Raw genomic sequence first — 218,848 nt, 5'->3', positions numbered from 1 at the left:
TGGCGGGGTAACCTAGGGCTAATCTGCCAACAGCTTCCGACTAAACTTCTGCCTTTAGTCACAAAACCCCCTTACCAAAACCAAGGCAATGCACCACTGCTCATCTCCTAAAACCTCTCAGTGCTTCACACCCCTTGACTCTCTATGCTTTATTAATGCGGCGGCTCTTAGCCATTTCACCCTAGTAGTATTTTCGAGCATGCCTATGTGGGGATGTCCTTTAATGTGTCCCATGTAATGTTGCTTCCTGCTTAACTGTTGCCGAGCGATGTATGGGGGGTCCTCGGTACTCGCAAGCAGTGTGCAACTGCTTTTTCGCTGATGTGCCCCCCCCTTTCTCTGGTTGTAAAATAAAAGATTATGATTGTGAGATATACATCTGTCCTTCATGTACCCCTACCACGGGATCTTGGTATTCTGGCAGCCTAATGTTTTCAACATCTGGTCACTGGAATCATTAAACATAAACCGTACCTAATGGGTAAGAATAAAGCCTAGAAAGTCTCCTTCTCCACAAGTATTTACCTGAGCCTGTAGATCTGACTTATACTCCAATTCCTGTAACCATTTTACATATTACTCACATAAACCATTAACAGTAGTGATGACAATGAATAACTTTGCTTTAGTCCTTCGTGTGCCTCGACAGTTGTCACATTTTTGGTCTCTTCATGTGTAATCTAAAATTTATTACTTTCGGTATGTGCTTTTTAAGTAATTATGTTATCTCATAATCAATACCTCCATCATTGAGTGTTCATGTCTTCTGCTGGGTGAGTTATTGCGTACCGGGATCCCAGGTGGGGTACCTGGAAGGATTTATGAGGGATATTATAGGCATTTGCATTTTAGTGCAGAGGTACTGAGGTACCGCGGTGCGGACAAAAGTAAGCACAGCACGCTTTTTCCTTCTACCATTTTTCACGCCTTGCATAATGGAAACTGGCAGTAGTGGTATGTGCAAACTGGCCGCCGACGCCAGTGTCCTTTAACGTGGACAAATTTACATTGTTTTCTTATGCAGTGCAAAAGGCGTGGTTTTCATTTCAACGGAAAAACATGCTCCGTATACTCATGACCGCGCCTGTACATTGTGGTGCAAAGACAATGAAGGAACTCCACTCGATAATCGTCTCGAGGATTTACAGAAGGCTCCCCCCTGCTGGGCTCCTCCTTTTTTTTTTAAAGGTCATATTTTACCAGTCTTTCGAAGCATCCGGAGTTGCTTTAGGTGGAAGTGTCCAGTGTCGCTCACGTGGCCACTTTTGCATACATTTTTTTTTCTTCAAAAAATGGACAAAGCGCTAACAACACATTCACATGAAAGAAGACACGGACAAGCGTTCCGTGCCCAACAAAAAGTCCTTCTTTGCATACACACCCTCAAACACACAAGCGCCTGCTTGAGGAGACACCCCCGTCATGTTCTTAGCTGACGGATGTTGCTATTTGCCTGTTGGTTCCTCTCAGGGTTGTCACCTTGAGCAGCTGTGCACTGCTGCTTTCATTACTGCTGCCTTGTCCAAAACATAACCACATGCTGGTAATAAGGCATATAAAACGAGCACGTAGGGCCATATATGGAAAAATTACTTCTAAAATAATGAAATTACCTTAATAACTACTGTTCTGAATATCACAGGAATGCAATTAAATTAAACTACTAATTATGGTATTCATATTACATTACAATTATTTGCAAAGATTAATGCAATTGCTCTTAAATTATTTTTCGGTTTTTCATATATACAAAAACTATATGAAGCAAGTAGAGTAAAGTGAGACAACGACCTCTCTCCACACGCGACGCGCACATACTTTCGTCTGTTCGCCGATATTCCGTCCCAGCGAACAAGTAGAAGTAAGAAACTGAATTCAAGATACAAATTAGGCATCCAGCTGACCCTCCCTGTTATTTCTTACTGGACGCGCTATTACAAAACAACGCAGCAAGATACCAAAAAAAGAAACAGTCTGGAACACTCGTCGCTTTTATTGCGCTCAGCACAAACGAGCAGCAAACCCAGCGCCTTGCTGCCCGGAGCTGTCTCCACTATTTTAATCCTCCGAGGTAGGTTATTTATAACTTCGGTGGTCCCAGATATTACCTGGACGGTTTGCGCGGTAATTTATTTCCGCCAATCCTCCATTCCTTGCTTTGTCCCTGGCGCCGAGTGCAACCAGGGGCCACTGTACCGCCGCAACTTCGTGCCGTTGCGAATAAGTTTTGAACTCCGTCCTGCCCCATCTGCCCCGTATGTGGCATCTTGGCGCCTCGCATGTTGTTGCTTTGGAAATGCCGCGACTCGTGCTCTTCTGCCTACCCAACGGATACCTGCAGCAGCGATTAGCTCGACAGCAGGTGATTCTCAGGTGCACAGTTATAATCAACTCTGGCACTTCTTGCCGATCTATTATACGAAGCGCTTGGCTTGTCGCGCGTCACCTCTGTTTGCAAGGTATCCTACCAGGCTTACGTAGTTTTGCCTACAAACAGTGGTGGTGCGTCTTAGTAAATGTAATATAAAAAGGAATGAAGCAATTCTGCCGCGAAATTATTGTCTTAAGATAGTTAATTATATTACCACATTACCGGACTGGTAGAGAAATTCAATAATTACATTAGAAATTACTCCGACAAGTAAATAAAAAACGGTAATTTCAATACCGTGATCCAATTACTGCTATGGTGTAGTTTTTCAAGGCAAGTGGTCGTTTATCCTAAGATCACTGTTACAGGAATCCCCCTGCTCTGAGCAGTCATAGCAGTATACGCTCCGCAGGAGCACCCTATTTACGATGTCGTACTTACGTCCGGGAAAGCTAAATATGGACGCCTGCTTTCCACCCTAGCAACTTTGTACAATGGGTAAGCACTAATGCACCTACCGCCTCTGTGCCCGTTCTGAAATTCTACTAGTGTTTTAATACTTTCTATCGATGCATTTTTAATTGCACTGCTATTGCAGCCTGTATGCCACCTAAGTTATCGTAATCGAGCTGAAGTGTTGTTCCTATTTTGTTTTCTTTTATAGACTAATTTCATTCTATCACATTCTATTATGCCATCATGTGTAAAAAATTTCCTTTTTTAACGACTATTTTCAACGCCTTTAACCCCGCTTCGCTGCCCCCTGGGCGCAGTTCACCAATTCGCTTCGATTCGAGTTGCACCTGTTCTTTTTGCAGTGTATTTAGGAATATTTGTCTTCGTTCCTGTTTCCGGCTGAGGCTGTTCAATCCTAAACTTCTTCGCGTCATGCTTTCCTGTGCTGTTTCACTGTTAAGGAAGATTACCTTATAATCCTTCCTAAATGAGGCAGATATAACCGATGAAATGTATTTCATAGCGTCTTCGTCCTCCTTCAGCATATTGAATAATTACCTATTTTACCTAATTCTTCTCAGCTAGACAGCTCATATGGTTCAAGGATATTTTTGGAGCAATTTTTTTGTCTGTTGTGAACTTCAGCTAATCAGCGCTCAGTGGATTGCTAAGCAAGGTCTTGCACTTTATTATATTTTGTAGAAAAGATTCCCATTTTTTCCTATTCCTATCTAAAAAAAATGCGTATCAGCAACTCCAAGGGCTAAGCCTTAAGCTTCTGCAAGGTCGTTGGACACATTTATTATTGCTGCTATTATTACTACGCGCCGTTAAAATTACCCTGCACCATTATCTAACAGTTTGCGTTTTGTTTCCTTCAGCACCGAATGCATTGTCCTTCCGGGAACAACCCCCCCTGCTACCCGCTTGTCTCCCTTTAGCTGCTCCGTTAGAGTTCCGGAGAACCTTCTTATATGTTGGTCACCAGCGATAAGCACCTGCATACTCGTTTGTTCTCTTCTAGAAGATTTTTTTTTCTGTTACTACTCTGCCGCTTTTGCCCTGTCCTACTGCTGCTCCCGGCCGTGCTCTGTGAGCTTTACAGTGCTTCCCTCCTCATCATCACTTCCACACTTCTTAGATCCCGTCTGTGAGTAGCTGTTCCTTTTAAACCATCCCGACGTACTTTTTTGTCTCTCCGCTGGCCATGCCTGTCCGTGTTCCAACCGGGGGCTACGATGGCATGTTCACTCTTGTCGTTTCCAACGGTAATGCCGACCATTCCTTTATTTGTTTGAGTAAGCCATTCCCTAAGTTTTTCACTATCTGTCATTTGAAGCACTATAGCCTCAGGGCATCCTCACGCGACTCTAATGTGGCTTTTCTCCCTCTACCTCCTCCAATCGAGCGCTCAACACTCAGTACCCGCACATAAAATCCGTCGTTTCAGCCTGCTTCAACGAGCCAAACTTCGTTAAATTTCTCCATCATTTTATAGTAATTACATCAAACTTGTTTATTCTTAACCATTTTAGCATCACTCTATTCTACTGACCAGAAAAAAAAAGGAAAATATAGATTTCCGAACATTCAGTTGAGTTCAGTCGTTCAGTCGTGTCCGACTCTTCGTGACCCTATGGACCATTTCATGCCACGCTTTCCGGTCTCTCACTATCTTCCTAACATCACATAACTTCATCTGCAGTGCCTCGAAGATGCCATCTAACCATTGCGTTCGCTGCCTACCCCTTCTCCGGCGACCGTCAACCTTTCCCAATATCAAATCTTTCTCCAGCGACTCCTCTCTTCTCATCAGATGACCAAAGTAGCTGACTTTTAACTTTAGAATTTGACCCTCCAATGAGCAGTCAGGGTTCGTGGTCGACAATATCGACAGATTTGATCTTCTGGCAGTCCAAGGAACTCTCAAGAGTCTTCGTCAGCACCCCAATTCAAACGCGTCGATTCTTCGGCGGTCAGCCTTTTTCACAGTCCAACTCTCGCATCCATACATCACAACTGGAAAGAACATAGCACGAGTTATATGGATCTTGGTTGGCAGACTAATGTCTCTGCTCTTTACTAGGCGGTCAAGGCTAACCATTGCTCTCTTTCCCAGCAGCAGGCGTCTCCTAATTTCATGGCTGCAGTCTCCTTCCGAGGTAATCTTGGAGCCCAAGAAGAGAAAATCTGTCACAGCTTCCACTTCTTGTCCATTGATGCTCCAGGACTTGATAGGGCAAGACGCCATGATCTTTGTCTTTTTGATGTTCAGTTTAAGCCCAAACTTCTCACTCTCTTCTTGTACGCGCATCAGAAGTCTCTTGAGTTCCACTTCACTTTCTGCCATTAAAGTGGTATCATCCGCATATATAAGGTTGTTGATACGTTTTCCAGCAATCTTCACTCCATATGAAGACTCGTCCAGACCGGCCTTCCTCATGATGCACTCTGCATATAGGTTAAATAGGCAGGGCGACAGTATGCAGCCTTGCCTCACTCCTTTCTCAATCGGAAACCAATCGGTAAGACTATGCCCAGTTCTGACTGTGGCCTCTTGTCCTTCATACAGGTTCCTGAGGAGACAGATGAGGTGAACTGGAACTCCCATCTCTTGGAGAGCTTGCCACAATCTGCTGTGATCTACGCAGTCAAACGCTTTCGCATAATCAATAAAGCAGAAGTAGATGGGTTTCTGGAACTCTCTTGCTTTTTCCATGATCCAGCGGAGGTTGGCAATTTGGTCTCTAGTTCCTCTGCCCTTGCGAAACCCAGCTTGCACGTCCGGAAGCTCCCGATCCACTGCTGCAGCCTACCTTGGAGGATTTTCAACATCACCTTTGCTAGCATGCGAAATAAGTGCGATCGTGCGGTAGTTGGAACAATCTTTGGCACTGCCTTTCTTTGGAATGGGGATGTAAACTGACCTCCTCCAATCCTGTGGCCACTCAGGGTTGTCCAAATCTTCTGACATAATGTATGCAGAATGCTAACAGCGTCATGGTTGAGGTTTTGAAGCAACTCAGCTGGAATGCCATCACTTCCACTGGCTTTCTTCTTAGCAAGACTGGCTAAGGCCCATTCAACTTCACTCTTCAGGATGCCTGGCTCGAGATCAGTAATCACAACCGTCTTATGTTGGGTTTGCACATTCGGGTCCTTCTTGTACAGTTCTTCTGTGTATTCCTGCCACCTCTTCTTTACCTCTGAGGCTTCAGTGACGTCCTTGCCTCGTTTGTCCTCTATCACGCCCAGCTTAACACAGAAGCTTCCTTTGATATCTTTGATTGTCTTATACAGAGCTCTTGTGCTCCTTAATTGGCTGTTGTCCTCAACTGCTTGGCACTGTATGTTCAGGAAGGCATTCTCATCTCTCCTTGCTATTTTCTGAAAATCCGCATTGAGAACTTTGTATCTTTCTCTGTCCCCCATAACTTTCGCCATCCTCCTTTCCTCAGCTATTTGCAAAGCCTCTTCAGATAACCAGGTTGCTTTCTTGCATTTCTTTTGCTTTGGAACTACCTTAGTTGCAACTTCTTGTTTTATATCACGAACATCAGTCCACATCTCTTCGGGCTCTCTGTCTTCTAGATCTAATTCTTGAAATCGATTGCTCACTTCCACAGCATATTCTAATGGAATTTGATCCAGATCATACCTGAAAGGCCTTGTAGTTTTCTGAGTTTTCCTCAATCGAAGCTTAATTTTGGCAACAAGAAGCTGATGATCGGTGCCACAATCGGCCCCAGGCCTTGTTTTTACTGCTTGTATAGCGCTTCTCCATCTCTGCCGGCAAAGAAGATAATAGATCTGATTCCTGTACAGACCGTCCGGTGAAGTCCATGTGTACAGGCGCCTCTTGTGCTGTTGAAAATGAGTATTCGCTATGGTCAGGTTGTTTTCTTGACAAAACTCTACTAGCCTCTGTCCAGCTTCATTTGACTCGCCAAGACCGAACTTGCCTACAATTCCGGATATTTCTTCACTCCCGACCTTAGCATTCCAGTCTCCTACAAGAAAAACGACGTCTGATGATGGGGTGCGGTCTAAAAGGCATTGTAGGTCCGCATAAAATCTCTCAACGTCAGCTTCTTCAGCAGTAGTGGTCGGTGCATAGACTTGGATAACTGTTATGTTGAGAGGGTGGCCTTGGATCCGAAGTGAAATCATTCGGCCGTTTTTGGGGTTGTTCCCTAGCATTGCTTTACCCATTCTTCTGTTTACTATGAGAGCGACCCCATTCCTTCTCTTGGATTCGTGCCCACAATAAAAGACATAATGGTCGCCGGAGTTAAATTCTCCCATTCCGGTCCACTTGAGCTCACTGATACCCAAGATGCAATGTTCAATCTGTTCATTTCTCGCTTGACGACATCCAGTTTACCTTGTGTCATAGATCTTACATTCCATGTTGCTATGTGATATATCTCCTTGCAACATCGGACTTTCCGGTCGCTTCCCAACACATCCACAACTGACCGTCCTTTTGGCTTTAGCCCAGCCGCTTCATTCGTCCTGGAGCTACTAGGAATCGCCCTTTGTTCATCCCCAGTAACATGTGGGACGTCGTCCAACCTGGGGGGCTCATCTTCCGGCGCCATATCATTAATGGTATTATGACTGGCCATAAGGTTTTCTTGGCAGGAAATACTGGAGTGGGTTGCCATTACCTTCTCCAGTGAATCACATTTTGTCAGAACTCTCTGCCGTGACCTGTCTATCTTGGGTGGCCCTGCACAGCAGAGCTCACGACTTCATCGAGTTTCGCAAGCCCCTCCGCCATGACAAGGCAGTGATCCATGAAGGACATTACATACATACAAAATACATGTTCAAATCAGTGCTGAATGTTCAAGAACCAATTTTCAACTAGGAAAGGAATTACTAACCATTGGACATATTTTTTTTATTGTTTGCAGCAGATAAATTTGACTTTTAAGGAGTCCAGGTTAGACACACGAACAAGCTTGGGAAATGCCAGCTGCCAATTCAAATAGGCTGAATTCTAAATAACGAAATCTGAGCTCTTCATCATCGTCATCAGCCTGACTTTACCCACTGCAGGGCGAAGGCCTCTCCCATATTTCTCCACTTTACCCGGTTCTGTGCTAGCTGCATCCACTTGACCCCTGCGAACTTCTTAATCTCATCCGCCCACCTAACTTTCTGCCGCCCCCTGCTACGCTTTCCTTCCCTTGGAATCCAGTTTGTTACCCTAAGCGACCATCGGTTATCCTCTCTTTGCACTACATGTCCTGCCCATGTCCATTTCTTCTTAATTTCCACTAGAATGTCGGTAACTTGAGTTATTTCTCTGACCCACTCTGCACGCTTCCTATCTCTTAATGTTACCCCTACCATTTTTCGTTCCATAGCCCTCTGGGTTGTCCTCAACTTAAGTAGAACTCTCTTGGTTAGCCTCCCCGTTTCAGCGCCATAGGTGAGTACAGGTAAGATGCAACTGTTATATACTTTCCTCTTTAGCGATACCGGTAAGCTGCTAGACATAATCTGCGAGTGCTTGCCAAATGCACTCCATCCCTATCCTATTCTTCTTGTTATTTCCTTTTCATGGTCCGGATCTGCGGTTACTACCTGTCCTAAGTAGACATATTCGCCTACTACTTTCAGTACTTCGCTACCTAATGTAAACTACTGTTCCTTCCCGAGGCTGTTGAAGATTACCTTAGTCTTCTGCATATTGATTTTCAAGCCTACCTTTCTACTTTTCCTGCCTAGGCCATCAATCATTATTTGTAGTTCATCTCCCGAGTTGCTTAGCAAGGCAATGTCATCAGCAAATCGCAGATTACTGAGGTATTCTCCTTCTACGCTTATCCCTAACTGCTCCCATTCCAAGTCTCTGAATACTTCCTCTAAGCAAGCTGTGAATAGCACTGGGGAGATTGTGTCTCCTTGCGTAACACATTTCTTTATGGGAATTTTATTACTTTCTTTATGCAGAACTATGGTTGCTGTGCAGCCACTGTATATATTGTTACGGGAAATATTCACAGAAAGGCAGTTGTCCACACCACTGAGGATGATCACAGCACTCACAGAGCACAGCACTCGTCTGCGTCTTCTTCTGGGAGTCTGTCGCACTTCTTTTTCGTCAGCACGGCCAGCGAATACCGCTCAGTAACACTACCCCCCCTCGGGAAAAGCACCGTCCCGGTGCGTTCTACGTTTGTGAAACAGGACGTGCATAATAGGGCTTAAAGCGGGACACATGCACTATTTCAGAGGATGGCGCTCTGGACGAGGATTTCGGAGGCACAGATTCAACTTCGTATGTGACGTCTGTCACGGGGCGCAAAACTCGGTAAGGGCTTGTGTAACGGTGCAAAAGTTTTTCACACAAGCCCACACGACGGCAAGGGAGCCACAGCAAGACGAGTGACCCAGGAGTGTAGTGGACATCACGGTAGCGACTGCCGTACCGGAACTTTTGAGAGTCTTGGGATGCAGAGAGCCTGGCATGAGCTATCCGGCGGGCATCATGAGCGCGGGCTACGGCATCACTGGCGTAAGTACTGGTGGCGTCTGCCGCAGGTTGTGAGGTGTCGAAGGGCAGTAACGGGTGTCGGCCAAATAACAGATAAAATGGGGAGTATCCAGCGGTAGAATGGACTGATGAATTGTAGGCGAATGTCACAAAGGGTAAATGAACGTCCCAATCCCGGTGGTCGTCAGACACATACATGGACAGCATGTCTGTGAGGGTACGGTTTAGGCGTTCCGTGAGGCCGTTGGTCTGGGGGTGATAGGCTGTGGTGAATTTGTGACGGACGGAGCATGAACGGAGAATTTCGTCAACCACTCGCGACAGAAAGCAGCGGCCACGGTCAGTTAGTAGTTCACGAGGGGCACCATGATATAGAATCACGTTTTCTAGGAGGAAGACAGCGACGTCTTTGGCGCAGCTGGTCGGGATGGCTCTGGTAATAGCATACCGCGTAGCATAATCGGTGGCGACGGCGATCCATTTGTTCCCCGAAGCGGAAACTGGAAAGGGCCCAAGAAGGTCAACACCTACACGGGAAAACAGGTCAGTGGGTATGGGGATCGGCTGCAAATGGCCTGAAGGCAAAATTGTGGGTTTCTTTCGACGCTGACACAATTCACATGCGGCAATGTATTGCTGGACGGAGCGATAGAGCCCCGGCCAGTAGAAGCGTCGGCGCAGGCTATCGTATGTGCGAGAAACACCCAGGTGGCCAGCTGTTGGAGCATCATGAAACTGGTCAAGGATGGTGGAACGCAGATGTTGAGGAACGACGAGCAAAAGGTCTGCGCCGTCTGGTCGCATATTGCGTCGGTATAGGGTGTTCTCGTGGAGTACATATAAGACAAGAGATGGATCAGGCCGGTCGCAGGTCTGACGGAGGATAATGGAATGGAGCAAAGGATCTAAGTGTTGTTCGTCGGAAATGTTAGAAAAAGCCGACACAGACAAGACACATGCGTCATCGTCAGAGTCTGTAGGACTAGGGGAGTCGACGGGATGACGGGACAAGCAGTCTGCATCTTAGTGAAGCCGGCCAGACTTGTACACGACGGAAAATGCATACTCTTGTAATCGAAGCGCCCAGCGCCCCAAACGGCCTGTAGGATCTTTGAGGGAGGAAAGCCAACACAAGACATGGTCTGTTATAACAGTAAAATGCCGGCCAAACAAATAAGGGCAGAATTTTGTAATAGCCCAAATAAGTGCCAGGCACTCTCGCTGTGTGATAGAGTAATTTTGTTCAGACATAGATAAGAGGCGGCTGGCATACGCAATCACCCTTGTGTGGCCGTGTTGTCGCTGGGCAAGTATACCTCCAATGCCGTGGCCACTTGCGTCGGTGCGGAGTTCAGTATTGGCAATATCTTCCAGCACTTTCACGTACGGCTCGTCTACCCCCTGATTTCGCAATGCCTGCATCACTCTTAACTGTACCTAACAATAAAAATATTAAAGGAAAAAATTCATCTGTTTGACGCGTTTACATAGCTTCTGCTGCAGTAGTGGCAATAAAACATTAATTTAATGTTGTCACAACCGTTCATGCTGGGCGGAGTAGTCAGCCCTTGTTGTCCCGGTTGCCGCCTGCAATCTTAATAGCTGCGAATGTTTGCAGATGGCGGCGTCATCTGAAAGGGATCAGTAAAAGCTATCGCCTCTTGCTGCAGTGTTTTTGAGAGCATTGATTTTTTTTCGCAACATTTATTCCATGTTTTATCTCTTGGACCGTTAGGTCTGCGCATTTTCGTAAGCGCATGTGGTTCTTTGATTTTTTTGTCATTTTGTTGCTTGCTTATCAACAATTTCGAAGTTTGTAATCAGATCACAGCTTGCGTAATTAACAATATATTGACCCTATAGGGACTCTCGTAGCTGCTGGGTTCTTGTAGTCTTGGGCGTTTGGGCTCATGGCTTAAAATGTTGCGAAGTTTTTGATAGTCATTTAGAGTAGCGGTAGTCTGAAAGCGTGGCTTTTGTTAAAGATTTTGATTCGACTGACAAAATGGCAGTCTTTTCTTTCTGTTCGTCTTGCAGTTCTTTCTGTTCGTCTTAATATGACTAAATGTTTTACGTGTTCAGGACGAACGCGCCTTTTACCTTGATCAGAACATCAATGTATGTCTCCAACGTAGTATCGCATGAAACTTCAGTAATGCTAAAAGGACACATAAAAAACACATAATGAAGTCGAAAAGGCGGTTTGGCCAGCTACGGCTTCTTCCTAAGGAGACTTCTTAGTAAGCAAAGAAGACACGCAGAGAACAACTCTCGAGTCCATTCCTTGCCAGCAAAGTGCAATTTTTACAACAATAAAAAAAAAGGACGTGCAAATGAACGTGGACATTCCAGAGGTTGAGCCAGTTTATGCAGGCCTTGTAGATGTTATATTTATTGCCTGCTTACTAGCCCAGAGCAGTGGGAATAAAATGTCTTGAGACGAACGTGGTACATTCCGCTTTTATTTACAAGGTGAAAGAGGACCAACAGAACTCGGACGTTGGACCACTGCATCTCACATACGGAAAGCGTGCACTTCGTTTCGCAAATTTTCATGCTTCATGGTGTTTATTCCAATTCGCATGAATAGCTGACAGCCTTCCCGCGAACACGTCCGCGAGTGCGCACACACTCACACATAGACGTACGCGCACAAAGACACAAAACACGGTGGAGGGCTAGTCGCACATCACAATTCGCTTCTCAATGAATGTTGACCCTTAGACTGGGCTTGAAACAAAAATATTTCTTCGAAGGTACCTCCGACTAGTGAGTAACTGTCCAGTTTCGGTTATAGCTATACCAATTGCGTGGGGCACAGAATGCGCTAGGGTCACTTACAAGAGAATTGCGGACAAAGCGAAGATCTGTTACAAGTCCTGAAGGCTTGTCGGGACGGCGTTTGCTCACGGCATTAGCATTGGCTACTTTGACCACTTAATTCACCGAGACATGTCCTACAACGTCAGGGGAGAGGCAATGGTATTACGATAGTTCTACCGAATTAACGGGGATGAAAGTATAACTGAGCTTCTTATAGTCACATCGTTGGAGATAACGCATTCCGATTTTTCTCGCTTTTGTTTCCTCAGTCGACGTCTGTTCAGCGAAAATCAAAGCTTTGATTTCTCAGGGTCTGCTTGAAAGGCCTGGTTGTCGACACCAGCTTCTTTCAGCGCCATTTTTATGTCATCGTTTTCGATGGTCAGTTTGACCTCAGATTCTCCATTAAGCGTCGGTTTCTTGTCCACGTAATCGCTGGGCGGTACCTTCTTGGTCTCAACTTCGACGATAGCCATTTTAGCCGACGGAGGAGATGCGGGCTTCTTGACGGTGTTCATGATGGCGTCCTTTCGTTTTCCCTCAAAAACCAGCTTCTCGAAACGCTGCACGGGCGCTTCTGTGGAGAGGTAGAGCAGGTAAGCCAGAAAGAGGCTCATACCGAACAGGCCGATGGCAGTGTTGAGCTGGAACAGCGAAATTTCCGTTTATTAACACGTGGTTGTTGAAACTCTGGGTTTGGATCATGATAGACAGCCCCCCCCCCCCCTTTCTTCCCCCCTCCACCATCAGCTGCATAGGTGCCATAAACACGTCAACCTCAGCTCCATGCAAATCTGACAGCGGCTAGACGGTCTTTAAAATTTTGCTGTCAGCAGAAAACCGGCCAACTTCGGCAGGCGTTAACATCCATGAAGACGGCATCTGATGGCTAATTTTATATAGTCGCCACAATAATGCATTTTGATATTGGCAATGCGTATCTTCGTCAGCAGTAACGGGGGTTGTCTGGCGAATTATGAGTGCGGACGGAGACCTGAACGGAACTATACTCCACTTCGCATTAACTGTGTATTTTTTTATGTACTGGGTAGGTATTCTGTGCAAATCACGGGGCAAGGCAGTTCTAATGTCAGTAAATGGGAAACAAACATATTTAATCATATCGCACACACGAAGCTTAGCAGACATTTTGGTTGAGAGCACTCGCACAGCAGTAAGGTAATCATCATATACCAGAATTCTCGCCCTCTGGAAGAGCACGCGTCGTCTTAAAGCACATCAGGAGGGCCTTGTACTGCTTGCTATAGCAATAAAAGCCTTGTCCTGAAAACGCATGCATTTTGGTGAAGGCATCTTTTACATCATCTAGCCGTTAATAAAAAAGATGCCAACGCGTTTAGTGCCACAACTCAGTATTTCGCATTTCTCCAGCGCAGGTTCTGCAGTGCTCTCAAAACTACTTTTTTTTTTTGCTTAAGACAAATAATTTAGTGCTGCCGAGCATACGGTACTGTTTTATATAATTCTTGCCTCGGCAATGATGCCGTTACTTTGCGATAAATCGATGTACTGTTATCGTTGTTTGAAGTTTTCCAGCTATATTAGAAATTTTTGGCACACGTTTGGATTCTGATCATCAGCCAATGTACCATTTAAAAAAACCGCAAAGAAGCAAGTGGCGCTCTCGAATGCCAAGGCTCAACGCTCACCTGAAAGAATTCGCTCAGGTTGATGTGCGTCTTGATGATGCCCATGCGGAGGTAGAGAAGAGGAACATGTACGAGGTAGACGCAGTAGACGAGCCTAGACAATGGGATGAATGCCTTCCACGAGAAGAAGGCGTTCAGCAGGCCTGCATGAGAAAGCAACGGGCGCATGTTAAGTGCGAGATGGTACTTTATCACGTCTGAAGACAGCAATTCTTGAGCTTTACAGCGGCTTTTACTCCTTAGTTGTTTTTTTTTCCTTTTTCACATATACATCTCTCTGTTTTATAAAAATATTAGACTCAGCGATGTTCACGATTCGAACCCCCCACTGCGTTCAATAAGTGGTTAGCCTGTTCTGAGGTGGGAAACCTTGGTTCGATATTGGCCTCAGCGACTATATTTCTATGCGGGACGTTCCTAGCAAGGCATCCGTGTACTGCGTGACCTAAGTCCCTGTTAAAAACACTAGGTGGTGAAAATTATCTGAAACCCTCCACTAACGCGTCCCTCATAGCCTGAGTCGCTTTAGGACGTTAAACCCAATAAAACATAAACAAGTATTCAAACCAGACGTGTTATCATGAACGTTCAGTGCTCGCTGCAGTCAGAACCAAAGAGCCGCTTCAGCAATGTTACTAGGGTCTTTGGGAGACGTTCTGGGACCCCGGTGCATTGATTAAGACTGCAGTTTGTTAACCTGAGACGGGGCTGTTTATCGCAAAAATTTGGAACAACTCTCAGCTCACCCCAAAACACGAAGATGCAAGTTAACAAAGTGAAAGAGAGTTGAAAGGCCGTTTTCTAAGGTGTTCTCATTGTGCTCAGCTGCCTAACAAAAGGTGCAGCGCAAAATAAGTTGTTATTCTTACTCAAGTTGTGATAAGAAAGGCTGAGAAAGCCACGACAGATTTATGTTCAATTTAAGACCATGGACTTTCTCCCTTCAGGCAATGAATTTTTTAACAGCGACTTATATCTCTCTAAAGAGAGCAAATTGTTTCCCGTTACTATATTTGTGCTTAGGTACTCGCGTAAATGTAATTGAATGTGTAATACTATGTGACTGCACATGGACATGCGGATTCCATTGCAAATAGTAAGTAACTTTTGTATGTCTGCACTTGGCCGGCTTTCGCTACATGATCCATATAGAAAGCAGCAGGACACTTTAAAACTCAGGCTTCTCCACAACATCCATGGCTGAAGGTGGCCTGTGCATAGGTCGTGTCGCGAGAATCAGTCCGTTTGCGGGCAATATGCTCACCTCCGCGTCCTGTGGCGCAGGCGTACGTAGGCCAGGCAAGACCAAGAGACCAGACCAGGCGGTGGAAGCCGGCGTAAACCGCCGTGGTAATGTCATCCGGTGGATTTCCTCGATTCCACGGGAGGGTGATGAACAGCACGAAACCACAAAGTGTCAGCGATATGATCCACTGGGCGAGTTGCATAAGCTACGGGGAAAAAAAGAGGGGAAGACTAGGCTGCTTTATTGGTTCAGAGCAATATATCGGGCTGCTATCTGGAATTACCTTTGTTCCGTAAATTTAATACTCAAAACTCTGCGTGCATGCGCTAAACATTGTGTCGTTTGAGAACATGTTCTCAAACAGCAGCTTAGACAACAGATGCGATAAATAAATTTCCGAGACTGTCATACCCGTTATTATAGGGACTCTTGACAAGGAATGGCTAATTTTGAACAGGTTGATGTGTGAAGTCATTATTTCGTATTGTTTTAGAGGGAGACGGAGGGCGAGACTAAAGGGAAGAGCTTGGAACATTGCTCTTGCTTGTCATTTTCAGCGTCCCGCTTTTTGTCTTATTTGGTGCAAACGAAGATGTCCTTTCTTCTTGGTGGCACGTGAGCAAATACTGGGAACGTCTAAGAGAGATGCCGCGTTCAACTCATGCTCTCAGGCTTCTCTACCTGGAGGAACAGACAGCACAGCTAAAAGTAGAGCGCAGCTAGAAACGTTGATGTTATAGATTCAAGTCCTAATTGGGTACATGATCATCGACATGATTCTGACTTTCGAGCAAGCAACCTGATAACAATGCGTTAAGAATATTTACTATTTTGTTCTTGCGCGTTTGTCCACAAAGATGCACAGGATACGACATCCAGACAATTTTTTTTTTCGAAAGTTGCTGCAACTCACCGAAGGAAAAAAAAAAGGAAACAACTGGGCAAATCGCAAATTGTGGAACGAATCAGACCAAAATATAACCATCTATAGGGAGGTCAGTTTACATCCCCATTCCAAAGAAAGGCAGTGCCAAAGATTGTTCCAACTACCGCACGATCGCACTTATTTCGCATGCTAGCAAGGGGATGTTGAAAATCCTCCAAGGTAGGCTGCAGCAGTATGTGGATCGGGAGCTTCCGGACGTGCAAGCTGGATTTCGCAAGGGCAGAGGAACTAGAGACCAAATTGCCAACCTCCGCTGGATCATGGAAAAAGCAAGAGAGTTCCAGAAACCCATCTACTTCTGCTTTATTGATTATGCGAAAGCGTTTGACTGCGTAGATCACAGCAGATTGTGGCAAGCTCTCCAAGAGATGGGAGTTGCAATTCACCTCATCTGTCTCCTCAGGAACCTGTATGAAGGACAAGAGGCCACAGTCAGAACTGGGCATGGTCTTACCGATTGGTTTCCGATTGAGAAAGGAGTGAGGCAAGGCTGCATACCGTCGCCCTGCCTATTTAACCTATATGCAGAGTGCATCATGAGGAAGGCCGGTCTGGACGAGTCTTCATATGGAGTGAAGATTGCTGGAAAACGTATCAACAACCTTAGATATGCGGATGATACCACTTGAATGGCAGAAAGTGAAGTGGAACTCAAGAGACTTCTGATGCGCGTACAAGAAGAGAGTGAGAAGTTTGGGCTTAAACTGAACATCAAAAAGACAAAGATCATGGCGTCTTGCCCTATCAAGTCCTGGAGCATCAATGGACAAGAAGTGGAAGCTGTGACAGATTTTCTCTTCTTGGGCTCCAAGATTACCTCGAAAGGAGACTGCAGCCATGAAATTAGGAGACGCCTGCTTCTGGGAAAGAGAGCAATGGTTAGCCTTGACCGCCTAGTAAAGAGCAGAGACATTAGTCTGCCCACCAAGATCCGTATAACTCGTGCTATGGTCTTTCCAGTTGTGATGTATGGATGCGAGAGTTGGACTGTGAAAAAGGCTGACCGCCGAAGAATTGACGCGTTTGAATTGTGGTGCTGTCGAAGACTCTTGAGAGTTCCTTGGACTGCCAGAAGATCAAATCAGTCGATATTGTCGACCATAAACCCTGACTGCTCATTGGAGGGTCAAATTCTAAAGTTAAAACTCAGCTACTTTGGTCATCTGATGAGAAGAGAGGAGTCGCTGGAGAAAGATTTGATGTTGGGAAAGGTTGACGGTCGCCAGAGAAGGGGTAGGCAGCGAACGCGATGGTTAGATGGCATCCTCGAGGCACTGCAGATGAAGTTATGTGATGTTAGGAAGATAGTGAGAGACCGGAAAGCGTGGCGTGAAATGGTCCATAGGGTCACGAAGAGTCGGACACGACTGAACGACTGAACTGAACGGAACTGAGGGACAAATAATCTGCCGAAAATCTGCATTTTTGTATTTCACATTTTTTAGACGAAGCTTCAAGCCAAATCGAGCATCTGCATCTATTTGTTAATATCCCAAGGTGCAAAATATAAGTGATAAAAGTTACTTACAACGCCGATCTTTGCCTTGCCATACTCGATGGCAACGTAGCCCATGACGACACCCAGGACGTAGGTTGCAACGTGTGTGAATGGTCGAAAGTAAACCAATTCGATGGTTTCTACAAGCCGCCTAGAAGAGGATATGAAAGAATGAAATTTTTGTATTATTGATGTCTCAGGTACAGTCTGGCAGAAGTGTTTTGAGGTCTCACATTTTGTTCGCGTTTTCTTCTTGCAGGTTATGACAGTTACGCAGAAATCGAAGAGCTAATTCAGCACAAAATGGGCCCCATCAAATCAAGCATGTGATCACACATCAATATTCGAAGTAGTGGAAGCGCCAACGGCTATGACGTCCAGTTGCGGTGGATTTCGTGGAGAAAAAAAAAACGATGGTAAAACGTGGGTCAAAATAAGGTTTGCTTTCAAAATATGGATAAGTTATAAATATCGAATCCCGGGCAATCTACTTCTTAGGCTCTTGTCAAAAAGTAGGGCATGAAGCGCGCTCAAACATGTCCTCATTCTTACGAATGGGTTTGTTGTCTTTTCCTTTTCTTTCCTTTTTTTTTCAACAGAATTGAATTTTGGCCGGGACTGATTCGAGGAATTCTTTAAATGACAGTCAAGACAGCGCGCTGAAGCCACCGAGAACCTTTAGAGATAATATTACGGGGCAAGAATACTTACACGACATCATTGGAGGCTGTTGTTCCTGAGTAAAGCAGGTGCCAGAAGTGAGTTTGCAGTGATACCAATATGCAGAAGCTTAGAGAAACGACGCCGGATATCAACAGTGCTAAGATGCGATGCCTGCATAAAATAAAGCACACTGATTGAAGCTGAAGTGAGACATTAAACAATGCCCAAAATGTTCCACAACGGAGTCAATAAGCACACATCTTTATTATCACGCATCTTGTCCGGCGAGAATTCAAGCATATTTCATTTTTCAGCTGCTATTGCCGTGAACCACTGAAAGCTTTATTTATTGTCGTTTTCAACAGCCGCCAGCATGCGGCCTTATCACAGCGATATTAATGCACGGAACGATCTTGGTCATGCTCGCTGCCACCGAGACACGGCTTTATCATTCTCTTTGTCGCACAAGGTGCACCGAGATGCATCTAGAACGATTACAGCCGTTCGCGTTCGTTTACTCAATGTTCCAGGTTGCCATCCTTCGCATGTTTATCTAGACGCTCCTTTGGTGACTTTAAATTGAGCCCTGCCGAATGCAACGGAAATTCATAGTTCGACGCCCGCCGAGCACTATCGATGTTATCGGCGCTGCCGAATTGCTTAGTTCTTTAGTGAGTGCAAGTCAGCAATATAAAGAGTAATCCACTGAAATCTAAGCCCTAATCTTCGCTGACGACATCGCTACATTAGTTATTTATAAAGGCCAATAGAGAAGAGTAAATCCGATGAGTCTGACATAGTAAAAGAAGCCAAACGCCTATCTATTTGCGCACATGGGCTGAAATACGAGAATGTAAATGAAAAAAAAAAGAATATAACTATTTCACAGGTTGTGCGCGTAAAAGCGCCTACTGTTGCAATGGCGAATTCACCGTAAGCTGGCATATATAGTTTCGTCCTCTTTGGACTTCGTTTCAATTTGAGTGAGCAAGGAAATATTGTATGATGCCTTGCTATGACGTGAGTACAAACTTGTTTATTCGATTTTATGTTCTGGAAGAATATTTATTATCACACATCTTGTCCAGCGGGAATTCAAGCATATTTAATTTTTCAGCTGCTGACACTTTCTGTCAACGCACGCTTCAACAGAAATATTTGCTTTGGTAATGCATGAATGAAATACGGCTTTGGTGTTTGTTGTGCGTGTAATTTTGGCCCCCTTGTAGAGCAACAACAGGGATCAGCTGGTGGCTCGTGGGGTGTCTTCGTTTCTACTGCGATTACTGAGCGCTGAATCAAATGCTGGCGAAAAAAAAAAATCAGTTTTATAATTAAGATCAGATATAGCAATAATACTCTTCTTGTCTGGGTAAGAATCGTGAATCACCTAAGGAGGTCTTCATTTTCTCAAATCCTATTCAGTTCTCAGAACGTTATCTACGAAGCGGGAACATCCTGTAAATACACGAGTCGCTTTCTGATGTCAGAAACATATCTGCAACTGCGTAGTAAGGATCCGCGCTCTCTACCCGAGGTAGAGTGGTAGAGGACTGATAAAACTCCATACGACAACCGCATTTAGGCATATTGTGATTTGTAGCTAAAACATAGATGCTAGCTTATCTGAAATCGTGGTTCATAAAAAGAAATGCAGTCTGGGGCGATGAATACACAGCGCTGGAAATAAATATGGTTGTTTGGCTAAATAGATAACAAACACAACCTTGTATATTGAAGATGACAATAGCACAAAATACAGGCAGACGGCGAAATAAAGTAGCATGAGGCCATAGACGAGGCTCTTGGGCTGAACTCTTATGGAAAGCCTATTGCTGGAGGAATTTATTAAATATACGAAAAACATTAATAAGCACAAGAAATAAAGCTCAGTAGTACTTGCGAGTGGGCTAGTTGGCTATACGACTCCTCCCCCTCTCTCTCTCTCTTGCGTGTGTGTTGTGTCTGTGTATGACCATGCAGCGCCAGAGGTCATCGATGCACAAGAAGAACTGGCAGAGATATAACCGTACATTGGCAACAGCAATCAAGCAGAAACATTACAGAAACAAGCAGATCAAGAAACACATCTGCTTATCCAGAAAGGCTATAAAAGTGTACATGATGCTCTGGTCGCCTAACCTGGTACTTGTTGCTGCTATAGTATAGTCTAAAAGCGATCTTGTCTGCACTTGCCACGACAGTGGAAGCCCAGATGTCCTGTCTCATTGCAGTTAAGCTGCTCTAATCTTACATTTTTATATCTGGTTTGGTTTGTGGGGTTTAACGACCCAAAGCGACTCAGGCTATGAGAGACGCCGTTGGGGAGAACTCCGGGAATTTAGACCACCTGGGGTTCTTTAATGTGCATTGAAATCGCACAGCACACGGGCGCCTGGCTTTTCGCCTCCACCGAAAAGCGGCCGCTGAGACCGGGATTCGACCCCGCATCCTTGGAAATAGTATAGTCGAGCGTCCTAACCACTGTGCCACCTCGGCGTAGGTGCATTTAGATATCTGCCGATTTGGTTTGGTTGTCCACAATTACAACGAGACCTAGATGATTACGATGGGAGAAGTCGAAACTGTATTGCATGACTTTTTGCTCAGAATTTGTTATTGTTAATATTGAATTTAGACGCTAAATGTGATTTGCAGTTCGAGAGCACCCTCAGAAACCATCATTTCATTTATTTGCGGTAAAGAAAGTCGCACGTGTATCGTTTTCACGAGCTGCATAAAAACCCGCGAATTGCGAAAAAAGAAAAAATCACGTGATTATCGCATTCGTGCGTCACTATTGCGCTGCTGTCATTCGTGTCTTGAGTGAACGAAATCAGCTGCGGCCGTCGCTGCAAGGCCTCGTGGTGGCAGGCCGATAAATCTGCGGTGGTTTCTTCGCCTGCATCAGCCAGTCGGCGTATGTGACGATGAAAGTTGGAGCGAGCGCGACGAGCTGGCTGAGCGGGCTGCAGCAGTCACCAACTTTTCAGCCTAACGCTGAAACTAGGCCGTCACGGCCGCAGGTGATTTTTCGGTTCGCTCTATCCACGGCTGAGAATAGCACTACCGTGGCGAGCGATCGCGCTTGTCACTTAAGTGTTTTTTGCATTTCGCGGGTTCTTTGTAGCTAGGGCGTGCGACACGTGCGACTTTTGTTTATCGCAAATAAATGGAATGACGGTTCCTGAAGGGACTCACCAATTTTACAAATCACATTTATTCTCTTGAAGTCAATATTAGGTGAATCAAAAAAAGTTACCCTAATTAAACAGTTAATTATTCCTGAAACAAAAATTGCCTGTGGTGCGCAAGACGGCTGCGCTAACAATGGCCTTTCTCGTCGTCTTTGCGATAAGTTTCTCTGCCTACTTACCTAAATTATTTGCAAATATAAAATGATAAGCAGCACCAACGAGAATTGAAGATTATTGGGCTCAGATGTCATGTTTAAGAGAAATGTATGTATACACATGTCCAGAAAATAACTCCTCAAACATTGGTTTGATGAAAATTCTCAGACCCGAAATTGGAACTTCAAGCGCACCGATATCAGTAGACAGGTGCTATTTAATAGAAAGGTCTGGTTATCATTATAACGTCTTATACAATAATCTGTTAATATTTTAATCAAAGAGGCGCAATAATATAATTTGTCTCGTAAATATCATATACTGCAATAACGCAACTGTGTAATTGTGTACTGCTATTTTAACGCTGAAAACACATTTTATAACTGAGCAACAAAAGAAGTAGCCAAGGAGAAGTGTAAGTAGAGCCCGTTCTTACCTCACAAAAAGGATGCTGAGCGGGAAAGCTATGACAAGAAAAATTTGTACATCCGTGCTCACATACCACAGGTGAATCATGCACTGTAAAAGGCCGAAAAAAAAAAAAAACGTGTTGAATAAATCTTACAATTGTAGTTGCATACCGGCTGAACACAATGCGGTGCAATAGAGTGAACGGAAACATTTTACATTTTTCTGCATGCGTGTAAATAGCACTCGACTTTTACAGTCTATGTAGTTTGCATTGTCCCTGGTCTAAACGAAGGCAATGGAACATATTCATGCCAGCCATGAAAGCATTAAGCGTCGATATTTGGTTTCGACAGGATGAAGCCATGGGAAGAACAGCTGTAAATAACTAGAAACATAAGCCACTACAACGCGTCACGATTTCTACGTGCAACAATATATTATTTGACAAGGAATGCTAAGTGAAAGATCCTGCTGTGGGCCTCAGACGTTCTAGACCATTTGGTAAGAACTCTGCTTCAAGCTAAAAACTCAGTTGTACTGGTATTCAGACTCCATAAAAAAAATTATTTTTTCTTGTTAATTTCACGTTTCAGTGCGTTTGTTCACGCATTATTTCGCGGTGACAATTGATATTGGGCTTAGACTGTGAGCTGAGCATTTCTTTCTTTAAATTTTTAAAACGAGTAAACATTCAATACCTCAAGTTTTACTTTTTCTCAGGGAGTGGTTGGCGCTTTCTTTTTAAGAACGAGGGAGAAAATACTTGATTTAGAGCGCACGGTTTGGAAAATAGGAAATATTAGCATAGCACTTTATTACTTTCAGATGTTTCTTTTTTCGACAAAAGATAATATTTTGTCACTGAAAATAAGCTGGCCTGCTTGAAAACACTGTTCAGGTTTCTCGCCAGAGATCAAAATCAGCCCAAGGCAGTATTCGCCCCGAAAACCTGTTTATTCTAGATTGTGCATGCTGCCAAAAAGCTTTTGCTTGGACAACGACAGAAATCCTTCGAGCATTGCATCAGTGCCAGAAGCGTAACATAGTGCACTTTAAACAATATTATTAGTACAGAAGCGTATGAAGAACCTTGGTAGTTGCGTGTAACAGAAAACATCGAATTCAGCGCGTAAACGTCTGAGAACTAGTATCAACGTATAATTAGGGTAAATGTATTGACAGAGACCCTACAGTAGAGCCCACTCTCATTTTCCAACAAAATTAAGTTACCTTTTCATTGCACAAAGTGCAGAATAGGTTACTATCGTGTTTCGCCTCTTCGCCAGATTTTACACATTTACCGAAAATGGGTCAGCGCGTTAGGAGTAGGACATTGTGAAAATTCATACATGAAAAAATATAGCCAACTATCAGTGACGCAAAGGAAAGCATAGGGGAATGTTCTTTTTTTATGTATAGGAAGTAAGTCACACACGGTATCGGTTCTTAGTTGGTTCTTAATCTAAATTGTTTTAAAGCTTATGGGGGCGCAGCCTATCCGGGACCGTTTGCGTGCGTAAAAAGTGAGGTCGGCCCGGACCACGCTATTTGTGTCAACGTATTGATCGCATATAGCTGTACGTGCTGTAAAGCTAGGCAGAGTGTATATGCTCACCATCTTGTCGACGGGGTAGAAGTTATTGAAGCTTAACAGCACAGCCCACCAGTGGTTTATGCAACCATTCACTTGTTGCTGTAAAAGTTCGTGGTTGGCGGGGCCGTCTGCGAAGTATGGCAGCAGGAAGCACGCCATCACCATAGATATGACGGGCAGTATCAACCTGCGTGTAAAACGACGATATGAATGGCTGAGCAAAATCATGTATACACACCGTTTCAAAAGTTGTTTGCAGCTCCTGGAGCCAGCTCTTTCGCCTAATCCCGGCTGCAGAAGCACGACAAATAGTCTCTCAAATACCTCAGCGGTGCTCCATCACTTCACACGCAGTTCTTGCAGCAGTTGGAAAGACAGTTCTGCCTTTTTCTTCGTAGGATACAATGAGTGATTATTTCACTGCTTACTTTAGGAAAGGAAATACGCACGAAACCAAAACTGCGGAAACCTGCTGTGAAGTATTACACCGCCGTTCGCAAACATGTCGTTCGCCCTATCGGTTAGTGTATCTTACGCGCAGCTACTGCACACTACTTATTTTTCCTTCCGAGTTATTGAGGCCACCAATGGCGGGATGACGTTCTATGAGGAAAATATTTATGTGGCGCATATCATTCTAGTTGGCTCAGATAGCCACAGGTCCCGCAGGGCTGCAAACCACATTTGAAAGGCTGAAATATAATTGTAAGAAACAGACACAAGCTTTGAGGAGAAACCTGAGTGTGCTCTGTTATTACCGCACGACAGCTGGATGTGGCATCTTACAGAAGTAACTTTGAGGTTGTAGCCTTTCAGTGACCTGCCAGGAAATAGCTCTGGAGTAATCCTTGAACGTTGATGAACGTATAATTTAGTCTAGTTCGAGGCGCTTGTATGCGGCAGATGGCAAACATTCACGCAACAGACGCCTTGTGCTCCTTAAAACCATGTCATTATTCTTATGGTAAAGGCTGTGGGCTAAATATGGGATACCTCTTGCCGCGGGAGGCTTTTCTATCTTACGGATGCGGGCGAATGAGAAAGGGAGGTTTTCGAGGCGTATCATACAGTCTACTAAGAAGCGTCGCTCTATAACATGTTAGCCTGCGTAGTTATTGAGAAAATGTACTGAGCTTTCTTCTACGGGGTGCACCCTCATAGTGGCAACTGAACACACCTGTCTGAGCGCAGTAATCAACATATACCTAAAAAAATCAATAAATCATGACTTTTTTTTTCTTTATCCACCTCGGGGAGTCTGCCGCTGGAGCCATAGGGAATCCAAAGTATTACACTGGAATGTCTATGTACCGGCTCGAGCCATATCCGCGTCCGCAACTTCAAGTCCAGGCCTTGTGAAACAGTGCATTTAAGGGTGGCCCGGTGTGGAGCGCTACATGCATGGGACTGGGACTGCCCGAAAGCCTGGCCCGCCCCTGCACTGCCCGAAGGCCGGGTCGATCCAGGCGGAGCTTTTACGTAACCCCGTGGCTGTGCAACGCTTTCGTTATCATCTCTCTCAAACTGCAATTTAATGTATGAAAAGTTGTATCTATAAATTTTAGAGTGACGCGACATGCGACGTTGTTGTCAAAAAAGCAACAGGAATCTGCTAACCTCCTTTGGATAACAATAAAATGACGCAATCATCGGAAACACCTTTGGAAAGAACGCTATGTGCCGTTTCTTGAAGTAATTTGCAGCGAAGAAAAATCTATCACTTATAACCGCTACGTTCTAATGGCAATTGTCTGCGCCCGGTCACAATTTCTTCAACGAAATCAGCATTTCTCTAAAAAGCTGAGAGAAGCTTATTGTTTAATGAGCTTGCACTCAATTCTCGGATATAGTTTAAGCGTTGGGGAAAGCTCTTCTCTTTAACAGGCTGTGATACAGGATGAAAAAAATTTGCAATGGATCTATCGTCTCTATCATTTGCACTTAAAAGCCGTGCGCCTGCTAATGATAAGTGCTCGGAATCTAACGCCTGGCATTGCCATTATGGACAGTTTTATCTTACATATTTTCTCCTTAAACTACATTTCATAAATTGTATTTCCATGGAAAAGAAAGAACCCAATGAGGAATCGAGTTTGGCCTTACCGGAAGTATCGCCGAACGGCTGCAATTAAGTAAATGGCTATTGGGTTTTGATTTCGAAGTACGGCACGTGACTGCAGCATCAGGTAAGACATAACAAATCCGCTGGAACAGAAGAAGCAAGAAGGCAGTTATCAGAACTTGGCAATAAATAAATCAAATTATTCTCTAACAGCATTATTCCTCTATTAAATGCCTACCTCAAAAATAGGAATGTTGATACGCTGAGAAGGCCGTTGAGCATAAGCTGGAAAAGGACCTTTGATGAGAGGTCGACGAACACGAACGGGCTTCCTGGAAATGGAATGGATGAATGGTGTGCAAAGGAGTGCTTGTGAAAAAGCCGAATAAAGCGGACATTGATGCGTGCTCTTAATTATAGGGTTGTTTCAAAGAGGCATACTCCTCTAAATAAGACTTTTTTTTTTTTAATATCACCTAGAGGAGGTTGTTTCCAGGCGTCTTTTGACATCAGCGCACTCGTTTCTGGTGTAACTCTAGGGAAAAACAAATGCAGCGTCCTTTATTGATTACGTACATCAGGCATTCTGTATAGCCCCCCTTTGCGCTATGTTTGGTACAAAAGGCAACATACGGAGAGATAACGAATCGGTAGCACGCTGGCAGTGGGTAAATTGCGGGTTGGACTGCAAGCTGAATTTTTTAGGTATTATAGAAGGTAACACAGAGGCTCAACCAGCTTGTAGTGAAAATATCGCTGATTTTGACTCATAAGATTAGTATCCTTTTTGAGGCGTTCCTCATGGTTGTTTATTTCTACTGTGCCTGGTCCTCAAGCGTAGCAAGAAGTCGGACATGGGGAGGAAGTAGTCCTGTAGGAGCTCGCGGAACCCACAAAATCAGCCCGCCGAACTCAGTTTGAGAAACCCTGCAGAAGTATATGGGGCAGCCCCATATTGCGCATGCGATGAAGCTTTGTGTTTCCAATGCAAGCAACCTACGCTGGCTGCATCCCATACTAAGCAGACTCAGTGGGACATTCCCAGATGCAGAAGAGAAGAACACTAGTGCATGTAATGGCAGGGAGGGAAGAGTAATTATCAGAAAATCAATGTACCTCTTCATTGTAGGAAGACCTTGGCCATTTTTTATTTATTTTTTTTTTTGTGCAGTGTAGGTGTTGTGTCGGTGGCAAATTACGACATTTAATATTGTACTTATCGCTTATAGGTAAATAAAACAGCATGTGCTTTGTACGCGGTTGCCCACTTCCATATAAATTGCCGACCAGAAGATTTCTTCCCTCTGAAAACCTTCCATGAGGCTACCTTTAGTTTAGTGACCTAGCACTTTTGTAAAGGCGCCGATTCATAGGGCTATTCTTAGTTAGTGTACGTGGCTGAGTAAAACAAATGTGCTTACGAGCAAACTCTGGCTGTATCAAGACGTAGCAGTGCGCGTAGATGACCCAGAAGATGAGGAAAATCTTGAAACCGCTCAGGAAAACTATATTACGGTTCTCTGCTCGGGCCGTGGTCTTGAGGAGCCGCTTCGTATTGCTGATCGCCGAGAAGAACATGAGCAATCTCAGCGGCGCCCAAACTCGTACTGCTGGCAGGCAGGAAAAAGGGGTGGGGCGTAGAAAGAGATGATGGTGCGTGTTAAATTGATGAAAACGCCGGACACTTTCTCTAGCGCTTTAATCTTTAACTCAACTCACATTTCCTATGTAACCCCGGACAAACAAGGTGGAAGGCGCAGATATGAACATTTCGTCAATCACGAAAGTTCAAGAAAGCCGTCGTAGGTGTCCACCTTCTTCAAGATGGAATAGATGGGTCTCGTATCTTTATGTTACATAATTAGCTACATGCTGACGTTATAATTGCAGAAATAAGGAGCTGGTTTGGTTAAGCTACAAAGAAATCAGAAACAGTGTTAGTCTTTTCAGTTACACAATTTGGGTACATATCTGGTGATTTTTGGATCATGCCATCACTATCGTGGCTATAGAATGTACCGTCTTTGCCAAAAGTGACCGACCGGTCGCGTTGCCTGCCGGCGTCAGCTTGAGACCGAGCAGCTGTGCTATGCTTTCCAGTGGTGATCCTGACTTCCGGCTACTAGTGTAAGCTGGCTGACGTGAGCCTGCGCCTTCGCCCCGCTTCAACGAGGGATATCGCACACCGCATTGGCTACCATTCAGAAGGAGAGCGAGAACGGATGTTTACTTCATCAAGTAGGCAACAAGCCAGTGTCTGCGCAGAAGGGCGTAGAGCTTTGCTAAGCTTTAAGCTTGCTCTGGCAGCCGACGCGGCTTCTCTTACTTTTGGCAAAGGCGGTGCTAAACCATTGATATTTTATAACAAGTATCATACAGTTTATTAACTTCGAGTTTCGAATGCGCTCTATGAATGCGGCCAGGGCCATCTAGCATACGCATGTTTTTGTTTATTCACAACGCTGTTAAGTAAACTCATCAGAGCGCAACAAATTCTCTATAATGAGCACTTCTTTTATACTTTGCCTTTTGTTCGCTGATTGAGTAAGAGCAGAAAAAAAAGGTCCTGCAGTTGAAGATGCGCACTAGCAATACTTTCATACTCTTCTAAAAGCCCTTCAGGTCTGGTCTGTGGGGTTTAGCATCCCAAAGCGACTCCGGCTATGAGAGACGGCGTAGTGGAGGACTCCGGGAACTTTGACCACCTGGGGTTTTCGAACGTGCACTGACAACGCACCGCACATGGGAGCCTTGTTTTCGCCTCCATCGAAAAGCGGCCTCCGTGGCTGGAATTCGATCCCGCATTCCTGCAGGGGAACAGTAATCGAGCGCCGTAACCACTGCGTCACCCCGGCGGGGCCTCAAATCCCTTCAGTCCTAATGCCACGGCGAAATAACCATGTAACAGAGTTGCTGTCCCCTAAATATATATGACAGGGCTTAATATGCATAATTTAAAATACAAACACAAATTGGCTTCTTTGTCAGGTGCCGGTAGCTTGAGCACGATCCATTGAATAAGTGTTCCGATGAGAACGAGCAGACCGAGGACGCTCAAATAAATTCTGGAACAAGAAGAATGAAATAAGTATGAGGAGCAGCAAGAAATACGAAACATGCCGTTAAATATCAAAGAATAATCCACTGGTAACAATACACTGCAAACAGAACAGTTAGCCATCAAAACTGCGAAAACGGGCGCACACGCAGGGCAGTGTTGTGCATGCGGCGCTTCTAAATTGGTGAGCCCGTACTGAAGCTCGGTATATGTGTATGCATATTTCAAGTTAACATGCTACAAATGCCTCGCAGGCCTTTTGCATGGGCTTTGACGAAACGGGAAGGCCTGCACAGGTCACTGATATTCCTCGGCATATTTTTCGAGAATGGGTGAGAGTTCATGACCGATAGCTTTAGTGTGCGCATTGTGTTTTGCCTCTACGCTGCTTATTGACCTCCCTCAAGTAGTACTCACATTGAAGCTTTCTGAAGTTTTGTAAATTGTTCTGGGTCATCATTTCGGCAGCCAGTAACGGTCGTGTTGGCCCCATATTGCTGGAAAACTGCAAGGAGGAGGAGGAAACGAGGCGATTAATATGAACATGATTTATTGTTTTATTTCAGATACCTCAAGGGCCCTTGGGTGAGGGCTTTACACTGCTGTCCATGATTGAGGCATCGGGAAGGTCAGCAGCAAGGAGCACAACTACTCATTGTTGTTGCCCTCGTCCTTCTTGCCACTCCTATTATGAATTAAATGTACCTCGCCCAGTTTTCCACTTTACTGTAATATATATATATATATATATATATATATATATATATATATATATATATATATATGCGTTTTCATTTGTATTGGTTAGTTCCCTAGTAATCTTATCATTTTCTTACTAATGCACATCATTCGCTTAGATGCAATCCGCCTTTTTCACAAGGCCGCTCTGCGCATGTGCGCAGGGGTCAAGAGGATATATATATATATATATATATATATATATATATATATATATATATATATATATATATATATATATATATATATATATATATATATATATACCGGTCTTCTCCAGAAAAAAAGGCGCTAATGGTTAGCGGCGTCATATATATAGACTGGCGATATCAACATGGCATGAGAATAAAAGAAAATATGCAGTCCCAAAAATGCTCGTGGTGAATCAGTGGCTCAAAATCCAATGGCTTAAATAACGTGCTTTTACCAGCATAGTGATTCTATGTCAGCGGCGTTCACAAAACTATAAAAAACAATTAAAACGCAAACGTAGCACAATGCGATGCTGAGCAGGCGATTGTTACAAAAAACAATATTGCAACTTCGAGAATGATTCAGAGTAGTGAGGAGAATTGTAACTCGTTAGAACTGATGCTTCGGCGAGTTGGTATGCCAATAGAGAATCGTAAGATTGCTAGATAAATTAACCAATACGAATGAAAACGCGCGTAGGAGAAACATGTTGGAAGGTTGCGTGGCTTAAAAATCACAATATCTTAATACAAAGCGACGGTTAAAAATATCTTGCGAGAACCACAAGGAGCAGTCTACTAACGTGGTAAATATTTACGTAACCACTAATTTCTTCCAAAATAACCACGCCCGTATTTAATGGCTGTTCGCCTGTGAAACAAAGATAAAAAAAAAGAAAGCCATGAAAAGTTTGTTCTCGCATGATCTAAGGGCACAAAAATGTCATCACCAGTAGCTGTCAGCACCGCTTCTAATTATATGTTATTATAAAAGGAAAATTCATATGTGACTCCAATAAAGCAGTCTGTCTGTTTGAATGTTATAACTGCCGCCTTCAGTATATTGGACAAATTACGGCATCATTTCGGTTGCGTTCTAATAACCACAAAGCTCAGAGCACCAGCCTTCTTAATTTGCCATTATCGAAGTATGTAAGCATTCAAGGTCGCTCATTCAATAAACTGTAGGGTGCACTTTGGAATGAGGATTTCGATCAGGCCACAACCGAGAAGTTAGGGAATCGTTCTCCATTCATAAATTCAAAGCTGCCTCGTCAAGCATAACGAGAGCGATGAAAAATTATCTTGCCTGTCGTTTCATCCTGTTCTAAGAGCTAGGAAATATTAGTGGGCTCGCGGCTTGGTGTCTTTCAAGCCACATAAACCAGAAGGTAAGCGTAACAGGAGGCGGCAGAAATTAGGTGTGTGGATGAAGTTAAGAAGTTCGCAGGGGTCAAGAGGGTGCAGCTAGCGCAGGACTGGGTAAATTGGAAGAAAATGGGAGAGGCCTTCCCCCTGCAGTGGGTATATTCAGGCTGATGATGATGATAATGATGGTGGTGGTGATGATGATAATCATGGGGCGCCTGTCCAGCGCTTAGGCAGAACACGCACCGCTAATCTTCTCCGCCAAGAATGAGAGGGTGTCTGTGTTTTTTAAGAGTTTCGCTTTATTTATTCATCTCATTTTTAATTTTTATATTGTTTTTATTTATCCTTTCAAAACGTATCGTGATGTTCCGGCTCCTGGGCCTCGAGGGGTGACATTTTTGTGAATGCGAACCGCATATAGTTACGACGTGGAGATCCCTGACGTAAACCTTCCAACATGTGCTTCTACAACGCGCGTTTTCATTCGTATTGGTTAGCTTCTAAGTAATCTTATAATTTCTACCACTAATGCACATCATTCGCGTAGATGCAATTCTCTTGTGGTTTTATGTAACCACTGCGTGCTCCACGTAGAATTGTCCTACGTTTGTATTTACCCAAATGCAATCGCTTTTTTACGGTGTTTAAATGCCTCTGTCCTATAATCACTAAACCTGTAATCGAATCTTCTTTGTGTCATTGCAATCTGCGTTCAGCCACATGCCTTCCTGGGGCTATATATTTCTGCTTTTGCTATTTTCATGCTATGTTGAAAATACCAACACACACACACACACACACACACACACACACACACACACACACACACACACACACACACACACACACACACACACACACACACACACACACACACACACACACACACACACACACACACACACACACACACACACACACACACACACACACACACACACACACACACACACACACACACACACACACACACACACACACACACACACACACACACACACACACACACACGCACGCACGCACGCACGCACACACACACACACACACACACGCACGCACGACGCACGCACACACACACACACACACACACACACACACACGCGCACGCACGCACGCACGAACACACACACACACACACACACGCACGCACGCACGCACGCACGCACACGCACACGCACACGCACACGCACACGCGCACACGCACACGCACACACACGCGTATGGACAACGGCGACGACAACGAGAAACGCAGGTATGGGCGCCAATGCGCTGCGGTCTAAAAAAAAAAAAATCCCCTCGCAGACTGTTGGCTTCTTTCATTCGGTATCATAACGAGCCCCTCATTTTTCCTTAATTGTATTGCTAAAAGGCACCAAAATCGTGCTGTGTTTTTTAGAACATAAGGTTGGCGAGTGAGAAAAGTGCCAAGGAATTCATAGATTGCAAGAACTGGAGCTCAAACTTGCGGACGCTGGACTTGCGATATTATACGCAACGAGAATTCGCGCGTCGAGAAAACAGAATATGAAACGCTTTTTGGCGCCCACTAGCGGTTGTTCTGATGCGTTACGTCAGCAACCCCAAGCTATAAATGCTTGAGGTGACAAACCAAAAAAAAAAAAAAATAATGAAGCAGCCGTGACTGACTCGTGCAATCGCCCTTTCCATTTGCTAAACTCTTAATGCAGCATTCCCGATAAAGGAGGAAGCGGCTTATCTAACTTTTTATGCACATTTTTTTTAATCAGCAGCTTGCTCTACACAAATGCAAGACTTAAGCCGATGCCTTCACAGAACGGTTTGGAACACGTGCCGGAAAGTTAAATAGCACCCTCTTCATCCGAATAAAGAAAAAGATACCAAAGCTGGCCTAATTTCTAACGCGTAGGAAAATGTCATGCTCATAAATATTCACCGTAATCTTACCTCCAGCAGCGAGGAAGTTGACCTCATCCTCGTTGCAGGCGTCTAGGGTGCACAATCCGATTCGCAACGCTTTTCTTCCTATTTTTGAATTTGTGGTGATCTCGAGGGGATTCAGTCTGCCCTAGAAAGTAGAGCGGGAGAGAAGAATAAACGCATTTAAAAATCAGCCAGAGACAATTAAAGTGTCTTCTTACGCACGAGAGTAAAATGCTTAGTCTACGGGTTTTGAATATCGCGGGGGGGGGGGGGGTAAAATCTATGTTCTGAAGTTTACCTCGCTTACATGAGGCTTTATTATGTCCGAAGGAATTCAACAATTCAGTCCGATGGAGCTGCAAATGTAGTGAAGGTTTCACATGGCTGAAGTAACGTTCCGTAGTGTAACCAAATATTCCTTGGTTTAAGTCTAAAGATCCTTGTTTCTAGTCGTTTTTTCTTTAAAACACTGCGAAAAATGCTGCAAGATCCAGCAATATAGGAAAAGGAAAATTATTTCAGTCGTTATTATTTCCTGAAACTTTGAAAATATTCCCATTATCCAAATTCCGTATCCAGAAGTTCCTTTAAGAATGGGAAATTTGATTTCGAATCTACTCCTGTCGTATCTTGCACTGTTGGGTTGTCTGGAACCGAAACTGCATCAGACAAAAACTTCAGCCCTGGTTTATTATACCCAGCGTAGGTGAGTTCCATGTACTTATACATGCTAAGATTTTACGTGTCGTTCCAAACAGAAACATCCAATAAAATGTTTGGTTTTTCTACCTCGTTAACAATAGTGCTCCATCCAGACAGTTTGTTCACTAAAAGTGTCAGATGCCGTGGAGAGAGTTTGCGCCGCCAGCTCATGGTGGGCAATAGATTAAATAAAAGTTTGGTGTTTACCGGCGGATGCGAGCTGTTGGCATGCACACGGTAAACACTGATACAGGCAATCAGTCGAAAGCCGTTGTCATGTATCATCAACTGTTCTGATTTCAGCAGAGGCGACAAAACCTATGCAAGGACGTAGATCTGTACGCAAGGTGTTAAAACGTTTTTTGAAATATTACTCCTATGACATGTATCCCGATTACCTGCGTCTCAAAAAGTAAGGCCCACACTCGCAGAAGCTGGGAGCGTTGAGCGAGCTCCAAATGCCATAACACGGGCACATGGAAGACCTTTTGTTTACAGACATCAAAAAAAAAAAAAAAGCCCCTAAAGCCCCTAAAGCCCTCGCTACGAAGTTATTAGAGTGGCAAGAAATGACACAGGGGATGGCAAAAATTCAATACAAAACTGCAGGATGAAACATCTAACCTTAGAAACTGAGCAATAAACAAAGCTAGAAAACCACAATAAATGAATAGGCAAGAAGTATCGAAACGTGGTGAAACAACAACCCCAAAAATAAACGTAATGAAAAAAAAAGCGACATAATAGACAGAACGGAAAATAAAACTCAAACACATTACTTTGAGCGAAAGAGAACTAAAAGAGAAACTACACTTAGCTTTCATTTTTCAAAGATTTTCGAAATGGATGTAAATACTTCAGTTACCATTTTAGATGGCGGCCGATTTCAACCATAATAGTTGTGGGCATGAAATATTTGGCAGAAGCTGAATGCGACATGTGATCCGTTTGATCGTGAAATGATGTTCATATCATGGGAACACTGTTGAGGGAAAGAGCCGCCACAAAGCAACGGATGACGGTAAATTTTATGAAAAAGGGTTAAGAGAGCGTTTTTCCAACTATGGGCAAGGTTATCAAATCCAGCACGCGCTATTCACATCGTGACGCTAGTGAAGCATGAGTAATCAGAAAACATGAAACAATGAAGTAGCACCGCTTTGCAGGCATCCAATGCTATCTATTGTGCAGGCTTGATACTGGTCCCATTTGGCGGGGTGTACTAATGGGGTGTGGAAATAGTGTAGCATAAAATTGCTCACCTACGCACGAGACTATTATTATTATTATTAGCTGCTAGAGTCAAGTTATTATGATAGTTGTAGATTAAGCCAGATGGAAGGTGAACATCTAAATACTTGTAAAGGGAAGCTGTCTCAAATGGTGCTACTGCATATTGTTTCTCGTAACATAGCTGACACGAACAATTTGAAAACCATTTCGTCAGTTGGCGCTCGTAAGACAATCTTTAGAGGTCCAAAAAATTCCTGACTTTGTTAAAACTGTAGGAAAGCTTGCTTATAACATGTTAGTATCTATTTGTTGACTGAACACATAATTTTTTTATCTCGCCTTCCTTCTCATTCTTATTTCGCGGTTCTCCTATTATGGTTCTAAAAATAATTTCTCAAAGTGCATTACAAGGATCTGGCCTCGGTAATGAGCACTTTCTTCGCGCACATTAAGCTACATAGCTGTCGTAAGACGCTCGTTCGTGCAACAGACGATTTTCGTTCCTTGCTACATGAATCACTGAAGTATGAACGGACTCAAGGTCGACTAAATGACAGCTGTGAAGCAATACCTGGATCCGCAACAAGTACACATTCCCCTAGAAACCCACAATTAAGCATTAAAGTGTTGGGAGCTCCGACATTTCTTACAGGGAGGAGTTGCAAAGTGACATTAATTATGATGTTCCGAGAAGCCGTCCGATACACGCAAGAAACCAAGACAACCTCGGCCTACAGCTCTCTAAATCGCGATGCCGGTCTTGCGCTACGACAGTCTTTCGTTGAGGGGACTCGTACCGCTACACTGTTGTCAGGCTGAAGTCAATGACCTTTGAGATAATGAACCATCTACGCTTACATCTCAAAGTCGTATTTTATTTGCCTTCCTTGCCTTCTGTCGAACCTTTCTTTTCAAAGCTCATCTGTCTTTTCGATTACTTTTGCCCTAAAAGGAAAGAAGCTTCCATCCCAAGACGCCCGTTCGTGCAGCAGTCATGGACTTGTATACCTGCTCACACAATATCTTTTATTAACCCGTAATAATTTTTAAGCCACCGACTGCTACTCACAAGGCATATGCAGAAACTCACTAATGTGAAACCTTGACCAGATTGTGCTCCGTTTAGAAATGATAACTTGCTGCACCTATTTTGTGCTTTAAATTTTGTGTAAGTTGAATTCGAAAATACCGACCAATGACATATTAGGACGGCAGTACCAGCTACTTGAACATTGTGCAGTCAACTTCAAGCGCAGTGACGTCAAGTGATCGGGATACAGGAACCCGGATTCGCATTATGTTATCAGAGAAAGAGACTCTTGCACCCAGAAGTGCTCCTGGCCTTATGAGGCAAGAAGCATCCTTTTGTCTTGTGGATGGTGCTACTTGTGAAAAAATAAATAAAAAATGAGTCGAATAATAAGGAAGAGGTTATGGGAACACGCTGACTTTGCGAAATGTCTTCTAGAACCTCCCCTCGCTGGCAACGTGCAGATAGAAAATTCTGGTGTGTATTTGGCTGCGTTCTTTGCCTTCTTGTCGGCAGCAGGTATAAGCGTTAAAAATAATTGAAGCGTCATCGCTACACCAATTCAACGAGTGCCACCTCGTGGTTTTAGTGAACTGCGCAAAAATGTGTTCTTGGTGCATCCATTTGGTGAACAGCAGATGGCAGTAATTTTGCTCTGTGTGTGTACGTAAGTATAATCATAAACAAGCTCATATTTATTTCGGAGTGTTTAAGATTATGTCTTTTTGTCATCATACTACGCTGCACTTGTTTGCTCTGGTTTCAAATTACTGAGCCGCATGCCAACCGCTCCAAGTAAACAATGTTTTGAGAAAAATACGAAATTGATCAAATCTCTCATACCGAGTTAACAAAAATGGGCAGCTATGCGGTTTAGGCTTCAATCTCTTCAACCTAAATCGTGAAAGTTACACATCCTACAGTATCTATACGTCCTGACACACAAATCACACAAGAGTTGTCCGAAAGAGCACTGAAAAATGGTAAAGGGGGGAGGGGGGGGGGGGGGGGTGGCTTCAATTCGGAGGTCGTGCAAACGTTTCGACAGGTGGATATTTGTCGAAACGTTGGCTCGACCTCTAGACTGAGGCTTCTCCCATCTACCCTTGTTCAGTGCTTGTTCATACCGTGTTCATACTGTTCTTACCGCCATCTTCTTCCTCTCGTTCTACCTTAATCCTCAGCAAGAGTTGTACATGTTTTATAAAGAAAACGAAGGTAAAATACTTGTCTCACCCTCGAGAGTCTTGATCGAAGCCGTTAAAGACAGGGTGAAGGCGAAAATAAAAGGAGACCGAGAGAAAGAGGCACCATACTGTAGGACTCCAAGTTAATTTAGTCCACATGCGTTTTTCTTTTTTTATTAAAAGTGCGGTGATATGGCGGAGCACATCATCATTTTGATGTGAGGGCCTGTGGAGAATCTCTAGACATTATGCTCTTGCTAAGGAAATGATAAATATTGCCAGGTGGAACTCTTCCTTTGTAATCGTTTCCGTTTCTTTGTTATTTCTCCGAATTCTCTTCTTGCCATTTAAAATGGAGAAATATGCTTTTTGTCTTTTTAAAAATATTCGCTGTACTAGCTTATCTGAATAACTGTGGCCTTTCAAAAGCTATTTTCCCAAACGTTATATAGCACCTTTCAGCGCAATGATCCCTGCGTTTGAGAAGGCAATTTCAAGTTTTGCAACATATTGGCCAACATCATGTAGGCGCGCTGAACTTTAACCGTACCACGTACCAGTCTTGTCTTGTGTTAGTGGATTGTCTCGAGTTAAAGTTCAGCGCGCCTACATGATGATGGAAAACCAACTAGCCGCCATTACAGCATTGCTTGCGATAATATTGGCCAAGCACGAGAAAAGTGCAACTATCAAAGAAGTGCTCAATAATAATGGAGTGTTCGCAGTGTACCCTTTTTGATGGTCCTGCCGCAGTGGCTTAGTGGTTAAGGCGCTACACTTTTGAACCCAAGGAGGCAGGATCGAATCCCAGCCGCGGCGGCATCGATGGAAGAAACAGCCAGGCGCTCGTGTGCTTTGCGATGTCTGTGCGCGTTAAAGAAGCCCAGGTGGTTGAAATTTATGGAGCCCTTCACTACAGCGTCTCTCACAGCTGGAGTCGCTGCGGGACGTTAGACCCCGTAAGCCGACCAACTAACCTTTTATGGTGAGTGCCACTGTGATAACGAGACCAACATTGATTCTGTAACAAACCTCAGTTTCAATAACTCACCGCTGTTTCAGCTTGCACCAAAAAGAAAAAAAAATTACAGCGCTCAGAAAGCAACGCCCCCCCCCCCCCTAAAAAAACAACAACACTAAAATAATTTATGCCAGTCTCATCAGTTTAATTATTTTGCTTGATAACACCTGCAGCCTTAACTGTTTTAATCTTCTCCATCTCGCGTCCCTTCTTCGCTTTGTCAGCGTAGCGTATGTGTGTCCTTCACTTCTCTCTTAGCGCATCGTTTGCATTGATTTTTGTTTATTATATTACAGTAAATAATTTAAGACATACGAATAGTGCACGGATAGCACTTATTTCAACGCGCGAAAATTGTGCAAGGTGAACAGGGGTAAAACAAAATGTTTCATTCGCAAAGGCACTGCAATGCATGTAAACACAGTTACCATAGCCACTGCACTCTGCAGCGTGAAACGCTTCTGAGTGCGCGCACAGACAGATACAAATTAGCCTGGGTTTAACTTCGTTTAAACCGAATAAGATGTGCGAAAACAGTTTGGTATGGTTTAGTTCTGTTCAGTGGTTTATTACTGCGAGACTAGCCCAGAGTTTGGCATAAGATTAAATGTCTTTGTTTGTTTTAATTTTTGTGGACCTGAAAAGCATAATGTCTAACTTCTTGGGGGACACAACAATAAAATTAACGGTATACAATTGGAGATGCATATGTCGTCGGTTAGAATCGCTGCCGAAAACTATCCTTCAACTTAACTATACCATTAGGATGCTAAATGGGAAGCGAAATGGTATGACACCACCCTGGACGATACGCAAAGAACGGTTGCATCACGATTCCAATAGTAAATCACGTTATTTTTAGGGTATCTCCTCCTACTCGCGCCATTCCTAAGCAAAATGAGGCTTTTGCTTTAAACTTTCAACGGACGAAGGTTGCAGAGCTTTCCTCCAGCAGTAAGGCAACAATGAGAGGAAGGCCAAAAAATAAAACCGACATGCACATTGGACAATTAAAATTCCGTTACCCGTCGTATACGCGCGTGTGTATTTTTCAGAGTGGACAGGCAGGTAGTTTTGCCAAAGTTTTTATTGCACTCGGGAGGCTGGTAAACTCGTTTACCACGGCCTTGTCTTGGTGGCGCAGTTGTTAAGACCCTTGACTTCTGTTCTCAAGAATATGGGATGGGATTCCGGCTGCGGCGGACGCTTTTCGATGGAGGCGAAAAGCTAGACGCTTGTGTGCTTTCTGATGTCAGTGCGCGAAACAACTCCAGGTGGTAGAAATTTGTGGAGACTTCCACTACGGCATCTCTCATAGCCTGAGCCGCTTTGGGATGTTAAACATTATAAACCAAACCAAACCATTTACCACGCTTAAAAAAAATGCTGACTTTAAATGGAGATGTTTGGTAAAAAGTTCATGTTATTTTATGACTGCGATCACGTACGTGGGGAGTTTCGGGTAAAAGACATTATCAACCGCACTTCTTTTTAAAATGTTTGTCTTTTTTTTTAAATGTCATCCTGAAGGCGATGCGACGGAAATGAAAGGTATCCCGGCCAAGCTCCTTTCTTTAAAGCACCGACACTAGGAGATGGTCATTGCAATTAAAAAAAAAATCAAATCAATTAAAATGACCTTAATAATTATTGGGTATGCCTTCAGGCTTCGTGGTAAGGATTTGAATCGCCGCTTCCCGCACTCCCCGAAGTATATTCTAAGAGTAGCAACTGATGCCAGATGTAAAGACCCCATCTGCTGTCTTTGGTTGCATTTGCGAAATCCGTGTCAATGGAGTCAGGCACCCCGACCTATTTTGAGTGCTATATCGGAACCAGTGGGGCGAGACGCTACACGGGATGAGATCTAACGTTTCGTTGCTTAGTGCCACCAAACTAATCGAATATTTCGTTTGTATGGCCCGCCACGTGTCCACTGAAAATCGTGTTAAAGCAGTCCGAATTCATCTTATCCAATCAGATAAAATAATTACTAAGTTAGGCATGGTGAAGGATAAGGCTGTGGAAAAGAGCGAAAGTCTGCATGCTATCTTTTTTGGCACTTATCAGCTCAACTGACGTAGTTGCAGTTGATTACAAAAAATATTTATTTGTTCCAAGCGGTTATTCCTCTTGCCGCCGAGTTTGTCTATCTGTGTCTCGTGAATCACTCTGCCAGCAGGATACAAGCAGGGCAAATCCCAGCACCGTGGTGGTCTGCAGGACAAACCATTTGAAAGTAAGGATATTCGCCGAATTGCTTGCGAAATGCTGTCCTTGGTTTATTGATCTTTAGGAAGGTATACCAATGGTTGTCGACTGGCGCGAAGACACGAATATAATTGTGAGGGAAAGCATCAAGCAGTGCAGGTGCCCGCGACGATTTCATGACACCCGCCACAGAACATCTAAGATAATGATGTAATTCTGATGGGCAGTAGCTGCACCGAGATTTTTCTGGAACCTAAGAGGCGCAGTTTTTTTCCGGCGAGCGAGAACGGTCGCATGTGCTGGAGCCCACAGACCTAACTGGAAGGGCGGAAAGCGTAACTTGGACTGCTGCCAGAGCCACGAAGCGATAGTCATCGGGTGAGAGATAATGCTCTCGGTTTCGTTTACAGCAGCTGACGATAGCTGCTGCGCAACTCGCTTTCACTACTTTTTCGGCTGTTCCCGATCGCCGCGTAGACAGCGCGCTCGTTACGTAGGCGTTTCTGAGCGTTCGCTCGGTTCGCTCGCGGATGCGGCCTTCCAGGAACCAGAAATTGCACACTAAGTTTCCGGGGCTGGCGCGCCTCGTTTCCTCCGAATGTTGGAGATCTAACAAAATAAATATTACGGCCAGGTGCCGTGCGCTTCCAATTCCGTAGGCAGTCGTAGGCATTGTGTCGTAATCCCGGAAGGAAAAAAAAAAGCAGCAAAGTAAAAGCCAGCTAATTGTTCCGTACTTGCCGCGATGTGCGCAAGTTGCGGCAGTGTAGCGCAATGTTGGGTTCCCGCGGTAAGAAAACTTCAACGCTTTGCCAGGGCGACGCGAGCATAGCACGGAGCAACGCTTACGCAACGTGCGCGCTGCCTGCACGGCGATCGGACGCAGTTGAAAAGCAATCAAATCAAATCCTTTCTCTATAGTCAAAGCGAGCTGCTCATCAGCTACCGTCAGCCGCCGTAAGCTTGCCGACAGCATTGTCTCGCACTCGATGAATATTGCGTCGCGTCGCTGGTGGTATTCAGAGACACGGAGACACGCTTTCCGTCATTCGCGTTAAGTATGGGGGCGCTTTCAAAACGCATCCAGGCAATGGATCAAGCTCTGTGCTGTCAGACATACAATCACGTGCACATACACGTGTTTATTGCGAATCGACCGAAATCACATGTATCTTCGGCCCAGACGAAGGGAACGCGCAGTAACTATGACTTTAAAAGTTGGGAGACAATTTAATTCTAGAACGTGATAGTGCTATCGGGCCCCGTTTGCATAACTTGAACTAAATACCGTTGCCGCCTTAAGCTTTTTTTTATTTAGAGCGCCTATACAGTCTCCACAAAAAAGATGACGAAAGTTCGTATTGCGACATTATTTCATGTAGCGATGTATTGGGAGCTTTTTCTGGCGCCTTTCTAGAAATCAGTGCACTAAGCGGGTGCATCAGGTGTCCACTCCCCGCGAGACTTCCATCTGAGCCACACAGGGGTCGAAGCGGCCTTCGGTGCGCGAGTGGCGCTTATTTTGGGCTGTAGCGGTCCTGTGACGGATCACACTGGGGTTATAGTAGATAAGCGCCTTATACCAGAATCCGGCTGCAATCGATTGCGCAAGGTTGTTATTGTATAGGTGGTGTATACCTCTCAAATAGTCTCTAGGTCATTGCATATACAAGCACTTTTGAAGAAGGAGCCGAGCAGAAACATTGGTGAGCTGTGATGACAGCGGCGTAACTTTACAAATGCGGCTAAATTTCTATCGATCAAGAAATGACCCCGGAAACTGAATGAAAACGGAGCAGAACGCTCAAATGCAGCTACTGAAAACCTACTCGTACCGTCAAGCCTGTCTACGCAAAGCCAACATCTGTACAGACTCTGTGTTCCATCAACCGTGGCTTCGAAAAGGCATCGCACAACCTTCGCAAAAAGGCAATCCATGTAGGCTCAACGCTTCACATCAAGTGCCAGGAGAAGTTGGCAAGAATCCCCTGATCTGCTGCAAAAACGAAAATAATACCTTCTTGTCGCAGAATCTAAACAGCTCTTCATTTTGCCGCGGGGAGACATTTTGAAGTATTTGTTTTGCTGGCGAAGCGCATGGACCTTGAAGAATACTTGAACTTCTCTATTTGTGCTCTCAGAGCTCGGGGGACGGAGGTTAAAGAAATTCTTCTGGTGGCCCTAATTACGGATAGTATAGAGTATATGGGTATACACTCGTGCTTGACGACCCGCTTGCACGGCGCGTTCGATGGCCATGACGTGCGCGCCACTAACATATGTTCGATAGCTCGAGTCGCAGTGCACGGCGGCCATAAGCGCAATGCACTGAAATAGTCTCACTACGGTATAGCCGACTGCTGGACCCTTTCCTTTATGTCATATTACGGGAAGGCACCGTAATTGGGCACCATTGTAGCTGTATTTGTAGTTGTAGTTGTTCTTCCAGCGCTGTGCTTGGCAAACAAGTGGATCGGCGCGAAGACAAGAGCGATAGAGGGACCAATATAATTAATAGAACAGAATAAAAGGAAGAAAAGGGCAGGTCGTCGCATTGGAAAGAGAAATGTGCATGAGGATCCTCACCGAAATTTTAAACTGATTCGTAGCCTGGTTTAGCTAATTTTTTTTGTACTGACGTTCAATAGAACCGAATAAATAAATTTGGACTAGTCGGTAATGACGCAGGCGGTGAAAGCACTCCAGGAAGCTGTACTGCAGCACGCCAGTGAACCCTGGGCTATGCGAAGGAACCCGATGTCGTTGCAAATCTTCAGGCTCGTTTTTCGATCGCTGAGCTTCGACGCAATATCTGTGTTCGCAGTCATTCATTACTTTACGTACGTGCAGGAATGAAATCCCCAAACCTCGTCAGAATCTGCAGTAGTTATTGGGAGAGCAGGCCATTTTGCCCGCGAAGGAGGGCAGTTATGGTAGAGAGGCCCTATTTTCAACTACCGATGCAAATTTATTGCGCCAGTAAAGATCAATTATGCACGTGGCTTATATCGGAAACACGTATGGCGCCAATGTACATTTTTAATGAATTGCAAGTATGATATCGGCTTAGGGCATTGAGATGTACGAAGAATATTTTTCATTCCAAGAATTCATTTATATATAGAATCCGTAAACTATTTTTGTAACAACATAAAGGGGGCTTACGACAACGTCCTCCATGATGCTATTCTTGGTGGACTTGACGACGTGGGAGTTGGTGGCCGGCTGTACTTGTGGATTGTGAGCTATCTCAGTGGCTGCTCTGTTTACATGACTACGCCTGAGAGAGATACTACCCGCTATCAGGTCGGTCGTGGGGTTCCACAGGGAGGACGTACGGTATTACGACTCCGTGAAGAGTAATCGGGTAGCGGCTGACACAGTTTCCCGTAAATGCGATCGCTGCACAATTTTCTGCCGCTAAAAGTAAACCTTGACGCCGTAAGTACATCGATGCCGATGACACAGCTCGTTGCAATCTCGCACGTAGTTGTGGGCGCGGCGAACCAGAAGCCCAGAAGCCCAGATGTAGATGTCGTCAGCATATGCACTGATGTGAATGTCAGTTGGCAGTTCACTCACCAGGCCAATTAGCGCAACGTTAAATATAGTTGGGCTGATGACTATACAGGCACAGATTCTTGGGAGTAATTATTGACCACCGACTATCTTGGTCGAAACATATTACTATGGTGAAGAAAAGGCTAATTAATTTTTGTCATACACTTCGTTTCGTAGCTGGCATCAAATGAGGTCCAACTGAGCGCTACTTAATACGATTTTACGAGAATCTGTTGGCTACATCCGGTACAGTCTCCTAGTACTTTCTAGATGATTTCCTGCTGGCGGACTTTAGAGAGCGTGTAAGCACAGTCACTGAAACTATGCCTTGGACTATCCAGATGCACATCTAACAAAGGCACAATTGAAGAGGCACATGCTCGCCCCATGTCCATATCACACGAACCACTTCGTGTATATTTACGAGCACTTACAAGACACCATTTTCACCCACTCAGCAAGATTCTGGACAAGTGGCGCGGACTGCAGTTTTACAAGTGTACTCCGCTGCTATCAGTCGCACGAACCGACAGAATATGCCCTCCCATATCGTCCTGACCAACTACCATGGCCAGTCCATGGGGTTGAAGCCATTCCGCTCCAATATTTTTTTTTCGTGGATGCCGGTCGCGCACGCCAGGAAAACATTGTTGCTACGGCAACTAGAGTGGACCAAAACATCGTTGACGATAATGTTGTAGTTCGTGGTGGGCCGGCTGGAAGAGTGCTTGTGCACTGAAACCGCACTAAAATATTGGGAAGCTATTTTACGAGGAGACTCCTTTTTTGTTGGTTCATTTGTTGATTTGCAAGCTATGGAGATGCTACTGAGCTGCTGCTCCAAAAGCGAAGATGTAGTTGCGGTTTTCAGCGTGTAAGATAAAATAAAACTCAGCAAGTACAGTCGTGAACAGAAGTGGTATACAATACTCAGCCGGAGGCGGAGCTCGGGAAAATTCCATCGCGACTTCATCAACCAACAGCTATATAACATCGAGACAACAGTGGCGGTGCCCCCTTTTATCCACATTCACGTGTCACTGTCGTTGTCCATGTCGCTGTCACTAGATGGCATTTTTATGCAGTTTTCCCGAGCTCCGTCAGTGGCTGAGTGTTGTATACCATTTTTACTCACGACTGTACACAGAGACAAACAAGAGTAACGAATACCGTCATAAAATGTTTCCAATGCATTTGCTTAAATGGCACACGTAGACGTATGTCATTCATGCGTCATCTGTCATATGAGGGAGCGTCGTTACATAAAATACTAATGTATAACTCCACCAAGCTATCTACCTATATACCGGCGCGAGTTCAGAGCACGAGCGCTCTAAGGGGAGTGCCAAAGGGAGGCATGAAACAAAATAATATGCGTATTATGGTGCTTGGTTGCGGCGTAATGATGAAAAGGGCCGCTATAGCCCCAGGATTTATTAAGCACTTTCACTCATTCCGCGAAAAAACGTGAAGCCTTAATTTGGTTTCCGCTAATTTACTGTGTGAACTCATTAGGCAGCCTCAGGTTTCAATTGTGTTCCTACCACGCACATCACTGAATGTCAGTTAAGCGGCTTACCGAAAATTCTCCGACAGCCTGGAACTTCTTAACGAAAGTCTCGAGGAGAGACCAGGGCGGATAGACGAAGAGGCTGCAATACTGGCCCTTGTGCACCAGCTCTCCCTCAGTGTTGTACACCCTGGTCTTGAGGCACTGCTCGTAGCCGCCCAGGTTGATGAGACTCCCCTCTAAGATGTTGTTTGGGATCAATCCGTTGGCGAGGATCACTGTAACAAGGGACACATACAGCACAACGTGTGGAGGAAAAAGTCGGCTCGTTGGATTTAATTGCGCGCACGTTTCGAGCGTGCACAGCACGATTTGCGTCCGTCTTTACTGCATACAATTAAAAAAAAAATAAACGCTCATGGCTTACTACACAGAATAAATCGCGCATCGTGTAGAGACCATTATCTTTTTTTTTTTTTTTTTTTTTTCACCCGCCTTCACTGTGTACTTCTACATGCGTAATATATTTGAAGGAAAGGCTTTCAGTCAGTGATAATCCAAACATGCGTTTGTAATCTGCTTCCTTAGCTACCTTTGCCTGTATCGTCATGCCGCTAATCAATTACGCCCTCTCCATCGCTTCTGCCTAGCAGATAATTTGCTTAGTTGGCTCTGCACGTTTTGGCTCCTTTTTTGTTTTCTTACAGGCAACATTCTCTAGAAGATCTTGTTATAATTACTGTTGGAACCACTGCACTCAACGTACGTTCACCTGTAAAAGTATTTTAGCGGAACGTCATAGCTCTCTCATATGAGTCCCTTTAAGGTCTTCCTTAATGCATGCTGAAAAAAAAATATCAGTATGTAGGTGTTTTACAGGGCCAAGAAAAGAAAATGCACCTGCATTCTTTCGTAGTGCAAGCAGGAAAAAGATAGCGAATGCCGAAACAATTTCTTAGCTATAATAAAATAGCGAATGACATTTCAGTAAGCATTACTGTGAATCATACAGGCACACCTCCACCCCATGGTTTCTTGGGACAAGAAAAAAAACGTTCCATAGATTTAATTCATTTTTGTTTTGAACGCATGGGGTGGCAGGGCTGCCCAAGTACCTAAAGCATGTTTGCATTGATTGGGATGGTTAGTGGGCCTTAATAACAGGCGACTTTTCGCTGCTGATGGCTAAGTGGCGAAAGAGGATCCAGATGGTCGTGTGGAAGGAAGCATTGAGCACCGTCTTTACAAAAAAAATTAAAGAAATGCAAATGACACTAGGCTGTAAATAAAACTAAACTCCCTGAATTTATGCAACAAAAAAGTAAACCACAAAGCGTATTAGTGAAACACGCGCAGCGTTTTACGAATACGCTTCATATTCGTGAAACAGAAAAAAATAAAAAACAAGGTTCAAAGTGTGCGAAGCAACACGTTGTCATGCGCACTGCGCGAGCGTGCATATCCAGAAAATTCTACCAAAATTCTAAAACTGATGAAGCCGATCTATGGTACGACTAATGCGCAGAAAAAAGGTTTTGTCAACAGTTCTAATGTGTTTTTCCAGGAAACGAAGCGAAACTGTTTCATACTTAGAATGTCAGAGCAAGTGTAGTCCCAGATATACAAAGCAAAAGAAAGAACACTCACTCCTTAATACCCATGGCTCTCTCGTCTTTGTAGCCTTGAGCACCTTGAACAGGCTTCCGGCACATTCGGTGCTGAGCTCGGGGCTTGTGGCCAGCTCCGAGGCGATAGGTATCAGTTTCTTCATGAGCATGCCACTTATATCCGTCAGCTCCGTTTCGAGGCTCTTGGTTGCCGTCTCTTCCCCGTGAACGAAATGAATATTGTTCCACGTCTGGTCTACAAGGAGCACGGTTACGACTAGTAACACTGTAGGATTCATTCTTCCAGTTCGACTCACTGCTACTTACGCGGATTACAATATTGAAAAGTTAACAACAAAAAAATCAAATTCTCTACAGAGTTCAAATTATTGACCGATACCCCTCAGAAGAGCTTGAAGCTCTCAGCCATAATGCCATCAGGCGAAGTTAATGCCAGCAAGAGCACGAAGTACAGGTACGCAACTGAGTCCGAGAGCTCAATACGCACGCCGCTGATACCCCCACCGCTGACGAAGTGACTTTATAAAAGAGGTAGCCGTACGCTGCCCTACGCTGGAGGCTCTTGAGAGCTACAGTTGTGGCCCGTGTCGTCGACGCCGCCACCATACAGCTAATGCGTTGCGGTGCTCTCCACGTTTGCCTCTGGTCGCACGCAAGAGAACTTCGCTCTTGGGGCCCTCACACTGAGAAAGTGCTTGGCGGATGTGTTCCGAAAATGTGGAAGAAACATCGCAAGGGTGCCTCGAAGTACAGCATTCTCTTCGGCAAAGGGTCTTATGAATCCTATAACGACAGAAAACATTGGTCGTCGATTGGACAGACGCTATTTCCTCAATCTGTAATACTGGACATCGAGACGGGCTCGCTAACGTCCGCAATGGAGAGAGTGAAGCAAAAGAAGAGAAAAAAGTGTATCGGACAGCACCACGCCAATAGAGAGTGGTCTTTTGATCATCACAAAGGCGCCCTTGAAGGGCAAGATTATGGCCGATTTGGCACACCGCCTAAATGAATGAGAGGGTGTAGACGGGCAGGGAGGATGACGCGGTGTCCGCCGGCACTTTGTGGCGTGGCGGCACGCATCGCCGGCTGACCGCCTCGATCCGTAATGCGTTTTCGCAACTAATGCCGTGTCGTGTGGTCTACCTTGAGCGCCCTTGGGCAGAATTTTTATTTTTCCTTGTTTTTTTCTTTCGTTTGGCGGAAAACCTCATTTATCGGAAAGAAAAATGAGAGATTTCTTTTAATGATGCTCACGTTCACGGCTAGTCTTCCGGTGTCATTGAGGAGACTGTAAACATAAAATTAAATAAAACGATGTCATGGATAATAACTGTGATCGCGCTAATGCTTGGACGAACGATTTGACCTTATACAGCTTAGTTCGTCTGTTTGTTTAATTTTACGCCAGCTTTGTAGGGAAGCGGCATTGTTCGGTTAGTGTTTAAAATGGCCACTAAGCAAAACACTTTTCCTCCCTAACACACCACATACTCACAAAAATAACTTCACAAGTAAGTGTGGATCGATGCTATCATTCATATGCAACCCTATTTTGCAGCGCTTGAAGAATAGTTCCCTAATCAAGCGATGCATTTTGCCACATGGCAGGAACGGTGGAAAAATCTTCGGGAAAGCGGTTTTGTTCCATTCGGCTGCCCTTGCTCGCCTAGCCATCCCTTGGTTTTTAGAATGATTCATGTTTAACCTTTGAAAGGGAACCTTACAGGGTATAAGTATAAATGCGTACGAAACGAATAAACGGCGCTTTTTTTGTATGTGTGTGGGGAAAGATTTATGTACGTCCATAAGGCTAAATTTGGATCGAGGTTCTGCTGTGGGCGGATTCCCTGTCCCCTTACCGTCCACCCATTTTTTTTTTATGCGAAAACATTATTTTTCTCAATACGAGAAAAGCAGATGGCGTTCATTAATTCGTGCTCACAAGAAGGTCATACAATCGCAGCGATGGGAAGAAATTTACTGTGATATCATCAAACGACCGTATGGCGCACAGCAGCCATTAGAACATCCGTGATGCATCACTGAAGGCCACCACCTCTTCAGACAATCCAATACCTGTAGTTAATACATATAATATTAACGACAGGTATTGGATTGTCTGAAGGGGTGGTGGATTAAGTTAACCAGTGGCTAAGTTGGATGGGCCACCAGGTATATTATATATATATATATATATATAACGGGGGGCCCATCCAACTTAAGCCACTGGTTAAAACTTCAAATATTTGAGGTAGGCTATGAAAAATAGTTGCATTAAGCTGCCAGCCGTCTTGCACACAAAAGGCATTTTTTTCTTTTGCAGTTAATTAAGTGGTAAAAAAATTAATTTTTCTACATTATCTGACCACTCGCCTTCTTGAATAAAGAGTCATCATTTCTCACCATGTAGATGCGAGAGAACATGGGGCATGAATGACGTTTTATTCAAGAAGGCGAATGGTTACATGGATAAAACAGGATATAACACAAAGGTGGTGGTTCCCGCCGGCTAAGCGAGTGTGCATAATTGTCCACTACGTCACATCTCCCATATTTATTTCTAGTAAAACATGTAATATTTTAGAGCGCTGGCGCCGGGGATATTCAAGGTAGCTGACGCTTGTGTTGGCTTTGCGGAGTTAAGTAGATTTGGAAGGCTCGGAGGTGTCGACTCGCACAGGAGACAGTGGTGCGGGCGCATCGTGGTCTTGGGAGAAATTAAAGGGAGCCGACCTGATGCGTTCTCTTGTATGGTGATAGTGTTCACATTCTTCCGTTTAGATCGACGATGTACGCACGGGACAGCGCACAAAGCTCTTGAAGGTGCACGCTGTACATTGTCGCGTTTCCAGCAAGTGCGGACGTCTTGAAGAGGCTGTGTACCTGTGTTATAGATTTGGCGTTGTTTACACCTGATGTTTCGTAGCCGTCATTGCACCGTTTTGATTGGAACCGTTCGCTGCTGTAGATGGCTGGTTGGCACCGGTAGCAGCGTTCTTGTCTGTCGGCCCATGAGCCTCTGCACAGGGTCTTCAGGGAAGAGTCACGAAGTGAGTTCTGCCGCGCAAGCAATGTGACACAAGATTCAGTTGTGCCGAAAGGAACCGTCTTAAGAGCTTCTTGCCCTGCTTGTTGCGTCATTCTATTCGAGCGACTTGTTTTCCGATTCCACAGTGACTTTTGACTGCCAATAAGACAGTCTTGGAACCTCTCACAGCCGTGGACAATGGAGCATCTCTTTCTTTCTCTGAGCGTATATCTTCTGCGTCTTCTTCACCGAGCGGGATGAGTAAACTAACGGATGCCAAACTCCATTATCACAGCGCCAATTCAATTATCCAATTAATTATGCATTGAAATCGCCAACTAAGGTATGGTTTAATCAGGCTGAGGGCATGCCCGCGTATGCCTCGGTGCTCTGAGTTTGTGAAAAGATATTGCATGGGATTTCAACAATGCAAGACTGTGCTGGAACAACAAAAAACGAGGTAGTTAGAAGGTGTGTCTGGAATTTTTTTTTATTCTGTATTCTTTTTAGCAAGCTGTGCGTGATCCGGAGACCTAGTTTTGCATAAAGCCATATTAACAGTGAGTTATCAAGGAATATTCAAGAAGGAAGCTGCGAAGATGGATCCGAATTAACCCTAGCTAGCTGCATGTCAGCAGGAAATTGAGGTCTCAGTATGGTGGGCATCAAGAGTGCAGACAACATTTAATTTTCTGCATACTGTAGAAGCTTAAGTTCCATTCATTGATCTAAAGAAGAGGGACGTTATTAAATTATCGCTTATAAAACTATGGATGTCAGCAATAAATTGGCTATGACCTATTTCGAGGAAAAATTTATCAAATGAGTTCGTGAGATACGAACCTGACGTTTCTTTACCATCGATTGTAAGACTTGTTATAAGGAAGTTCAAGAGCCACCATTTTTCTTTGGCTTTTCTAGGAAACTGCTTATTGAATAAGCTGTTATAGTAAGCGGAACTAGCTACCGAAATGTCTTTATATAAACGCTTGCGAACGATTTATACCTCGCCAGTACGTGTGCATCTCTATCCTAAATTCACTTTGGAAACATATCTTGTGTTTCTTTTTCACAAGTCATATAAAGCGACGGTTCATCCAGGGTTTACGAGCGTTTTTACGCGATGTCAAGTTAAACATGACGAAGAAGTCATTGTATAACAAAAGAAAAAGTTCAGGAAATTTGTGACAAGCGCCTTCAGCCGTGTATTTTCTGCATACATGATCTTATTACACTAAAAGAATGCGGTTCCTATTTGTTTCAGCCTCTCTTGAGAAAAAGGTTGCCTTCGAGGCTTTATATTTGCCTTTGTACGGATGCATTTGCCTAGACGCAAGAAAACGGGTAAATTATCGCTAATGTCTACTGCGATACGGCTCGAGAAGAGTGCATTTTCACTATTTATAACTATGAGGTCTTAACGCCGAAGTGCAGGTACCAGCTGAGTGTAGGTTAGTTGATAGCGTTATGAAGATCAATGGCCTTGAGGAGGGTCGAAATCTGTTGTTATCTTGGACTTACTTACATCGATTTTGAAATCTCCTGGTTAACAATAAAAAATTTCCCAGTTGAAAAAGAATATCTCGCGCTCAAGGAGGTAAAAAAAAAATAACATGGCTAAGTTTCCTTGGAGTTGGGGGCGGGGGTGGTAAAGAACATAACAAGTTTGGCAGGGCGAATTCACGGTGAGCATTTCGATATTACCATTCCAAAAGCAGCGATCAGATACAGTTCACAGGCATATTTGTTTTTGCCCAGTAGGGCAACGCCTTCCCCCCATTTTTGTAGTACGGTCGACTAAAATAGACTCAGGACATCGCAGAAGATCGGTATTGTCGTGATCCGATGCTTCGCTTAAACAGATGACATCAAACGAGTTCGTCGAGCCTGACAAGAAATGAGTCCATTTATCTGTCTTATTCACGGCTGATTACATGTTAATATATATTAACAGGAATTTCTAATTTTCATTTAGGTCAGCATATTAATTAAACTGTGAAGTTGTGAAAGAGGTGTAGTACTCGATCTATTTTCTAGAGGCGAGAAAAGAAGAAAGCTCTGCGTGACGAGTAATGACTTTGCATTACTTCATTCTTAGCAAATTGGCTTGCCAGCTAATCCGGATGGTGTCGGAAGACTCTATTTTGCATGCGATTATGCGGCTGGTTTTTGGGCACACATACTTCCACGATGCTTCCCTTGTTCTTGCAACTGCGGCACAAAGGCGTTTGTTGTCAGCTGTCAAACGCTCATGAGGCAAATCCTTTGATCAGGCCCTTTGAAACCAATGCCAGTAGTCGACAGGGTTGCCTTCCCTGCTCCCCCAAAAGGTTTTGTTTCGTTCGGGTCGTGAATCTGACTAGATTAATATCATTACTATTATTGGTTTTGACGCTATGAGCGCTGTCAATGGCAGCTAAATCGAGAGGATAGCGAGAGGTTTGTGTAATTAGCGAGGCCATCTCAGGAGCTATGTCTTTAGCAGTGAGTGGCAAACCATTTCTTTTTCTACATAGTTGAACCGGCTGTATTGTTCTAGCTCAGTAATTTTTCTTTAAGCTTCAATTACCCGTTCAGTTAGGTTCTTGTTTCCCTTTTTTAAGGTAGCCCACTTCTCATCTGCCCTTTTAACCTCGGCAATCAGAGTTTGCAGTTTTGCAAGAGCTTTTTTGATGTCATCAGCTGCGTCAGAGCCCAAATGGTATGATCCGGTTCATTGTGCGTATTTCGACGCGCATTTCATAATTCAAATCTTCTATGACATTAGCAGTAGTATTGAATATGGGAAGCAAATGACCTATAACTGGCACCCAGTCGGCAGGGGAAAAAATGAAAAATTTTGTCGTGCAGCGGTAAACACCGAGATAATGCAGGTGCACTTACCTATTAAGCACAAACAAATAGCATAGGGCGCAGTTAGTTGCCTGTACAATATACTACCGTAGACTGGATGGCGGATCCAATAAGGGGATGGTTACCTAGCCTGGGTAGCACGTGACGTCACAAGGGCGCTTTCGGCTGTCTGCTATTGGAGGTACAATGCGCTTTCGCACGTGTCTTCGGTAGCAGTTTCCTGGTGTGGTGTTAGCTGCCCTATGAATCACAAAGGAATAAGATGAAATGGCGGGTCCGATGAGGAGATGCTTATACAGTCTGGATATAGTATGAATTCACAAAGGCGCTTAAGACTGACCGCTCTCGTAGGCGCTGGTGATCGAATGCGCTTCCGCGCGTGCCTTGGATCGCTACTTCCCGGTGTGGCGTTAGCAGCCTTATGAAGCACCAAGCAATAACATGTGGCGCAGTTAGGTGCCTACACAACCTAATATCGCCGACTGAACCGCAAATATTAAGAAAGCGATTCTCATAAACTTACCATTTTCTGGATCGGAATCAGAACTTTTACTACGCTGTGGTACTTAAGGGCGGATAAACCACCGGGATTGAGAGAAATGAGTTTATCCATAGACGTAAGCGCCAAAATAAATGTACGGGTGCCCGCGATACCTTAATCAAATTCGACGTCACGGGAAGACACCGCAACAAATCGCTTAACACTGCCAGGACACAAGGAAAACCCGCGGAATCTTAACCCGGCCCCGCAGTGACTCAACACGCAACAAACACACGTCCTTCGCAAAGTTCAAACTAATACTTTCCAAGTCGCTAATGCTCTGCAACTTCAGGTGGAGTGCCCACTGGCCCAACTCTACTGTAGGGCAGATGCACAATGTATTTTCTTTTATAACTCTGTCAATTATCATTATATTTAGCCTATCGGCGCTGGCGGCAGTGCATAAACCGCGGGTTGTTTGAAAGCGAACATCTAGCATTTAATGCTAGATAGCCAAAACGTGTGGACCCACAGCGACGAGAGTATTTGCGTTTAGAAGCTTTAAATAATTATGGGGAACACTTAAGCTCCGCCTTTGAGGGTGTGACGCGATAGCATATGTGACCATTCGACATATAATGCTCCGCATTATTCAAACCATAGCAACGTGCCGGCGTGGCTATGAGTAGGATGTTTGACCTGGCATCCAAGAGCACAGGACGGTTGATTCTTATTCCACCTTCCCACTATGCGAACTCACAGCTCTTCTCAAATTTCTGACATCGTGTGGTCTGGGTAAGCGGCACAAACAATCGAAAAATCGAAGACTAGAAGCATATTGGCTTGCGTTACTCAGAAGTGCTTGTTTATGGGCGGAGACGATGGTGTGTCCTCGCTTCCGGTGGAATTGCAACCCAAGTTGGGATATTGAAGCATGCCCTCTGTGCTCTACATGTGATGTGTGTGGAGATTTCGAACATTTGGTAGCCTCCTGCCTATGCTATATTGCACGTCACAGGACACTGCGTAATAATTTAGGTGTAATTATCGACATAGCCCTGCGCCTTGAACACGTCCTCGGTCCTTTGTGCTATGGGTTTTGGGCTGTGCGAGCTATAAAGGCCTTAATAACTTTTCTCAAGGACACAGGGTTGATCGAGACCCTTTGAAACTCACTGTGTGCGATTACGTGTGTGTGAAAGGGTGTGTCACCAATTTTGTTTTATTCATTATTCCCTTCCCATTTTTGTCACCATCATCAGTACTAGCATGCTACACTTAGCTGGTGACAAACATCTCCTGCTATTATAATATATCAGTGTTTAGCCATGTCATAGGTGGTGAGCTATACCACGTGCCAGCACCATATCCATGATTTTTCCCTGACAGTTACGGCGAGACTGGATTTTCGGCGCAATGTCCCCTTTAAAGCTATCGCTTTAAAATTTCTGCCGTTATTCAGAGGGGCCAGCTTCAAATCTATAATACGTAATTGCAAACTAGATACCTAACTGTAATATTTAAAAAACGTTCATTATTAGAAATCCGGGGACCAGCTTACTAGTTAACGTTATTACCGTTGTCTGGTGTCCGCCAACACTGGCACACTAGGGATGGATGGATGGAATATAGGAGCGTCCTCTTTGAAACGGGGTGGTAGCAGTTGATATCATGCTCATTTTCCCCCCTATATCTTAATTATTATTTTAGATTGGTTAACTATGCCATCATTCCATTTATTGAATTTTTCTTTTTACATTACTAACATTATGTCACTTTTCTGCTTCTAAGCCACCAATCTTCCAATCGTTTTTGCTAGCTTCCACTGCAGGTTCATTCACCCGGCCACTGGTATCTCTAAACCCCAGAGCTTCAGGAAGAGTGACTGCGCCTGCATCGACTTCCGGATGGATACCATCACATTCGAGTATAATATGGTCAATTGTTTCACTGGAGTTACCACATACAGCACATGCGTCACCTTCATTGCTAAATTTCTTTTTGTAGCTGCGTGTTCTAAGCCACACTGATCTAGCTTCAAAAAGTAGGGCACTGCCTCTTGAGTTATCAGAGAAAGCTTCCTTTCTGATCTGCCTTTGCCACTTTCGGTACAGTTCCACAGTCTGTTTCTTTACCGTAGAATTTATCCAATTTTTACCTACGGTGTTTTTCACCTGTTGCTTAACGCTCTTTATTTCTTTGTCCTTGTGACCAGCATACTTGCTGGTTAGTTTCCTAGTTCGTTTCCTGCATTGCGAGTAAACGATTTTCAGGTATAGGTATTTAAATACTTTAGCTGCCCATCTGTTACTGTCCAATTTCCTCAAGCGTTCCTCATATAATAAATTACTCTGAGGTTCCCGTACTTCAAAAGATGCCCAGCCCATATCTCCCTGTACCGCCCCATTTGTGGTTTTGCCGTGGTCCTCCTGTAGTAATCGTCCGACGGCTCTCTGATATATTTCTAATGTCGACTGTACCTCTTAATTTAGGCACAAAACCGCATTTCTGAAAGTCAGCCCGGGCACCATAATTCGTTTCCAAATACCCTTCAAAACCTCATACCTGCTGTATCCCCACAATACCCTATGCTTCATTATCCCGGCATTTCTTCGCCCGTTTGGCTTAAGTGATTGCTTATGCTTTTCATTGTATGCCAATCCTTCGTTTAGGGGATGGATGGATGGAATATAGGAGCGTCCCCTTTGAAACGGGGTGGTAGCAGTAGCTATCATGCTCATTTTTCTCCATATCTTAATTATTGATTTAGAATGGTTAACTAAACCATCATTCTATTTATTAAATTTTGCTCCTACATTACTAACATTATGTCACTTCTCTGCTTTTAAGCCACCAATCTTCCAGCCGTTTTTTGCTAGTTTCCACAGCCGGTTTATTCACCCGGCCACTGTTATCTCTAAACCCCAGAGGTTCAGGAACAGTGATTGCGCCTGCATCAACTTCCGGATGGATACCATTGCATTCGAGTATAATATGGTCAATTGTTTCACTGGAGTTTCCACATACAGCACATGCGTCATCTCCATCGTTAAACTTCTTTTTGTAGCTGCGTGTTCTAAGGCACCCTGATCTAGCTTCAAAAAGTAGGGCACTGCCTCTTGAGTTATCAAAGAAATCTTCCTTCCTGATCTGCATTTTCCACTTTCGGTATAATTCCACACTCTGTTTTTTTTCCATCGAATTTATCCAATTTTTACCTTTTGTGTTTTTCACCTGTTGCTTAATGCTCTTGATTTTTCCGTCCTTGTTACTAGCATACTTATAGTTAGTTTCCTAGTTCTTTTCCTCCATTGTGAGTCAACGCTTTTTAGGTACAGGTATTTATATACCTTAGCTGCCCATCTGTTACTGTCCAATTTCCTCAAGCGTTCCTCATATAATATTTTACTCTGAGCTTCCCGTACTTCGAAAGATGCCCAGCCCATATCTCCCTGTACCGCCTCATTTGTAGTTTTGCCGTGGGCACCTAGTGCTAATCGCCCAACGGATCTCTGATTTGTTTCTAATGTCGACTGTACCTCTGATTTTAGGCACAAAACCGCATTTCCGAAAGTAAGTCCGGGCACCATAATTCCTTTCCAAATACCCCTCAATACCTCATACCTATTGTATCCCCACAATGCCTTATGCTTCATTATCCCGGCATTCCTTCGCCCTTTGGCCTTAAGTGATTGCTCATGCTTTCCAATGTATGCCAATCCTTCGTTTACCCATACCCCCAAATATTTATATTCTGCTACTCTAGGTATTTCATGGCCTTGAATTTTAAGACCCTGATCAGTTGAGCCGTTGAAAATCATCAGAACCGACTTAACGGCGCTGAAACTGAAGCCTAGAGCGTCCCCTTCGTCTCCGCAGTGCTTAACTAGAGTTTGCAATTCTTCCAGACTCTCAGCTAGCAGCACAATATCGTCTGCATACATCAAACCGGGGAGGCGCTGCTCTACCGCCTTTCCACCTAATGTGTATGACAGGTTAAAACCTAGGTTACTGTCTTGTATCCTCCGTTCCAGGTTTATCATATAAAGCATGAACAGCACCGGTGACAGAGGACAGCCTTGTCTTAATTCTTTGCATACTTTGACATCCTCCGTACTTCTTATCCCTTCCCACGTAATTTCTACTTTGTTATCCCGGTATATTTCCTGTAGGAACTCTATTATCTCATAACCGCTACCTTCTTCTTTTAATATGTTCCACAGGAGTTCCCTGCTTACGTTGTCGTACGCCCCGTTTATGTCCAGGAAGGCCAAATACAAAGGTCTATTTTCCACTCTAGATATTTCGATGCATTGGGTAAGCACGAACAGGCAATCATCTAAGCGAATATACCATTTCTAAAGCCGTTCTGAAGTTCTCCGAGTATCTTGTTACTTTCAACCCATGCTTGCACCTTTAATTTCACCGCCTGCATGGCTAACCTGTACATTACAGATGTTATGGTAATCGGCCTGTAGGATTTTATGTGCATCCTTTCTCCTTTCCCTTTATAAATCAAATTCATTTTACTCTGCCGCCAGCTGTCCGGAATTTGCTTATTCGCTATGACTGTTTCCAAAGCTTTTAACAACGTTTCCTTACTTTTTGGACCGAGTTCATTAATCAGCTTGATCGGAATTCCATCTATTCCTGTAGATGTGTTTTTAGGAATATTTTTTTCTGCCTTTTTCCAGTTTAGATTGGTCAGTTCTAAGGTGCTTTGTATTCTGCTACCTTGTGTTGCTTCCTGATTTGCGGAGATTACCCTATCGTCGTTCTTAAATGACTCGGCTATAACTGATGTAATGTAGTTCACTGCGTTGTCTCCCTTTAAACAATTTCCCTCGTTATCTTGAATCCGATCTTGCTTTCTTTGATTCTTCTTCCCTAGCCAGCTTATATGGTTCCAGAATTTTCTTGCTCCGCCTCTAGAGGCATCGTGTATATCAGCCATCCAGCGATCGGTGGACTGTCTTATTTTACTTTGGACGAGGGCCTGCACTTGAAGTTTCTTTTGTCGATATGATTCCCATTTTTGGTCGATTTCCTCCTGAGAAGCCCGTGCTTTCTTTGCCATTCGGTGTTCCCTTGAAGCAGCCCGTCGTTGTTCAATAGCTTCCCTGATTTCCTTATTCCACCAGCTCCGTGGCTTCCTCTTTCCATTCCAGCGGTTTGCTACTTTAACCTCCTGAATTTTACTCCTTATGAGTAGTTCTACCTGTTCATAATCCCAGTCTTCCATGGGGCTTTTCTCTATTGCTTCCTCTATGTCTGCTGCTATCTGCGCTATTTGATCGTCGTTTAATTTTGCGTTTACGTTTTGTCTAAGTTCCATTTCTCTTTTCATCAAGGGCCCCATCTGCAGACTAATACGTTTATGATCACTTCCCAGACTACACTCCCATTCTTCGTCTATTTCCATTTTTGTGACCTTGCTTTAAATTTCCTGCGACATTAGACAATAGTCAATGGTCGTCTGCCTGTTGCGGAATTCCCACGTGATTTGGCCTTCACAGTTTGTTTCTCTATTTACTATAACTAGATCGTGTCGCTCGCAGAAATCTAGCATTAGCTTCCCGTTACAATCCGTGTATCCATCCAGATCGTCGATGTGGCCGTTCATGTCCCCCAGCAGAATAATATTGGCCCCGTTTCCAAACTGGCTTATATCGTCACTGAGACATTCAACAAGATCCCTGTTTTCTTGCCTGCATTGATGTCCTGGTCCTAAATAAACTACCCCTAGCCATGTCCTTATGCCGGCAATGGTTCCTGAAACCCAGATATGTTCTTTACAAGATGATTTAATTCTTTGCCAATTTGTTCCCTGGTGTATCAACATGAGGGGATGCTCAAAAAGGCCTGCCACCTAGGAGGAGAAACGCGAACTACTACACACTATTTTGTCAGGGGCTTTGAAAATTCATCTCGGTGGCGGTTCCATGCTGTTTAGTGAACTGGTCGCAGCTCTTCCTCCCGCTAACAATGCTGTGTGCTCTTGCGTACGTAGCGTGGATACAACGACGAGTAGGGGAACGAGGTAGAAGGGCGTTTTTACCAGCGATTTCACGCGACACGCTAAAAAAGAAATGCGATCGATAGGAAGAAAACCACAGACCGTCCGCACAACGCTGCTTGCCAGTTGTTCCACATAGTGTCAACCTCAATTTCTGCTGCTGCCGCCGTGCGTCATCGTGTCATATATATGCTTTTCCTTCGTATTTTGCGTCTACCCCTTTTATGTTTGACTCAAGCTGCCTTTCACGCGCGGCATTGCATGTGTGCGTGCATGCGTTTGCATGGCACGGCTGGTTGCACATAACAAGGACCATAAAGTAGCTTGTTTCAGCGTACTTCATGTAGTCGCTGCTGATGTAACAATACTATGGCGGACTAATCAACGAAAGACGACCCAGCGCCTGCGTCGCGCTTCGCCTTGTCTGCGCGCTGATCATATGTCATAGCAAGTAATCCTGTGAGTTAAACTTCCGATTCAAGGAGCAGTCAGTAGCATTTTATTTATAATTGAATTGCGTTCGTATATATTATCATCATCATCATCATCATTTATTATGCCCTTAAGGGCCCTGGGTTGGATATTACACAAGGTCGGGAGGGGGAGGGGGGGAAGGTAACGCATATATATAACAATTGTTGATGGCCTAAACACAGGTCCAAAAAGTCAAAAGGCTGAAACAAACAATTCAAATAAAGGAGGCGCTGCAATAAAAGGAAGTGGAAGCAATCGGTTATGATGCGAAATGCCATGTCAGGTGTACTGTGAGTCTAGTAGGGTCACGTTCAGTTAAAATATGATCGGTAAGCTGGTTCCATTCTTGAATTGCGGCTGGTAGAAAAGATATGATAGATCGTTAGTAGATCCATGTAAGCACTGGATGCTCATGGAATTAGACAGACAACATGATGTACGCAATGGTGAAACTAATAAAGAATCACGGAGATGGCGAAAGTTATGGTACAGTTTATGAAACAGGCATAGGCTAGAAACGTTGTGTCTTAGGTCTAGTGGCTGACACCAATAGATTTCTTAATACTGCTGACGCTGACGCGAAAGTCATAATTTGAAGATATAAAACGCGCAGCGGGATTCAGGACTAATTAAGTATACCTCTGTAGCAGAGCTGAGTCACTCTGACGTCACGCTGACAGCAACCTAGCATCGTGACCTATTATGTCACCCTCTTGACTCTTTATAAACCCGTTTCCTATCGGCAATAAACGTTGTATCTTCACCGACTGCCGGCCTGCCTACACGATGGCAGCAGTCCTTAGTCGGTATGTCGACGCCAGCGTCTCTTCTTCCGCCAGCGAAGCCCTTGGGCACATCAGGCAACGCTTGGCTAGGATGGAAAACATGGAAGAGTGGGTTTACGTTGTTTTCTACCGCTACTTAGCTGAGCAAACACAGCAAAGAGGTGCAGGCAGCCACTCTGCTAGATCGATTGACGAAGAAGCTAGAAAGGCGTACAGCACGTTCAAGTTTGAAGCAGGAGAAGACAAAAACGACGTCCATGTCCTGCTAACAAAGTTTGAGGATTTCTATAAGCCTGAAACCAACCTCACATTTCACGAATTCCGCTTCGGATTAAGAAACCAAAAGGAAGGCGGAAGCTTCAGTGAATGGCTTACAGAACTACGAATATTGGCAAAAAACTGCGAATACGGAGAGCTAAAAGACCGTATGCTGAGCAGCCGCATTATTTTGGGCATTCAGGTCAGGAACTTGCAGCAGAAGTTCATCGCAGAGAACCCTTCCTATCTGAAGACTCGAAATATGCCGCGCCCAAGAACAAGGGAAATAACAGTTTCGCGAGCAAAGCGAATTAAGCGGCGGGAATCACCCATGAAACCAGAGTTCATGTAGCAGCTGCTAAAAAGTGACGTCTGCAATAGATGCGGTTATCAGACGCACCGTAGCAGAAAATGCCCTGCCAACGGTAAAACTTCCAAGAAATGCGGGAGGCGGAACCACTTCGCACAAGTATGCAAGTCGTTACCGCATTTACGAGGCGCAATTCAGGAAAGGAAATATTTGCGGGAGCTGCAGGTAGAAGATGAGGATTATTTCTTGGAAACTTTGACAGTACACACACTAACGGCAGACAACTGGAATGCGACTGTGGACATTGAAGGCACACCAGTGGAATGCAAATTAGACACGGGGACAAACTTCTGCGTTATTTCCAGAAAGGACATTACAAAACTGCGAGATAAGCCAGAACAGACCTGCCTGGTCACGCTTGCGGCATTTTTTTTGACACAAAACCACTTCTTGTGGGAAAGTACGGCTGTTACTTTCTGCAAACGACAAAGCTCACGAAGAAACCTTTTTCATTGTGAAGCAGGACGTGCCGGTAACACTCAGTAGTACAGCCGCCCAAAGTTTCGGGTTAATCAGCCGCTTGCAGAGCATTCAGCATGACCAACTCTACCCCAGCACAGCCTTTTGCAGAAGTCTTCAAAGGGCTCGGCCAGCTAAAAGAGTTCGAGTACAACACGAAGCTGAAGCCTGGTGCCGCGGGTGTCGTCGTGCCAGCTAGAAGAGTTCCGGTTGCCCTTCAAGACAAGGTGAAGGCGGAAAGACAGCGCATGGAAGAGCACGGCGTCATAACAAAGGTAACCGAGCCTACTGCCTGGTCTAGTCCATGATCACAGCGGGGAAAAACGACAATGTAAGCATTTGTCTCAATCCAACAGAGCTAAACAAGTCGCTTTTGTGAGAAAACTATCCTATGCCAACAATTGAGGACGTAGTTCCGCGACCTTTCGGGGTTGCGCTCTTTTCTACTTTAGATGCCGCATCAGGAGTTTGGGAGATTAAACTGGACGAGGAAAGTTCAAAACTCTGCACAATGAGTACGCCGTACTATCGCTACCGATTTCTTCGCATGACGTTCGGAATCGTCTCTGCTCCAGAGATTTTCCAAGCAGCAACGCACTGTTTGTTAGGATTACCATGCGTGGCGGTAGTTATGCACGACATATTACTTTGGGCTACCATGGCTTTGGGAGCATGGCTACCACTTGACACTCCTGTTGACACGCTGTCAAGAGAACGATCTTAGGCTCAACCTCAAGAAATGCGCGTTTTTGCAGCCTCAAGTTTGTTACTTGGGCCACATCTTCACTGCAGAAGACCTGCGGGTAGACCCACAACGAGTTCAAGATGTACTACAAATGCCAGCACCTAAGAACTGTAAGGAGCTACAAGTATTTCTTGGCATGATTAACTTCGTGCAGCAGTTCATTCCCAGCATGTCTAATGGGACTTCCCCGCTCCGAACATTGCTGGGCAAAGACATTGCGTGAGTGTGGACTGAAGAGCAGGAAAGGAGTTTTGAGAAGCTGGCAGTCCTTGGTGGAAGCACCTGGTCTATCGTACTTCAACCCGAGTAAATCCCTCATCCTCTCAGTCGATGCCAGCTAATTGGGAGTTGGCCTGTACTTATTCAGGAAGGCCACCCTGTCGATTTTTCATCTCGGTCGCTCACAGGCGCACAACAGCGTTTTGCGCAAATTGAAAAAGAGACGCTCGCTATTGTGCACGGTTGCACGAAATTCTACGATTACATTTACGGCCAGCCAGAAGTAACCGTTGAGACCGATCACCGCCCTTTGGTGCCGAAATTCAAGAAGCAGTTCCATCAGTGTCCTCTTCGATTGCAACGCATGAGACTAACCCTGAAGCGATATCCTATCAATGTTATCTGCAAAACGGGCAAAGAACTATTCTCTCAGATTCTTTGTCTCGGTTTCGCAGCAAAGAGTGCATGGCTAAAGAGACGGAGTAGTTTCAAGTGAATGTGCTAGATTTTGTTTCTGCTTCAAATGAACGTCTCAGAGACCTTCTTGCAGCAACCGAGGGTGATCCTGCTTTGCTACAGCTACGTAGATATGCGGAAACAAGCTGGCCGGACGACAAGCGGGAGGTTCCCGAAGCCGAAGATTCACACACAGAACGGCCTGTTATTCCGGAGTAATAAGGTAATCATACCACATTCGAAGATAGCAGACATTTTGTCTCTTCACGCCACACATTCGGGAGCAGATAAAATAAAAGAGCGGGCGAGAAGTGTCATGTTTTGGCCAAGCATGTGTGCAGAGCTCAATAAGTACTCCAAAGCTTGCAAAATCTTCCAAACGCATCAACCACGCAACGCGAAGATGCCACTTTTGAGCCACGAAGTACCTAGCTTACCATGGGAAGACGTGGGAATAGACTTGTTCTTTTGCGGTGGCCGGCAGTTTGCCATAATGTTGACTTCTATTCATTCTCGTTTGAAATACGTGAACTCCAACATGTGACAGAACTGCTCATATTATGGTGTGCGGAAATTTTCGCTGTTCATTTTCGCCCTTAAAGCTGTGCAGTGATAACAGCCAGTGCAGAAATGAAAGCATTTTTAACTACAGGTATTGCACACGTCACCTCGAGCCCGCAGCATCCGCGCTCTAAAGGAATGGCTGAGAGGGCAGTCCAAGAGGCTAAGAAGCTACTAAAAAGGGCTCGTGTAGGATTCCAAACTTCCAAATGGCTTTACTCGAGTGGTGTAATACCCTCAGAGATCCTGTGCTGAAGTCTCCTGTGCAGAGGCTTATGGGAAGGCAGACGAGAACTCTGCTCCCAGCACCGGCAGAACATTTGGTTCCAGAGACGGTGCCCAGCAGAGCCGTGCACAACCGACTACAGGAAATTCGCCAGCGCCACAGAAGCTACTACAACCCTGGCTCCAGACACCTGGGAACCTTCTGTCGTCCTTAGGCCAGCGGAGACACCGCGTTCCGAGATCCTGAAAACGGAAGATTGCCGGAAGATCAGGAGGACACGGAAGCATATAAGCAACGTAACCCCTCGGCCAGACGATCCTCGAGCGTCTGAAGTCCCAGACGTCGCACACGACCCCCCATAGCTATGGCGAAGCATATGAAAACGTTGCCAGCCCTGCCGCTACCCGCTGCCGGAGAGACGTGAACCACCGTGCGTTAAACTAATTGTTTAGGAAAGGAAAGATGTAGCAGAGCTGAGTCACTCCGACGTCACGCTGACAGCATCGTGAACTATTACGCCCCCGTCCTGTCTCTTTATAAACCCGTTTCCTATCGGCAATAAATGTTGTTCTTCACCGACTGCCGGCCTGCCTACAACCTCATGAGGGGACCTAATTGCGGATATGTATTCGGGCTTCGGGCGAATGAAAGTTTCGTACGCAAGTTTTCGAATGGATGGCAGGGATAGTGAAAGTGACCTTCGAATGAAGCCCAGAGCTTTCGAAGTGTTAGCAGCTCGCTTTGTGATATGCTTCCATGTTAGATTCTATGTTAGTTTATTGCTGATCAGGGCTCCGAGATGCCTGTAAGTTTCAACCTGTGATATGATAGTTGCCTTTAGTGAATATTTACAGGAAACGTTGAAATGTTCACATGAGACCTGCATGAATTTACACTTGGTTACGTTCAGTCCATCATCCAGTCTGAGCAACATGTTTTATTTTACGTAAGTCGTTCTGGAAGGGTTATTTAGTCATTTTGAGTAGAAATTCGACGTATAACACGCAGTGGTCGGCGAACAGACGAATGGACGATTCTATGCCAGAGGGGCGATCATTTATAAAGGTCAGAAACAGCAATGGCCCAAGCACGGATCCTTGCGGCACGGCACGCCCGTGATTACCTCGTGAGTGGCGGAATGATACCCTCCGATTGTGTATTGAAAGCGGCTCCTGAGGAAACAGTTAATCCAGGATAAAGTCAGTGGATCAATACAAAGTTTTGAAAGTTTAAACATCATTTTTTTTTTTTTTTTTGGGGGGGGGGGGATGCGATCGAATGCCTTGTAGAAGTCCAGGAATATGACGTCTGTTTAAAAGATGAGTCAAGGTTAAAGTAAAGGTCAGTAGTGAATTCAAAGAGTTGGGTCTCGCATTTAAGACCGGGGCGGAAGCCATGTTTATTCTTAAAGAAAAATGAGGTGGCTTGCAACATGGGAGTAAATGATGTGCTCCATGATGTTGCAGGTCATGCAAGTTAATAAAATCGGGCGATAATTGGGTGGATCGGAGTGGTTCCCTATTTTGAACATTAGGGATACTCTACTTAGTTTTCAGTCATCCGGAATCGAACTGCTAACTAAGGACTGGGTGAATATGATCGTAAGGTAAAGCTGGAAATAACTTTGGTGGACTTTACACATTTGCAAGGATATTGCCAGGGGCTACTTCACAGCCTTAAGCTGTCGATCAATTTTGCGATTCTTTTACAATTGATATGAAGGGGGGCATCTGAGCACAGTTTAACGCAGGTAGGGTGGTTGTGTTAAGGGTAGGTTTACGAGTGACAATAGAAGAGAAGTATGAATTCATAACATCGGAACGCTGATCACTCGGCACTGGCGAGCTGTCGTGATTAAATAATGAAGGGGTTTTTACTACGCGTAGGAGCAAGTATATTCCAAAACTTTGAGGAGTTGGTACGGAAGATGCAGAGTAGGTCCTGGTAATGAAACTTCTTCGATCGCCTCAAAAGCTTTGTGTATTCGTTAAGGCAAGTAAAATATTTTTCCCATTTAAGTTCAGAACGTTACGTCTTCGCTGCACGAGAAGGGCGTTTTTTCTTTCGGGATAGCTTTTTCAAAGCGTTGGCATACCAGAGTTTTTCTGCATTATAACGAATAGAAACGAGAGGGACGTACTTATCAGTAAGTGACAAGGGTTTGTGCTTATATGATGACCAATTTTCGTTCATAGTTTTTAGAGAGTAAATTTCACGAAAGGAATGGTAAAATATATCCAACTCGTTGATACCAGATATATCTGCCCTCTTGTAGTCGCGTATGTGTTTTATGGATTTCTGTCAGACAAGAGCGGGGAAGAATAAGTCGAACAGTAGCATTTTGTGATCGCTCACACCACAGACACATTGCATTGACCGTATCAAATCGGAATCAGTGGAAAAGACTAGATCCAGAGTGTTCTTATTACGTGTTGGTATGCTTATAGTTTTAAAAAAGCTAAACATAAGAGCGAAGTCAATAAATCGTTGCAATGGCGGGAGAATACAGTTAAGCTCATCCAATCAATATCGTCAAAGTTAAAATAGCACAAAAAATATAATTGGCGTTAGGAAAGCCAAACTTCAAATCAAGAAGGACCGAATATAGATCGTTTGTAAAAGAGGTATCACAATCTGGTGGGCAATAACAGGTAACCAGTATATTTGTGCCTCCGGGAGGCGCAAAATTTACACGCAGAATTCCATGGTGACATCCAACGTCAACAGTGAAGGAAGATGTAACCGATTTTATCAGTACGAGAACAGCATCTCTCCTACGGCACGCCCTATTGAGCCTATATGAACGGTGAAAGATGACTTGTCTTCAAGCAGTTCATTACTGATGTCCGGAGTCAACCATGCTTCGATGAATACGGTAACATTCCTTTGACTGTCTTTTAAGAGAGCTTCCAGCGCTTCCTTTTTCGGTATGAAACTGCGAACGTTTTTGAGCACCATATACATGGCTCGATACACTGGCGCACTGGTGGCAGCTTCAACTGGCTGATATGGATGGCGGCAAGACCAGGTGCCGGTGTTTTCGCCGTGACTGCTATTTTGTTAGTTCTTGCACAGAGTCGGATTCATCGTCATAAATGTACACTTTGTTGCCAATGATGAGCTTGTCAAAGCGCATCTTGAAATTGGAAGAAGTCTGCTGCCCACATTCGAATAATTTTCCACGAGCAAATCGAACACGCGCCGAGTAAACTTCGCGTACATAAAATGGCAGATCTTTCAACTCGGGCCCAGAAAGGATGTTGCACTTTGTTTTGTAATTGGCTAGTTTCACTATAACAGGCCGATTCCTTGACTCTTAGGAGCGGCCCAGTCTATGGGCATGCTCAATTTTAGAGCTATCGATGTTGAAACCAAGTTTCTCAGAGCAAAATGTAATAACACTTCACTCCGTTTCTGCCCAAGTTTCGCCCTTTACATCCTTGATACCAATGAAAGGCAGGTTTGTGCAAGGAAGTCAACTTTCAGAGGCGTTACATTTCCTTGTAAGTGCCTCGATATCTAAAAATAACTTCTCGATGGTAAGGTTAGCGGCCGAGATATAACGGTTTTCCTCGAATCGGTGGGCATTTACGATCTTTTTGAGCGCATCAGCGCGATTTGAAAGACTACTAACCATGTTTTATATGTGGGAAATGATGCTGTGCTCCCACAAGAAAAAGTTCTGAGCGAGTTGTGCAGTCTTGCTGTTGCTGTTTTTCTGTGGGGTTTAACGTCCCAAAGTGACTAAGGTTATGAGACACGCCGCAATGAGGACTCCGGAAATTTCGACCACCTAGGGTTCTTTAACGTGCACTGACATCGCACATTACACGGGCGCCTTGCTTTTGGCCTCCATCGAAAAGCAGTTGCCAAGACTGGGATTCGACCCTGCGTCCTTGGGCACAGTAGCCGAGTGCCGTAACCACTGCGCCACCCCGGCGGGGTAGTTGTGCAGTCTAATTGACTACATATGTTATCTGTATGTCACCGAACCGGTGCTCATTCAGTTGCATTATAGCTTGCTTCGTCTGTACCGAGTTCGCGCGTGGATGTTCGGGGCATTCTTCTCACCGTTAGAGCAGCACACTATTACAATCGTGTCACTAATGTTCCCTTTCATCGCTGTTAAACTCTTTTGCACGCAGTGTTCAGGTCTCCTACCACGAGTTTCCGCGAGGTCCTGTCCTCCGCAAAAGATGGGTAATTGCCATCAAACGGGATGAAGCCTCTTCAGGTTTCATTTTATGTAGCTATACGCATATGCACGTACGCTCAAAAGACATAAAAACAAATGGCTTTGTGCCATGAGTGGCAAGAGGTAAAATTATGCTTCGCGGTGAAGTGGTAACCAGTGTTTGCATTTGCATTTTCGTGCGCAAAGCGCTAAAAGAAAATCGCCTGCAGTGCACATAGGTTTGCTTCCGTGAAAAGCGAAGCGACGAGAGGCATGAAATTCAGCACTACCTTAGATATCTACACCTGAATCAAATGACCAGGTGAAAGCATAAATGCAAAAAAAAAAAAAAAAAGCCCGTGTCAAAGACGAGTGGCTGTCTTCTCAAACAGAGCAGAGTTATCTTTCAAAAGTGCCCCCACTGATGTATCGAGAAACAAGTTTAAGAAATTGAGCGACTTAAGTTGCACTGCACTGCACCAAAGAACGAACTGTAGCAAGCAAAAGTTGCAGTTTACAAGTTATGAGGGGATAACTACGTTTTGAAGCCCCAGCTCGAAGCAGACTGTTTTAAGGGATCAAATGTGGATTTCATGTTTACACAGAGTTCCCCGATTAACAGCACTTTGTTGCACTAATGAGATACATCCACCCAGATCGGTTTGTCTGGCCTGCACGTTGACACAGAAGTAGCCTCGAAGCCAGCAGCAGGCATTCCACCGTTGCTTGTGCCAGACCTATAATACTGATAATACTCTCTTACTGATAACTGCGCGCGCAAACGCCACCAGAATTGCATAAGTCACCTTGAGAAACACACTTTCTTCCCTTCGCATATACCTGGTGCTTTTTTTTTTTTTTTTTTTACTGTGTACAGATCCCTATTTTAAAGCATGTGAGAGGTATGTCTGTGCGGTGTGTGCAGGTGGCTTGTACAGCAAGGTGGACATCTTGTACGCGATATAACATAGTGATTAAGCAATTAATTGACAAATGAAAAACAACATTTATTACTTTTCCTTTTAGGGGTTAGTTTATATTAAGAAAATGAAGGTCGTGCACATATAAGTTGAGTCACTTTTATAATTTTCTTCATCGGCAGCGCACTTCGAGATATTTAACATCAGAAATACGAATTTTTGGCTTGTAAAAGTGTCTTCGCGCTATGCACATTTTTAAATTGACAGACACGCATACATACACATACATACATACATACATACATACATACATACATACATACATACATACATACATACATACATACATACATACATACATACATACATACATACATACATACATACATACATACATACATACATACATACATACATACATACATACATACATACATACATACATACATACATACATACATACATACATACATTATGACGCCATTATTTTGTTACAATCAAGCTAACGTCTCCAAAGTTATCACACATAAAGGGAATGTGTATTTGATGCGTATGAAATGCGACAGCGGCCATTTTATGAATGTGCGATGCAAAAGCAACTTGGCAAGCGTTCATATCTGCTTTTTTTTTTGTTCTCGATATTTCCAACAACACTGCCACCTAGGAAAGTTTAAAAATGCGGTTTATCATTGATTTTGACGCCTTTAGCTCGCAATATAACATTGCCGCCTCAAATTAAAAGTAAAGAGTGATTAGTGTTTTAATTAAATCATCTGATATTCAAGCTCTGTAACGTGCATGACGTCTGCCTCCGTGCAAAACGTACCTGCGAAAACCAAACAGACGACACTTCCAATAGCGTGTTTCACGGCCTATAGAGGGCACCACTGGGCGTGCAATATGGCGGACAACGGGATAATCGCTCTCTCACAGCTTCCACGCATCAACTTTAGAAGGGTTTTCTGGCTCGGTGTGAAATGCCTGTGCGTTTCATTTACCATTTTGCGGCTGCAGCTGCGACGAGACCCGCCAGCTTGAGATTAGCAGTGGAATGCCACAGACACTCAGCCACCACGACGCCTCGTGACACCGATTTGAGAAAGACTTCACTCTGCAGGACACTTTTCTTTATTTTATTAGGTTCACATGATAATAAAGAGTTAAGCGATGGAGTTACTTTCAATAACTTACGCGCTTCGTGAGTCATGCATCGTGTTCGTGAATTTCCGTCACCTGAAAATAAAAATGTAAATGCTACTTTGACCGGAAGATGCGTAACAAATGCAGAAAAACGCGAAGCAGCGGTAGCGTCTTCCAAAGCTAAGTGGGGTAAAAAAGCTCCGGACGACCCGTTGTTTTCGTTCTGTGGGCTCAAAGCTTTGAACGCTGCTCCCCGTTCTCGACAGGTGACGGTTTAGCTTCAGTGGGCGTCTTGACAGGAGCGGAGTCTCGCTCGAAAAGAAACTTCTGCAGGTGCGCCACAGGTGATTCCACGCATAGGTGCAGCAGTAGTCCGAAGATGACGCTGAACCAGTAGATCCCAACAGCGGCGCTCAGCTACGACGTCCAAAGTGCGTGTTGAGAGAAAGGGGTGAGGGAGAAAAACGTGTCAGAAAGCGTCCCATTCCCAGGATGCCCACGATGGTAGAGTGAGTCCTACATTTTCGATTACAGAAAAGGCACTGACATGGCAGTCATAGCAGTACACTTCGTGAAGATGGCAACCTTTCGAGAATTCGCCGAATGGAATGCATCGCCTTTATATTGCCATAAGTGGAATAGGGTGGGAAGGTCCCAATTTCGTTCTTGAGACTAGTTATTTTTACTTCCAAGAGTAAAGGCGAGCCTAAACGGCTGTTGCTATGAACAGTTTAAAGAGAAATTTGAGTAACGTTTCTTCTAAGGACACAGTCAGGTATACCCACAAGAGAGCGAGGTGTGCTATTTTAACCTATAAAAGTGCAGTGGGGCAAAGGCTACAATAAATCTCGGCCGTATGTAAAGGTTAGACAACTAGGCGTTGGTATATCGCAACGAAATCTCATTTCTTGCCGTTTCTTCTTTCGAATGTCTTCTCTAGTACATGCAAGCAGTATTTTTACAGATATATACTTAGATATTTCATAAGCTTGTCCTAACCGGTATTACTATAACCCCTGGCCCTTGGTGTTTTTCCATCGAATTAGATTCTGCTATTTGTCATTTAACCTAAGAAGCGCGACGGCCTCACGGCTTGTGGCTCCTATTTCAAGGCAACTGCCGTGCTATCATTCTCCTTCACTTTACCCAGGACCTTAAATGTCTTTTATGAGTTTATGGTGCCTTACACTAACAGCGCCTGCAAAAATTAATGCAATGCCGTTTTAAACAAATACAAAATCAACAAAGAAAGTACAAAAGCGTTTGGAGACCGCGCACACATGCCTTTTCGCTCGACAGCTTCCACCTATGTACACTGTCTTCGTGCAAGCCTAGGTGTAGACTTTGCACTAAAAGTCTATGAATATTATATCGTACCTGAAAGAACTCGCTGAGCTCAAAGTTGGTCCTCATATTTCCCGATCGAATGTAGTAGAGAGGAACGTGTGTTAGGTAAATGCAGAATGTCAATCTTGATAGGGGCCGGAACGCGGTCCATGACATGAAACGGTTGAGCCAACCTGCAAGCAGGACAATGTCAATATATCAGCGTTGTCAGAACGTTCGGGATCAAAAATGAGATACACAGTGGTAGATACTCTCTTCCTACTCTCTGGAGAGGGTTCGTGGAAAGGCACTGGCAATGAGTTAATGCGAGCCGCAGGAGTGGTCAGCCCCTGCTGAATGTGAAAACTCGAGCTATATCTGCAGTGAGAGTACGAAATCGAATCTTTCAATCTGCCAATTATATGGCACATAGCGGGCTCAAAATCCGAGAGAGAATATAGGAAAGCGCGCAACATGAAGCTTTTTTATTTTTTTTTTTAGTTTCGCTTGATTCTTTCGGCAGTGCTTCATTCAAATGTGTTTTTTTTTCTTATTTAACGCATTCTATTTGAACTCTGACACCATTACGACTGGGGCTGGTTGAAACACGTTGTATTTTAGGACGGCGCTGACTTACTTCAGTCAATGTTGAGAGCTATCTCGGAGCATCCTAGGAAGACAAAATTGAAATCTTGCGCTTTGCTGCACTCTGTATAAATATTTATTTTCATAATGACACAGATTCTTATGTTTCAACAAAAATTCGGAACAGAAATTCTAATCACATATGCTAAGGGCGTCCTGAACAATTCCATGATTCAGCATTCATTATGATGTTTGTTACGCCACAGCATTTTTTTTTTCGCATTCAAAACGAGAGTCCCTGTAATAGACGTAAAATGAGCGATGCAAGCGGCGACTCGCTTTCTTGCACAGCGGCAGCGGTCCTCTCAAACACGCTGTCATGACGTCCACGATTTTTTTTCTTTAGCATAGTCAGGTACTGCAAGGTAAATTATGCTAATTTTGCTAACTTTACTAGATAAAGTGAACTTTACTAGAAAGACCTTTGGCCCTATCAGATACACATCTGTTCTTGTAGGCAGCAGAATAATAATTTTGGTTCCGGTATATTGAACTAGCTTGCCCCTTCCGCCAGCGACCACGGCTTTGCTACTGCAAGGGTGTCACGCACGCAACCCGCAGGCTACGCGTAAGGCCAGCCGACCCTTGCTGTTCCAGCCGCTGGTACTGGAGGTCCCAGCCGATACTATGTACGAGCTTTACCGTCTTTATTTTTTGCTCTCTCATAATCTACAGCTTTCAATTTCTCCCGAACATTCGATATTCTCTGCTTACGTGAATAGTAAGCATCTCAATATCTCCTCAACGTTTGAATATGTCTGCTTACGTCAATAGTTAGCATATCATGATAAGGGCCTAGCCTAAGTGTGCATGCACTTCCTTGACGCTCGCTTTTATTGGCAGGAATAAGAATCTTTTCTGGATAGGGGTGTCGATACTTTGAACACGATGTAATAAAGCGAACAACGAGGAAATTAGGCATTCGTTAACGCTTTTCTTTCGGCTTAACCGCTTTGGCTTTTTGGCTTTCAATAGGCCTTTGTCAATTTGTGCTTATTTTATTTGCTTCTTATTCTTTTTTTTTTTTACTTTGACTCCTTCCCTCTTCTTTTTTTTTTTTTTTTTTTTTTTTTTTGCGCCCTGCGGCTGCAAGCCAGCGGGAGCCAAAATTTTATCAACGCGGCCTTCATCGTTAGAAAAGTTTGAGGCCCCTGCTCTGATATCTGCAGAACGGCTCATCTTCATACCACACTTACTGCATATAATTAGCGGCTGAACGAAACATGACGAAAATACTTTGATGGGTGGAACCTTTTGCAATTTACTAGGCACACGGTTCTCCAGCTTTTCAGTTGTACTTGACGACCATTAGGTTGGCGAGAGAGGCAACAGTAGCAGCCATGTCGAATTCATTATATGTGCTGCCTTCTTTCCGTGTCACATGCGGCGCTGCGTTTAAATAAAATTGCAACCGCTTTTCTTTTTTCTTTTGTAGCGTCTTGCACGATCGTAATTTCTGTTGTCATGCAGCTGAAAGTGAGGCTAAGGAGAAGAGGAGGTCTTTCTGCAGACGCACCTCCATGTCCCGTCGCACAGGCATAGCAAGGCCAAAGCAAAGCCAGGCTCCAGAGCAGCCGATGGAACCCGCCGTACAAAGCGTTCACGGGTGCGCTGGGTAGGTTGCCCCGGTTCCAGGGCACCGTAACGAACATCACGAACGACGCCAGCGCCAAAGATAGCATCCACAGCGCCACCTGCAACCACTGGGCCACACAAAGCAAACAGGCTCTACAGCGAGGCGAAAGTGCGGGTACAATCGTTTATTGAGGTCTCCTTGGTTTAGTGCCACAAAAGCCTTTCCTGTTGGTCCCTACCTCTTTTTAAGCTTAAGAGACTACGACACGGACCTATGCACGTGATGTGTCATCTAGGGTGCTACTACACCCCCCCCCCCCCCCCCCCCCCCCCTTTATCTAGGGTGCTGCTATATATGTATATGTATATATAAACGGTCCGAGCCGTACTCAGCGCATGGTGACAGTCATGCAACGTGATAATAGGCTCTTTTTCATAAAGGAAACGGTAGGTTAATAATATTTATAAGTTTTTTTTTACACAGGCGAAGATTTTAGTACAGTGCTGGTTGTTTCGTTTCTGAATGGTTACCGCAAATAGATTAGACGGGTTAGAGACGCGGTAAGTATACTGATTACGCCTTGAAAGGTAAACGCAGCACCCTGCAGTGTGCAGAATCAGTCACGTGGCATGCTATATAGCAGTGGATGCACGCATTACAGTGAGGGCACAGACATTACACATGTGGAATATATTTACTCTTCTCCTTATCAGCGTACCTCTGAAGCTGCGCTGTTTCAGCCCTCTGCGCCGGAGGCTCTGTTGGCACATTACATAGAGCCTTTCAGTTAACTGAAAACAATACTAACCTTTGAAGAACATCAATCGCCTCTTTCCCTGCGCAATCCCTCGACGTTTGACCTTTTCATTGGCCGAACGTCGTGATGCGCTTCGCGCGTATTTTCCGCGCGTGTTTTGTTACTCGCTGCTCTCCCGCGGCGTCAAACAACGCGTGCGTTGCATGTAAGCTACAAAGCGATACGTAGCGCGATTCCTTTTGAGAGCTTCTGCTAGTTCGGCATCGCGTAAGGGGAGCAATGGCCGAGAGTGGAAAGAGCGATCAGCGGCATCGGATGAGATACGGTCACTGTTAGACTATTTAAAGCCAAGCTTTTTTTCATGCACATATTCGTAGGGTTGGCCTGCTAAAATAGCCGCTTACGCTTCTGCCCTGGCTTTCTACATTGGCAAGAATGTGATAAGGTTCGGACCAATCCCTCGGCCGCGCTCAGTGGCTGAGCTTCGCGTGGCCTAAATATCCTTGCGATCCTGGCCCCCCCTTCTGAGAGTAGAGCTGCTTCTCCAAGGTCATCAATACAGAAAACATCAAAATATTACACAGGTCCATCCGGGCGCACCCTGCGCCTGCGCTGCAATTTGTGTTTCCGCTATGAGAGTATGACGAGATTAAATCTGTCCGCCACTCACCTGCTCCGTTTAAGATTAGACACTAGCACAGCTGCCGGAAATGTGCTGCTGAAAATATTGCTGTGGTGATTCATTCGCTAAGCTCCTCAGTGACGCCGCTAAAGAAAACCAGAAGGCTTACGTGATTCAAGGGCACTGATGCGTGGCTGACCGACAGGTACCCAGCCAAAATTCCGACGACATAGGATACCACGTGGCAAAATGGCCTGACGTAGATGTACTCGAGATGGGACAGGCTGAGGCTGCACAAGAAAAGTAAGGTAGAGCATTCAGTATCAGGGAATAAAATCTCTTGCGGCTGTGTCCCTGCGAGAGAAGACTGCACGAGCGCTCTTCTACTCCTACTACATCTGCCAGCTATAGTAGATAATGATAATAAGTAAATTAGTAGGTATGATAATAAGTAAATTAACAAAGACTTGCTGATTGCCACGCCCAGAAACAGTGACGAGAGGAAAATGCTAAACAAAGCAATAAAATTCACACAGCGATCACATCTCCTGAGACAATTCGGCTAAAGGAGATGAATTTACTCTCATTTAAATTTTTCAAATTTTTACCCTAATGAGGCCTTCAAGCCCAGGTGCTCCGGAGATTGTTTTGATTTGGGAGGCAACACTGTGTTAAGGTTACTGTTGTGAACATAATGGTAAGAATGGCCTAGTCTTTCGATGCACGACAGAACCTAGCCTACAAGGTTTGTCTTGCGCTCGCACATAATAAAGGCTCTTTTCTTTGAAGAGAAATAGCACAGACCTAAAATTCCGCTGAGTGGATGTCCGCAGTTTTATTAAATGTCATGAAATCGTTACGATACGCAAAACAATTTAGTCCATGAACAAGTGGACGTTGAAAAATCACTTATCCAGAATTTCAGAGTATGTATTCCAGAGGGCAAAGGCTGGGAGGAATTGGAGGAGAGGGGGACGGCGGGGGCGAGGGTGGCTTCTGAAGGCAGTAAGGTGCTGGCTCCTGGCTTGGCGTTTGAAGCTTCTCTTTAACAGGCCTCATAATGCGTGCGGGGTTGGGCAAGTAGGAAGGGGGAGGGGGGGGGGGGGGGCTGCAGGTGGACAGTAGTGCTGCTTTTGCACACAGACTCCATAACAGGACAGCAGTACTTCGCCGTCATCGTTCTGGAAGCTAGCGAAGATGCTTCCATTGTTCAAATCCGGTAGCAATCAACGTTTACCGAATTACAGACCTATCTCATTAACACCGTATTCATGGAAAAGGCCGGAGCACATAATCCACAAACATATTATAGAATTTCTCGAATGTAATAACATGTCTCATTTTCAGCATGAATTCAGGTTTCAGCATCGTAACTTAACTATTTGCACTTCCGCACGACCTTTCCTTTACCCTGGATATTGGAGCCCAGATGGATGTTATGTTTTTTTTTTTTTTTTAAGTTTTTGATACTGTACTACATTCTAATCTCCTATCTAAACTAAACGATATTTTAAAACATCCTCACTTGCTTAGTTGTATTGCTAATTTTCTTTGGCACCGCTCACAGTTCTTTTCTTATACTTCAACTAATTCCTGTGCTGTAGATATCTATCACCTGGCGTCCCTCAAGGTTCGGTGCTGGGCCCTTCATTATTCCTAATATACATTAATAACTTACCTAACCATACCGCGCCACGGATACGCCTATATACGTACGACTGTGTTTTATATCACGTAATTAATAAGCGCAAAGGTCATTTGCATCTAAACTCCTCATTTGCTAGTTTTTGTACTTGGTGTAATACTCGTAAAATGAAAATAAATTTTTATAAAATTCCAATGATGTATTTTACTAACAGCACGCCCCCTTCACTCTTTAATGATGCTTTCAACGACTCACTATTCCCAGGACTTCCGAATGCAAGTATCTCGGTGTTATATTTACTAACATGTCCGGGTGAAACAATATTAATTTCATTTGTACTAAATCACTCAAATCGCTTGGGCATTTGAGAAGAATATTGCCTAATGCTCCAAATGGGACTAAGCTACTAATGTACTCATCCTTAATTCGTCCGGCCCTTGAATATGCATTTCCAGTCTGGAATTCTCATAAACATTGTGAAATTGACATAATCGAGAGCAACTAAAAAGCAATCAGGCTCATGTATCATCGGTACGATCGCCATTTCATACCTTCTTGTGCCGCGTCCACTTTGATTCAACCCCCCAGTCCGCGCGCCGTTACATGGATTCATTGAAGTTATTGCACTGCATCGTTAATTCAGTTTACCACGTAACACATAATGCGTTCCATACTCCCGACATACCCCGATCAACCGGGAGTCATTATAGTTTTTTTTTCTTAAAGCCATACTTCACTCGTACTAATATTTTCAAATACAGCTCTTTCCCTCGGGCAACTGAGCATCGGAACAAAATTCCTGCCACAACGCGATCTCTACCATTGTGCAGATTTTTATCAGCCATCGATACCGCATGATTCTGATTTTGTGTGTGGGTTGTACTTATTGTGTATAGGTTCTTTGTCTTTTTTCATTTTTTTCAGTGTCTCTACTATGTGTGTAAACATGTTGATTGTGTTTGTTTTGTAACTTGCCATTTTAGTATGCACTTTTCGTAACCTCACTCCTGCAATAGCCCAAGTAGAGGCTGCAGTATAAATAAATAAATAAAAAAAATTGTTAAGAAGGAAAAATGGCCAAACACGCCGCATGCATGGTGCAGTTCATGTAGGAAGAACTGATTGATTGATTGATTTATAGGAAGGGGAAAGGCGTGGTAACTGTCTCACTTGTTTTCTGTGGACACCTCAACCGCACCGTAAGGTAAGAGGGGAAGGTGGGAGTAAAAGTGGAAAGAGAGAAAGAGGAGCCGTAGTGAAGGGCTACGGTGTAATTTTGACCACCTGGGGATCTTTAACGTGCGCTGACATCGCACAGCACACGGACGCCTCCTCGTTTCGCCTCCATCGAAATGCAGCCGCCGAGGTAGGGTGCGAACCCGGGTACTCCGCCACAGTAGTCGGGCGTCTTACCACTGCACCACCCCGGCGGGGCTCATTATGATTCATCATAATAATAATGTACTAATGAATCAGATTGTACGGCCATTGCTATAAAATCTGTGACACATCCTGGCGAGTAAAAGAAAGACGTTCATGCCTACTTCGAAGTCATTGCGGACACTTAAACCTTAATGATCGCCATCCATCACGTGCCTTTTTCCGTATTGAAGTGAAACAGCTAGCATTTTTTTAAACATGTCAAATGAATTGCGATTTGAAGCAGAAAAACTTGGTGATGAGTAAATCCATGTTACTAAACATTTTAGTAATCGACCTGAATATTTTGGGCACTTATCGATATTATAATAGGCAATAGAGGATCAGATTATTAAGCGACATTTTGTGGTATGGCACAGTTGCGGGCATGTAGTAGGCGTGCAAATAACTGCTGCATTTGTATAATGTGGTAAATAATAACTTTGCATATAATTAAAGTTCACTTACCTATCAATAACCACTCCTGCGAGTTCCAGTTATTTAAAAAACTTTATCTCTACTTTCGGAAGCACGTGTTCGCAAAGTATTTAGTCGATCTAGAAAAATGTAGTAGAGCTAGTATAGTCGTGTTGGTCGCTACCAGCTCTTGTTTTTTCGCCTCCTTCCTCCTTTCTCGCCGAGGTTAGATGGGCAGCAGAAATGAAAGCTAGAACATCGTACTACGCAGCGTGGAACCTCTGTCTCTCAGCCGCCAATTCAAGTGATCTTTAGCTAGAGGCCTGCCAGAAAACACGCGGAAATGGGGATAGCGCGTCCACTACCCCCTTATGTTAACTATACGGCCGACCGTTCCGACAGCTTGCCAGGAAAGATAGAGAATAAACTGTGTCAACTCTACGTCGAGTCTACGGCTTTCGATTTTTCCCCAAAAACGAAAATCAAGTAAACAAAGAACTCGGAGAACGCGTCTACACCGTCGGCGTAGCGACAGAGCTGCTTTTCGGTACAAATTGTGCTTATGGAGGAAAATGTGTCTCCCAACAACACACAGAAAAGAAAAATCAATCACGGAAAGGTCGACCACGGGTGTCAAAGGATTACGTCCAACCTCGGCATCGCCATATGGTGGCTAGACCGCGACCTTCGTGATCACATTAGGAGGAAGCCAGATATCATTCCTGCCGATCTATAGTGTCGTGCACGTGGCGTACGCCTCTGATTAGCCAGTCTGCCGTCCGAGTGGCTATACTTAGAAGCTGCCCGTCGGGCAGGCCCGGCGATATTTCTTTGTTTCTTCTTTTAGGCATGCAAGAGGACACCAAACAAGTACCGTGCTTTGGTCGGTTGCAACGAGATGCCCTTGCCGGTTAAGAAAGGTTACACAATATTCACAGTTTATTAGTTAGCATGCCAAACATGGCAACATCTGGCTGCACTTCGTGGTGAAATTATGTGCGGTACTTTATTTTTTGATACAATATGAATTAAAAAAAAAATGCTGAGCTTATACATTTCCTATGATAATAGCTTATACATATCCTATGATAATATGTGATATGTGGCGCACGTGATAGGGTGGCCTATGGTTACGTAATGTGCTCGTATGTGTTCGCACCTCTCATCTGTCCACATCGTCGTTCATGCCCCATTTCCTCCTCGGTCCCCTTCCTCCAGTACAGCTTAGCAGACCAGGGAATCAAAACTCAAGCCGACCTCATTGTCTACGTAAAAACCTCTCTTATGAGTTTACCGCTACGGGTGCGCACCGTCTTAGTCGTCTAAATTATTCGTTTTGCGACTGAGAACTGAACTGTAGCGTCAGTCTCAAAGAGTGGAGGAAGCTGCACGCATTTACATGTAAGATATCAAATATCGATCTCTCTTAGAACCGAAACGAATAACGTATGCGTAAGGTGGCTCATGTCGGAATGAGTATAATAATGTATGATGCCATAAAACGATTTCATAAAACCTTCCAATGCTGAGTATTCAATTTTGCGCGATTGGCTTACTAGCGAAGCGATTTAATGTCCGACCCACGTGACACATGGTAGCCAGCGCACTCCTCAAGTGCCGTCTTTGCGACTCACAAGCGAGTTGCTTTCAAAACGATTCCTTTAATGAACTGCTGGATAACGAATTCGGCAGATTACTTTAGAGCAGATTTCAAAAGCTTCCCAAATCAGGCTTTATGTCAAGTTCAAAGTCGTGAGACCTGAAATGATTCATGACATGAATTTCTCTTTTGACTGGAGCGACGCAGACCTGGGCAGAGGCTGTACCACCGAGGCACAATTCACAACCACAATCTTTTATTTTCCAACCCGAGGTTGGCGGTGTGGTGGAGGGGGAAGGGGGGGGGGGGGGGGGGCAAGCATTCGCGCATTGTTTGCAAGTGCCGAGGACCAATGGTGGCGCCAGTTCAGCAGGAAGAAACTTTACACGGAACATATTGCAGACATATCCACAGGCATAAACATCACAGACATTACAGCGATGAACTGAAAATGCCTGCAAAAAAAAAAATATACAAAACAGAAATGTGTTTACCGAATGACTGCGCTATTTCACGGTATTATTGCAGAGATGACATAAAAAGAGTAAAAAAGGTGGCTTGAAAGTTTCACGAAATACTCGCGAAGTTGTCGCTGAGTAAAAGTAGCGAAATCAGAGCAGTTTTTTGTGTCTATTCAGAACAAAGGGAACCTGGTATGTAAGCGATTGCAATAAGTATCCCGTATGACGATGCGGTAAGAACCACCTGTTTGGAGCACTGTTTAGAGGATCACTTCTTTCATTAGTTAAGCAAGACAAAGCGGTTAAAAATTCTTTAAAATTTTCATTTGAAAAGAACTGTGAGAACGCTAAGCCGAATGCCGAATTCAAAAATATTCATCACATTGATAATGCCAAAATCTGTAAATAACTGGCCAGTTGCGTGTAGTCGTGGGAAATTACCAATGTAACGCAACGCTTTCTTTGTATAAGATGAGCAATGTACATGTTTTAAACAGTATGTTTTAAACCCACACAAGCATACAGTAACTAATTCGAGGTGCAAAAATAGCGTGGTAAATTTGGAGTTTGCCTTTTACTGGTAGGAGCTGCCGGCACCTGCTGCTACTGATAGTCGTTTTTATAATACTTCAATATGACTAGTCCTTCTCATATCAGCGGAAAAGATTACACCTGATATTTTAAGTTTATCAACTATTTCTATCACTTCAAGATCAAGTAAAAGAGTGTTGTGCTGTGTTGTGTTTTATGGCACATAGGCAGCTAAGGCCATCATGCGCCAAACTCGGGGTTTACATATCTGTTTGGTGAAAGGAAGCAAGCGATTATTTTAATACACTAGAGTATGTTTAAGAAATCAACGAGAGAAGACGTTTTAAACAGTGAATTTTCTCCTAAGAGTAAGCTAGGGTGTAGGGGAATGTAGTTGTCATAGAACTGTGGGAAACGATTTTTTCTAAGTTGATCGAGTTTTATACAAGATATTAAGCTGTGGTTTATATATGGTGACCACCTCTCCGCAGTGTTCGCATATGGGTTTGTCTTTCTTTGCTAGGATGAAGTTATGAGTCAGGAGGGTGTGTTCGATACGAAGGCGACATAAGATTACTTCAATAAAACGTTCTTGATGGCTGCATGTTTTCCATTCTTCTATAACTGGCTTTACTATGTGTAGCTTGTTATTAACTTCGTTATCCCATGCATCCTGCCACTTTTGTCTCAGTCTTCTTCGTTGTCCATTAAGATTAGACCAATCCCAAATTCTCAGCAATTCAGATAGAGTTTCCGCTAGAACTTCACTCATATGTTTGCCAGACACAAACATGCGCATATCATTACCATAAAGCCCTAATGATGCAGTATTTCTATTTTCGACAGCATTATTAACATAAACATTAAAAAAAAGCGGCCCAAGAACACTACCTTGGGGTACGTCGGAGGTGACGTAACCGTTTGGAAAGACGAGCCTACATTGTCAATACAAACCCACTGCTGGCAGTCACATAGGTAAGATTCAAGCAACGAATGACATACACCACGTAAGCCATATGCAAACAATTTGTGAAAATTATTTTATAATTTCAGCGGCTAAAAGACTTGCTTTAGTCAATAAATATGCCAAGTGTATGGTTGTTCTCACTGTTGTTAATTATGAGTTTTTTCATTGTCAATAAAGCCGTTTCAGCATAGACTTGCCTTTCCGGAAGCCATGCTGAAGTCGGTTAGTAAGCTATGCTTCAGAAAAAAGTTGACAAGCCCTGACTTAATTCCTCCTCAATTTTTCTGTTTTTTTTTCTATATAATTTTTCTATATATATTGAACAAATTTCTGCTTCATCGGTTGGCTGAAGCTAAGTGTTTCAGTGCAGCAAGATGGAAAGGTGAAATCTGCTTCCACACTACCTTGCGTGTTTATAATATAAATAATTGGTTCACAGGAAAAGGAAGGTGCAGTATCTGTCACCCTTTGGACACCTGACCGCGCCGTAAGGGAAGGGAGGAAGTTGGGAGTGAAAGCAGAGAGAGAAAGGGGTTCCGTAGTGGAGGGCTCTGGTGTAATTTCGACCACCTGGAGGTCTTTATCGTGCACTGGCATCGCACAGCACATGGACGCCCCTTCGTTTCGCCCCTATCGAAACGTAGCTGCCGGCGGTCGGGATCGAACCTGGGTGTTCCAGCAAAGTAGTCTGGCATCTTAACCATTGCACCCCCGCGGCGATGTACTTGCCATGTTGTCAAAATGAGTGTTAAACTTCCGCTAAGCCAACAACTGAGAGGTTTGTATTACGGAGTAATTCTGGCGCTGAAAACCTTAAATTTCGGCTCTTCAACACCAGGTTTATAACATTCCATGCTTTGTGAGGGCGTCTTTCTAAGGTAAAGAAGGTTATCGTAATACAATTTATTTGCTTTTCTTAGCTCCGAATTTGACTGATTGCTACATTTCTTGAATGCTAAGAAAGCAGACGGCTGTCTGGTATCTAGGAATTTTTTGAAAATTTTGTTTTTCTTCGTTATCATTTTCAAATGTTCAGGCCCAACCCAAGGTTTTGTTACATTCCTTTTCAATTTTACTCTTCTATATGGAAAGTGGGTGTCGTAGTAAGGGCGAAAAATAGACATGAATGCATTATAGGCATTGTTCGTATTCGTTTTCTCATATACAAGAGGCCAGTCACCATATGAAACACACTCGCGAAAAGAATTCATGTTTGTTCTCAGTATTCACCGATAGGTTACTGCGGGTTCAAGCACTTCTTTCTTGGGGAGATTGCTTGAATACGATCTAAACATGGGACTGTGATCACTCATGTGATGGCTTATAGTACCCGCAATTTCAACGGGTGTGTCTGTGTTTACACTGAACTGGTCAAGCAATGAATGCCCGGTCCGCGAGCTGGCGTCGAAATAAGATTTTTGAAGCCGCACGAAGTCATTATATGTTATTCAGCTGTAAAGAATGCGCGGTATCACTGCCCATGTTAACATTGAAATCGCCGCCCAGTAGCAAGCGATAATTTTTATCTGCAGCATATTTTATATTTCTTCAACTAACTCAAAGAAAATGCTAGGGCGACCAGTTGGCGGACGATATACCACAGAAAACAGTTGTTTTTCGGCTTGTACGCATAATCCCTGGTGATCCGCGTAAATGGCTTCAAAATGTCGCAGGGTACGTTTCGCTTGACGTGCATCGCAACGCCCCCACCACGCGTTTCACTTCTGTTTACAAAATAATGACTGTACCTATCAATAGACAACATGTCACTGTCCAAACGATACCACGTTTCTGTGAACTAATTAAAGACAGATGCAGAGCTCTTTAGTGCTAAAGACCTAACCTGGGGACTACTACACCGAGCAAAACTTTGTCTTGATTGTAGAGCCGCCGCAGAGCAACGCATTTCTGTGCATAGCAACAGATACATAGTACAGTGCTGCTATGCAAGGCGACTGCATAACCGCTGCGTAACGTTGCGAGGCAATGTCCCGCAGTATGGCGCTGCTGTCGTACAGCAGCACAGGGAATTTATAGCAAGCTCGCAAAAATGGAAATAGATGAAGAAAGGGAGTGTAGTCTGGGAAGTGATCATAAATGTATTAGTCTTCAGATGGGGCCCTTGATGAAAAGAGAAGAGAAATGGAACCTAGACAAAACGTAAACGCAAAATTAAAGGACGATCAAATAGCGCAGATAGCAGCAGACATAGAGGAAGCATAGAAAAAAGCCCCATGGAAGACAAGGATTATGAACAGGTAGAACTACTAATAAGGAGAAAATTTAAGAAGATTAAAGTAGCAAACCGCTGGAATGGAAAGAGGAAGCCACGGAGCTGTTGGAATAAGGAAATCAGGGAAGCCATTGAAAAAAAGACGGGCAGCTTCAAGGGAACACAGAGAGACAAAGAAAGCACAGGTATCTCAGGAGGAAATCGACCAAAAATGGGAATCATGTCGACAAAAGAAACTTGATGTACAGCCCTTCGTCTAAAGTAAAATAAAGCAGTCCATCGATCGCTGGATGGCTGACATGCACGATGCCTCTAGAGGCGGACCAAGAAAATTCTGGAACCATATAAGCTGCCTAGGTAAAAAGAATCAAGCAAAGCAGGACCGGATTCAAGATAACGAGGGAAATTGTTTAAAGGGAGACAACGCGCGTGACCTACATTACATCAGTTATAGCCGAGTCATTTAAGAGCGATGATAGGGTAATCTCCGCAAATCAGGAAGCAACACAAGGTAGCAGAATACAAAGCAACTTGGAACGGACCAACCTAAACAGGAAAAAGGCAGAAAAAAAATATTCCTAAAAGCACATATACAGGAATAGATGAAATTCCGATGAAGCTTATTAACGAACTTGGTCCAAGAAGTAAGGAAACGCTGTTAACATCTTTGGAAACAGTCATAACGAATAAGCAAATTTCGGGCAGTTGGCGGCAGAATAAATTATTTGATGTATAAAGGGAAAGGAGAAAGGATGCACATAAAATCCTACAGGCCGATTACCATAACATCTGTTATGTACAGGTTGGCCATGCAGACGGTGCAATTAAAGGTGCAAGCATGGGTAGGAAGTAACAAGATACTCGGAGAACTTCAGAACGGCTTTAGAAATGGTAGGCGCTTAGAGGATAGCCTGTTCGTGCTTACCCAATGCATCGAAATATCTAGAGTGGAAAATAGACCTTTGTATTTGGCCTTCCTGGACATAAACGCCCGTACGACAACGTAAGCAGGGAAGTCCTGTGGAACATATTAAAAGAAGAAGATATCGGTTATGAGATAAGAGTTCCTACAGGAAATATACCGGGATAACAAAGTAGAAATTACATGGGAAGGGATAAGAAGTACGGAAACTGTCAAGGTATACAAAGGATTAAGACAAGGTTGTCCTCTATCACCGCTGCTGTTCATGCTTTGTATGATAAACCTGAAACTGAGGATACAAGAAAGTAACCTAGGCTTTAACCTGTCATATAGAGTAGGCGGAAAGGCGGTAGAGCAGCGCCAGTTTGGTCTAATATATGCAGACGATATTGTGCTGTTAGCCAGGAAGACTTGCAAACTCTAGTTAAGTATTGCGGAGGCGAAGGGGACGCTCTAGGCTTCAGTTTTAGCGCAGGTAAGTCGGGTCTGATGATTTTCAACGGCTCAAATGATCAGGGTCTTAAAATATAAGGCCATGAAATACCCAGAGTGGCAGAATATAAATATCTCGGGGTATGGGTAAACGAAGGATTGGCATACATTGGAAAGCATGAGCAATCACTTAAGGCCAAAGGGCGAAGAAATGCCGGGATAATGAAGCTTAGGGCATTGTGGGGATACAACTGGTATGAGGTTTTGAGGGGTATTTGGAAAGGAATTATGGTGCCCGGACTTACTTTCGGAAATGCGTTTTTGTGCCTAAAATCAGAGGTACAGTCGACATTAGAAATAAATCAGAAAGTCATTGGACGACTAGCACTAGGTGGCCACGGCAAAACCACAAAGGAGGTGGTACAGGGAGATATGGGCTGAACAGTACGGGAAGCTCAGAGTAAAATATTATATGAGGAGCACCTGAGAAAATCCGACAGTAAAAGATGGGTAGCTAAAGTATTTAAATACATATATCTAAAAAGCTTTGACTAACTATGGAGGAAAAGAGCTAGTTACAAGGACGAAGAAATAATGAGCGCTAAGCAACAGGTGAAAAACGCACAAGGTAAAAATTGGATAAATTCTATGGAACAGAAACAGAGTTTGGCGCTATACCGAAAGTGGAAAAGGCAGATCAGGGAGGAAGCTTTCTTTAATAACGCAAGAGGCAGTGGCCTACTTTTTGAAGCTAGATCAGGGTGCCTTACAATACGCAGCTACAAAAAGAAATTTAACTGTGAAGATGACATATGCGCAGTATGTGGTAAATCCACAGAAACAATTAGCCGCCTTATACTCGAATGGGATGGTATCCACCCGGAAGTCGATGCAGGCGCAGTCACTCTTCCTGAGGCCACACATGGCAAAACTACTTAAAAAAAAATTAAATTACATTACTCGTTACTGCTCCCAAAAGTAATGAAATTAAATCATGTTACAATTACTTCTGCTGAGTAATTCAATTACTTTTAAATTACTTTCTAGCTTCCGTTCATGCAACAACTAAGTAAAGCTAGTAAACAAGACATAACTTCTTTTCCAGACGGGAGCACACATTCTTTCGTCTTCCCGCCAAATTCCGTACAACCACAAAAAAGAAAGAAAACAGAAAAATAAAAGCAGATGTATGGTTAAACGGTCGTGAAATGACCGGCGAACCCAGCGTCTGGCTGGCCCGGAGCTGTCTGTCTCCGCCAATTGGGGGGCCCGAAGAAGCTAGGTTATATATTGCTTCCGCAGTTCCAAGAATCAACGTCGGCATCTTGTACTCACTGCTCAGTAATACTAAAGCCACGGTGGCCACGCCATGGACCCTTCCGCCTATCTCCCCCCACTCCAATCCTCCCATGCCCCGTGACGAGTGTAACCAGGCACCACTGTGCCCTAGCCGACGCAACAGGGAGTGCCACTGCGCCGCGCTCCCAACTAGTTTTCAACTCCAGCCTTCTTGCACCCTCTGTCCCTTCGGCATTCCCTTGACGCCTTGTATCCTGCTTCTTGGAGAATGGTTGTCACGGGATAGCTGCATTAATGGCGATTTCCACTGGTCGATCGGAGCTGGACGCCCGAACCGACCTATAGCGCTACAGAGCGAATCAACCTTGGTCGACCAGCGGAACGTGTAAAGCGCGCGGCGGAAGTAATGTTGAGCAGTAAGATGTGTTGTCGGCCTAGTTTATGCAGTACTTCAGACATGTTATGGTTGCGCGAACAACGACACGCACAAGACAGGGCACAGGACGAGCCGGCTTCGAAAGTTTTAGTCGCATCGCAGCGCCAAAATTTTTGCGGTTGATAAATAGGCAGAAGTGCGGCTCTCAGCAACATGCTTTCGCACTATTTTAATGCTGCAAACGTTTTTCGATAGATGCACTTTGACATATTTGCGCAAAAAAAAAAAAGAAAGAAAACGCTGATGCCCCGTGTCCTCTGCCGATGTCGCTGAAAGAGCCAAAAACAACCAAAAGAATCCAGCAGCCCCCGGAAGTGACCACACCAACGATTAGGACTTCCGGCGAGGTCCGACTCCGGTTGGCGGATCGAGCTAGAGCGTCCGGAGTTGCTCCAAACGACCAGCGGAATACGCGCAACCTATCTTCATCGACCAGTGGAATTCGAAATCGTCATCCCCGAGCAAGAAACCGTGCTCCGGGGCGACCAGTGGAAATTGCCATAAGTGACCCTTGAACACACGAGGTCTCAGGAGCACTGTTCTGCTCAATTCTGTCTCCTTTTGCCGATCCGTTAGGCTGGCTTCGGCTTGCCGCACGTCGTGCCTGCTTTCGCGGCACTCTATTTTTTTGTCTATTGAAGGAGTAATGGAGCACTTTAGTAAAAGTAATTTTGAAGGGAATTAATTACTTTTGCCGCGAAATTACCACAAAAAGTAATTCATTACATTGCTAAATTACCAGCCCAAACAAGTAATTTATTACATTACAAATTACCTAAAAAGTAATAAACTACAGTAATTACATTACTGTAATTCAATTACTGCCATGGCTGCCTGAGGCCCTGGGGTTTAGAGATACCAGTGGCCGGGTGAATGAACCTTTGGAAAAGTAAGGATTGGAAGATTGGTGGCTTAAAAGCAGAAAAGTAACATAATGTTAGTAATGTAGAAACAAAAATTTAATAAATAAAATGATGGTATAGTTAACTGAACTAAAACAAAATTAAGATATAGGGAAAAAAAACGAGCATGATAGCAACTGCTACCACCCCGTTTCAAAGGAGACGCTCCTATATTCCATCCATCCATCCATCCATCCATCCATCCATCGATCCATCGATCCATCGATCCATCCGTCCATCCATCCATCCATCCATCCATCCATCCATCCATCCATCCGTCCGTCCGTCTGTCCGTCCGTCCGTCCTCCTTTCTTTCCTTCTTTCTTTCTTTCTTTCTTTCTTTCTTTCTTTCTTTCTTTCTTTCTTTCTTTCTTTCTTTCTTTCTTTCTTTCTTTCTTTCTTTCTTTCTTTCTCTCTTTCTTTCTTTCTTTCTCTCTTTCTTTCTTTCTTTCTCTCTTTCTTCCTTTCTTTCTTTCTTTCTTTCTTTCTTCCATTCATCCATCCATCCATCCAATCAACAAAAAGAAAGATTAAATTGGTGACAAAATAAGTCGCTAATTTCTGCCAACTGCAAACAATTAGCCGAAAAAAGAGCAAAACCAGTGCAAATCTGCTTTCGCGCGATATTAGAATTTCAGCAAAAATTTTGTAATTTTTCTTTCATTTCCACCATGGAGCTTTTCATCTATGGATCAGCCCAACGGGGGAAAGAGAGGGAAATTCTTTCTCAACACGCTTAGAAAGCCACTGAATATTATGCCTTCCCTTTTGGGTACAGATCACATGTACGATTGTTCAATGGCCGCTAGAATGCAATTATGGGTGGCGTTCAGGTAAGTTATCTATCGTTTTGGTGTGTGCGTTTCTGTATGTGTGCGCTTATGTAAAATGGTAAGCCTTGGATTTTTTCCCGCGTAGTTGCCGATTACGAAAGCGAACCGGTTATGCGATTGCAGCTAGTAGACCGCCGAAGCCAAGTGTGCCTGGAGGAGCTAGTGCCACTAAAGTCAAATGTGGCATAATATTACTGGACGTGGTTACGCAGATTTCGCTTTCAAGCTGAAGTATAATGTCTGGTTTAACGAATTCCAGAATGACCTTCGAAAATACGTAATTCGTCTGAATTAAAATGCGTCACACCAATTAAATGCGTCACACCTGCGTAGTGATAGATGCCTATGCGGAGGGTGCGTGACGTCGTGCGTGACGTCGTGCGTGACGTCGTGACGTCACGCACGACGTCACGGCGATGACGCTGCGTCAAATGCAAGACCGACAGAAATGCAAGTGGACCTGGAAAACAGAAATGATAAACCTAGCTGATGAATTTAGAAGCGTCAAAATGCAAACATATCGCGGAATGAAAAGCCGGAGTTAAAAGCTCTATAGCCTATGCTCTTAAGGCTATGCTTAAGTGTCCTTCTAACTAGTTACATAGGCTTCGTAATTTGAAATGCTCATTAGCACCGATTTTGTTTTTTAGCAGACGCTCATGTCGTGTCCTTGCCGAAATTTCGAATTGCTAATCATCTTTTGTGTTTTTTGTATGTTTTCCTTGGCGCGAAACTAATGACGGTTTTGTATGACACCCCTCATACTGTAAGCCCTAGCTGCAGGTGAGCGTTAGCAGCTACACGAGTAGATAAATAAATAAATGAATAAATAAATAAATACAACCTTGAATGATTGCTTCAAGTTAGAAAATGAACAGCGCTGCGAAAGAGAGAGGGCCCAACACGCCAGAACACAGACGTCTGAAGAAGGACTGTTGCCTGTCAGACAGGGCGGTCCACCATGAGAGAAGCAACACGCGGACAAGGCGATTCACCGTTTTCACGGAAAACGAAGATCGATCTTGGATTCAAATTTCTTCGCTTTTAACGGTGCATTTATTGAGAAAAGCGCTCCGAGGTATTCTCACCAAGGTATTATTACGATGGCCAAGCGAGGCAGTGCTTTATGATTAGATCGGGCTCATAATATTTTTTTCTGCGTTATAATTCGGGAGGAAGTCTGTCTACGCGTTCCGAGAAGCGTGGTTGCAGACCGCACTTTGGGAGCACTCACTTAATTTCTAATTATAGACACTGCCTTCATGAAGAAATGAGGGGGACTTTTTTACTCAGAGTAGGTGGCAGCTGCGTAAGCAAGTCGTTTAATTGTTGCATTGCATTTTGGTGGCTAAAAAGTCAGTTGCTGTCTCGGGGTATGTCGTTTTCGCCATGTTTTGTCTCAGATTGTGTTAAAGAGCATCCTATTATTTTTTTTTTTGCGTTTTGCTTCTGGTTTTTTGTTTCATGCTTTATTCATATAGTTATCTTTTCGCGTTACTCTCAAAATGCAACTTCGTCCCCCTTTTGAGATTCCCAATACTGATCGTGCTCCTTTCTGTTTAGGATGGCTCTGGGCCCGTGTTATTTCGAGGATCTCGCTTTGTTTGGCGCTGAAGGAGTTTTGAAGCGCAATGATCATTACGCTACCTCTGGCAGCCATCACGGACCTTGATGTTTTCACCTTCAAGCGACCTTGACAGATACTGCGCCTTTCTTTTCTTACAAAATAATTTACAATGAAAGCGAAACCTTCACTACGCTAGGTATAGCAGGTCTTTGTTTGACACTAAGTAATTAAGAGCGGGTGTCCATGAGTTCGTGCTGTTGACCCAAACCTTCCTTTCCCCAAAATCTAACTTAAACGGAGAGGCAGGTCTGGGTTGTGCGATGTCCGCGCACGTTAAAGCCCAAGAGGTGGCCAAATTACTCCGTAGCCTTCAACTACGGGACCTCCGTCTCTCCGCTTCCACTCCCATCTTGATTCTCTCAAGTATGACAGACACTGCGCCTTACATCTCTTATAAACCAGTGTACAATATGCAAAAAAAAAAAAAAGAAGTTTTGAAAACATGATCTTGACCGGGTTAGGTGTAGATGTCCACAATTTCGTGACGTCCACTCAAAAGTGTGAGGCTCCTTCCTTTCCCAAAAGCTAATTTAAATAAAAATTTTGAAAAAACCGCGGCTTGAAAAGCGGGTGTTAAAGCGGCTATCGCTGCAACACTTTCAGCTTCCGCTCTCACTAGGTCCAAGCCATGCTTAAACCCTAAACATTGTTTACGTTTCGCTGGCGCGTGTGATGCATGTGTTTATTGACCTCCTTTCCGTATCAATCGCTTTCCTTCATCTGTGACTAATACTTCAAAAATTGAGAAGTATGCTGGCTCCAATGATTGTATGCAGCGGGCGCTTATTTGTCTGGAATATCACGTGGAGATTAAAGCTGGATGCCAGAGCCGTATTTTTGTTGTTCTTTTCTCAGCCTCTGCGCCGTTTCATTTGCGGAGCCATTTCGTCTTGTTATCTGTCTCCCAGAGTACCAGAAATGCGCTAACTTTGAGAACATAGGCAGAAAGATTATGTTCCTCATGCTTGATCGGGTTGTACTATGCCAATTTCTCTGCACTCGATAAAACGCGTGGAAAACATTCGCGTATAAGGCGTTCTCTTAATTGCCTTAGAGATAGATATCAATATAAACAGTTTTCATTTTCCAGAAGCGCTCAAAGCAAGCTTGTATGTGCCCAGAAGTACGGCCCATAAGCAACTCTTCGAAATAAACAAGTATTTCTGCATATTTGCTTCTTGAGGTAAGAGATATTTACTCCACATTCGACTGCACACAAATTCTTTTCTGATCGACCATCTGCATTCACCCGGCATGCGTACGAAGACTCACCTCACGTCGATTGTCCCGAGATTCACCGAGTATGGGACCCCCCACGTGTAGATCTGGTACGATGTCAAGCCGCAACAGAACAGCGCCACGGCACACGACAGCAGGGACGACGTTTTCGGATACCTGCGAACACACGCGCTCAGCGTTCATGATCTCTTGAAATCAACATGGTGCAAAAGCCAAAGGAATGGGCTGCAGAAATAATTAAGAACAGTAGAACTAAGGTAGAACTAAGGACCGGTGGCCAAAACATTTAACACGTGAATCAAGGTAAGAAAGTCAAGGTAGAGAAGAAGACTCGGGTGCTGACGGATGCCATGGTGTAGGACCCAGAGTTAATTTAGATCACGTGGGGTTCTTTAACGTTCACTGACGTCGCACATCAAGCGGAGGTTTTTGTGTGTTGCTTCCACCTAAATACGTCGCCGTGGCCGGGATTGAACCTACGACACGGAGTTCAGCACCCCAATGCCAAAGCAGCTGAAAGCCTGAGGCGGAAAAATTCATGTGGGAAAGGAAATCTTGCTTAAAGCGTGAGTTAAAAATGACTACAATAAAATAAAACGTTTGGATTTTATTATAAGGCGTAATTTTAAAGACCTTGCTTTAGGAGACACCGTTATTAGTTTTATTAACAGAGGTATTGTTTACACACGATTTTTACGAAAGAAGCTCCGTGGTTGCGTTGGCAAGATTGCCATCCGTCGCTTTCGTGCTTTGCGCGCCTTGCTAGACCAAAATGAAACATGCTTTTGAGCGAGAGCTCGAAGTGTTGAAGATTACTCCTGTTTCTAGTTTTTTTATCTGTTTCCTCGTTGCATTTTCAAATGTCGGGAAATGCTGCATTACATGAGGCTTCAATCAACACATTTCACTTTGCCGGACGGCTCTGCATCGTGCACGATGATATAAGCTTGACGATCCTATATTTGAGTAACAACAGATATCTATACAATTCTGCCCGTGAATTACGGGTCTAGCTTATCTTTGTGGAAGTAGCATCACAGGCAGATGGAAGAATTACATCATCAGGTGCAGTATTTAGGGTGCGGTTTCATGCGTTTGCCGACCGCTTCTGTGACACGAGGCTTTGTCATCCATTCTAGCGCTCACTCATCGAAAGCCCATCGTGTCCAACTCAACCGAACAAAACCGTAAAGTTTGAATGCAGCCGAAAAAATCGTCATATTCCAATTACGACAAAAATCGAAATGAAAAGTAATTACGTATCTAGGTCTGGTTGCTTTACTACTGCTACTAAAGCTGCTTAGTAATTTTTGTGAGTTGCTTGCACGCTTGCTCCTAGAGCACGGGATTGGCGTGCCGTTGTATGGCGCGCGCTTTTAAGCGTACCCTTGGCCGCCTGAGTGAGGCCCCAGAATTTTTTGTGCTTCAGCGGAGAGGAGAAGGTTCACTGTTGAAGTTCTAAAATCTGATGCGGATAATTACCTACAGCGGCATATATTCACGCCTCTTAATAAATGAAATATCCAACAGCGATACCTGAAAAAATATTTAGGTAATATTTGTTAACAAGACTGCTACTTGACACATCTTGGCTGTATTTTGATGCACTGCCCCGCCGACAATCATATGGACAGGAAGGCAGGCTTCTAACAAAAAAAGTCAGGTGTAGAAATCCCTCGCAAGCTCAGGTGAAACGCTCTACATATTTTGTACTTGCGTCGATGCACCAAATGGGTCTGTACCTGTACTGAGGCAAGCGTTTCGAGCTTCAGATGCTCCCTCAATTTTTCTCCGTTGTCGTCGGCTCAGTCGGTGCAGCGCTCAGGGGCCGCTCGAGACCCGCAAGGTGCCTTCTTCGGACGGAGCACACTCTTATGGGTGCATCTCCTAGCACCCATCGGTTAAAATTTATGTAGGTTCTACGAGCCCGGCATGCTACCCAGATGGTCTAAATCCTAGACTGGCTGCGGTGGCCTAGTGACTAAGCCGTTATCTGTTTTTAGCTCTTTCTTCAGCTGTGGCCCGGGCTGATGGCGTAGGCATCCGCAAGTACTGTGTCGGGAACATACAGTTAAAACTGTGCCAATGTGCACCAACGGATAAAAAAAAAAGAAAAAAAAAAACTTCTCTCCGGCATCCGAGCCCAGGGCACCCCAACCCACCCACCAGCCGCTGAATACGAGGCGGCGAGCATTCTAACAATTACGCAACCTATGGGCAGTACGTGGCGTGGCGTGCCGTTTAGATATATCCAATGTAACATGTTGATTTTAATATGCTTCCGTTTCTTCGCGATCACGAGCCAGTTAAATCTAAATCATTCCCTTTACAAACTAGTAGCCGTCCAGCGACTTTATGCTCTCACCAGAGCGCCGGCTGCCATCGTTCGCCTGGCGAACTTGGCAGCATGCCAAGACACTGCAGGGCAGTTTCTCGAAAGGTCATTTCTATCCGCACCACAGCAACACTCAAAAAGATGCGCTTAGTGGCCCTAACTATCCACTTAGTCTTTCTGTGTTTTGGTGTAGTATGAAACTTTTTTTTTTTTTTTTGGAATTAGTAGTATTAGGTTTATCAACAATTTATGATTTTGTTCTCTAAAAAATGTTTTTTTTTTTCTTAACAGATATGCGTTTATAGAATTTTTACGCATTCTGGGTCGCATATCTTTTCTGCAGTGTAACATCGAAGTGCCATTATAGGCCACTGTCTCAAGCTCAATTTATGTAAATACTTTCAGCAGGAGTACATTACGTAGTTACAACCTGCCGTGCTAACGTAAGGTCCAATTAAGAGCATGGACGCTAAGCGCACTATACCTCCCTGCAGCTTTATTTTGCATTTTTCTGCATTTTTCTCGGTCTGCAGAAAGGCGGTAAGCCTTATTCGAAAACTGTTACCTCATCAAAGAGCACCAAACTTTCAAATTATATCTGTGCGTTTTGCGCGGGGCATATTTAGAACTCCAGCTTTTTATGTATACGCCGCGAGAACGTCAGCGCGTCATTACAAGTAAGCGGGGATAAACACGAGGCAGAACTGGGCCATTTTGCGCGACGTCATTCAATCACCAAATCACCACCCCTCTGCCGAATTCATGCTGACCTAGATGGTGATGTTTGTTCTTCTAAAAGTTTGCTGATTCTGAGCCAATAAATTGGGTGACAAAGACATTCTTGTTTGGGGTGCTTCTTAAGAAGAACAAGAGCTCTAAACTGCGTGCGTTCACAAAAATGAGGACGACATGTGTGGCCGGCAACACGCGCGTGTGCGTTCTTAAAGCGACTCAAGCGCGAGACATAGCGGTTGGTTTCGAGTATAGGCTTTCTTACGAACTTCAGTACACTAGATTACTAGGTTTCAAAGCGTTGTTGGTAGTATTGTGGTAAAAAGGAGACGTAAAAGGACTCTATATTGTATATGTCGGAAATCACAGCAAGAATGCGAGCAATATCTGCGTGAGAAAGTCTCAGATCGCGCACAGGCGCACATTGAAACTTACCTTAGTATCGTCAGCGCCATAGGAAGGCCGACGACAATAAATATTTGTAGGTCCGCACAGACGTACCACAGATGGTTCAAGCACTGCAAAGCAAGTGGGCATGTTTTAAATTTGAAGCTCGATCCTACAGCGAGAGCAGTGCAGCTAGACAAGAATTCAGGAAAAGACATAAATTTACGAAACTACTGAACTCACTATCACTGTATTATTGTCACGGTCTCCATTATGATCGTCACGATTTCGACATCGATCAGAACAATGAGTAATAAAAATATCCAAGCATGATGCAATGCATATCCCATTAAGTTTTGCAACAAATCGATTGAACAAACGCAAAAGATATGCTAAAAACCTTTGAGCTCTCTTCGTTGCAAATATATGAGAAGGAGCCGTTGAATGCGACGCAAGGTGCTGTACCGAACAGAAAGTCACTAAAAGCTTATGAAAGACAGTTTCATGTTAATTGTACATTTTATAGAAATTCTGAATAACTTTTATCTATATATTAACCTTTCACAGCCGTTCCTCAAACGTCAACGTTGAGCCTTCTGAAATTTTTGCTAGGGGTGCCTTTAATTCTTGTCTTTCATGGTTGAGCTTTACGCCTTTACACTAAATTATGTGCGTACTCTGTATTACTATACAAGGCTGTTCTCTGGTACGCCTACAAGCTAACATCCTGCACTGAATTATTTTTACAACAATTAGGTGTCAGAATGCTTTAACCAATACCATAATCGTGGTTGCGCTAACCTCCATTTAGAACAAATAAGCTGTGAGAAACTACTCAGAACAAAAGAATAATCTCACTAAAGTCTGCATTTCATCCAATTTTCTCATTACCTTCTACTTTATCCTTAGCTTTTGCGAGATTTCATGGTATAGAATGCTAGCATTGCCGATGAAAATAATTCATTTTGTCTTTGGACGAGTGTATCAAAGCGCAAATATTCTCTTCTGGAGCCCCAAACATGTTCTCCTTTTCTCTAATGTCTTTTCGCAGTCTTCACTCTCAAATATGTCACAAATCTGTACATGATCTGTCGAATATTTTTTGTTTTTTTAATATTGAGTGGGAGGAGCGTGAAAACTGAATTGACACCTTGCATTTTGTGATTTCTGCTATCCCTTGATGCGTGAAAGAAAGCTTAAGGACATCGCACTATCGTGTGCAGAGGTTATATGTCTTGAGCGTTGCGTAATTACACGGTTCGGCGCATTCTGGGAGAGGAAAATAACTTTATCTTTAATAAACCCGAGGCGAAGTCAGCCGTCGAAACTGCTGTCCGACGTAACGAAGTGACACAGGCCGCACCCTTCCTCTTGGAACGTTTCAGGAGCGTTGCTTCAGAGGCAGTCCGCATACAAACGTCAGGATCTTTTTGCTGACAATCAGCTTGTTTCATACTAGATATGTGTTCCATGCTTTAAGATTGTGTGGAATTTCCACAGTTAACCTTCTACAGTGAAGTTGAATATGGAATTTAAAAATCATGGGGCGAAAGGCCCAGTTTTTGTTAATACCATCGCCCCGCTTGCTTTCGCATACGTTGTCTCTTTTAAGCTCCAAGTGCTCTTTTGTTCGCAACCGCGCAGTTTAACTCTCAGAGTCATAGTTACATTGGTTTAAAACTTTCAGAATGTGGCAGTTTTCTTTGCTTCCAAATAGTTATCAATTTGGAAGCAGCTTGGATTGCAGCTTTCAAAAATAATCCACGCAGAAGCACGCAATATGAATTGTCTATTTTTTTCTTAGCTTTCACTTCTCGCGTTAATCTTAACCGGAAAGAACAAAGTGAGCATATATCGTCTGCAGAGCTCGCGATCATTGATCGTGCCTACCATGAGGTGAAGTGGTAGGAAGTTGTTGATGAGTGCGGGCACAACCCAAGGCTTCTGGATACAATTATTAATGTGCAGAGCCAGACTGTCTTGGTCAGCGGGACCATCCACCAAGAGCGGCACGAGGTAGAAGCACAATATCAGTGCCATTGAGGGCAGCGTGACCCTTAGGGGTGAGAGAAGAGAAATATAATTGCGAACGCCACGAATCAACTCTCCTACAGAAACGCCGCTGAAGTCACATGTTCCCCCTCCCCCTTCACCTATCTAATAAATAAATAAATACGTTGTTACGTGGTGTAGCATGTCCATCTTTTATTTTTCCTTTCGTTACTTGGTCTCTTGAATTCTTGTTTACATTTTAAAACGTGTGTATCAAAAATTACTGGAGCAAACAATTAAGCAAGCTGAACTTCTACGACGTAGATTTTTTTCTGGTACACTTACGTAAACAATTCAACCAATCGCGATGGAAAAGAAAGGTATGCTCTCACTGCTCTAAAGGGAATATGGCTGAGCAACTTGTATCGCTTGTGTTGTAATTGATGGATGGATGGAATACAAGAGCGTCCCCTTTGAAATGGTGTGGTGGCAGTTACCACCATGCTCGTTTCTTGTATGCTTTGAATTTTGTTTGTTATGAATGGGTGAAGTTTTTAGTCATTTTAGGGGCTGAATGTTTATTTCTACGCTTCTAACATTTGTTATCTATCTGCTTTTTAGCCAGCAATCTTCCAGTCGATTTTGGTTAACTTCCGCCGCAACACTGGTATCTCTAAACCTTAGGGTCTCAGACAGAGTAGACACCCAGATGGATACCATCATATTCGAGTATAAGATGTTCAAGCGTTTATACGGATTTACCACGTACTGCATACGTGTCCCTTTCTTGGTTAGCTTTCTTTTTGTAGCTGCGTGTTCTAACGCACCCTGATCTAGCTTTTCCTACTGCTACACGCTCCTGTTCTCTGTATTTACTAGCCCAGCACTAAAATAACCGAAATGACGAAACTAAACTAAATATCATTCCACGAGTTTCTCATAAATTAATAATTTCTCAGGCAAAATCGGTATCCAATTCAATTATTCTTCCCTCGGCATCCCATTTAAATCATTCTGATATCACTTCCATCCCACTGACGCTGAGGGAGTTTTCGCGCGCTCGTGGTGCCTACTGTAAATGCGCAAGACGACAGGCTAAAAACAATCTGCAGAACCGCGTGTCCTCAATTAATGTGAGCTTAATCTGGAGTTGTGTTCGTTGAGCATGGTGAGCACTTGAGAACTGATCGAAGTTCTGGTACCGAACTTTTTCGCCATTCGCTAGCACATGATTCCTCGCAGGTAATCTAAGAACGTGAATAATAGGCCCCAACGACGAAACATTACTACATAATAACCGCGAGCAACACATTATAACTAAGACTGTTATCAACCCTCAAAATGACTGCAGAATTGTAACTACCGCGGTAAGAAAACGAGCATTAAAAGCGCAAAGGTAAAAGAACGACAGCTAAGATGTGTAGGAAACGAGCGACGCGAACATGTATTTTTCTGCTGCTTTCCTTACACCTTTTCCTTACCAACACGCTCAAATTGCTACTTTTCCGATAAAAGTATGCAGAGAGAAAAAGGTAACACTAGCGTCCCGTGCGGTCGGTTCCTTTTTTTTTTCCCTTCCGTAGTCATTACCGCGCAGCTTTCATATCACGCCCGTTTTTCCATAAGCCCGAACTATCCCAATTTTCTTGCTTAATCAACTGTCAAAAGCATGAATGAGTGGTAAATTACCTTACCCTTAATAATTTATGGTAGGGTCAGTTCTTGAGCGCAATAATCATTTGGAAATAATCGCATTGCGATTGCACTGTGGCCTGCAACAGTGTCTATAGCAGGATATATGAATAACACCTGGTATTTCTACGCATCGGCGGCTTCTTTCAGCTTTTGCTGTCCAGAAAGGGACGAGGTCGGCATTAAACCAGTGTGGTAAGTGACCTTCCTCTTTGTTACATTCTTTGCTCTTCCGCAGCCAGCGAGAATGATTCATAATATACCACTGTCAGGCATCCGTTGCTGCCGTATACGCGAGGAAATCAGTTCACAGCTCATTTCCGTAACATCGATTACACTCCTTTGCGCTATGTTTTACGGGAGGAATTTTAGACACCAAGGTTGCTCTGCAAAGATAGAAACATACTATCAGTAGAACAAATGCTATATATGCAAAATATATACATGCTCCTCGAGCGTATCGAAGTTTACGTCGCATTATGCAGCGTTGCATGATGAGGCCCGACAGCAGCGCCGAACGCTGCGGATGCGTGTATCGGCAAGTTATCTTGGCGGACTTACCTCATGTATCGCTTTATTACACCCACCAGGTAAACCGTTCCTATTGCTCTCCTCCTGCTTGTGTTTTTTGGATTGGGCACCATAAATGGCAGGACAAAACCACTATGAAGAAAATAAAAAACACATAAACTTGAGAAGCTATCCTTTGTAAGAAGCTTTGGTATTATGTTTTTTTCTAGGACTTGCAAGTTGTTGATCTATTATCTACAACTGTACCAAAACAATTTGTTTAAGCTGTAGATGTTACCTTAAAAAAAAGAAGGTCGAGACGCTGAGCACGGCGTTTGGAAGCAGCTGCGCTGACGTTTTTGTGAATATGTCTAAGAGAGCAAATAGATCATCTGTAAAAGAAAAGCTTTGTTAGAATAAACGTTCCCTCCACATATATGCGAAATCCAAGCTGCACTTTTCTTGAACCCACAGAAACCATAATCGTGAGCTTTAAAACGAAAGCCTTGCTCGTCTCACGGTTGAGGTGAGCAGAAAGCAGGAGCAGAAAATGAGAAGCGTCAACAAAAATATAACAGAATTTCGTATCGAAATTTTAACGCAACCGCGCTTTGCGCAATGTTCAAAGTGACGTCATGCCATTTCGCTTCGCATTAAGCGTGCACCTGCTAGTCAAGCTGAAGGCTAGGTTGCGATAGAGATTACCCCCAATTGTAGGCCGTTTATTGCATGTGTAGATGCCCATAGAAAAGTACGACAGATACTGCGTTTTTTCTTTTCCCAACAAACCAAAGCAACTAAACACATTTAGCATTTTGCCAGGCTCGGTGGCAGTCTAAAACAATGCCAAACCATGTTTTTGCACGTTGAATAGGTTTGAGTGGGGTTAATCCCGGCAAACTTTGCGGTGGCACTTCGTCGTCAAGCACTCAGTCCTAGGCTCAAAAAGAAACCACTACCTCTGGAATTGTGGGAAGAAGATTCCCTTTAAATTTCTGCAGCAATAGCTGTAGTTAACTTTTATAAGGAGAGGTTGGCACGGTACCATCCGTTCTGCTGGTATCAGTCGCGTGAACCGAGAACCGAGAACGGAGAGCGCGGCGCAGGGGAACGGAGCGCGGGGCGCGGGAAATGACCATGTCGTTCGATCTTTTCAGGTTTGGTAGCCCTGTCTCTGTATACTAGACGAGAGAACACGCTGACGGAGATATGAATCAGTCATTTTAGACGCCTCGCACAAAGCTCTGCAGCATTCTATAAACATTATTCACTATCAGTTCTAGCGGGAGACGGGAGTGGCAGCCCCTTATTGAGGCAGCCACCATAACATTGCGCCTTTCGAAACTAAAACTATTGCCCACTATTTTTCAGAACTGCGGAGACAAAAATTCTATAAAAATGTCACTGCATAATTTGCTTGTTATTTACCCACCAGCTTTACCTACTAGCAAAACACTTGAGGTTAACGACGCTGTCATATGTACCCATGGCAGCGAACGTTAAAAAAATATAAGCATCGCTGGCGTTTAGGAGCACTGATGTATCATAATCAAGCTTGTTTCGGAAAGAGCTACGAAAGGCGAAACGATAAACGTTTGTCTAAAACTAAACATGTGCTGGTTTTTGCAGGCAGACCGATTCACGCGACGCACAAAGACGCCATCGACATGTCATAAATGAAAGGATTCGATGCCGCTAACTCGTGCTAACTCGTGCGATATTCAGATCATGAGCGAGCACAGTGGTTCAGACATTTGCGCCATTCAATCTACGTTCACACTGCGCATATCGAGAGACTGCAGATATAATGCAGCGCGCAGAGCATGCGACATGAAAAACTGCCTCATAAGATGATTTTCTAGCTATAGGTGCATCCGCGGGTACGTATTTCCGTAAGAGGTACGCTGGAAACTAGTGCACCTCTTAGCAACAGCTCAGGATGGTGCGTATGTCCTAGCATGTTATATGTTAAATGGGGGAGCACTATTTTAAAGCTCTTTTTTATATCTCCGTAGAGCTTAGGAAGAAGCAGTGAAAAAAAAAAAAAAAAACTTTAATAAATGCACGCGCAGGCTTTTCCCAAAAATCGCGGGAAAAGGGAATTACAGACATATAAAACAAACATTTGCATCTCAGTACTTACGCAGGTGGCATAATCAGTGCCAAATGCTAATGAGTTATAATGCCATGCGCATAAGGGCCAAGATTTCCGCGCATTTGCTGCATGATTAATACGCCAAAATCAAGGCCTAATCTTTTAAAGTGGGCAAGTTTTGCAAACTTGTTTTAGAATTTTGGCGGGTATGATCATTGCAGAAAAAAAAAAAAGAAACATTTGATGGAGTGAACCTATAGCGGGCATTTGCACGCTAAGCCTGTGTTGAAATGATGAACGGGATCTTAATTACGATGCATTTGCCTTTTCGGAGTTATACGAGCTTTAATTACTGTTTAGGTATGCGGAAACTAAGGGGTCGATCAGAACAGTAATCAACTAGATTTAATATCTCGTTGCCTCTCGGCTAAGGGTGACGCCACGGCGCATACAAGGATCACCCGTCTTACTTTCATCCGACTGATCGGAAATAAGACGTCATCGAATCACGCCGTGTGCAGTGGGTGAGCTCCTCTGCATCTTAAAAAAAAAAAGCCTCAACATGGCACCCGGCATTCTGTCTGCCAGCAACGAATCAGTGCGTATGTGTATCCGTCTGACTTGTCATGATTCCAGAAGCTGGTGTCATTCACTTTGAGACGGCCTAAGGGATAGAAACCAACGTGGCACCGCAGGCGTATAGCAATTGAACAAGCTGTCCCTTCTTTAGGCTTCCCCAACTAGGAGGAAATTGGCTGTGAAAGGGGGAGAGGGAGTTCCAAGGCAAGTAGATCAGACGCCACATATTTATGCCGCCAAATTTTTGCAACACTAAAAACACGGTATAAATTTAGGTGAGGCATTGTTCATCAAAAACGTATTCGTAAAGGAGGTTGGCACAAAAACTAAAGCGATATTATCTGCCTAAGTCTTGTGAGCAGTCCCTGTTTTAAGTTAGGTTTTGTTTTTAAACTCCCCAGTTTTGCTGTCGTTCATTTTTGCTTTTGTATTTCTTTTGATTTTTACTACGTGGCGCGGAGTATGTCGTGTGTCTGTGTAAGTAAGTGCCTACAATGAGTTCCGTTAATCTAAATGCCGACGAAATTCTAAACCCTAAATTTGAAGTAATATGCATGCATAAACGAGTGATGGCCATACCTGCGAATTCTATCTGCACAATGATGTAGGCATGGCCATAGACGACCCACAGCATCAGAAACACCTTGAATCCGGCAAGAAAATTGAGTGGGTTGTCATTGCCGGATGTCCTCAAAAGAAAACGCATGTTCTGGATGGCCGAGAACATCAGCAGTATCCGTAGAGGTACCTCTGCTGCGAAGAATGATTGTGAAGTCAGAGAGCATATTTGATACATTGCGCATTGTTTCACTGGCCAGACATCATTTAATGCGGGAGCGAAATTCCGAAGAAGAGAAGCTATAGAGTTCGTGTAGTACAAAAGCCGGGAATTGTCTAATTTGAAACAAAAGGCAGCCAAGTGGGAAAAGCCTCTTTTTTTTTTGTTATCATGGAAGCAAACTGTTAATCTCACCGGAGCTCGAGAGTGACCACTTGTAAATAATAATAATAATAATAATAATAATAATAATAATAATAATAATAATAATAATAATAATAATAATAATAATAATAATAATAATAATAATAATAATAATAATAATAATAATAATAATAATAATAATAATCAATCAATATTTATTTAATGTGCGCAGGAACAATCATGTGGTCTTCGTGCTGCAGAACAAAAAAAAAGGAAAATGCACAAACAAGTTTTTACACACACAGAGAGAACACAAAATAAGAAATAAATAATTACACATGAAATGAAACTGAGACGAAAAGTGTCGCGGAAAGAAAGCAATCAATGAGTACCATCTCTTATATACACAGTGAGAGAATTGTTGAGCACATAACAGAGAAAAAAAAACGGTAGATAGAGAGAAAAAAACAACAACAAATAACTGACATTGACTATAGTAATATAGAAATATACATAAAATAAACAACCCTTCCAGGCGCCACAAGTGCGTGGTACTTTAAACACAGGTTAGAAATACCGGAAAATACAATAAAGAAATAGAATTGAACGCGGGACAGTAAGATTCGAATATTAAGTTTAAAGTTAAAATATCAACAAGAAACGAATAAAAAGCAATTCAATATACAGACATCATTGAACAGGAGAAAAAGGAAAAAGTGAAGTAAATACAATATTTGAGCCTAGAAAGTGGGAGTTATACATGATAAAGCACTATTTAGAATACAGCGCTACGTACATCCGAAATAAATGAACAGAGCGAGTTTTGAATGATGTCAAGGTGAGGACAAAAAGAGTTAAATAACTACTGCATCCTGTCCAGAGGGGAGTGGGAATGAAGAGGAGAAACCTGAAATGGTCTGAATTCCCTCATGCTCTTTCGCGGAACGCGCAGTAGGATGTACTCTAAGAGCTGAGGGCACATAATGTGGCTATGAAGGAGTTTGTACAGAAATATGATATCAAGTCTGATACGACGGCAGTGAAGAGAAGAAAGATTCAGTTGGGCGCTCCTGGTGGAGCGAGAGGGGGAAGTTGCGCATGGAAAGCGATAATGAAATATCCGTAAAATTTTTTTTTGTACTCTGTCAACCTTGTCCAAGTTCGATTTGCAAGTGCCATTCCAAACAACCGACGCATACTCCGAGACCGGCAAGCATATGGACAGGTACAGTTTTAGGAACGGAAGTGGAGTATGGAACTCTCTCGAAAGTCTGCAAACGAATCCGAGTGTGCGCATAGCCCGCTGAGCAATGCGTTTAGTGTGAGAGGAGAAGCTGAGGGTGCGGTCAAAAAGTACACCAAGGTCATTAATTTCATCAACCCTGTCCAACAGCACAGAATTCACAGCATAATGGTAGAGAAAGCTATGTGTTTTACGAGTAAAGGACACAACCCTAGTTTTGGAAGAATTGAGGGTAAGTCGATTGTTCGCACACCAATCAGAAAAAGCAGATATGTCCGATTGCAACAACAAGCAATCTTTAAAAGAATGTAATAACTTGAATATTTTTATATCATCAGCATAAAGAAGAAAGGAGGAGTTCTTGATCGCCGAGGAAACATCATTAATAAAAACGAAGAAGAGAAGCGGGCCTAGTACTGAACCTTGAGGAACTCCACTCGTTGCAAGGTAAACGAAAGAAGTCTGTCCATTGACACTGACAAAGCAGAAGCGATCAAGGATATAGTTGCGTAGGAGGGCTACGAGTGAGACTTCAACGCCAGAGAGTAGAAGTTTTTCAAGAGTAGTGAGTGAGTAACAACGTCGAAAGCTTTGCTCATATCACAGTACACAGTATCAACCTGACCCCTCTGAAGGACTGCTGCAGAGGCATACGTCATAAACGTGACTAGGTTGGTAGAAGTAGAGCGACCCGACATGAAGCCATGTTGATTCGGTACTATGATATGTTTGAGATGGAAGGAAAGTACGCTGTGCAAAGTTAATTCAAAAAGCTTAGAGGTTGCACATAGAAGAGAAATCGGACGATAATTAGAAACATCAGATTTGTTTCCAGACTTGAAGACAGGAAACACGCGTGCCATTTTCCACACGCGAGGAAAGGCAGCATTTTTTAAACAGTTATTAAATATGGCAGTCAGTACTGGTACAAAGATATAACTGAAGGCTTTTATTATGGCAGCTGGAATGCCATCAGGTCCAGGAGACAAAGATGGTCTCAGACGCTTAAGACTCTCAGTTATCAACTCCTCGTCAAAGAGAATGGAATTAGATAGTGCACCGGATGGGAGGCAAACGGAATCACAATGTGGATGTTTGTAAACGGAGGAAAAATGTTGGGCAAAACTGTCGGCAACATCCCGAATTTCCGAACCCTGAGAGTCAACTAAGCTGATACTTAAATCTGATTTAATGGAACGCTTGCGAACGTAACGCCATAACTGACTAGGACGATTTGAGGCACTCCTCTCTAAAGACTCAAGATAGGAGTCGTAGTCCCGCTTGTATAAGCGTTTGCAAAGAGAACGCACACGGCGAAACTCATCTGCCCAATTGTGAAACCCAGAGCGTTTCGCTTTACGATGGGCCCGTTCCTTGAGTTTTAACGCCGTTATTAGTTCCCTTGAAAACCAGGAAGGGAACTTCCTACGCTTAGGAGTATGCAAAGGTATGTACCGACGCATACCATCAAGAACTATTTCTGTAAAGCGACTGACTTGTCCATCTGAATCATTAATGTCATTTAAAAGGGACCAGTCGACGGAAGAAAAGAAATTGAAAAGACCGACATAATCACCACGTGCATACGCGAAATAATAATAATAATAATAATAATAATAATAATAATAATAATAATAATAATAATAATAATAATAATAATAATAATAATAATAATAATAATAATAATAATAATAATAATAATAATAATAATAATAATATTAACAATGCACGCCCGTAACGGACGCAGGCCTAAACTGACAATTCCTAGTATGCCCCGCCCCCTCCCCCAACCTTCCTTCTGTAGTAAAGTAATTTCATAAATAGCGTAGCTTGGTGCCTCAATAAATTTCTGAAAAAGAAAAGCTGTGATTACCGTGGACAATATCGAAAGTAGGCAAATTTTATTCATCAATGCTCCTTCTCAAACTTTCCTTTTGTTCCCGCTTATGCCTGCGTTACGTGCAACATCGTTAAAAGCTAGCAAAGACAATTATTTTGCAGGTGCGTATTCGCTCATTTTTCACCAAATTTTTTTTACGGAGTGTGGCTATAAAAGACAATACTATTTAGAAACAAAAGTTAGGATTTTCTTGCTTATAAATTTCCACTCACGTTCTTGTTTCTTGTGAGCCATTGGTCTCCTCATTAGCAACCATTCCACTCCGGTCGCAATTACTACGAGCGATGCGAGGCTGCACAGGAATGCCCTGTGAAACGACATCATTTCAGACCAGGGGGCAAAATAAACACATTGTTAGCCGTAATAAGTAGTCGTAAATTTGAAGCACAGATGATGTGATGTTTTTGTGCGAGGGCTTTCTTTCTTTCATATATGCTTGCTCATAGAAAGAAAACAGCCATGAAATATATCAGAAGTCCACATTCATTGCTGGTAATTAATGGAAGGTGGATTCGTCCTGCACTGAACACCTCCGTTGATGTCAAGTGTCGCATCGCTAAATGCAGCGCGTAAAATGCTTGCCTCGGATTTACCGCTTGCATATTCGTGCAGTAATTTAACGCATGGCATGCCATAATTAATTATTCCTTTTTTTTTACAACATGCTATTTGCCTAATTCGGTCAGAAATAACTTATAATCCGCATCGTCCGCTGCGACAAGAAGCCAAACATGTAACATACACCGCAAAAATTTTTGCTTTGCGCCTGCCCTAAATAAGTTGAGCAAAAATAAATTAGCCGCCATTTTCACTTTAAAGAGGCCCTTTAACGAGAGGAAGCGAGATGAACTAAAACCACTGCTGCGTATGCGGCCTGATTTGGCTCTTTGTCGCTACAGAGCATGCAAATGTTTAATTACTCCTGACTGAGTCATTCAAGCAGTCGATGCCGAAATTTTATTATAGAAAAGGGTCCATTATTAGCCCGCAATGGGGTTCTTCGCTGCACGAAAAAGCAACCTGTGTAGCTGGGAGAAGCATTTTACATGCTGCATTTAGTGACCCAGCATGTGACATACCGTACAATTTCGAGCAAGTTTCCCGCCTATGCAAGCCCCCCCCCCCCCCTCCCCCGCTTGCTTGTCTGGTAATTTCGGCATGTGATAGGGGAAGGGGGGGGGGGGGGGGGCGCTTGCACAAAATTTTGTGGCAAATATTTTGAAAGACGCACCTAGCACCCAACCGGTAAATATGACAGTATAAAATGCGCAATAAAAGATTTGAATACCATTACATTTCTGTCCAGTCTGCAACTTCCGCTGCTCCTACTGAGCATTAAATAACTTACACCGTGCCAGCCTGGAGCTTGGTCATCTTTTTGGGGTCGTTGGTGCGACAGCCCTTCACGTCTGTTGTAATGCCGTACGAGGACACAACTGAAACAGAGAGGCGAAATATAAAACAATATGGCATACATTTCACTAAAAGGCTGAAAAATTTAAAATAAAACAAGAACTGCTAGAGGACATTTGATCTTTCTCTGTCAAAGCCACTATAGATAGCGTACGGCATGTACGCATGCACAAGCGTAAACGTGAAGGCGCGTCTCTTTACTGTCACGCAAACACACTGGTTGTTTTCGTTGGTGGAGAGGGGGGGGGGGGGTGCAAGGTAGAACACATGCGGAAATTCAGGACGAATATAGAAGTTGAATTTTCTGTTTGAAGATGCAAACGCCCTGTAACCTAATAGTCGGGAAATCTTGATACATTCCACTCACAAATGACAATGACGGGGAAGAGATTTACGCAGGCATACAGCCATAAATCTGAAATCGGCAACTGCAGTCTGCGGGCATATCGTAGACAAATGAAACTTTCTTGACTTTCTTTTGAAATATATTGATAAGGCTGACATTTTGTCTGCTGCTGTAGACCTGCGATAACTTGATTTAACGCGCCCAGTACTTGCAGTGAATTCCGTGTTGCTTTCGGGCGCAGGCTAGACGGCAGTGAAAGGATGTGATTACCTCGATTATGTGCAACTGTTGGTCATTCTCCGCCATCACTCGTCGTGTAACTTAAAGCCGTTGTAGTTTTCATTTGCGATCAGAGCACCGCACGTAATTGTTCCTCGTCTGCTTGGCTTTACTTGGCTCCACTTGCACCCAAGGAGGTTAGCGCAAAGACAAAGCGAGCCAATCCATGAGAAAGGGTAGAAGATTAAGATGGGTGGATAAAAATTAGAAGCCTGCCTTGCCCGCACAACCAAGCGGACCACCTGGATTAACAAGAAGTATAAAAGAGATGGGCCTAGGCCAAATAAAGCTGTTTAAGAAAAATTAAAGAATAAGAAGAGGAAATGGGGAAGCATCTACTCAAGCTATGGGAAAGGGAAGAAGATAAGAAAGACTGTAAGCAGAAGGAAGAAGAGAGAAAGAATATGAAGGGGAAAATGAGGGACACGGCTGTGGAGTGAGAACTGGAAAGAAAAAAAAATTGAAGCAGGAAAATACTGCCTAAAATAGGCTACGGCATCGCTAGTTTGGAGGCTTTCGACTAATGTTTCAATCAAGCCGCAGTCTAGCTTTTTTTTTTTTCGTTTTCATTTTTTTTTCATCAAATTTTCGCTTTGTTAAAGAATGATGCCAATGAATTTTCACCATTAGTTGCTGTATCATGCCGTCAACCTTTTAATAACCCCGACTTGACCTCTGGCATTGGCCTAGCAAAACGAGTGACATTCAATGGTTAGCCGTTCTTTTAGCTTATCTATGCGTAGCCTAAGTAATTATTTTATCCACGCAGAAATATTGGCCTTGGTGAAAACAAGGCACATAAATCCCCAAGTAATCAAACCGTTTAAGCAATTTCAGCATCATGCTTACCTTTCCATCCAAAAAATGTAGACAAAGGAAACAGTCAGAAGCGCTTACGTTTCGTCGTGATGAACTGGAGATCATTCTCCGAGCACGTAGACGGAGTACATATTCCTAGCCTCAGGTTCGGATTGCTAACCTTTTCATTCGTCGTCCCATTGACAAGGCCATACCTGCCCTGGAAAGCATTGCAATAACATTTTTGTAGAGCTTGGCAAAATATATATATATATATGTGTGTGAAGGGAAAATGAGGGTGCTCGTTATAATACATGAAGGAAAGAAGCCAACAGTCGGCGAGGCCAAGGAAAGCATTGGGGATTGTACTTTGTCTTTTTTTTTTTAATTTTTACTTGATAATCACATACATTAGTAATGGAATGTGTTTAGGGGAAAGATAAATAAACATAAAGTAGAAGGAAAAACAACGTGCCGATGGTGGGAACCGAACTCACGACCTCCGAATATCGTGTCCGGCGCTCTTCCAACGGAGCTACATCGGCCGCTGTCCCCCCTGCTACTTTCTTGGGTATTTATGTTGTATGTATACGAACCTTGAGAGTGTTCACCAGCGCCACCCTCAACAATAGCGGTGGACGTGGAACGTCCTTTGTTACCGCCAGCGTCACGTAGAACGTGATCAAGAGCGAGGGCGACAGCTGTGCTAGAACCCTCTTACGCTACCTATGGCTTCAAGACTGCCAGGTTCGTATACAGACAACATTAATACCCAAGAAAGTAGCAGGGGGGAGAGCGGCCGATGTAGCTCCGTTGGAAGAGCACCGGACGCGATATTCGGAGGTCGTAGGTTCGGTTCCCACCGTCGGCACGTTGGTTTTCCTTCTACTTTATGTTTATTTATATTTCCCCTAAACACATTCCATTACTAATGTATGTGATTATCAAGTAAAAATTAAAAAAAAAGACAAAGTATAATCCCCAATGCTTTCCTTGGCCTCGCCGACTGTTGGCTTCTTTCCTTCATGTATTATAACGAGCACCCTCATTTTCCCTTCACACACACACACACATATATATATATATATATATATATATATATATATATATATATATATATATATATATATATATATATATATATAAAGGGAAAATGGAATGTGAAGGAATATATATATATGGCTCCATATCTTTCGTTCATAATACCACGAGAGATTTGCTATTTAAATCTAATGGTACGGAAGCGGGTTCTACCCCGGCCGCGTCGGCCACTCTTCGATGGCAAAGAGCAAGGCTCCCGTGTGAAAGCGCTGTTGGTGCACGTTAAAGAATCTCGGACTATGGGCATTTCCGGAGCCATCCACTACTCTGTCCCCTATAGCGTGAGTCGCTGCGGGCCGTAAAACCCCACAAAGCAAAGCAAATCTAATGACCAAATTATAGATATTGGCTGTGTCACGCATAAAATGATTTCGATAGGTCGTAGTCTACTGAGGAATGCTGAAAGAAGCACTCTGTACTGATAAGAGATTTCCACTCATTATACGAGCGATCTAATGTCACTTTCTAAGAGCCAGACCGATCTTTACTCGCCTACGACTACATAAGCCATCAGCGCATGCTCTGCCATAAGGAGGCAGCCTGAAATGGCAGCGCAGCTAATTTCGCGTCTGATTACTGGAACATCTCTTTGGTTTCATATCTCAGAGGCATGCCATTCAAACGTAATGCAGGGGCCTCGGAATTTTAACGTGCTTAACACGAAAGCCCGAGCGTGGGGCTTGGACAGACAGCACAAAATATAATCCTAAACAGAGCCAGTGTCGGGTCTCCACAAATTTATATTTAACAGGAGCCGCACAGCCAAGCTTGAGCGGAAAACCGCGCTATAGGCATTTGACCGTGAAGCCGTCGAATCCTATCTCCTCTCGCTTGACAGGCGTGCAAGGCGTGAAGTCTTCGGCGGCCGGGTTGCGACGGCATGCTACATTTATCGTCGAACTTTCTGAGTGGTATTTACCAGTCGGAAACGTATCGGCCTTTGGCACCTATTTCTCTCGCTCAGAAGATCGGCCGCATGAACAAACACTACAATGGGCCGCATGTGTTTAAATGGTTTATACTATCCCGTTCTGTAAAAAAATTTGAACACCACAGCGACACAGCGACCAATATTTGAACACCACAGCGACATTATGAAAGCAGTCACTCTAGTCTGCAAAACAGACATGCGATTGAGCTACGGATCCTTTTGCTACAAAGCAAAGCAGACAACCTGGCAAGCGAAAAAATAGCGAACTGTATTCTATTAAAAAGAAACGGACATGAGAGACCGAAAAGTACGATAAGATATCGCGAGGCTATATTTCGCCACAGCAGTCGTTAGCTGTTATCTGATTTTCTATATATCACAAATTAACAAGTGATGTCTTTGCAGCCATTCTCTTTGCCTGAGAAAGCGTTCGATATGAAGACAACAGGCACAAAAATATTTATGCAGAAATTATTTGAACAGTACCCCCTGCTTTATTTATGAAAACGGTGCATTGGAGACCCCCCGATTATCCTATGTGACAGAGCTAAACTGTGCAGTCCGTTTTCAAGAAGTAAAATGAAACATCTTATTCGAAGTTGTGTAAATTTAAAAGCCCTCTAAACGCTTTATTAAGTTTTTTTTTTTTTTTTTTTTTTTTTTCAGAGCAGCCAGTCAAGTTTGACGAGGACTTTGACAGAGGTAAATTGGGAAGATTTAGCCAAACTCAATTATTTCGCAAAATAAAATTCGCGCGCTTAATAGCGCTCAGCGATGAAAACCAGGCGCAGCCTTGTGAACCAGTTTAGATTGTTTCATTTGTATAAGTAATCAGTGCTCGGCTGGTGCAATGTGCCACCGGCAGAACGAAGCATGCGTTGACACCGTGTCAACGCCGGATGGTCTAAATGCAGGATACCCTGTGCGGTCTTCACGCTCCAAAAATGCTTCATCAGAATATGCACACTTTGGTCACTATACAGTCTCTTGGACGCACGTTAGAAAGCCGGTTAGGTTTACCGAGAGTTCGGCGGCCATCTGGTACCTCTCGATCAGCTGCCTGAGTAGTAACCTGGCGGGCTTGACGAAGAGTGAGCAATACTGGCCCTTGAAGCTGACACGGCCCTGATCGTCCAGCACGCGCGCCTTGAGGCACTGCGAGTACGAGCCGACGCTGACGAGGCTCCCCTCCAGGATGTTGGCCGGCAGCAGACCGTTGGACAGCAACACTGCGCGCCGAGAACCACAACGTTAGAGGTGTTCGGTAGCTGTGCTTTGATCCCGCACTGCACATGTCTTCTAAAAACCCTTATTTGTGAAACGCCTGTCTGTGACCCGAGTATGGCGTCTCATTTCCGAAGGCATTCAAGCAATTAATTGCTTCAGTCGAGCATATATCTGCCTGCTTGGACGAGATTCTGCTTTTTTTTCTTTAACTTAAAAGCTACTTATTTAAAACGAAACATTATATAAGAAAAGAGGCACTAGGAGGTCCCTAAGTGTCGCTAAGTCAAAAGCGAAAACGGAGGTTCTACGGTCTGTATACTCGAGCAATAAATATAATCCCGTGCTCGATTTAATGAGCATTACCCCAAAAAAGGGCGCTTTGACAACAGTTAATTTTAAGCGGAGTCTAAAATCAACGACGTATGACGTAAAAAATCGGGAGGGGAGTGCAATTACAGATTCGTTGAAAACAATCTTCGTTCTAGCTTAAATATTTAATATAGGACTCAGTATTTCAGATTTCAGGACTCTCAATTTCAGATTACGCAATTCCGAAATATAGTGAGAAAAAAGAGGATGCTGGTGGTGTTAGTTTTATTTATTTACAACATAGTAGGTTGAAAGGCGTACAACGCTTCAGCTGCTTGAGAAATTGCTCAGAAGCCGCTGGCCTTTCAGGTCAGTTGCTCTAAACACCTTGTCACTGTGCGGCGCTGACAGAGTGACTTTCGGCCGTGCCCTTTTTAGGCTTGCATAGCTTGCATTATAACGCTAACACCTCAAAATCCCGAAAACCAAACGCTTGATCTTTCGTCTCTCCTGGAGCTCACAAAATGTAAGTGGTCGCACGCTGCCCGGTATTTTCCACCGCATGTATCAGCGTGTAGAAGTGAGCGATATGTAGAGAATAATTTAAATTCACAATGGGTTAGCAGCTCCAGCACATTCACTGTAGCCATTACATCAAAAAGAGCTCTTACTGGTCAACTGTGAGAAAAGAAGAAAGCCCATTTCATTAGGTCTTGACGTATGGTTGTTCAGCGACAAAAAAAAAAAAAAAATTAGTTTGCTTCTGTTCGATCTTTACAAGATGCCGCCATGCTCTTCGCTTTACTGTAGTGCGCTCGCTTTTCAAGCTAGGAGCAAGTCTCAGCGATAGCGTCTTGCTCGAGTTTGGAAGTCTAAGGAGCTCGTGCTTTGAATCTGATTTGTAAATCCTTCGAAGTAGATAATCTCCTACTTCACAAGCGCTTAAAGTTATTTCACTACAAAGCTGCTTTAGATGCGTTGTTCCAGTAAAGCAGCGATAATGATCGTTTATTACTGCTGTGGTTATTTCAGGAAAACGATGAGGTAGCATTGGAAGAATTGGCACCAGAGGTGAAGCTGTTGTGAGAGTACTGTTATTTGTAAGACGAGAAATATGACCAATGGTCTTGATATTTTTGTCGGAATGCATTGATTTGTTCTCGAGAGAGCCAATTCCACTTAAATGCAATGGAAGTTTATTTGGGCGAAAAGAAAGAAAAGCCATACTTGGTAGTCAGAACTAGGTGAGCACAGCGCGTCTGTTTTGCCTTGCAGTCTACGTGATGACCCGACGCACTTCGAAACAGCGCGACGGGAATGCACCGCCGACCGCAATAGTACTATTTAATGGACGTTCTCATAGTTGGTAAATTTTTATCACCGGCGCGAAATTTTCAGCTCAGCAAACCTTGCCGTTCGTACGGGGAACTACGAAATTACTCCAGCGGAAATTACTTTTCATTAGAGCACATGTATTCCATTCAAAATTATTCCGTACCTTTGAAGCTTGCGACTTGAACACCAGTGTCGCAGTATTCCAAACGGCACCCACGCGAAAGAAATTCGGGTGTGTTTCCTAAAATCTCCTCCTCTTACCTCACCCGCCAAGACATTGGCATGCTCCCTTCTATCCCGAAAAGGCTCTTGAATGCCCGAGGTCGAGCCCCTTGCATTCGTCTTTCCCGGTCAGAAAACTTGCATTCCCACGTGGACTGGTGAGTAAAAAAACAAGGTGAGGGCTCAAATTTACCTCCTCGCATCGGTAATGGTCCACATGTTCATGATTTTACTGTTCTAGCCCACATGAAGGAGTACGTTTAAAGAAATAGCTTAAAGGCTCCCGTGCCGCGGAAAATCCGGCGTTGGCCCTTCGACGCCCGGAGTGCGTTTTGCGAAAATTCTGAACGTTTGATAGGGTGATAACGTCACAGCCACATGACATAGCGGGGGAATTTCAAACGCCCCGTAAAGCTCACGTGAAACGCGACGTCATGCGTGGAACTGAGTGTTGAAAGCGTAATTTGTAATACGAATTACAATTCCCCGCATGTTTCAAACGATTCAAGTTTATGAAGAAATTTATTTTGCTCAATAGAAATGTTCAGGAATTTAAGTTTTATGCCAGAACTCCAACACAAGACCCTTTGATTGCGAGCCGCACACAGTACCGGCTAGTCTATGCAAGGCCCTTTTGTGTGACTTGGAAGCAAGTGGGGACTTACATGTATGTCGTGCTGTCTTTCACGTAAAGGAGAATCTAACGATCGCATTATGCTAAAGAGCATGCGTGCAATTAGAAAGGAGCACAGGCCGCTATTGCTTGATACAGGGTCGAGATATTTCGATTAAGGTGCTGTGGCATCGCATTACTCGCACTTCGAAAAAAAAAAATCATAGGGCCGTACTTTGGCTACCATCAAAATAAAAAAAAATACCTACAGTGCTTTTGGCATAACTATGTCATTCAGTCTGCTCCACGTATTTGAGATGTAAGCGACAAGGAAATTAAAGAACTCGTCATGCTGCCATGGCGTAAAACGCTCGTCGCACACCCAGTCAAACTATTTTCTTCTTTCTTGCTGGAATGGCTACCTTCGTGCTTTTTTTTTTCCTCTTTTTCTTGCTCTGATATTGTGTCGAGATGCAGGTTGAGCGCTCACGGTTAAAGGAAAGCAAAACAGAGGAAAGCATGCGGAAAATATGAGAAGAGAGGAGGAAAACGGAAGAAGAAACCATGTTTAACAGCTAATACGTTATGTCGCTGATACGATAAACTGGTGCATCTTATGCATTTCATTACAGTTCCTTCAAGAGCGATGTGCATATCTGTGGACGCGAAGCTGAACACCATAAAATGTCGTCTATACCGGCAGAAATTTCCTCAAACATCGACGGACTAGATTTAGTTGAATACGAAAGACCTTTCATGAAAAGTAATTGGTTATGCCTGCGAAATTAGGACAGCGATCAGTTCATTTTTTTTTTATGCATAACTTTTGTATTTTCTCAAAGGTCTGGCATGGCTCTGGTGAGCGTCAATTTCCGTTCCCTTTTTTTTTTTTTACGAGCCCGATTGCTTTAAACTACCTAAAAGTGGTTGTTTGTTTGTATATAGCGACCCATCTTGGCAGTAATGAGTGAGAAGTAAAGGCTAACTGGAACCATTATAAGAATTTAGATCCACTGTGTGGATATATGATAACCAGAGAGAAATATACTTACTCAGTGAGGAAGACTGAAACTTTTCCTTACCAATCCTGGCATGGCTACTGCTGAAATCTCAAGCTTAAAAAAAAAAACACTTCACACTCCCCGTCACTGAGTCATAAATGACGCCCAAAACATGCAATTATTTTAATGAATCCCAGGGCGAAATGTCGTTTTTTTTTTTTTTTTCAAGGAAAGAAGTCGTCGATATTTCCAGCAACGTGAGACAAGGGATTGATGAAGAGCTGCACCTCCGATTCGAAGCAGTCGTGACGATGGTAATTCATTTACTAATGCAGAAATCTGGTCGAGCTGCCGCACACCGGCTACAAAATAGGAGCGCGAAAAAGCCGTCAAAAAAAAAAATACAAAAAGACAGGTTCTGGTCAAAGCCTGTCCTTTCTGCACGTTTTCTTAAAACGTGTAACCCTTCACAATTTTTTTTAAATTAAAATAATGATATTATACATGACAAATCAGGCTGTACTGTCTGGCAGAAATTGAACATTTTGAGTTAAGGTTGCTTTACCTGAGTCCTATAATTGCACATGCGTATTAAAGTTTAGAGCAGACGATTGTTTCGCAACGGTTTATGTTAGCCATGTATGGCGAACAGCTACACCTGTTAGAAAAAAAAAATCAGGGCGCTGGACGTTGTTTTTGGAGCACAGCTGTAAATTGCATTTCTTGGATTGTCGTCGTCAGAGTTGTATGGACCCGAGTTAACTATCGAGCAGCACCGAGAAGGGTGAAAGAGAGCGAACGCGGGGTACAGCAAAATATGAAATACGGCGGTAGAGAATAGAGCTCCAGGAGGAAAGCAGAGGAGGGGTGGGCAGCAACAACGAGAGGGCAGGTTACACAGCGGCGATCAGCGACGGGAGAGCAGAGCTCGCCGTCACCTGCTCGGCAATGACGTCACCATAAAAGTACACCGTGAGCGTGTCGCCAGAAGAAAAAGTCGATGCCGCCCCTCTCTCAAAGATTGCGTCAGAGGACTTCAGCGCACCGTCAACCGCCTGCCGATGCCGCCATTGACAATACAGCGCAGCATGAGCGGAGATCTCTTTGGCGGTTGCTGTAAAACGCGAGCAGCCCTCAAATTTCGCATTAGGGAGCATCGTAATCGCCAGAGAATTTTTTTTTTTTTCATTTATCGCAATCTTCGCAAGGCCTTCCTTTAAACAAGTTGAAAGAACTTGTATTTGTGGACTAGGGATAGCGTTGTCTTGCTCCCCAGCGGTCCCGGATTCGATTCCCATCCCACCCCAATTTATCTTTCAGTGTAATTAATATACTCTTCAATGCGTGTTAAATAACCCCAGGAGATCATTGTTTCTGCTGTTTCTGATTTCTGTTGTTCTATCAATCCTGAATGTCTTGGCATGACGCCAAACTAATCCAGTTTCTCTGCTGAACAGGAGCATAACGCTGTTGTATAAAACTAAACACCCATGTGCGGCGTCAGGTTACTAGTGGTGGGATGGAGTTCCATATCGAGGTATACCTAACGCCGCACATGGGTGCATTCGAAGGGATAGACCAAATGTTTGTTAGTATAATACTTTTCTGTCATCTTTAAATTTAAGGTAAAATCATGGCGTGGAGGAACTGCGATACTGCTCCTGATCCCACACGCGAAAACAAATGAAAGTATTCGTTTCGACGCCGGGCGCTTGCATTCCCGCTGCCACCGTGCACGCGTAAAGTTTTTTACGGATAACAAAAGCGAACGTTTATAACTCTCTACTACCGCATAACTCAATAGATGCGATTTTACGGGCTCTCCTTCTGCAGTTTCTCAGTGACTATGCCGCGTTCTGCGCCTGATCACGAATTCGCGATCCTGTTTCCTCTTCGCTCCAGCCACATTCCGTAGGCAGCAGAATACAAAGACTGATGTATCCTGACCTTCCTGCCCGGGTTAAGTGTGACTATGTTGGTCAGTCGGTTTTGGATCCATCCGGTACTGCGTTGCCTTTTTTTTTTTCTTTTTTTGTGAGTGTGGCCAAGATTTAACTTCGGCACGCGAAACGTCTTTAATAAATACGCAGGTACTATGGGAATTTTCGCGAAAGCTGCGCTGACGGTCACCGAAATATCGGCCACTGAAATATCGGCCACGAACAGATGTTCAGCAACATGCATCTATGTTCAACGGATCGTCACGCGTCTCGATGGACTGACGCGAGAACAAAAACGCCTGCGCTATCGGCTGGTTGCGCAGAGCTCTTGGGGGATGTGCGCCCAGATGCGGGCCCCGCCGCACCACACGGAGGAGGAAAAGGGCATCGTAAGAGCTGCCGGGTAGAGTAAAACAAACATACAAGCAAGTCTGGCGAAGCCCTTGTAGGTCAAGGAAAGTGTAGGGGGTAAATATGTGCTGCTACGCGAAAGCCGCTAGGACCGCAAATAGGTTCCACAAAACAAATGGGGAGAGGATACCGCTGCGGCGCTTGCTCTCGGTTTTCCTCTTTGTTTGTAGCACCGGTGTGGGTCGCATTTTGCTGAAAGGTGGCGCATACAAAACGCCAATGTAGCGTCAGCAACGCCAAAACTTCGGGTCACATACGTACATTTACACTGTGCAAACCACAAAAGCGTTGGGCTGACCTGTTTCGAAGCAAAAAGGTATACATGCACCTGTTCCCAGTATATGCGGCTGAAGAAATGTGAAACTTAGTTATCCTTAACTTAGTTAACAAAATCAAAACGCGTAACTCTATTATACGTATTTTGATTTTTTTTTCACCTCAGTTAGGTACACGCCTCATACATGCGAGGTCCACCGTGCGTATCTCCTATGCAGGCACCTTAAGCAACCACTGCACGCAACATGACGGTCGCATAAGGTCACATCGAGGCTCACGAAAGATAATATACTGTTTTCCAGATATTCTGATAATGACCTTCCATCAAAGCGTAGGGGACTTTTGTCAGCGCCATTAGGCCTACCGATTAGAGAAGCAGGGTACACTGCCATCTCTACACCTACTGATTAGAGAAGCAGGGTACACTGCCATCTCTACACCTTTCTTTGTGCAAAGACTTTTAAGCTTCGAGAAGCCCCAAGTCAGAGCTTTCAATTTCGAACCTCTCTACAGTTTGACAGCTTATAGGGTATACGTTATGCACCTGAGCGAGGTATCCTATGCGGCACACATGCAGAGGTTCTAAGTGTTTTTAGTTAATAACACTTCCTGTCGTTTTTCCTTCAGCACATAAAAAAAAAACGCTGCGATATGAAAAAACTGACCTGATCTCCGCGACTAAATGTCTGTTATTTAGTTTGTTGACCCCGGCCGCAAATCGTTATTTGTCTTATTTTTAGTCTTAGTGCACAGGCGGTAAAATCAGTTTTAGTATTTTGCCATGCCCGATATTTCGGGACGCTCTGTCTTTGTCTCTCTCTCTCTGCCATATGCGGCCTCACAAAGAAAGACGATTGTCTTGAAGGCACATTTAGGAAAGGCTGGCAAAATATGTAAAGCACGGATATTGGAAGCACGAACAAAAGGATGTTTTCGCTATTTCTTTTGGTATGCCACATTGATTCATTTGGCTCTTAGATAGTCGCGGCCACGGGAAACTCTTTAAAGCGTTGCAATATGTGCAACCGTAATCAACGAGCGCAGCATATCGCAAGGCATTTTTTCAGAAAAGTGCTCGCACCTGCGAAAAAGGTTGTGCTTAAATCATGCAGTACGAAATCATAACAGCTAAAAAACTTGTATGTTTCGGCTTTTCCAAATAAGCATAGAATCATACCTCTAGAAATTGTTCTTTTTTTTCTATGTATCGTTAATTTCCTCAAGAACAAAGAACATATAATGCATATATTTAGCGATACTTACGTATGGGAAGAAACGTTGAGGCTAACGAGGAGAGATGATTTTTTTTTGTGTGTGTGCGACAGCGTGCCTTTTGGCATTACGCAATAATTAGAAAGGAAACAAAAGGGTTGAATTTAAATTGAGGGCTACGTAGATAGTTATGGAAGGGAAAATATAAAAGGAAGATACAGCAAGAGATGAGATTGGGCCAGCAAACATACGCGGGTTGTTGACATACTGACCGAAATAAAAAACGGGGTGAATAGGCCGTGCTGTGTGAAGGCAGCAAAACTGATGGCCCCTTAGGGTAACGGAGTGGTATTGCAAACGAAGGCAGTAGTAGCAGGGACTAACAGAAAGTCACATGCGGTGGGGAATATTGGGGAGTTTAAGGCGGTAAGTGGAGCGCAGCTGTAACACCGGCGGGTTGATTGCAGGTATACGGGTGTGAACCTCTGACCTGCAGCGTACGTAATATAAGGCTGATGATGATGACGACACTGTCTTCAGAATTCGTGATTCTGGCAGAAATAGTTATTCTCTAATTACTATATTTGTAAGCCGCGCGTGAACATTATTTTATCATTTTAAGCTGACGAGAATCGAACTATTACAATAAAAAGCTGGGGAAGATATTATTCCTACTCGTTCTGGGGTAGTCAGATTGCCAGTGTGCATCCACCGCATACTTGAATGCGGTTGACGCACGCACTCCGCGCACCACGCCGTAGCTAAAATAATCCATAGTAAGCGCCCTATACTTCAGTAAAATAGCTCTGCTTCTATTTCTTAGGCCGACTGCTAGACATAGACAACAAATGTAGTCTAAAGGTAAGCATAAAAGCAATTTTCTTTTCACACCCATCTCAGTTTCGATTTCAAGAACCGCGCTGTGGCTGTGACGTCAAAGGTTATTAAGGGTTACGGAAAAACAATTCGTTGGAGGCACTTAAATGTCTTTCAAGGGCCGTAAGGCGAAAGCCTTCCCTGCGACCTTTCGCGCTCGTTTACCGCTTTTTGCTCATTTGCTTTCTTTTTCTTTTTTTGCACATTTTTTTTTTATTTTTTGCACCAGTTCGATGGCCATAGCTATTTCCGCGCCGAATTGGCTTTATGGCCCAAATTAATTAACTAATTACTCATCATCAACAAATTTTCCGTATCGAGACATTTTTTTTTTTTTTCACTCTCTACCTCATACAACAATTATTTTACTCACACATCGCGTCGTTCTTTTACAGAGACGGTGTGACACCCTGTGCAGATGGACACTTTCTGCGCACACCAATGAGCCTATAAAAGCTTTCGCCTTAATATGAAGAAAACTGCAATAACTGTAAGTACTTGTTGCTTGCCCATTCGTTGTTACTCCAGCTCTTGAGGCAGGCTGGCTTTAACATTGTAGTGAGTTACAACGACACAGCAGTATTACATCCGCAGGCAAAATTTTTCATGCCTCAAGTGAGTTGTATTGATTCTTAACGCCATAGATATCGCTAGTCTGCTACCAAAACAGGAGCAAATAAGTGTAAAAATTAGATTATATATTATTTACCGGCCGTCAGCTAAATACCACATGGTGACGCATATAAACTATGTCTTACACATTACTACAAAGAAGAAAACGCACTACCCTAAACGTTCGGCGACTACATGAAACGGGCGACCGTACCTCCGGCACCGAGGAGACGCCTGCCTCTAATTCGCCTTGGCATTCACTTACTACACAATTCAAATTAGCTTCGCTTCAAAAAAAGTACTATTCGTACTCTCCTGCAAATTTGGTTTATGCTCTCAGCATGACGCGCTTAGCACCTTCCTCGGATGTAATTTTCTCGGCCTTGGCCCCTCATGCTCTCTTATTTGTCTCGTTTTTCATCTTTTCTTCTTCCTGCTATTGTATTCCTTTCTGAATTATTATTGAAAACATATAGCAAATGTTATGACTAGTATATGAATATACTATTAAACCCCGACCCACAGTCCACAGCGGCTGCTAAGCAATTGACCTGTTGGAGGTCAGGTGAAGCAGCGGAGGGCGCTATATAGGAATCCCTGGCACCGGAGAGGCCGTCCTCGAAAAGTGAGCCTGGAAAGTTTAACACAAGGAACTAATATAATGAAGCTAGTCTAGCAATGCTGTTTGAGGAGCTCGCGGGTATTAAATGGGATATTATAAGACTCAGTGAGGTTAGGAGGACAAATTAAGCATAACATGCCGTGCTAAGGGCTGACACGTGCCATGCAGTCGTGATTAAGAGGAGAAAAAAGAACTAGAGGTGCAGAAATCCTGGTAAATAAGCATTTAGCTGGTAACATAGACGAGTTAAACAGCATTATTGAAAGGGTTCCAGATATTACAATAAGCTTACAAAAATGTATAAACCGAATGTTATACACGCCTTGATGCCTATATTTAGTCATGATGACAAAACAGTTGAGTGAGACAGAATCAGCAGTGGGTAATTGCAGCATACTCTAATGCCTGCAAGAAGCAGGCTGGAGAGAAGGCATATGGTGTATGCTCAAAAGCAGGGAGAAGTTATGGGTAGAATTCTAAAAAGGGAATTATTTACGAACCATGAACACCATATTCAGTTAGTGAAATAACCAATACACGTGGAAAACCATAATACGGAGGCTAAAAATAAAACAGCTTTTAAAATGTGATTTAACCCTGATATTTTCCAAGGCGTGGAGGTCATCGGAAAGGGGCGATGAAGTCCGGATAGAATAGCAAGGTCTTGAACTAGTCCAGAGTTCAAGAAGGAAGGCAACAAACTAGTAAGAAAGAAGCCCATGAACGAGTTAGTGGTAAAAGTGAAAGTAGGGAAATTCGTGACCTCGCTGAAGAACTGATATTTGGCTTAGCTGAGAAGAACGACCTTTGTATAGAATCAATGGTCGATAATCTCAAAGATATTCTTGCTGAGTACACAGCAGAAGCATACGCGGTGGGAGAGCTAAAAAGGGTTCTTGTAAACTATTTTCTCAGACAAAGTATCTGATTAATAAGCGCCAAAGCATGAAATCCTGCAGCTCAACCGACAGGATATAAATTGCAGAGCTGCCAAAGCTAATGATTAAGTATAAAGTATGTGAAGGTTGGTAGCTTAAAAGCGCTTAAAATTAAACTAATCATAGGCTGAAATCAGACGTACGCGCTAAGAGACAAGGTAGAAATGTTATTGCCAGTGTGGATAAATACTCAACGCATCTGCGACACTCATCGTTGCTTTAACACACCGCGTAAGAGACACTGCCTTTCTGTCTTCTAAAGAGGGTCGTGCCGGCAAATGTGAGTTTATCATCAGATTTGTGTCCTCTCTACATTTGTCTGTTGTATGTGTTATACTGCTTCCTGAAAACGTAGTCTATCCCGGCTGCAAGCTCTCTTAAAAAGATTGTCACTATAGATTGTCACTATAGTCGAGGAATTCTACACTTATCTATACAGTGGCCAGAGTAATCACAACAGCAATAAGAGTGGCAGTAGCGCCGAGCAATCAGGCATTTCTCATGTGGTGATGAACGAAGAATGCTTTCCATACCGTGAAAAGGGATAAGGCAGCTAGGGAGGGTCAGGTAACTGCACATTTATTGAAGGACAGCAGGTGAGCGTGCTTGAAAATCTGGTCGCCCTCTATAGGTACCATCTCATGACATAAAGCCTATCGAAATCTTGGACGAACGTTTATGTTATCTTTGCATAAAAGGAATTGAATTTCAAGGACTTGAATAATTACAGACCGATCTGCTTAGAGTATCCGTTACATACGCGTGTTTAACAAGGTAATTGCTTATACAGTCAAAATAACCTTAGACTTCAATGAACCAAAGGACCAGGCAGGTATCCGTAAAGGCTATTCGACAACAGATCCTATCCAGACTATCAACCAGGTGGCAGATAAATGCTCAGAATATAGCCAACTCCACTAAATAGATTTCATGAACGACTAAAAGTATTTGACTCGGGTCGGAACATCAGCAGTCATGCAGGCACTGCGTAACCAGGATGCAGGTGAGCGATATAAGTGGCGGAATATATATATATATATATATATATATATATATATATATATATATATATATATATATATATATATATATATATATATATATATATACAGTGACTGCACAGCAACAATATTCCTTCATAATGCAAGCATTAAAATTTCCAAAAGGAAGGAAATTGAGTAAGGAGCCACGATATTACCCAGTTCTATTCAGCGCTTGCTTATAAGTATTTAGAAAACTGGACTGCGGCGAGTTAAGGACAACCATTTATGGAGAATACCTCAGTGATCTCCGATTCTCTGATGAGTCATGGCATTGCTTTGCTGAGTATTTCAGTGGAATAATTAGAAAGGATGAGTAATAATCTAGACAAGCAGAGCCGAGCCATAAGCTTAAAAATTAATATGCACAAGACTAAAGTAGTTTTCAACAGCCTCGGAAGGGGTCAGCAGTTCACGATAGGTGGCGAGGCGCTGGAAGTGGTAAAGGAATGTGCATACTTCTGGCGGGTAGTGACTTCAAATCCGGGCCACGAACGTGAAATAATTAGAAGAATAAGATTGGGCTGGACCGCTTTTGGCAAATACTTTCCGCTCATGAATGACAGCTTACTAGTATCTCTCAGGAGAAAAGTATGTAGCAGCTGAATTTTACCGGTACTGAGGTATGGCGCTGATACGTGGAGGCTAACGAGAACGGTTCAGGTTGAATTGGGCACAACACAGTGAGTGGTGGAGCAGAAAATGATAGGCCCAAGTGGCATTCCAATCGGAATCAAAAATAAAGGTTAGGCATGAGTAGGACATGCAAATCGAAGGCAAGGTAATCGATGGTCGCTAAAGGTAATAGATTTGGTAAGGTAAGGCAAGCGTAGCAGGGGCGGCAGCAAGTTAAGTGGGTGGATGAGGTTGGGAATTTTGCGAGGATTATGTGGATATGACTGGTACCGGACAAGTATAAGTGGAGAGATGTAGGAGAACCCTTTGCTCTGCAGTAGATGTCGTCAGGCTGGTGTTGATGGTAGTCATGATTGATCATGTTCCTTACTCGGTATAGCAGCTACTTCACAATAACGTATACGTGGATTCACGCCTGTCCAATAAACTTGCAGGCGGCCTTCATTTCGCTGAAGTAAAATAAATACCACACGTGGAAGGTTGGAAACTAACGGAACATTTATCGGGCAGCATCCGTGTAGCCGACACAATAAGGGTCATTTTGCTCGCGTGTGTGCGAGCGAGTGAAAGAAAAAAAGGACAAATTATTCCTACATTTCTGACTTTTTACCAACAGATTCGAAATACTGCGCCAACTCCCATATTTGTCGCCGTTACACGGCTACACCCTCTCAGCAGCACTTTTGCGACATTGTGGCTCCATCTATTGAAGAAGGAAAGAATGACAAGGAGACGAGCGGCTCAATGGTTTTGGCGCGCCTGTACACATTTCCATGCGTCTATTACCCGGCTTAAGCTACGGCAAAAAATGAAATGCACCTCCGTGTCGTTAATTCGGTCAGTTTACCGATTGGTGCACTTCTTAGAATCTACGTACGGAGAAGATAAGATCACGTGTAGTTAATAAGGCTTATTTGCTGAATTCAAGCCCACAGTCACCCAAACATTTATTAGGTGCTTTCAACGCCGGTGTAGGTATGATCACTAAGATTGTGCCGAATGTTGCTACATTAGATGTGTAAGAACAAATGATGCGTACATTGTACCGCTAATACAGAGAGAACGGTCACCTAAGGCGCGCCCTTCACATTGTTCTACACCATTTTTTTTTATAAATTCTTAGTTTACAGTTATCATATAACTAAAAGATGAGAGAGAAAAGGTACTGAGATGTGACTAGGCCCCCAGGCTTTTGGGGCTACCATGTATTCACGGCACTTCCTCCTTCCTTAGGGTGAGTAACAGCATAATATTGCAATAACTGGATGTGCGGGTTATGGATATAATTATATTGCGATAAGATGAAATAGTCAAACTTGAAAACTTTACATGCTGCCGGCTTCAAACCCCATTCAATCTCTGACAACTTCAAAGCAAAAGTAAAAAAAAAAAAAAAAAAAAAAAAAAAAAAAAAAACAGAACGGATGAGGTGATACCTTCATACATGACAAGCTCCGCTTCCCAATCGAGCCGCGTTCTAATTCCAGCCTGTAAATTCAATCAATGCTGCGTGTGCTGCAGCCGCAGAGGGCTGACTTCAGGAAGTTCTGCCAGTGATGTCACTTTGAAATACGATCACTCGAAAGGGCTTCAAATTATGAATCAATCTGAAGCTTGCAAACAGCTTTCTGCATTCCGCGCTTGATTTACTGACGCCGAGTAAAGCTTCCAGAATGCTGCGCGATTTGCTGAGACCGCATAAAACAATGAACACAGCTTTCCAAACAACAGGCCGTATCGGCAGTGGACGAGCCCCGTAATGGTATGATTTCGCAATGCGATTCATTTCCCTCTGTTGCGGTTGTTGCATTAGGCCCTGCGCATTTTCGAGCCAGTGAGAGTAAAGAAAATTTATTATTTATTCCAAGACCAACAAGCTGCGCTATCTCCACCCTACATGGCACTGTATGTGCTAAAAAGTAAATTAATTATTTTCGCGTTGATAATTTCTACCAACAAGCAATGGTCATTGATTTTACGCTAGCCCACAGGGATAATAAGGTTACCCCTCGAACTTATTCCAGTTGTTAACAAGGGCAAGAGGAGAGGTGGACATTTACTTGTTTAGAGATAGGTGTCGCTAGAATCAGGACTCGATCAATGGGCGGTTCAAACAAGCCAGGTGAACATATCTTGAAAATTTCGTAACATAATCGCACGGTTCCTCACGAGCTATATCCTTTGACTTCTGAACTCAAGGTAGCGGTAACGATCACGGCAGTGGATGTCAAGTTAAGATGGAAGCAATACGAAGAAATTCTCGAGTAATGAAATCTCAACCAAGCGGTTGCAATTAACAGGGGCTCTGCACTATCGCTACTCACAAAGCTTGGAGCGTAGCTTTGGCAAATCGAAATTCCAGTTATTACCTTCACGCCTCACTTAATACGACTGCACCAGCTAAGCGGAATCTTTTCGAGAAACGACGTAGTTGGTGCCATCGGATGGACAAAAAGGTTCACCTTCTGCGGTACGACGCACAAGTGAAACGCTGCCATTACTCAAGTCTCAAACCGAGACTCGCATGTGGCTGATCCAATAGTTTCAGCGTGGACCACTCACTTCTGAGAACCCAGGGCTCGTGCCTTCTCAGTGCCAGGAACGCCTTGAACAGGCTCGCGGTGCAGGCGGTGCTCACGTTGGTGCTGCCCACCAGTTCCGACACAGATGGCATCACCTTCGGTATCAATGAGTGGATGAGTCGCTCGACTTCGTCCATCACGTTCTTCGAGACTGTAGCGGTGTTAAGCGCCGGAACCGCATACGAGCTTGCTACGGATCCCACAAAGAGCACGCAAAGCAGGGCGCGGAAAGCGGCAGCCATCATGGCGGCGGTCTGCAGAAGAAAAGAACTGGCCAGAGCAGACAGCGCCGAAAATCTTTCGCCTCCGTCGCAATGAGTCCGCCTGCTACGAGGAGGCAGGAAAACAAACAACAAGAAGAAAAGGCTGAATGCCTGTATGAGCAGCACAGGATGTGTTGTTGGCGGCTTATAACAAGAGGAAGGTGTCTCCTATAGTGCTAAGTCTTTTTCCTGATTACGGAATGAGCGTTTGCGGCTACCAGACGAAACCGTATGCAGAGGTGCTCCTCGACGCGATAAAATTTCGCGCCTTCTGCCCGGCGCTGAAAGGACTCTGCAACTGGAAACGGCCAATAGCCGCAGAACACAGGCGCATGTCTGGAATTCAGCGGGAACACATTTGTTCCATTACACGTTCATATAGGTATATAGAGCGAGTGGCATGAATTCTGTTATGCTAAACATCTCCAGGTCCCATATTTTGAAATACTAAAATTGCATGTTCACTGAATATATACCTAAAATACGCGTTGCTTAATATGGCCGCGTTCTATTTCTCCAGAAAACAGCAAATGGCGTAACCGCCGTAGCATATCCCGTTTGTTTCGCTCCCAGTCTCTAAATTAACCACAGCCGCCTGCTTCTCCCTTCAGATGCTGCGACAGAAATCGTAAGTATTTATAGCACACGTGTACTTATATTAATTTTTGCACTACAGTTACTCATGCAATAAGATAGCAATTACTCATTGACGTCCAACCCATAGCATGCCATACGGATAGATAGGAAACGTATACAGCTTTCTCAAAAACTGCGTAGTTAAAGAAAACATCGTCCTGGCCCGGGGATCGAACCATTCGTCCGGCGCCCGGAACATGACGGACGACTTTTCAATAAACTACAAAGTTTCTGAGAAAGCTGTATAGCTTTCCTTTGTAGCCGTATGGCTGCGCTTGGATGGATGTCAATGAGTAATTACTCCCTTATTACAAATCTACTCCACCTTGGGAGATTCCCTAAAGAAATGGCTGGTGGCTTACCTCGGCTAGGCCAGGATATACATAGCGAAGACTACGGTTAGCTAGGTCTGGTTTTGCTTGTGTATGTTTGCAGTGATACGAACTAGAGAGAAGGAGAGTGCTATATCTATATATATTACAAAGGTGGCATTGTTGTCTATATTTAAAATATCATTTATATACATATATATTAAACAGTAGTGGACCTAATATGCTTTTCTGAGGGACGCCACTTAACATTGTTACGAAAGAGGAGTCTACATTATCTAAATAAACCGATTGTTATTAACTGATTGATATTCGTAATTAGCAATTGTAATGAAGGAATTATTGAAAGCACCTACATGTTCTTTACCTGATAGCTCGGCGTTGTCAATTTTGTTATTATTGATATTGTCTGGGGAGCACGCTTCAATACACCCATTAACTATAGGTCAGGGGACAACAAAATCCCCAGAAACTGATATAAACATGTTTGCAAAATAAGTACGTCTCGCCTTTTTAAGGTTTTTGTCTAGACAATTACGAAAATTTTGTATTCGTAAAAACGTTCCGCGCCCTTGCAAGATATTATTGCTTATATAATTTATTCTTTCTCGCTCTTTTCATCAGGCTCTCGTGGTCGACCCACGGTCTAGGTTTAATTTTTTTCTCCTTAATCATTTGAATTTGAAAATAAAATTCATATATTTCCTTTGTAATGAGCCTGAACATCTTGTAGGCACTATTTGCATGAATATGTCTATGTCCACCCTCTCGGAAGGTGAGGATAATATCAGTACAAAAACCGATCAGTTGTGCAATTTTCTGTGTCGTGACTGTCGTTTGTTGTGCCCTCTTATTAATATGTATATGCTACATATAGAGTGCCGCATATAAATACTGGGCACTGATCCCTAGAGCCTTACCATTTTCCTAGGTTGTATTTTCTAAAAAGAGCGTCAATTAATGGTGCTGGGTGTTCCTTAACTTCTGTAGGTAAAATCATTACGTTTTTTTTTTTTTTTTTTCAGCCACATAAGCCTACATTTTAAAATGCCCAGCTTATTCTGGCGGAATCATCCTTCAGCCAGCATTAAATTAGGTTTGCGTGTCGGATTTATGTCATTTCGATACTTTTTTTGGCAAAAAACCTAAAAGTGTGCTGTCCTTACGGAGCCTACATTAAAACAGTCAGAGAGAAAAGTTCCAGGAATACCAGTGTGAGGCGTGAAAATTCGACAGCCTCCTAAATTTTTCGACTTAATGACTGCAGGAATATTGTCCCCGACTCCGCTGTGTACCCCTTTTCATCTCATTTTACTGCTCTTAAGGCGGGTAAGGCGTTACAGAGATGAGTGGGAGAGGAGAAAAAAATGAATAAAAATACAATAGTAATTAAAGCTCATGAACACAAACAACTGCCTTGAATTAGTGAACATCCTGAATGTAAACGACGGAAGGGGACTGGTGGTTCCAGTCTAATACAGTTTTGGGCTCAGATTTATATCGTTGTTACTTCTGCACTGTGCTATATCAGCCTTTAGGGAGTAATCTCGATCGGATGGGAAGTATACACTGGAGGAAAAGTCAAGAATTGCTTGTGGCTAATGTTAGTGTAATATATTTTATGAAACGTGCTAGGACGAAAAATTCGACATCGGGTGGAAAGATATGGAAGGTTAGGGTAATTTTTTAGCCTTTACCATTTTCTTATTTCTTCTCATTTTAACCTTTTAGCTTTAAGTTAGAGTTATCATCACAAAACAAGCAATGATCAAATACAGTCGAGCCTGATTAATACGAACGCTTCGGTTCCTGATCAATACTGTCCTTAACTCTAGTCTTCCATTATAGCGAATTGCGAAGAAAAACGAAACAATTACATTCAGAAGCATGAAATAGTTCCCAAGACCTGCCTGTGGGCATGACCGCGTGCTGTGGACGGGCAACTTCACAATATAACCATTTAACTTCCAAAAACTTGACTGTGAAGTAACAGATGCATATATACAGTCTGCATTGCAGTGTTATCATCAGGCAAACGTGATGTCATCGGGCAAGAATATACGCAAATTCGTTTTGGGATACATTAACACAAGGGATGCTAACACAGGCACATCGTAATCGATCAATCTTTTCCGCTTCAACTATTTCGCGCGTGCGCGCCTTTGCCGATTAGGACTTGTCATAAAAACGTGTTGTCATTGGAATGTACTACAAACGACTCATCTTGTTCATTTTTGTTCTTTACATTGCGCTTGTGCTCTCGGAGGCGATCATTCACACATCAACCAGTTCGCCCTACATACTGTTTACCATACGATAGTGAAATCTGGTACACCACATCCTCTTTGCAATCAACAAAGGGAAACTTCTTGCACACCTTGAGTACCTGACGTTCTGGTTTGTGAAACCAATATAGATTGTCTAACTTATCAGGGGTTTAAAAGACAACGCGTGCATCTATCCGCTTCGCAATATGCTTCATATTGTGGGACACATTGTGTATATACGGAACAACCGCAAGTTTTCCCGTTCTTCTCCGACAGCACGAGTAGCAGCTTGCTTATTCATATTTATCTTTATAAACAGCGATTCTCCAACAGCTATCAGCAGATAACCAGAGTAGTCAGCGAGCGTCTACTACTGTTGCTGGAAACTACTCTAAATAAAATGAGGACAAGACTTCCCAATGGCATTTTGAAAGCATTGATTGGCAATAACCCTTTTGATCGGTTTCGAAGAAGCTGAATTGAAGGGTTTACAAAGGCTTGCTGTTACGCGGTTCTTATGTCCAGCCGGTATGACATGGTTGAAAGACCAAGCCAGTGTCCAGGAAACTTGGTCTGTACTGTTAAATGTATCTCATAGGTCAAAAGCGGGTTGAACTTCTGTCTTAGCATAGTTAGTATGTTAACCGCTCTAGGTTCACGTGATTCCTGGTCACTGTCAATATTGTTACGAAGCGGCAAGCCGATGAAAAAAGGAGAACCGAGGACAGAGATAAGATGTGCGATGGTCGTGAGATGACGTTTTTTTTTTTTAATATGTTAGCGGGCCTAGCGCGAGCGCTCCTGCCCTCGCCACTGCCCGCTTCTTCTTCCTTGCTCGTTCGTAACATGGCCCGGGGCCACTGAGCGATCGTCCCGATCATGGACGAGGAAGTTTACCGATGCTGATGATTATATGGCATGATGATGGGCGTGTCTGGATGCTTGAAGAGGAAGAAGGAAGAATAGAACGGCAAGCCGGCACGATGATTCGCGATGCACCTTGGCCCAGGACACTCGGGCCACACGTTGCCACGACTCGATGGCGGAGGCCAAGGCACGCACCGCATGGCATAGGCAGGGGAGGATGTATTGAAGTGTAGCCTGTTCACGTGATTCCTGAAGACACGGGTCTTCGGTCGTGGAGTTTTTGGTTGGCATCTGGTCAGTGGGGTCACATATGGTCATGGGGCCACTTGTGTCTTGTGGTCATGTGTGGCGTCTCGGGTCAGTCTCTCGTCGTTTCTTGTGGTCGGGGCGGGGGAACGGGGCGGAGGAACGGCAAGGTCTTGCTAGGTCCGGCAGGCTGGGGAACAGCCATGCGATGCATCCTAACCTTCAGCCGACGGCGCAAGAAGTCCCAGGGCACCGAAGCTCCTGACCAGGATGAGGGGGTGATGATGAAGTACCCCGCACCTCCAATATGTTACGAAGCGGCAAGCCGATGAAAACAGGAGAACAGAGGACAGAGATAAGGTGTGCGATGACCGTGAGATGACGTTTTTTGAATATGTTAGCGGAGAGGAGGACAAAACATCTTTATTTATTTAATCAACGGGAAGGACCCTCAGTCCAGGGTCCCGTTGGCCATGGCTGCAGTAACAGCGGGCCTACCACGAGCGCCCCTGCCCGCGCCACTGCCCGTTTCTTCCTTCTTTGCTCGTCCGTAACGATATCAAAAAGTCTTCCACGTATGAAAAAGCCTTTACTATCTGCATGTTGTTGAAGTGTTTCTTAACGGACTTGCGTAATTGATATAATATCGGAATTGATATTAGTATCGGTGCGATACAAGAGCTTATACATATGCCTTCCTTTTGCAGGTGAGGCTTGTCATTCCACAATATATAAGGAGACCTCAAGCAGAAAGTTAAAGGACCCAGAAAGCTGCTCGCTGTAAGACCTACCGAGTTTTTAAAAACGACATTTCCAAACAAGTCAATCCATTCTTCAACACATTGAAGTAACATGTGATGCGGTAGTTATTAATACAGACCTTTGATATATATTGAGAATGCGCGCAGGAAATTACAAGTGTCAGATTGCACGAAGTCCAGCGCCTCACTTGAGCCTCTTCACCATGAATGGGTCATCTACTTTAAGTAGATTAAGCTTGCATTGCAGAAATAACCACAACTGCCTTTGCCACGTGCCCTTTCATCAAGAACATGCGACATAATCGAAGTCTTTTTTTGCATCAGAAATGCTCTTTGAGAGGCCACCGAGGATAAGACTGTTGCACAATTTCTTCGCCTGGCTTTTAAATTTTGCATTTAACTCCTGCATGGCACGCGAATACAGACGACACAGCGTGATCTGTTTTAGGCCTTATACAGTTTAAACGACAAAACAGCAAATCCACATTTGTCCGCGGCCATCACAGCAAGGCCACACTCCTTGATGAAGGCCTGGACATGCTTGACGGGATGCCTAGATGTGGCTGGCTTGGAGCGATTAAGGACGTCCACTCCATCCGAGATACAGCGCTCGTGCTCACCTGCTGGTGCGTGTCGCGGCACTTGATGTACAAGCGAAAGAAGCTCAGCCGACGTTCGTTTAGACTATACGGCGAATTTGGGCCCTAGAAATAGAAATCGAGTCACAACGGGAGGTAGGTCGAACGGATGTAGTCTGTGAATAGGACATCTTGGCTTGGATTGCATCTTAACGCCCTGATGATTTAGCTGTGCTGTCCAGATGAATTGCGTTGTGCGAGAAACAATCCGCCGGTATTCTCGGAGGAGGCGAGCGGCTTCCGGTGCGTCGTGGGAATGAAATACCTGAGCAGCCAGATGTTGCCTGTGCAGTCTGACTTGAAGGCTGTACTCAGACTTCATGTCGGTGTGTAAATGATAGCCTCCGAGAACACAACGGCAGTGCAAAGGGTGTGCACCTTTTTATGACAAGACAGTTCTAATTGGCGAAAACAAGGATGATCGCACGCGCGAAATAATTGAAGCGAGAAAAATTGATCGAGTAGGATGTCCCTGAGTTAGCCCCTTTGTTTTAATATATACCAAAAAGAATTTGCGTACATGCCGGCTCGCTGATATCACGTTTTCCTGCTGATTTCAAGGCCACGCAACGTGTATATATATATATAGACATATGTTTCTTTCTTCACAATAAAGTTGCTGGAAGTTAGCGCGGTGTGTGGCTCCTCTCATTCGGTGTCATTGTATGTGTTGCCCTACAACGATGGTTGTAAGTCGGTATCAACGAGCCCAAGTATCCACCTAGCTTGACAATATTTCGGGAGATTCAAGCGCATTCGCTTGGCCCCCATCACCATGAAGTGTAATTCATTGACGTTTTTAGCAGTACAGGAGACAGGATGTGCTGGTATCTCTCCACCTACGACTGCTGACATCCCATGATTCACTACTTCATTTTTTCTTACAATCCAGTTATTCTTCTATTTGTTCACAATTACTTTCGGCAATCGTTTTCGCGTGAAACGCAGCTCAACATTTTATTGATTCACAGCATGTACGCTAGACAATAGTTATCAAGCAGGCTTTGTTTTTCTTGACTTCTCTAAAGCATTTGAAGAAGTCCTCATAAATAAACTATTTAGGACGCTTATTTATAATCTACTCCAAAAAAAAAAAAAAAAAACGTTATCTCTTACCCGGAAGGGAATCGTTCAGGCTGCCAGCTTCCCAGTTGCTTTTCCATGCATTGCAGTGGAGCGCACCTCCATCTCGGCAAGCTCAACCCGACTGTACGAACATAAGCTTAAAATAGATTCCGCATGCCTTCTGCATTGACTGTGACGCAGAATAAAAAACTTAATGATGAACGTCCTATTTTTATGATTGCCACATAACATATTTGATGCGGATTATGGTCCACGTATTACGCACGGCCGACTGTCGTGTGCCATCGACGGGCGCTTAACCCTGGGAATCGCAGACGGTATACAGTGAATGCTAACAGTAGCTTGTTAAAATTATTACTATATTGAAGTGACAGATTATGCGAAGATTGACAAAGCGTGAAGCGAAAACATTGGGCGAATATGTATCTCTGCTGACGTACCTCGGGTGACACGCTGCCATCGCCTGCACGCAATTTGGTGCGAGCTACAGCGTCATTCGCCGCGCGCAACCCCGCCTGAAGACTTGTCGTTCATAGGACTTCGCAGATGCAAGAATGAGTGAGCTTCTCTTTGCAGTAAGGATTAAAACCAGCGAAAAGACGCAGACAAAGAGAAAAGCACACAACACAATGCGCGACTGACAACTGAGTTTAGCGCTAAGAAACTGACATTCATATATGCCCTTCAGCGAAGAAGCAACACATGCGCACGTGGCAAGAGAAATAATAAAAATGATAATCACGGAGAAAATTTCCTTATCAGCACGCTGTCTATGTGCACTGTAGAGAGCTTAGGAACTCAAATTCTTTATCGTACAAGGTAAGAGAAGTTTCGCTAACACCAGTCTCATCATTTTTAATAATGTGAAAAGCCTTCAGGATTTCACATTATTCTTCAGGAAAAGCCTAACAGAAACTATCTTAAAAATTGAGTCGATTTGTCGCCGGAATTGCGTGGTGCAGGCATCTTCAGACAAATAAAAAGTTTCGTTCACCATTCGTTTGCAGAGAATGCGAAGCATAATGGAGCGGCGACGACGAATTGGTGGTGAGGCGAGCGGCCCCGGCTTCGCCGGACGCCGCCATATTGCCCTGAAGTCGATACAACCTGGTCCAGCAAGCCGGACAGACAGTGCAGGGAGGGCTGCATGCACAAGCAGGACAATTACTTCCAGTAGGCATCTGACGAGGCTATGGCTTGGTATCGTAGGAAGCAGGCAGCGTAACAGCTACAGAAACGTCTGATTATACTTTTTCTTTTTGTACCCTTTTGGCTAAGAAAACGAACTTGCTTACTTAATTTGGAGGTAGTACCGGCTTTCCTACATTTGCATGAGCGTCAAGTTTTTTTTTTTTGGATGAGGAAAATGATTTTTACTTACGCCTATACTTGTCTTGTTGATGACGTCACGCCATTGTCAATTCGTATGTGTACTTCGTGGTCGTTTCTGTTGGTTTTATTTTCTCGCTTTTCGCTTTTCGTTTTTCGTGTTTTGTTTTTGTTTTTTTTTTTGCACAAAAGTATCTGGCGTACAGCATGTTGGTGATGATGCTCGGTAAAACTGCACCAAAATGCTATCTAGTGACAGCGATATGGACACTGACAGCAACACATGCATGTGCATAAAATGGGGTACTGCCGCTATTGTCTCAGTCCCCAATAGCAGTTGCTAGATGAAGTTGCAACACAGTTTTCCAGAGCTCCACCCCATGCTGAGTGTTGTGTACCACTTTTGCTCACGACTGATATGTGTGTGTGGTGTTTCGAAAAAACTGTCAGTTGGAAGGCCACGCCGTAATGAACACTTTGTTTTTCCTACTTTTGTCGTGTTCCGCTGCTTTGTTTCGAGACAAAAAAAAAAAATTATTTCACTTCCCGTTATCGTAAATCACCTGACAAGGGCACAGTAATGGCTTTACATTCCCCGTTGTCATTGGGCCACTTCATGACGTTCAGTGTGCCGCGAAGAAATGTATGCCAGAGAAATGTTTTGTCGTCGACCACAGTCGCGGACGTTTGAGCAAACCAGTAGCGATGATGTTGTGCCGAATCTGGCGATAACATCAGCTTGGCTGCAATTTCTTTTTTTGTTGTTGTTGTCGTTGAGAGCCGCAAAACGTACCCGTGAGGGCAAAGTATACTGATTCCTTTTCTATATCAGCAGTAACAAGCGGCTTGTGATAGATTTACAGCGTTGAAACACTATAACAATACGCGGAAATATTGCGCGACAGACGCTGTCGTCCCAAACAGGAACAGAGTACTGTCAGAGCGCTGGAGGCAAATTCAATAACCGACTTTTGGAGGGTAGTTCACGATTATTTTAATTTGCGATTTAACTTGTTATGAGGCTTCATCAACGTTTCTCAGTACGTAAAACATGTCGATTTGCAAGTAGCAATTAATTCGCTCCTAGATCCCGTGAAACAAGGCCCTGTGACACTTCAGCAAGGCACGTTTCACTTGACTGCCACTTAATCTTGCAGTATCATTGCATTGCACATGGCTACCCTAATTTACAGCTACTGTCGATTACGGTCGGTATACCCAATTTTAGCCCACGAACATAAACATCTCTATGAACTTAAATTCAAAGGCAACGTTTATCATGCTAGACTGCTGTTTGTTGATACACTCAGCTAACTATTCCATCATTTCAACGCAGAAGAAAGTAGAAATAAAGGTAGAGCGAAAGGCGTAGCCTGACAAAGGCTCTTGCATAATCCGGCAGTCACAGGAAACAAAACGCATTTGTATAGACTTTGTAAAAGTTTAGAGCTCAAAGAGCGCTTCTATAGTGGCACTCCTTTAGCATTCATTAGAGCCCTTCCCATTCAAGAGGCAGCAGAAATAAATCTTCCTTGCTTCGAAGGGTCTGGAAACAGAATGCATTAGGAGCCATATGGTCGCCTCAGAAGCTAACCGTGGGTTCAAAACTTTTTGACTAGACTGTACGTTAAGGTAACAGCACAGCGCGGGTAAAAAATTATGTGTTACTACATACAACTTACATATTAAATACATTACAGAAAGGTAGAACTAGCAACAAAATTTGTAATTGGAGACCTAAAAGATACAAATACTACATGCCGATATCGATATAGTTGACATTTGAAATTAGTTTATTCGACCCCTTTCACAGCTAGCTATCATGTACACGCGAGTAAAAAATAAATACTACTGTGCACACTGCTTAAACGAAGAGGGGCAGAACAATTTGCATGCATGTTCCATGCCATGGGCATTGCCTTTTCTAGGTGTGTAAGATGCCTTGCGCTGGCAGTACTAATGGAACTCTTGCACACAGTATTCTGATGTAGTTTGTCGTTATTTAGGATTTTTCTTGGTCTAGAATAGTATGTCTGCTTAGGGCTAATAATATTATGTTTAGGAAAGAGGGGGATGCGTCCGTAAATCTTAAGGGTCGACTTTCGAAACTTTCGAAGATTTTCAAAAACGCTTTCTGTAACACATACATCTGGTAAAATATTTTCAGTCGTGGTTCCTCTACAGTGTATAAGCTACAGTATGCTAATCTTCAGTAAAATAATATATAATATGGTAAAGAATGGTAAAGAAGTATCAAATTACCGAGCTTAAAAAGGCACCGGTAGTTCTACTTTATTCTTTGAATGGTTTATTTTTATTCATTTATTTATACAATGTACTTGAGAGGGCCCGCAAGGGCATTGAGTACCTAAAAAAACTTGATAACTGGAAACTGTAAAGAGAGAGGAAACTGTAAAGCTCCACATGCACATAGTGTATGAACATAAGCTAAAATGTAACAGCAAGTCCCGGCTAGCATGAAAAACATGCAGCCAAAATGAGCTGGATGTGTAGTGCACCTCTAGCGAGCCCATCAAAAACTGGCGCGCTGCTTTTTATTATTAAAGCATACAATGCAGTTTCTAATACGCCCGCAGCATCTTTTTTTTTTGACATTTTTCATTTTAACTAGTTAAAGCGGTAAAGGACGGCATACGTCGCCGCAGTATTTATGATGTATGTCATGAGGCCAGGGTCCTTGAAATTCTTGAGTGACATCTTGTGAACGACACTGACGCCGAGTGACAGTCGTTCAAAGGCCACTTCATCCAATTTTGCTCTCTAAAATAGGTATTAGTCTCCGCGATCGAGGTAATATTGTTGTTGTTTTTTTGTTTCCGCATTGAGCCTTCGTAAAGCAACAATTTTCCCACTCACTGACAAACGCTCTGGTCAATGACACTTTGTTTTCCTGCGAGCAGCGGTTCTAGCTTGACTGCATGTCCAGTCCCGTTCACAAGCCAACCTTGGTTGCTTATGCGGGTTGGAAAATGACCTTGCAACAATACTTATGAACAAAGCAATATTAATATTATTTTTTTATTTGGTCCTTGCGATACTTTTATGCAGCAAAAGAAATCTGCGCCGCATATTCAGGAAACCTCACTGCGTTCACTGGGTTGAAATTGAAAGCTTACTTCAGACACAGCAGCATTTCCACGGCGCTTTTATAATAACCTAGCAAATATTCATACAATTGATCACGTTCAAAGCGTGAGCAGTTGCCTTGCATTTTGATGCTAAGCGTTGCTATCATTTGTAGCGGACAGAAGAGTGCTGTATGGCGCGCTCTTTCCGGTTTTATGACTGGTTGGCTGTTATTGAAAGATAACCATTTTAAGCTTAGTCGTCAATCTGGCTGATATAGCACAACGGCAAACAAGTCAGACACGTGCAGACCAGAAATCAGTTCGTGCTTCACAGCAGAGAATGCTCACCTGAATGTTTTCCGTTTTATTGTCTTTAAAAAAAATGCTATTGAATCCTTGTAATTGCTCCGCCATCTCGTCACCCATGACTGCGGCCACGCAAACGTGACAAGAATATTTCACATGGCGCCATCCGTGGGTCTTACGGTGCAGTGACTGACATGTGAGCTATAGTATGCTGAGCGCGATGCGGCCGTGACCACTTAGTGTTCTGGCCGAAAGCCAGCGGCCGTATTCCATAAATCTCCATTGCTCATTTTGGATCCATTTCATCCTCCGACAGTGGTCACTCCGACAGTGGTCAGCGGCCGAAAGCCAGAATATAGTAAGTTTGTTGGTTAGGGTGGTGCTGGTATGGGTGGTGTTGTTTCGCCCAAGATGTCCCCTGCATTTGGCTGATACTCGAACAGTTCAAAATGGCGAGGTGGAATCGGCAAGCTGGGGCTGCACTGGCGAATGGCAGCAGAGGAGACGTGCTAGCTGTAGAAAAGTCCGCTGCTCTCTCTCGAGAGACGTCTGATCCTAGCTCTGCCCCCACAGCGGGGCCAGCAGCCTTTTGGTAAAGTGAGGGAAGCCTGCGTTGCGGTCGCAGCTTTCCATGACCGCTACAAGTATTCGTTGTGTGTCTTGTGTGAACAAGGAATGTCTTTGGGTGCGGCGATAATGCAGAGCCTGTTGGTTGAAGACCCCGGATGAGAAAATCGTCGTGGGGACGTTTGGGAAACAACGGACGGAAAATGAAACGGGGGCCTTGCCGACATGAAGCGGATTACGGAGGTGTTATACCGCAATTGCAGATAGACAAATAAATTTTATGTTCGGGCTTTAGTGAGTGGTCAAGCTTTCCGGGAGGAGTGAGGAAAGATGCGAAGAGGGAGAATATCCATTTATTTAACTGGGGAGAACGTTAGGTTGGCCGGAGTTTGGCGGAAAGACAAAAGAATGGGCGCATGGAGTTTTGAGAGGGAATGTGATGTTTGACTTATTCCGTTTCCTTTGGGAGAGAGCTGCTGAGGCTATTTGAATTGCACAGTATGGTGCAAAATTCAGTGTACGAACTAATATTGAATTTTGGTTTGAGACGCTAGTTAGCCCGAGGTGAAAGCAGCGGGTTGCGCTCCCTCTAAAGGCTCTGCGAACAAGAAATCGCTACTGCACTTAGAAGCGACGCGTTCGATGAATTTTCAAAACCATCAGGGCGCTCTGCATTAGCACCCAGCCTGCAAATTCACCGCCATATGAAAGCGACGTCAGTGACTTGGCTTTTTTTATTGCTGCCCAAATATGAACAATCTTCCATGTGGAACACCGAGCTGCCCTAATCTGCATGTATGGGGGCATCTGCATGTAAAAAAAAAAAAAAGACGGCTATTCAGCATGGCCAAGGGCATGTTTCTTCAACGTGTGGCAAAATTTTTGATGGGCGCCTAAAGGTCAGTAGCTCCACGGTGCAGTAAATTATGACATCTATAAATGTTTTGCGCGACGACATGAAAGTAATTTAAACGCAAATGTGTACCTTACGTTCTGGATGTAATTGAAGTGTAATGCCATTAATTTCTGAGAGGAGTGATTAGTAATGTAATTCTTTTTCAAAAGTAATTTTAGCCCTGCCGGGGTGGCGCAGTTTTTACGGCGCTCGGCTATTGTTCCCAACGGTGCGGAATCGAATCCCGGCTTCGGCGGCCGCTTTTCGATGGAGGCGAAAAGCAAGGCGCCCGTGTGCTGTGCGATGTCAGTGCACGTTAAAGAACCACAGGTGGTCAAAATTTCCGGAGTCCTCCTCTACGGCGTCTCTCATAGCCTGATTTGCTTTGGGACGTTAAACGCCACAAACCAAACCAAACGTCATTTTGCCATGAGTGACAGCGGGCTTCCTATAGGTATAGTTGTAAGATATGAGGGGCCCAAGGGGCCACCGAAGAAACAGTTTGTGCAAGACGGAGTTCAAAACCAGTCACGAGCGCGCAGGGGCACTCCCTAGGTTGCATCACAAATAAGGGCAGTGCGATGTCTGGTTACACTCAGAAGCCCCATGCTGAAGGAAAGAGGACACAATTCCCAATTCGAGAGCATTACAAAGTGCAAGCATTTGGGTTTGATTTAAGACGTCCTGGGAGGGAGTCGGCACGAAGACGAAAAAATGCGTACGTCGCGTCTGGATGAGAGGTTCTTTTGTTTACCCTCTTTACTTAGTTTTTATGTGCATGAACTTCAAAAAATAGTTTAAAAATAATTCCATACCGGTTCCTAGCTACTTGAAATGTCATCACCTTTTTATAGCCGTTATTAGTAATGCTATTTAATTACTTTCGTGCAATGTTTAGAGAAGCACTTAGTAAATTCCTTTTTCCAAACGCGTGCCATGTGCGCTGCAGATGCCCACCTGCCTGCTCTAACGGCGTGTGAACACGTCGGTGTAGAATTTAGCCTCGAAGTTGAGCTTTTGTTGCTCTCTGGACGAGCTTGGATTACCGAAAAGCCTGCCGTGCATTTCCTTTGCTTCGCGTTTCGGTTACTGCATGGCATTAATGCTTCAGCATTAGCTGAATTTGCTCGAGCAGTTTCTGGTGTCTTAGTGTGTGAATGTTTGTTTTACACTTTGCATTCAACGATCAAGTTGCGCTATTCTTCTAACGTATAATTGTGACTGTTTTAAAAGAGCCTTCAGATGGAGTGATATTAAACTATATATGTTGTCCGTAATGCGTCGGTGCTCCATTTTCACTGGCGCTGCAATGAACGTTGCAAATAAGTACGCATATGCGCATACAAACGGAATGTTGCGAGTATAATTTGTAGGCATTTCGACATTAATTGTTCAACAAGCGCAAGTGCCCAGTGCCCCCTAAACCTTTTCGCGTTTTTTCTTACGCTGACTTCTGCCAGCATCAAATTAAACCAGAGCAAAAGAATGCAACCGCGCTCAGCATGACGCCCTCCGCAGATGACGTAACCTTGGTAGATGAACCGGACTAGTGCAGTAGATTTACATTTAGAGTGCGCATTAGAATCTCTTCCTAAGCGGCCACGAACCCCGTATGAATTTCCTATCGAAGAGGTAACATCTATGCGTATTAGCTACACTAGGCAGCGGCATAATTTTAGAATTACCCCTTTTAGCCCTCTCAATAATTGCTTCTAATATTCCTTTCTTCCTAGGACAGTCGTGGACTGGAATTAGCTTACCAACGACAAAATTTTACAGCAATACCTGGCATCATTTATAGTAAATCTAAATTTCCCCTAATATCTTCCTTTTCGTACTATGTTCTCGTTCTTCGTCTGGATTAAATATTTTTGTTGCTTACTGGCTGTAATGGCTGCCGCACGTATTATTTTCTTTGTTAAATGCTGATAAGCGGCTGTTTATTATTGCTATTTTTGATGCCTGCTCATTGGCGTGAATTTTTGACACCTGTACATGTTTCCCCTCATTCATGTACCCACCCTGCTAAAACCCCTTGTTGCAATACGGTATTCATAAATAAATATTATATTTATTTCGACTGCCCTGTTTTTCTTTTCGTTAACCTTGATAATACATTACTCGTTCGCAAGTGTCGTGGCCCTTTTGTCTCACGGCATTTTGTTTGCAAGCGCTAAGCTTAGGTGATTTTATTCTCAGTAGGTTCTACGGATGAAGATTCTCCGGTGGCTGAATGGAGGCTGGCCACCTTCCTAGAGTTAAAGATTTCATTTTTCGTTTTTAAGTAGCGGCGAATTTATGTGTATTGGTTTGAGTCAATAAAGTACGTATTTCTATTTAGCACCAAAAAACGTTTATTGGTATCACTTGTTTCACTTTCATAGGCCTGTATAATTCACCCAAAGGCTTTGTTTACTCAGGAACGTGCCTACTGAAACAAGCCACATCATGCTTTAACATAACGCGCGAGGAAAGACGAGATCCACGACGACGGAGGCAGAACGATGTGGATGGATGGAATTTAAAAGCGCCCCCTTTGAAACGCAGTGGCAGTCATCATCATGTTCAACTTTCCTTTTTTATGATTTTTTTAATTAGGGCAACTCTTCAACTTTAACGACTTTAATTGGACCAAGTTCAACGCCATCGCGAGTTGACCCAGCAGTCGAAATTCCTTCGGAATTAAATCGGCTGAAGTTAGAGTGTCATTTCTCTTTTCCAGCTTAATCGAGCACTTTTTAAGGCGAAAGCCTTTAATGGCTCATACTCGCGGCCATGACCCAGTCCGTCCAGCCACGAGAAGTGTCACACTTCTTCGCGAAATTCCGCGGGATACCGCGAGATTGTGACGTCATCACCTGATGAAGTCATCATCCAGTTTACTGTGAGGAAGACACTTAAAAATCAATAAATAAATCCTATCTCCACCAGGAATCGAACCTCCATCCCCTGGAACTCAAGCCGAGAGCTTTAACCAACTGCGCCACGCACAGGACCATGAAACGCACATCATAATTCTCCTTCTTGTCTACCGTGAGGATGATAGTAGCGATAACAATGACGCTGCAGTTAGCGACAGAGACAATGCTGACATTAGCAATGATAATGACGGTGCATGTAGTTGATAATGATAATGAGAGCAAACGTGTTGCACCGTGTCCACCAACAACGCTTAGGATTTCGCTTTTCTGCTGTGTGTATTCCACAGTGCTCTCGGAATCTTCTTTCTTCGTCGTCAGTGACCTCAGATTCTGTATTGTAAAAAAAGAAATTCAAAATCCACACCAAGAATGCGTCATTTCGAAGTCACATCTTTTGCTCGTTTGTTGTTTTCACTACTATTTTAAAACTCCACCAGGCCGGAGCCACCAAATTGCGGCCTCTCTTTGTCGCCAAGCTGGTACCGTATAATACTTTCGCTGTTTCGCTGTCAGCTGTTCTAACTTGGCCATTTACGGTGGCACCCAGACGATGCGCTAGCAGCAAAAGTAAGCGGCATGTGCGCGACTTGTTACTCGTGCTACCGTGTGGCTGAGCCTGCCTTGTTTCAAGCGTGTACAGGCTTCCGTTAGTCTGTAAGGATTATAACTGGCTGTTTACTATTGTCAGTCCGTGTGTGGTCTCCTGGCATGGCCTAATAGCTGTTCCTATGACAACCCCATCGAGGTCCCAATCGGTACTAACGTGAAGTTCAGTAGTGACGATTGCCGGAACACTGAAGGCCCCAGCTACAGCAGTGGTTCGTACATCATATATACTGGCAGCGGCAGTATGTGTATACCACGTAATCGACGCTCAGACACAACGCTGTACCTACGTGTTTTTCCTCGTCTTTGTCTTTGCGCTGTTTATTTTCCCAGTATGAATCACAAATCCAAGGCCACTTCGAATGACGCCCGGTTTCACCACTGTGTTTTGAGCAGGCTGTATCATTACCGAGTATGGTGCAGACTGTTACCGGCTCCCACGAGGATGCGAGAGCAAGGCACGAGAAATAAAAGCGCCAACCTGTTGATTATCGTGCAAGTATTCTGGAAATTTCATCACCGCGAGAGGTTATTCGCCAATTAGCACAGCTAACAGACGTGTGGTCAAGTACGGTGCAAGAAAACTTCGTTACTGACTGTGATACACGCTTGCGCTGCTGAAATCGAAACTATCGAGCGAAAATGTGGAACGAGGACTTAAAAACAGCTAGTCAAGAGTGATAGGTTTTCTCGAAGAACGCTAAATAACATTCGAGTTCAAGACAGCGTATTTGTTTATATTATGTAGATCTATAAAATAATGCTGTAAGAATGATTTGTTTTTTATTCACAGCCCAAAATGGAGGGTACATCAGGCACTTTGCGGAGCTCATGAATGAAACAAGTATAAGAGACCATGTCCTTCTAAAAAACACGTGCGATCAGCTGCTGTGAAGGAGCTATAGATCGAGTGCTGTTCAACCTCATGAAGAGTCAAATTGTCTGTCTCTATACTGTGCTCTCAAAGATTTTTTACCTATATATATTTACCGCCAGATAAATGATTTTACTAGCAAACAATCTCCGTTTATTTGTGCATATCAGTACGAGACCAAGCACCTGCGTACATGCATGCAAACCAAACTAACGTGGGACACTAATGCTCTCAATATCCTTGAAAGCTGTATATCTCGGTATTATTTTGTAACTCACTCGGCGCTCACAACAGTAAGATATATTGTTAGCTACGTCTTTCTTGTATTATACTGCTTATTTCAGCCGAAGCCGGAGCAAACATTAAAAAAGGGGAGGGGAGGGGGGGGGGGGGGGGTAAGCCGGGCACATAAGCGGGTTCGCGGCTTTATTGTTCAAAGCATTACTGGGGTACGTTAAGAAGTTTCGACGTACTAACCGCGACTACTAGACTGAACCCAACTTTAAAACAAAATCCATGGACTTGAAACGCACTGTTCCGAAAGACTCCGGTTTGAAAAGCAGAAAAAAAAAAAGGTAAAACGAGCGGCTATGACTTGATGTGTTTCAGTTTATTTTCAGCGTAATAGAAAATCTGGGCAAGCAAAGTATACCACGGTTACAATGATGCAAGGCGCGTGGCTCTCATCGGTGTGGTCTGGCGTGGTGTTGCGAATATAGCCGGCCAACTAAGGCGTTTGCTAATAGCTTATTGCGGCAAGTACCTATCGCTTTGTTGCGAATGCGGAAACGCTTTTAAAGCTACAGTGAGCAGACTATCTTTGCCAATGAGAAAACTGGTCCACTCAAGTTTATGAGACGGATAAACTTTCTTGTTCCAACATTTTATAAAGTTCTCAACTATGCTCTTAATGGCTTAAATGAAGTAGCTCATGGATCTTGTGCGCTATATTTACAATAAGAGCTGAAACTATCATGCATGATTCTGGAGACCGGAAACAGTATAATATATTCCATGTTACCGCCAGGGGATCGCTACTGGCACTCCATAAATGAGAGCTGCGTGTAAATGTGGCTACCTGGGGTTCTTTAACGGTCAGGAAATCGCAGTATATGATCGCTTTTCCATTTCACCTATATACAAATCAGGATGCAGAACTTTTGATCGAAAACAGGTGGTCTACCAAAAAAAGGGAAAACAAGGCGATCAATAAAATATTGAGTTGCACTAAGCGTAAGACACAGGCAGCCCTACATACAGGGCTCTAATATATTACCTCTTAGGAAATCTACCGATGCGTAAAAGTCGCCTGTAGTTTTCTATTTGCAAACAGAGGTTCTGTAAAAGTAATTTGATAGTATAGGCAATGTATGCTTATTAAAGCATTCAATCCATGTTGCCTCCACGCCGGGGCATTTTCATACACTGCTTGACTTCTAATTATTACAACCGAAGACGTTTTGTAGCCCTGTGTTACATGCTTCACTAAACAGAGCCTTAAACAGCAAAACCAACAGTTTTGTAAGAGATAAGAGAAGACATCTGCCGCATCCATTACCTTCAGAATTTCTGTTGCCTGCTTGAGAAGCGAAAGCTGGCGCTGTGCGATCGAATATAGCCTTTCAATCACCTTTTTCGAGGATTGCTCACAGTACTGTATTTACAACTAAACAAACGAAGCTTCTTTATTCAGAAACACATGTTCATCGAACGAGAGATGGTTGAGTCGCTAAGTACAGACGTCACTGAGGGAAGTCGAAATGTCACGATCAAGCGCCGCTGACTTTGTGCGCGTGTGTGCGCTTGTGTGTGCGCTGGGGTGTGCGCTGGGGTGTGTGTGTGTGTGGGGGGGGGGGGGGGGGGGGAGTGTCACGTGCCCTCTGTCCAAGGCCGTTAGCTGACGCCATCAAGCGACGAATAAAGGAACAAATAAATATGATTTGCTTTGATATACCATGTATAGCGTCCCAAAGTAGCTCGGGCTGTGAGGGAAGCCTTAGTGGTGAGCTCCGGAAAATTTCGACCACCTGGAGTTGTTTAATGTGCACTGACATCGCACAATGCATGGCCGTCTTGTTTTTCGTCAGCGCTGGAAAGCGGAAGCCGCGACCAAGATGAAACTACAGTCCCCCGGCTCAATAGTAGAGTGCCCTAACAACTGAGCCACCGCGGCCGGAGAAGCAAAAAAGGGATTCTGCATAAATAAAATTTAGCGCCTTTATTAACAGTATTCGCTACTTCGGATAAAATCAGTGTGTAAAAGGAAAATATAACGCATGATGATCATTTCTTCAACACTACATGTTTGGCGTCATCATTACGCCCATTGTGTCGGCAGGACAATAGAGAAAAGAAATGAAGAATATCATTGGGTATTGACTCTTTATATGTAGTATGTATGAAGAAACCTTTCACAAATCTTTCTCGGCTTCGCACATAACGACTGCGTGCCAATATTAGCGTTGCGGACTGTCTGAGGCGCGCGCTTTTGCTTATTGTTATTTGATCGAATTAGATTTATAGCAAATGAAAGCATATTATTTTTCTAATGTAGTTTTTATTTTAGCAAACGCAGAGCTGAAAAAAAAAAGAGCATTGAAAACGCCTGATCGCTTTCAGCATTCTTCCAACAGTGCGATTATTGAGCTCTTGCTGAAGAGCATATCTGGTGTGTAGAAATAATGTAAATTCGGAAGGATAACACAAAACAACAAAATATGTTTACATGAATTTTTATTTCAGAAATTCTCTGCTATAAAAAGGAGCAAAAGTCCGAAGATACAACGCGGCTTATGACTAGATCGTCTTTCTTTTTCAAGCGACAGTTGCAGAAAACATGAATGTGAGTGCTACAAAATGTCCTGCACCCCTTGTTTTACAACATTTCTTCCGTGCCGAACAAAATTAGTAGGTGTTCAACGCACGGTTCTGTCGCAATCAAGCCCTGATTTGTTTGCGGCTCTCCATATTAAGGGGCACAAATATGATCGGCACATGTCTGCAACCGATCGCAGAATTATTGTGCTCAAGTATTTTGGTACAATTGTTTCTGTTGATACACCTAGGCAATCGCTGCTATCAGATGTAGAAACAAATTAGAAACTAAGCAATATGAGGCATTGGGAAAGGGGGAGGGGGGGAGCATTGAGACGTTTTTACCAATTGTGATCAGTGACTATGAACGTTACCACAACACAAGTAGGATGCAGGATACACATTTGCTCGATGAAGTGGGATGACGTTTTGCGGTGGTCATTGGGTGCAAAGCTAACAAGACTGAATAATAATTTGATGACATATTTCGGTGTATTAGCAATTCTGTTGAAATAATAACTTAGGTACACAGAACCATGATATTCCACTCATAATGAAGTGAATAATGCATTGACAGAAAAAACAAAATTAAATGATCTAGGTGTTCCCTAAAATATCTCCTCGAGATTTCACCTAAAATATCTCCTCGAGATTTCACACCCGTCAGATGATGAGCGAAGCACAATTTATATGAAGTAATTGAAGTCGAAGGGGCTACAGCCATTACAAGTCACAAAGGGAAGGGACACGATCCTTTTTGATGAAAATGAAGTGAATAGTAACATCACTATAACCCTGTACAATATACCCGCGTCGGCCAGAGGTACCTGTTGGTTGAGGAAGATGGCGCTCATTACGTGCGTGAGGATAGAAACGCTGCCTTTCCAGTTCATTTGTTTGCGTAATTTGGGTACTTCGGAGGAAAGAACAATAACCGCCAGTAAAGCTTCGACTTAGGAATATCGCGACATGTTGAATCACGATAATTAATTCATCATAAACCAGAGGCCGACACCCCCTCTTAGCCGGACAGATAAATACTCAGTCTACATTTGAACACGTGACTTGCCCTTGCACAGGCTTTTGTGTTCATGGGGGCTGTCGCAATGCACACCCTGCAACACGACATACCTCCACTTAAGCATCCTCGCGACAGCTATGCCAATTTCCCAAGGCAAGTTCTAAAGAAAGAGCTCTATGCTTAACGCTAACGCTGTGAGCCCGTATGGGTGACGTCCCGCGCCTTCCTTTTTCAGCATGGGCCGCGTGCGAGGTGAAGTGCTGCGGTGGCGTTATGTTCCGGGCCCTTCAGAAACTTTCCGACAGCTGGCATGTCAAAATCGCAAATCTCGGCAATAGTTTTAAAAATAGTCGAACAATTATCTTAAATATCTCTCGTTTCGAAAACCACCGTTTGCAAAGCAAAGTCATGATCATGCAGTGTTATTCACCTAAGACATTTAGTAAATGGAAAAAAATGCGCTCTTCGAGCAAAAATGTCAGTTCCCTCGGTATAGTATTATAACCGCTGTTTGAGCGTCAAAATGCAAGTAAGGCGATCAAAAACTACCCCACTTGTTTACCAATATCCAGCACTCAATTCGGTGACTATTACAGCTAGGCATCCGATTTATTTATAGGTATGTACCTTATCGTAGAGGTATTCGTATTCGTTTCGTTAGATTTTCGACACTGCGGTTCTTATCTCGGCTTTAGAGTAGAGAAATTTCGGCTCACAATCTGCACTGCGGGAACCGATTGCGCGCGGCCGAGCAGGATGCGCGTCCAGCTATCCCGTTAGTGGTCACGTGCTTCTTTTAGAATGCGGATCGTAAACGTGGCTTGTTTCACAGCTTGACTCCGCAGTGTCGGTTTTCCCGGAGTGCCCCACCCCCCCCCCCCCCTTTTTTTTTAATTTAATCACGCTGCAGCGGCTACGAGAATCACATTTTCGAAAATATAAAAAAACAGATCTGATTTTGCAACACTGAGCTACAAACCTGTACGAAAATGAGGAGCCTAGCTGTAACATAATAATGGCCACTGCTAGATATTGCTTAACCAGCGAGATAGTTGTCACACTTCTCGGCTGCCAATACCGCTCACAAGAAGCGCAACACCGCTTACAATACTACGCCGAAGACGGCGCCCCTTTAACTAACAAATAATAATTTCCGAGAGTCTTAGGCAAAACAACCTGTAGAAAACAGAACCAGTACCACTTCTGAAAAGTGCCGCTGAAAACTTGGGCGAGAACCTCCGCGAACGGTGCCAGCTGACTCACTTTCTCATTCATTCTCGTTCAGTGGCAGTGCACATTACCACGCTTCTGACTACCCAAGTGACGCATAAGATTCACCGTGCACCAGACAGCGGCACTGGAAGGGCAGTTAGTTCCTTAAATCAACTTATAACCTCGGCAGTTTTAAACCACGAACGCACTGACAAAGAAACACACAATAGGCGAATAGACTACAGGTGCGACTTCTCTGGGTCGGCTTCAAAGCCCGGATTGTCGGCTGCCTTCAAATTCTTGGATTTGCCGTTATTATCGCCGTTGTCGCTGTTGTCACTTTTGCAGCTGGCTTTTTCGATGTCAACCTCGGTGCCAGAATTGTCATCGCTCTTTCTGTGCGACGGTTTAGAGCTGCTGGGCATCTTGAACAGTATCCTCTGCAGGTGATAGCCTGGTGCTTCGAAGCACAAATACAGGAGGTAGGCGAAAAACACGCTGTAGCAGTATATCCCCAGAGACGTCATCAGCTGAAAAAAAGCCCAATGCGTCACTTTGTTAGCTACATGGGTGTTAATAAGCATTCAAAGTGCTCCCTTTGAAGCTATAAAATACAAAGGTGTCTCAGCTGGCGTGCTCCTAAATATGTCCTTCCAGAACAAAAGTCTGAATATTATTCGTATTTTTTTTTTTCAGGGGGCCACTTTCAACACACAGCCTCCGTTAAAGGATGTCGCCAGCAAACATTATCGAAGCTACACGTGCACTAGTTTGCGAAAGAGAGCCCTTTCCCTTCCTTCTCAATATTGAATAGTCAGCCAGTCATCGTTCTCGCATTAATCCTTGTTTAGCACTCAAAAGCGTCCTACGTAGCATAGGGTGAAGACCGCTTTACCGATGCTGGCCTTTCATAATCGTCAAGTTTGCACACCCACGTTGCGTTTTTGCTATGTCATAATAATAGCTATTGAGGTCACGATTAGTCAAAAACACTAAAGACGCATTTTAGTGTTTTCCAGGTGCACTCGGTGTTTTCAGTGGAACTTTATACATTCTGCTTCACAGAAAATGCGGTATATACATCGTTGTTTTCCTCAATTTACTGCTCCACCATTACAAGAGCATGCAACAGTGGAGTCAAGCTGACTTGTTAATTATGAAAGAGGTTCACTGAGGAAGAAAAGTTGGCTTCAAATAAAATGAGGGTGGCGATCTTCTACTCTTGTTCAACCCTTTGCAGCTTCTGGAAGTGCTTCGCAGTTTCCATATCTACAGGTACTTCTGTACTTCTGATTCGGTAGGTGGGCAAGTTGGACCTATGTTTTGAAGGTTAATGTCACATTTTTGCGGTGTCCTAGTTAGAGGAGCTATGATTCTTCCCCTCGACTCCAATTTGTCAAGGAGATGAAACGGCATCTTCAAGGAATCTCACAACTTGCTCATCCGCCATGCCAAGCTGGCGGCCGCTTCTTCTACCGGCAGGGGGCGCAGCCAGTTTTTCCGATTGTTCAGTCCTCCTTCCGGAGAACTGCACTAGAGGGCGACCCCAACCTTTTGCTTATTACAGAAAATCTTGGCCAGTGCAAAAGATAAATACTTCTCAAACTACGTAGACAATAGCATACTCCGTTGTGACCGATGTTGGTTCTCGAATAGGCCCAGTATTTTGAGCAAGGAAAGTTTTTCAAGTCCGCGCCCCAAATATAGAAGTCCATGTATATTTTAACTGATATTGCGTACAAAATATTTATCGCTTATGCGTCATTAAACCCAATAGAACATAAGCCCAATAGTACTTATCATTGATGTGCTCCTGACAGAGAACATGACGTCGACAAAAAGTCATCAAACTGATTTTTTTTCTCAATATCCGATAGTGTTAGGGTTTTGACAAGGTTTTCACCGCAACCGCAGTTTACATTTTAAAATGCACTTCAATGGGTCATTTTAAGATATCAGTCGGTAACTCCAGATGTTTCGCAGGGACTTACCTGCATGTATTCGCCGAGATCAAAATTTGTTCTAAGGTTTCCCATGCGGATCAAGAAAAACCAGAGGTGTACGAGGTAGATGCAGTAAGTAAGGCGGGACAGTGGCCTCAGAGCTTTCCATGACAGAAAACCGTCCAAGATTCCTGAGAATGGAAGTCAAGCACAAAAATCAGTTGTAGTACTTAGACTGTAGTCTAGAGCCCCGTACTCATGCAGCAATAGAGATAACAGCAGCATTCGCTCTACTGCTGGAGCAGTTGCCCAGCCTACCGAAAGTCGCGCATGCTGACAAATGGTTTTAGTTATTCGAATGGACAGTCACAGATAACCGAAAAGCGCCTTCACTGCGCAAATTTTATCAGAAGTAAGTGCAGTAATCTAGAGTAGTCGATGCGGTAACGGATTGGGCAAGTAGGATAGTAAGGGAGGGTTTGAGTTCCTATCGGCTTTATGCGAATGTATATCTTCCGGTATGATAATGTAACAACCAATACATTTTTTTCTCTGTGCCTCCAGGAGCATTTCATCTTATCAGCTACGGCCTTATTCCTGATAATGTCCCCACACGCATACGTTTTTCGTTTTTCACTGGGCTGCCGTGATGGAATAAGCAGATGGCATTAGCTGGTGGTCCCGTGCAGACTAAGACGCTGACGCCAGCTTTCAGAACAGTTCAAATTATTTCTGAAAAGGTTTAGGTTTAAAGGGCTTAACGTCCCAAAGCGACTTGGGCTAGGAGAGACGCCGTAGTGGAGGGCTCCGGAAGTTTCGACCACCTAGGGTTCTTTAATATGCCCTGACATCGCACAGCACACGGGTGACCAGCTTTTTGCCTTCATGGAAAGGCAGCCGCCGAGGCTGGGATTCGAACCCGCATCCTTAGGCATAGTACGTAAACGCCCCAACAACTGGGCCATGCCAGCGAGGCTATTTCTAAAAAGGTGTGTTGCTGGGCTAGTTGGTACTTGTCGAACATCATGGTACCGCAGCGCTGGCAAACGGGGACGAAGGGACGTGATACACAAACGTAGTTGTGTGAGTCTACCTCGTCCCTTTGTCTTCGGCTGTCAGCGCTGTGATACCATGATGTTCTAAAAAGGTAGGATGCATATATTCTGTGCGAGGATAGGCACACAGGGACTGTTTTGAACTCTTCCACTCGCGCTGTATTGCTTGATTCTAATACCAATGCCTTTCATATTTGTGTTAGAATAAGGCTATTTTCTATCGGTATATGTTCATATCCTTTTGCTGTTGCTGTTTTCTCAGCAAGCGTCATTCTCTCGACAAGCAGGTGCGCAAGACATTGTCGGAAAATTTGTTGAATAAGGAGAAATGGTCGAGCCTTGGCCCTGATATTAAATCAAATACTAAACCAGCTTGGCGCGCCGCTTCCTTCTCCCATTTTTCGACCATGACAACGTAGTAAAACGCATAGAAGCATCTCTGTCCGAAACACGGTTCGTCAAGGGTTGCAACAACAGACTGTGCATAACATGGACTATCTTCTACTTGACTGCTGCCTTGCTGTCACCATAGTCCGCTCCTACTGACACAATGAAAACATTTTTTGAGTATGAATGCATAATTTTCGCCTTGATAGACATGAGGTTATTAATATTAGCTTTTCATGTCGCACACTACCGTTCTCCAAAACACACACTCAAAGGAGAAAAGACATGGATATAGAGCGAGCTCGCATTCTCTAAGTACGTGTGTGTATGTCCAGCCGTGTCAAGGGTGCACACATCACGTACTGCAACGCACGCAAACGCGCGCGCACGCACGCACGCAGGTACCACGGAATTTAGTGACGACACTCCCCATTAAGAAACTAAGAGGCCTCATTCTCGTTCTCCAGGCAGCATACGCGAGCCCGAGGTCTATGACATCCTGTCCTGTTTCTGCACAGCGTCTGCACCCGCAGGCAACCATTCAACAGTGCAAAACGTGTGGAGATACCCACCTCCTCGTCCAGTGGCACAGGCGAAGGAGGGCCAGGCGAGCGCGAGACCCCAGAGGAGACGGTGGCAGCCGCCGTACAGAGCATTCACCACATCACTAGGTGGGTTGCCCCTGTTCCAGTGAACCGTCACGAACATCACGAAGCATGCCAGGCCAATAGATAAGAGCCACTGGGCTACCTGGATAGCCTGTAAGGAATGGCACGGCTAAATTTAACATTTGTGTTCACCAAATGGAGCGCTGCGGCTACCATTATGGGTAAAAGAGTCAGATAACGGAGAAAACGTGTTTTAAAAATATTGACGCTCAAAAGAGAGAAAAATGATGTCTTAGGTGCTACGCACTCGAAGCTTGAACCGACAGGAAGGGCACAGACAGAATGCATACATAATGTGCCACGAGGTTACCAGTAAAATTCTTAATCCAATACCTCAGCACAGAAAATCGCCATTCACCAATGAGCTACTGCAGGGCGCAAAACCTGAAAGCCTTATAACGTGATTGACACGTGGAGCAAGCGCAAGCTAGCAATTCTTTATGAGCGCATCAGAGAACAATGAACGCACAGTATATCGTCATTAGCTGTTCTTTCCTGACTACTTTGGAGAGTTCGCAGCTCGGAATAACACCAGAATTTTCATTTTTCTTTAACAGTGTTGCGAAACCTAATTCTCCCACAAGACTAACTAAATTATCTACGCTTTTTACCAAAAGGAAGCGCCCTAATCTGGTATATAATGCAGGTGCTAATATGATAAAGTAAGCTTAAATACCTAAAATATAGAACACGACACTTCCGTCTGAAGGTGAACACAGAGGAACGATGGGTACAAATACATCCAATCTTTACCCTTCGTAAAAATAGATTTTGGCTCTTTTGGACATGTTGACAATCGTTGCTGCCAACAGGTGTATTTACGCCTAAGAAAACTGGACTGAAAGGAATGCAATAATTTTCTCGCGCAGTTGATCAGAACTCATGACGTCAAGAGCGAAAAAGAATTGCTGGTAAGAGTTTATAAGTGGATATAAGTGTAGGCTTAACTCAGGGATCCATTCGCTGACGTCTCAAGTGCTTTCGCTGCAGGTCGCCTATGAAAGCAACAAGTGGTAGAGATTCCTGCATTTCGCACACTGACCTTTACTAGCTCACGTAAGAGCTCCGCATTCAGTGACAGACGCCTCTGTGTCATCAGAAAGCGCTAGACAAAAAACAGCGCAACAGCGGAGACAAGACAGAAAACGAGACCAGCGCTGAGCTCTGTTGTTGCGCTGTTTTTTGTCTGTGTACCAACTCGCTCAACTCGACGTTTCATTGAAGTTTTATCAGAAAGCGCGCAACCTATAAATGCAAGCCAATTATCATTTGTCCTCAGAGTTCCTTCACATTGCTTGGGCTTTGTAATTTGTAAAGCAGCGATAAACAACGTTATCGCTTAGCAGCAAAGTGACACCTCTGTCTCTCAACAAGAGGCTTCGGCACTCATCTACACTGCCTTAGCGACCGACAAATACGACTTATAAGCTTTATTTCGCATCCTAAATTTCACACCCTTTTTCACAATGCTCTATAATGTAGCTCCACCGTGGATTATATCTTTTTTTTTTCTACACCAGTTTTCGAAATGGAGCACAGTAAAGACGTGATGCTTAGCTGGATTCGGCGTTTACGTCTTGCCAGTGTAAATAATGACGACGGTTGACTGCGCAAGATGTTTACCACAAGGCACTGGCCACAGCAACTGCCACAGGTGTTACAGCCACTTGGAAATGGCCAATAGGTTTTAAAGCGAGTAATCAAATCAAAACCAAAAACTTTAGGTATAGTGATCGCAAAACAGTTATTTGATAACAGCGAAAGCATAAAAGCTTTTAGAAGCTACACTGTAACTACATCACTCGCACTAAAGAGTACATTAGTCATTCTGGCATAGCTTCCATAAACTTTTCTGTAACGTTCGATTTCACTTTAGGGTTCATTCTGACCTGCTTTTTTCTTACATAAGGCCTGCGAGCAATTTTATGAAGGTAGACCGAAAACTGGGCTTTTTAATTAGAAATCATAAAGGACTCGCTATTTTTAACCACGAAGCCATTCTTTAAAACGTTGTCTGCCATGCTGTTGTATTTTCCCATTGATGCTCAATTGGATTCGTAGAGTAATTTTTTTTTTTTTATATATAAAAATGCATTCGCGATGCAATTACCGCCGAGATGTTTAGGACGCGTTCATTTCCTGACACTAATAAGTGAACACGGAAGCTTCGAATTGAAGCTTTGGATTTATATGTCGCTTTACAGCTAAACATTTTTGTCAGTAAACATTGTTACCTATTTTACACTATACTTTCGTATGTTGTGCGGCAACGCCTATTCAAGCAAGGTGTCACACGCCTCTTCAAGGAACTGTCACACGCATACAAATAATTTAAGAATGGCTGAGTGAAGATTAATGCTTTTCAAAACGTGCTCTCACCTTATGAATCGGCTTGTTTCTGTATTCTAGGGCGAGGTAGCCTGTAACGAGGCCAACCATATAAGTCCCGACGTGGGTAAAAGGCTTATAGTAAATGAGCTCCAGGGAAAGGTACGTTTTTCTGAAAGGAAAGCGAAAATATGCGATGCAATTATGAAATAACAATAAAGAAGGAATGCGAACGGTGAAATAATAAGCAATTGGTTACCGTAGAAACAAGAACAACTGCTTCATTAATAATCTAACTTCCGATGAGAGCCCTTTTTTATGGCGAATTCATGTACTGCAGCGTTCATTCCTACCAGATGGTTTGGTTTCGTTTGGTTTGTGGTGTTTTGACATCCCAAATCGACTCAGGCTATGATATAGACGCCGCAGTGGAGGGCTCCAGATCAGATGCCATCTTAGAATCAAAATGTGTACGCGACATGAAGTTAAAAAATAAAACCTCCATGGAATGAACGACTGCGTAATGTTCATTGAGTAGAGGAGCAAAGTTCTCTTGCTCACCTTTGATCATTTGTCGCCACCGTCATGGAGTAAGCGACATCCCAATAGTAAACCTGTAGAGTTGTCAGCACCGTGAAACCAACGGCAGCCGCGACAGATAGAGCGAAGCCTACTCTGGGGTATCTGCGCAGAACGTTGAAAGAATCAACTTTTCATGAGTTCGTGAACAACAGACAATGCGTCATTTCTTAAAAATGAAAAGGGCAGTGTTTTCACTCTACTCCCACACTGTACACCATGCGACCTTTGCGCCTTTCATTCTTTATGTACAGAATTCTTACCCCACCGAACCAAGGGCCAATACCGCCTTGAAATAGCTTGAGGTAGCGACTGTTACCTAAACGCTTCAATAGCGCTGAGCCTAATATCATTGTAACACAATGAAGGCAGAGCGCAAGGCGCCAGTAAGGTCATAGTGAGCCGTTAGCAGCGGGCTTCAACATTTAGACCAGGACAAAATTGCATGTTGGGCTGCTTGGTACTCAATATTGAATTTTGAAGGCGCATGTAAAGAAACGGCACGACAGAACTGAACTGCCCAGGACAAGTGCTGCTCGCAACTAGGCTTATTTAAGAACTCTTACGGTGTATAGCCCACCTGTGCCGTTATAAAGCATTGACTTGCGCGACGTAACGGGCAAAGTTAGAAAGAAAAAGCAAGAAAATCGTCACCTAAAAAAAAAAAAAAAAATAAACGATGCCAGTGTATATGTGGTTTGATATGACGCCAAAGTGTGTGCGGGAATGGTCAAATCTTACCAGCACTTAAAAAACAACTCTTTATGAAGCGTTGCCGCAGAGGTTTGGCTCATACACCAACCACCCATGCCAAAAATAAGCGAAGATTGCGAGCATCTCTTTCAGGCTGTTTATTGCTTTTTTTTTTTGCAGTGTCTTACGATTATTCTTTTGTTCTGTTCAAGGAAGTACTCGCGGCAGGTCTACAAGGGAAAGATTGGTTTGTTGGGTTACACATCCCAAAGTGATTCAGGCTATGAGAGCCGCAAAAAGCAAGATTTACTCCGCTGCTTGTTCCCAATTACCGGGTGTGCTCTAACAGCAGTGGTCCTTAATACACAGACATATTTCGCCAACGCGCACTTTGCCATAGTTCAGACGTATCCACTAGATGACGCCTGCGCAACAAATGTTTTTTTTCTGCTGCCTTTGGCGGCTAGCACAACGATTTGGCTCTGATACAAGTATGCATCTGAACATATTACATGGTGCAAAAAACACGTATGCAGCTGCTATGTTTTTCACACCATGAGAAACTTTGTGCTAGCAGGGCACAAGTTAATCATTTTTATTCTTGGGTCGATGTTTCGGCTTGAATGAGCCAAAAGTAGTGTTGTTGACCTCCCCTCCACAACAGCCTGCAACACAACCACCAGTTAGCTGAGCTTAGCCGGCTTCTCGACCTGTCAGGCAAAGAAAAGTGCCATCATCTCGTCATCCAGGAGCAACATTCTCATATTAACAGAAACTTGGCAAAAACGTGATGTAACGGATGCTGAAGTTTTAACTGATTTGCCTGACTTCAATGTATATAGAGATGATCAGAAAGATTTACACTCCTGACCTCCACAGACCTTCACAGACTAATCCTGACTTCCCACGTCATCTCAATAATACCATTCATAAATTTCTTTCCACATATTCAAATGGTTACATCCTTCTTTTTGGTGATTTTAACTACCCTGACATTGACTGGCAGAACTTAACTAGCTCTACAATAACATGTCATAGAGAGGCAAAGAACTTTATCGAAATGTGTCTAAATTTTGACCTTACACAGTTAGTGTCGCAGCCAATCCGTGTGACACGAGAATCACCAAACACTCGATTTGATATTAACCAACAGCCCCGAAAAACTAACATCTGTCAGTTATTTTCCGGAAATCAAAGATCACAAAGTCATACATGCTCTATTTTCATTTCACTCTACTAAAAAACAGACATCTGAAAATACAATACGTCTATACGATAAAGGCAACTATAACGCAATAATTGAAAATCTGAACACCTTCTATCCTGAATATGAATCTGCATTTCACACTCGCTCAATTCATGAAAACTGGTCGATCTTCAAGAACAAATTAAACAAATTCACTGATACGTTTGCCCTGATGATTACTTTTCACACTAACCGCAATAAACCCTGGTTTACTCGGCCTTTAAAACGCCTAGAAAACAAAAAGAAAAGATTTTTTCGCTCCGCCAAACGCATCGAAACACCCGCCGCACGGGAAAAATATTACGAAATCGAAAAAATTACTTAATTTCCGTTCGTAATGCCAAGCACTCATTTTATCCCCACGACTTACCAAACCTACTAATACGCAACCCAAAGCAATTTTGGCTGGTCTTAAATCCTACACATCGTTCCCATATTACGTTAACTAATGACTTGCATGAACCTGTTACTGATAACGACTGCGCTGATATTTTTAACCATGCATTCGCATCTGTATTCACCACCGAGTTTGACGCGCCTCCACACTTATCCACCTTTCACTTGGAATCCTTCATGCCGGCTATCAGCTTCAGCGAAGAAGGCATCTCATCCATAATTCATAATATGAAACTTTCATCCGCAGCTGGTATGGAACTAATCAATTCAAAACTTTTGAAGAATGTGAACTCTACTTGGAGGGGGAAGGGGGGGGGGGGGGGGGGGGGAGGGGGCGTCTACAGTCATTACCTTCAAGAATCATTCCATCTGTCTGGAAACAGGAAAAGGTCGTTCCAGTCTACAAATCGGGTAACAGACTCACCTTTAAATTACCGCCCCATTTCCTTAACTAGCGTACCGTGTAAAATAATGGAACACGTCATATACTCAAAATTTATCAATTTCCTTGACTCAAACGAATTTTTCCATCATCCGCAACACGGATTTCGCAAGGGCCTCTCATGCGAAACCCAACTAGCACTCTTTCTTCATGACTTACATGCTGATCTCGACCGTAACATGCAGACCGATGCCAATTTTCTAGATTTTGCGAAAGCCTTTGACAAGGTCCCTCACCGCCGACTATTACTAAAACTTTCGCAGCTCAACCTACATCCTAATATTTTAAATTAGATTGAAGAATTTCTAACTAATCGTTCGCAGTCAGTCTATGTTAACGGCCACCTAAGTCCGTCCCAGTAACATCCGACGTCCCGCAAGGATCTGTCCTTGGTTCCTTTCTATTCTTAATATATATTAACGACTTGCCCCATGCATGTTTCCTGCAATATTAGAATGTTTGCGGATGATTTATCATTTACCGTATCATTAACAATCGTGATGATCAACATACTCTTCAGGCAGATCTTAAAAGTGTATTAAACTGCCGCAATAATTTGTTTATGTCCCTTAATCCCACTAAATGCAAACTCATGTCTTTTTCTAGTTGTCGTAACCCATATCGCTTTTATTACTCGATTTCTAACACACCGATTGAGCTAACAGATTCGTACAAATATCTGGGAATCACCGTCTCTCCTGATCTGTCATGGCACGCTCATATTAGTAACATCATTTCAACAGCAAATAAAACACTAGGTTTCCTTAAGCGTCATCTCCGTCTTTCCTCCCCTCAGGTAAAGCTGCTCGGATACAAATCACTGGTAAGACCGAAATTAGAATATGCATCTGCTATTTGGAACCCAAATCAAGCATATCTAATCACTGCATTGGAATCTGTTCAAAATCGTGCCGTCCGGTTCATTCATTCCTCATACTGGTACGACACCAGTGTTTCAACTTTGAAAGTGAAATCCGGATTGCCACTCCTCTCATTTCGTCGCCGCTTCGCTAGCTTCGCTCTTTTTCACAAGTTTTTTATTCCTCTCTGAATCAAGCACCGTACATCACAGCCGCAGCACGCATATCTCACCGCACCAGTCACCCATTGCAAGCTGCTCGCCCACCATCGCACACTACTACTTTTTCTGCTTCGCTCTTTTTTCGAACAGCTTTCGACTGGAACGGCCTTCCCTATGACATCGTCGTCATCGCTTCGCCATCTATTTTTCAAGCGCGTGTAACAGATCACCTTCAATTTTAAATAATCATTGCTGTTTGTTTTCATTTTCAAGTGAATTCCCACCCCTTATGTAACACCCCCTGAAAAGGGGGCCTTTAAGGAATAAAACAGAACTGAAACTGAACTGAACTGACACGAGCTTATACGAGGCTTACTGAAAGCAAGATTCCACCAAGCATCGCCTTTTCAGCTTGAAATGTTGCGAGTGGGCAGGCGAAATGGATTTCGTAGCCCTCGGCTTGCGCAGTCGAGGTCAAACGTCTGTGAGCATCCTTTCAAGTTCCTAATCGGGCTGCGCTACGTACGATCACCACCTGAAGTTGTACTCCTGATGTTGAGATCGATGCAGTGGTCAGATTTTGACTACAGAAAACTGAAGACATCTCGCATAGGATTAGGGCTACGCTTCAGCCAAGGCAGATACCTTTAGATTTAGGCTGGTTTGTCAGGTTCAATATTTCAAAGCGACTCAGGCTACGAAGCCGTATAGTAGATTTCTCCGGGTGATTTCTACCACCTGGGTTGCACTCACATCGCTTAGTACACGAGCACCTTACGTTTAACCTCCATATAAACGCTGCCGCACAGACCGGGATCGAATGGAGGTCTCCCGACTCAATAGTCGAACATCTTAAACATTGAACCACTGCGGCGGGTCGCAGATACCTTTGCGTCGCACATACATTTGTCAAGGCAGGCTTACCTGACAAATATGAGTGTCAGAGGAAGCGCCATGAAGAAGAAAAGCTGCATGTCAGCGCTGACGTACCACAGATGTTGCAGGCACTGAAAATATAACGAAGGAAACAATGAACGAGACCACGTACCCTCGGTTACATCCCAACCTAGCCTCTTTTGAAGCCACCCTGCGGCGACTTATGCGGATGTCGCACTGAGAGTACATATTGCGTATTTGGACTACGGCACTTGCGAAAAGGTTTTTTGAAAACCATTTTGCTTAGTTGATTTCTGTGCCTTTCTATAGCTATCTCGCTCTACAGTACGGAGTAACGTACTTGCTTCTGCCCAATAAACGATTGTTCAGTTCAGTCAGATGCTACTGCTTTCAAAGTCGATGAACAAGATGATGCTCATCCCATGAATTCATTGCCCCTTTTTCTTTCACTTCGCAGCCGCAGAAGAAATTTCGAAATCTTTCCCAATGTTTAATTGTGGAGAGTAACTTCTCGCGCTTAACTTAAGGCCAAAATTGATGCACCTTTGTAAGCCAAAGACAATCATTAAGCTGCGATAGTCAACTTGACTCGAGACTCCGCGTGAGCTTCGAGCCACGAAAAAGACATGGTTTATCCCGTGAGCTTTATGTGCTCATCGCATAGTAACGCGTAACAGTATTTGTTAACAATCTGATTTTGAATATGCCAAGAGGGGAATATTAAGTTCATTGCTTCCGCAGTATCTTCGCTGTGTGATCACACTGGCAACCACGGGCTTTAGCGCCGCTCCTGGGGCACTGAAACTGAGTAAAATGTCCCCTGGACTACGTCGGTTTTTAACGTTGCAATGCCACCGTACTTAACCACACTGTTACATGACCACAGTGCATAATGTGCGAGACATAAAGTACGGTGAGACCAAATTACATTGATACACACTGGCAGTAGTGCCTACGTACCATATCATCCATCGTGTTGAAGTTGTTAGTGTGCACGAATACGGTCCACCATTTCGAAATGCAGCCCTGCACTTCGCTTGCCACGAAATCTTGATCTGCGGGACCGTCGACTAGCAGCGGCAATAAGAATGTGCCAAGGATGACTCCAATTATTGGTATTGTAAGCCTGGAAGTAAGGACAAACCAATGATGCTGTTGTTGTTTTTTTGCACTCTTGGCCGCCAAAAATGCGAAATCAACAAACTTGGGGTGCTTCTTTCAGACTAAACATCCCTCATACAACTACAATATCGAGTTTCTAGACGAGAAATTGACAACACCTTGCTACGGGTGCCAGGTTGGTTCTGTCCTTGTATTTGTTTCATTAAAAAAAAAGTAATGTAAGGTATGCGTTCAGAAAGCTCCCGATATTAAATTAAGCTCTTTTAGGTTGCCTTGTAAAGGATGTTCTTTTCATTCTGTCCTGGGACCATCCAGCAAAGCGAAAAGGAAACCACAACTGCTGCTGAAAGACTACCCAATTAGTCCATGTATTCAGGAAAAAAAAATAAACATCACCTCAGTGAAGACTAAGTAACTGATTTAGTTATCCAGCGGAACAACGGTAGTCACTCCAAGCCGGCTAACAGTATACTCCTCGAACTTTGAATTCTAATATTGCGGAAATATTATCTTACCTGATGTACCGTTTGCAGCAGCCGATAATGAAAACGATGAAAAGGTTTTGTTTGTACAGCCCTTGCCGAAAGCCAAGCAATGAAAACGTCAAAGCGAAGCCGCTGTAGAAAGGACAAAAAAGAAAACACTGACATGTTGAAAACCTACTTTTAAACATAGTACAGCCGCGCTTAGCAGCAGCATTTTGTACATATGACCTGATACGTAAGTATATTGCCTTTTTTTATTCAGCGTTATTCATACGGCACTTCTGAATTTTGACAGACGACCGTGCCTCCTGGTGTATAACGAGAGTATTCAATGTAATGGCTTTATTTAAGTGAGCAAAAGTTCAGGGATCAACCAAGTAGCGCCTTTCGCGAGCGCTCGGAGATGCCCTTGTGACCACGTTGCCTCAAAACTTTAAGGAGCCAGAGCAGCAAATTTTTGCACTGTCGGTCACTAGTACATGTTAGCGGACTAGAGAGCTATATAACCAAGTGCACGATATCTGGATACGCGCTTTTAATTAACATGGTTGTCACCATGAGCCACGCAGCGCTGAGCATCAACAAATAACGCGGACATTTTGAATATTCGGAATGCTTCTTTGGTTTTTTATGACCACAAAACACATGAATACACACGCAGGGCAAGTTGAGGACGACGCAAAGAGCTGTGGAATGAAAAATGGTAGATGTAACGTTAAGAGATAGGAAGCCTGCAGAGTGAGTCAGATAAATAACTCAACTTACTGACATTCTTGTGCAAATCAGGAAGAAGTACTTTACAACTCCGATACTGCAGCGCGTAAGATAAGTCAGCCATCACTTTCAGCATCTTCCAGCAGAATTTCACGCGAGGTCTTGGTCCTTTTTGAATTACAAATACAAGTATTCCCTTTGACCTACACAGTGTTCCTACTAAGGGCCGACAGATGGCGCCAGTTAGTGTCCATGCCCAGTAAAATATTATATGAGGAACGCCTGAGGAAATTGGACAGTAACAGATGGGCAGCTAAAGTATTTAAATACCTATACCTAAACAGCGTTGACTCACAATGGAGGAAAAGAACTAGGAAACTAACCAGTAAGTATGCAAGTCACAAGGACGAAGAAATAAACAGCGTTAAGCAACAGGTGAAAAACACAGAAGGTAAAAATTGGATAAATTCGATTGAATAGAAACAGAGTGTGAAATTATACCGAAAGTGAAAAAGGCAGATCAGGGAGGAAGCTTTCTTTCATAACTCAAGAGGCAGTGCCCTACGTTTTGAAGCTAGATCAGGGTGCCTTAGAACACGCAGCTACAAAAAGAAATTTAACAATGAAGATGACGCATGTGCTGTATGTGGTAACTCCAGTGAAACAATTGACCATGTTATACTCGAATGTAATGGTATTCATCCGGATGTCGATGCAGGTGCAGTCATTCTTCCTGAAGCTCTGGGGTTTAGAGATACCAGTGGCCGGGTGAATAAACCGGCGGTGGAAGCTAGCAAAAAACGGCTAGAAGATTGGTGGCTTAAAAGCAGAAAAGGAACATAATGTTAATAATGTAGAAACAAAAATTCAATAAATAGAATGATGGTATAGTTAACCAAAACAATAATTAAGATAGGGAGAAAAATGAGCATGATAGCTACTGCTACCACCCCGTTCCAAAGGGGACGCTCCTATATTCCATCTATCCATCCATCCCAGCTTAGCTGGACGCTAATGTACTACACTTGACCAACCACCCAGCTTGCAAACGTTGAAAGAAACGCGATGTTTCGTGAACCCTTGGCTCATCGTCTTGCCTCGCGTTCCTTTCTCAATTTGCGCTAGCTGATTTTCCATTTTGGTTCTCACCTGAGATACAGAAATGTAGACACGCTGAGGAAACCATTGGGAATGATTTGTGCAGCGACCTTCCTGAAAACCGTTCCTATTTCGAAGAGGTTCTCTGTAAGAGAAAAAATGAGAAAATTTTGGAACTCACTTGAACTCCGCCATTATGGACACGGCGCGACAACGCTAATGGCTCTCGTCTGCGGCTCCCGTTGCAGAACATTGTTCGCGCTCATGAATTTTGATACTCGCTTAATAGTGACCAATATAGTTAATTATCCCTAATTAGTGATCTCTTATTGGTGAAAGAATATGCGTCTCTATTATTTCGCACACTCGTTAACAGAGTCTCAAGCTAGCACATTATGCGAATAATGGCATAATGTGTTGGCATTATGCCATTATTCCTTATATCTGACCCTTATATCTGGCCCGTGGCAGATATAGGGACCCGCTCTTCAACGAAGCAATACGAACGTGTCTTTGTGGCCTATGAAGTAGCATGCCTGATTTGGGATAGGTCCAAGGGCCCCGGAGGATTCCAATTCTATGAAACTGGCTGTTCGAATCGGTAGCGCCGGCCAATGCGGGCCAGTGCAGGCCTATGTCACCTGTCACATGCGAAGGCATGTCACGACTTTTCACTGACTACGTCGACGCCGACAACGCCGGATTGCTTGAAGAACGGGGCCTCCGATTCTATCACGCTAATTGTCAGTATCCATCAGAAACAGCAAAAGCGGCAAATAAGATGAGCAATATAGAAGATGAGCACAGTGCGAGACGTAGGTCCATCCGGGCTGTTCTACCACTGTCCTACTTCGGTGAGCCTATGTGCTAGACGTATCACTGGAAATCCAAAATGCCGGTAAGGAAAAAGAACGCACTCTAACACCGTTCCTGTATTGACTCGGGACCTAGAAATTTAAGGAAATTCGTGCTTGTTGCCCATGTTGAAATGCGCTCGATACATTTATGGTTGCTGCACTGAACGAGGTTAATGTTTTTATCGTTTCTTTTTGTTGCCCTGATTATGAGTTCTTCGATAAAAAGACGCGATTGCCGCGATGCGTAGCGTCTGGTGTAGGCCGGTAATCTAGCAATGCGAGAAAAAAAAAAAAAAGACGGTGAAGCGGCAGACATAGAAACTGAACTAACCGAAGATGATCGCGGAGACAGCATTGGAAGGCCCATTGCCTAAAACGTACACGGACACCATCGCGTCCGCGTTGTATGCTTACCGGCGAATTCAAGCTGCACCATTATGTAGGAGTGTCCGTAAATCACCCAGAGGATGAGAAGCACCTTCAAACCGCCGAGGAAGAGCAGCGGCCGGTTCTTCTCCGTATTCTCGGTGCGCAGCAGGTAGCGCGTGTTGCTCAGCGCGGAGAAGTACAGAAGCGTGCCCAATACCGTGCCATCTGGTGGATACAGGAGCAAGGTTAAAGAGGTCAAGGAAACGCACGGTTTTTACTTGTTGAAAAACAACGAAGAAGCACAAACCAGCTATGTGCCAACAACGCAACTTACGACTGCGTACTGCTCATTACGCGACAGTCATGACGGCGTATGTATTAGCTGCCGGGAGCCCATAAAGGTATGGCTATTCTTATATTTTTAAATAAAAATTGTTTCAAGCTATAGCTTGCTGGTTTCTAGACTGCTGCATACACAGTGAGCAAAATTTTAGTTAGCAATTTGTTTATCGTCACAAAAAAAAAAAGTGCCAAAATGTGTTATTTCTGTACGGAGAACTCATTAGAAACCTTTACTTTTTTTTCTTGGAACTTCAACTGTAAGCGACAAAACATTAAAATATCAACAAATATCAAGAGTGTGGCGATCCAGTGTTGACCGATGTTCTTTTATTTCGATGATCACTTCTTTCCTCTTCGACTTGTATTTACACCATATTTTGTAAATAAAATATAACCAGAATTCTGAACACGGCTGCTTTCATGCGATGGTCGTTGCCATGGCAGGAAGGTTATCACAGTCGCAATCGATAGATAATCACACCCACGTTATCACTGTCTCCTAAATCTTCAGAGTTAAGCCAGCTTCCTCGGACATGCAAAGAAACATTTAATACAAAGCTATTTATCGAAGATACTGCTTTCTCCACTTCTAAACACCCCATTTCAAATCCTTCACGTGACATCTGATGAAGGAGAAAATATTAACTGTTTGAGCTAGAGAAAAATCTGCATTAAGGAGGTGTGAGGATCTTCAAAACCACTTTTTTATTTTTAGACCTATATTGTTTAATCTTACCATGTAAGTGCAGAACAGAATGCTTATTTCAAATATGCATTTACATTTCATGTATCTTATCTCAAGGAAAAGAAATTGCAAAATAACTGTCCTGATTAGGTAATTTCTTACGGGCCAATATAGCAATTTCTCTTTAGAAAAGACCTCTTTTAGAAACATGCAGAGATTTCACATGGTCCATCGCAAATCTTAAAGCTTTTCTTTTTTTTTTTAGTTGTGATATATTAACGATTAGACTAACTTTTCGCTGATTACTGTCAGATGCTTTTTTATTTCTAGCTTTGGTATTTATTTATGATCAAGAAAATGACAGTATATGAATTTCCTTAGCTTAGCATGTGCAGTGCACCTTTTGAAAAGTATACATGCTCCTAAAGAAAGTCTTTTTGATAGGAAATGCCATAATATCCAGTAAGGAACGATCAACTTATTTTGCCGTGTCGTCTCTTCCTGAGATATTTTAAGTCTAGATGTATGATTAAAATCAGCGTATTATTCTTCTCTTGCGTGCTATGATTCAAGAAGATATTTTGAAATAATAAAGAATAAAGAAAGAAAGAAGTGTACCTCGAAGTATATATTCACCAACTTGTATCACTCATTTAAAAAATGCTTTTTGATGCAATCTTCTTGGAAGGAAGCAGAAAAATTTAAAGTCAGGGTCAAGATTGCAGCGCAGCTCGTGGGAGTGATTTTATCGAATAATGAAGCTCTTGTTATATTTTATGCCAGTTCAGACATTAAAGGCCTTAATTTCAGACATTTAATTTCATTCATTTCCTCATATGTTGACCGACTTCTTCCTCATTAACTTTTTTTTATATTCATTTTTTTTTTTTTTAGTTTTAAAGCATGCCTTCTTTTTGGGGAGTAGTTTTAACGATGAAAACAGCTAAATTGTAGTCTATGAAACCTTAAATTGAACTTGAAATGAATATGCTAATGAACTGTAACTATCACACCATATCTCGATTTATTTACAAGAAGTCCGTACAGCACATTCTACCGAGAGTGACTGAACTTTCGTTGCAGAGCACTGACAGCCCACCGCAACCGGGTTCACACTGCAGGAACACAACCGCGGCATGGACAAAGCGCGTCCCCCCATCAAGGCGAAAACGTTTTTCCCAAGAAACTTGTTTCTAAACAGCTTGTCACACTGCACAAACAGCTGAGAAACAAGGCCGGTTGCCGGGGTGTCACTTCGGTATGGCGGACTTCGGCAACAAAAACTAAACACAAACAGCGGCCGCCAGCAGTGTCTGGCTTGTTCGCCGGCCGAGCGAAAATGCCGCCTACAATACAACTGCATTTAACGGCGATTGATCATTTTTGATGGTTTTCGTCCTTCCAAGCAGCACTCGAAAACAAAAAAAAAGGTCCCTTTTATCGCTTTGTTGTATTCCGCGATACGGCGTCTTGCAAACAGTTGGGCAGGGTGCTGTATGGAAACCAGATGTGGCCGCTTCGATTCCCCTCTTCCTTCCGTGCGCAGGAATCGCCCGCGGGAGAGAGCACGCGGGAGCGCTATGGGGACCATACGAGCGACTACGCCTGAGGGACAGCGGAGTAGCGTTGCCGAAGTTGTTTTCTTCAGTGTGACAAGGAATTCGCCAAGTGTTCCCGAAGAAGCTTCCGTTCCGTGTAGCAGGACGACAGAGACGTATTACCGAACAGTTCGTGTTGAAGGGGTGTGACAAGTAGCCAATACTACACGAAAACGCTGTCGCCTGATAGAGTCGACCAACTGTTACCGCAGTGTGAACCGGGTTTAAGACGCGAAGACGACAAAGCGGTTGCGGGTGCGTGAGGATTGTTCGGATTAGCCAGGCGATCTGGTTACAACAGCCCCATTAACTCCCCAAACCGACGGCCGCCAACGTCGGAGCTCCATTCCTACACCGTCGATAGAAGAGAAGTTGATTATAAATACTAAAAGAAAATATAAGCGCCTTTAGTAAAATCTTCAACACTCGAAGGAAAAACGCGCAGTAGAGAAACATAGGCTGGGGCAACAAGGTACGGGGACAGAAAGTTCACTCCAATGCGGTTGCCCATTTTGTATGCGTGCGTATTTTTTCCTGCCCGCTGCGTCACAAAACTTCGACCATAACTTCAACACGCAGCAGGCGCTTTCCCGAGGCAAGCTCGTTTGCCGAAAAAAAAAATTGTTAATCAGGAAAAAAAAATCCCAGAATCCTACGATGAATTCATACTAATATGACGAAATTGCTTCGGAGATACGGAGAGGCGTCCATAGTCATTAGCTGGCGAGGGCGTTTCTCGAATAGTCTGTTGCGGCAGTCCACATTCGATGGTGATGTTTGGTAATTTTGCCTGGCTTCAGATGGCGCAAAGTGCATGCCTATTGCACGCACTGCTATTGTGTAGCATCGGCTCATTATAGCTACGCACACTGGTGTACAAAGCTGCTATCGCTGACTTGGGCAGTGAGCCAATCAGACACCCCTGCACCGGCTTACTACCCCTTGGCGGCACGACGCGCACGCGACTTCGCAATTTCGAGGAGAGGTATTCCAGCTACAAAGTTACAAAAAGCAGCGCTCGTCTACCTACCGATGCAATTAATTATGGTATTGCGCAAGCCTCCATCTGTGGACTTCGACGAAATTTCGCTGATTTGTCTTTGTATTTGTGTGTTTTCCGGCTTGTTTTGACCGTCGGGAATTTTCGCTAAATCACGTGGACATTTACGTTCACTTGTACGGCCCTTTGTTACGTCATGTCTACACGCGGAACGCGTACGCGTGTCACTTGTACGGCCTCGCCACGCGTTCGCCCTCGGCTTATCTAAATTTCTCAGACTATCGCCAGCGCCGGCGCTACTTCGCAGAGTACGAATAGCAGACGAAAAGCGTGCTTTTACGAAGAGGTAAAAGGTCATTTCTGAAAACGAGGATAGAGACGTTGTCCAATTTGATCCGCGGGACAAAAGCGATAATAAACTTGTCCCTATATCGCGCTGTAGTGCAAACAAAAAGTTCAATAACTAGTCGCATTTGTATGTCAACCGCAACCTGGATACCTATCGCGCTCTGTTCAACGAGGAGTATACGCTAATAAACAAAAATGCCAAATTGATTTTGTGTTTATTGGTTCAAGTTAAACGGTTAAGCTATTGAATAGCTTAAGCGTCTAAGTTGAACCCTCTATAGAAGTTACATTCCCATTATATATGCCAGAAAGCGACTTTTCAGATGTATCTAAGCCTTTCTCTAAACGGCCCTACTTAACTACTGAACAAAAACACAACAGTACCTGAAGAGAAACAGAAAATTGAAAGCAATATGGTCATTGTGCTATCATTCGCTTGTAATGAGCGCTGCAGATATAATTATTGTTCATAGACTTCATTCGTGACGAAAGGTAACCCTGCCATGACTTTGGCATCTCTTACCCCTTCGTTTGACGGGGCCAGCAGCTCGTGCTCCCATGATCCACTCGGTCAGCGTAGCCACGATTACCGTAAGAGCGACAATTCCCAGGACTGCCCTAGAATCAGGACGAGGAAAGGCAGGATGAAATAAAGTGGCATACGGTTGTGGCGCGTTTTTTTACTGCAGAAAGCATTTTTATGTGGCACAAACTGCGTCCCCTATAAATACCACTGGCAACTGTACACTTTAGAAAACCGGCGCCATAATTCACCTCCAGTTTGTCAATACTGGTATGATGAAACTGTGGTTACGACGAACAAAAAATAAAGGCCACGAAAAGAGACACCATGAATGCGAATATTGTCGTTTTTTTAACGCTTCTGAATAGTCTCAGGGTCGTGCTTATTATTTCAGTTGTAGCCCTTCAACAAGTGTGACTATAATGGAACTCATAAATGCGTATTCCTCGATCGAGGCGCCATGAAGCTTAACCGTATTTTATTCAGTCGGTCACTTTTTTTTTTTTTACAGTTCGAATAATTCTTTCGTTTTTGGCTTAACAGTTTGCTCATTACCTTCCCGCTGTCATACATTGTTTTTTGTTAATGCATACAGGGCAACGCGAGGCGCACTGCCGAATTTACGTTAATAGCGATCGTAGCGCAGATGAAAACGAGGATGAGAATGAAGTGTTTTGTAAACTAAGACAACCAAAAGGCGATGCAATTTAATTACACAGCGCTGTTCATGTAAAAGATTTTCTCCTCAATTTTTCTTTTTTAACAAAAACATGCGTAAACAAGCAACTACAACGCCTTATGAAAGAGCACTGAAGCAAGTCGAGCCAACGTTTCGACAAGTCCACTTGTCTTCGCCTGAGTTCCCCATTACCCTTGTTTAGTGCTCTTTCATATCATGTAGCCATCTTCTTCCTGTCTTTCTACCCTGCTACTACACATGCAACTCATATTTTAGTGCCGCATGATTCATGGTAAAACCGTAACAAGACAGCATGCTCAGATCAGCTGCGCCTAATCGGACGACCTTATAAGGGGGCGGTGGCGGTAGTCCAGCGTGTTCCCTTAGTCTCTGGGGTACGCCAGGCCTGCTGTGGTAACACTAAGTTTCAAAGTATAGCTACCGTTCCTGAGCTTGCAGGCTATCGACGAAGCCGAATCGACATTTTCAATGTGCGCTGCTTTCAAAGCGTCCAATAGCGTATCCACTTTATAAAGATGGGCAGAGTAGTTGCCGTGGCCCATTTCATAAAGTGGGTATGGCAGGAGATATTTATGAGCATTTCTGAATATTAATGCTATATACATGCCCTATATTTCTGGGGTTCTCATTTTTCGGCACGTAACGCCACTGGAGAAGACGATCCCCTCTTGTTAATCCAGACGTCGAAAAGTTGAACGTACGGTAAGCCCCCTTGCTGCCAGCACAAGACTGCGTGTAAGGCAAATAATAGGTGTACCTCATAAATAATCCTCATTTCGCCGTACACTTGCAGTACCCGGAGTATGTTGACCATATATTTTTCTCATTTTGCCCTGCTGCGAAGATTTTACGCTTCCAAAAGCCTGGAATTGGTATATCAAAATAACGGCTTGAGGGGCTAGTTGGTGCTGCATCTATTCAGAAATGTGGCGCAACAAACACAAACACATCTTCTCCTGTGTTTGTGTTTGTTGCGCCACATTTCTGAATACGCTGGAATTGGTAGCAGCTGTAGCAGACAAAGAATGATAAAGATTGTCAGTGCTCACATCGATGCGGCTTGGAGCTTTGTGATTGTCTTCGGACTGTCTGTGCGGCAACTTCTAACAGTGGAGTCGATCCCGTATTGGTCGAGCACTGAGGGATGCATAAGGAACCAGGTAAGTAAAATAATGCCTCATGCAGTGAAAGTACTTTATGCGGCTGCTTTGTGAAACTTAAAAAAGAACACATGAGTATTTAAGAGCACTGAACAAGGGTTGGGGGGGGGGGGGGGGGGGGGGGGGCTCAGTTCGCAAGCCGAGCCAAGGTTTTCACAAGCGGACCTGTCTTCGTCTGGGCCCAGACCAAGACAAGTCTGCTTGTACAAACCTTAGCTCGGCTTCCGAACTGAGCATTGGCTTTTCATTTCGAGCATTTTTACATCCATGAGAACCATTATTCAAATTTTTTATTTTTCCAATTATTTTAAGTACTCAATCGATCAATAGCAAACTCTTAAATGTTTTAGTTATAAACATCAATCATTGGCTTTTTTATTTTCAGCCATTTGACATCTTCGAACCCTCTTTTCCCTATTTTTTTTTTCATTTTTATTGCTTTAATTCGTCAAATAATCAGTTAATTAGAATCGTTTTATTAGCACGTCATCGCCTATTCCACATCAATCAATCAATCACTACAGCCACAAATTACCATGTTGCGACTTTTTAACGCAACCCCCGATTATTTTCGACGCATGATGCCTACAACTACAAGTACTACTACTACGACCCTGACTGCTTTCGGCGGAACGAGCACTATAAGCCATCTCTTAATAGAGAATCTGGTGCATGGCAACGTGCGCATAGCTTTGAATAAAAACGTACAACCGCACGATAAGTACAGACGAGCCCTATGCGACCTGCAACACAAGAATTGTGGTTGATACGCAAATGACGAGGCAGCCCGCGTCCCACGACTCTTGCTCAAGATAATTAAATCCCGCTGAACACTGCCCTGACTGGTGGTACTCATCACCCCAGCATCATCATTCCAAAAACCAGCACTCGTATCGTATGTAGCCGTGGCGTTGAAATTCGTAACGAGAGCGACTGTATAGTGCACGTAGACGAGACGCGAACAGTGCGGATCGTCCCTTTTTCATTTTTACGGCTACCGGCTTTTGTCCAGTTTTATCGCAAGTTTTTCACTATGACATAATTTCGTTTATATGTTCCTTTATCCAAGATTTGCCTTCTTTGGGGGTAAAAGACTACATGCACACATTTCTTGGCACTCTACTTGGCACCAGCAACTAGCGCCATCAATCGGTAGCCAATATAGCGAACATCACATAATTGAACAGGATTAAAATTGAGAGTTGAGCTAGTTGCTGCGACATTCTTAAAAACATAGCACAACTTCCCGATTTATCGAGCAGTTGCGCTGTGTTTCAAGCAGTTGATAGCGCTATTCGCGTCAATTCGCTTGTCCTTCGTCCGTCGCGCTGCGTTTTTAATGGCACGTCAAAATGTACATACTATTGTCATACGCTCCTCAGAAGCTGCGAACTAAAATTTATTATTACACTAACACCAAACAGTTTTGAAAGCGATAGGTAATTGACGGGGTGTACCAAGCATATAATATTTCCGCTCATGGTAGAAGAAAATAGCACAGGAGACGGGGCGCTCCTGTTGTGTATACTGACTTGTCCTATCTCCTGCGCTATTTTCTTCTACCATGATCAGTCACCAACTCGCCCCGCAACGCACTTTGATGCAATATTTCCGCTGTCATTCTTTTATGATCAGTGCTACGCAACACATTGTGACAGCCACAAAAGAAGCAATGTTTCGCATTTTCTGCGCTTGTGACGCTTGTGCGCACATTTAGCGTGTAGTAAATCTCGCAAAGCTTCGCGAACCATCCAATAGTTTTAACAGAAAAATTTCAACAGCTGCAGCGCTTCGCCGGAGCACTATAGGAATTCGGCTAATAAAAGAAGCCCGCCTGGTATACGTACTTTTCGTGGCCAGCATTTGGAGATCTTCTGTGCTGCATGTGGACGGGGTGCAGATCCCGACGCGATAATCTGTGCTTGCGAATTTCTCGCGTGTCGTCCTCGTAAGGGGGTTTTCGCGCCCCTGCAGAGTAAAAGCAATTTCCGGCGCATTTTAGTGAAACGCAGTAAACTACTCACTCCTTCGGAATGTTACTACTCATGGGTCACACCTAATACATCTTACATCTTCATTTGAGATGTGTGCGTAATGCTCTGTACATGTATTTTGCAAGAAGTGAGACCGAAAGTGGAGAATGTACACAGCTTAAATGTTTCGCAGAAAACAGCTCAAATAAACTTTTTTCTTTGGTCTCGACAAAATCAATGTTGTATTGTTGTACAGCGGCGCTGACTTTACGGGGTCATTAAAAACATCCTTTTTTGTTTGTTTTTTTGTTCTCTTTACTGAAATGAATTATGAACCTTGTAGAATGAGCTGTACAGCCGCAGTCGCTGCATCTCCAATCTGCCAAGTCAACTAGTGAACATCGTTTCAGAGGATGGAACACGCATGCTCCTTCGTATTTTTACGCTTTTAAGTCGTCTGGTTTGTTCGATCGCCCAGAAGCTTTCTTTTTTACAGACCCGCATCCCGATACATTTTGGCGCTGACTGCACATAGAGTTTTACACTTTTCTGTCAGAGCTCAGCGATTAAATTTGTCATGAAAATTCAAAATAGAGAAGACCAAATGCGAGTACGTCAGCACTTACGCAAACGTAATATAGCAGATCATTTTGGTTAAGTCAACGTATTTAAATATTGTAGTAAGAGATCCACGCCATCACTTAGATCGGCATGAGCAAGATTCACTAAGCAGACGGCAGGTACAGAAGTAACCATAAGTTGAAATTCACCAATCCTGGTACTAACGACGACTATCCGATCGCATTACGAGTGAGAAATATGCAAACAGGAGCTCCGAAGGTGGTATCCTACGTAAATTCGAACTTATGAAGAGGCCTAGACTCCAATTAATGAGCCTTTATTGAAAGTATCTTCGGGTAAGCGGGTTCCACAGAACCGAGTTCTATTGATTGAAATTCTATTTCATAGCACTGGATTTATTCAAACTTCAGGTAATATAAATTTTATTTAGACTTAATCCTTTTTAATAAGACCTAGCTCTGCTTCAGCAGACTTCACTTTATAACAATTCTTGTAATACAACATCTAATAAGGACTAACCTAACAAAAACATTTTATGGAACTCTATTGGGAAGAAGTCGTTGAACCCAACGTGAAATACTCTTCAGTTCTCTTGAATGCAACCAGCCTAGCAGAGGACACTGAGCGGAAATAATAGCCCTATCTTCATCGTCCCTTATGGTTGTACCACTCGAGAAAAGTCAAATCTATTCCCGAATTCAAAGGTGCATCCAATACCCACTTGTATGAAAGGAAAAATTCATTTCTGATATATTCAAAAATTTCCATGTGTCACCAACTTTCCCTAGTCTGACAGTGAAATGCTTCCAGAAAGAATATATATAGATATATATATATATATATATGGTTTCTGGGAGCATCTCACTGTCAGACTAGGGAAAGTTGGTGACACATGGAAATTTTTGAATATATCAGAAATGAATTTTTCCTTTCATACAAGTGGGTATTGGATGCACCTTATATATATATTACGCATTATTTCAAAAACGTTCACTATATTTCGCCTTTTCGGCAGATGAGGTGTGCAGAATGGTTTTACTGTGAACAGCTGAGATGGCACGATTGCAGTACGATGTATACCTGATTTTAGCAACAAGGATGTCAACGAAAGGATGGTGCCTGTTTATCCCTCGACTCCGCAGAATGCACATCCTGTCAGTATTAAGCATAATATGCTTAAATAAAAACTGAGGGTGCTCATGGCTTCGTGAAACAATTTTTGGCTCGTAAAACGGAAGCACTAAGGTGACTTATGCGATTACGACAGAGAAAAAGGGTCACTTACCATAAGTTCTCCGATCTCGTTGAATTTTGCGATAATCGATTTGAAGCCCTCGTCGGGTGGCTCGAAGTGCAAGGAGCAATACTGGCCCCTTATTGTCTTCTCGCCTTTGCTGTTGACCACACTGGTATGAAGGCATTGCTCGTATGAGCCGAGGTTGACAAGGCCACCTTCGAACAGGTTGTTCGGCAGAAATCCGTTCGACAGGACCACTGAAACACATACAGGGATTTGTGATGCTTCCTGCCTTATAGGAGTTTTATAGGTTTAATTGTTCCCTGGAGTAAGTCGGCCTAAATAGGTTTGCAATTAAATATCCACAGATTAGTAAACACTAGCTTTAATTTCCTAAATGAATGTATCTCGGTTTAGTATGGCGTACGCAAACATACACTAAGAGATAACGTAGGTTAAAAAAATGTCGTGATTCGATGACCGATTGATTGAAACACGGCTTCTACTTAAAGCCCTGGGTGTACACATTGCTTCCAATTTACGTACGCTCGCTAGTTTAGCGAACGTGACCGTTGCATGAGCAAAGAGATGCCGTTTCGAAAATGCCTCCTTTCCTAAAAACCTGACGGCGTTACTACGGTTGAAATTATTGCTACTTCTCCGCTTACATACGTTGAACCAAACGTGCAGATGTGGCACACAGCGTAAAATCTCCCAAAATACTTCCGTATGATGTTTTCGGATAGCCAGTGCTGCGCACTTCGTGAACGCTTATTTCACTCCGAATCCCGGCCTCGGCGGCCGCTTTTCGATGGAGGCGAAAAGCAAAGCTCCCGTGTGCTGTGCAGTGCACGTTAAAGAACCCCAGGTGGCCGAAATTTCCGGAGTCCTCCACTACGGCGTCTCTCATAGCCTGAGTCGCTTTGGGACGTTAAACCCCACAAACCAAACAAACTTATTTCACTGCGGTATCGATAAAGTAACCCCGTCTTCGCAAACTGGCCTGTTGCGTTTTCAAAGCTGAGAACATCCGCTAGTTCTCATCTATATTCCGCATTTAGAGGATAAGAAATGTGATTTATTTTACGCCTTAGGAGCACTGCTGTGCAAAACTTTCCGCTTCAGACCGATCAGAGTTGCATCTTGCTTCATGTTTGAACCCAGATTCATATTTCCTGTAAAAATAAGAGTTCCTGTTCTGTTTCCTTGCTCTTGCGCATCTGAAAAAAATCTGCGCATCTGAATAAAAACTGAGCGCTGCCATGCACTATAGAAGCGCTTCGGTTTGCTGGCTATGAGTAGGTTAATTTTCACAATCCATCCGATAAAGCTTGCGAAAAAACTCAACAGTTTGTTTAAAAAAAAAAAAGGAATTGTTTTGCTTTATTGCCAATTTACCATAAAAAAATTGGACTCCTTTTATTATATACAAGAATTAATATTTCAAATTGGTACCACAATTTCGGCTTTGGAGATAGGAGATACTATTGTAAGAGAGGCTTTCATTGCAGCCCATCCTTCGTCGAACTGAAGGGACGTGTAGAGCCGAACAGTGAAAAGACAGTTGCAATCCACTTGGGCGCCCGTTAAAACAATACCATCCAAGAACACTTCTACCGCAAATTCTGCAGCGTTGTTGTACTAATTTTAGCATGAAAGCCACATAAGTGGAAGCTCCGCAGTTACATTTTTGTTTCTGCGGGAGGGGGGGGGGGGGGGGGGGGGGGGGGCATCTGCTGCCCCAAGGTGTGCCAGGCCTCTTCACTTTCATAAGCTGTCATATCCCGAGAGGTATGCCGGTGAATGTCCATAAAAAAAAAAAGAAAAACAGCAGCAACTTGCGTGTGTGCCAAGAAAGGGGGTCGTTCATTAATGCCAAAGTTTGTCCCTCCCACGCAGCTCGCTATGGAGCCCTGAATAAAGTATGAGCAATAAATTGAACCCATTAATATGCTATAATGTGGCGCACAATTCGAGGAAGATGCTTCCTACCTCCGTAGGCAGCGCCTAATCCATAATCATAGCCCACGAGCTCGTCAACTGCGCAGATGCAATTCCAAAGACTCTGTTTGCTTCAGCGTGGACTCAAAATGCTATCCACACGCCAGGATAAAGTACAAGCTTGTTCAAAGTACGGCTTGTGAAACATCACAATCCAGGGGCATTCCCAAAATGTGAGGAGGTAAGGGATGATCTAAGGCCGGAAAAAATAAAAACAAAAAGGATATCGTCTCAGTAAAGCAAAAAGGGGAATTTCGTTTCAGCATGCTGCGCACGTACTGGGGTGGCAGGAGAAGCTGTGAAATCCACACATCCTTCCACGTGTCAGCCTTGGAATTCGTGAAGAACCTGCCCCTGCCAAGGCGTCTCTTCTCATCCTTTGTCGCTGTTTTAACTAAGCTCATTTAAATTGGCAGCTTATCTTTGCCTCTTGAAGCGCGCCGTGGGTTTTTGTGTGGAAAGATCGCATCGGAATGCTCTGATTGATACAACAGCTTTTGTTCGTTCTGATCTTCAAGTACCAACGGTGACGCCGACACAAATTGTTTTTCGGAACTATGCATTACGCGCGGTGAGAAGCAATGGCTCACGATTTGCGAGTTGTTTTTCTCGGGACTATACGGCGGGAGCCTTAGAAAGGGCCACTATTTCACATCACAATCCCACATTCGAGGCACGTATGTCTTCGGTTCCTTTTTCATTGTGGTGCTTTTCTGCCTGCACTCAGGCAACGTAAGCACATCGTATCCTAGTAAGGCCACAGCTTGGCGGGGCTGTGTCTCGCTAAGCTGTCTGCAAAGCAGTGTGTCGGCGTCAATACCTAGTTACGTGACGACGGTTTGCTCAGTTCGCAGAGATCCGTTGCAACACTCACTTCAATGGCCTCCTGCTTCTAGCTTGGCGCATGTTATGATGCAGTGCGGCTTTGTGCTAACGCCACATCCGATGGCGCAGCTACTTCAGCGGTCATATACGCTCGATCGGCTGCGTTCTTGTAACAGACCCATCAGGCTATCGCAATTGGCAGCCGCGCTTAGAGGCTGCAAAAACCTGGAACGTACTACGCTGAAGTACTCAAGTTCGCCAATGTTCCTCGAAAAGGTCGCTAGCAGCAAAGCGTGTATTTTTGTTCTACGGTCCTGTTAGATCAATATCGACAGAATTAGAAACGCCACACCTCAAGCCGAATTTTTAGGCATGAAATCTGCTGATAGCTCCCATTTTCGGCAATAAGGCAAATGTCGTCCGAAAACTGCTGTGAACCTGAAGGTGAACATGAGACTGAAAAGGACGCGGGGAACATGAAAAAGATACTAAAACTATTCCGATTATCTTTCCGTCTCTACGGTAAGCAGCAAAGGGAAAAAAAAAAAGTAATGTTTTATATATAGCTGTGAACGGGGGTTGTGCCTGCGTTGGTTTTTAACAGCTTCATTACCAGCGTCCTTTCGCTATTTAGCCGGGCGCCACATCAGCCTCCAACGCTTCATATTCCTCACTGCTAGCCTCCAGCGCTATGTCATAAGATTCGCAAGCTCTCACCTACTCTTTCTGAGCGGCAAATGTTATTATATTGATTCCTTTTCAACGCGCGCTATTAGAATAAACAAATCACTTAAAATTTATATATGCGTTAGAGTACACTCTGAATTAATATATATATATATATATATATATATATATATATATATATATATATATATATATATATATATATATATATATATATATATATATATATATATATATATATATATATATATATATATATATATATTAAGCTCATCCCGGAACGCTTTTTGTTTTTCTGTCCTTGAAAAACAGGTGCGCATCGAATCGAGTAAACACTGTAGCCAAGGCCCCCGAAGGTCGCACGAGCGTTTTGCAAGCTTGCGACTCTAAACGCTCTGCCCGGCACGAAAAAGAGAAGCAGCAGAACTCGGCCGCTCCTAACGCTTCAAAGTGATGAAGCAAGCCGAGCGAGCTCATGAGCTGAAAAAAGCCGTCTCATGGTCGCGCGTGGAGGCGTCTCAAGGCAGGAGAACAGCCTGGGACACAATGTACGTTGCCGACTTCGAAACCCAAATAGGGTCCAAGACAGGCATACGTTCAGCAGCCAAAGACGTGACCAATTCCCTAGTGCGGCTATCTGCATCTGTGAGCCCCCATAAATACGCTACACCTTCCTTGCGGTACGATGGTACATAATTATTTTTTCTACGTTGAACGATGAAATTTGGCTTGTGATGATGTCAGCTTCCTTAAAGAGTGCGTTGCAAATTCTCAACGCGAAGGCGAGAGTTCGTAAGCCATGTATTCGAAAATATTGGGTAAACACTGGCTACTTTCAACGTCTTTGAATTCGGCACGTGAGGTAACGTGGCAATGTGGCCTGCAACTGGAAGTAGTAGTTCTTGCCAGCGGTATAGCTTCTTCCTTGATGCAACGACCGTCAACACTACTTGCGTCGTATGGGCGTGACAGGGCTGTTAAACAAGGCTCAGCTACCCGAGGTGCTACTGGTCGACCAGCGGGGGCCCCTCGCCGATTTAGCCAGTGCGGGTAAACCGGACATTCACGGGCACCAACCATATTCTAATATTCGATGCCTGTCCTGCACATCTTACGCGCACGCGAAAGAGGAATAAAACCCCCGCTTAAGGCGTGTGAAAAAACACAATCCACTTTGCCGGACCACTTGGCGGCGCAGCAGCCTTCTTTCTTCACTCTCTCTTTATCTGAGCCCCACATACCTCTCCTTCATAGGACTAAAGCCGCACCTTCGCTCCGCCCTTTAGCGCAAACGTTCCTTGTAATCCCTATCATTTTTACTGGAATCATTGCACGCACCCAATAGCTATTTGCCCAGCTCATGAAGGAAAATGACATGTATGCATCGGTATGTGTCGCTTAGAAAATATGAATGACACACTGTTCTTCGGGACAGAACGGCCATTTGACCAAGGATGACACAAATGAGGGCCAGCAATTAAGTCACTCTCAGCGAGCGGTGACATTGGCCGCTTGGGCATGCAGCTAGCTTAATTGCATCATAGTATCCCATATCCCGTGTACGATAGATTCACTCAACGCGAACGTTAACCTTTTTCACCTGTATATGCCCATCACCATTGTAATATATATATATATATATATATATATATATATATATATATATATATATATATATATATATATATATATATATATAAATGGAGGGGAAATGAGGGTGCTCGTTATAATGCATGAAGGAAAGAAGCGGCGAACAGTCGGCGACGCCAAGGAAAGCATTGGGGATTGTACTTTATATCTTTTTTTTTTTCATTTTTACTTTGGTAACTACATAAAATAGTAATATAATCTGATTAGGGGAAAGATAATTAAACACAAAGTAGAAGGAAAACAACGTGCCGATGGTGGCAACCGAACCCACGACCTCCGAATGTCGCGTCCGGTGCTCTTTCAACTGAGCTACATCGGCCGCTGACCCACCTGCTACTTTCTTGGGTATTAATGTTGCCTGTATACGAACGTTGAAAGTGTTCACCAGAGAGTGTTCACCAGTGAACACTCTCTGGTGACCAAAAAGTTCCAAAAAGTTACTTTATTGAATGGCGCTTGGAGCGTGGGCATCTGATCTTGCTTTAAGTGGGATAACCGCACTCACATATCACTTGATATTTAACTGCCGAAAATGATACGTCGGTTGCGAAAGGGGAACTGCCTACACATCCTTGCTTTTCTCTCTTTAGGTACTATACTTTTAGTTGATTCTTTATTTAACGACCATGAAAGTATACGCAACCTAAACCATCTGCTGGCATTTTACATTCGGTCATGTTTTTTTTTTTATGGATAACACTCACCTTTTCCAGCGTATGTCCATTTGTGATGTTGTACTGCTTACTCCTCACTTACACATCTTATACGGACATATCCAAACATATGCTAGCTCACCCGAAGAGAATCTGAACTCACTAGACTTCGGTTAGCTAAGCTGAATTAGTGGCGCTCACACTTTTCTTTTTCTTTTTTTGCAGGCATAACTACCCACTACATAGGCAAAACGCCCCTTTCTAAAAAAGAAAGAAAAAAAAAACCAGTCATACGCTCGATCATTGTTAAACAAGATTAACATCTTGAACGTAAGAATAGTTCACGGAGTGCCTTGTACGGAGCACTTGAGCCATGTTTTTCGGAGCGAAGAAATCACACTTAAAAAAAAAAACAAAAAAAAAAACGCTATTGAGCTTCACGGGCAATGCTTGCAGCCGAAGCAGACATGGGTGCAGCCGGAGCAGACATACAAACGAAGCCGGCACAAACACAGTGCGTTCCTCATGTAGCGGCTGTTTTGAGATTTCACTTTCAGTGCTCCCGCACTTCATCATACAGCTTCATACAATGGGTGATTGAACCAATTCACACAGTACTTACTAATGCTCGCTCTGTACACGGAAAAAAGCAATCAATCAGATGCATTTATGCTGGGGAAATCCAATCGCGTCCTTAACAGGTGCGCATAAAGAACTAACTGACAAACCGAATAGCAGTAACCACAAAGCACAATGAGCCATATTTGCCGTGCGTGTGGTTAGCACGTTATTTATTTGCCTTTAATGAAGCTTAAGCAGCAGCTAATATTCTTTACCGTAGTTTGAACTGCCTTGTCTGTGAGCGCGCTTCGCAGCTATGTAGTACCGCCGTCAGCTCGCTTAACACGAACGCTCGAGCGCATTACCGGAACAGACACCAATTAGCGTCGTTCAACGCTTGCCCTTGGGTCCGAGACCATGCTGTGTACTGAACCGGTGGTGATAGCGGATGTCCTGTAGTCACCTTAACCTGACGTCGGTCCCCACGGACAGCGCTGAGCGGGGCTGATACCCGTCGAGGCCACTCGCTTTAGCGTTCGTATTAAGCTTGCTGGCGGCGGTACAGGGACGGTTACGCACTCCCAGCCCGTGATTTAGGCGCCAATCCATCTCTTGTTAACACTTGCATTGCCATGCGGGGCCAGCCAGCAGGCGCACGCTAAATGTGGAGATAATGCGCACGACCAGAAATACTAACATTTTCGTCTTCCGTATTATTGTGAATTCACTACCCCCGAAGCACGAAACTGGTGCTGCCACGATTCCCAGAGTTGTCCCATGTTTCTTCTCTGATATAAGCTGCCAATCGAACCCGTTTGAAGACTTATAGCTTCCGAAAACAAACGAGGTTGTAGGCAACAAAGCGCGTCGTCTCGTTTTCCTTTCTATTAACTTCCAGTCATAACACGTGCCCCCTCCCCCCCCCCCCCCTCCCCAAGAAAAAAAAGAAAATTAAATGCTCATATAGCCCTTAAACCCGCACTGATCAAGCGCGTTTCTAAGATGAGAGACAAGCGTGTGCACTACGGGCGACTTTGCGCACCGCAGCGGCGAAAGAGGGGGTCAGGCTATTCCCGTTTTCGCCGCATCACGGGCGCTAAGGTTAATTCCTTCACGAAGAAGGCACTTGGTCGTGCGAATGGTTCTTACTCTTAATCGCCCAGGCATCCTTTTTCTTTACTCCCATGAGAAGCTTCACGAGGCTAGCCGTGCAGGCGACGCTCAGCTCCGGGCTCATGATCACTTCCGATACGCTGGGTAGAAACTTTGAGACCAGCACTTTGGCCACTTCTTCGACGTCGGCGCCCAAGCTTTTGAAGGTTACCGTCGTCGGGGCATAGGTCGTTGGGGCAGAGGTCCTCGTCGACGTTCTCGCAGAGGTCGTGTCTACATTGGCCGCTCCTCTGACGAAGCTCGGGAACGTCGACGAAGCGGCGCAGAGCAACAACAAAACACGCATTGTCCGCTGAGCACTCATGACGGCTGCCGAGTTGATGCGGCTCGCGAACGCTGGTCCCTCCGCGGTTGAAACACAACAAAACAGGACGATATTTCGTTCACAGCCGAGCAAGCTGCGCGGAAGCGCTGCGGTATAATATAGCTTCGTCGCTTTCCTCCTCTCCCCTTTTCCTTTCGCTCCCCTCTCGCTCTTGGTTCGTAATTCGTGAAGAGCTGAGCAGGAATTCGCGGATCGTTAAGAAGTGCGGAGCGAAACGTTTATAAAGAAGAGAAAAAGCAAGGGGTCCGAAAACGAGTGTCTTCGCGGTGACGTCGATCCGCAAAGGCTTTCCGACTGGTTCGCGAGGGGTGCTTCGCCGAAGGACCTTGGCTGACCGGGGGCGACCACCGGCTGACGAGCGACGCCCATCCAGTTTCGCATATCGGGGCTGCCCGGTTGTCTGAGCCAGGTACGCGGGCAAAGCTTTCCATTTCCTTCGCTCTGCATCTCGCTCTCTTTTCGTTTTCTCCCTCTCGTTTTCACTCACCCAAAGTTGGTCATGTCGAAAGCGAAAGGCTCGCCGCAAAGGCGACCTGCGTGAGTGGACCTATCTCCGCGCCCGCGGACATGATGGGAGGGGAGATAAAAAAAAAAAAGAAGCAAAAAGCTAAGGAACGATTATAACGTTACCCGCATCAATGATGTGCGGCCTATCACTCGACCGAGATTTTATTGTGGCTAGATACCTTTTTTTTTCTTCTTGCTTGTCCGGTCGCAACGATCTGTACCGCTCATGTTCTAAGGGATCAAAGGATAAGCACAAGCCTTTTTTTTCTTTCTTTTTTTTTTTTTTTTTGGGGGGGGGGAGGGTGGGGTCATTTCAAATGAGCATCAGTGGTATCTATAGCGGGTCATCGCTTCACTTGTTAATTTTTAGCTTCTTTTTTTTTGTCAGTTTTTTTTTATTGATTGTTTGTTGTAGAGAAAGTGGCCATGAACGACTGCTCTCTTTCCATTGTTGAAATGCCTCTGTTTACTTCGCTCACTCTCGCTCTCTCTCACGCGCTCTCTCGCTCTCTCTCTTACATTTTTTTTTTTTTTTTTTTGTCCAGCGGCATCGTGCACACATACTTCAGCGGCAGACATTGCACTTCAAAAGCTACCAAGGTGAGCCTATACCCTCCTAATGGGTTCTGGATATCCATCGAACTCTGCTTAACGAGTTTATGTACTAAAGCGCTAAGCATGGAGTCTCTTAGCCTTGAATTTCGGTTCAAGGACTGTTCAGCACAGGCCCTTTGTTCTCAGTCTTACGTACTCGTAATGCGCAAAGTGGCATACTCTGGTCTAAACTGAAATAATTAATATGACAATTTCTTTGAAGTACCCTCCAGAAGGTATATTTGCTCTTCTCGCAACGCACACTGTCCGCTTGTGCTTTCGCGATAATGAACATCACGCGGTGTCTTTGCAAAGAGCACACAAGCTGCCCCATGCTTGTCTGGAAGCTTCCATCGCAACGTGTGATGGGGCGCCTGATGATCCGATGTCCTGGATAGCGGAATAAAGAATTGCTCTTGCTTCCTAAAGCTTTTAGGATGCTGAGGGAGCTTGCTCGTACAAGCAAAGGAGTATATGATCAGCGTGCATGGATTGGACAATGATTACACGTTGTACACATGCATGTTTCAGGATTATTATTCCGTTCTCGGAGCTAATATAGTTAACTATGTAACAGGTACCCTATCTCTCACCCCTGAAATTCCGAACTGAATCGCGGCGGAGGCGCCACCACTTAACGATGCACTCCTTACATAGAGACCACAGAGCACTGTGCCGGTCGACGCCAGGGGTGAATTATTAGGTGGCGTCCGCAAGCGGATCGATCCGGTTCGGAGCTTAAGAAGGAGGGGGTCTCTAATAGTATTACTACGGTACGTCTAGCTGAGTTCAGAAAAACAAGTCAGCGTGCATGTAATCGGTGTTTATTTACTAGGCGTGCAGCGCTTCTCGTCCTTGTGTATTTTGCTCTTTTGATCGCTTATTCCCAAAGTTGCTGCATATTGAAATGTTCTCCTCAATCTAATAGTCGCCTAAAACATCCATTAATTATTTATCTTAATGCGACAGACGTGGTAGAGCAAAGCTAAACTAAGCAATGTCTAGCTAAACGAGTGCACTTGCACATATCCATGCTCAGCAGAGCTGAAGCATTGCTTACGTTTTGTTTTGTATTTAAAGTTGGTGTGTACGTATTATATGTCTGCTGTTATTTATACCATTGCCCGCCAATCGTATTACCCCTGTTTGGATGCTGTAGTATGTTATTAAGTAAAATAACAAATAAACGGAGAGGGGAAATGTTTTATAAGAGTCGTGCCTCTGAAAGCCGCAATGAAAAGTAATACCAGTAGGATGGAGCACCAGCGTGTCGTTTTGGACGTGCTCTGAAGCTTCTCTATACAAGATTTACGCTGCAGTGAGTATACATGCAATCGCCTCGTCTCATGGCTCCCAAGGTCTACAGACTAGACCCCCGTTAGGCGTCTTAGTGCGGTGGTGTGAAAAAAACAAACAAAAAAACTGGGTTTTGATTGATAATTCTTTCATTGCAGAAAGGACCTGGACGCGATCATCATCCAAACATGCGATGCAGCTCAACAGGCACTGCTGAGGCGGCTACTTGATTTTGTGTGCCAGTACAGGCTCGTGTGACGGTGAACTGACAGCATTTAGAGCAGTTCTTGAAAACACGCTGTGTGCTATGTGAAGCCACGAATTGTTATATTATTTGACCCTAAAGCAACGCTGCAATAAATTGTCCCTAGTCAAATCCTGAAAAGTTGCTTAACTTCTGGGAGCCAAATGTTTCTTTTTTTTTTTTTCATTTTAGTTAAGAGTTGCTAGTTTTCGCAGCAACTTACTGCGGCCAGTCAATTATTACATAGCAAAAGCGGCTTCTAAAAATTTGGGCTAAATAGGCTTTTCAAATAGACAAATTCCTTGTAACAAATAATTAACAAAAATTATTCCAGTCGCAGAATATTTCAGGCAGAGGCGTTAGCCGCGATGTCGACAAGTTAGTCATGGGTACCTTATGCGATCACACTGAACTCCATCCAGTCCGACAACATTTGGGGAGAGAGCTTGATCACTCATGTCTCCCAGTTCCTTTTATATGTGTGCGCCTTTCGGGAAAACAAGTCTGTATATGCCAGGAAAATATCGTCAGCTACAGTTCACATTTCAAGAAAACTATAATGCCCACATGTCAAAACATGTAAAACAGCAGAGCGCAGGCGGTGGGTCACAAGCGTAATTTACTGAGTCGCCGCACCCTTGCTTCATTCAGAGAATGCTGCCCGCGTATCGCAAAATGTTATTCGGAGAGTTGGCCATGAAAAACTTTAATCTCCCTATTGTGTACAGTAATCCCCGTTTCGCTCATAAAGCCTACAATTTCCTTTCTGTGCAGAATACCTTATAGTTTGGCTCTTGTTTAAACCATTTCTTTTACCTGTCGGAAACGAGGTTCACGGCTGGATACTGGAACGAGTTGAATACCCAGCGTTGTTTAAGAGCAACGAGTGAACCATTACTCATTTTGTTTTTTTGTTTTTTTTTTTTTGTTTTTTTTTACGCTCTAGCACTCAGACATTCAATCCCGCATTTCAGTTACGTTTGCTTGCTTGCCCGGTCCTCTTTACAAGCACGCCTCTGGCAGGTGGTAGTTGGCAGGTGGCATGGCAGGCCACTGAGTGGTCACCGAGTTTTGTGACGTAACAAGACCTGATGACGTGGGCGAACTGGCAGCAGCTGCCAACTTGGGCAGATTTTCAGATGAGAATCGATGAAGACCACACCAGCACGTTTCTAGGGCTTGGCTAAAGCCGGGCTTTATATCTCTGCCAGTTGGTCTTTAACATAACGTGGTAGATTACGACTATATGGTAAGGGGTATGTGCATCCCGAAACCGAAACCGATGTGAAAATCGAAGTGCCAGCGCACCTAATTCGCATGAACCGTAACCATACTGAATCGACCATGTTTTTCTCTCTGTCTCTCTCGCGCGTTATGTAAGCTTTTATCTTGTCATCTGTTATCGGACTCAGCTGCAGGCGCATTAGGCTTGCTAAAATAAAATAAAAAAAAAGTGCGACGGTTAAGGTGGATTGGCAGGAAATATTCACTAAGAAGCTGGCGCCGGTGTGCTGGTTTTGGACACATTCGAGCCGGGATTCGTGACAACACTGCATGGGTCCTCTCGCTGCTCATGCTTTCGCTCCGGGCCAAAGGTGAGACACTCCGGTAAGTGTTAGCTACGGCTTGTGCAAAGTGCGCGGGAATTGGAGAACTCGTTTTGAAAGGAAGAATTCGTACAAATGTCTCATTCGTATTTTATCTTTCAGACGGTTGCTGTGATCATAAAAATGAGCGCTTATTTATTTGCAGTTGTTACGTTTCTTCTCTGTCCCTTTACACTTACCTTCCATTGGCGCAAAATGTTCTTGCACTCCGGAAGGTTAAAGCAAGTGCTGACAGCAACTGTTGTGAGGCCCTGGCGATGGCAGAATTGTCTGGGGCATCGGGTACCGATGTCGGTCTGTTTGCGAGGGTGGTGGCGATATTGGCAATCGGGGATTAGAGCTTTTTATGCTCGACCCGAGCAGCGGCGTACTACAACTATCGTTAATTCGGCGGAGCGGCTCCTTTCCACTCTAAAACTTGCGGATGCTTTCACATAGTCCTCCCATAAAGACGCTCCGAATGAAGACGGTTCACTAGCGGCAGACTTGGATGACGAAAGTGAGCGACGAGTGATTGTTTTGCATGAAACCAGGAGATTGTACGGTCACACATATATTAAGATATGCTATTTTGGTCCCCGTCAGAAGACGCCAAAGGGACTGAGCACGGCATCTACATATTCTAGCAATGAATTCTGATAGCGAGATTAAGGAGAAAAATGTAAGGACCCACAGAAGGACCTTCTCACCATACACTCAGAAATGAAACAATTTCTCAAGTGTAACGCTTATGCGAAAGGCTTGAGCTCGCTTTGTGCAGAGCCTTAATTTCTTGTTCTATTTTATACTTGCAAAAAAAAAAAAAAGAAACAGCGCAAACTAGACGAAAACGTGAAGGAAAAGTAACAGGATACAACCGCTCTTTCTTAGTTTTCGTCTGGCTCGTGTTGCTTTCTTTTTTTAACACACACAAAAAAAAAAAAAAAACATAACAGTAAGGTATTATTGTAACCTATTATTACACGTACTGATGTATATCGCTACTCCTTTTTTCCCGATGCTGTAGAAATCTGGAACCAACTGCCAAGCGAAGTTGTGGACCAAACAGAAGTAGAAAATTTTTAGATAGGTGTTAACACTTTCTTGGACCATTACAGTGCAAATCTATAATTCTGTTCTATAGAGCGTATTTTAGCGAAGAGAATTGTACTTGTATGTATTTCCCTCCCTGTAATGACCCTCATATAGAGGGTTAACAGTATGAATAAATAAAATAAAAAATAAGCACGCGCCTAACTAGCAGTCGTTATTATATGCTTCATTTCTAAATCAGATCGGTTTGTGCGTTCCTGTGCGTTCCCTTTTGCTTTCTTCTGATCAACCTACCGGATTTCCCTTTTCCACCCTCCCTCTTTGTTCAGGACTGGGGAAATGTTAGATAATTTCTGTCCTAAAACTTGGCGTATTTACGAAGCTAGTAACGCACTAAGAAATTGACCTCATAAAGGATTTCGGCTGTGCATACAGCGAACTGGATAGACTTGACAAAGTGGATACATTTGGATGATGACAGAAGAGAAATAAACAAGTTCTGTCCTCAAACATCTACCGAGGCTTCGCTTACTGTGTTTTGTGCAGCTGTGATATACGCATTCTGAACAGTGAGCAGTGAAATGCAGGCAGAATTTTTTATACTGGACGGAAATGAAAATTTTTGATGATCGACTCCAGAGTTCACTAGAATTTACTCTTCCGGATAAACAGGAAGCTTGAGCAGATGGAAATGCAATACCTCCAAAACTGCATGAAAGGAGTGAAGTCGGGGTGCCCTCTAACCAGATAACACATTTAAAGCACAGTTGTTTTTTCGGCGCGAAGCACTGAACGGAGTACAAATTCGAGCTACAAACCTTAAAATCGGTGACCTTAGAAGGTTTTTTCTAACTGCGTGAAACATTGTCATTATTTTTGCTCTCCTTTAATATTACTCAAATTTCGACCTATAGACGGGCTTTACCTTTGTGGTATTGAAAACTTGTAAATATTTGCGTACGCTTTTGCATTTTTCTCGCGTTATGCGTGAGCAGCTTCATTTTATTTTTAACTTCTTTAAGGGGGGGAGGGGGGGGGGAGCATGGGCTGTTCCTGGGGTGGCTAATTTATAACCAGCGCCGATAGGAAGCCTTTTTTTTTACATTTTTTGTATATTGCTCAAACCTACAAGGTTAACTGTAAACGGTAAACTGGCGAAAAACGCTGATAATCGTAAACAGGCCCCCCAATAGCCTTCACATGCCTCTGCTGTTCCCTTTGCGGAGACTAACAGCACTGTGCGTTTTGACAGGTCGCTGTGAGGCGCGTTATAAAAGACAAACATGTTAATTGGAGCGGCTGACTGACCCCGCAGCTGGCTCAATATTTTTTTTCTCCAGCTGATTGTTTCGAGGCTATACTCTAAACACCAGAAGGACAACAGATGGCAGCGGGCGAAATGAGGAATCTAAAGAGGGAATGTGTCTTTGAGAGAGAGAGAGAGTGTGGCGAGAGAGAGTGAGTGAGTGAGTGAGTGAGAGAGTGAGATAGTGAGATAGTGAGCGAGTGAGAGAGATTGAGTGCGTGCGAGAAAGAGTGAGAGAGTGAGAGAGAGTGAGTGCGTGCGAGAGAGAGTGAGAGAGTGAGTGCGTGCGAGAAAGAGTTAGTGAGTGAGCGTGTGCGAGAGAGAGTGAGAGAGTGAGCGTGTGCGAGAGAGAGTGAGAGAGTGAGCGTGTGCGAGAGAGAGTGAGAGAGTGGGTATGTGCGAGAGAGAGTGAGTGTGTGCGAGATAGAGTGAGTGAGTGAGTGCGAGATAGAGTGAGTGAGTGAGTGCGAGAGAGAGTGAGTGAGTGAGTGTGTGCGAGAGAGAGTGAGTGAGTGTGTGCGAGAGAGTGAGTGAGTGAGTGTGTGCGAGAGAGTGAGTGAGTGAGGTGAGTGAGTGAGTGAGTGTATATGTGTGTGTGTGTGAAGGGAGATGCAAGCATCATAACACAAATATACGGTTTAGTTGGACCACAAACGCATAATGCCGAATAGAGGTGTGCACGGGCCGAAAATTTCAGCCCGAGCCCGGCCCGGGCCTGATGCTACAGACCAGAACACGACCCGGCCCGACACGGGTAAGGACTGAGCCCGGCGTGACACAGCCCGGCGATTAAATTTAAGGCCCGGACCCGGCCCGGCCCGTCATGCTATAATTGCAGTTGAAGGGATGAAAGAAAAGAAAATAATTTCTGGATGATAAGTTTATCCAAGATATTAAAATGTTGAGTTCTCACGGTTGAAATGACAAACTTGCTAAATATATAGGGGCACAGCACGTATACGTAGAGTTAACCTATTACACAAAAGGAAGTTATCCATTGAATTGAGGCATTTGCGGCACTCCTGGATAATAAACCCGGTAGCGCTGAGATTTCTTTCACTTCTACGACTAACACGTTATCTGATAGGAAAGCAATTTTTCGATAAGCAGCTTGTTTTCTTCTCTAAAAGTGCGCAAGCAGTAAACCTAGAAAAGGGGTTGATTTTATGGCTAGGTACTCAATGAGCTCACCTGGCTCACCATGTGGCTTTCACGTGAAAATTTCGCCACAAGAGGACACTCTTGCACCGCAGATGCTTTGTGCTATGTCCCGCTTCAAACGAGGTCATTTCGGGGCAGGTGTGCGTCACAATACAAACCAGTGATTAGCGAAACTATGGCTCGAATTCTTTAAGCAGACACCTAAACATCAGCGCCGGTGTTGCCAAAGCGCAGAAGCGAAACTCTAAACTAAATATAGCCCACAAGCGGCCTCTCGTGGCGAGGAGGCGGGGAGGAAAGGCGTCAACGCCGGCAAATAGCTTGGAAGCTCTCATGCGGGGATGACGTGGGAAAATGCTGTGCATTCTAGACGCTTATCGCACTATACGGCCGCATTCGCGCTTTCACAAATATTGCATGTGTTCATGATCTGGGGGTCCGGCCCGGCCCGGCTCGGCCCACCCCAGACAAATATATTTTTAGCCCGGACCTGGCCCGAGCCCGAGCGAAAGGGCTTGTGAGCGGCCCGAGCACGGACCGCGGGCTAGGCCGGGGTCGGGCTTTCGGGCTGGCCCGAGCCCTTGCGCAGCTCTAGTGCCGAATCCAGCGTTTCGCTCTTTCTATAGCTCGGCCTTGCACAAGCAGATGCTGCTATAAGGACCGACGCTATGTAGTGCCTGCAGCACCAGTAACGTGAACTGCCCCTCGTGTCTTGTTATTTCGCCGAAACCGTTTGTGAACGCGTGTCTCTCGTACAAGCCAAGCGGCCATTTTAGAAGTATGGAATATGGCGTAGGAGGAAAAGAAAAAGAAAAGAAGATCACCGGCGAGAGTCGTCTCAGGATCCCAATGATATTCACGCTCTAAATAGCGTATGCGGAGCGCGTCTCTGTTCACCATGCAAACTCACCCTATATTTATATGCGCTAACATGTCACCGTAGATTGCACGATGCGATTACGTCGCCAGTTTCACGCTGATACAAAAATAGAAAAGACCGCATTTCTTATTTACACAGCTGTTATAATTACACAGTCTCCCTGCGGAGAACTCTACCATTAGCTTTGAAGGATAGCGAGCCAGACAGTAAAAATATCCAAGTTGATGAGTGTACGTATAGCCAACAAAAAGAAACATGCATGTAGGTACGCTTATATCGAAGACTTCAGCGGTCTCGTGGCACATTGATACGCGTGCACCAGTCGCACGAACTTTTCATCCTGGATATATGGGTGCACTGCGCTGACCGGAATAATGTATAGCTAGGGAGTGGACTTTCACTAGCCAGATTGTCTGGTAAACTTTTCAGCCCATTTTTGGACAACTCTATGAGGCATGTTCAGTTCGCTCGTAGTACAGCAAAGATGGCGACCGTAGAAAGGACTCCGTTTGTGATTAGTGTGGGTTTCAGAAGTTTCCCTGATTGCCCGACTGGGTCACACTGTTTTACTCAAAGTGAGCACCTATTTTTGTCTAAAATATTTGCATCAGTCGATGTAAAACGAAGAACGGTAATGGAGGTCACGGCCTGTACCTGAAAACGTCCCGCAGTCCGAGCGAAGCAGCACCCGTTCGTTGCACGCTTCCAGAGCGATTTTACGGATGTCAACATCGCTAGCGCTGAGTGTTCCTGCACATATAGGGGAGGTCTGAAATATGGAGGCACGTTTCAAGTTTATTGCTGCATTGCTACGCGGGTAAGCAAGATTCACGAAGACACAGAGCAAAAAGAGACATGGACGTAGAAAGGGAATAGGACGAATGTTCCTTCTTTTCCTTTTGCGTCCCTTTTTGCGCTCCTTCGTGCGCCGGTATCTACGCTCTGCCCTCCATCGCAATGATCGCAGGCGCTAATTCCGTATCAAACTCTGTGTAGATAGGCATTGGGGTGAAGAAAGACGTCGCGTTTATCATGGCCTGCTTAATTTTTTCTTCAATACCTGCAGAGAGGCCTGCTGTGCAAGCATCTTCCATAAGTGCTTGAAATGCCGACCAATCGATGTGGCGCATTCGTGGGACAGATGTGGATGTGGAAAGGCCATTAATGATCACATATGTAGGAATTTGGTCACTTCCGTGTGTTTCTATATCTGCAAACCATTGGACATTGCTGGTAAGGCATCGAGACACGAAAGTTAAATCAAGACAGCTGCAGTAAGTTGCCCCTCGACAGTGATACCAGACTGTCGAACGTAATAGACGGATCATAACCGCCGAGATGGGGCCTATGCAAAAGTAATTCAGTTCACGGGAACCAACAGAAGAGGATCTTGCTAAACATAGATGACCACAACAAGCTCAGCCAGAGATACGTACCTCTCGCTACGTATATCCTGGCATAGCTGAGCTAAGCCACTGCCAGTTTTTATTGCAGGCCGAACGAATAGCTCGAATATCGCAGACGCACTGCAATGTTCACCCAGCACAGTGCTTATTTTGGTTTACACGTTGCCACCCTGAACGGAGCTGCTATCTGGAATTGCGTGATCCATAATGCTCTGACGCCCGCAGTGATTGCATCAGTCGGTGGCATCAGGTGAGGAGAGGGGCTATTGTGAGCAAACTGATATCATCGCAACGCGCGTGGAGACACAAGGTGCACGGCCGACGCATTCTCCTAGGGCAGACCAGAATATATGAGCCCAAGAGCAGCGACGGTATCCAAGCAGTTTATTTGAAAGTGCACCAATCATGGAACGGAAATACCGAACCTAATGACCTCACGGGACATATAAACCTCAGATGATTGCAGAAGAGTCATCGATGCACCCTGCATGGTTGCTTGACGTCTTTCCACGGAACAAAACATGCCCTTGATCCATGGACATTCAACGTGTATTTCTCAAAGGTTTAGAACCTAGGGGATCTGCTTCCAATCAGTGTAGAGTGTACCCGTTAGCATCCGTGGAAGTTCCACCCGCGCTGTAGGGAACAGGACACAAAATCGTCTTATTGAGGACACGAATTGCTACCTCATGGTATGGCTTAGAAGCGAATTACTCCCACGACTCGAGACTTTTGACAAAGACTCTGTAGTGAAAACTTCCTCACAATGGCAGGAAAACTGCGCAGTGAGTTTTGAATCGAACAAAGCATAAAACAACATCAAACTGTTGACGCAAAGAGCCCACGGCAAGAATCTATGGTATGGGGCGTCGTCCTTTCGGAGATTCCGATGCAATGCTCAGCAGAACTGAATGCATTGAGGAAAAAAATATAGTTGGTTTCTCGGCAAACATTTCCGCTTAAAGTACCCGATATTATAGGCAACCGAAGGTTACGAAATGACATCCTTTACCCGTGAACGTGAGGCGCATATGCCGCTATACATACCGCGTATACAAACAAACGGCGCTCCTCACTTAGTATTACAATGCAACGCTTAAGGTATGCGTCATAGAGCTGTAACAAGGATGAGAGGATGTTCAGCAGCTTTTTTTGAGGCTTCTTTCACTTTTTGCTTGATGTCTACGTGCAGATATTATATATGACGATTAACGTCAGAAGCTGTACGCGAGTTGTGAGGGGACGCTCTAGCGGAGGGCTCCGCATTACTTCCGATCACCTGGGATTTATTAACGCGAATTGACATCCTAGCAGACAAGCGTTTACTGCATTTTGTCCCCATCGAAATGAGACCTTCATGGCCGGTTCCGCGACCTTGGAATCAGCAGCTGGACGTCAAAGCAACGAAAGTAAAAATGTGGCAACAAACAACGATAGGGCTGGCACGGACCCATAAAAAAAAAAGTGACGGTAATACATTAAGTACACGCAATCGCCCTACCCTGTGCTCATGCGATTTTTATTCTTACATGTTAAGAAATTGGTTCCTCAACTGGCTTAGCGTTGGCTTAGTATCATAAACGTACCTATTTAGTGATGCTGGGCGGTCATGTTTTATGGACTGATTTTTATAATTAGTGCCAAAGCGTGGGATGAACCAAATTTCAGAGTTCCTTGTTGAAACCATGCTTTCGTGACGTTTTAATAATGCGGTGGCAATCAAGAAATCGTGGAAGAAGCCTCGTGAAATATAAAATGAGCATAATATACACAATTTGTACAAGCACGACACGGGGATGATATTATGGGACGCGAACAAAGGACTGCAGTGACAGAAGTATTCGTGGTTTGCATGCACCGGAGAACCTTTTTTTTTTTTTTTGCAGGATATATATTTTCTGCATTTTAGTAATTTTTCTGGTTCCCAAGACGAAATAGTAGTATTAGATGTGCGAAGGAAATAATGCATCATATAGTTGGAGCTTAATTGGCGTTGAAGGATTGCACGGCAACGTGAGACAGCGCCAACTGCCTTGGAAATTTTCTTGCATATCTACAACATGCAAGTCCCAGTTTAGACGGCTGCTAAATGTGACACCTAGTATTTCATGCGACTCAGCTATTGCTACATTCAGGCCTTCATAGGTGATAGGGTGGTTTAAATGATAAGCTTTGTTTTTGGTTCTGAAAATTATTATTTTCGTCTTTGATGGATTGGCTTTCAGTCCATTTGACTTTGACCATGAGGATAACTTTACAAGGACATTTTGGCACTGCTCTCAGCACATTTGCATCTGGACCGGGCCTGAGTACAGAAGAGTCATCGGCCTAAAGGATAAATTTAATTGATTCGTCAATGTGTACAATATCATTGATAAAGACATTAAATAACAGCTTTCCTAGTAAGCTTCCTTGCGGAACACCGTTAGTGGCCGCTAGAAAGTTTGATCGGTGATTACCCAATATTACCTTTTGTTATCTGTCACTTAAGTAGGATTTAATTAATTCCAGAGGTGTGCCACGGACTCCGTACTGAGATAGTTTTGGTACGAGAATTCCGTTGCTTAAAGAGTCAAACACTTTCGCAAAATCTACGAAAAGGCCAAGAGTAAAAAATTTTTATCACTATATAGCTTCTTTAAGAGTTATGAGAATAGTTTCGGTTGATTTCCCTGGTCTAAAACCATGTAAATCATCGCTAAAGACATTGTTTAGCGCAAAATATTTCATTGGACGTGTGAACATAAGTTTTTCAAGGGCTTTCGAAAAAAACAGGAAAAATGCTTATTGGCCTGTAATTAGTCGTGGATGTTCTTATCACCGCCTTTGAAAATGACCGAAACTCTAGAACGTTTCATATCTGCAGGAAAGACGCAAGATTCAAAAATTAAGTCAAATATGTGCACCGGCACTGGAAGAACGAATTCCAATGCGTACTTTACCGGTTTAATTTGCATATTATCACAATCAAAAGCAACGCTGTTATTGAGACTCATGAATGTTCTGGACACTTCTGTTTAGTCAGTGGGTTCCCTAAAAAAAATTCTTACCGGGCTGCAAATTATATTTTCATCCTGTGTCCCAAGCTGTGCTGTTGCGCCGAGGCTGACGAAATGGTTATTGAAGTAATTCGCAAGCGACTTGCTGGTGAGTTCTTTACCGTCAGCAATGACCTTATCTGGGGCCGAGTTGAAGCTGCTCGGCCCAATACTTTGTTCACTATTTTCCAAGCTAAATAAGGTTGATCTCTAATATATCTGCAAATATGCATGCTTTGCCCGTCTAATCTCGGCATTCAGTTTATTCCGTGTCTTTTGAATACCTGCAAAGCCTCTGGCGAACGCGTGCGCAGGAACGAATGGTACAAGCGGTTTTTACGCGTTATCATTCCCACGTGACATGGCGTGATCTAGGCTTTCTTATTTTTGTTTGAGCATGTGCCTCTTTTGAAAGGGAAATGTTTATATAAGCGCCCAAATGTTTCTGTAAAAGCGGAATATGACTCGACCGCGCATGTCTTTAAAAATGAAAGACCAGTAACACGCACTTATTTCGTTTTTAAATGATTCCATTGCATCAGCTGTGGTGCACTGAAATAAGAAAGAGTCGCTAACTGCCATACTGTCGTTTGTAGTCTTGAAATAAAACGCAAACAATGTTAGTGATACTGTTAGTGATACCTCATTATATAGGTGAGTTGACGAAACCAATCTCACAGAACGTGGACGATAGGCTTTTCTATAGTCCGAAAAACACTTCCTTTTTTATTCTCGCTTCTGTGTGTGTTTATTCCACCCGTCTAGACACCCATGTCGGTTATATGCTAGAAGAGTTATGCCATGGCACGTTGGTGTCATATGCGTGATTCCTTAATATAAATCATCTCTCTGCGGCCTCTCATTTTCAGGCTGATGGCCTCAAGAGAAAACTTTCAAATGCGACAATATTTTTGAAGACTACAGATGATGAATGGCCACCGGAACTTCCCCGCAGAATTAAGCTGGCTTTTGTGAAGCGGGTTTTAGACGCTGGTCACATAGTGTTGTAAGCCTGTAGGCACACTCGAATATTTCTTCAGCCTATTTTAGATGACTTCCATTAGTGGTCTACACTAGTTTATACGTGAGGTGGGCAGCCTTCTTGCTTCATGCTGTCCCTGCTGCCAAGACTCACCTTTAAAGAAAAGAAGCGGTTGCAGGGCCTTATCATCGGAGAAAGATGAGGAAGGTTAGATAACGCCTTTCACTAGCGAATAATGAAATACTTGCTGCCGTCAAGCACGTAGTAAAGTGTTTCGACATGAAAATGTCTGGCGTGAGTGTTGCATGACGATTTTGGATAGTCGAACAGCGGTTGTCTAACCTTTCACAAGCACTGTTGCCAGCAGTTGCATCGCCAAAGCGTCAACATTGCCCCCTCATGTTATTCAGCTTTTCCACGCCTTTATTTCCACATAATATGCTAGGGGTGCGCGCTCTCTAACAGTTTATTGGCATAAAAGTGGAGCTATAGCTGGCGCTAGGAAATCGGAAACCGACATCTGAAAGGTGTTCACGCGTTAAGACACATCCTGTACTGCGTTCACGTTCGCTAACTGTACTCCCGGCTATCGCGGTTGTCGCAGTCATGGACGCCAAGTTAGGAATTGCTGGTACTTCTGGCACTGAAGCCTCGTCGGTGATGAAAAGGGCACACATGCTCATTCGGAAAGACCAATTTGCGCTTAGTATGCGGCCCCCGATTTTGTCGGCGCGAGAGGTAGCATGTGACTTGACAGTCAACAGACGGGTGGTAGCGCCCGCTTCATTGTTCTCGAGGTGTCTGTTGTCTCGGTTCTCTTCAGACTTACAGGACGGTCCTCCTTAAAGGAGTGCTGTTAACCCATGAATTTGGTTCGTTACTGATTATTGTTTTTCACATAATTGACTCGCATGGTAAGCGTTGGGCTAGCAAACCATCTTGCAGAGGATCGGCCATATCCTTACACTTTTGGCTAAATAATTTTTTTGGTATATCTTTTTTTTGTAAGAATAGGGAGTGGGGCTTTCCCTCTCTCCCCTTTTACAGCCGATCAAGGCAAACATCAGGTGGTTTCTTTATGCACCAGCTCTGGAAGGTGGCATGGGTTCACACCACAAACTACACCGCATATTTTTATTAACGCGGGGTGGTGCAGTGGTAAGACGCCCGACTACTGTCAGGAGTGCCCGGGTTCGAACCCGACCTCGGCGGCTGCGTTTCGATGGAGGCGAAACGAAGTGGCGTCCGTGTGCTGTGCGATTTCACTGCACGTTAAAGATCCCCAGGTGATCGGATCCCGGCCTCGGCGGCAGCTTTTCGATGGAGGCGAAAAGCAAGGCGCCCGTGTGCTGTGCGATGTCAGTGCACGTTAAAGAACCCCAGGTGGTCGAAATTTCCGGAGTCCTCCACTACGGCGTCTCTCATAGCCTGAGTCGCTTTGGGACGTTAAACCCCACAAACCAACCAAAGATCCCCAGGTGGTCGAAATTACTCCGTAGTCCTCCACTACGGCTCCACTTTATCTCTTTCCACTTTCACTCCCACCTTCTTCCCTTCCCCTACGGCGCGGTTCAGGTGCCCACAGAAGCAGGTGTGACAGATACTGCGCCTTTCCCTTCCTGTGAACCAACCAACCAACCATCCAACCAACCAACCAACCAACCAACCATCGGGCTTCTATTAATAACGCACTGAAAAAAAAAATGCAAAATGAAAAGTAAGATGTAATTCATTTAATTTTCAGCTGTATGTTATATTTTGTCGGGTGTCCTTCCACAGTAAACATACGCCAAATCACATCATCTCTATCAACTATAAATATCGAATGCGTGAGGCGTTGCAGCAGCGGATGACTGACCAAAGTATAGGTGGGGGCCCTCCAGCAATCACGGGAGTTGCAGGATCTTCCCTGTGCGAATCAATGCCCCACTTATCACAGTCCATATTATACACCTCTAAAACCACATTTACACAAGATTTGTATATACAAAGTATATTACAAGACTTGAACCGAGGATTTTAAACAAACTTCAATGCAGCTGGTTGCAACAAACGACATTGTTTCCTGCCATGTAGCGCTTTTCAGGGGAAACCGGAGGAAAGAGCCACGTGGAAGGCACTCTGATAAAAAAAAACCGGTCGGTCGTTACCTTACGCTTTAAAGCTAGCTTAACGAAACGCATTCTGTCCTACACTCAATGTTTAAAGAATTCCAGGGGGGCTGCACATAAATCGACTTAGGTCTAGTAATGGTAACCCATTTCTCTTACTGCTGTCGGTTCTGTTGCTGCATGTTCGTTTCTGTGTGTCTGCCAATGAACCAATTAATGTAACTGAATAATTTACTGAATGAGCCTTTAACTCACTTAAATGATGAAATACCCTAATAATGCCCTAGCACGGCGGACCTGCCGCGAGCACCTTACCAAGCCCCTTTTCTACCTTATGCAGGATCTTGCACTCTGCATCACCAGCTTCCCGTCGCTGTATGGCGCACTCTCTAGTGATGGCTTCCTGCACGTATGCCAGCCCGTCGCTATCAACTCAACTGCATCGCAATCAGAGCTGGAGCATGACATTCCCCATCTGCTGCTGCCGCCTACATTCCCATCAACTGTGACGTCATCAACACCTTCGCGTATAAAAGAATCGCTGCACTGCTTCCAGTTCAGTGGGCACGGCGGACCTGCCGCGAGCACGATGCTTACCAAGCCACTTTTTTACCTTATGCAGGTTATTCGTTATTCCTACTGTAAAAACGACTTTCGTGCTTTGGTGGTTCTGCCGTGCCCAGGCCAGTGCTGCAAAATTGCATACGATTGTTATCTTGTCCTTAAGCTTCTTGTATGTGGAGACGAACTAAACTCGGGACCGACCAATGCTGAATTACTGCAGAAAATTCTTGATGGACAACTGAAATTGCATGCAGAAGTTAAGGAATTGAGGGCAAAAACTGAGACCATGACTGAAGACAATAAAGTTCGCTTTCAAGAAATTGAGAGCCACATATCTGACTAAAGCAAAACAGAAAAACTCGATGAGCTTGACAATCTTCTTAGAATGTGCGAAAGTACATTCACTTTCCAAGCGCGTAAGCTCACAGATCTTGAAGACAGGGGCAGGCGTTCTAGTGTAGTTGTCCATGGTGTTAAGGAAGAACCGGATGAAACAGAAGAAGTCCTAAAACGCAAAGTTATTGGCGAAGTATTTAGCGATAAACTAGGTGTGAAATGTGAATCCGTTGGTAGAATTCACAGACTTGGCAAGGGGCGCGACAAAAGACCCGTAATAGTTTTCTTCCAAGACTACAATGAAAAGATGGCAGTCTTCAAAAACGTCATCAAACTCAAAGGAACAGACATTTGTGTTCAGAATGATTACAGTCATAAGACGCTGAAAACGCGAAAACTGTTATGGGAGAGCTCAAAATTTGATAGGGACAATGGAAAAAAAGTTGCTCCCATTCATGACAAACTGCACATTGACGGTGATCTGATTGTATGGGACGACGTGCAGAACTACCGCAAGCTAATTAAGAAAAAGCAAAAAACCTTACCCCTACGTGCTCCATGCCTTTCCTGTGAAACATGCATCAGACTACTTAATTTTAACGCCCGCAGCATCGTAAACGAGTCTGTTCAGCTTGAATCTGTGCTTCTTTCTTACAGCCCGCATGTAGTTGTCATTTCCGAGACATGGCTTAGCGGTACAATAAACGATGACCTTCTAATCCCACCCAACTATAAGATATACCGCATGGATAGGGAGACTAGGGGAGGTGGCGTAGGTGTTATTGTGAAAACCGACATCGAAGTCACTATTTTGCAGAAATGTTCATGCATTGAAACTCTGTGTCTAAGAATCAGCCTATTCGGACATGTTTTTGTACTGTTTGCAGTGTACAGACCGCCAGATTCGACGCCCGATTTTTGGTTTCAACTTAAAACGCATATGGAAAAATTCTGCAACCAGAAGCTTATCGTGGCCGGAGATTTTAATCTTCCCGATATTGACTGGAGTCGCTTACAATCGGACTTCGTTTCTGACGGCTCTTCTGGTATAATCTTTGATATCATGTTTTACTACAATCTATTCCAAGTTGTGCAAGAACCAACACGTGTTACTGCTTCTTCATACTCGGTTCTTGACCTTTTTTTTATTTCCCGTCTTATAAATAACTACAATGTTTCAGTTGATCCGGGGATTTCTGATCACCAGATTGTGTTAGTCACTTTTTCCTTACATGGTACTCGACCCAATCACGCTTTTATGCTAAAAACTGTGAAAGATTACGCTCATGCCGATAACGTAAGCATAATAGATTGCCTAGATTCTCACCTCGAAAAATTATCTGGTAATGACATTAATGCGTTACGGAACAAGTTTAAAAATTTATGCTTCTTTTGTCTTGACAGCTTCTTTCCTAAGTAAAAAGACTGCTAAACATAATCCATGGATGAGGGGCATAATACATTTAAAAAGGAAAGCGAAGCGGGCAAGAAAAAATCGTACAGCTTCACATGACTTTATTCAAATTCGTCGCGCCCTTTGAAACGCCATTCAGTCAGTCAAACATTTTTATTTTAACACTACCTTGCCTAATTTTATCAATTCAGATCCTGATAAATTTTGGACCTTTGTTAGTGAGCGTAAGAAACCTATTGAGCACATTTCACATGAAGATACCTTAATAACAGATCCTGAGGCTATTGAATCACATTTCAACCGCCATTTCAGCAGTATCTTTTCCATCTCTGAACCCTTTGTAAACACACCTTGTGATGCTCTTGACACTAACATTATTTCATATCAGGTCATTGTTAATATGATGTTAAGGTTGTAAGTAAAATCATCCCCAGGACCAGATGGTTGTCCAAATGCATTTCTCCAGCGCTATGCAGAGCAATTAGCAAGGTACATTGTATTAATCTTTCAGCTTTCAATCAGATCGTCCTTTCTTCCAGGTGACTGGAAGATAGCGCGCGTAGTGCATGTGTTGAAGAAAGGCAACCTACTCTCAGTATCTGATTACCGCCCTATTTCCTTGGTATCATCAACCTGTAAAATGCTTGAACACATAGTGAGTACTCACATCTCTGACCTAAATAACCACAATATTCTATCTCCATTCCAGCATGGCTTCAGAAAGGGGTTTTCAACCACAACACAGTTAAGAGTTGTTCATTTTTTCGCTTCTGTCCTCTACAAAGGTTGACAAATAGACACTATATTTTTTGACTTCAGCAAAGCTTTTTATCGTATTCCGTATGACAAACTTATTTTCAAATTAAAGGAACTTGAACTTCCCTGTTTCCTCATTGCCTGGATCTCCGCCTACTTAACCAACCGTTCTCAGTACGTACATATAAATGGTTCAGACTCCGACTGTCTTCCAATCTTCCGGTGTTCCGCAAGGTAGTGTTCTCGGGCCACTCCTCTTCCTGATATTTTGCAACGATATAGTTAATGTGATCCACGATCCCGTGAAAATTTGTCTCTTCGCCGATGAATGCGTTATCTTTAATGAAATTGTGGTACCCGAAGACCAGCACGCACTTAATGTCGAACTAATTAACATACTAGAATGGTGCCAGGAGTGGGGCATGCTCCTAAACTCAGAAAGATCTGTCTTGCTTCGCATAACCAGGAAAAAATACCCGCTTCAGTACACTTACTCTGTCCAGGACCACAGTTTAGCCGAAGGGAAGGAATATAAATATCTCGGCGTTACACTAAATAACCGCCTCAGCTGGAACACACACATCCTTAACATCTCCTCTTCAGCCTTTCGCTAACTTTGCCTGCTCAAATACAAGCTTAAGGATGCTCCCGCTCATGTTAAACTTCTCACATACACAACACTTATAAGGCCTAGGCTTGAATATGTTTGCACAGTGTGGGACCCCCATACGATGTGCAATATAAATGCTCTTGAAAAAATTCAGAGACGGGCAGTGCGTTTTATTTATTCCAAATACGGTCGCACCAATTCGGTATCTGAATTAATGGCAGAAAATGGTATTGTCACTCTCCAAGCAAGAAGAAAATTCCTCCGTCTTAAATTTTTATTTCTTTTACTTAATAACAAACTTGCACTTGATCCTAGCCCTTACGTTTGCCCTCTTACCACTAGGCAGACACGCCACTCTCATGCCCTCTCTTTAGCACCTCACTTTGCAATGACTAACTTATACAAATTCTCCTTTTTCCCTAATACAACTGCAGATTGGAATAGTTCGCCTGCTTCTTCCCTCCAGTCTTTAGATATGCTTGAATTAAGTATGTAATGACTTATGAAATATTGCCTCCTGTCAGTTCTTGGGTGTCGGTTTTGATTGTGTCAGTTTTTTTTTTACTGTTGCTGTGCTTATATTTTATGTGCAGTAATAACCGCTTCAACTGGTCTACTCGATGTGTTGTTTTGTACCTTGTGCTTTCATGCTTTTTTGAATTTCATGTAAATGTATGCCACTCCTGCTTGGGCGCTCAGCCTGCAGTAAGTTCAAAATAAAATAATAAATAAATATATAAATAAAATTTCTAAGTCATGGACCAATTCAAATAGTTTACTAATTTGCACAATTATTACCTAACAAATAAATAAATTTATTGACTGTGTCAGTAATTAACTAATTCACCTAAGTAATGAAATGGCCCAGCGATTTCTGAGTGACTGGCTAAATCAAACAATTCTTTCAAATAATTGTATAACTAATTTTACATTTAGATGACTTAATTAATTATTGCTACTGCTTTCTTCATCACCCAATCAACCCTTATAATAATGGCCCATGAAATAATTGACTGACAGTTTGTGCAGGCAAGCTACGATTACAGGCTTAGTTCACACTCATTGCCGAAACACTATAAATTGTGCTACTCATGAGTCAAGATATTGTCACGTAGTGGTAACGAGGTCGACGACACAAATGAAGGGGTCGATGATTGCACTAAAGAAACTCTATTTGGGCTGACTTGCGCCCGCAAAAGAACTAAGCAACTCGGCGGCGGCGATCGAAGCAAACGTGCTCGTCGATCGTCGAACAAAGAATGCCCATCACACTCGTCAACGCTCAATTTAAACGCTGCACAGAACAATCTAGGTAACGTCGCAAACAGCTACCAGCACGGGCTGGAACATTGTGGAAAGACACCCGAGTGGCCGGAACCTTCGAGACAGATCTCGGTGCATCTTGCGCTACAACGAAACTGATAAAGGTGTGACTCGCGACATCGAGCATTAACAAACAAAGATTACGGAACTGATACGTGGTCCAGAATCAGAGTTCCTGTATGCCGGTTGTTGTTAAAAAACACAGTTTTGAAGGTTTCGCGGCAATATGCTTTCGCATGAAAACTGAGTCACTAATCTTAGTAATTTTGCAATTAAGAGGAGTATAAATATACTCTGAGGAGCTTCGCATGATGGCAAACAATGTGTACTTATAGGTTCCCCCCACAAAGGTGCACATGTCTCGCTTTATTTAAAGCCCTTGTATTAAGTTATGCAAAGCGCTCTGCAAAGAGCCGCCATTATATTGCCCTAATAATAGTTGTAATGATACCCTTATCAATAGAGCTGATTCACAATTCAAGATAAATGAAGCTTTATTACAATTTTCGGGGCATAACTGATTACTGGCTTTTTGTTTTTGTTTTTATTTTCTCTTTTGAAGTCGAGCATCAGACCTCAAACTTACAATATGAGATCGAGGTGAAATTGAGTGAGGTCGCCAGTACTGTTTTGGGACACTGAGATGAGGTTGTCTCACTCCAACTCAGCCTCAACTGGTGAGGTTGAGTGAGGTCATGGAAATGTATTTGAGGTTGAGGTGATTGAGGGCGAAGGTTTTGAGGTCAAATGCCCACCTCCAACCACAAATGACCTTGAGGTGGAATGAGGTCATGGAAATTTATTTGAGCTTCAGGTGAGGCCGAAGCTTTGGGGATCAAATGGCTATCAGCGACCAATCAGTGCACAGCCATGTAACCTATCATCTATACCACCTGCCAGAGCCATGACCGCGATCTTTCGCTCACAACGACGACGTCAGATTTTCTGGTGAGCACAGCCTTTAACTGTACCATTCTAATATCTTATTGCGTTCCATGAGAATATTTTTTCAGAGAGGTAATGTGCTGCCAGATTTAAGAGCGGATATTGATATCAGGATCCCTAAGCCAAGTTTGCATCGTTATCGAAAGTGTCCCTATCTTCCTGAGCTCGACTCACCCGTTTCATGGAAACGTCGAAACCGAAAGTGGTGGTGATCCCGTTTCGGTGTTTCCACCGATGAGATGACTCGAGGTCAAGGAGATAGTGACAATTTCGATAGCGACATAAACTTGGAATACCGGCTCAGATCGATCCCTTTAGTATACCCATTCTACTTTTCATGTGCTACATGACCAGAGAGAACCAAGGAATGGATAGAGGACAAAGTGTTACACATGACATTATACTTGACAATAGCTTCGTGAAAAGAAAATAAGGTGAAGAATAGTCGGAGATCTCTCTGGGGAATAGTCGTATGGGAACCATTAAAAGTGAGCGAATCGGAAGTTATGCTCTCAAAAGTTTTTCGCAAGTGAACACGCATCGTGATTGGTCCAGGACCATGACCTCGATTATCGATAGCCCAAATCGCGAACCGACGCCTGCCGCTGGCTCTTCAAAAGCTGCCGCATACCCACTGATGTCTAGGACAAAGCTCATCAGCAAGGCGACGCTAAGAACGCATGTCCACTGATCCGATTTCAGCGTGCGCCGCACTGGATAAGAGCCCCCAACCACAAGACACGTGCGTTGGGGGTGAGCTCCTCATGCCTTCTGCACTGCTATCAGGAAGCGAAAACAGTAAACGGCAAACGTCTGAAAGCGTTTTAGGCCGGCGCATGATTAAGATATTTTCTTCGATTTCCTCGTAAAATACGTGCAAAGCCGCAGCACAGATATCAATAAAGCAAAGTGGGGTAGGGCACCTTTTCCACGCGAGTCTCAGTAGTTGCAAGATGTACCAGCTTTCCCTTGATTTTTTTTTTCCTGGCAGTTTCTTTTCTTTAAACGCTTCTACAAGGCACATGAGAAGGCCATCGGCTCGTGTTGCCACGTTTCATCCGTTTACGATTGCATATACTCTATATAAGCAGTTCAGATGTATAATTTCAAGTACAGATGTATCATTATTTGCGTGTTACTAATACACGCTTTGCCTTAGCTTTTGGATATTTTGTCTCTTCTATCTGAAACAGGCTCTGACCTTTTCTCTCTCAGCTATTTCTGCTGCTGTGCGTTCATAACGAGCGCAATAGAGACACGTGAGCTACCTTTCCCCGTCAGCCTATCTGCAGTGTCTATTGCAGCACTGCCCGTCCTTGAAGACGAAAATAAGGCATGAAGCCACCGGACGAACGCGTGAGAGTTGTGCGCGTGGCGCCGGGAAGCCCCGACGCTAAGCATGAGCTTGTCGAGACGTTGCAGTGTACGCAGTAATCCTGAACCACGGTCTAAGATAAGCGTGCCCTGAGCACATGTGCCGACTCTTTCCTGTGTGTCAGTGAAGAGGAGCCGTCCTGGCGGGCAGTGAGTGAGTCAGAGTGAGTGAGTGAATTAATTAATAGGTGAGTAGGTGAGTGAGTGAATCAATTAACAGGTGAGTAGGTGAGTGAGTGACTGAATCAATGAATAGCTGAGTAGGTGAGTGAGTGAATTAATAGGTGAGTAGGTGAGTGAGTGAATCAATTAATAGGTGAGTAGGTGAGTGAGTGGGTGAATCAATTAATAGGTGAGTAGGTGAGTGAGTGAATGAATCAATTAATAGGTGAGTAGGTGAGTGAGTGAGTGAATGAATCAATAGGTGAATAGGTGAGTGAGTGAATGAATCAATTAATAGGTGAGTAGGTGAGTGAGTGAGTGAATGAATCAATAGGTGAATAGGTGAGTGAGTGAATGAATCAATTAATAGGTGAGTAGGTGAGTGAGTGAATCAATTAATAGGTGAGTAGGTGAGTGAGTGAATCATATAACAGGTGAGTAGGTGAGTGAGTGAGTGAACAACCGAGTGAGTGAGAGAGTGAGTGAACAACCGAGTGAGTGAGAGAGCGAGTGAGTGTGAGTGAGTGATTGAGTGAGAGAGTGAACAACCGAGTGAGTGAGAGAGTGAGTGAGTGAGTGGAATGATTGCGCTAAGATGGGTTTGAAGGTGAGGAGGTGAATAGGTGAGTGAAGGAGTGATTTGCTAGTTGACTGGTTGTGTGGGCTATTAGGTGGATGGGTAAGTCGATAAACAGGCGAAAAAGTGAGTGAGTGGAGTTGGCTGACTGGGTGAATATGTGCGTGCATGCATGTGCACGGTGAGTGGATGAAAGTAAGTATATGTAGTCAAAGCCAATGTCGGTTTCGCACTTTACCAGAACATCCTAAAGCTATATACGGGCAGAGAACAATATGACAGGTGCCGTATTTGACAAAGGCAAATAGGCTGCGCAGTTTGCTTCTCAGTCGTATAGGTAAGCAGTTATGCCACCCCTCGAGCTCTAATTCTCCGTCAGGAAGAGACAACTTTTTGCTTTTTCAGTGCCTTAATCGTGATTTTCAGGGAAGCCCTGCGATCTCATTTGTGCAAGGGAGGACAAACCACACTCTTTGCAAAGATAGTACCGGAACAGGACAGAAAGTTGTGAAAAACTGCCTGTGAGGCACCATACATGGCCGTGAAAAGCTGAAAATTATGCGAAACCTAATGCGCTCATAAAGTTTGAATAGTTTGCTCGGATGGCCTACATGCAAACGGAGTGCAGTTTATCAAACAGGTCATGCATAATCCATATATACTGAAAGGAATCGAACACAAGAAGGAGGAAGACAAACACCCTTTCCGGCGTCGCACGCTGAATCTAGCAACATTGTTTTATTCGTATGTTTCAGAAAACAATCTCACTACCATAATTTTCATCCGAAATTTGGTTCCTCACTCTTCACCAGACTCCTGGGCTTATCGCAAATATAGGAGCCATGAGAAGCACCTAGAAGCACCTAGGCTTGCGAAGCTTTGGGGCGAGTAATCAAGATGTTCTCGGTTGCGAGAAAACACAAAAGCACAGTTAGTCGAAAGATGAAGGGTCAGGGAACGGGATCTGGAGCAAATGCAAAAAAAAAAAAAAAATAAAAAAAAATAACTACGGTTCTCCTGCAGTTTCTATCATTCACTACTGATTTCTTTTTTCCACGCTTGGTAGCTGTGCTTACCTGTAGAATATCGTCACGAAGGGGTGACAGTGCTGAAGGCGACAGATGAAGAGAGTGGCGTGGTACTCGAAGAACTGTTTATTGGACTGACTTAGGCCCGCAAGAAGACTAAGCAACCCGGCGGCGGCGATAGCAGCCAGCGCGCTCGGCCCTCGTCCAACAACGAATGGCCGTTGCACCCGGCTGCGCTCACTTTAAAAGTCGTCGACAAAACATCTAGATAAAGCCGCCAAGGGTGACTAAAGCAATCGGGAACAATTTGGGAGCATACGCGAGTGGTTGCGATTATTTCGACATAAATCTCAGCGGCGCATATACCTATAATGCGTTACAAAAGAAGTGAAAGCTGCGTCCAGGCAACACTGACTGCGAACGAAGAGCGCAATATCTTTCTGAGCCCTACGAGCCAGAATGACAAAGCTGCATGCCAGCGGTTGTTGACACCAATAAAGATTACAAAGGTTCTAGACAATATTTCATGAAGCTAGAGGACTAAAATATTTACTGAAATCTGTGCCGGCCGATTATTTCATCCTGACTGCGGCAAACCAGAATGACACACTATACTTGGAAACATGCACTGGTGTTGCGTCGCGCGTTTCAGTTAGCAAATCTGCATCGAACATGCGCAACCGATCCCTAGAAGGCTTGCTGATGCACGCGTCAAAAGGATGTATAACTGGCCGCTCATTCGGCCAGGTATGATTGCGGAGTGTGAACCCACTTGGCGAGCCCAGATTCCTTTCTGTCGGTCAGGTGCTTTCGGAAGCAATCAATGATGAGCAGGGAACTTTTGGCTTGGTTTGGTTTAGTTTGTGGCATTTACCGTCACAAAGTGACTGATTTCTGTTGGTTTGTGGGGTTTAACGTCCCAACGCGACTCAGGCTGTGAGAGACGCCGTTGTGGAGGGCTCCGGAAATTTCGAACAGCTGGATTCTTTAACGCGCACTGACATCGCCCAGCACACGGGCGCCTTGCTTTTCGAATCCATCGAAAAGCGGCCACCGCACCCGGGATTTGATCCCGCATCCTTAGGCGCAGAAGCTAAGCGCTCTAACCACTGTACCTGCGCGGCGGGGCAGGAAGTTTTCGGAAGGAGTTTCTGTACGCCGTGTTCTCACCATTCTCGCGTAAAATAACCAGCGCGAACAGTGACGCAATCACAGACAGAGCATGCATTTAAGAGGGTCTTAACGAGAATCCTGGGACCCTTTCGTTTATACATGCTCCCGAAACCAAATAATCTGCTAATCATTTTGAAATGGCTTGTCTCTTATACCAAATTATTATTCACTATCACCCAAGACTTCTAGCCTCCTGGATGACGCGTAACCACTCTCAGGGCACATTCTCTGCACTCACTGCTTGCTAGGGGGCGTTGCTGTGACAGCCTCTCAGCCGATGCACATTGTGTCGTACACGGTTAGCTGCAGGAACCGGCAGCTTCGTTCTGTGCCCACGCAGAGACATTTTCGTTTAATGGCCTTACACTTTTCAAGCAGTATATCAATGAAGCAGCCACGAAGCCTTGTCTCAAAGGAACGGATGCTTATATTGTATAGCTGGTTTCCGGGCGGATGTAAATGGGCAAAGGTGAATGCTCTAATGGGCACGACTTTAGCTGCCTTGTCAACCTCTACGTAAGCATAAATTGCACACGCAATTCTTCGAAGTATCAATATATCTGAAAAATGTTCCGCGAGACGCGAGTGAAAGATCTCGAGACAGGCCCAGATTAGACTTGTAGACTTGCGTCGGCGGTCAGAGCAACAGTTTATGCCCAGCTCTATGGATATGATTCTAGCCGCGTGTCGCACTATCTGGCGCATATCGCATTCGCGTGACAAGTAAAACCCCTCCCCGCCTTGCGTGACTGTCGCTCTTCGTTCGCTTTCTTTTTATTCCTGGAAAAACATTATGCTGTCCATAAGAGGAGACTTTCCCGACTCGATCGCGTCGTCGACTGGTACCGAATGCACCTCGATCGGTGTACGCATTTGAAACTCCCACTGCAAAATCGCGGCTTCATACGGTTACATCCACGCCACAGAGTCCGTGCTCACGTAACTGTTCTCCATACATTTTCTTTTTCCGAAGCGTCTACAACCCAGGATGAAGGCCACGAACGGGAAAAGAATAGGGCGCGTCATTCCTCACGGTACAGTATCTGTACGGCCGGTCAACTACCGCCCAGCAGGAAATTCCCCGGGCGTTAAAGAAGAGAAAAAGAAGGAACTCCAAATCACCGTTCTTCTCACCGCTGCTTCGGAGCCGCACGCCCCGTACATTGCCCGCATTCGCTCGATGTCACGGTAGGAAATTCCGCTCGGTGGGAAAGGCTGGTTCCGCAGCTTTTCGAAGCTTGCAAGACGGGGCAGGCGACGACTCCTAATCACGGCACACCTTTATCACCTCGCGCATCTTTTGCGCTCCTGTTTAGCGGTTTTCTTTTCTTTTCGTGTGTGTGTTGTTTATTGTTCTTTTGTAGTTGTTTCTCTATATTAGGAGCAGCAGAACAAAAAAATAAACGATGCTCCGTGAGCAGATTGCTCATTCACTGCATGACCTTCTCTTTTCGCTGGCTGTTTTAGCGAGCAGATCTTAATCGCCGCTCCTCTTTCTGTCCAGTCCGGACAGCGTGAGCTTCCAGCTTTTAACAGTATATTTTCTTTTTTGTTGTTTATTATTCACTGTACAGTATACGGAGAAACAAATCGCGCCCTGAGAGCAGCGACCGTGAGAGAACGCATTGCCAAGGACACTCGAGGACAATGCTCTTTCCTCCTGTAAAAAGAAAATAAATAAAGAGCAGCGTAGGGGCCATTCAGAACTGGCCGTGGTTGAGGACAGGGTATAACGAAGAAAAAGAGCGACACTCACCAAAGGCCGCTCAAGAGCATTTTCACTCGCCCAGAGTGAAAGTGATGATTGCGCGAGGATTATAACCACTCGCCTTTTTTTTTTTTTTCTTTGTTTTTAGAGCTTTGTTCAAGAAGATTGAACAAGATTATATACGAATGCAGAATTGTTTACGCTGTGTGACACGCTATCAACTACGAGCTGCAAATTTACAGACCTGTTGAGATATGGTTTGATTATCTTAGAATCGATGGCGTGATCTCATAAGTTGGTTAATCAATGAGATTTAAGGCACCGTGATGGCAAGAACCGTGAAACAAATATAGCTTGAAAATGGCGAACTATACTCGGAAGAAATCGGTTCTACAGAGTATGCCGCCTGTTTGCGCCTGAGTGTTCGTCCTCTGAATCTTTGAACTCGCGGTATAACTCTGCTATTTACGAGTAACCATGGCTGCTAACGTTACTTCCAGCGACTTCAAGCTAGGAGAAAAGCGGCCGTATGAAGGTGGCAGTCTAACTTCTTCAAAGGTGTAAATGCGCTTTTTGCCCTAACTTGCAAGGTCACGACGTATCAATCCTTTTGAAAAAAAAAAAAAAAAAGAAGAAGAAAAGCTCGCTCTGGAAGCAGCGAGTGACCTCATGCAGGGTTGTATAAACATGTCGGCTCCGAGGAGACATCATGTCACCTATGCTCCGCACATCGCCGGCGTTCTTTTCTTCCTTTCACCACATTTCTGTGCTACTTTCAGAGATCAACCCCCTAAGTCACATCATCAGCGGTTTTTTTTTTTTTTTTTTTGCTAGAAATTGCCGACGAACCCTCGGGCTAGACAAAGCCCGAACCCTTCGATTGTGTAATTGCGATACTCCCCAAATAACCCATGTGTCGAAACCTGGGCCGGCTTGCACGATAAAGTCCGAGCTAAGTCCAGACTTAAATGGTGTCTTTAGAAAGACCAAGCTTATTTAAGACGGCTCGTGTTCCGAACGTCGAACGCTTCGGGTTCATGTTCACCAGAGTGGCTTCTCAGAACGGCCTCAGCAACCACTTGGGGCATTTTTCCTCGTAACACAATCTTAAGCCGCAAAAAGTAATGGCACGGATTTTACACAACGCAAAATTGACGGAATGTGTACATCTTACAGCAGGGACAGTGCCAGCGCATCCCTGTATTTCCCTAATTTCTCTACTTAGACACCTGGCGTCCTTGTGTCTTAACCAAGACAGCACTAGAGTCGTAATCATACAAGCGACTTATTCAAGTCAGGACTGAAGCCCAGTCTTGACTCCAGTCTTAAGCGGCCATGCTAGTGGCCTATTCTTAAGACTCCAGTTAAGTCTGGACTTAGCTAAGACAGTCAAGATTGTTTTGTGCAAGCGGGCCCTGGCCTTTCTTTAAACTTGGACTGGACGTGTAAAAGTATAACCATATTCATATCGAAGGTAGCTCAAAAAACGAGGACCATAGAAGGACACAGCACGAGCGCTTTTTCGCAACTAAAGCTTTTATTGAAAACCGCGGTATAAATACCTACCTCATGAAACTAAAAACAAAAGAAAATAAACCCGATAGCACCAAGAAAGGTGTAGCTAGGGCTCGAGACAGCTGGTGGGGGTGCTTATTAACTAAGAGGAGGTGCAAAAGCAAGGACCTTCATAGTCACAATAGCAAATGACAATTTTTAAAAAAGAAGGAATCGAGGGAAGAGATCAGTTCCACGTGCGGTCTAGATAAGCCACTTCTTTTTGTGTTAAAGAAATCGATGATGCGCTTGTGCATGTATTCCCTTGTCTAGAAATTCAACTCGCCCAACTTTCAACCTTACTACTGTATGACCATATGTCGGCATCCGTTTGTAGAGCCAGAGCCAGCTGATCTTCCTTTGTTAGTTGTGTCGTGTTTTTCGAAATAAATAATGTTAACAGTACTATACGTTGGCACTGATTCGAAAGGACGAAATCGGGCTCCGCTGTGTCCTTCCGCACAATCTGGACCTCTGATTGGGACGAGATTTACTAAAGTGACGAGTAATTACAGCGGTCCTATTTCAATATATGATGATTTAATTCACTCGCGTAGCATGTTCGCCAGCAACACTAATTGACGAAGCACTAATGCTTTCAGAAGGGTCGGTTCGACCCTTATTACTGCAGCAGCGCGAAATTTTAGTAAACACTGAATGTTCACCTGCTCTCATTGAGTACGCTTTCTATATTTTCGTTGATGCCGATTGTTGCCTACTTAGTTGCTTACCTCTGCTGCATTTGTTCTTATATTTCATGCCTGGTAAGAATATTCGGACATTTTTATTAGATTCTGCTCTCTCATTTTGAACCATTTGTCTTGTTCTTTGGCTCGAAATCATTCGTTACCTTCGGAAGCAAGCATTGTTTAAGATTTTGCAACTGCGAATCAAGTTAAATATGATATTAAGATATTAGCAGACCTTCGCGTCAGCTAAAACTTGACGATCCAATGCTCGCGCAGCCCCTCCCTCTTTTTTTTTTCCCAAAATATAGTGGCATATGTGGCAGACAAATTTCCAAGTGCTATCAATAGCTGGCTGCCCAGTTCATTGGTAGCGTCACCCAAGTCTTTCTTTCCCTGCAGCCACTTCAAATCGCTGTTGCCCGGCGAAAAGCAGCTCGGACAGAGTGCCAGCACCACCGCCATCGTGGCGGGGATTTTTCGCTGTCGGAAAGCGCGAACGAACCTACTAACGCTCGAAGATTGCGAAGCGAATACAAGGAGAGCTACAGTAAAGCAGAGTCTCTCGATCCTTATTTCAAAGCCGTCACAACAACGCGTCCCGTTATTCACAGAAAACAAAGAAGGCCTTCATTTTTTTTTTCTTTTTTAAGTTTGTGGCAGTCCTAACTCTGCGAAAAGCGTAGGCAGTTCGTGGACAAGGTGACGCAACCGCTGTACCTTGAATAGAATGGGCGACGTCGTACGAAGGTGACCAGGTGTGGCCTCACCTATGTCGGCTGACAGGTTAAATGTAGTGTTGCTCTTCATACCTGTTATTTCCACTTTGGAATATGCGCTATATGCACTCTTTCTGGTGTGTCCAGGAAAATTCCCGTGCGCACAGCGTACAGCAGCAGTTTTTTATTTTTAAATTTTGCTGCTATTTATAGTACCGTGATTCCCACATTCACGTGAAGCACACGCTATCAGCAATTCGTGGCATAGGCAGAGGTTAAAAAGAAATCTGTGCTTTGGGTGGCTTTACCTTCTACTCTGTTGGCGCCTCCTGTATAACTCCTACTTCAGCTAGGCGAAGAATCGATGAGTTGGGCAGATTACAAAAGGAACAAGAACTAAATGCAGCCAAATGCAGCCATGCAACATGATCCTAGTGTCAAATTTATAGATAAGTAGAACAGAAGCACTTATGAATGCAGTTCTTAATATCGAGCAATAGATCATCATCATCATCATCATCATCAGCCTGACTATACCCACTGCAAGGCGAAGGCTTCTCCCATATTTCTCCACTTAACCCGGTTCTGTGCTAGCTGCATCCACTTGACCCCTGCGAACTTCTTAACCTCATCCGCCCACCTAACTTTCTGCCGCCCCCTGCTACGCTTTCCTTCCCTTGGAATCCAGTTTGTTACCCTAAGCGACCATTGGTTATCCTCTCTTCGCCCTACATGTCCTGCCCATGCCCATTTCGTCTTCTTAATTTCCACTAGAATGTCGGTAACCTGAGTTATTTCTCTGCCCACTCTGCACGCTTCCTATCTCTTAATGTTACCCCTACCATTTTTCGTTCCATAGCCCTCTGGGTTGTCCTCAACTTAAGTAGAACTCTCTTGGTTAGCCTCCACGTTTCAGCCCCATAGGTGAGTACAGGTCAGATGCAACTGTTGTATACTTTCCTCTTGAGCGATACCGGTAAGCTGCTGCGAGCAATAGATAATAGCGTTTTAAATCAGCAAAAGAAGAAAAATAAATAACGGAAAAGTTTGGATCTCTTGGTCGTCCGGCCTCTAGTACTTAGCAAAATTACGCGTTCTGTGCAAATACATATGGATGCATGGAATTATTGTGTCCTTTCCTGGGCAATTTTGGCCTATTCTAGTCAAAAATGCACTTTTTTTTTTCTTTTTTTTTGCGAAACAGATCCAGAGGATCTGTTTTTGTAATGTTCAAAAAACAAAAGCGCTCCGCATCAGCCTTAGGAATTGGGAGCGATAAACCTTTCAACGCGCGTTGCGCCAAGTGTGGAAAAGGGCCTTCTCAAAAAGTGTCCTTTTACGATATCATGTTGCGTGCTAGAAAATCAAACATCGTTTGATCAAGTGCATCGCTGCTGAGTTATGTTGCCGCTTTACATTACCCTTCATTGAAATAAATGAAAAAAAAAAATTCAGTGGTGAGGGCTTCTTATAACCACGATGATGCAAAAGCGTGCTGCACTATAAGTATATGCTGCACTACATTCCTCCCCGTCAGGGTCGGAAATTTTATGCGGCCGGTCAAATTGTTGTGGTGGTGACAAAAAGTCTGACCTTCCTTTGCTGTCTTCCCTGGCTTCTGATGCGCGACCATAACCGAGGAGGTATTTTTGATGTACGCTATGTTCCAAAAGCACTCGCAGATTATGTCCAGCAGCTTACCGGTATCGCTAAAGAGGAAAATATATAACAGTTGCATCTTACCTGTACTCACCTATGGCGCTGAAACGTGGAGGCTAACCAAGAGAGTTCTACTTAAGTTGAGGACAACTCAGAGGGCTATGAAACGAAAAATGGTAGGGGTAACATTAAGAGATAGAAAGCGTGCAAAGTGGGTCAGAGAAATAACTCAAGTTACCTATGTTCTAGCGGAAATTAAGAAGAAGAAATGGGCATGGGCAGGGCATGTAGTGCGAAGAGAGGATAACCGATGGTCGCTTAGGGTAACAAACTGGATTCCAAGGGAAGGAAAGCATAGCAGGGGGCGATAGAAAGTTAGGTGGGCGGATGAGATTAAGAAGTTCGCAGGGGTCAAGTGGATGCAGCTAGCACAGAACCGGGTTAAGTGGAGAAATATGCGAGAGTCCTTCGCCCTGCAGTGGGTATAGTCCGGCTGATGATGACGTTCCAAATCCAGCCGCCGCGCATGTGGCTTAAGAGAACTTCTTGTTGGGCTAGTTGGTATCTATTCATTACAAGTTAAAGGCGCCAAAACAACACGCACACACACAAGAAAAGAAGAACGGGACAGAGCGCCTCCGCACGTGGATCCGGCATGTGGATCCATATCCTGCGCATATGGATCCTGCAACCGCGCATATGAATCCGGTTGCGCCACGCGCAAGTAGACACCCTAGCCTCGCGTAATTAGTTGCCTCGATGCGCGCCATCCGCGCCGACAGAGAGGTCGCGCGCTCGCACCATGACAACGAGTCATATGAGCAAAGCTTAGAAATGATATATCGTCGCTACGATTGCTTGCTATTGTATCTGAAATAACAAAACAAAGTACTAGTAAATGAGCCTGAATAGAAGTTAAAGTAGCCAGAAAGAAGCCAACGTGAAATTTTCATTTTCAAAGAGTGCCGTACACTGGCCCATTTGGCGCAAAGTACCCGCCAACGGCAACCCTAGACTAGCAAAGCCGATGCCTCAGCTTGAGGAGCGTCCAGCGGGCACCGATCAGTCACAGATCGAGTGCCCTTGCAAACCCCAAAAAGGTTGATTGAAAATCACTGTCGGGGTCAATGTACCTCGTAGAGCGCCGCAAGCACGTGAAGCCTATCTGCGGCGCCGCGCAACCGAAGGATGACAGCGTCATCTCTGATAAGGTAATATGCAAAGGCAGTTTGACCCTATTTGTTCCGATTACTTACATTCAGTCGCTGCTTTACGCAAGGTCCTTTTACTGAATTATGATGTGGGCCGCACCGCCAAAGTATGCATTTAAACGATTGCACTCCTTGGTTGGCCTTTTCCATTTCTTTTAATGCGGAATGGCAGGACTAAACCTCGAGGAAGAGGTTCGCGAATCTCGGTCAAATAAAAAGACTGGCGAGAAAGAAAAATTAGCGTACCGTGTAGGGAATGGCACTCAAGCGTGTGCCGGCGGGAGTTTTCAGACATCTGATATAGCGCAATAAGCTATTGCGGTAGCAGTATAGGGGATAGCGTGTGGTGGCTCAGCGTGCTATCAAACACTGTGCCACTGTGCAAACCGGTCGCATAAATGATGCCGTGAGGTATATAGTATTTTCAGTTGACGCCTACGGTAAAACAGGTAGCTGACAAGCTCGATTACACCGATATTTCTTACTGTTAGCCATATGAGACAAAAATCACTAAAAAATAGAGAGATGAGTCATTCAAGGCGCGTATCAACGATCAAGGAAGGAAGCGAACGCATAAAAAAAAAAAAAAAAAACAGTGTAGTGGAGTGCACGTCGTTCTGACATAGAGCGATGTCTTCGGTGACGTATAAGGAGGCAAATACAGCGTTTTCTTCACGCCTTCAAAGCGGCAGTTCTTTATCCTCCACTCACAGCGCGTAGTCTCTCACGCGCAGCATCATACGACATTGTCGCATACATGCGTAATCATTTCGCGTTTCACTGTCCTGAAAATATGTGCGATGTTGCTAATCGCTGAGCTTCCACTTTGTTCCTCAAAACAAACGACCCATCACGCATGTACGCGGACAGTGTCGCATGCATGCTTGTTCCTTGTACTTTCAGTATTTCCCAGATATTACTTGTCAGGTGTGTCGCCGCTTTTTTT

The 218,848-nt window shown here is 44.0% G+C and overlaps 3 protein-coding genes and 1 pseudogene across 4 annotated transcripts; 1 reads left to right on the top strand and 3 right to left on the bottom strand.

Moving 5' to 3' along the window:
• Positions 1-11,855: 11,855 nt before the first annotated feature.
• LOC146201659 (nose resistant to fluoxetine protein 6-like) lies at positions 11,856-47,003 on the bottom strand. The gene is made up of 15 exons (XM_084583376.1): positions 46,745-47,003; positions 45,167-45,375; positions 32,667-32,787; positions 29,077-29,164; positions 28,569-28,666; positions 27,023-27,208; positions 25,840-25,933; positions 25,643-25,744; positions 23,561-23,726; positions 21,971-22,053; positions 18,230-18,352; positions 17,549-17,669; positions 15,093-15,279; positions 13,829-13,971; positions 11,856-12,802 (listed from the first exon to the last, which is right to left on the bottom strand). The coding sequence occupies exons 1-15, from the start codon at positions 47,001-47,003 to the stop codon at positions 12,449-12,451; spliced, it is 2,334 nt and encodes a 777-aa protein (XP_084439502.1). The 3' UTR covers positions 11,856-12,448.
• A 14,387-nt stretch (positions 47,004-61,390) lies between these two features.
• LOC146201658 (uncharacterized) lies at positions 61,391-64,021 on the top strand (annotated as a pseudogene).
• A 6,103-nt stretch (positions 64,022-70,124) lies between these two features.
• Positions 70,125-127,131, bottom strand: LOC146201657 (nose resistant to fluoxetine protein 6-like). Its single transcript, XM_084583369.1, has 15 exons — positions 126,870-127,131; positions 112,058-112,266; positions 109,105-109,225; positions 107,518-107,605; positions 106,382-106,476; positions 102,684-102,857; positions 99,729-99,822; positions 99,482-99,583; positions 97,127-97,292; positions 95,285-95,367; positions 91,816-91,938; positions 74,989-75,109; positions 73,381-73,567; positions 71,271-71,413; positions 70,125-70,310 (listed from the first exon to the last, which is right to left on the bottom strand). Exons 1-15 carry the CDS (start codon positions 127,129-127,131, stop codon positions 70,125-70,127), a joined length of 2,154 nt encoding a protein of 717 aa, XP_084439495.1.
• Positions 127,132-149,293: 22,162 nt separating this feature from the next.
• LOC146201656 (nose resistant to fluoxetine protein 6-like) lies at positions 149,294-209,347 on the bottom strand. Of its 2 annotated transcripts, none has more exons than XM_084583362.1 (15): positions 209,241-209,347; positions 176,113-176,321; positions 174,120-174,240; positions 172,162-172,249; positions 170,413-170,507; positions 165,962-166,141; positions 164,742-164,835; positions 162,909-163,010; positions 162,232-162,397; positions 161,299-161,381; positions 156,559-156,681; positions 156,049-156,169; positions 153,574-153,760; positions 151,608-151,750; positions 149,294-150,146 (listed from the first exon to the last, which is right to left on the bottom strand). In XM_084583362.1, exons 2-15 carry the CDS (start codon positions 176,113-176,115, stop codon positions 149,856-149,858), a joined length of 1,797 nt encoding a protein of 598 aa, XP_084439488.1. In that variant the 5' UTR covers positions 176,116-176,321; positions 209,241-209,347; the 3' UTR covers positions 149,294-149,855. The 2 variants fall into 2 exon arrangements, with proteins under 2 accessions (XP_084439488.1, XP_084439481.1); XM_084583355.1 differs by lacking the exon at positions 209,241-209,347 and adding an exon at positions 183,591-184,241.
• Between the last annotated feature and the right edge of the window lie 9,501 nt (positions 209,348-218,848).

Source organism: Amblyomma maculatum, chromosome 1 (assembly GCF_055883805.1).
Source record: "Amblyomma maculatum isolate TAMU_Amacu chromosome 1, ASM5588380v1, whole genome shotgun sequence".
Lineage (NCBI taxonomy): Eukaryota > Metazoa > Arthropoda > Arachnida > Ixodida > Ixodidae > Amblyomma > Amblyomma maculatum.
This window is presented reverse-complemented; position numbering and strand designations above follow the sequence as displayed.

Bases quoted from the DNA above. Each gene is read 5' to 3' on its own strand.
- LOC146201659 (XM_084583376.1), bottom strand. From the start codon at position 47,003: ATGAATCCTACAGTGTTACTAGTCGTAACCGTGCTCCTTGTAGACCAG. The intron at 25,745-25,839 runs GTAGGCATTTAA...CTTCTGTTCCAG, and splicing joins TCAACATTCCTATTTTTGAG to CGGATTTGTTATGTCTTACC. The intron at 23,727-25,642 runs GTAAGGCCAAAC...TTTTACACGCAG, and splicing joins GCCGTTCGGCGATACTTCCG to GTTGATACTGCCCGTCATAT.
- LOC146201657 (XM_084583369.1), bottom strand. From the start codon at position 127,131: ATGGCTGCCGCTTTCCGCGCCCTGCTTTGCGTGCTCTTTGTGGGATCC. The intron at 109,226-112,057 runs GTAAACCTAACC...AATGCTTTCCAG, and splicing joins AGATGGCCGCCGAACTCTCG to GGCAGGTATGGCCTTGTCAA. The intron at 91,939-95,284 runs GTAAGTTTCAAT...GTGTGTTCGCAG, and splicing joins ATGGCGCTGACGATACTAAG to GTATCCGAAAACGTCGTCCC.
- LOC146201656 (XM_084583355.1), bottom strand. From the start codon at position 183,918: ATGAGTGCTCAGCGGACAATGCGTGTTTTGTTGTTGCTCTGCGCCGCT. The intron at 176,322-183,590 runs GTAAGAACCATT...TATGTGTTTCAG, and splicing joins GGATGCCTGGGCGATTAAGA to TGGTCCTGTCGAACGGATTT. The intron at 153,761-156,048 runs GTGAGAGCACGT...CATTCCTTACAG, and splicing joins GAAACAAGCCGATTCATAAG to GCTATCCAGGTAGCCCAGTG.